At 37.9% G+C, this 253,196-nt stretch overlaps 3 protein-coding genes and 3 long non-coding RNA genes across 13 annotated transcripts; 3 read left to right on the top strand and 3 right to left on the bottom strand.

The window, feature by feature from the left end:
* The first annotated feature begins 14,832 nt into the window (after positions 1-14,832).
* Positions 14,833-19,557, top strand: LOC118562673 (ubiquitin carboxyl-terminal hydrolase 37). 2 transcript variants are annotated; one of them, XM_036135386.1, is made up of 5 exons: positions 14,833-18,177; positions 18,254-18,439; positions 18,708-18,764; positions 18,889-19,020; positions 19,118-19,557. In XM_036135386.1, exons 1-5 carry the CDS (start codon positions 18,167-18,169, stop codon positions 19,326-19,328), a joined length of 597 nt encoding a protein of 198 aa, XP_035991279.1. In that variant the 5' UTR covers positions 14,833-18,166; the 3' UTR covers positions 19,329-19,557. The 2 variants fall into 2 exon arrangements, with proteins under 2 accessions (XP_035991279.1, XP_035991271.1); XM_036135378.1 differs by having other exon boundaries at positions 14,833-18,439.
* A 5,668-nt stretch (positions 19,558-25,225) lies between these two features.
* Positions 25,226-33,474, top strand: LOC118562675. 4 transcript variants are annotated; one of them, XR_004930744.1, is made up of 8 exons: positions 25,226-25,617; positions 25,717-25,921; positions 27,810-28,231; positions 28,331-28,535; positions 30,425-30,635; positions 30,779-30,846; positions 30,946-31,150; positions 33,044-33,474. It is a non-coding gene; the product is annotated as an uncharacterized LOC118562675 (long non-coding RNA). The 4 variants fall into 4 exon arrangements; XR_004930743.1 differs by having other exon boundaries at positions 27,810-28,020; positions 28,164-28,231; positions 30,425-30,846; XR_004930741.1 differs by having other exon boundaries at positions 25,226-25,406; positions 25,550-25,617; positions 30,425-30,846.
* A 2,240-nt stretch (positions 33,475-35,714) lies between these two features.
* Positions 35,715-39,823, top strand: LOC118562679. Its single transcript, XR_004930745.1, has 6 exons — positions 35,715-35,869; positions 36,013-36,080; positions 36,179-36,384; positions 38,276-38,486; positions 38,630-38,697; positions 38,797-39,823. It is a non-coding gene; the product is annotated as an uncharacterized LOC118562679 (long non-coding RNA).
* Positions 39,824-75,646: 35,823 nt separating this feature from the next.
* sema3bl (sema domain, immunoglobulin domain (Ig), short basic domain, secreted, (semaphorin) 3bl) lies at positions 75,647-162,215 on the bottom strand. 4 transcript variants are annotated; one of them, XM_036135420.1, is made up of 16 exons: positions 161,831-162,215; positions 132,228-132,388; positions 124,196-124,255; positions 114,710-114,829; positions 100,316-100,406; positions 96,020-96,136; positions 95,516-95,658; positions 93,978-94,092; positions 93,737-93,806; positions 91,767-91,911; positions 87,963-88,194; positions 86,999-87,090; positions 86,233-86,274; positions 85,906-86,131; positions 83,022-83,149; positions 75,647-80,022 (listed from the first exon to the last, which is right to left on the bottom strand). In XM_036135420.1, exons 1-16 carry the CDS (start codon positions 161,937-161,939, stop codon positions 79,522-79,524), a joined length of 2,352 nt encoding a protein of 783 aa, XP_035991313.1. In that variant the 5' UTR covers positions 161,940-162,215; the 3' UTR covers positions 75,647-79,521. The 4 variants fall into 4 exon arrangements, with proteins under 4 accessions (XP_035991313.1, XP_035991307.1, XP_035991298.1 ...); XM_036135414.1 differs by having other exon boundaries at positions 83,022-83,152; XM_036135405.1 differs by having other exon boundaries at positions 85,900-86,131.
* Positions 162,216-182,424: 20,209 nt separating this feature from the next.
* Positions 182,425-185,856, bottom strand: LOC118562942. Its single transcript, XR_004930901.1, has 4 exons — positions 185,826-185,856; positions 185,579-185,671; positions 183,823-183,886; positions 182,425-182,894 (listed from the first exon to the last, which is right to left on the bottom strand). It is a non-coding gene; the product is annotated as an uncharacterized LOC118562942 (long non-coding RNA).
* A 37,748-nt stretch (positions 185,857-223,604) lies between these two features.
* On the bottom strand, positions 223,605-247,667 carry LOC105924138. Its single transcript, XM_036135425.1, has 18 exons — positions 247,544-247,667; positions 247,256-247,351; positions 246,969-247,064; positions 246,680-246,775; positions 246,407-246,502; positions 246,102-246,209; positions 245,836-245,931; positions 245,549-245,644; positions 245,263-245,358; positions 244,437-244,529; positions 240,607-240,653; positions 239,519-240,139; positions 238,674-239,390; positions 229,982-231,758; positions 227,840-228,016; positions 226,070-226,246; positions 225,648-225,694; positions 223,605-225,255 (listed from the first exon to the last, which is right to left on the bottom strand). The coding sequence occupies exons 1-18, from the start codon at positions 247,597-247,599 to the stop codon at positions 224,732-224,734; spliced, it is 5,016 nt and encodes a 1,671-aa protein (XP_035991318.1). The 5' UTR covers positions 247,600-247,667; the 3' UTR covers positions 223,605-224,731.
* Positions 247,668-253,196: the final 5,529 nt, after the last annotated feature.

Consider the following 253,196-nt stretch of genomic DNA (forward strand, 5'->3'; position numbering starts at 1 on the left):
ATTTATTTCAGTATCTCAAATGCAAAATTGAATTACGCGTATTATATATCAGTTTCATACTCTGAAAAATAAGCCATTACATACACCACCAACCCATAATTTAAAAAAATGTATGACACAAAAACTTTGGCCAACTGAAAAATACATCCATGTACTTTACAGTATAAGCAGTCATACTTTGTGAGTGCAGCGTGGCATGGAGGTAATCAGCCTGTGAGCTGCTAAGATGTTAAGGAAGTCCAGGTTTTCTTTGTCTTGTGTGTGTTTTTGGCTGTGGTGTTTCACAGCTTCCTCTTGACAATTCTCCTTAGATTCTTTGTGGGGTTTAAGTCAGGAGAGTTTGCTGGCAAACACTGGGATACCATCATCATTAAAGCAGGAATTGATAGTTTTGTCATGGTGGCCAGGTACCACATGCTCCTGGAATATGAAATCAGCCTATCTATAAAGCTTGTCAGTAGCATGTAAATGCTCTAAAACTTAAGATTTACCCTTGTTCAAACAGTGACTGTCTGCTGGACAACTGTCAAGTCAGTCGTCTTACCAAATATTATATAGACTCTTACACAGTGACAAGATTTCTATGTTAAAATTTTCTATTTTTATTGAAGTTGTTAAACTTTCAAATTTTCTGACAAACTGAACACCGGATTGTCATTTGCTTTAAGGCAAAATATTCAAAAGTAACAGAAACATGACTTTGGAATATATCACTCTGTGTCATGAAACCAAGACAGAGGACTCAGTATTCAAACCAGACAGCAGGTACGATTAAGAAGGTTTAATAACTATCAGAATGGCAAGACAGGGACAGACAGGCTCGGTGGTCAGAATAACTGTGCAAGGTCGGTACACAGTGCAGCAGACAGGTTGGACGAGGACAGGCAGACTCTGAGGTCAAAAACAGTCCAGGACGGTACACAAACAATCAGACAAACACAGGCAGCGATCCGGCAAACTCAGGTAATCCAGGAACAGACTCAGTTCAGGCAAAACAGGCAGGCAGTCAGAATAGGCAGGAAAAAACAGGTTCTGTGTTCAGGCTGGCCCAGAATCCGGAGGCAATTTATCAACAGGTCATTCAAAAAAGAAAGCTGGACAAATCTCACCAAAGGCTAAATGATCTGGCACTGATGTCTGGTCTGAAGGCTGAATTTATGCTGACTAATGCAGGTGAATCAGATGAACAGGTAATGAGGAACTGGGCGGAGCTGAGCAGGTGTGTGAAATGAGTGATCAGACCAGGCATCAGTGCTGAGATCGTGACACTCTGTGAATAATTAATCTATACATAGTAATTAATATTTTCTGGTTATGACTGCAACATATTTCTTAATCATTTCATGATTAAGGTAATTGACCTGAAATCAAAAAATCTCCCTGAGTTCCTTCTCTTATGTTGATAGTCCTCAGTGTCTGGAGGAACAATTTCAGTTGATGCCTTATCTAAATTTCTTAGAAAAATGAAATCCTCATTGTGATCCTTACAGATATTACCACTGAGGCACAGTTGCATTCCATCCTATTTTAAACATGCTCAGGTAACTACTAGTACTAAAGAAATCTGATCTTAATGTCAGCTATATTGGTAATTTTTTGTGATATTTCAAAGCTGCATTGTTTGTGTAAATTAGTAAAAAAAAGTTGTGGAAAGTTCAGATCTATGCAAGTTGCAGATTTTTTAGCCTTTTCAGTCTCACTTTCAAAAACTGAACTCTGCTGAAACAGGTCATTTGAAGGTAAGCGATCTTTTAATAGCTTCTGTTGCAGGGAACTGTTTCATAATATGTTTCTTCATCTCAATGCAGCCTCAGTCCGTCCGTCCGTTTTCTTCCACTTATCCAGGGTCGGGTTGCGGGGGTAGCAGCTTCAGTAGGGAGGCCCAGACGTCCCTCTCCCTGGCCACTTGGGCCAACTCCTCCGAAGGAATCCCAAGGCGTTCCCAGGCCAGCCGAGAGACATAGTCCCTCCAGCGTGTCCTGGGTCTTCCTCTGGGCCTCCTCCCGGTGGGACGTGCCCGGAACACCTCACCAGGGAGGCGTCCAGGAGGCATCCTGACCAGATGCCCGAGCCACCTCAACTGGCTCCTCTCGACATGGAGGAGCAGCGGCTCTACTCTGAGTCCTCCCCGGATGACTGAGCTCCTCACCCTATCGCTAAAGGAGAGCCCAGACACACTACGGAGAAAACTCATTTCAGCCGCTTGTATCCAGGATCTCGTTCTTTCGGACACGACCCAAAGCTCGTGACCATAGATGAGGGTAGGAACGTAGATCGACCGGTAAATCTAGAGCTTCACTTTTGGCTCAGCTCTCTCTTCACCAAAACAGATCGGTACAGCGCAATGCAGTCTTTGATAATATTATCCTTGACATGTTACTGAATAGTTTAAGTGGTTAAGCTGGTATTTCTGGTGCTGCACTGGATTGGTTTTCTTTTTATTTATTTGGGAAGAAGTTTTTCTGTTGTGGCAAACAACTTCACCTCTAAGATCACCTTTTTAACCTGTTGGGTACCACATGGTTTGGTCCATTATTATTAGCTTTTTACATGCTCCCTTTAGCTGTCATCATTCAATCTTTTCTTTTGACATTTGTTTTGAGGGTCAAAAGGTAGACAGACTGGTAAATTGGAGAGCTTTGCTTTTTGACTCACCTTTTTCTTTACCATGACAGGACCCACTGACGAAGATAAAGCCCTAATCAATCTGTCCATCTCCCATCTCAATCACACCATCACTAATGAAGAAGACACAGATGCTGAAACTACTTCAGGCAGAGACTGACCTGCAATGTAGAGTCAGACTAAGAGTAATTCAATGATTCAATAAAAAAAAGTTGTCATTAAATACTCATCTATTGGGTGTGATTGGGTGCTATAAGGAAACCCATACATCCTCTCTTCTCTGTAACACTGCCTAGCTTATTCTAAGAATCTAAAGGTGTTTCCCAGGTAGTAGTCTTCCAACCAATGTCTGGGTCTTGTCTTAGTCGGCTACATCTGGAGGGTGTTGTCTGATAGGCACTCTTATCAGGTGCCCGAACCATCTCAGCTGTCTCATTTTCATAAGGATAAGCAGGAGCTCTACTTCAAACTCTCTCCAGAGGACTGGGCTCCTCAACCTGTTTCTATTTGGAGAAAGCTCGTTTCAGCCACTTGGTGCTGGAATCTTGTACTTTTTGTCAGGAGCCATACCTTATGACCATAAGTTAGGGTTGTAACAGACATAACATGAATTAGAGCTTTTTGTGCTCATGTCCTCCATGTTCATTACAACATATAGAGCGCCCACACTTTACTCTAGATGAGTCCCGAATCCACACAGCGATCTGCTCCATCCTCCATCACTTGAGGCAAAGACTGACCTTTAGAGTCTAGGTCGAAGCTGACCCTCATCCTGGCTACTTCACATTCAGTGAAGTCTCAAGATGTAGACATTCAATGAAGTGGCCAGTATGAGAGAAGTGAAAATATAAAGATGGGACCCTGAGGCTCCCAAACATACACCATCTTCTTTGTGACTGTGCCTTGAGATACTGTCCATGGACTCCTAACTAGGATTCAAGAAATGGGGCAATTCACTTTTGCCAGGACTGCGGACACAACTTTTGCGTTGGGTAAACAAGAACTGAAAAGCCCTTAAAAGCATTCCTGGCACCTCATGCTCATGCAGCACGCTCAACAATATACCTTTCAGGATTGTAATGTAGGTCTTCATTACTTGTATTGAAATGCATGTATTGCTTTGTTTTGAATATCACATTAAATTAAAGCTGACCTATTATGCTTCCTTTTAAACATTTAGGATAGGAATATGGACTATGCAAAACATTTTTAGCACAAATTATTTCTCAGATAAGATTTCACCTTCCCAGTTTCATCTACTTTATTTTAAGCTCCTATCAGAATAAGCTGTTTTTAGGGCTCTGTCAATTTAATACAAATAAGCTGTAGCTGGCTGAGCCCCCCCCCCCCCCAACTCAATGTTTGCACTCACTTAATACACATGAAAATGGCTGCAAATGTTCTTTAATTAAATAAATCATCTTCAACTCATCATGCACCTCCCAAGCTTTTGTCTGCACTTGGGTCCAGCTCCTGAAAACCTGACAAACAGTTTCTGAATGGTAAGTAAGTAGCGAGAGTTCCAGAGCAATGCTAAGAGCGACGTTTCTGCAGTGTTAAATTATCCTGTTACATCTTTTCGACTGCGTAGAAACATCCCAGTGTTATGTTTGAGTTTAAGTGTTGGTTCATGTAAGGTTCTTCTAAATGATAATTAAATAGTAAGTCATCTTTAAATAGTTACATGATGTGAAACAAACTGAGGTATTGTTAGTGTGTGGTTGTGCTTTGGCAGCTTTTTCACAGCTGGCACTGATGAAGGTCTGTCCCGTGTACAAAACAAACAATTAAATGAGCAACAAGGAATGTTTTAGCTAACCTTTGAAATAAGTTGTGAAAAACTGATGTTTTAATTTGTATTGTGGGGTTTGTTGTCTAAATGACTTACCTCTGTCTGTACCTCTGCAATGAATCCAAGCCTCATAACCCTTCAAAGGTCCTGGAAGTGTTAATTTATTGATTAAGAAGAAGAAAGGCTAACTTTGCATGTTAGGTTTAGAGATATACTTTAGTTGTTACTAGTAAAATTTAAAAAGGTTCAAATATTTTCAAGTCTTTGTGAAGTAAAGTATTTGGATGTTTAGTCATTTTGTAAAGTAGAAGTTTATTGGTTCAAACACAGTTTGTTCTTGTTTACCCTGTTTCATGGTTTTCATGGTTTGTTAAAGGAGAAGTCCGGTCAAAATCAGAATTCAAACTGCTGAAAGTACTTTAAATATAAAACTACTACATACTGTGCAAAAAATTATACGTTTTTTTAATTATGAATAATTTTCATTTAATCATGTTTATGTGGAGGAATCCATCTTGGTCAAGAATAGTACTGTCACCTCCCATTTTTTGACGTCACTCGGCGGACCCGCAGTTGAGCAAGTTTCAACGCTCTGTTTGTCACTATTTTCCAAGATGGCGACGACTGGTGCTCTGTACGAAGCAGAGAGTGATGAAGTACTTAGTGACAGTGAGAGTTCCGTGGAGCTATCATCATCTGACAGCGATATGGATTTTTTTAGAAGAGTTTCTTGACAGAAACCGGACTTTTGACGGAATCCAGCGTACCTATTTCCAGTGCAAACTCAGTCGGGTCCTACAGTATATATGTATACACGCGCGCGTGTGTGTGTGTGTGTGTGTGCGCGCTCCGCCGCAGCACGGCTTTGCCGGCGCTGCAGCTGAGCGCACACAACCACACACACAGCGGAGGAGAGATCGCGCTGAAGTGACTTAAGTTATATATTTGCCCTCTAGTAAAAAGGGCAGGTGGTAATTATTGTATAAATATTAAAATATAAGAGCGTTCCAGCACATGCTGGGGCGGAGGGATATCACATCACATGTGGTATCCCTCCGCCCCTCTGCTCGGTGACCATCCCCGCAAATTCTAAATAAAAAAATTCTAAAATAAAAAATAACTTACCAAAAATCCTCGCTCTCATGTCATGTTCAAAACATTCTTCTTCAAAATGGTCACTGCATATGACGTGTTTTCTCTCTGGCCAGAAGTTAGATGGCAAATCCGCTCTGTTCAAGTTGGCAATCCAGCACCGAGCCCGGTGGCTCATGAATCGGGAAGTTGAAATAAGCAATGTTTTTTCCACTTTTACCAGTTGTGTTGGAACATCCAACGACCATGCACGTGGGCATTGTTGCTTCAGCAATAGCTCCTAGGAATGTCAGTGGTGAAGTCCTCTGGAAATCCGAAAAAATTATTGATGATCGCAGCTATGTAGAACGGCTCCTATTGACTTTGCATGGAAAGCGGAGAGAAACGCTGTCGCCGCTTCCGCTTTTCCACGCCCCAGGATGTGATGTCAAACGCCCCTTACTACCCAAATATGGGCAGTAATGTCAGCCCCCATACACAGTGATTCAGACGACAATTTATGTTTTTATTTTCTTATTGATTAAAGATAAGTTCATTAAATAACCACAAACGTATTAGTTTTAGTTATAGCTAATGATACCCTGATTTTTCCTTGTTGACCGGACTTCCCCTTTAAATTCTAAGACTGCCTGCTGAGACCTTTGTAAGCTGCAACTGATATGTTTTTTTGACATGCTAAATAGGGTTATTTGCCAGTTTGTGTACCTGTTACAACAAGAATAAAGAATCTTTATTGTCTTTATGTGACCATGATGAAGTTTTGGTGAGGAACAAGCTCAGAATTCACACAGATTTGCACATAACACACAGACACAAAAATAGACATAATGTTCAATTTGAATGCACCAACAACACTTCCTGAGAAGCTAAAGTGTGCAAATAGTCCTTAGTATCAGGTAAGATTTATATGTTTGGGTCGAAAAAACACAGACAACGTAAATTACTTGCAATTGCATGAATGTATCAGACAAAATACCCCCTGTGAGGTTGAGAAATGTACAACTAGTCATTGGCAAAGATGCTGCTGAATGAACACCTGTTTGGTCTGCAACTTAATTCCGCTTCAAACACCCTACTTAATCCAGCTGCTAAGGGTCATATAGATATAGAGTAATTGTAAACCCTACTCCAGATCCACAAGACAAATGTGGACTGGATGATTAAACTCTGGAAAAGTAAACATTGAAAATGTTCCTTTTGTATGTAGGGGATTAAAAAAAAACAGTATCCTCCTTTAGCTGCATGAGATCAAACGGCAAAAGAAGTGTGGGACCTGTCATATTTCCTGGTGATGCAGCAGCAGGACTTGCCTAAAAAATAAGTGTAATTTCTTGTTCAGTAATGTTTCCTCATGGGCCTGAGTAGTCTCCATGGTAACCAACGGCTGGTCTAAAAAGCGACACTCTCCATCACTTTTGCTTTAGGTCGCAAAAGCAAAAGGTTTTCTGAAAACGTTTTGATACCAATCCAGGAGACTTTGTCAATCCTTGTGGCTTGCACTTGAGCAAGCAAAATAATCTTAGTTAGAGGTGCTTTTAACTGTACAAGGTGCTTTTTAACACCAATATGAGGGGATTTATCAAAAAGGTATGATATTAATTGACAAATGGAGTTGATACAGAACCTGTGTGTGTATTTTTAGTGTCAGCAACTACAAGTTCTTTGATCCTGGGAACAATATCTGCTGCATTCCATAAACTAAATCCTAATAATTGGATCAAAAATATTCAATGCAACTGAATACAACTTTAAATGATTCAAATCATCACAAAGATGTTCACTCTGTGAAGTAATCACTATGAAGCAACACAGAGACCCAAGTTCTAGAACACATTCTGAAAGAGTGAACCTGGCTTGGATCGGTTCAGTTTGACTGGACCTTCTCCACTGTTATCACAATTAAAACATCCCTTGGACAAAATGAAGAGGATGTTTACCACCAGCTTTTTCCCAACAAAGGTCAGTTTTACTGATTTACTGAATGGTTTTCTGTAGAATTTCTGTTTGCCAATGTTTTAGTTTTCACTAAGTTAAAACTCTGAAGAAAGAAAACGATTTCAGCAATTTTTGATGAATACTCATATGGCACTTAAACTCATAAATGATTTGTAAAACAATATTGTTTTCAACAGAAAGGTGTTGATAAACAAGTTGTGGTCAATCAGACAGAGGACAAAACTCAGGAAAGGTAAGGAAGTATTCCTTTTAAGTTTAGGCATGAGATTTCTGAAAACTCACTTTTGAAGGCCATTGAACTTAAAACATATTTAATCTTAATTTTTTTTAGTATTTGCAAATGCAAACAACTTTACTCAATTTACCATTGAGTATCAGACAAATCTCTTTTCCTGTTTTAAAATCTCTTGAAAACGCACATTTATTTCCTTGCTTTTGCATTGTCATCTTGTCGTGTATTGCATTTTAAAATATTCTTGCCGTGAACCTGTTTTTTTTAGCTTTTGATGTTGTGTGTGCATGTTTTGTATGTTTTCAACTTATTTTTTAACCTTGTGTTAATGTACAGCACTTCGGTCGCCCATGTGGTTTTTTAAATGTGCTTTAGAAATAAAGCTGACTGATTGATTGTTTTGCTTGCATAAAGAAAACACTGTAAAGAATTGCACAATAACATTGACGTAGCACCCTTAGGCACAGTGTATACAGCTTATCTGCAAAAAAGTTGATTTTGGGGTGAGCTATACTTTCAGTATAACAGAATATTGCATCCAAGCAGCCCTTTCCAAATCAATATATTTTGCAGCACTGCAGTCACAATATGGACTGTTTTCACATTTAAAATGACAAAATGCAAGTTTAAAAGTTATTTAGAAGTAATCTAAGGTTTTTAAAAAGTTTTAGGGAATTTCTAAATTAAACAACATTGTCAGTTAGGGTTGCATTTAACTGTACAAGGTGCTTTTTAACACCAATATGAGGGGATTTATCAAAAAGGTATGATATTAATGGCCAAATGGAGTTGATACAGAACCTGTGTGTGTATTTTTAGTGTCAGCAACTACAGGTTCTTTGATCCTGGGAACAATATCTGCTGCTTTCCATAAGATAAATCCTAATAATTGTATCAAAAATATTCAGTGTAACTGAATACAACTTTAAATGATTCAAATCATCACAAAGATGTTCATCACTCTGATGCAACACAGAGACCCAAGTTCTAGAACACATTCTGAAAGATTGAACCTGGCTTGGATCGGTTCAGTTTGACTGGACCTTCTCCACTGTTATCACAATTAAAACATCCCTCGGACAAAATGAAGAGGATGTTTACCACCAGCTTTTTCCCAACAAAGGTCAGTTTTACTGATTTACTGAATGGTTTTCTGTAGAATTTCTGTTTGACAATTTTTTTAGTTTTCACTAAGTTAAAACTCTGAAGAAAGAAAACGATTTCAGCAATTTTGATGAATACTCATATGGCACTTAAACTCATAAATGATTTGTTAAACAATATTGTTTTCAACAGAAAGGTGTTGATAAACAAGTTGTGGTCAATCAGACAAAGAACAAAACTCAGGAAAGGTAAGGAAGTATTCTTTTTAAGTTTAGGCAGGAGAAATCTGAAAACTCACTTTTGAAGGCCATTGAACTTTAAACATATTTAATCTTACATTTTTTTAGTATTTGCAAATGCAAACAAATTTACTCAATTTACCATTGAGTATCAGACAAATCTCCTCTCTTCCTGTTTTAAAATCTCTTGAAAACGCACATTTATTTCCTTGCTTTTGCATTGTCATCTTGTCGTGTATTGCATTTTAAAATATTCTTGCCGTGAACCTGTTTTTTTTAGCTTTTGATGTTGTGTGTGCATGTTTTGTATGTTTTCAACTTATTTTTTAACCTTGTGTTAATGTACAGCACTTCGGTCGCCCATGTGTTTTTTTAAATGTGCTTTAGAAATAAAGCTGACTGATTGATTGTTTTGCTTGCATAAAGAAAACACTGTAAAGAATTGCACAATAACATTGACGTAGCACCCTTAGGCACAGTGTATACAGCTTATCTGCAAAAAAGTTGATTTTGGGGTGAGCTATACTTTCAGTATAACAGAATATTGCATCCAAGCAGCCCTTTCCAAATCAATATATTTTGCAGCACTGCAGTCACAATATGGACTGTTTTCACATTTAAAATGACGAAATGCAAGTTTAAAAGTCATTTAAAAGTAATCTAAGGTTTTTAAAAAGTTTTAGGGAATTTCTAAATTAAACAACATTGTCAGTTAGGGTTGCATTTAACTGTACAGGGTGCTTTTTAACACCAATATGAGGGGATTTTTCAAAAAGGTATGATATTAATGACCAAATGGAGTTGATACAGAACCTGTGTGTGTATTTTTAGTGTCAGCAACTACAAGTTCTTTGATCCTGGGAACAATATCTGCTGCTTTCCATAAACTAAATCCTAATAATTGGATCAAAAATATTCAGTGTAACTGAATACAACTTTAAATGATTCAAATCATCACAAAGATGTTCACTCTGTGAAGTAATCACTATGATGCAACACAGAGACCCAAGTTCTAGAACACATTCTGAAAGAGTGAACCTGGCTTGGATCGGTTCAGTTTGACTGGACCTTCTCCACTGTTATCACAATTAAAACATCCCTCGGACAAAATGAAGAGGATGTTTACCACCAGCTTTTTCCCAACAAAGGTCAGTTTTACTGATTTACTGAATGGTTTTCTGTAGAATTTCTGTTTGCCAATGTTTTAGTTTTCACTAAGTTAAAACTCTGAAGAAAGAAAACGATTTCAGCAATTTGTGATGAATACTCATATGGCACTTAAACTCATAAATGATTTGTAAAACAATATTGTTTTCAACAGAAAGGTGTTGATAAACAAGTTGTGGTCAATCAGACAAAGAACAAAACTCAGGAAAGGTAAGGAAGTATTCTTTTTAAGTTTAGGCAGGAGAAATCTGAAAACTCACTTTTGAAGGCCATTGAACTTTAAACATATTTAATCTTACATTTTTTTAGTATTTGCAAATGCAAACAACTTTACTCAATTTACCATTGAGTATCAGACAAATCTCCTCTCTTCCTGTTTTAAAATCTCTTGAAAACGCACATTTATTTCCTTTGCATTTGCACTGTCATCTTGTCGTGTATTGCATTTTAAAATATTCTTACCGTGCACCTGTTTTTTTTTTAGCTTTTGATGTTGTGTGTGCATGTTTTGTATGTTTTCAACTTATTTTTAACCTTGTGGTAATGTACAGCACTTCGGTCGCCCATGTGGTTTTTAAAATGTGCTTTAGAAATAAAGCTGACTGATTGATTGTTTTGCTTGCATAAAGAAAACAATGTAAAGAATTGCACAATAACATTGACGTAGCACCCTTAGGCACAGTGTATATAGCTTATCTGCAAAAGATTTATCTTGGGGTGAGCTATACTTTCAGTATAACAGAATATTGCATCCAAGCAGCCCTTTCCAAATCAATATATTTTGCAGCACTGCAGTCACAATATGGACTGTTTTCACATTTAAAATGACAAAATGCAAGTTTAAAAGTTATTTAGAAGTAATCTAAGGTTTTTAAAAAGTTTTAGGGAATTTCTAAATTAAACAACATTGTCAGTTAGGGTTGCATTTAACTGTACAAGGTGCTTTTTAACACCAATATGAGGGGATTTATCAAAAAGGTATGATATTAATGGCCAAATGGAGTTGATACAGAACCTGTGTGTGTATTTTTAGTGTCAGCAACTACAGGTTCTTTGATCCTGGGAACAATATCTGCTGCTTTCCATAAGATAAATCCTAATAATTGTATCAAAAATATTCAGTGTAACTGAATACAACTTTAAATGATTCAAATCATCACAAAGATGTTCATCACTCTGATGCAACACAGAGACCCAAGTTCTAGAACACATTCTGAAAGATTGAACCTGGCTTGGATCGGTTCAGTTTGACTGGACCTTCTCCACTGTTATCACAATTAAAACATCCCTCGGACAAAATGAAGAGGATGTTTACCACCAGCTTTTTCCCAACAAAGGTCAGTTTTACTGATTTACTGAATGGTTTTCTGTAGAATTTCTGTTTGACAATTTTTTTAGTTTTCACTAAGTTAAAACTCTGAAGAAAGAAAACGATTTCAGCAATTTTGATGAATACTCATATGGCACTTAAACTCATAAATGATTTGTTAAACAATATTGTTTTCAACAGAAAGGTGTTGATAAACAAGTTGTGGTCAATCAGACAAAGAACAAAACTCAGGAAAGGAAAGGAAGTATTCTTTTTAAGTTTAGGCAGGAGAAATCTGAAAACTCACTTTTGAAGGCCATTGAACTTTAAACATATTTAATCTTACATTTTTTTAGTATTTGCAAATGCAAACAACTTTACTCAATTTACCATTGAGTATCAGACAAATCTCCTCTCTTCCTGTTTTAAAATCTCTTGAAAACGCACATTTATTTCCTTGCTTTTGCATTGTCATCTTGTCGTGTATTGCATTTTAAAATATTCTTGCCGTGAACCTGTTTTTTTTAGCTTTTGATGTTGTGTGTGCATGTTTTGTATGTTTTCAACTTATTTTTTAACCTTGTGTTAATGTACAGCACTTCGGTCGCCCATGTGTTTTTTTAAATGTGCTTTAGAAATAAAGCTGACTGATTGATTGTTTTGCTTGCATAAAGAAAACACTGTAAAGAATTGCACAATAACATTGACGTAGCACCCTTAGGCACAGTGTATACAGCTTATCTGCAAAAAAGTTGATTTTGGGGTGAGCTATACTTTCAGTATAACAGAATATTGCATCCAAGCAGCCCTTTCCAAATCAATATATTTTGCAGCACTGCAGTCACAATATGGACTGTTTTCACATTTAAAATGACAAAATGCAAGTTTAAAAGTCATTTAAAAGTAATCTAAGGTTTTTAAAAAGTTTTAGGGAATTTCTAAATTAAACAACATTGTCAGTTAGGGTTGCATTTAACTGTACAGGGTGCTTTTTAACACCAATATGAGGGGATTTTTCAAAAAGGTATGATATTAATGACCAAATGGAGTTGATACAGAACCTGTGTGTGTATTTTTAGTGTCAGCAACTACAAGTTCTTTGATCCTGGGAACAATATCTGCTGCTTTCCATAAACTAAATCCTAATAATTGGATCAAAAATATTCAGTGTAACTGAATACAACTTTAAATGATTCAAATCATCACAAAGATGTTCACTCTGTGAAGTAATCACTATGATGCAACACAGAGACCCAAGTTCTAGAACACATTCTGAAAGAGTGAACCTGGCTTGGATCGGTTCAGTTTGACTGGACCTTCTCCACAGTTATCACAATTAAAACATCCCTCGGACAAAATGAAGAGGATGTTTACCACCAGCTTTTTCCCAACAAAGGTCAGTTTTACTGATTTACTGAATGGTTTTCTGTAGAATTTCTGTTTGCCAATGTTTTAGTTTTCACTAAGTTAAAACTCTGAAGAAAGAAAACGATTTCAGCAATTTGTGATGAATACTCATATGGCACTTAAACTCATAAATGATTTGTAAAACAATATTGTTTTCAACAGAAAGGTGTTGATAAACAAGTTGTGGTCAATCAGACAAAGAACAAAACTCAGGAAAGGTAAGGAAGTATTCTTTTTAAGTTTAGGCAGGAGAAATCTGAAAACTCACTTTTGAAGGCCATTGAACTTTAAACATATTTAATCTTATATTTTTTAGTATTTGCAAATGCAAACAACTTTACTCAATTTACCATTGAGTATCAGACAAATCTCCTCTCTTCCTGTTTTAAAATCTCTTGAAAACGCACATTTATTTCCTTGCTTTTGCATTGTCATCTTGTCGTGTATTGCATTTTAAAATATTCTTACCGTGCACCTGTTTTTTTTTAGCTTTTGATGTTGTGTGTGCATGTTTTGTATGTTTTCAACTTATTTTTAACCTTGTGGTAATGTACAGCACTTCGGTCGCCCATGTGGTTTTTAAAATGTGCTTTAGAAATAAAGCTGACTGATTGATTGTTTTGCTTGCATAAAGAAAACAATGTAAAGAATTGCACAATAACATTGACGTAGCACCCTTAGGCACAGTGTATATAGCTTATCTGCAAAAGATTTATCTTGGGGTGAGCTATACTTTCAGTATAACAGAATATTGCATCCAAGCAGCCCTTTCCAAATCAATATATTTTGCAGCACTGCAGTCACAATATGGACTGTTTTCACATTTAAAATGACGAAATGCAAGTTTAAAATTCATTTAAAAGTAATCTAAGGCTTTTTAAAAAGTTTTAGGGAATTTCTAAATTAAACAACATTGCCAGTTAGGGTTGCATTTAACTGTACAAGTTGCTTTTTAACACCAATATGAGGGGATTTTTCAAAAAGGTATGATATTAATGACCAAATGGAGTTGATACAGAACCTGTGTGTGTATTTTTTGTGTCAGCAACTACAGGTTCTTTGATCCTGGGAACAATATCTGCTGCTTTCCATAAACTAAATCCTAATAATTGTATCAAAAATATTCAGTGTAACTGAATACAACTTTAAATGATTTAAATCATCACAAAGATGTTTACTCTGTGAAGTAATCACTATGATGCAACACAGAGACCCAAGTTCTAGAACACATTCTGTAAGAGTGAACCTGGCTTGGATCGGTTCAGTTTGACTGGACCTTCTCCACTGTTATCACAATTAAAACATCCCTCGGACAAAATGAAGAGGATGTTTACCACCAGCTTTTTCCCAACAAAGGTCAGTTTTACTGATTTACTGAATGGTTTTCTGTAGAATTTCTTTTTGCCAATGTTTTAGTTTTCACTAAGTTAAAACTCTGAAGAAAGAAAACGATTTCAGCAATTTTTGATGAATACTCATATGGCACTTAAACTCATAAATGATTTGTAAAACAATATTGTTTTCAACAGAAAGGTGTTGATAAACAAGTTGTGCTCAATCAGACAAAGAACAAAACTCAGGAAAGGAAAGGAAGTATTCTTTTTAAGTTTAGACAGGAGAAATCTGAAAACTCACTTTTGAAGGCCATTGAACTTTAAACATATTTAATCTTACATTTTTTTAGTATTTGCAAATGCAAACAACTTTACTCAATTTACCATTGAGTATCAGACAAATCTCTTTTCCTGTTTTAAAATCTCTTGAAAACGCACATTTATTTCCTTGCTTTTGCATTGTCATCTTGTCGTGTATTGCATTTTAAAGTATTCTTACCGTGCACCTGTTTTTCTTTTAGCTTTTGATGTTGTGTGTGCATGTTTTGTATGTTTTCAACTTATTTTTTAACCTTGTGTTAATGTACAGCACTTCGGTCGCCCATGTGGTTTTTAAAATGAGCTTTAGAATTAAAGCTGATTGATTGATTGTTTTGCTTGCATAAAGAAAACAATGTAAAGAATTGCACAATAACATTGATGTAGCACCCTTAGGCACAGTGTATACAGCTTATCTGCAAAAAAGTTGATTTTGGGGTGAGCTATACTTTCAGTATAACAGAATATTGCATCCAAGCAGCCCTTTCCAAATCAATATATTTTGCAGCACTGCAGTCACAATATGGACTGTTTTCACATTTAAAATGACGAAATGCAAGTTTAAAAGTCATTTAAAAGTAATCTAAGGTTTTTAAAAAGTTTTAGGGAATTTCTAAATTAAACAACATTGTCAGTTAGGGTTGCATTTAACTGTACAGGGTGCTTTTTAACACCAATATGAGGGGATTTTTCAAAAATGTATGATATTAATGACCAAATGGAGTTGATACAGAACCTGTGTGTGTATTTTTAGTGTCAGCAACTACAGGTTCTTTGACCCTGGGAACAATATCTGCTGCTTTCCATAAACTAAATCCTAATAATTGGATCAAAAATATTCAGTGTAACTGAATACAACTTTAAATGATTCAAATCATCACAAAGATGTTCACTCTGTGAAGTAATCACTATGATGCAACACAGAGACCCAAGTTCTAGAACACATTCTGAAAGAGTGAACCTGGCTTGGATCGGTTCAGTTTGACTGGACCTTCTCCACTGTTATCACAATTAAAACATCCCTCGGACAAAATGAAGAGGATGTTTACCACCAGCTTTTTCCCAACAAAGGTCAGTTTTACTGATTTACTGAATGGTTTTCGGTAGAATTTCTTTTTCGCCAATGTTTTAGTTTTCACTAAGTTAAAACTCTGAAGAAAGAAAACGATTTCAGCATTTTTTGATGAATACTCATATGGCACTTAAACTCATAAATGATTTGTAAAACAATATTGTTTTCAACAGAAAGGTGTTGATAAACAAGTTGTGCTCAATCAGACAAAGGACAAAACTCAGGAAAGGTAAGGAAGTATTCTTTTTAAGTTTAGGCAGGAGAAATCTGAAAACTCACTTTTGAAGGCCATTGAACTTTAAACATATTTAATCTTACAATTTTTTAGTATTTGCAAATGCAAACAACTTTACTCAATTTACCATTCAGTATCAGACAAATCTCCTCTTTTCCTGTTTTAAAATCTCTTGAAAACGCACATTTATCTCCTTGCTTTTAATACAGTGATCTTGTCGTGTATGGCATTTTAAAATATTCTTGCCGTGAATCTGTTTTTTTTTTAGTTTTTGATGTTGTGTGTATGTTTTACATGTTTTTAACTTCTTTTTTAACCTTTTCTTGTTTTAATGTACAGCAATTTGATCGCCCATGTGGTTTTTAAAATGTCCTTTAGAAATAAAGCTGATTGATTGATTGTTTTGCTTGCATAAAGAAAAAATAAAAATGTGCTAACTTTAAAATCTAATATTTGAAAAAGTATGTATGTGTCTGAATAAAGATGACCAAAGACTGCAAATCTTAGGAATATATTTTTTCTGGATATTTTATTTAAAATTTCATGCTAAAACTATTTTCTTTATTTCTTTCTCAGCAGAATCCCAGAGAACAACGATGCCGCCATGGCTTCGGTCTCAGCAATATCAGCTGAGGCTGGAAAAAACACAAAACTGAGAAAATCAAAGAAATCTTTTTTTAGTTTCTCTCAGGTATATTTTAACCAGTGTTAGATCTCATTTTATTTTTCTGTACATTTAAATCTAGATGATCGGTTTTTAAAGGAGTCTTTAATGAACAGTTTTAATTTAATCCAATAGAAAAGATATACTGAAAAGCAAACCCCCACTCCTCAGAAAAGGTACAACACTTTTTCCTGAATGTAATAACTTTCAATCTCCATTATTTTATCTTTCACAAATTTTTTTTCAGAAAAAATCTTGAAAATTATCAAACATGCCCATCATCTATTGTTCACCCAAGCTAGACTTCTAAAATAATGAAATAACATGTTTCTCTTTCTGTCTACACCATTTCAAGTGTTCAAACACCAGAGGATGAGAATATACCAAGTGGGTGTTGGCCCTTCAAATTCTTCAGGGTATGTTTCACAGACACAAATAAAGTGTTTAAATAATTGCTAAATAGGGTTAAATACAGGCACAGTGATATAGGTTTATCCCACAAAAATAGAATATTAAATCTTTAATTGCCTTCAGTCACGATTAACAAAGTGAAACACATTTATTGCAGTAATTCCTTACAAAAAGAGGGATTTATTTCAAGCCTTTTTTTGTTAATGTGGATGACAATGACTTACATATAATGAAAACCAGAAATTAAGATCCTTACATAATTTAAGTATTACTTATGACTAAGAAAGGGATATTTGAATACAGAAATATTTTATGGCTTATGTAAATAATCTTTCTTACTTGATTGTTGTTTCATCGACAGCTTTCACATATAGAGTAAATCACAAAAGGTCATTGGTGAAGAATGTTCTCAGATTGATGTATCTCAACATAATCTATAGAAAATTGGGTGGAAGGAAAAACTGTATTACAATGAGGTGCACAAGCAACAGTACAGCTGATATTCTCGATGCCACAGCTCCAACTCCAACTGTTTAAAGCATGTGCTGTTCAATACATAGACTAACTTTTCAGAAGGCTGACTTTTATTTGTTAAAAATCTAAAATAAATAACATTTTCAATGATATTCTCATTTATTGAGATGCACAGAGACAGCTGAGTTAAGCAATGATTGCACCTTTTCTGTATTAAATGATGATGATTTGTCTCCAACAGAGAAAACATCAGGTCACTCCAATTTCATTAGAAGATCCAGACAAGACTACTCCAACAAGGTAATGATGTTATTTGTTGTTCATTTCACTTTTATTTTGTCTTCATACCGTAATGAAAATCATATCACAAGACAAAGACCTCTGCCTTTAGCTCCAGTCCAGACAAACCAACAGATGAGCATCTGCTGAAACTTTTCTCCACATTCTCAGACCGGAGCAAGCCAAGTCAAGACACCGGACCCGGGTCTATCTTAGACAGCAGCTTTGTGTAAAACCACCTTAGATCTCATTGGCTATTCTATATTTATGTGGATGTTAAGTTATGTAAGTTCAGTCCATTTAAGAGTATTGTCTTACTTATGTTGACAACATGATATAACAATGAAGTTGATGCCCATTTCCCTTGTCTACAAGCAGCTGTCAAAGAACTACTAAGAGGAAATACGACAGGAAGTGGTCGTCTCTGGTTTTGAGCAGATTTTAGGAACAGCGTCTATGCGAATCAGGTTAGATATACACCAGAGACTCAAATAAGCTCTGTGAGTCGTTTTGGATCTTACTAATAATGTTTTCTGCTTCCAGTGGCAGTTCAGATGACATAACAGGGCTTGATATGTGGAGACTTTCTACTTTATCCTCAGAGGGGGATGAAACAGCTAAAGACACAGATGCTATAAATGTTCAACAGTACCTAATGAGAATAGAGGAGCACCCTGACCTGATTGAGGACTTATTCCAGAATTCACTCTCCTTTATCAAAATTAGAAGGTAAAATAAATCAGTTTGAATCAGAATCAAATTTGATTTGCCAAGTTTGTGCACACAAACAAGGATATTTTTTGTAAATATGTATATATACAATGTTTTACAAAAGATAAAAGTTTTTTTTAAAAGGCTGAACCAGTGCAAACCTGAACGGTATAAATCTGGGCCATTGTAACGCAGTCTTTCACTACCAGTGCCTTTAACTTCCAGGACTGTGAATACAGAGCTTGCTTTTTAATTGCTCACACAGTGTTTGTGTTTCTCTTTCTAGGAGCAATCAAACGCCGTACGAAAGCAATTGGAATAGGAACACCACCAATCCCAGAGGGTGAGAACATAAAAAAAACAATTACATAAATCAAACTCTTTAGGGGAAATCACCGTAACTCTACAATTGGTCATTTAAGAGGCCGTGATGCAAACTTGGTGTCATTTGTCCTTGTTGTTTTCAGGTTCCCAAACATTGGGAACACCTGTTATATGAACTCAACCCTGCAGAGCCTCTTGAGCTTGGAAGATTTTTTCATGACCATCAATTGTATGGAGCCGGTCTGGAATTCACTTCCTGGGGCTCAGCTTCTATGGTAAAACAGCAGAAATCTATCTCAATGTTTTTACTGCATCCACAATAAAACATGAATCTAACTAAAGAAACCTTTATTCTTTGCTGTCTAATTGCAGTAAACTAGCAGAGATTGCAGACAGTCACACCTCGATAGAATCAAAAGTGAAGATCTCCCTCCTGAAATCTTTTAAGAAGGTGGTGTCTGATCTGGCTACGGAGGTTAGTAATGGTTTGCAAAGCGTAAGTCAGGTCTACCTGTTCAGGAGACAAGTAAACACTGAAGTTAAACAAGCAGCAGCAAGGTGTTTTTCTTTAGTAGCAGATTAGCAGTGCAGCAAAAGCTCGCCTTTACAGGAAGTTAGATATGTATCAATTTGAAACACTTTAATTCAAAAGTAGGACCATGACAAATTATTTACAGAGGTATTTACAGTATTTTACATTTACTCATTCTGTTACTGTTTATCGTCACGGAGGACCGAGAGGCTGATTCAAGGAGCAGTTTTGATTTTATAGTTCAAATGTTACTTGACAGCCAAGCTACATGTCAATTAAATGCAAAAATGGAATACAGCTCATTAGCAGCATCTGCTTTTCACATGAAAAATATGTTCTTGATTATCTAATTAAACATTTTGTTTATTTTAACTTACAAAACCAGGGCAGCATCTTCATTAAAAATGAAAATATAAATATTTGCCCTCTAAAGCAAAAGCAAGGGGTATGAAGGAAATGGGAGTGAAAAAATACTCTTATTTGTACTTGTAGTTTAGGTCAGTAGGATATCACACATCTGATCATGATGTTTGCTTTCCTTGGAAAATTCAGCTACACAATTAAATCCAATTCCAGTGGGCACGTTCTAGGTATTTCGTTGACTAAACTAGCTATACAACTGAATTTAGTCAAGCGACTGTGTATGTATTTTGTACTTTCCACCTGGCTAAATTTTCTCCTCTGTTCCATCTGATCCAGAGTTAATAAAATTGATCGTGCCCTTAATTCTCTAATTTGGTTCCTTTGGGTTTAATGATAAATAGCTTATAACTAACATTAGGACGAGGTTAACGTTTACTTCCAAAGCAGACTGTGTTTGGCAGGGCGGTTAGAGGGTAAATTAAAATTAAAAGCTACTCCACTTGCACCACTTGACCAGTCACCTTTGCTAGAGAGGATGTAGTAGGGCGGTAGAAAAGAACTATAGGAAAAAGAACACAGAAGGAGCAACAGAAACGAGCAGAAATCCTGGTTTTGGTTGACTCAATGCCTTCATGGCATTGAGTCAACCGGAGCAGAGGAAGGTAGCTCCCTGAAAAGGTAAGTGACATATTAACCTGCTCTCAGATCCAGCTGCGGAAACAAATTACAGGGGGGGCATTCCATTTTTTAGGGGGGCACACTTTAAAAATATATATATATTCTTCAGGCTGAACAGTGGCTCTTTGACTATTTCTACAGCGCTGAAAAAGAAATTCTCAATGAAATCCCCAAATCTAAAAACACAACAACAAACAAAAAGCAATAGTGTAGTCAGTGTTGCCAAATTAGACAGGTTTCCACCCAATTAGGCTTCTTTTGAACAAAAATAGCTTATGGGCAGTTTGTAAAAATTTGGGAAGCTTTTCTCATTTGTTAAGCTTTTAGAAAGAATTACTAACAAAATATATCAAAATAGTTGAAGAAAACTAAAACCATTTTAATAAAATGCCACTTGAACACATTTTACTGGTCAATTTATTTTTTTTAAACAAGTCGAATCTGACGTCCTCAATGAATAATAGTTATAATGAATATTGATTGTTATTATAAAACAAGAAATAGAATGTTGGTTAATCAAGTGTCACTATGAAATTGTATTGATCAATGTAAATGCCCCAAGAGGGGTTGAATTCGACTGATCAACTTAATATATTTCATGGTTGTGTAAAAGAGAAATGTTTAATTGAGCTATAATAAGAGAAATTAAGTTTATATTAAGGTAGCTTTATTACTGATGTTGGGAAGCTATTGATACAAGTTTTTTTTCCGGTTGATATATCATGATTGTTAAAGTTATGTTAGGCTCAGAACAGGTGGACCCAGAATTCGAGGCAGACAAACCGTTCAAGTTTAACAGTTTATTAAGATCAGGTGCGGAGCAGGAGGCGTCAGCGTCTACAGCGGGATCCTCTGCAGAAGGAGACGGCAGGTTAGTGACCACGCTTATCTGAAGGTGTTTGCACACAAACGTGTCGGTCACTAACCTGGTCTTAATGTTCAGTTCAGTCCCAGTGGGTCCCAGCAGGCGGGTCGTCGATTTGCTGCGGCGTTTGCCGCTCTGAAGTTCCCCATCCGGTGTTTCGGGTGGTCGGAAGACAGGCAGGAGATCAGAACCGTGAGAGCAAACTAGCAGGAATGATCCGTAGAGCGAAGCCGAAGTCGGGGACGTGTCGAAGGTCGTAGCCCGGAGATCAGAGAGCCGTGAGGTACCCGAAGGTTTTTCATATCAACCATCAAGGGGGGACACACTCGTTAACATTGCTGTGGCTGACCCAGAAGCTCTTGACCTGGGCAGCCCCTGTTCTCGCCAGCCTGAGAGCTGCCTACATGCCAGGGGTGCAGATGTTTCGGCCGATATTCTGTCTCGGGGACGCCCACCACCGGGGGAGTGGAGACTCCACCTGGAGGTAGTGGGGGTCATTTCGGAGAGATAAAGCAAAGCAGCTGTAGATCTACTTGCGTCCGAAGAGACAACACATTGCCCACTTTAGTTCTCCCTGGCAGACAATGCCAGTCCCCTGGGTCAAGACGCACTGACACATGACTGGCCGAGAGTGCTGCTCTGCACTTTTCCGCCGCTTCCCATGATAGGCCCAACACCCCCGAGGGTCCTTCAGGAGGGGCATTGGGTCCTTCTAGTGGTCACCTGGTGGCCAGGGAGAATCTGGTTTCCTTTGCTGCACAGGCTCTGTTGCAGCTCTCCAATGCCTCTTCCCCACAGGACGGACCTTCTGTCACAGCTGGGGGGTCAGATCCTGCATCCCAATCCCAGTCGCCTCCAACTCTGGGCCTGGCCGCTACGGGGCCGGCGTTTCCTTCAGAGTATGACGGAAACATCGGACATATGATGACTAATGCCTGGGCCCCTTTCACACGACTGGTTTATACCCATATGTGGAAGGTTTAGCAGCTGGTGTCATGCAAGACATGAGGACCCTATACACTGTCCTGTTTCTCTTATTTTAACCTTCCTTCAAGCACTGCTTTCTCAAGGCTGGTCTCCATCCACTCTGGAAGTTTATGTTGCTGCCATCTTTTGCTGGCATTCGGTGGCGAGTGGAGAAACGATAGGCCGTAAAAATGATGCTTGTGTGTCTGAGAGGTGCCCGATGTTTGTACCCTCCCACATGCCCTGTTGTGCCTGTGTGAGACCTCTCTCTCGTCCTCGCTGCCCTGCGATCTCCTCCGTTTGAACTGTTGGCAGATGCAAGCCTTGAGTGTGTGTCAAAGACTTTCTCCTTGCCTTGGCTTCGGCGAAGCGGTTCAGGAAGCTACATGTGTTGTCTGTTCACAAGCCCTGTTGCCATGGGAATCCAGCTGGTGTTATTCTCTGGCCTGATGTTGAGTTTCTTCCTACTGTGGCCTGGTTTGCGGGCCACACTGTGCCCCTCCAGCTTGCTTGCCTTTATACAGATGGGCCTAGCCTTTCTGCCTGTTCGGGCACTGAAGGCATATGTCAGACTCACAGCTTCTCTGCGGCAGTCTGATAATCTGTTTGTTTGCTACTCAGGGCCCTGCGAAGGGCAGGCTCCTTCTAAACAGCGTCTTGCACGTCGGATTGCGGACGTGGTGGAACGAGCGTACATTCTACAGGTCCGCCAACCCCCTGCTGGTGTACGGTGCCATTCCACCAGAAGCATTAGTGTGGCATGGCCACTATGGCGGGGGTCACTCTGGAGGCTATATGTCCAGCAGCCTCTTTGTAATCCCCGAATACCTATGCAAGGTTTTACAGGGTTAACTTGGCCGACTTTCACCCTTTGGTGGGGATCCTATCCCAGCACGCATCCTCATCCCAGTGTGGTGGGCGTGCTTTCGGGGTTGTTTATTTCTGTGTGATTCCTCAGGACTCTGTTGGTAATCGTCATCCAGTGCTTTAAGCACCACCTCTGGTGGTCAGTAGGGATGATATAGAACGAAAGTTACGACTGTAACTACGGTTCTACGAATCCCAGATGACCGCCAGAGCGCTCGGTCCCTCGGAATCATCGTGTTGTTTGCGAGAAGATTAAGGGACTGAGCTGTCGTTGTCACGTGATTATATGGGCTTACCGGTGTCACCGGGGGTCACACGTGACCATGTTGGTATAAAATTCTCGACCTGTGCATGCGCAAGAGTGATCATTCAGTGCTTTAAGCACCACCTCTGGCGGTCATCCGGGATTCATAGAACCGTAGTTACAGTAGTAACTTTCGTTTTGTTTCCAAAAGAGGGAGTGAGGATAGTGTTATGTACATATCAGTAAATGTTAGATAAAATAGAAAAACAGTGGGAAACATAATGTCGTTGGTTAGAGGAGTAGAATGTGAGTGGATTAGGGTAAAATGCGCTGTTTGTGAGCAAAGTAGCAGAAGAGAGTGTAAAGGGATTCTTGAGCGTGGCGGCTCACTGCGAGTTCTCGATGGGGAATCGTATTTTGCTCGGTTAGAGGCCCGAGGACCTGAGAAACCTTGAATTCCACATACAGGTTGAGAACAAGACCAGGCAATACACATTGTATGGATGCGGAGCTTTAACGGAGGGTGACTCTGTGGAACTCCGATTACAGACGTATAAAGTTCTGACATAAAATAACAGAACTAAGAACAGAGTAGAAAATCATAAGTTGTGCGAGATAACACAACAAGAAATAAGTCCTGTTAGTTCAAGAAACCTTTTTATAAGAAACCGTGACCTGCCGTAGAAACAGGAAGACCGGTATGAGCCGTGAGCTGGACACACACAACCAGCAAGACCGGACAGGGAATAATGATAAAAAAATGAGCTGTGAGCTGGACACACAATCAGCAATAACAGACTAATTTAGCAGAAAACAGTGTGAATGATGAGAGAGTGACTGAGGCAAGAATGCCAACCGCGAGCGATTCCCATTGCTACGGGGTTTTCATGAGACATAACATTGTGTAGTGATATAGTATAAGTGAACAAAATATACAGATTTCATAATGGAGGGTGAATTTGATAGAGAGACTCACGATGACGGTGGGGACCTGAAGTTTTGTGGAAAACCGCAGCAGAACAGCTGGTGTTATTGCGGCAGGTGATAGAAACAGCTCCAGAGTAAGGACTGGAAATTCGTTGAACAGCAGGACCCTGATAAAATAAAACATTTAGCTACATGGGTAAAAGAATACAATGCAGGTTTAAGTGGTAATTTAACAAACAAAAAATAGCTAAAATTCCAGCAAGCTATTATTAATAAATGAGGAGATTTACAGGGGAATCCCAGAGAAACAATTTGGGAGTTTTTTGGAAACACGGCGGTTAGTCAAGCTGGTTTGTTAAAAAAAAGTGTTGCAGAAGACTACGTGCAAGCTGTCTGATATGGTGTCTTCGTCATATCTTGTCCAACATATTGTGTCGGTTAAAATGAGATCATTGTGTTTGAATGAGTAAAGGAGACACTGCTTGAATCCGCGGATCTGAACTGAGTGCGTGTGTATGTAAATCTGCACGTATGTATGTGCGAATGTGTGGCTCAGAATAGTGTCCGAGTGGAGAGATTTACAGTGGAAAAGTACTGTGTGCAGTTGATCTTCGTGGAGGGAGCATTTGATCAGGTTATTAGTGAAAATTAATAGGATTGTGCAGCATGGAAATCAGTGGGAGGACAGATTGATGTATTGATGGCTTTTGTTGCACAAGAAAGCCCTCTGAGTGCAAACAACAGTTGGTCAAGGCATTTACATTTGAGACAAAACAGTTGTGTTACAGTGAGATTTGGTTAAATGTTTAGTAAAACACTATGTTAAGCGTAAGAGACAGTTTAGAAGTTGGGAAAAGTTCCTGGATTTTTGGCAGAGAATTAAACATTATGAGCACTGCAGACCCCGAGCTGTCAGGGGAAAAGACTGCATGAACCTTTGGTGGACACGGGAGCCACATATAGGCCTCTAAGTTGTGGACTAAGACTGTCAATGAATATGATACTTAGAGAAGAAACAGGGTCTGCCATTGTGACCTGAGGGGGAGAAAGAATTGCTAAGATCTATGGAGAACTGTCAACAGAGCCTGCTACAACCGGTGTTCTCTCCAACTATGGAAGATGCAACGTCTGGGTTCCTGCTCTTCCTCCCACCTGACCCGCCACACGTCACTCTGTTCTATGACAGGAACCACACAGACTGGTATCAAGATTCTTTAAGGTAAAACACAAACAGCCATTTCTAGGAATATGTATTTGGCATCAGAGTGTTTGGCAGCTGCTACTTCTGAACAATTTATAACGATATATGATGTCAGATGAAAGATTTTACATATTTCTCCTTCTCTCCATGTTGAGCACCAGGTAAAAGAATTAGGGGCATGGTTAAACGTTCCCTTCAGGACACTGATTGGGATCCTACCAGCGTGCAGGTTTGCTGTTTTAAAAATATACTAATAGCTTTTAAATTGTCTGTGATGTAACTGATAAGTTTATTTTAAACATGAGTTTGATATGTTTCCATGGCCAAGAACGTACTGATCATCATTAAGCAGCAGAAGGTCCACGGACGAACAACCAATGTGTCCTCCAGCAACAAGCAAATCGTTCTAACAAACCCAATCTGCGGCGCGTGAATGACACGTTATCGTGTTGGGACTAAATGGCTGCTGTTACAACTACATTGTGGGTACGTTGATCTCACGCAACCTTTGAGGGACCTCGTGAAGATATCAGGTATGATAAACTTGAATAATATTTTGATTTGGATTCAGGATACGAGAAAGTGTTTTTTCCTACTTCACCAAAGATTAGCCTTTGCAGTTGAATTGACTCTCTTTGACGGCGTAGTACTGTTCTCTGTCGATGTTTCTGGAACAAAACTAGTTTTGTTTCCAAAAGAGGGAGTGAGGATAGTGTTATGTACTTATCAGTAAATGTTAGATAAAATAGAAAAACAGTGGGAAACATAATGTCGTTGGTTATAGGAGTAGAATGTGAGTAGATTAGGGTAAAATGCGCTGTTTGTGAGCAAAGTAGCAGAAGAGAGTGTAAAGGGATTCTTGAGCGTGGCAGCTCACTGCGAGTTCTCGACGAGGAATCGTATTTTGCTTGGTTAGAGGACCTGAGAAACCTTGAATTCCACATACAGGTTGAGAACAAGACCAGGCAATACACATTGTATGGATGCGGAGCTTTAACGGAGGGTGACTCTGTGAAACTCCGATTACAGACGTATAAAGTTCTGACATAAAATAACAGAACTAAGAACAGAGTAGAAAATCATAAGTTGTGCGAGATAACACAACAAGAAATAAGTCCTGTTAGTTCAAGAAACCTTTTTATAAGAAACCGTGACCTGCCGTAGAAACAGGAAGACCGGTATGAGCCGTGAGCTGGACACACACAACCAGCAAGACCGGACAGGGAATAAAGATAAAAAAATATGAGCTGTGAGCTGGACACACAATCAGCAATAACAGACTAATTTAGCAGAAAACAGTGTGAATGATGAGAGAGTGACTGAGGAAGAACGCCAAGCGCGAGCGATTCCCATTGCTACGGGGTTTTCATGAGACATAACATTGTGTAGTGATATAGTATAAGTGAACAAAATATACAGATTTCATAATGGAGGGTGAATTTGATAGAGAGACTCACGATGACGGTGGGGACCTGAAGTTTTGTGGAAAACCGCAGCAGAACAGCTGGTGTTATTGCGGCAGGTGATAGAAACAGCTCCAGAGTAAGGACTGGAAATTCGTTGAACAGCAGGACCCTGATAAAATAAAACATTTAGCTACATGGGTAAAAGAATACAATGCAGGTTTAAGGGGTAATTTAACAAACAAAAAATAGCTAAAATTCCAGCCAGCTATTATTAATAAATGAGGAGTTTTAAAGGGGAATCCCAGAGAAACAATTTGGGAGTTTTTTGGAAACACGGCAATTAGTCAAGGAGGTTTGTTAAAAACAAAAAAAGTGTCGCAGAAGACTACGTGCAAGCTGTCTGATATGGTGTCTTCGTCATATCTTGTCCAACATATTGTGTCAGTTAAAATGAGATCATTGTGTTTGAATGAGTAAAGGAGACACTGCTTGAATCCGCGGATCTGAACTGAGTGCGTGTGTATGTAAATCTGCACGTATGTATGTGCGAATGTGTGGCTCAGAATAGTGTCCGAGTGGAGAGATTTACAGTGGAAAAGTACTGTGTGCAGTTGATCTTCGTGGAGGGAGCATTTGATCAGGTTATTAGTGAAAATCAATAGGATTGTGCAGCATGGAAATCAGTGGGAGGACAGATTGATGTATTGATGGCTTTTGTTGCACAAGAAAGCCCTCTGAGTGCAAACAACAGTTGGTCAAGGCATTTACATTTGAGACAAAACAGTTGTGTTACAGTGAGATTTGGTTAAATGTTTAGTAAAACACTATGTTAAGCGTAAGAGACAGTTTAGAAGTTGGGAAAAGTTCCTGGATTTTTGGCAGAGAATTAAACATTATGAGCACTGCAGACCCCGAGCTGTCAGGGGAAAAGACTGCATGAACCTTTGGTGGACACTGGAGCCACATATAGGCCTCTAAGTTGTGGACTAAGACTGTCACTGAATATGATACTTAGAGAAGAAACAGGGTCTGCCGTTGTGACCTGAGGGGGAGAAAGAATTGCTAAGATCTATGGAGAACTGTCAACAGAGCCTGCTACAACCGGTGTTCTCTCCAACTATGGAAGATGCAACGTCTGGGTTCCTGCTCTTCCTCCCACCTGACCCGCCACACGTCACTCTGTTCTATGACAGGAACCACACAGACTGGTATCAAGATTCTTTAAGGTAAAACACAAACAGCCATTTCTAGGAATATGTATTTGGCATCAGAGTGTTTGGCAGCTGCTACTTCTGAACAATTTATAACGATATATGATGTCAGATGAAAGATTTTACATATTTCTCCTTCTCTCCATGTTGAGCACCAGGTAAAAGAATTAGGGGCATGGTTAAACGTTCCCTTCAGGACACTGATTGGGATCCTACCAGCGTGCAGGTTTGCTGTTTTAAAAATATACTAATAGCTTTTAAATTGTCTGTGATGTAACTGATAAGTTTATTTTAAACATGAGTTTGATATGTTTCCATGGCCAAGAACGTACTGATCATCATTAAGCAGCAGAAGGTCCACGGACGAACAACCAATGTGTCCTCCAGCAACAAGCAAATCGTTCTAACAAACCCAATCTGCGGCGCGTGAATGACACGTTATCGTGTTGGGACTAAATGGCTGCTGTTACAACTACATTGTGGGTACGTTGATCTCACGCAACCTTTGAGGGACCTCGTGAAGATATCAGGTATGATAAACTTGAATAATATTTTGATTTGGATTCAGGATACGAGAAAGTGTTTTTTCCTACTTCACCAAAGATTAGCCTTTGCAGTTGAATTGACTCTCTTTGACGGCGTAGTACTGTTCTCTGTCGATGTTTCTGGAACAAAACTAGTTTTGTTTCCAAAAGAGGGAGTGAGGATAGTGTTATGTACATATCAGTAAATGTTAGATAAAATAGAAAAACAGTGGGAAACATAATGTCGTTGGTTATAGGAGTAGAATGTGAGTAGATTAGGGTAAAATGCGCTGTTTGTGAGCAAAGTAGCAGAAGAGAGTGTAAAGGGATTCTTGAGCGTGGCGGCTCACTGCGAGTTCTCGACGAGGAATCGTATTTTGCTTGGTTAGAGGACCTGAGAAACCTTGAATTCCACATACAGGTTGAGAACAAGACCAGGCAATACACATTGTATGGATGCGGAGCTTTAACGGAGGGTGACTCTGTGAAACTCCGATTACAGACGTATAAAGTTCTGACATAAAATAACAGAACTAAGAACAGAGTAGAAAATCATAAGTTGTGCGAGATAACACAACAAGAAATAAGTCCTGTTAGTTCAAGAAACCTTTTTATAAGAAACCGTGACCTGCCGTAGAAACAGGAAGACCGGTATGAGCCGTGAGCTGGACACACACAACCAGCAAGACCGGACAGGGAATAAAGATAAAAAAAAATGAGCTGTGAGCTGGACACACAATCAGCAATAACAGACTAATTTAGCAGAAAACAGTGTGAATGATGAGAGAGTGACTGGGGAAGAACGCCAAGCGCGAGCGATTCCCATTGCTACGGGGTTTTCATGAGACATAACATTGTGTAGTGATATAGTATAAGTGAACAAAATATACAGATTTCATAATGGAGGGTGAATTTGATAGAGAGACTCACGATGACGGGTGGGGACCTGAAGTTTTGTGGAAAACCGCAGCAGAACAGCTGGTGTTATTGCGGCAGGTGATAGAAACAGCTCCAGAGTAAGGACTGGAAATTCGTTGAACAGCAGGACCCTGATAAAATAAAACATTTAGCTACATGGGTAAAAGAATACAATGCAGGTTTAAGGGGTAATTTAACAAACAAAAAATAGCTAAAATTCCAGCCAGCTATTATTAATAAATGAGAAGTTTTAAAGGGGAATCCCAGAGAAACAATTTGGGAGTTTTTTGGAAACACGGCAATTAGTCAAGGAGGTTTGTTAAAAACAAAAAAAGTGTCGCAGAAGACTACGTGCAAGCTGTCTGATATGGTGTCTTCGTCATATCTTGTCCAACATATTGTGTCGGTTAAAATGAGATCATTGTGTTTGAATGAATAAAGGAGACACTGCTTGAATCCGCGGCTCTGAACTGAGTGCGTGTGTATGTAAATCTGCACGTATGTATGTGCGAATGTGTGGCTCAGAATAGTGTCCGAGTGGAGAGATTTACAGTGGAAAAGTACTGTGTGCAGTTGATCTTCGTGGAGGGAGCATTTGATCAGGTTATTAGTGAAAATCAATAGGATTGTGCAGCATGGAAATCAGTGGGAGGACAGATTGATGTATTGATGGCTTTTGTTGCACAAGAAAGCCCTCTGAGTGCAAACAACAGTTGGTCAAGGCATTTACATTTGAGACAAAACAGTTGTGTTACAGTGAGATTTGGTTAAATGTTTAGTAAAACACTATGTTAAGCGTAAGAGACAGTTTAGAAGTTGGGAAAAGTTCCTGGATTTTTGGCAGAGAATTAAACATTATGAGCACTGCAGACCCCGAGCTGTCAGGGGAAAAGACTGCATGAACCTTTGGTGGACACTGGAGCCACATATAGGCCTCTAAGTTGTGGACTAAGACTGTCAATGAATATGATACTTAGAGAAGAAACAGGGTCTGCCGTTGTGACCTGAGGGGGAGAAAGAATTGCTAAGATCTATGGAGAACTGTCAACAGAGCCTGCTACAACCGGTGTTCTCTCCAACTATGGAAGATGCAACGTCTGGGTTCCTGCTCTTCCTCCCACCTGACCCGCCACACGTCACTCTGTTCTATGACAGGAACCACACAGACTGGTATCAAGATTCTTTAAGGTAAAACACAAACAGCCATTTCTAGGAATATGTATTTGGCATCAGAGTGTTTGGCAGCTGCTACTTCTGAACAATTTATAACGATATATGATGTCAGATGAAAGATTTTACATATTTCTCCTTCTCTCCATGTTGAGCACCAGGTAAAAGAATTAGGGGCATGGTTAAACGTTCCCTTCAGGACACTGATTGGGATCCTACCAGCGTGCAGGTTTGCTGTTTTAAAAATATACTAATAGCTTTTAAATTGTCTGTGATGTAACTGATAAGTTTATTTTAAACATGAGTTTGATATGTTTCCATGGCCAAGAACGTACTGATCATCATTAAGCAGCAGAAGGTCCACGGACGAACAACCAATGTGTCCTCCAGCAACAAGCAAATCGTTCTAACAAACCCAATCTGCGGCGCGTGAATGACACGTTATCGTGTTGGGACTAAATGGCTGCTGTTACAACTACATTGTGGGTACGTTGATCTCACGCAACCTTTGAGGGACCTCGTGAAGATATCAGGTATGATAAACTTGAATAATATTTTGATTTGGATTCAGGATACGAGAAAGTGTTTTTTCCTACTTCACCAAAGATTAGCCTTTGCAGTTGAATTGACTCTCTTTGACGGCGTAGTACTGTTCTCTGTCGATGTTTCTGGAACAAAACTAGTTTTGTTTCCAAAAGAGGGAGTGAGGATAGTGTTATGTACATATCAGTAAATGTTAGATAAAATAGAAAAACAGTGGGAAACATAATGTCGTTGGTTATAGGAGTAGAATGTGAGTAGATTAGGGTAAAATGCGCTGTTTGTGAGCAAAGTAGCAGAAGAGAGTGTAAAGGGATTCTTGAGCGTGGCGGCTCACTGCGAGTTCTCGACGAGGAATCGTATTTTGCTTGGTTAGAGGACCTGAGAAACCTTGAATTCCACATACAGGTTGAGAACAAGACCAGGCAATACACATTGTATGGATGCGGAGCTTTAACGGAGGGTGACTCTGTGAAACTCCGATTACAGACGTATAAAGTTCTGACATAAAATAACAGAACTAAGAACAGAGTAGAAAATCATAAGTTGTGCGAGATAACACAACAAGAAATAAGTCCTGTTAGTTCAAGAAACCTTTTTATAAGAAACCGTGACCTGCCGTAGAAACAGGAAGACCGGTATGAGCCGTGAGCTGGACACACACAACCAGCAAGACCGGACAGGGAATAATGATAAAAAAATATGAGCTGTGAGCTGACACACAATCAGCAATAACAGACTAATTTAGCAGAAAACAGTGTGAATGATGAGAGAGTGACTGGGCAAGAACGCCAACCGCGAGCGATTCCCATTGCTACGGGGTTTTCATGAGACATAACATTGTGTAGTGATATAGTATAAGTGAACAAAATATACAGATTTCATAATGGAGGGTGAATTTGATAGAGAGACTCACGATGACGGTGGGGACCTGAAGTTTTGTGGAAAACCGCAGCAGAACAGCTGGTGTTATTGCGGCAGGTGATAGAAACAGCTCCAGAGTAAGGACTGGAAATTCGTTGAACAGCAGGACCCTGATAAAATAAAACATTTAGCTACATGGGTAAAAGAATACAATGCAGGTTTAAGGGGTAATTTAACAAACAAAAAATAGCTAAAATTCCAGCCAGCTATTATTAATAAATGAGGAGTTTTAAAGGGGAATCCCAGAGAAACAATTTGGGAGTTTTTTGGAAACACGGCAATTAGTCAAGGAGGTTTGTTAAAAACAAAAAAAGTGTCGCAGAAGACTACGCTGCAAGCTGTCTGATATGGTGTCTTTCGTCATATCTTGTCCAACATATTGTGTCGGTTAAAATGAGATCATTGTGTTTGAATGAGTAAAGGAGACACTGCTTGAATCCGCGGATCTGAACTGAGTGCGTGTGTATGTAAATCTGCGCGTATGTATGTGCGAATGTGTGGCTCAGAATAGTGTCCGAGTGGAGAGATTTACAGTGGAAAAGTACTGTGTGCAGTTGATCTTCGTGGAGGGAGCATTTGATCAGGTTATTAGTGAAAATTAATAGGATTGTGCAGCATGGAAATCAGTGGGAGGACAGATTGATGTATTGATGGCTTTTGTTGCACAAGAAAGCCCTCTGAGTGCAAACAACAGTTGGTCAAGGCATTTACATTTGAGACAAAACAGTTGTGTTACAGTGAGATTTGGTTAAATGTTTAGTAAAACACTATGTTAAGCGTAAGAGACAGTTTAGAAGTTGGGAAAAGTTCCTGGATTTTTGGCAGAGAATTAAACATTATGAGCACTGCAGACCCCGAGCTGTCAGGGGAAAAGACTGCATGAACCTTTGGTGGACACCGACCGGAGCCACATATAGGCCTCTAAGTTGTGGACTAAGACTGTCAATGAATATGATACTTAGAGAAGAAACAGGGTCTGCCGTTGTGACCTGAGGGGGAGAAAGAATTGCTAAGATCTATGGAGAACTGTCAACAGAGCCTGCTACAACCGGTGTTCTCTCCAACTATGGAAGATGCAACGTCTGGGTTCCTGCTCTTCCTCCCACCTGACCCGCCACACGTCACTCTGTTCTATGACAGGAACCACACAGACTGGTATCAAGATTCTTTAAGGTAAAACACAAACAGCCATTTCTAGGAATATGTATTTGGCATCAGAGTGTTTGGCAGCTGCTACTTCTGAACAATTTATAACGATATATGATGTCAGATGAAAGATTTTACATATTTCTCCTTCTCTCCATGTTGAGCACCAGGTAAAAGAATTAGGGGCATGGTTAAACATTCCCTTCAGGACACTGATTGGGATCCTACCAGCGTGCAGGTTTGCTGTTTTAAAAATATACTAATAGCTTTTAAATTGTCTGTGATGTAACTGATAAGTTTATTTTAAACATGAGTTTGATATGTTTCCATGGCCAGGAACGTACTGATCATCATTAAGCAGCAGAAGGTCCACGGACGAACAACCAATGTGTCCTCCAGCAACAAGCAAAGCGTTCTAACAAACCCAATCTACAGCGCATGAATGACACGTTATCGTGTTGGGACTAAATGGCTGCTGTTACAACTACATTGTGGGTACGTTGATCTCACGCAACCTTTGAGGGACCTCGTGAAGATATCAGGTAGGATAAACTTGAATAATATTTTGATTTGGATTCAGGATACGAGAAAGTGTTTTTTCCTACTTCACCAAAGATTAGCCTTTGCAGTTGAATTGACTCTCTTTGAGGGCGTAGTACTGTTCTCTGTCGATGTTTCTGGAACAAAACTAGTTTTGTTTCCAAAAGAGGGAGTGAGGATAGTGTTATGTACTTATCAGTAAATGTTAGATAAAATAGAAAAACAGTGGGAAACATAATGTCGTTGGTTATAGGAGTAGAATGTGAGTAGATTAGGGTAAAATGCGCTGTTTGTGAGCAAAGTAGCAGAAGAGAGTGTAAAGGGATTCTTGAGAGTGGCAGCTCACTGCGAGTTCTCGACGAGGAATCGTATTTTGCTTGGTTAGAGGACCTGAGAAACCTTGAATTCCACATACAGGTTGAGAACAAGACCAGGCAATACACATTGTATGGATGCGGAGCTTTAACGGAGGGTGACTCTGTGAAACTCCGATTACAGACGTATAAAGTTCTGACATAAAATAACAGAACTAAGAACAGAGTAGAAAATCATAAGTTGTGCGAGATAACACAACAAGAAATAAGTCCTGTTAGTTCAAGAAACCTTTTTATAAGAAACCGTGACCTGCCGTAGAAACAGGAAGACCGGTATGAGCCGTGAGCTGGACACACACAACCAGCAAGACCGGACAGGGAATAAAGATAAAAAAAAAATGAGCTGTGAGCTGGACACACAATCAGCAATAACAGACTAATTTAGCAGAAAACAGTGTGAATGATGAGAGAGTGACTGGGCAAGAACGCCAAGCGCGAGCGATTCCCATTGCTACGGGGTTTTCATGAGACATAACATTGTGTAGTGATATAGTATAAGTGAACAAAATATACAGATTTCATAATGGAGGGTGAATTTGATAGAGCGACTCACGATGACGGTGGGGACCTGAAGTTTTGTGGAAAACCGCAGCAGAACAGCTGGTGTTATTGCGGCAGGTGATAGAAACAGCTCCAGAGTAAGGACTGGAAATTCGTTGAACAGCAGGACCCTGATAAAATAAAACATTTAGCTACATGGGTAAAAGAATACAATGCAGGTTTAAGGGGTAATTTAACAAACAAAAAATAGCTAAAATTCCAGCCAGCTATTATTAATAAATGAGGAGTTTTAAAGGGGAATCCCAGAGAAACAATTTGGGAGTTTTTTGGAAACACGGCAATTAGTCAAGGAGGTTTGTTAAAAAGAAAAAAAGTGTCGCAGAAGACTACGCGCAAGCTGTCTGATATGGTGTCTTTGTCATATCTTGTCCAACATATTGTGTCGGTTAAAATGAGATCATTGTGTTTGAATGAGTAAAGGAGACACTGCTTGAATCCGCGGATCTGAACTGAGTGCGTGTGTATGTAAATCTGCGCGTATGTATGTGCGAATGTGTGGCTCAGAATAGTGTCCGATTGGAGAGATTTACAGTGGAAAAGTACTGTGTGCAGTTGATCTTCGTGGAGGGAGCATTTGATCAGGTTATTAGTGAAAATTAATAGGATTGTGCAGCATGGAAATCAGTGGGAAGACAGATTGATGTATTGATGGCTTTTGTTGCACAAGAAAGCCCTCTGAGTGCAAACAACAGTTGGTCAAGGCATTTACATTTGAGACAAAACAGTTGTGTTACAGTGAGATTTGGTTAAATGTTTAGTAAAACACTATGTTAAGCGTAAGAGACAGTTTAGAAGTTGGGAAAAGCTCCTGGATTTTTGGCAGAGAATTAAACATTATGAGCACTGCAGACCCCGAGCTGTCAGGGGAAAAGACTGCATGAACCTTTGGTGGACACCGGAGCCACATATAGGCCTCTAAGTTGTGGACTAAGACTGTCAATGAATATGATACTTAGAGAAGAAACAGGGTCTGCCGTTGTGACCTGAGGGGGAGAAAGAATTGCTGAGATCTATGGAGAACTGTCAACAGAGCCTGCTACAACCGGTGTTCTCTCCAACTATGGAAGATGCAACGTCTGGGTTCCTGCTCTTCCTCCCACCTGACCCGCCACACGTCACTCTGTTCTACGACAGGAACCACACAGACTGGTATCAAGATTCTTTAAGGTAAAACACAAACAGCCATTTCTAGGAATATGTATTTGGCATCAGAGTGTTTGGCAGCTGCTACTTCTGAACAATTTATAACGATATATGATGTCGGATGAAAGATTTTACATATTTCTCTTTCTCTCCATGTTGAGCACCAGGTAAAATAATTAGGGGCATGGTTAAACGTTCCCTTCAGGACACTGATTGGGATCCTACCAGCGTGCAGGTTTGCTGTTTTAAAAATATACTAATAGCTTTTAAATTGTCTGTGATGTAACTGATAAGTTTATTTTAAACATGAGTTTGAAATGTTTCCATGGCCAGGAACGTACTGATCATCATTAAGCAGCAGAAGGTCCACGGACGAACAACCAATGTGTCCTCCAGCAACAAGCAAATCGTTCTAACAAACCCACTCTACGGCGCGTGAATGACACGTTATCGTGTTGGGACTAAATGGCTGCTGTTACAACTACATTGTGGGTACGTTGATCTCACGCAACCTTTGAGGGACCTCGTGAAGATATCAGGTATGATAAACTTGAATAATATTTTGATTTGGATTCAGGATACGAGAAAGTGTTTTTTCCTACTTCACCAAAGATTAGCCTTTGCAGTTGAATTGACTCTCTTTGACGGCGTAGTACTGTTCTCTGTCGATGTTTCTGGAACAAAACTAGTTTTGTTTCCAAAAGAGGGAGTGAGGATAGTGTTATGTACTTATCAGTAAATGTTAGATAAAATAGAAAAACAGTGGGAAACATAATGTCGTTGGTTATAGGAGTAGAATGTGAGTAGATTAGGGTAAAATGCGCTGTTTGTGAGCAAAGTAGCAGAAGAGAGTGTAAAGGGATTCTTGAGCGTGGCAGCTCACTGCGAGTTCTCGACGAGGAATAGTATTTTGCTTGGTTAGAGGACCTGAGAAACCTTGAATTCCACATACAGGTTGAGAACAAGACCAGGCAATACACATTGTATGGATGCGGAGCTTTAACGGAGGGTGACTCTGTGAAACTCCGATTACAGACGTATAAAGTTCTGACATAAAATAACAGAACTAAGAACAGAGTAGAAAATCATAAGTTGTGCGAGATAACACAACAAGAAATAAGTCCTGTTAGTTCAAGAAACCTTTTTATAAGAAACCGTGACCTGCCGTAGAAACAGGAAGACCGGTATGAGCCGTGAGCTGGACACACACAACCAGCAAGACCGTACAGGGAATAAAGATAAAAAAAATGAGCTGTGAGCTGGACACACAATCAGCAATAACAGACTAATTTAGCAGAAAACAGTGTGAATGATGAGAGAGTGACTGAGGAAGAACGCCAAGCGCGAGCGATTCCCATTGCTACGGGGTTTTCATGAGACATAACATTGTGTAGTGATATAGTATAAGTGAACAAAATATACAGATTTCATAATGGAGGGTGAATTTGATAGAGAGACTCACGATGACGGTGGGGACCTGAAGTTTTGTGGAAAACCGCAGCAGAACAGCTGGTGTTATTGCGGCAGGTGATAGAAACAGCTCCAGAGTAAGGACTGGAAATTCGTTGAACAGCAGGACCCTGATAAAATAAAACATTTAGCTACATGGGTAAAAGAATACAATGCAGGTTTAAGGGGTAATTTAACAAACAAAAAATAGCTAAAATTCCAGCCAGCTATTATTAATAAATGAGGAGTTTTAAAGGGGAATCCCAGAGAAACAATTTGGGAGTTTTTTGGAAACACGGCAATTAGTCAAGGAGGTTTGTTAAAAAGAAAAAAAGTGTTGCAGAAGACTACGCGCAAGCTGTCTGATATGGTGTCTTTGTCATATCTTGTCCAACATATTGTGTCGGTTAAAATGAGATCATTGTGTTTGAATGAGTAAAGGAGACACTGCTTGAATCCGCGGATCTGAACTGAGTGCGTGTGTATGTAAATCTGCGCGTATGTATGTGCGAATGTGTGGCTCAGAATAGTGTCCGATTGGAGAGATTTACAGTGGAAAAGTACTGTGTGCAGTTGATCTTCGTGGAGGGAGCATTTGATCAGGTTATTAGTGAAAATTAATAGGATTGTGCAGCATGGAAATCAGTGGGAGGACAGATTGATGTATTGATGGCTTTTGTTGCACAAGAAAGCCCTCTGAGTGCAAACAACAGTTGGTCAAGGCATTTACATTTGAGACAAAACAGTTGTGTTACAGTGAGATTTGGTTAAATGTTTAGTAAAACACTATGTTAAGCGTAAGAGACAGTTTAGAAGTTGGGAAAAGTTCCTGGATTTTTGGCAGAGAATTAAACATTATGAGCACTGCAGACCCCGAGCTGTCAGGGGAAAAGACTGCATGAACCTTTGGTGGACACCGACCGGAGCCACATATAGGCCTCTAAGTTGTGGACTAAGACTGTCAATGAATATGATACTTAGAGAAGAAACAGGGTCTGCCGTTGTGACCTGAGGGGGAGAAAGAATTGCTAAGATCTATGGAGAACTGTCAACAGAGCCTGCTACAACCGGTGTTCTCTCCAACTATGGAAGATGCAACGTCTGGGTTCCTGCTCTTCCTCCCACCTGACCCGCCACACGTCACTCTGTTCTATGACAGGAACCACACAGACTGGTATCAAGATTCTTTAAGGTAAAACACAAACAGCCATTTCTAGGAATATGTATTTGGCATCAGAGTGTTTGGCAGCTGCTACTTCGGAACAATTTATAACGATATATGATGTCAGATGAAAGATTTTACATATTTCTCCTTCTCTCCATGTTGAGCACCAGGTAAAAGAATTAGGGGCATGGTTAAACGTTCCCTTCAGGACACTGATTGGGATCCTACCAGCGTGCAGGTTTGCTGTTTTAAAAATATACTAATAGCTTTTAAATTGTCTGTGATGTAACTGATAAGTTTATTTTAAACATGAGTTTGATATGTTTCCATGGCCAAGAACGTACTGATCATCATTAAGCAGCAGAAGGTCCACGGACGAACAACCAATGTGTCCTCCAGCAACAAGCAAATCGTTCTAACAAACCCAATCTACGGCGCGTGAATGACACGTTATCGTGTTGGGACTAAATGGCTGCTGTTACAACTACATTGTGGGTACGTTGATCTCACGCAACCTTTGAGGGACCTCGTGAAGATATCAGGTAGGATAAACTTGAATAATATTTTGATTTGGATTCAGGATACGAGAAAGTGTTTTTTCCTACTTCACCAAAGATTAGCCTTTGCAGTTGAATTGACTCTCTTTGAGGGCGTAGTACTGTTCTCTGTCGATGTTTCTGGAACAAAACTAGTTTTGTTTCCAAAAGAGGGAGTGAGGATAGTGTTATGTACTTATCAGTAAATGTTAGATAAAATAGAAAAACAGTGGGAAACATAATGTCGTTGGTTATAGGAGTAGAATGTGAGTAGATTAGGGTAAAATGCGCTGTTTGTGAGCAAAGTAGCAGAAGAGAGTGTAAAGGGATTCTTGAGCGTGGCAGCTCACTGCGAGTTCTCGACGAGGAATCGTATTTTGCTTGGTTAGAGGACCTGAGAAACCTTGAATTCCACATACAGGTTGAGAACAAGACCAGGCAATACACATTGTATGGATGCGGAGCTTTAACGGAGGGTGACTCTGTGAAACTCCGATTACAGACGTATAAAGTTCTGACATAAAATAACAGAACTAAGAACAGAGTAGAAAATCATAAGTTGTGCGAGATAACACAACAAGAAATAAGTCCTGTTAGTTCAAGAAACCTTTTTATAAGAAACCGTGACCTGCCGTAGAAACAGGAAGACCGGTATGAGCCGTGAGCTGGACACACACAACCAGCAAGACCGGACAGGGAATAAAGATAAAAAAAAATGAGCTGTGAGCTGGACACACAATCAGCAATAACAGACTAATTTAGCAGAAAACAGTGTGAATGATGAGAGTGTGACTGGGCAAGAACGCCAAGCGCGAGCGATTCCCATTGCTACGGGGTTTTCATGAGACATAACATTGTGTAGTGATATAGTATAAGTGAACAAAATATACAGATTTCATAATGGAGGGTGAATTTGATAGAGAGACTCACGATGACGGTGGGGACCTGAAGTTTTGTGGAAAACCGCAGCAGAACAGCTGGTGTTATTGCGGCAGGTGATAGAAACAGCTCCAGAGTAAGGACTGGAAATTCGTTGAACAGCAGGACCCTGATAAAATAAAACATTTAGCTACATGGGTAAAAGAATACAATGCAGGTTTAAGGGGTAATTTAACAAACAAAAAATAGCTAAAATTCCAGCCAGCTATTATTAATAAATGAGGAGTTTTAAAGGGGAATCCCAGAGAAACAATTTGGGAGTTTTTTGGAAACACGGCAATTAGTCAAGGAGGTTTGTTAAAAACAAAAAAAGTGTCGCAGAAGACTACGTGCAAGCTGTCTGATATGGTGTCTTCGTCATATCTTGTCCAACATATTGTGTCGGTTAAAATGAGATCATTGTGTTTGAATGAGTAAAGGAGACACTGCTTGAATCCGCGGATCTGAACTGAGTGCGTGTGTATGTAAATCTGCACGTATGTATGTGCGAATGTGTGGCTCAGAATAGTGTCCGAGTGGAGAGATTTACAGTGGAAAAGTACTGTGTGCAGTTGATCTTCGTGGAGGGAGCATTTGATCAGGTTATTAGTGAAAATTAATAGGATTGTGCAGCATGGAAATCAGTGGGAGGACAGATTGATGTATTGATGGCTTTTGTTGCACAAGAAAGCCCTCTGAGTGCAAACAACAGTTGGTCAAGGCATTTACATTTGAGACAAAACAGTTGTGTTACAGTGAGATTTGGTTAAATGTTTAGTAAAACACTATGTTAAGCGTAAGAGACAGTTTATAAGTTGGGAAAAGTTCCTGGATTTTTGGCAGAGAATTAAACATCATAAGCACTACAGACCCCAAGCTACTCAGGGGAAAAGACTGCATGAACTTTTGGTGGACACTGGAGCCACATATAGGCCTCTGAGTTGTGGACTAAGACTGTCACTGAATATGATACTGAGAGAAGAAACAGTGTCTGCCGTTGTGACCTGAGGGGGAGAAAGAATTGCTAAGATCTATGGAGAACTGTCAAAGGAGCCTGCTACAACCGTTGCTCTCTCCAACTATGGAAGATGCAACGTCTGGGTTCCTGCTCTTCCTCCCACCTCGCCGCCACACGTCACTCTGTTCTATGACAGGAACCACACAGACTGGTATCAAGATTCTTTAAGGTAAAACACAAACAGCCATTTCTAGGAATATGTATTTGGCATCAGAGTGTTTGGCAGCTGCTACTTCTGAACAATTTATAACGATATATGATGTCAGATGAAAGATTTTACATATTTCTCCTTCTCTCCATGTTGAGCACCAGGTAAAAGAATTAGGGGCATGGTTAAACGTTCCCTTCAGGAGGCTGATTGGGATCCTACCAGCGTGCAGGTTTGCTGTTTTAAAAATATACTAATAGCTTTTAAATTGTCTGTGATGTAACTGATAAGTTTATTTTAAACATGAGTTTGATATGTTTCCATGGCCAAGAACGTACTGATCATCATTAAGCAGCAGAAAGTCCACGGACGAACAACCAATGTGTCCTCCAGCAACAAGCAAATCGTTCTAACAAACCCAATCTGCGGCGCATGAATGACACGTTATCGTGTTGGGACTAAATGGCTGCTGTTACAACTACATTGTGGGTACGTTGATCTCACGCAACCTTTGAGGGACCTCGTGAAGATATCAGGTATGATAAACTTGAATAATATTTTGATTTGGATTCAGGATACGAGAAAGTGTTTTTTCCTACTTCACCAAAGATTAGCCTTTGCAGTTGAATTGACTCTCTTTGACGGCGTAGTACTGTTCTCTGTCGATGTTTCTGGAACAAAACTAGTTTTGTTTCCAAAAGAGGGAGTGAGGATAGTGTTATGTACATATCAGTAAATGTTAGATAAAATAGAAAAACAGTGGGAAACATAATGTCGTTGGTTATAGGAGTAGAATGTGAGTAGATTAGGGTAAAATGCGCTGTTTGTGAGCAAAGTAGCAGAAGAGAGTGTAAAGGGATTCTTGAGCGTGGCAGCTCACTGCGAGTTCTTGACGAGGAATCGTATTTTGCTTGGTTAGAGGACCTGAGAAACCTTGAATTCCACATACAGGTTGAGAACAAGACCAGGCAATACACATTGTATGGATGCGGAGCTTTAACGGAGGGTGACTCTGTGGAACTCCGATTACAGACGTATAAAGTTCTGACATAAAATAACAGAACTAAGAACAGAGTAGAAAATCATAAGTTGTGCGAGATAACACAACAAGAAATAAGTCCTGTTAGTTCAAGAAATCTTTTTATAAGAAACCGTGACCTGCCGTAGAAACAGGAAGACCGGTATGAGCCGTGAGCTGGACACACAATCAGCAATAACAGATTAATTTAGCAGAAAACAGTGTGAATGGTGAGAGAGTGACTGGGGAAGAACGCCAAGCGCGAGCGATTCCCATTGCTACGGGGTTTTCATGAGACATAACATTGTGTAGTGATATAGTATAAGTGAACAAAATATACAGATTTCATAATGGAGGGTGAATTTGATAGAGAGACTCACGATGACGGTGGGGACCTGAAGTTTTGTGGAAAACCGCAGCAGGACAGCTGGTGTTATTGCGGCAGGTGATAGAAACAGCTCCAGAGTAAGGACTGGAAAATCGTTGAACAGCAGGACCCTGATAAAATAAAACATTTAGCTACATGGGTAAAAGAATACAATGCAGGTTTAAGGGGTAATTTAACAAACAAAAAATAGCTAAAATTCCAGCAAGCTATTATTAATAAATGAGGAGATTTAAAGGGGGATCCCAGAGAAACAATTTGAGAGTTTTTTGGAAACACAGCGGTTAGTCTAGGAGGTTTGTTAAAAAAAAAAAAGTGTTGCAGAAGACTACGCGTAAGCTGTCTGATATGGTGTCTTTGTCATATCTTGTCCAACATATTGTGTCGGTTAAAATTAGATCATTGTGTTTGGATGAGTAAAGGAGACACTGCTTGAATCTGCGGCTCTGAACTGAGTGCGTGTGTATGTTAATCTGCGTGTATGTATGTACGAATGTGTGGCTCAGAATAGCGTCCGATTGGAGAGATTTACAGTGGAAAAGTACTGTGTGCAGTTGATCTTTGTGGAGGGAGCATTTGATCAGGTTATTAGTGAAAATCAATAGGATTGTGCAGCATGGAAATCAGTGGGAGGACAGATTGATGACAGGCGACTGTGGCTTGATGGGTTGAGTAGTCGTCTGGCAACCAGAAGGTTGTGGGTTCGATTCCAGCTTCCCCTTGCCACATGTCGACGTGCCCTTGGGCCCTTGGGCAAGGCACTTAACCGCAAGCCTACCGAGCTGTGTCTCGGTGTATGAATGTGTGCGCGTTAGTGAGAGCAACTGGGTGAATGTGGCTATATTGTACAGTGCTTTGGGTGGTCAGCAAGCGCTATATAAGTACAGTCCATTTACCATTACAACCTGTGTTCTCTCCAACTATGGAATATGCAACGTCTGGGTTCCTGCTCTTCCTCCCACCTGACGCGCCACATGTCACTCTGTTCTATGACAGGAACCACACAGTCTGGTTTTAAGATTCTTTAAGGTTAAGGTGATGATTGGCCGGAATTAATCCTATAGCTGTGTATGATTAATTCCGGCCAATCATCACCTTAACTCTCACCCTCATTCGGGTGATCAAAAAATGTCTTCTTTAAGCCAAGCCAATAATAATCCTAACGACTCCTCGTTATAGAGGAGTGGACCAGTTTCGGTTCAATCTGCTAGCTTAATGGCTTTAACGACCGCCCATTACTAAGGGGTGGACCTGTTTCGATTGAATTTGTACGTTATCTAAGCCATTGCAAGGCCTTTGTTGGGCAATGGTATAAAGCTTGTTACTCAACATTACTCCAGACTTTTTGAATTGAGAAAGCTTCCAGGAGAGGATGCAAAACATCTTCAACTACGGAAAACAAGTCCAGTTGCTTTGTTTTTTACTTTTTTTGGAATGGCCTGACCTGGATGACTAAGAATCTTCACCAGGTTTAATGAGAGCTAATAACTAACATTAAGACGAGGGTAACTTTTACTTCCAAAGCAGACTGTGTTTGGCAGGGCGGTTAGAGGGTAAATTAAAACTAAAAGCTACTCGGCTTGCACCACTTGACCAGTCACCTTTGGTAGAGACGATGTAGTAGGGAGGTAGAAAAGAACTATAAGACAAAGAACACAGAAGGAGCAACAGAAACGAGCAGAAATCCAGGATCCTTCATGGCATTGACTCAACCGGAGCAGAGGAAGGTAGCTCCCTGAAAAGGTAAGTGACATATTAACCTGCTCTGTTGTTGACAAGAACTGAACAGGAACTAAAGATGATGAGTTAGACGAAACACCATGAGTGGCTCAGTTATAGCTTCATCACAGCATGGAGTCAATCAGTATGGCATCACAAATGGTATGTAGCGTTTGTACAGACTTTTTCATTTAAGATATTCGGACATCTACATTTATACTAAACTGTGTTTTCTCTTTATTTTTCATTCCCACAGAATATCTTCTTTCCTATTCCCCAGCCGGTCGAGGCAGATGGCCGCCCATACTGAGTCTGGTTCTGCTGGATGTTTTTTTCGCTTCCTGACAAAGGGGAGTTTTTTCCCCTCCACTGTCGCCTTGTGCTTGCTCAGTATGGTGGATTGACTCAAAATCAAACAATCCGCTGATTTTTTTGATTGAATAAAATTAAAATAAAAGAATTTAAGCTAAAAAGAATTTATTGTTTTTTTCTGATATCTTGCACAACATTTGTGCAACTTTGTTGTTAAATACAACAGCTCACATTCGAAGTGGGGCGATGCATTTTATCTTCTTGTAAAGCATGGTTTTTACACTCAGGGACCACTGGGCTCTGAAAATTAGGAGGATAATTTTAATCACCTGCATATACTGTGCAAAACCATTAAATTTCACACAACCACAAGACAATGACCATCATATCTATCAATGAACTAACATCCCATTTCTCTGACCAAGTATTGTCCACTACAGTAGACCCGAAGTCCTGGTCTTTCAGTCACTTCAAGGTAGTTTGACTTCTCACTGTGGTGACATTTATTCTCAATAGAAAAACATCCAAGTAGACAACTTACCATTTATTAAGGAAATAAAAAAGGTCAAAATGTTGTCAATCATGAATAAACCAACCGACACTTTTTGCAAGTAAATATTAATAGTTAGGTGACAGCAACGCTTTAAAAGAGCTCATGATTCTCAAGCAAAACACCTACATACACTTTATTAATGTTTGCAGCAAGCTGCTGCAGATCTTCTACAAGTCTGTTGTTGAAAGCTGAACAGGTTGATAAAGAAGGCAGGTTCTATTATAGAGATTGTTCTGGAGACTGCCCGCATGCAAAGACGGACACTTAATAAAATGTTCAACATCATGGACAACCCTGAGGATCCCCTTCATGAGACTATAATTCAACGACAGAGTCTCGAAGAAGCTTTGATATTTTCTTATATGTTTCTACAACATTTAATTTCCATTTGTTTGTGCTGAAGTATTTTTAGATTTTATTGAATGTAATTACTAACCATCAAAGGGACCTGTTTAATAATCTTTTTGTCATGACTTGTCTACGTGAACCCAGACAGAGCACGCACACACAGAGTTAGTTCTATTGCAGTTTATTGAAGGTAATGAGTTGGATGATGATGACCAGAGTTAGTAACCGGACTGGAGATGATGGTGCAGGAGCAGGCTGATTGGATTAAGAAACTGGAGAGAGAGAGTTCTTGCTCTGGGCTGCTGGGCTGGGCTGCTGTCAGAGCAGAGGTGCAGAGCGAGACAGTTCTAGGTTGTAGGACTGCTGGGGCACAGGGCAGCAGGCAATCCAGTGACAGAGCAGAGAGCCAACCTGGAGCACAGAGGTAGCAGGCAGTCGAGCAACAGAGCAGCAGGGACAGTTCTTGAGATCCGGGGGCTGCAGTAAATCCAGCAAGGCAGCAGGGACAGTTTTTGAGATCCTGGGGCTGTAGTAAATCCAGCAGCTAGCAGAGGCCTACTTGAAGTACAGAGGTGGCAAGTAGTGATGGGTCCGGCAATACCGATGCGTCAGCGCATGCGTCGAGCTCATAGAGCAAAACCCGTGTTGATGCACGTATTGCAATGGGAAAGTCACGTGATCGATACAGGAACTGTTTCGAACTGACTGACGCGGCAAACTGTGTTTATAAGCGGTGTTCTGTTCCCTCTAAGCTGGGCGCGTGTGCATTCGCGCACAGCATCTGGATTCAGCACGTACAGCAAAGCAATGCTGCGCAGTAAATAAAATCCAAGCTGAAATGCGTCTTTGTTCTGAGCCTTGTGTCATAAAAAATGGCTGATCTACCCTCAGTAGAAAGCTGCTGCTCTGAGTAGTTTTACATCACTCTGTCATACTCAGCGTTTCTGATTTCAGAACAGATGATATCAGTCAGGTAACTAAACACAGCGTCCGATGAGTTGAACGTCAGCACGAGCATGAAAAAAAGCCCGATCAATGGAATGTAAATAACGCTATTCACCATGGCAACAACAGGAAATAAGCTTGGAAGTGCGCATGTCCTGCGAGTAGAATTAGAAATCTTTAAAGAAGGCATATGGACAATATTAAACCACAAGAAACAAAAAACCGAAAGAGAGAAATGTTGAAAAAGTCAATGCATGCGCAATATGAAAGTTATGTGATGGAGAATTAAAGCTGTTTTCTCACATGTCACTCGTTCAACACAAAAGGATGTGTGTGTGTGTGTGTGTGAGTGTGGGGGGGGGCATTGATTACTAAAAGCATTGAAAGGACATGGCAGCAAATCATGATGAAGTACACTTTAACCAGGTAAGGTTAAGTTAGAAGTTTTATGTTTAACAGTACTCTACTAAAGCATTAATTGGCTATATTCAACATATGCAATTAATGATGGGATAGTGTGTGTTATTGAAATAACTGATATGCTCATCTTTTTGCCATTGTTCACCAATCCTTCTAAAAATGAGTTGACACTGATTGTCTTGTAGATGTTTAATGTGCCAACCTCACTTTATATTAACTACATAGGCTATACGGAATGGAAAATTAGAGCTGGAAGTGCCAAAATTTGATACAGAATAAATTATTGCTTTCATTCTGCATAGTTATTTTATTAATCTTGTGGGTCTCTGACTATGGAACACCTTTAAAGTGTAACTGAGTAACATTTCTGACAGTGTGAGGTAGTTGCCTCTGAGAGATTTTCTGTGTCTCCTACGTTATTAAAAAGCTGCCGTTGGCAAAAAAAAAAACAAAGAGCAGCACAAAAAAAATGTTCAGAACTGAGCGCATTCCCTCGTTATTTTAGAAAAGTGATGTGCGGCTGAGAATATTGAAATAAATTATCTGACGACCCCAAATGAGCCCCAGCCAGGACCATTTTCACAAATGCTGTCTACCCCCACTTCTGGCTTGTTATTGGGCAGTTTGTTGTTTATAAATCATGCACTAAAATGCCAATTTGTTCTTTTTACATAACATTTGGCAACATTTGACATCGAAGTGGGCAGGCAAACCCGAAGTGCCACAGCTAATGCCATCCAGGAGGTGCACAGATACTTGGCAGAGGGTCCCAAGATCCTATGATATACTGGAAAAACCAAAAGACAGTCTGTCCAAACCTCTTCCGCTTTTCATTACAATTTCTCTGCACTTCAGCATCATCTGTGCCATGTGAGCGGGTGTTTTCTACAGCTGGAGAAGTGATATCAAAACAGCGTAACAGATTCAATATCAAAACATTGAAACAACTTATTTTTTTTGAATAAAAACTTGTAAAAAAAAAAAAAAATGCCAGTCCACAAACATCCTCATTCACAACATGTTTACTTAGAGGTTATTACGTTATGATACAGGTTCACATTATTTATTGACTGTATCTAAAGAAAAAAATCAAATATATTTTAAATTCAAATGAAAATATGAAATAATACAATGCAACATACAATGACTTAAATTGTATTATTGTGCATACTAGGTCATCAAATCAGTGTCAGTTAATGCTGTCAACTAGGTTGCCTGTAGGGATTTTTAACATCAAGCAGGTGTCAGTATTTAGTGACACAGTATCGGCACAGTATCAATACAGTTTGGCAACGTGTTGAAACACTTCATGACGCCTCATCGACCCATCACTAGTGGCAAGAAATCCAGCAGCTAGCAGAGGCCTTACGCACAGAGGAGGCAGGAAATCCAGCAACAAAACAGGGAACAAACCAGGCTGACAGACGTGGAGTGAGTGGAGAATGATGAGAACAGTACTAGACAGGCGTGGTGTAGTTAGAGACTGAAGACAAGCCGGCGACGAGAAGCAAACTGAAGGGAGCTTATGTAGGGAGGCTGGCAAGTGAAGTGAATTCAGACTAATTAGAGCCTAACAGGTGTGACTAATTGCTGAGGGAGTGGAGGAGGCACTAGAAAACAACCAGGAAAATAGCCAGACCAAAACTAAACCATGACACTTTTCTTTGTCCACAATGAGTCACTTTTTGCTGTCTAGAAACTATTCTGCTCTCTAATGTGAGAGTGCACTTATATAGAGCAACTGATTCTAGATCTGATAAAAATAGGTTATTTTTAAAAACCTGGAAGAATCACCCAGCATCACAACAAATAAGCATAAAAATAATCAGCAGCTCAGAGTTTGACATTAAACACTAACCACATGTTATCAAATCATAGGGAGTTATATAAAGACAAAGACTGTTTACTTTGATAAACAGGATAAATTCAGATAGTCTTATTAAACAAACAACTTTCATCATCAAAATTACAATGTGGCCTTTGACAAATGGAAGAGAAGAGTCACACTAAAATAATGGGTGACTGTGGCTTGATGGGTTGAGTAGTTGTCTGGCAATCAGAAGGTTGTGGGTTTGATTCCAGTTTCCCCTTGCCACATGTCGATGTGTCCCTGGGCAAGGCACTTAACCCCAAATTGCCTACCAAGCTGTATAGGTGTATAGGGAGTGTTGGAGAACCCGGTTCGATCCCCACAGCCTGCACTCTCGGTCCCTGAGCAACACTCTTAACCCCCGGGCGCTGCATATGGCAGCCCACTGCTCCACAAGGGTTATGGGTTAAAAGCAGAAAACAAATTTTGTTGTAATGTATGTTTCAATGTATGTTTCAATGACAATAAAGATGATATTACTATATATTATTATTACATTATTACACTACAAAAATTATTTGGGGAGAAAATCCCCCGAAAATAATTTCTCTTTAAGTATTTCCTTCAGGTTTCCTTCATGTTTGTCTGAACAAAATGGAAAAATAAAATCTGGTTTAAATAATTGTTGTTTTCTCAAATTTGAGGAGGAAGATTTACAGCTTGAGTGATTACTGACTTGTAATGGCATCCAGTTTAATATTTTATCACCATTATTGTTGGTGTCTGATAAAAGTAGAGTATCTTCATTTGCATGTAGAATGAAGATATATATATATATATATATATATATATATATATATATATATATATATATATATATATATATATATATATATATATTAGAAAGATATACATATGTATAGATAGCTATAATCTTGACCTATAGTTATATATAATCACATAGCTATTTATTTGACTTATTTATAATACTTGAAAATCTATATATGCACATCAATGTCTAAATACAATAGTTTGTACTGTATACAAGCTAAAAACCTTGAAAAAGAATGCACATTTTGCACAGCTTTTTCCTAGTGTTGCCACTCTGCAGCTTTAGTGTGTCCAGTTTTGTAACATGGTGCAGCCTTAGTTTATAGAAGGCAGATACAAGTAGTGAAATCAGCCCGAATACATTTCCATGCAGCACAGGAATGAGGCATCTTCTTTGTACGGAGCCCCTTGGGGTCATGGGAATTGTTTTTATTTTTGCGTTACTTCGCAATACTTTTACGTTACCTCGCAAAAACCTTTGCGTTCCCTCGCAAAAACTTTTGCGTTCCTTCGCAAAGTGCATGTTTCCGAAAAGTGCATGCCTGCCGAGATATGTATCCCCTGTCGTGGGAACGCGCCTCGTTCTGTACAACTGAATATCGACGAGGAAAACGGATTCAAGTTTGACCAACGCACTTGCTTGTTCTTAAAATAATGATACCAAAACGTTTTGATATACCTCTTGTGGGGAAAAAACAGTGGTTATTTGGCAGATTCATTTATAAACAATAAATCGTGAGAGCCGACGTGAGTTTTGAAACGGCAAAGGTTTCTCCTAAGCGGAAGATCAAAAGATTCAATTCAATTCAATTTTATTTATATAGCGCCAAATCATGAAACATGTCATCTCAAGGCACTTTACAAAGTCAAGTTCAATCATATTATACAGATTGGGTCAGATTATACAGATTGGTCAAAAATGTCCTATATAAGGAAACCAGTTGATTGCATCAAAGTCCCGACAAGCAGCATTCACTCCTGGGGAAGCGTAGAGCCACAGGAAGAGTCATCTGCATTGTACATGGCTTTGCTGCAATCCCTCATACTGAGCAAGCATGAAGCGACAGTGGGAAGAAAAACCACCCATTAACGGGAAGGAAAACCTCCGGCAGAACCGGGCTCAGTATGAACGGTCATCTGCCTCGACCGACTGGGGTTACAGAAGACAGAACAGAGACACAACAAGAGAAACAAAAAAGCACAGAAGCACACATTGATCTAGTAATCTGTTCTACATTAGATGGTAGTAGCGGGTGAGCCGTCTTCTCTGGATGATGTCACAGTTAACAGAACGCCAGACCAGGTGTACCTACTATGAAGAAAAAGAGAGAGAGCAAAACGTTAAAAGCTGAAATGACGACAGTCATTTCAATGTAATACAATGCAAAACTGGAGAACAGTAGACTGAAGAACAGTAGAAATCAGTAGAGTGAGAAAATTAGACCCTGATGTCCTCCAGCAGCCTAGGCCTATCACAGCACAACTATAGAGATAGCTCAGGGTATGAGCCACTCTAACTATAAGCTTTGTCAAAAAGGAAAGTTTTAACATTAGTCTTAAAAATAGATAGGGTGTCTGCCTCCATGGACCAAAACTGGGAGTTGGTTCCACAGGAGAGGAGCCTGATAGCTAAAGGATCTGCCTCCCATTCTACTTTTAGAGACTCTAGGAACCACCAGCAGACCTGCAGTCTGAGAGCGAAGTGCTCTGTTAGGAACATACGGGGTAATCAGAGCTCTGATATATGATGGAGCTTGATTATTAAGGGCTTTATACGTTAGAAGGAGAATTTTAAATTCTATTCTTGATTTAACAGGAAGCCAATGAAGGGAAGCTAAAATTGGAGAAATATGATCCCTCTTGTTGATTTTCATCAGAACTCTTGCCGCAGCATTTTGAATCAGCTGAAGACTTCGAACTGCATTTTGTGGACTTCCTGATAGTAAAGAATTACAATAGTCCAGCCTTGAAGTAACAAATGCATGGACTAGTTTTTCAGCATCACTCCTGGACAGAACGTTTCTAATTTTGGCGATATTCCGGAGGTGAAAAAAGGAAACTCTGGAAACCTGTTTAATATGGGATTTAAATGACATGTCTTGGTCGAAAACAACACCAAGATTTTTTACTTTATTACCAGAGGCCAAATTAATGCCATCCAGATTAAGTGATTGATTATTGATTATTTTTTGAAGACTCTGGCCCAAAGATGAAAACTTCTGTCTTGTCAGAATTTAAATGCAGGAAATTTAAAGTCATCCAGCTTTTGATGTCATCAAGACATGACTGCAGTCGAAGTAACTGATTGGATTCATCAGGATTTATGGATAAATATAGCTGAGTGTCATCAGCATAACAGTGGAAATTAATCCCATGCTGTCTGATCATTTTGCCAATCGGAAGCATATGTATAGTAAATAGAATTGGTCCAAGGACTGAACCCTGTGGTACTCCACAGGTGACCCTAGAGTTTGAGGAAGATTTATTATTAACATGAACAAACTGGAATCTGTCCGACAGATAAAATTTAAACCAGCCTAATGCTTTTCCCTTAATCCCTACAGTATGCTCAAGTCTTTGTAGGAGAATATTGTGATCAACTGTATCAAATGCAGCACTGAGATCTAACAGGACAAGTATAGACACAAGTCCATTATCTGAGGCCATGAGAATATCATTGGTGACCTTCACCAGAGCTGTTTCAGTGCTATGATGAGCTCTGAAGCCTGACTGAAACTCCTCAAGTAGGTCATTACTTTGTAAATGTTCACATAGTTGATTAGCAACTACTTTCTCAAGAATTTTAGATAAGAAAAGAAGATTAGATATAGGTCTGTAATTTACTAACTCATCTTGATCAAGAGATGGTTTCTTAAGTAAAGGTTTAATAACAGCTACTTTAAAAGCCTGTGGTACATATCCATTTACCAAGGATAGATTAATCATGTCTAAAATAGGACCACTGATCAGAGGGAATACCTCCTTAAACAACTTGGTTGGGATTGGGTCTAACATACAGGTAGAAGGTTTAGATGAAGCTAAAATTTTAGATAGCTCAGAAAGCTCTACTGCTTTTAAACAGTTCAGACACTGCGCAGGTTCTAAGGATTCCTCCAATGCTGCCTCACTTACTGAGGATGAGGTAATCATGTTTGGGAGGATGCCAATTATTTTATTTTTAATGGAATCAATTTTATTTATGAAGAATCCCATAAAATCATTACTGCTAAGAGCTAAGGGAATGGATGGATCAACAGAGCTGTGGCTCTGGGTAAGTTTGGCAACTGTACTGAAGAGAAATCTAGGATTATTCTTATTCTCCTCAATTAATGATGAAAAATATGCTGCTCTAACTCTGCGAAGGGTCTTGTTATACAACAATAGACTGTTCTTCCAGATTAAGTAGGATTCCTCTTGGTGTGTAGAGCGCCATTTTCTCTCCAATTTCCTAACATTGTGCTTCAAGGAACGCAGCTCTGAATTAAACCAAGGAGCCAGCTTCCTGTGAATAATCACCTTCTTTTTCAAGGGAGCTACATTGTCTAATGCAGAACGCAATGACGAAGTCATACCGTTTACAAAGACATCTATTTGTGAATTGGAAGAAACAACATTGCTGCCATCTACAGGGCATTTCTGCAATACGGAGGATATTAAAAAGGGGACAGACTCTTTAAGTTTTGATACAGCATTATCCGATAAAGATCTACTATAATGGAACCCTCTTTTGGGGGTGGAGAACTCAGTTAGATTAAACTCAAATGTTATTAAAAAATGATCAGATAGGACAGGGTTGTGAGGAAATACTGTTAATTCTTCACAATCAATGCCATATGTCAGCACAAGGGCTAAAGTATGGAGCCAAAAGTGCGTTGGTTTATGCACATTTTTAGCAAAACCAATTGAATCTAGGATAGTTTTAAAGGCTACACTAAGGTTATCACATTCTGTGTCAACATGGATGTTAAAATCACCCACTATAATAGCCTTATCAGTATTTAACACCAAATCAGATAAGAAATCTGACAACTCATCCAAAAACTGAGTGTAAGGGCCTGGTGGACGATACAAAACAACAAACAGAAGAGGTTTTATTGCTTTGCAGTTTGGATGAGGGAAACTGAGGGTTAAATGTTCAAAAGAACTGTAGTTATTAATTGGCCTGGGACTAATTAATAAATCAGACTGAAAGATGGTTGCCACTCCTCCTCCTCTTCCCACAGATCTGGGAATGTGGAAATTTGAATAATTGGAGGGAGTTGACTCATTTATACTAACGTAGTCCTCTTGTAGCCAGGTTTCTGTGAGACAAAACAAATCAATCTGTTTATCAGAAATCAATTCGTTAACTAACAAAGTCTTTGGAGGGATCAAACGTGCATCTACACAGCACAGCGCACAGACAGTGTGATGCATTCGCAAGCGTCAGAAAGCTATGGTGCATTCAGAAGCATAGGACATTTCAAATTTGCAAGGAAAGAGGCTTAAAACGGAACAGAACTTAACTCATACAATAATGTGTCTATCCAGAAACAGTGTGGGCTTTCTTACAAAACTGAATGCTCTATAATTGTATTTCTGTTTTTTTTTTTTGATGATGCACATCTACTAGCTTTTTATTCTGAAAAATCTAATGTCCCATGCTCCTGAATGCACCATAGGTTTCTGACGCTCGCAAATGCATCACACTGGTCTGTGCGCTGTGCAGATGCACGTTTGATCTTCCGCTTAAGACAAAGCTTTGCAGTTTCAAAACTGACGTCGGCTCTCACGGTTTATTGTTGTTTGTGAATGACGAGAGACCACAACAAATAAATCAGCCATACCTCGAGGGAACACAAAAACCTTTGCGAGGGAACGCAAATGTTTTTGCGAGATAACGCAAAAAAAAAAATCCCCATGTCCCCTAGAGGGCTCCGTATCTATGATCCACGTTCACTACAACAGAACTTAACTTTTATCTGCGACATACAATATGGTGGTGACGTGCAAACCTGCGCCCAACAACAAGTCTAATGTCTATGCTCACCTATCACTACTCATCTTCCTCTTACCTTTTTATGGCGGTTGGCAAGCAACTTAATGATGCGCATTACCGCCATCTATCGGAATGGAGTGTGGATCAGGATGCTACATATATTCTCCTACAATTTTTTATTAATTTAATAATAATAATAATAAATAAATAAATAAAACGTATATCCCTTCTATCAATTTTGTTTCTTAAGATAATTTATTGAATAATGAAAATATTCAGAAGTAGAAATTTTGTCCAAAACATCTTGTATATTTTGTAACTGTAATTTATTTTCTTGTAATTGACATACTAATTCGCTTCTCTCAACAGAATATTTAGAACATAACAACAAAACATGTTTTACTGTCTCTTCTTGAAAACAAAAATCACAATTTCTTGTTGGACGTTTTCCCATTAAATAAAGTACTATTTAACCCTGTATGACCAAAACATAATCTGGATATAATGGTTTCCTCTTTTCTATTTCTTCCTGTTCTCCTCATTGCACCAACTTTTCTTTGGATACTGTAAAGCCACCTTCCAGTTCTATCCTCTTCCTACTGCTACTGTAATCTTTCCTTAACCCTTTGTTTAATAATAGATTTAATTTCTTCTTTACTGAATGGTGCCAAATCACTACTCATCTTCACAATAAACCTTTTTAACACATCTCTGTGTCCGGCTGAATATCTGGTTCACCAGCTGAAAACATTACATTTATATTGACTTAAGTTTTGATTAAAAACCTAATATTCTTTAAAGTTTTACACCTACCCCCTTTCCCCCAGTTGGTTCAGTCTAATCCTACATATTTCTGCATGTCTGACTATTAACAGATTAATAAAAAAAACAACTAAAGATTATGCATGTATTCAGTGTTCCCTGAGGAACGGAAACAAGGAAACCTCACAAGGGAGTACTATCAAGATTTTCAAACTTAAAAGATTATCGTTAGCAATTTATTCTAAAAGTGATGACAAACCAACAACAGTAAGAAGATAGGACAATAAAGTCTGCAACGTAAACTAGAGCATTTTTAATAGGGATATTAAAAACTATTTGGGGAAAAAGCTTTGATCCATCTCTGCGCCAACAATGATCTTAAAAGGAGAAGATTCAGTTATAGAGTCCTCGGTCGGCACTGCAGAAGACATGTTGACAGCTGTCCGAGACATATATGTTGCTTGTCTTCACCAAGACAAACAATAAGGTAACAGAAAACATTCTTAAAATGAACTGTCAGAGGTGCTGTTCCATCCATCTGAAAATGATAAAATACATAACACAATCATTCAGTAAAGTTCCACCACTTTTGTTCGTGCAGTACAGTTTGAATTTGACAACTGCAAAAACACCAAATCCCCCACATTGGGGAGTAATTCCTCCCAAACCCAAGCAATCAGGTGAGCAGGTAACAAAGAAATTGAAACAACATGTTAGCTTTTCTTCTTGTGAGTACAGAAACGATTTTGGCAAGCAGTCTTGTAACCAAGCTTTAGACCATTTGTAAGCACGAAACTGATTTATTGTAATTTTCTTTCTTCCTCTTTCTAGGTGTTTTACCCAGCCTGTCCAGTTGGTGGAGCTCCAGTCATAGGTTGCATTCACTGAAGCTCACAACATCTCTCTGTCTTTTTATTGACTAAAGGCGGTCAAAGGCTGCTTTTTAAATAGGGTTTTTTCTCTCTAAAGAGTGTTCACCCTGTAACTTTTCTTTTTTCTCTTGCTTTCTGAGTAAAAGTCATTTGTGGCAAAGTGGCTGAAAACTCCTTAGACTTCAACACTCAATGGCTCCTGGTAGGACATATACATTAGCTGGTTGCTCTAACATTGGTTCTGTCAACATCCTTCCTGCCTGCCCTCTCCACTGTTTACCTTAGACTCACTGGCTCGTCATCTGGGACTCCCCTCTAAACTGCAGGATTTCAGAAAAAATATATATAATTATTTCAGTATTATTTCTCCTGAACATCTTCAAAAATATTAGCTGGACCTTTACTAATATATCGTCTTGTCCAACAGTGGCTCTTCCTTACAAAACAGATTCACCCAAGATGCACAATCTTGCATCTTGGGTGAGAGACATCTTGGTGGGAGACATTTACAAATGTCTCCCACCACGATATCCTAAATTGACAGCACTGGCTGCAAATATGTTGTCCATGTTTGGGACTACCTACCTTTGTGCGCAGATTTTCTCACTAATGAATATAAATAAAACAAGGCAACGCTCAAAGCTCACACATAAGCACTTAAATGAGACTCTGAAACTGGCTGCTGCTCAGGACATGATGCCTGATATTGATGGACTTGTGCAGGCTAAAAGATGCCAAGTTTCAGGGGCAAATACTAGTAAAACTAAACCCTATGGAATGTTACTGTCAATGTTGCACTATAAAAAATTACAGCTTTGAATATTTGCTGAATTTATTCTGTTAAAGTTAGTGATAGTCAGTTACAGATTTAAAACAAAAGAGTTTTGTTGAGTAAAATATTTCTCATGCATGCAATACATGTTTTGTATGCAAGTTTTTCTATATGTATACATTTTATGCATCAACAAGAAAGGTGACAAATGTACTCAATCAAATGTCTGTTTGAAACAGCTGACACTTAAGATTTCCAACGTGTGAATGAAGATAATTTGTTCAAATTGCTTCCCAGATGTGGAAAATTGATTTAAAATAATTTCTCAATTTTTTATCTGTTTGATGTATTCGACATACAGGACAGTGTTTTTAAGTTCCAAAAACAGTGAATTAATGTTTTGCAACATTGTACAATCACTGTGATCTGTCCTTAAGCATAATGCACTTAAATAAATGTTTAACTGAGTAAAAGTATTGTTGAAATTGCACATACTTTTCTTAAAAACTCTGAGGTTATTCATAATATATTTGTAAAAGTGAAATTCATTCAATATAAAAATCAACAAGTCCACTTTTATTAGTTTTATTTAATCTTGCAATGAGTTTACTTGTGTGGCCCCTTTGATATCAGATTAAGCTGTATGCGGCCCCTAAACCAAAATGAGTTTGACACCCCTGGTCTAAAGACAGTGGAAGTGATGTCAGTGCTGCAAGTGGCTGTTTAGAAATTGTGTACAAGGTGCCACAAGACTGTGGGCAATGTCTTGGGAGATCCTTTTTCAAGTCCCCCTTCAACTCATAACGGGAGTGTTTTTGCTTTAAATATATAAATAATTCCCCAACCTTTCAATCATTTGAAACAGGTTAGTGAAAGAAAAAATATGTTTGTTGTTTTTTATTTGTGGTTTTATTCATATGACCTGAATACAATATTCTATTATTCTGTAAATTAATGTGGTTTATATTGTGCTGTGCAAGTTTGAGCAGAGGTGTAGGTGAAAAGTTGGAACAAATGGGAATTTTAATGTATAAATTGCCAACAAAACACATTTGTATTCAGAGGACCTTCTGTGTCTCACAAAGTGTTCCAATACTGTATACCCAGATTTGAATTTTCCATAAATGTCTGAATAGATTTATCCCATTGCATATGATTTGTCAGTATTTTTCATAAGACAGTAAAATTAGTTTTCATAGCAAAGTTGGTTAATTAAAAAAAAAAAATCTAACTTTTATCAAATCAGTAATTTATTGTGTTTGCTATGGGTATGTAGATGACAGTATAGGCCAACAACACATTTTACAATATCTTATTTCCCTGCTTCAAGTTCTTGAATAACCTTTACCCATCCTTTGGCTCAATTCAAATTCAGTTCAGTTAAATTTTATTTCTATAGCACCAATTTCACAACACGTCTTCTCAAGACCATCTACAAAATCAGACAGATTGGTCAAAAAGTTTCCTAAGGAAACCCATTAGATTGCATCGAGTCATTGACTTACAGCATTCATTCCTGATTTATGGCTTCACCTGATTGGCATCTTTTCATATTCAGTCTTGTTCTCTCTCTCTTACTTTTCTTTAATACATTTCTCTATGTACCCTTCCCCATTTCAACACACTCTCTTCCATTTTTAGCATATTACCAACTCTAATGTTAATAGGTGCAACCTGTGTGCAATTTGCGGGGGGGGGGGGGGGGGGGGGGGGGGCATGTATTTTATTAGTGTCATTTTTTGCAAAATTGCATATTAAAATACCCAAACAGGCTATTACACTTTCAGAAATAAAAGGATAAAATATGCAATTAATTTGCAATTAATCTTGAGTTAACTATCGACATTATGTGATTAATCGATTCAATTTCAAATTTTTAATCGTTTGACAGCCCTAATATAAATACATGTCTTGTGTCCTTCACATTTGTTATTTAATTTTTTGTTGTCTGTTTTTAAAGAGTATTAATACGTTTTCTGCTCGAAGCGGTTAAAGTAAACTAATACCCACTCCCGAGTCCAGACAGTAGATGGCACAAGTTTAAAAACAATAGTCTAACCTACTGTAAGAGCAGCTGCTAGCTAACCAAGTAATGAATGAGAACGTGTGGCAGCATGAACGTCAGCAAAGTATTTTGTCATATTTCGGCCCGAAAGATCCACAGAAAAGGTCAAGAGTAGATGACGGGACAATCATCCATGGTAATGTTACAGGACGAACTTTTGTGGATGATGAAGATTTGCAGGCAGCGTCACAAGACAAGAAGCAGAAGCAGCAGCCGATTTCTCCACCCTCCCGCCCAGGACAGGTTGCATGCTGTCTCGAGCCAGACAGCATGCAGGCCACATAACCTTGTTGTTATGTTCATTTATAAAACACTTGAAATGATCCCCCCCTCTGGTTTTTTTGCAAATCACACACTGAGTGCAACCTTCACTTTTTTCTGGCTCAGTTTTGTTTAGAAATAATATACTTATTTTAATACTACATTTTAGTTTGCCCCCATCCATACACTTCATTTTTGAAATTTTCTAACCACATGGGGGCGGTAAAAGAGTTGAACTTTAGATGTACAACAAAATGTTTGTACATCTAATAGTTTACATAAAATACAGTAGATGTTTGCATGAAGAATATTTAAAGGTTTTATTAAGTGAACAGATGTATTTTGTGTCTTTCAAGTTTTGGTCTGTGGATAATCTAGAAGAATGTCTCAGCATGGGTTTTCAACAAAACACATCCCCCCCCATGCATCTCTTCTCACTGTTGCACACATAGTTACACTGCTGATGTGATGACAGATTTTTTGCAGACTTTTTGTCATATGAAATAAACAAAAAGGTACAGAGGGTAGAAACCTTTTCTTCATCTCTCTTAACAATGAAGCATGTGTAAACGTGTCCGACATGATTCATGTTGAGTCCATCATTAACTGCTTGTAAGTACTGGCAACATGAACACACATTGGAGGAACCTAACTGCACAAAACAAGGCTTTTATTACCTTACTTATGAACCCTCAATTTGTTTAAATATAAGTATCACATAAAATTGCAAACACATGCAACAATAACACACACACACACACACACACACACAAAATATGCTGTCACCGTCATAAAGTCATAGGAAATTAAATTGCTTCTGTAATCCTCAGACTGGCAGCCCATTACTCTGTGTTTTCAAAGGCTTTCAGATTTCTGTGTGAGTAATGTAGGTTTCCAATGGTCCGTGTTGTACTAATAGAGCTCATTTCCGCTGACTGATTTTTACTGGTTACCACTTACCATTATCATCAAATCACTGTTTTATCCAAACTCCTGTGTTTGTCCAAACGGGATTGGCATTCGCCCCTAAAACACCCAAAAATGCCTTTACATGGCATACCCAAATTAAATTAGATGCAGTTCTTCAACCCTTAATTGGAGTACATGTAGAAGCTGGATGAGTTTTTCAAGATTCTGCTGGAACATTAGTTCTTTAATCCTGGAAATATTCTTAAAAGGCAAACTCCCTTTATGTGCCTCTGAGGGTTCAGGTCTAAGTCCATCACGACAACATGATTTTGGATCTGATCTGTGGTTTCTAGCTGTAGTAACTGAAGCTGTGTGCTAACCCCTGATTGATCCCCCTTTAGACCAAAAATTACTACTTCAGTTTTGTTTTAATTCAGCTGAACAAAATTACGGCACATCCATGTATTCATTTGTTTTGTGCATATAACCAATGCTATAATAGGTTTATGGTCACTTGGTGACATTGTAATGTATAGCTGTGTGTCGTCCGCATAGTTATGGAAACTGATATTGTTGTTTGTTATACTCTGAGCTATGGGGAACATGTAGATATTGAATAGGAGAGGCCCCAAGATGGAACCTTGTGGGACCCCACATGTAATTTTTGTAGTCTCTGATTTAAAGTTGCCTACTGACACATAAAAGTCCTTGTTCTCCAAGTAAGATTTAAATCAGTCAGAAAAACCAGCACAGTTTTCCAGACACTAATAAAATTGAGTGATCAACAGTATCCAATGCTGCACTGAGGTCCAAAAGTACCAGCACTGTGGTTCTTCCACAGCCTGCATTAATACAGATAATATTGAACACCTTGTTCAGGGCCGCCTCATTACTGTGGTGAGCACAAAAATCTGACTGGAAAACGTCAAAACAGCTGGTCATTGTTAAAAAGGCATTTAACTGCTGAAACACTGCTTTTTCAATTATCTTACTGATGGAGAGTTTTGCGAGTTTAGCAATGGGCCTGTAGTTTTGTAATCGTATCATCAGACCGGTGTTACATCTTGGATATTTGGGTAAATTAAGGACAGAGCTATCAACCGTTCATCACCTGGTATGAAGTTGAATCTGGCGGCAGGAGAAACTGGTGTATATACCTAGTTAAACCAAACAAGTGGTGAGGTTGAACTGGGCACACCTGGTTGAGGAAACTGTCCAAGTTATGTTCAATTCACACCTCTGGAAAAAATGTCTCCTATATCTCCCCAGAGTTGGGGACACGGAATCGGAATGGACTATGTTCAAGGCCTCCATTGCAGATGTGGCTTCCAAGAACTTTGGCCTGAAGGTTATTGGTTCCTGACAACCACCAGTGGTGATAGAAACCATCAAGCCAAAGTAGAGGCTTTTCGGACTTTGCTGTACTTGGGGACAGTGAAGGAGCTGACGGGTACTGGGAGGCCAGAGGGAATGCAGCTTCAGTATTTGTGGAAGCAGAAACTGGGGAATGGGAGGAATTTGGAGAGACCATGGAAAGAGACTTATGTTGGCCTCAAGGAAGTTGTAGGGCTGTCATGGTTGACATATCACTTCAACATCACATGGAGGGCCAGGACAACACCACTGGAGTGGATGACTGTGGTGGAGGTCCCATCTTGTGATGTGTGATGATGTGTTTCTCTTGATAAAATTCAAAGTTTGATACAGATCTCACAACCGGTGAGCGTTTCAATGTTTTTATGTTTTCATGATGTACTTTAAACTGCCTTGCTGCTGAAATGTTCTTTACAAATACACTTGACTTGACTTGAACCCTGGATCCAGGAAGAGCAATGTGGCTTTCATCCTGGCAGTGGAACAGTGAAACATACTTTTACCCTCATGAAATTGCTGAATGGGTCATGGAAGTGTGCTTCTCTGGTCTACATTAGTTTTGTGAATCTGGATAAGGCTTAAAATCATGTCCCCCCAAGGTATTGTGTGGGGTGTGCTGCAGCAGTATGAGGTGCCTAGGTACCTTTTCAAGGCAACAGTGCCTTTTCAGGATAATACAGTCCTTGTATGCCCAAAGAAAGAGCTGTGTCAACATTTTCCACACAAAGTGAAGCATGTTCCAAGTGTGCATTAGACTCTGCAAGGGCTGTCCCTTGTCACCATTCATGGACAGGAGGGTGTCTGGTTTGGGAACCCCAGGATCACATCTTTGCCTTTTTCTTCTGACTTCTCTGGGTGATGACGACCAGTATGTACTGAGTGGTTCACTGCTGAGTGTGAAACATATGGGATGAGAGTCAGCTCCTCTAAGTCTGAGCCCATTGTCCTCGACCGGAAAAAGGTTGGGGCTCAATCTGGGTCGGGGGTCAGTCCTTGCCTCAAGCAGAGAAGTTTGAGAATCATGGTCTTTTTCACAAGTGATGGTAGGATGGAACAAGAGATGGACAGACAGATTGGGACATTTTTGTTGTAATTCGGGCACTGCTCTAGTCTGTTGTGAGGAAGAAAGAGCTGAGCCAAAAAGCAAAGCTCTAAATAATAAAATAAAACAAGAATTAGGTAAAATAATAATATGAGGTCCTTACACAACAGCGGCAAATTTTATTAACACTGACATGATTTTAAAACACTGGGCATTTACTGAATGTGCGGGTAAAACTGATACTTTAAAGAAATCTGTGCAGCAATATTCACCTTCTCATATATTTAAATGTGAATTACTTTGCGAAATTCTATAGTACATTTTAACTCTTACTTTTTTACTAAAAAGTAGCTAAGAAATAGACATTCACAGTTTAATGTATGGCTTAAATACCATCAAATCTTGTTAAAGAAAATTACAGTAAATGGTGCCGAGCCAAGGAGATGGCATCATGTATTTTAATTCACCATGGCAAAAAGTATGCTGACACCAACACTGCACAAAGAGTTTTCAGGTATATTTGCCCAAAACTGGATCCAAAAAAGAAATAGAAATAAAAAATTAATATAAAATCCTCAATTAGATGAAAAAAAAACATATTTGCATAAGAGATGACAGTATTACATAAGTAGAATTTTGTAGAGGTCCATTTTTCCTCTAAAATTTGTTCTCTGAATAATACTGTAATGGGTGACGCTGGTGAACCCGATATTCAGCCGGACACAGAGTTAAGTTTTTAAAAGGTTTATTGTGAGGGATGAATAGTGGCGGGTGAGGCAGGCAAGCAGAACCAGACTTGACAGACGACTTATGGCAGATGGCGCAGGCAGGCAGGCATGAGTAGGAGACCAGAGGATGCAAGTAGTGACAGAACAAAAACAGCGTTATTAACCGGGGAACTACCAGAACGGGCAGAGCAACCGGCTGGAACTGATGGGGAAACAGGCAGAACTGCAGCACGCATACAAAGGCAACAGAAGAGTCCAGCTGGCTGAGCACAAAGGAACTTCTCGTCTTCTTGTCTTCTCGTCTCATCACTCTAGATGAGACGAGAAGAGAGGAGCCGTTCTGGCAGGGATAAATTGACTGAGGCAGGTGTATATGAATAGGGAAACAGGTGAGCAAAGTTGGAATTAATTACTGACAGCAGATGGAGCTGATCTAGGCTAATTGATTGGTGAATGAGTGGCTGATTCAAGAAAAGTCTGGAAAAGTCCAATACAAAACAAACAAAAACAAAAATACAATACAAAATCAAGACAGGATTCAGAACACATGGCTTACAATTACCACTGACTTTCATACATTGTTGTGTAGAGCAGACTGCACAAGTCAGATGTTTATAGAATTCATCCAATAAATTATTTCATTAAATTAATCAAATTAATTCAACTGTTGTAACATTTGTTGCCCAATTTTCTCACAATATACTCAAACACGCAATAGGTATGGACAAACAGTACCTGACAATAAAACAGACCGACAGGTCTGATGATTAATGAACCCAATTAAGAGTAATTACCTTAGTGATTACCCTCAGTAAGGGAAAATGGCATGTTAACATAAGGGGGGAAAAAAACTCCTACTAACGATACCCAGGCTTTCAAACACTTAAACTCAGACATCAGGTCTGTGAAACCTTTTTCTGAGCAAACCAGTGGGTCAGGCAAGAAAAAAAAAGACAACAAGGACAAATCAGTTTGAAAAGATGTTTAAAATATAGCTTGCCCACAATCCGGTCTAGTTTATCCTACTTAGGCAATAGAGAATCTCCAGTAACTGCTCATCTGCACCAACGGGTTTGCATCCAGTTTAAACGTTATATGTAAAAGGCACAATGCATAATAAATTGGCATATCTAATCATCATGTTATCATGTTTTGTGCAGAAATAAAAAGCAGACTATTTGGACTTCAGACTTTGTCCACGAAGCAAAATCAGTTTATTCAGTCATTCATCTCAACAGAAAGTCCTGCCTCCTCCCTAAATCATATCATTTGTTCACCTTGGGCTTCATATTGAAATGATGACATAGTTGGCTGAGGAGAGGGATAGACAAACATTTCTGAAAATTACTCCATTAGGAATCATTTCAGAAATAGAAATGACTGAGTCTGTTGTTGAAGGAAACCAGTCAAAAGAAACAAATGCAAATGAGACAAAGTGCACACTGATGTATCTATAATAAAACATGTGTGTGGATTTTCAGTCCTATTGCATTTACCATTTCATTTTCATTATACTTGGCCTCTGGTAATAAAGTTAAAAATCTTGGTGTTGTTTTCGACCAAGACATGTCATTTAAATCCCATATTAAACAGGTTTCCAGAGTTTCCTTTTTTCACCTCCGGAATATCGCCAAAATTAGAAACATTCTGTCCAGGAGTGATGCTGAAAAACTAGTCCATGCATTTGTTACTTCAAGGCTGGACTATTGTAATTCTTTACTATCAGGAAGTCCACAAAATGCAGTTCGAAGTCTTCAGCTGATTCAAAATGCTGCGGCAAGAGTTCTGATGAAAATCAACAAGAGGGATCATATTTCTCCAATTTTAGCTTCCCTTCATTGGCTTCCTGTTAAATCAAGAATAGAATTTAAAATTCTCCTTCTAACGTATAAAGCCCTTAATAATCAAGCTCCACCATATATCAGAGCTCTGATTACCCCGTATGTTCCTAACAGAGCACTTCGCTCTCAGACTGCAGGTCTGCTGGTGGTTCCTAGAGTCTCTAAAAGTAGAATGGGAGGCAGATCCTTTAGCTATCAGGCTCCTCTCCTGTGGAACCAACTCCCAGTTTTGGTCCGTGAGGCAGACACCCTATCTATTTTTAAGACTAATGTTAAAACTTTCCTTTTTGACAAAGCTTATAGTTAGAGTGGCTCATACCCTGAGCTATCTCTATAGTTGTGCTGTGATAGGCCTAGGCTGCTGGAGGACATCAGGGTCTAATTTTCTCACTCTACTGATTTCTACTGTTCTTCAGTCTACTGTTCTCCAGTTTTGCATTGTATTACATTGAAATGACTGTCGTCATTTCAGCTTTTAACTTTTTGCTCTCTCTCTTTTTCTTCATAGTAGGTACACCTGGTCTGGCGTTCTGTTAACTGTGACATCATCCAGAGAAGACGGCTCACCCGCTACTACCATCTAATGTAGAACAGATTACTAGATCAATGTGTGCTTCTGTGCTTGTTTGTCTGTCTTGTTGTGTCTCTGTTCTGTCTTCTGTAACCCCAGTCGGTCGAGGCAGATGACCGTTCATACTGAGCCCGGTTCTGCCGGAGGTTTTTCCTTCCCGTTAATGGGTGGTTTTTCTTCCCACTGTCGCTTCATGCTTGCTCAGTATGAGGGATTGCAGCAAAGCCATGTACAATGCAGACGACTCTCCCTGTGGCTCTACGGTTCCCCAGGAGTGAATGCTGCTTGTCGGGACTTTGATGCAATCAACTGGTTTCCTTATATAGGACATTTTTGACCAATCTGTATAATCTGACCCAATCTGTATAATATGATTGAACTTGACTTTGTAAAGTGCCTTGAGATGACATGTTTCATGATTTGGCGCTATATAAATAAAATTGAATTGAATTGAATTGAATTGAATTGAATTGAATTGAATTGAATTGAATTGAATTTTCAATTCATTTACTATTTCAGAACATTTAAACACAAATTGTTGATATAAAGGTAAAAGTCCTATGGGCAGCTAAAATTTTTAAAGTGGCAAAAAATGACAAAAAGTTACAAAAAATGAACCTTCATCAAGTATCTTTCTGGGCATTTATTTTATTATGAACTTTAAAAATTATTTATTTGACATTTATTTGATCAGGAGCAAAAATAGAAAAAAAACAATGTTACAATTAAAATAAACCATAGTCTTGTCTAGTGACACTTTAGCCAAATGGGTTAATTTTAAGGCCAGGTCTCTGGTTAGACAGTTTGAAGTTATTCTTTAAACTAATGATACAAAGAAACTTAAAACTAACAGTAAAATAAGGCTTTAATTAAAATAAATAGCAATGCATACATCTTCATCATGAGCTGAGAACAGAGCACGTGAAGTGTTTTCAGCCAGAGTAACTATATGAACCATATTATAGTGGTTCAAACTTAATGCTATTTAATTGTTTTTTACACTACCTTACCTTTCTGTTAGATAATTGCTCTAAAACACTAAACATGTTTTGTTTTTCTTCGTTCTCAGTTTCTTTGACACAGGATGATTTCTAGTAGTGAACTACATCCAACCTCCATTTCCCATGAAAATAATCATCGGCTTCTGTGTAAACAGCCCCAAGCACAAATGTGGCAATGGTTTAATGTTTCCTAAAACAGCATTGGCACAAATTACTATAACACTTTTAAAGAACCTCATTAAAAAAAGAAGAATCCCTCTAAATTAACTTAAATATAGATTGAGGTATTGTCCAAAGGCCTTTTTAAATTGAAGATAGGACAAGAGGAAATCAAGCAACTTTCTTGATTTCAGGCATCATCTCTAAGCATGAATGGCATCATCCATTACATAGATATTGCAACATTGTGCCTAAATATAATACTCAATGTAAAATGTTCAAAAATGAATTACTTGCATTCTTGTCAAGTACTTCCAAATGTTAAATAGACTAAACAGCTCTGACTAAATAAACAAAGATTAAACAGAAAGTTACATAGGTACATCAGTTATAGATTGCATCAGCATCTGAAATATATTACTATGGGTAAAAATGAAAACAGCTGCTCAAAAATATTAGTTATATTCAGTAAGAGTTAACCTAAAAGTCAAAGCATATTAATGCACAGTGGAAAAGCCGAACCTGTTTTTTTCCCATTGATTTCAACATGCATCATGTATGTCAAGATGTGAGCAAACTGCAGGATGGAAGAAGCCGTATGCCGAATATACACATGTGGATCATGTTTATATTAAAATTAAAACACACAAAGAAATGCAGTAAATTTGTTATGCTTGCATAATGTATACTTATACATAGCGTATAAGTCAAATTTGAACACAAAGTGGAACTAATTTACTTGTCTGGACACTGTAGGAAACTGTTTACTATGAGGCCTCACAAAGGTGAATGGAGGGGTACATTAGGGTAGGGCTGTAGGTGGACATTTCTTAAACTCCAGTATGTGTTTAATAGTAGTTCAATAGTCACAAAAAGGCAAAAGGGTTGAATGACAGAGAATGAAGATGTGTTGTAAATTATTTTTCTGTTCTAAATCATGAAGAAATAAAAGTTTTTAATTGTTTCCTGACCAACTTTTACGATCATATGCTTATAAATGCAAGCCTTTGTGCACGAGTGTTTATGTCAAGGGATTGACTGACAGCTTTTACAACATTTGCAATATCGCAGAGTGTGTTTGAAAAGGTTTGGTCTCAGGTGGGCAGTTCCAGAGGTGCCTGCTCCGTCAGCCAGCACCACACAGCTGCTGCAGCCATCATTCACAACTGGCCAGTCCTGTCAGGCCGCTCATTACCTCCAGCTTAATCAAGGCGATCTGGAAAGAGACCAAATCCAATTTCGGCACTGATCCTAACAGGAAGAGAGGAGGAAATGATGCATGAGTGGTAAGGTAAACAACCAGCAGAAGTGACATAAAGTTTTCCCAGCAACAAAGGCCTTACCGTGTGACTTGCCCCAACATTTAACCAACCAGGTGCTTGTTTTGCTTGAGGTTGTTTATTCCGTTCAGGGTAGAAGCAGCACTTAGTCTCCAGCTCCATCCATTTCTAATAACAAAGTTCTGTTCCAATAGTGTAAAAACATGTTTTTCCTGTTGTTGTTGCAGAAACATCTGTTTAAGGCCAAAACTGTTTTCCGGGATGTGCTGAAAAGAAGATTGCTGCTACCAGGAAATTAGCTGGCCCTTATGTCATCAACGGTGTTTCCTAATGACTACTATTTCATGGACACGATGATGATTCATTAGGTGGACAATGAAAAACGAGCTTATGCAGTGATGACTCATTCCTGTAAGAATGAGGTTAAAGAGCAGGTACACAACTGAAGGTTAAACACACTTTGTCTGTATATTGGCCTAAAAACTACTTCTGACAGTCTCAAAGCAAGGGCACCCAGGCTTCAGTGTATTAATTTCAGAGGCTTCAATGAAAGCCGAAACACATTTTATTTTGCTCTATTGCTGGTTTTTTATAAGTTTTGCTGGTTATTAGGCAAGGCAAGGCAAGGCAAAGTAAATGTATTTGTATAGAACATTTCAGTACAAAGAGAATGCAAAGTGCTTTACATGATTAAAATATAGGAAAATAAAAACTGAATAAAAGCAAGCTGGAATAAAATGTAGAAACAAAATAAAACATGAAAAAAATAGAAACTAAAAGCAAATATCAAAAACAGTTGGACTACAAAGTTGAACTAATGATGTTTCAGTAAAACAGTTTAACTAGAACAAATAGTACCCAGGGCGTTTTGGTTATTCCTTTCATAGCAGAAATGGAAATGTTCTAAAGTGAAACATCCCTTTTAGCATTGTCTAGTCTTGCTTGTTCTTCTCTCTAGATGAATCCTCATCAGTAGGAGTGGAATCTTTACATCTGCTCCAGCAGATTGTGTCTGTGCTTGAAATAATCACAGGCACACATGTGTTTTTAGCTCATCATGCAGTGACAAATAGTACAAAGAAGCTAGTATTTTAAAAGGCCACAAAGCAATTGTAGACCCTTTGCCTTGAAGGAAAACTGTTGCTGTTTTGAAGAACAGTGAATTATGTGGGTAGGTTTATTGCATATGGAAGGATATAACATTTAGGCTTTAAAATGATTTAGAATTGCATTTTTCATCCTAATGGCAGCACTTTGGCAAATCCTTGAATAACAGCCTTTGTTTTTCAACAAATAAGATTTTGGAGGTAAGTTAATGAAGCATAAAATGATGATATAGTTGTAGTGTGGCTGAACTAAATGACATGCAAAACCAGCTGATCTAAACATTGTCCAAAATTAAAACAAAGGTTCTGTATTCATATGCTCACAATTAATTTTGCACAGTATTTTGAACTCAAGTAATGATAAATAATTCCTACTGCTTGTTTGGTGGACATTAGATTAGTGGATCTTCTGTTTGGCTCTCAACATGAGCACGACTGCATATGCATCCTTTAAGAGTTTAGAAGTCTGGACCAAAGCTTCCCAGAACTCAACCATCCGAGGTCACCTTCACTTGTGCCTGAGACTAATTGAACCTGAAATCAGAGATACTGCAGTTTCATCAGTGAATTACCATTCTAAGTATAAACAATCACATGACCATACTGGGCTGACTGTTTACCACGTAATGCGGGATGTCAATCTGATTCAGTTCAGTTTATTTACAAAGCAGTAATTCCCAGTGCTATTAATCATCCACAAACAAACAAATAATCAATTCAATCCAGTCATACAACCAGATTCAAAGTCAGTTATACATTCCAATTTTATCCTAGTTATAAAAACCCACAGTCAAATTAAGTTTACTATTCAAGTTGGTATAATATTTTCAATATAGGAAACCCAGCCGACTGCATTGAATCACTGACTTTGTAGCAATCATCCTTCCAGAACAAGCATGCAGCGACAGTGGACAGTCGATTGTATCGTGATGTTGCCTTTGCAGCAATCCCAAACACAGAGCAAGCATGTGACACAGATAAGAGGAATAAAACAGCTTATGGCACAATTTCTTTTATCTTTTTTTTGACGGCAAATGTGGTAAAATGTATATATTTAAGTTTGACTTGGACTGAAAGGTGACTTTTCTTTGAAAGTGTGTAAAGTCCCTCAGCAGAAACTTAACAAATATGGTAACTGAATGTGTTGTTTTCCTCTTTCATGTTTTGCTGCATTCATAAGATGCGTAAAATCTCTGTCCTGTTTTTTTCTGAATCAAGTTAAACCAATTCAACAGTTAATTTTTATTTATGAGACAGCTGTTTTAACAACTCTGACTTAGGTTTATTAAGGAAGATGTGAACCATTGGGCTATATTTGTGTGCTGGATGTAAAGCAGCTTTTTCTTCTTATTTTGCTACTGATTACATCCACCAACGTAGTCTAAACTCATTGATCCTGATAGACTACATGAGGCTTTCTTTCAGCATGCTGGAGAATATCAGTTCTCACACTGAAATACTGCAGGACTTGCCCTTCCCTATGTCACATGTGTTTTTTATTTAACAGGCACGGTTATGTGTGTTTATGCTTGTGATCTCATACTGGTCAGTTTTACTTAATTAATCAGAATGGGAAAAACTGTTATTTTAAAGGACTTCATGCAGCCAATCAGATTACATTAAGACATGCTGGAGAAGCTCTGATCACAAAGTACCAAAGCTGAACTTTTTGCTCTACATAAAAAATGTTTGCTGTAGTGGAAAAACCACACTGCACATGGCATGATCTACATGCCATAACAGTCGTGGCAAGATCATGTCGTGCAAATGTTTTTCTTCACCAGGACTAGGAAAGCTAACCAGGGTTAATGGGACAGGAAGATTGTTAAAGTAAATACAGGGCAGTCCTGGAGAAATATCTGTTAGAGGCAGCAAAACACATGTCACTGCAAGAATATAAAGGTTTAAATCAAAACATATTGAAAGTTTAGACCCAAGTTTGTTCAAGAGTCTAATGCTAAACTTGAATATTTATGTTGAAGACAAAACAACAGAGAAAATGTGAGCATGCAAAGCTGGGAGTGACACAACCAAAAAAGAGTTGCAACTTTAACTGCAGCAAATGAAGGGTCTGTGAAATACTGACTCAGAGGGGCTGAATAAAAATCTGAAAAGTATGTTAAAATTTTTCTTTCAATTAAGTTATGCACTATTTTGTTTTGTTCGACCACATACAACTACAATGAAATATGGTGAATTTATATGTATAAAAAAATTATATGGGTTTAAAAACTTTTACGTGGCACGGTAGTTTATTCTGCCATGACTGAAATATCAGTTTCATCTATTTTAAAGCTTCTGAAATAGTTTTAAGTAGTTTGGCAGAGAAACAATAGGGAAAGCCAGGATGGGGTTAATCATTTGAAATGCTTTACTTTAATGTGTTTTCACTGTGTTTTAAGGTTTGATCGAGCTAGACTCCCGCTAACATTCTGGAAACAAGGTTTTGCCAATGTGTTTTGTGTGAGTGTTAACATACTTTTTTTCCATAAGGATTTTATACACCAATGGAAAATTGAAGTTTGCGTTTTCCGGTCCGCTCATTACAACAAAATATGAATTAAAAGTCTTTTTCAAAGGACTGATCACCTGGAATTCTGACTTTTTCATGTTAAAACTTGTGAATTGCCATCGGGCCTAAGTTAAAACCTTCCAGAAGATCAGGAGAGTCAAGTTTTTTGTGTGAGCTCTCTGCACAAACCATAAAAAAACCCAAAAAATCCCGCTCTCTACCAAGTGAGAGTTTGGTGCTCCTCCTTGATTTACATCACTTGTGGAAGAATGCCAACATAAGCCATGTCCGCCTCTCATCAACCGAATCTCCCTTGCAACTCATTGTTGCACATTCCATAGTGCTACAAGAGTTTGTACAGCATTAATACGAAACATTAATGTTCTAAATTAATGTTGATTTAATGGTATTTTGTGTAACTTCAGTTTAACTCATCAAGCTAATATAAACAATGGCCACAGGATGCACGCCGACAGTCAATTGTCCGCTACAGCGTCCTCTAGCATCCTAATTTACTAATTTACAATTTTCAGTCTGAATTATTTCCAAGAGAAATGATTACATTCATAAAAAATTAAGTGTCCTAAAAGTTATTGATTTTTATTTAGAAAATCCTTTAAAATTTTATATCCCGAAATAATATTTTGCCTAACTCAAATTTGCATTGTGAATGAATTGAACACATACCAAAGGTTGTTCTAAATTAGTTAAGCTAATTTGATCTCATTCCATATTCTTTAAGACAAACTATGGTTCTTTAACTTGGATCTGCAGTGAACCAAAGATTCAATGAGTCATTCATATGATGGTTTTGCACTGTTGCTTTTGATCTTTTGTGTGTATATAGTTCATTAGCTTCTTTAATCTTAGTAGTTTTAGTTAAGTTTCACCAGCCTAGTAGTGAGGATTAGTTGATTGAAATATAGTGTTAATTCAGATAAGCAACGTTCTAGAGTGGTGTTCACTGGATGTGCAATTTATTTCTGTTAATAAATTATTATACTCGAAGAGAAGTTGTCACTCATTTATTCCATATGTTTGCAGAGTTTGCTGTTAAAAGAATGCCAGTGCTCAAAACACTATTTCAACTATTGTCCTAATATGTTTGGGCTTATTTTCACCGGACAACCCCTAACAGACTGGGAGTAATTTATTAAACATTAAATAACTTGAAACAGTGTGTAATGGCATTTTGTGTCTTAGTTGTCACATGACTTAAAGAAAATAGCATTATAAAAGTATACTTAGTAAACAATCCAGCCCCTTAAAGTCTAAGATTCAACAAGCTTTCTATAAAAATACTTTAACCTAATCCAGAGTCGAAAAAGATTGATCTGATCATGCCATTTGAGCCAGGAAGCTGCATTCTTCACATGATCTTGAACACATCAAAGGATTTTAGGTTGAGGCTTGTAAAGATAGTGTTGTGGTAATCCAGATGTGATAAGATGAAAGCACACATGCTGGTTTCTGACTTTCAAATGCACAACAGTGAGGTGTTAAAAACTTGAATGACTATGAAATCTAACACTACAATTCATTCCAACAAATTCAACATGATCCAAGCAGAACCATCTGGTGGCAAAAGGGGAGTGAGATAAAGTATTTCACAGTCTCCTTGGCTGGGTACTGTGGGGCCCTGTATGAGCTAATAGAGAATCAAAAGGGTAAATTTACAATTGATTGTAAACTCTAGATTTCAGGATCCGCAGCAGTTACACACAATGGTTTTCATGAACCATTTTCAGCAATACGGATAAAAAAAACTATATATATATATTTTTGTTTTAATCTATTGCTTTTCTAATGAAGGTGGATCCCCTGCTAAACTTTGTCATAACATCTTTGAGTTTCAACCCCTCCAAAGTGGATCAGTCAAATTTGAGTTTGGACCGTGGCTTGATACGTATCACCTCATGCTTAATCATTGTGATGTTTTTTGACACCGGAAAATGCATTCTGGTTGGACTTGTCCACTGAGACCTCTTTCAAATTACTTTACAGACTACATAACAGTTTGTGACTGCTTTGAGTTCGCTTACCTTTCTAAGAAGAAATACTAAAAAGACAGCACCTGTCTAATGTTCATAATTGATTATCATGTAATGTTATATGTGTGCTTACAACTTCACCTCTTTGTGAAACCAGTCAAAAAGCAGAGTATAAAATACCAGTTTTAAAAGCTAAAACCACTATAAATCATTTCAAGATTTTTTTCCACCTTTAAAGGTGGATAAACAAATGTAGGTAAAAAAACGCACAAGTCCCTTTTTGAATAACTGTGCACGTGCAAGACCATCTCACCTGCTCTTCTTCTCCTTAGGGGAATCGCGTGAAAAAATTCTCCCAAATACCCTCTGGTCTTTTTTCTTTCTTTTAAGGCCTTCCTCTTATTCTCATAAACTTGTACACGATTTGCTTCTTGCAACTCTCAGCCATTTTCAAAGTATACAGTGAGAGCCGTGGAGCTACAGTGAAAAGAAGCTAACTGGTTACATAAACACTAAAAGTGCCAATGAGCAGCCGGTAAGAGGAAACTAGCATTGAATTATGTGCATGCACAGTGGCGTTATGTAAGCATATCACGATGACTGGCAACTCAAAGTCAAACGAAGATTGTCCACTACACCATTAATGTGACATCTGCATAGTTTAAAATCTGTTAGAGAAAAAAACATAAAGAACAAAAAAGTGCAACAAATTGGTGTTTTCTAGTATCCACATTCCTAAAAACTTTTGATAGTTTTTCAATCAATTTCAACATTCAGTCTTGTTGACATACACCTAACATTAATTACAGATTGACCAGAAATAATGATTGACTGTTATAATAGGATCAGTATTACTTTGTTCATTAGCATCCTTTAGAAAGACAAGAAAGAACATCCAAAGCATTATATAGAAAAAAACAATGCACAGTGAAGGCAGCTAACAATAATTTGAGAAAATATGGAACAATAGTGATATTGCAGAAATTGTTGTTTTCTCCCGATGGAATGGAAAGACAAAAGTGAAACGGGCTACAGATGTTGCTGCCGGCCAATGGTAGGGATGAAAAAGCTTTAAAGTTTCTGCATGAATTGCAAATGCTGGTTATGTCCTGCATAAAATCTCAAAGGTAATTACAGAGTTAACATGTTTACTCTGTAATTATGTTAAACAGTTTACAATGGATAAATGAACTGTGGGAAACTTTAGTCATGTCTAAGACCACTTTAATGGCTTAGAATATGTCAAAATTAAAGGCATTGTGAAGTTTGATTCTGGTCTGTCTGGGAATGGGACCTCTGCATTTGTGATTGTTCTGTGCTGACAGCCATTAGCGGGACGTGAAGTCATTTGGTAGGTTTTGATGAAAGGCTTGTTTTTTATGTGATGGTGTGTTTTCTGAAGTGACAAGCTGCCATCGTTAGCCCAGTTCCCCATAAATGTCACAGCCCAACTAGCCTTCAATCACACGCATGACCAGACTCAGTGACGTCATTGGTCAACATTGGGCTCTTAGTCTCCAATCACTTGCACACATATCTTTCTGCTGTTTGAAAGTTCACATGTAAGATCGTGCAAAAATATGACTCAAAATTTTGCACTGTACCAACATGTATCAGCACACCTCAGAGTAATGCTACCTGCGGAGGAATCTAAAGGTGGTACTTCAACTCTTCATACAGCTTCCTTTAGAAACAAGGGATGTTAATTTTCTTTGTTCTTTAGCTTTTCAGCCAAGCATTTCTTGGCCTGCACATGTAAGCTAACACATGTTTGGAAATAGCAAAGGAAAGACATGTGAAAGTGACCAAGTCTCCTGCCAAAAAGCCTCATGCAGGTGTACATCTTGTTAAATTAGTTTGTCTCAGTTCAGTGCTGAAAACATGAAAACTAAAAGAGAAGCTCACTTTAATACACAACTTTTGTGGTGGTATTCCTCTTTTCTCCTTAAAAGTCAATACCGACATCATATCTTTTTCCATGAAATCATTAATAAGGGGTCAGTTTTTGATTTAGAAACTTTTAATCGAGTTAAACAGTATACAGGTTTGTAGCATGCATGTTATATATGCACTTAAATAGACATAAATACACATTTGATTTCCCTCTGAGACCCACCACACAAGCTTGTTACACAAAGATGAAACAGTTTGCAAAGTTCATTTTAATGTGTTTTTTATTATTAACACTGTCAAATTCTAAATACGTATTTTTTTAATGAGCTTTTGTCTCTGGAAAAGAACATAAACGTTTAAACTCAAAATTAAACTGTGCTTTTAAAGACTGCAAAGGAAACCAAAATAAGTGTGGTATAGCTAAAAAACATAATTTCTGACATCCTGCAGGAAACATTCTGAAAAAATGTCAGAATCTCAAGCAGAGACATTGTCCAATTATAGGGACATAGCAGTTTTCCCCACTGCCTGAAGAAGACACATTGAAACCACAACCCCGCATGCTGACCGCGTGCGCCCAGTCTTAGCAGACGTTCACCCCAGATGCTAAAACTATAACAGCCGCCACTTCTTCTGTGTTCATCAGATCCACTAGCAATCGCATGTCCTACCGTTTATCAGAACAGTTCACATGATAGGTTATGTCCGGGGAGAAAAGATTTGCTCAGGGTACAACAACTCAAATCTTGTTTATTTCACTGTGATTTACTCTGTTTTGATGCCTAAATTGCGTAGCGCTGGAGCAGGTGGGAGCTAAAGCAATTTGTGGTTCAAACTTTATTTTAATGAGTGGTTTGAGCACTGATATACCGGTTATGTCAGCTTGTTCCGTTTTATCTGTGTTTTCCCTTACGCTCTTCTCACTAACCTGCATAAAATAGGTCAGCATAGTTCCTATGAACATATTTAACTTTGTTACCCTAGCTAAGGCTACAGCTGGAATCTCTGCTAAGGCTAACACAGTAGGCACCATTAGTTCTGCTGTGTTTACTAACAGCTCATTCTGTTTGTGAGTCAATCAGCTGTAGGCAGCGCTCATGCACACATTAATATAACTGGTACATAGAGGGACATGTGGGACTTAAAGGGGTTGCTAAGTAATGCCACAGTTCATACTTTTTGTTGTTTGTTGTTAAATATACATTGGACAATCTTCTTGGCTTCAAGTTCCGGGGGGATCACTTTATCTATTGGTTATCCCACATGGCAATCATTGTGATCTGATCACATAAGGCCAATGTGCGTCCTTGTTTCTTGTTAGTTTCAGCCTGCCCACTTCTACTGTTTATGTATCCAGTTAGCTTCGGTGTTAGCAAATGTAGCACCACTGTATACTTTGAAAATGGCTGAGAGTCGCAAGAAACACAGTCCTATAAGTTTAATTTTCATTCTTTTCTTTCCTTTTTGCCATAGTTTATTGGTTTTCCATATTCTTTTTAAATTTACTTAGTAGTATAGTTGAATGTTACTAGTCTAGTTAAAGAGTTTGTTGACTGAAGCATTTTAACTAGAAGGTGCAGTATTGTGTTTATAAGGTATTTGGAGAGAAGGTTTTGTTTATTCTATATATTTATGTAGGGGTTTATGTTTGAGAACACCGGTGCATTAATTACCCAATTAATCTGCTGTTCTATGAATAGGAGCTGTTTGGCTATAAATTCTTGATAATGAGGCTGTGCTCCAAAATAGTAATTTTGATCAAATATACTAACTTTGGTAATAATTACCTTTGGCAGTCAATAATAGTTCATTCACAGTCAAATCAAACCTATGTATAAAATATATATACAGTGAAAGATTAGGACAACTTGTTTCAAACAGTGTTTTCAAATTAGAATTATAATAGAACATTTTTGCACTGAATGCAGCAAACTCCAGTATAATGGTAAACAGATTAAAATAAATGTTGCATACAAAAATACACTTCACACCACAGACAAACTGCAAATGAGGGACTGAAATGCTCTGTGAAGATAACTACGTTTGTTCTTGTCAATAACTGTACAAAGTTGTGTCAACGCACTGCCAGGTGAGTGCTGAGTTATTCAAGTTCAGTTTTGAAATAGAAATGTTGTTTAAAAAAAATCATTACTTTAACAAACTGAGCAGATATTAGTCTATTTGATGGCAGTAAATTACAATTCAGAAAAACATAAGCTCAAACTAATACAATACATTTACAAAAAAAAAAAGAAAAGAAAATCTGTTTAGTTTGGAAACACATATAGATCGATATTTAGTCTTATAACTAGTGGATAAACTTTTTTGTGCTCCACCAACCAGAATAAAAAGTATTCATATATTCAAGGGGATATTTTATAGAACATCCAGGACATTAAAATATGAAAATTGTCAACGTTTTAAATACAGTTGCATTAAATGCTTATCGTACCTGTTTAAAGAAAACATTTTAACTCCTTCTTCTGTTCTCCATTAACTCTTTTCTGTGTTAACTCAAGAGAGTCCCACAGTTAATCAAAATAGCATTTTTTTTTATCTCCTAAAATGAATGCAAGTAGTGCAGGGTTCGCTTTATATTTACATAAATATGAAGTTTGTTATTTTCATACCATGGAGCTCTCAGTACAGTTTCCGAATCATTATTTTATTAAAAAAAAAAACAAGTTTACTTATAATTTTTGTTGCCTTCATTTGTGTGTAATAATAAAAAAATTAACAATGTCCCACAATGAAGGACATTTTTCTAGAGGGCAGACACCAAATGAGTTTTATTGCTGAATTTGAAGAAGTGTGTAACATTTCCTTTCTAAATCTGTTTTTTTATTTTATCAAACTAAATACTAATCATTTTAATTCTCAATCCATCTATTAATTTAGTATTTCTTCTGTGTCTGCTATTCCACGTTAAATCTGTTTATTTTACCATTGTGGATCTGATGTAATTTCAGTAAAGGCAAGCACAAAAGTCATATAAAAATAGATTTACACAACAGAAATTAGTTAATAGATAAAAAAAATGAACACAGTATTTACAAAATGGAAAGGACCAAAACACACCTGACCATTACATTTAATGACAGTCGCTGTTTCTTGTATTATCTCTGAAGAGCTTATCAGAAAGGTAGAAAGGTTGGGTCATTTGTTTTCTACTTAAGAAACCAGTCGTTTTAAAGAAAAGGCCCTTAAAGAAATAGGTCTCATGAAATACAATATTAAACATTTCTTGCCTAAAATAGTTAACATGCAAAAATAATGAAAATAGATGCTTTCATGTGAGATGGTCTATGATCCTTAGGCCAAAAACCATAACGGTATATAAATAGGACTGGCCCTAATGAGTAATGAAACAAATCAACATAACACAGTGTTCCACTGGGAAGCTTTTTGTTCTTTTAAGCAAGTAACATCCATATAAAGACTGGGACTTAGTGACTCTTAGACTCCATAAGAGTCACTAAGGATAAAAAGCAAACATGAAACAAGGTGTGCTCTGAGCAAAGTAATCCCACAGACGAGCACGTTTAATAAGCCTGAGGTTTTTTTCTGTGAAGAATACTGCGATAGAATCTATCACAGTAAATTGAAAACAGAATGGTGTGAGTAAAGAAATTCTTGGTTAATCTCACTTTAAAAAGCATCCAACAAATATAATCAACATACAGTCTTTTTTTTTAAACAGCTCAACATACAAGTCTCTTGTTACCTTGTGCTGTTAATGTCTAAGTCTTTATTGACGGCCAAGTCTATGTCCTTCACGTACTCCAGCAAACTTTAATAAAATGACTCACTGCCAAATAATATTTTTTGCATCATTTTATGGCAAAAAACAAACTAATCCACCAAAATTTCATACACTGATTGATTAAGTCAGTCTTTTATTTGGCTCCCAAATTCATCCTAACCCAAACCTAAAATGAAGGATCTTTCTTTTCTCTTATTTAACTCCCTTCAGGTTCTCCTTGGTTATTCCTCCTGTCCTCTCAGATCTCGTGGTGTCCGGTTGCGTTCTCCAGAGCCTTTGCTACGTGCCTTCCTGGCACTCTCCTGAGCTTGGCGGTATTTCTCCAGCATGCTCTTGTGTTTCCTGCGGAGCTTGTCGTTGCACCACATCCTCTCGCAGTACTCCTCAACGTGAGGCAGATTGGACGGCCCAATGAGCTGCATGATGTCCTTGAACCACGTGCGCGACTGCCCGATTTGGCCCCTGCTGTATGTGCTGCAAGGCATCCAGGGCCTGTGGTTCCCTGGGGAGCGGTCTTTGAACGTGTCAGACGTTCCTGCGCTGTCACGTGCTATGAGCTCATCAACGGTGTCGCCCTGGAGGACTTGAAGGGCGATGCGGGCCAGGGTTTGTGTGAAGCTGTGCTCTCGAGAGCGACAGATGTACACACCTTCGTCCTGACGGAAGAGATGACGAAACAGCAGACCCTGATCTGTTGACATCACGCGATCATCCAGCTTCACCTGAGACAGAGAAAAATATTTCAGCTGGCATGTATCAAATGTGAACAAATAACTATCTGAACAGTTTAGAGAGAAAACTAAGGGAAAATTAATTTGAACTTAAATTTTTTTGAGTCTTGTCCCAGTTTTTAAATTCAATTTAGACTAAAGGCTGCAACATAATTCGCACAAAGTGAGAAATTTGTTCTCGCTCCCCCAGCAAATTACATCATTTTCTTCTCGTAGCCCTGCTCTGGGAGTTTTTGTTACTTGTTCTACACACAACATCTGGGCAGAACCTTTTTCTTGCTGGATGTCTGACTACTGTAATTGGTCAGGATTTGGATGGGTGTATAAGTTGGAAATGTGGAAATGTCTCACACATTTGTCAAACTAAACACTGTACTCGCCCTGTTCAACTTTTGGTTTTAGGAGCTGAACACTCCACTTCCACCCACTTGATGCATTACCCCATGACATATCCAAGCAGGGTTAAATAGGACAAATTTAAAGGAGCATGAATGCTTTTAATTGGCACTGGACACAAGATAGGAGTTTAAAAGCTTTCTTGTTCCTAATTCAAATATTAAATGATAGAGTTTAAGTTAACTTTTTTTGCATATTGTTTTCCCCCCAAAGTCTGGGTTTTTAAAATGTTGTTTCTATTAAGTCTTTGAAAGGGTTTCCTAGATGGGCACACTTTATAATGCACAGCTGTAAGCCCGGTGGAACGTTTGAACTTTTTGCATGGATTGCTGTATATTTAAATAACAAAGTAATATGGTCTCTGTTGAAAAATATGAAATCCACAGTCTTCCACAGTGCTTATGCAGTTGTTTAATTTATAAAAACAAATTACAGGAGCTTGCATTATTTAAAAAGTGTCGATTTAAAGCTAGATTGGCGATTTTTCCCCAAGTCCCTTTTTGAATAACTCTTCAGGGGCTTTGTGTGACAAAAATATCCCAAATCCACTCTGGTCTTATTTTGTTCTACTGAGGCCTTCCTCTTCTTCTCATAAACAGCTAACTGCTAACCTAATCGCTAACCTGGCCGGATACCTGAACACTAGAAGTGCGCATGGGCAGTCAGCAAGCAGAAACTAACAAGGAACGTACACGCTCATTGGCGTTACGTGAGCGCGTCAGAGTGATTGGCATGTGGGACAACCAATAGATAAGTTGATACCTCCAGAACTTAAGGGACAGAGGAGAGTGAGAGCAGGAGCAAAACTCTGACAAATTTGTCAAGAGTTTTTACAGGCCTGCAGCTCCCACAGAGATAAAGTTTTTGACCTCCTTTTTCTGAATACATAATGTATTTCAATCTGAAAAACTCACAGAGAAAGAAATGGCAATTAGAAGGATTTTATTGATACAATATTTTAAGTCTTTGGCGCTCAGACCTCGGCAGGAACATTAATGCTGAATTATACTTTAATATGCATTAGTAGATGTATGAGAACAGGGATGTTCCCCCCAGGTCTGAAACTGGTGATGGAGTGGAGATAGAAGAACTTTGTTCAGTCCATATGGTGATCTGTTTAAGATAGATGTCCAACTTTATAAACACAGGTTGCATGAACTGTCCATGATGAGCAAGCTTGAAGCGACTGTGGAGAGGAAAAACTCCCCTTTGGGAAGAAACCTCTGGCAGAACCGGGCCCAACATGGTGGTCTTCTGCCGGACCAATAACAGGCGATAGGGAGTGCTGAAGACTGAAGGGAGAAAACACTCTGATGGGTTGAGGATGGAGGAACGTCTTGGAAGCTAGATGAACTCAGCTACGATGGTGGAGAAGGGGTTGGGGGTGGGTTGAATCGGACATCTGATTCGAAATCCAACATGCAATCCGTTTGCGCTTGCTGGTTAGCAGGCTGAGACGTGGATTTGAAGTTGCTTTTAAGATGAGCGTGGGATGCTGATTGGCTTCATGGAGGTGCGGTTTGTAGCTGATTGGCTCACATCAGAGGCGTATCGGACTCTGATTGAATGGAGGCAGGCGATGAGTTTCTTCAATTGAACTTGCGCCTTCAGCTTCATTAATTACTTTCTGGATGGATGGATGATTTTACCCAGTATAATAAAAAGTGTTTCTGAACAAGATTACCAACTATAGTTTTAGGGTAAAGTACAAAAAACTGTGTTTTACTATGCAGGCAAAGTCTAACACTACGGAAAAATGTGAGCTGAGAAGATGTTATGTGTTCTTATAAGTTGACAGCAAGGAGAGCAGCGTTTGCTGGTACAGCTTTCTTCGCATAGCTTGTAACAACAATATCTTATGATGAAATCCAGAGTTTTTATCTTGCTTTTCTCTTATTGTCTCTTTATTTCTTTCAGACAACAACTTGAACTCTCCCTTCTGCCCCCATATACTTCATGCCTCCTGCCTCCCACGTTTTCACATCCTACCCTTCTATTTCTCTAGCAGACCCTGTTGCCAACCCAAACACGTTGTCTTGTCCGCTAGTGGCAGCTAAATGTTTATTTGCAAGGAAATTGAGAGGGGTGGTAATGCCTTAATACCAGAACGGCTGACTGAGACATTCGAGAGCTGAGAGGAACAGAGCCTCAAACAGATGAAAAATGTCTGTGGGTGTGCATGCACGCAGCAACATCATTTTCTAAATACAGCTTTAGAAGACTTTACAGCTTTGTGTTTAAGTCACGGTGGCCAGTAGCCATTTAGGTGACACTTGATCTGTCGGCAGCATGAGGTTGCGTTGGCTACAGAGGTTTGAAGGGAATTCGCTGTTTATTCAAGAGACAAGGCAATTGAGCATTTAGCTTTGAAATATAACTGCTTAATTTGAACCATATGTCAAATGGCTGTCAAACGTGTCAGCCACATGCTGCCAGATTCACAGATCTCACATTTACAGGCAGTTAGTCAAACCACACAAAGGTTTCCTCCCGCCTTTCAAAGCTTTTCTTTTTTCACCACCATCACACATGCATTTCATTATAAGACTTCTGATGTGTGATTTTGATCTGATTATTTATACACATCATCTCACCTCTTCCTTGCGGTCGTCGCGTTGGACAAGCCAGGTGATCGAAGCTTGCGGTGAGCGAGGGACACACTCAAGGAAGGTGCTGTTTTTCTCTGTCCCATATACGATTTTGTCCTCGGTTACATCCAGGTCTTCTTGATAAAGGAAAAATAGAGAGTCAGAGAAGACATAGACTTTTTGCCAGATGAATCACAATAAATATTCAGCAAACCATTTATGGCTGACAACAAAACTACAAAGAATTAAATTCTTCTTAAAGCTGGTTAAGCTCATGTCTTACCCGTATTGCCACATGCTGGTGTATTAAAAAACAAACATATCATTTCAGTCTAAAAATTGGCAAATAGTGGGACATCAAGCCCTGTCATGTGTTTTGCAGCATGTTTGTCCCTGTTGAAGTGCTCCTGTTTAGAATAATGCATGTTTCTTAGGATCAAGGGGGATGAAATTCCTCTATAAGGGCCGCTAAGCGCTCAGATGATTACTTTAATTAATCAGAATGTAGAGGAAGCTGTCGGTTTCACACTTTCAAGCAACTGGTTTGTTGCAGTGGGGCAAATGTGCATTATATATGGTGCGTCAGATGTTTTGGTCTTGCTCTGACAACCAACAACTCAAAAGTATTTTTATACCGCCATACCCTACTTCCAAAACAATTAGCTTGAATGACTGAAATGGGAAACATGACAAATTAATGAAATAGCATGTAATACAGAGCATTTAGAAGATAATATAAGATAAAATATAACTACTCATAATTCATTGAAATTAATTTAAACAAACTAACTAAAACAAAGAATAAACTAGTGCACACTGACTTAAGAACATGTGTATGAAATTATTTGATTAAAGCTTAATATTTAAATACAAAAGGGGAAAAATGGTAACATGTGAGTATGACAGGACAGAACGAATTGGTAAAAGGGTTGAATTCCCTCCAAGCTTCTCTAAAAGCTCTTCTTTCAAAGTCTCACTTCAACAAAAGTCTTGTAGAAAGACAGCTTGTACCACTAAGGTTCACTGGCAGGCTTAGAAAGAGGCATCTTTCATCGGTTCACCACCATTCACTCAGGTGAGCAAACAAATACAGACATGTCTCTTTCTTTGCTAATTCCTAATGTGCTTGTATGAATTCCCACCTGTTTTTCATCTCACCGCAACACGTCTCGTCTATTTTTCATTTTTGTTCACTTGCCCTTCTCAGATTCACAGCTTATATTTTGGTTTTAGTAGTGCTTTAGGTCTAGCAATGATACAAATTCTAAAAAAGAAAAGGAAACATGCCATATTCCAAACAGACTTACATCAAGTGAAGCCATGTTTCACTTGGTTCAGTTACAAATCTGTTTACTAGATATAGTTTTCGCTACAGAGAATATGATCAGCAGGGTGCATCACAGGTAGGGGGCTGTTTGAGATAGTAATACATTGCATTGTATACACGCCCCTGGGAATTTTGTTACATTACACCCTGTAATTGCAATCTTTTTTAGTCACATTTGATGGGATGGACTCTCAATCCATTTTAATTACAGGTTGTGAGGCAGCAAACATGGAAAATGTTAAGGAGGGTGAATACTTTATGCTATGTAGGTATATGCTGTGTGTTTTGAGGGGTATGGGTGTAATGAATGATTTGGTACATGCAAACACAATCACAGTGACATACAGTACAAGAGTGTGACATAATAGGAATTTGCTCTGCAGTAGGGTTTAATTTATTTTCCAGAGTATAGGAGGAGTGCCACATCCTAGCTGCAACCTTTCATATCAGATCCAGATTATTCAGAGATGTGTCATGGAATGAGGTTGATAGGTGGAAAATCACTGCACACTTTTGAGTGATCTTCCATCTGACTGCACATTTCCAAAGACATTTATCCAAAGAAATGTGGGTTGAATAAAACACTCTCTGGTCTTCTTTTTACAAACATGTAAACTGTTTAGATCAGGGGAAAAAGTAAAGAAAAAAAAACACATACAAGTATGTTTAGAACCACATAAGCAACACGTGCATTGATTTCAAAATTAGGCTTGGGTAACATTTACTCATCAATGTACAAAACATGTTGCATAAATATTTAAATGCCAACATTAAAAGTCTACCTAAACTTTACTTCCATTTTCAATCAAAGCTGATCCACTTTAAATACAATCAACCAGAAGTCACACATTTTGGCCAATTATACAGTTAGGCCAAACTTATTAATAATTAAAGGGGGCAAATCATGCAAAATCCACTTTTTTAGCCATATAATATGTTTTGTTGTGTGCTTGGAGTCTCTTGGAATGCAGAAAACCATTTGTTTATTTTTACCTTTTATCTAAAAAAACGTACATGTCAAACATTGTTTATAACCTGATTAATCAGTGGAAATATACTTTTTTGCATTATAGCAATCAAACCGTTCTTAAGTTTGCTGACCAGCTTTTTCACTGACAATCACCCAAATCTTTGGCTTTATCAATGGATTCCCTAGCAGATTCAAGTTGGGAGCCTCGCTGGGCCTCTCTAAAATTTTTATATTACTTAGAGACAAGAGACACATGGTGGCAAAAGTAAAAGATTATTTATAAACCTAAACTTGAATGATTCTGGGGTGAATTGTATCCATTTCCAATAACAAAGGAACATTTTCATTCACTGAATCATTTTCCCATTGCTTAGGTAAACTGTAGGCCTGGAAACTGCTAACAATTTTTTACCAAAATATATCAAGCCCTGTCTGTCTCCATCGTATAATTTAAACAAACACCAAGCTGCAGTAACCTTCTTGCACTGCTTATGAGGTTTTAATGATTGTAAAATATACTCTAGCATGTCACTGAAAGAAGAGCTACACACAAAAAAACATGAAATGCATAAATAAGAGGAACATACCCTTACCGCTAACATTCTGATCCACACACTGTAGCACAGCGTTTCCATGTTTGACATCCTGTCTGCGGAAGCGGCGTTTGCTGTTTGGAACGAATCGTGCACAGGACGATCCATCCCATGCACAGTAAGGATCTCTGGCAAGGCAGCACTCAGCGCAGGCTCTCCCATAAGTCTCACAGCGATGCAGCTTTACCTGCACCATCCCTTTTGGAGAGCCTACATACAAGGCTTGCTGTGTGGAGGAGAGAGAAAAGAATGACGGTCATATCAGAACAGTTTCTGGAAGTTGACAGGTAAACAATTGAGCTGGTAATGATAAGTTTATCAGCTCACCCTTTTCACAGATATTTCCATTGACGTGATTGGCGTTGGTACCTGAAATAATGATATGTCTTGGTTAAAGCAATTTGGAGGAAAAAAAGGAATGTGATAAGAATTTAAAACATCTCTAAGGCAACTTGCTCCATGACCTGTTTGTATCCATGTTTCACACCCGCATATCTCCTTCCCGAATCTACTTTTATTTTGCCCCTGTATTTTAACCTTTTCATGCCAACATCATCAACATTTTGTTTCAGTTTAATTCTCTTGGTAGTTTAGTCATAATCATAAACATTAACAAATCTCTTCATGTTTTATATTACCCTTGATTTCCAGTTATTCTTGGATTTTGAACTCAGTTGACCCTTATGGAGTTGGGTCTTGATCAGGGGTTGATTAAACCAAAATGACTCAAGAAAGGAAATAACTTTGGTGGATATTTACTGGAGTTTACAGTTTTCTTATAGCAGGCTATTAGTAGATTGTAGAAATTGGTTGTCAAAGTGAAATGACCTAAAGGCGTGCATGAAAAAATCCATGCTGAGTACAAAAACCTCCATGGTAAATGTTTTCTTTTTAAGACAGAAGAACACATTTCATATGACAAGGGAGGAAATGTTCTGCACATGTATAGAAAATATAGCCTTTAAATGTTTTGGATGCTTACAGATCTTCTTATATCTTCTTATTGTTTCATAATCTTTTGATTATGAAACAAAGCAAGAAGTAAATTATCTAAATGAACAATCATTTCCATAACTTAGGAGGTAAAACTTACTTTAAAGACTTGTAGTTCTTCCAGTGTGACCTCCTCTGTCTCCAGACTGTTTCCACTATGCAGGGAAAGGACTTTCAAAACTGTGCCAACATCTTGAAGAAAAACAGACAAATGCATTAGGACTCTGTTTAAACTGCTGGCAAAAGTGGCCTAAATCAGACATTTTTTGCCCCATGTATGACCAATATCAGATGATTTCTCATGACAGTAAACAGCACAAATCAGATCTCTTCCAGTCAGACTCAGGTCACACTCATATCTGGTCTGGAACCAGACACGTCTAACGTTTTTTTGAAGCAAGCTCAGTCCGAACCGTCATATCGCATTTCATCCGACATCTACTTGAATGAAGTGTGACGGACACCATCATTTTGTGGCAGAAGAGGAAGGAAGCAGTAAAATCAAATGTAAACAATAAACCAAACAAGCATGGCAGACACTCCTATTGGAGCTACTCATAAGTTCATCGACTCCACACAGAAACTTTTGAAGTGACTGACACACGTTGACAGTTGTGTCCATATTGACTTCAGTAAACACAGCAAACTGTGTGTGACGTCACTTCTCTTTCATCATAGGGGTCAACTCAGAGCACTTGACTGTTCACACTGCAGTATGATTGTAACACATTTAAATTGTTATGTGAAGAATCATGCAAATACATCAGCTCTCAGCAATAAAAAATAAAAAAATCTAAATTGAGCAAAAGAAAAAGCAGTGAGAACAGTTTGAAACAAATTCAAATGTAAGCTTTTTATCACCTAATGCTGTCTGACCGAGTGTGCTACATGGAAAGCATGCAAAATGAAATCTTTTAAACTAGAACTAGAGTATGTTTTTTACAGATTTGAAAAAACAACTCAGCTGAATCATCAATATCTGATTCCTGCAAAGCAACGTACCAGTAAATGTAACAGTATGCAAGTTCTGTAATTTGAAAAGGCATTAGATCACACCTCCCCACCTGTGCCAATGAACATGACATCATATTGCCCATCCTCTGCTTCAACTCTGTCAACCACAATTTGTTTGAGCTTGTAAGGAATGTTGGCCTTCACGAGCACAGGCTGGCGAAGTGCTGGGAGCACCGGTCGCCACATCAGCGGGTGGCTGCGGGCAAACTGCAGCACTGAGTCTGGAAAGTCCTTTGTGCTGCCAAACTCTCTGCCGGGCTGGTTGGTGATTTTACTTGGGCACTGGCAAGACAGGAGGAAGGATGAGAAACACACGTGATGAACAAAAGGAAGAGAAATTTGTTTGTGCAGTTCAGCTTTGATTGCCTGACTTAAAGCATGCTGCAAAGCAGAAAAATCGACATGTCAAAACAAACCTAACAGATGGAAGAGATTAACACTTTGTACTCTGATCCCAAACTCCCACCATTTTAAACCCCAGTGTAGGTGTGTTTTCCAAACAAACTGCAGCCTAATTATGCTCTTAAATTCTGCTCAAAGAACCCTCATTAGATGTTTTATTTCACCTAAAAACTGGATAAAAGTTCATGACCACTGTTATGGCATCAAGAGCTTTGTAGAAGCTCCAACTTATGCCACTGGATGAATAAGAAAGTTTAAGAACAACTATTTGGCAGTGATACTGTTTAACTAAAACAATCAAGAAGGCGAAAACGATTTACGCAATCTGTTAAAGCTTTGAGTTTGCTCATATTTCAGATCTGCATTTCTTATGGGAGCACCCAACTCCTTTGTCATGCACAGCTACATGCATCAGTCTTCAAGACAACTTGCATGTATTTAGAAGAAAGGATAAGAATAATGTGATGCTGGTGGACACATGGCTCTATTCTTTCTGCAGGTGGCAAAAACGAAACACCAAGAGTAATGCTTATTTTTTCTTCCTAAAGTTTCCAAAGTTTCACTCTTCAGAGGAGTGCTACCTTTCCAGAAAGGTGATGCTATTGAAAGAATTTTTACTTTTTATGAAAACAATGCACTAATGAGACTGGGGTCAGGGTCACATTTGAGTTAATCTTCCTCACTTCTTTTCTTGGAGCTTGTCTTTCGAAACAACGGCTTTTGCACAATATTTGTTATTTCAGCCAGATTGTGGATTAAATCAAATGAGCATAACTGTAACTGCGGTAACTGGGTTTATCAATTTCAAAGTAAAATGTAAAAATGCTCCTAACATGAGAGGACATCAAGAGGGTGGCGGCTTGTGCCTTTAACATGTGTCGCGGCACTAACCCTATGCTTTAACACGCACCAGGCTGACGGGCACAAAGACGGGACCAATTACTGCAGCCCGGCCTCTTAAACGCTTCAGTTTTGAAAAGTATCACCTGTGAGGTTCCTCTTGGAGCACTAGCCGTGCAGGTGGTGTTGGTTATCTCACAGAAAATGATATCTACACATTTGTTGGTGCATGACGGACTCCAGTCAAGATAACAAACTCATTGCACCCATCATTTTTTAGATTTCTATTTTAAAGCCTAAATTTTACTCCAGCACAAGTCCACATACACATAAGGCAGTGAGAAAATAGGAGAGAGGCTGATATTTAAGAATCAAGAACCTTTAGTGTTATCATGTGTTAACATAATTACATTTTTGATGAGACAGACACCGGCTCAGAATGCACACAGATTACACATAACATGCAAACTCAAAAAGACATAATCTTAATCTGGGGTTTTGACCCCAGTTAAGAAAGTGTGGTCAGGCGGTTCATGCTGAAAATTCACTGTAGTCAGAAATAATGCTTTCTCAATCCTAATCATTAAAAGTTACAGCATAATAGAATATAGTTGTTTTAAAAAGTCCTTAAATGTGATTTATGTGTCAAAAATCAATTCCCTATCCAAAGAGAATTACCAGTGTGCTCTATGTAGATCTGGGTCAAATGAAGGACTTCGAGGGAAGCAGATGTCTGTTTATATTTTATGAAATGTCTGACATACATTTAATAATGTGCAGTCCCCCATGAAGCTAATGTAAATATCTCAGGAGAAAAAAGGCACCTAACTGCACTGGAACTGACATGTTTAGAAATGTAAAATCTAGTTTCTATTTTTACACAGTTTTAAGTTTTAATCAGTTAAAATACGATTTCAGGTAGACAGACTAAATAGTTCTCCAGATTTTTAAGACCAAATATTTTAGCTCAGGCCAAAAATTCAGGTGGGAAGTTGAATTTTGGACAAGAAACAAACAACCAATCTCTTCCTGCCGTCTGAACCTCCTCATCATTCTACTCTGATTAACTGCTTTTTTTCTTTTTTCTTCTTCCTTCACTCTTTTCCTCTCAGTTTGAAGCCAAGACATTCCTGTTAATCACAGAGTCGGTGGAGGGAAACCACAGAGGTGTCCATTCTGTTCTCACATTATTCATCTTCTTCCTCCATGCTCACTCATTCACTTTGGTATTGAAGAAGAATAGCACATGCAGTATAATTTTGCATATGCATGCCCCACATACATGCGTGTGTTTGTGTGTTTAACGAGGCAGAGTTACAGCGGAGTGGTTGAGAGATCCACTCAGAGCCAGGACTGCCGTGTACAGTCACAACAGCTGTACTTCCACTTACAGTAGTTTACTTTACAGATACGGAAACTTTCCTCACCTCATCTATAATGTTTTTATACTCCTTTCCATCCCATAATATTTTTCTTCCTTAGTCTTGTACATACTGTGAACCCAATAAACTATTGCTAGACTTTTAGGCCACTTACGCACAACTGCCCCCAGATAAGCGTTTTCGTTTCACCAGACTATAAATTCATCAATAAGTTGATTTTGTAAACATCTTATTATACAACACAATGGTAGAGAATGCTTCCAATTCAGCTATGTTAGAATGCCATGCTAAAGGTGGATAGCCACGTTCTTTGACTTTTTTTGTCAGTAGCTCACTCGGGTTGCATATAAAGTTTTTATGAAAGAGTATCACGTCCTGCTGGCATATTAGTTGTTATTTTGGTGTTTTATGCTTTGTTTTGATAAATTTGTTAGTAAGTAAAGCCTTTTGTGTTTAGTTACGATATTAACAAAAGTATGTACTGTCCATGTGCAGCAGGGGTTCGAAACAAGGAAGCGGCTAATGGCTATTAGCATCTCCAATGAAACATTGAAGGTGTAAGATCCAGTGAAAAAGCGCAAAACAAATATAGTTCCAAGAGGAAAAAGACTGGAATGTCGCTGGGAATACAGTGAATGTTGGTGTTCACGGAAGCGGACGATAAACCTGCAGATGGCTCAGATGTAACCGCAGAGTTGATTGAGGTGAGTAAATGTTCTGATATGAGACTGAAAAACCTTTGTTGCATAAAACCTAATGTTTCCGATGCATTTTTCGTGCTTATCTAAATTTCGAACTTGAAACTCAAAATTAGATCAACAAGCTTTTAATTTGGACTTTGGGGCATTGTGGTATTTTCAGTCTGTCGGGCCACTATTTTAAAATGAGCTCCAACTTTCCTCTTGGTTATCAAACATAACCAGACAAAATCAAACATAATCATAGTGTTTATATTGATTGCAGTGGCCAGTTTCTAACTGATGGAAATCCCCATCTCTGTATATACAGATTTACAAACATTAACTTCTGGATGTTTAGAGATCGGCAATGTAAATGTAAAACTATATGTCCTGTGCATATAAAGCAAAATGTTGCATAATAATGCTGCAAAATGCTGCTCTGTAGTTTAAACATGTCAACCGATGTGTCAAATTTTGATAGGGCTTTAATACTTACAAATATGAGTAAACCTTATATTACAGAATGTATAACTGGTAATCCATCACTTACAACTCCTGGTCTTGGATAAGGCATCCTGCCTTCGTAAGCACCCCACTGGTAGTTAGGACCCTCTTTATGAGCAAAGGGTCCATTGAAAGCTTCTCTGATGTCAGCCATACGGTAAACACATACTGCAAAACCCTGGAAGACATTACTTTAGAGAAAAGATGAAAGGAAATGATTACACAGATGAAATATACCATGCTGTGTGATTACACTTCTGAGTACAAACCTACATCAGTTTATAAAGGTAAGATGACAAACCAATTCATATACCGTATTTTTCTAACCATAAGGCGCACCATGAATTACTGTCTCTGTGTGTTTTTGTCCATATATAAGGAGCAGTGGATTATAAGGCACACTAAATATTCTTATCAAGTCTGTAATATCACTCCACCCCTTCACGTACACAGCTCCAGTGGCGGTTCTAGATCAAATTTACCAGGGGGGCCCAAGGTGGGGCCAGTGTTTTTTCATAGGGGAACAGAACAACAGAATGAAACAAAAAAAAGGCAATATTTAATTGTTTACTAATATTAAGTGAGCTACTTGTGGCTCTGCAACTGTAAGTTTCAGACCTCTGATCTAGCAGATGAAAACTGTGATCCCAGCTCAATACAGCTGAAGCTAAACATGAAACACCGTTATTTTTGAATCCTTGTTAGAGTAAAACTGTGTAGGTAAAAAATACAATTGGTCAAAGTTGTGGTTTCTTCGCCAGTGCATATAATCGTAAGAAGTGTATTTATTGTCATGTCTTTAGTACAGGGGCTTGGATCATTTCTATATGGCCACTGGCCCCTGTCTAGAACTGCTCCTGCACAGCTCTCCGTCACTGTTGAGAAGACAGAGTAGCTGGACTACACTGCCCTGTTTCTAACATAAGGCCAAAATATACTTAACTTTTATATTGAATTAACTTACTAGGTTTATTATTGCTAGCGTGTACTCTAAGCGCGGGCTGCCTATAGGCTCCCACATACTGTGTGTATAGTGTGAGCTTGGTGGACTCTGCGCTGACTCTCCGTGGAAGTTTTACCCTTCATAGTCTGCTGTCTACATTTCTTGTGGCAAATTCCTACAATTCCCACACTTTCTGCCAGTGGGACAAAGCGGCAGAATGGATGGTAAAATGTGTGATAAGCTAGCTGAGCACCTAGAGCCGTTTCTTTTCCAGCAGGTTCCCACTGCACACCTGTCAGTGAGAACAGAGAGGGACTGTGATGCCGCGCATCCTTGTGACAGCCTGTTTGGAGCAGCTCAGTGGATCAAGCTCGTTGTCACATATAAAACAGATCAATGCAAAGACTTCTTGCCGCCGACAAATTGAGCTGTGCACATACCTCTACACGCGGACCTACGCAGAGTGAACTACACCCGAGAATGTGGGGGCCTTTACATTAATGCACTTCTAGTTTCTACATTACAGTCAGGCAGTCTTGTAGACAGCTCAAGGGTCCGATCAGGTAGTGACACAGTGTACCGTAATGCTCAGAATATCCCTTGAGAAGGAACGGCTTTGTTGCTTACCAAAGTCGTACTTACACATTTTAACAGATTTTTGAGTGAATTGTACCGCATAAAATTGGTCAGTAAGCATAACGGTAACCATATATAAGGTGTACCGGATTATGAGCCACAACATCAATTTTTGAGAAAATTTACGGCTTTTAAGTGAGCCTTATAGTGAAAAAAAATACGGTATGTTAAAAAAAAACAGTAAGTCTACCTCAATTGTATAAGAAACTAAACCGTTAAAACAGCTGAACATTTAAATAATTGCAGTTATATTTATTTAACCTGTTTACAATCATCAGCAACTTAATCTGGACACAGTAAATTACTCTTAAAATGAAACACAGCATAAATTACCACAGAATCAATGCAAAACATTACTTTGTTTTCATAAATATTTTCTGTGTGACCTTATGTTGCTCAGATGATGATAAAACCCATTTTGCTGCAGATCTGTTTACCTGATAGTGCTGAAAATTGCATAGATATCCGGGTTTCTTTCATCCTTGGTCCGCAGCAGGAAAACATCCTCTGGTTCAAATTAGAAAAATTGTGCGTGTAATGTGAGCTTGATGAAGTTTTACCAGGAAATATTTTGTTTGTTTAAGAAAGCAAAGGCACAACGTCCCAATGAAAGTTTCTAAATGTGTTCACGTTGCAGTAAAAACTGCCATGCTTATGGTTTTTGTGTGCTTATCTCACCAAGCTGGTTGAAGTGCGTGTCGATGCCATGAGGTCCAGGTACAGAACAGACCAGCCTGGCTTTTATGAATGTGCTCCACTTATTGACTAGAACTCTTTGCCCTCCAACATCATTCTGGAGGAAAAAAATGCAGACAAACAACCAAATAAACACAGATGAGTATTTGTTGCCAGACAAACAACATTCATGCTTTTGGCTCTTTACTCACACCAGTTTTTAATTAAATAATGACATATGTGGACTCCAACTTTAGCTATTTTTTCAGGGTTCCTTATATAAGCATTCAAGGTAGGATTTGACCTTCTTGAAAAAAAAAACTATTTTAAAAGAGATACTGATGAACGTCATCCAAACAGTGTGTTAATGAGTTTAATGAGCTTTTAGAGAAAATAAGAGTAACATTCTCTGTTGGCTGAATAGGTGATGTTACCTCAAACTAACTTAGCAATGGTTTTACAGAGAAGTATTTGAGTGGAGGGAAAAAGACAGAAAAAAAACCCATGAAATAAGCGTGTATGTAGAATAGAACTGCAAGAGCACGCCCAAAGGTGTTGTCAAATAACTGTTCGTATTAAACCAGATACTAAATGTGTCCTTATTTTTCTGCAGTTAGGATCACTACAAATTATTTTGACCAAATTCAATAATTCAAGACTAGAAAATATAAAATTTTGGTAATTTTTTTTAATATGATACAAAACTACAAAAATACATGTTAAGTCAGCCAGGAAGGAAGGAAGGAAGGAAGGAAGGAAGGAAGGAAGGAAGGAAGGAAGGAAGGAAGGAAGGAAGGAAGGAAGGAAGGAAGGAAGGAAGGAAGGAAGGAAGGAAGGAAGTGGGCACAATGACAGACACTGTGTTGCACTTGAATAAAACAAAAAGGTTACAAGAGGAAAGTAAAGAGATATAGATATAAAACTGAAGTTTTCAAAGACAGTTAAAACCAGACAACTATGAATGTCTTTTTTTCTAAATATGTTACGACTTTCAGCCCTAAAGCTCTATGCATAAATACAGGCAAACATGACTGTATGTCTACTTTTTTGTGTTGGCTTCTTAAGGGCACATATGGTTTTATAAGACAAATAAATGCGTGACAGAATGTTGCAGAGCTTGGAACGCACTTGGAGTCTCTGGTTGGGAAATTTGACAGCTGCATGTAGTTTGGGAGAAGAAAACATTTAGCTTACTCTGAATATAATGACACCTTCACACCCCTTCAGGGAAATGTGAATACTTTAGAATAAATTTGTCCTTTCAACACAAAGGTTTGCGAGTGTCATAATAAAAAGGCTTAAGCATTAAACACATTATCCCCTGTCCTGTTACTTATGAAGTAAGTTGTGGGATCATGTTCTTAAATCTAATCACTGGCTCCTTGTAGCTCTGTTGAGGTTTTCATTATGAAATCCCCCAGAGAGTTACCTCCTAACAACTGCTGTAAGGGAAAGTAAACTTATAGCAAAGCTCTACTAACGCTAGAAGCTGGAAACCAAATCATTTACTGCCTCAAAAATAAGAAGCGATTATATCTCACCACACACACTCGCCCAACTCTTGCATGGATGGCCTCCTCCCTGTCCCCTCCCTCTGAGGCCTTCTCAGTGAAGAAAAAATACACTTTGTCATCGTCCCTGTCATCGTTATCTGGGATGAGGTGGGCAGCAACGAACCAAGGGTCTGAAAGGAGTAAATGAGAGGTTGAAAAAAAGACACAAGCTAAAGAAGATAACTCATTATAAATCATCTTTTCGGCCTTGTAAAATTGTATATTTATAACTTCTATCACTACTTTATAGCTTAATGGGGTGGCCTTGTTTTCTCTCAGCAAAAATAAAGATACAAATATTATCTTACAATGTTTTTGCCACTGTCAAGCCCAAATTTCCCTACTGTGGGACAATAAAGGTATTTCTTATCTTACTCTTGTGCATACTGGAACTATGTAAAGAAGACTTGGCTATTTTTAGTACTAGTGGAGGAAATATGTCCTTAGGTGATATCGTTTTTATAGGCTTGCTAAGTAAAGTTTGATTTTCACCATGAAGAAGTTTCTGGTCAGTCTCTGTTCTCATGGTGGTGCGACCTCCCATGCTCCTGAAGATCACAGAGTCTCTTCCCAGAAAATCTGCCGTCAGTCCTGTGTATAACTCCCCACCTGTAGGCAGGTAGAGTCAGAGGGGGAGAGAAAAAGACAAAACATTTGAACAGGCAATTTCATTTCTTTGAGTCTGAAAAACCAAAACAGAACTAGTTTGATATTATGAACCAAATTACTGATGACAGCAACACTGCGGCCAGTGCAGTCAACCAGGTTAGAGGAAGTTAAACAATGAGAGAGCTTTGAGCACTGAAACCTAAGCTTGCCTGATGCAGAATATAGTTTATTAGGATCAAAACCACTTTCACCATCATGAAACAAGATAATTTGTACAGGTGGAAATTTAACGGTAAGTAAACTTGGATGATCTGTTAAGAAGTAAATGCAGGTAAGGAGGACATATTTCTAGTCATCCATCAAAAGTTTTCTAAGTTGAAAACACGTTTTGCCCCAGGATTATGAAACAATTAGAGTTATGGCTTAAGCAAAAAAAAAAAACTAAACCTGAGAGAAGAAGACATGACATAGAGATTTCTATTATGGAATAACATGGGAGAGTCGTCAGGCAATCACAGCTGTTTGTGAACATAGCCTTTATGGGGTGATGAAATACTATGTTTTATAATAAATCAAGGTTTTGCTACACAATCAGCTACATGACTGCATTGTAATTAAAGCCTCATGGGTAAAACACAGATGCATAACGTGGAGAAAACCTAGACTTGCATTTATCACTGAATGGCTCGCTAATATAAAGTAGGCTATTCATGTGACAGCTGCTGAAAGGACCTTACGGTGGCAGACTTTTGCACATTAGAGTAAAAATGCTGGTTAGGACAGTAGCAGAAATTACAAAAAGTGTGTAAGCACTCATTTTACACCATGGTGAATTAAAAACAGACTGGAGTTGCAATGCAGCACGTTTTTGTCCTTTCATGTTGGCCTCTACTGCTTCTAGAAACAGTCTAAGGGTTAAAAAAAATAAGTATGTTTAGTCAGCTGGTTTTACTGCTAAATGCTCTGTATGAGGGGTGCAAGAGCTCAAAATAGGCAGAACTGAGGAGGTGAAATGTCATTATATGAAAATGATTTTGAGCAAAATATACAATGAACATGTTTGCATAGCCCATACACCTATCCTGACTAGTTTAAAAAGGAGCATCATAGGTCCCCTTTAAATCCCTCCATAGAGTGCCAGTTTGTTAGGTCTCTAAGCCACTGATCCCTTCTCTTGAGTTCCTCACTGTATAAATGGACTCATAAAACATGATTTTATCTACAAAAACTGGAACTGGACAGTTGGGTGTCAGTACTATTGCCTTGAGTGGACATTGTGTTATGAATTGATGCTTGAGTTTGGCACTAACTCACTTTTCTTTCACAGGTTTTACCATATTTTTTTTTTCTGATATGGAAAGTAATGTAATTATTTTGAGGTACAAGCTTGAACACAATTGACCTAAAATACGAGAGCACTTATGTGAGCAAGTCTGTATCCAGCACTGCCTCTGACCTCTGGGTTACATGAATACAAGGAATAATTATCTGTCATTAGCTAGATAATCTGCCTGAAATGACTTGGGAAAAAGCACAGGACAAGAAATTCCACTAGTTAGATAATGAATTGTCATCACTGGGAGTTTTTTTAAGTAGAACCCTATTTGTTCTGAAATCTCAGCTGTTCTTAATTTTTTTTCCTACATACTGCTGAAACTGAATCTGGCCCACAGATAACTTTTGTACATGATCGTGAGTGGAAAAAAGACATTTATTTTCTTTGGCAGCAGTAACACTATCACACGCACCCTCCCATTATTCTTAGAATTACAAACAGAAAGGTCTTCATATAATTTTGTCCTATGAAGTTATCTCATGAGCAGTTATAGAAAGATAGAAAATCTAATTAGTGTTGGCCATACTTAGTTCACTATTGTCTTTTGTAAATAAGGAAAGGACTTTCATACAGTTTCTTTATCATTCTGTCTTTTTCTCTTCCTTATCCTGTATTGAATTGGATTGGATACAGATAAACAGCTTCAAGAATTGCCCAATGAAATATTGTGAGAAATTCTAGTTATTCATGGCACTGATCGCTGATGTTGAAAGTCTAAAAAAAAATAACTGCTTGAAAAAAAAAAAAATCCAGGTCAAGAAATTAATTTCATTGAACACAGCTTTGCTAAGACGAGAAGAAAATCCAATCCGTCAGCTTTTTAGTTTGCCAAAGTGTGACGTGAACACACCTTAAACACATCACCATCTTCAGCATTTACAATTGCCGTTATCAAATGTTTCTGGCTGTATGGACCTTCCTAAATCTCTCACTATTTCTGCAGTGAAGCTGAACAGTTGTGTGCCCATGTGGCCACTGTGTACGATAGCTTGTGTCCAAACTGCTAAATATTTGGCTCTGGCTCTAAAACTTTGCTGCAAAACACAAAGCACTGCAGGATGATTTCTGATGCTGGAATCACCCAGCTGTGCAGATGTATACACACACACACACACACACACACACACACCACGCAGGCCTCCACCCTAAAAAGATCCCAGGATCATCTGTCACTGGCATAAATCAGTGTTCCTTCCCAAGTTGCAATAAATACTTAATGACGTTTCAAGAGAAACACCCAGAAATGCTTGCTCTAGTGAGGACAGGTCCAAGATGTGTGCATTTATGTGCATTTAAGAAGCCAAGAGAAGTTTCTTTAACAACTTTTAATAAGGTGATGTCTTGTGAACATACAAGTGTCATTCTATAGAGCTGAGGGGGTACACGGGCAGATCTGTGGTTACAACTCTAAAGATACGCCACATTCAGAATATATTGGTGCATTTGATTTGTACTCGAAAGTTGAATTTTCTGAGTTATAATTCAGGAAGATCTCTAATAAAATTGCCTACTGAAGCCAGAAAGCCAGCACATAGTAAACTTAGCCAGAGTTACAAGAATCAAATGTTGCACTGCACTTTTGACAGTTTCAGTGTTGGTCCTGAATGCATTAAAATCTATAGTGTTTTTGAGTGGCATTAACGTTTGGACACCTTTGAACTTGTCGAACCTTAACTTGCCTCCATGGCATCATTCTAATTTTGCTCTAACTGGGAGCTTACTCTCTGTAAAATAAGAAACGTAGGAGAAAAGTCTCATGATATTTACCTTTAATGACTGGTGTGTTTTGTGTGTGAACGGGTATTTCTGCTTGTAGTTTAGGCTGCTTTATAAACATAATATGTCACTTTGGGGACTTGCTATTGATAATATTTGCCTCTCCACTCATTTTTAACTTAACTGCATCCTCTGCACTTTAAATGTGAAATATACAAACACAAGGTTATGCCCTAATGATCTAAACTGCAACTGGTTTCTGTCATGCAGGAGCCTGATGTATGCATGGAGTGAAAGTGTGCAGCTATAGATTCAAACTGAGAAAGGAAGTCACAGCTTAATCCAGTCAGCCATTGTTAGCATTGCTCTGTAGAGTTAAGTAAAGTTGAAATAAGTACAGTTGAAATAACAGCATAGATGTTGCCTTTAATTCAAGTGAGTGAAGATCTCTATCAATGAGGAACAGCAATCTAGTAGTGGTTAGATGGTTGCTGCAATTAAAAAACAGTAAATGTATAAATGTTAAAACCATGTTTACCTTACGATAACTAAAACATAAAAATATAGTATGTGAATGAAAAGAGATTTTGAGAGATACTAAACTAAAATACAGTTAGCATGAGACAAGAAAACAGGAGTGAACTAAACAGATGCATTTAAAACAAATGTTATTAAATACTGTATTTTCAAAAAGAAGACTGAGAACTTAGTCCCAGCTGTTTATGTGCTGATCTATGAACTAGAACTAATTGTATTATAAGTTCGTTATAAGGGCAAACTGGTAAAATGCTCGACTGTTCCCCTCTAACTAAACCAAATGCAGTCAGAGCCACTATTTGTGAGCACACCCCTTTGGTGTTTTAACAAGCAGCAACAAATTAGAAATATGTTATCTCCAGATCTTTGTTTCAACTTCTGAGACAAATCAAAGGGTTTGTTTTTACAGTTTCTGTACCACAAGGAAGAAGGAAATAACAGATGACGGTGAAAGAGCTGTTATACTGTTTTTATGCAGTTCACAAATACCAGTAAGTACCAGCTGAAAACAAAGTCAATATTCCCCTATTAGCTCCAGAAACCAAATGATGAAGTGGGAAACACATATGGAAAAATGAGCTGTGACATACCGCTAAAGGTGCTCGCAAACGGGAAGCTGGGGTCATGTGGAACCCTCCCTCGTCCACTCTCCACATTCAGTGGGTTCATGGTGAACACGTGCTGGGGAAGAGAGGGCACAGTTACAAGTGTGTAAATCAAGTCCAGCAGGTGGGCCCTGAGGAGGACTCTATCAGGCTGATATTTATCACAGCTCCAAAAACGCCAGAACTATAGGCTTACTTCATGTGATTCGGATTACGGAGTTGAAATATTAACTGAATCATACATTCTTCACCGGTTCTTCCAAGTGGAAAATCTTTTCGTTTCCAGTTTACAAGGTCAGCCCATTGCACTGCCTGAAACTGATTACCTTGTTTAACAAAAGTTCAGCAGGTACAGCCACAAAGCAGACAAACCCAAACCTTTTATAAGAGGAGCCTGTAATCTTATTGATGGGGAGGCCAGCTTCTCCTTCTTTGTCTGATTGTTTAAATAAGTCCAACCTGGACTTTTTGTAGTTTCACACAGTTTTTCACATTTATCCGTCCTTTCATCGAACTCTCGCCTGTCTGAGAACGAAGGAGCTGTCTGCGATAAGAGGAAATTTAGGATTAGTGCAGCTGCCAGGGTTCAGACAAGTTTCCCACACAGTTCCCAGTGCAGATCAGTCCTGGGAGAACTGGATGAAGAGAAGCCAGCTGGGTAATAAATGAAAACACTGCTATCAAATAAAAATCGTTGTTAAATATTGAACTTTATCAACGTTTTAACTGTTGTGAGTTATGGAAAGGTTAAAACTCAGTTAAAACGTGTTCCTGCAGACAAAGGACAAACATTAAGGCAACATGTTAAATTGTTGTTGCAGTTAGCCTAAACAAGCTGGATGGTTCTTAATTTTTTGTTTTATTTTACAACAGTATACATTCCTCTGGAAAAAAAAAAAAATCCTGTTAATCATGTAGAGCGGTTTTGAATAAATTAAGTATTTACATTTTGGAACTAAAATAACTAAAAACCTGCTTTATCAGATACTTTAAATCTGACCTTTCAAAATGTGCAGAGGTAAAATTTGCTGGTATGAATAAATAAACCTCTAAGGCTGAGCAGATCAACCACCACCTTATTTCAGAAATGACAAAAGCAGACCCCCAGAAACGTCTCAAATTACCACAGAGTCACTTAGAAACAGACCTAAACAGCTGGTGGTTTAACGCTTGTTACTTGTTACAGCACAGGTCAAATAAGCATGAAGCCCATTACGCATTCTGTGAAAATATTTAAGAAACAAGGTTCAGCACACATCATAAATAAGGTTTATTGATCGTTCGCTAATAAACTCATACTCCTAGTTTCACTAACCAAATACACCCACAATGATGTTTGGTTAGCAAGTCCAGAATCAACAGGGCTTTTGTAGCCATTATTAACATGCCTCTGTGCCTCTGGCACAACTGTGGCTGGATATTTGGTCTGCTATTGACAGAAATGGTAGAGCTTATCGGTTGCTTTTACTCGCACTAACTGAATTTAAAACCAGGACCATGCACTTTGACAGGGATGCTGTGGTGTTCAAGTTTGAAATACGTGGTGATTTTTGTTTAAGTTGAAGCATTTGGGAGAAGTTGTCCCTTTTCTGCCCACTTTGTGTCCAACGGCAGTATTATTTGTATCAGAACAGATCCTTCACCGTGATGCTATCACCACCATGCTTGACATTTGTTTCTGTGTTCTTAAGTTTGAAAGCCTCATGTTGACTTCTTCAAAACATTTGTCTCGTAGGCAAATAGCTCAGGGATTATCTTGACTGACCATGAACCTTTTCTGCAGAAGGCATTTAGCTGGTCCACATGGGCAGCTGCAAATTAAAGTCATGCTCTAACATCTGTGGAACAGGCAACCCATCTTTCTATCTGGGCCCTGTTACTAAGTCACATGTGGACAGTGACACTGGTGTTTCAGCTTCTTTGAAAAGCTTGGCAGCAGCAACACTTTGATTGTTCCTGGACTATTTTTGAAGCAGCAGTTGTATTTTCCCCTTACAGTTAAGTCAGATGTTTGAAACTTGGCTGCAAGTGGGCGATTGAACAAGGCAATGATCCCAAACAGACAATAAAACTAGTTTTGGACTGGATTAAAAAGGCCAACATTAAGCCTCTGGAATGGCGTCAATTTCAACGCTTTGAAAATTTATAGGCTGCTGTTAAGAATCAAGTGCCAGAAAACAAAATAATTTAAATGAGCTCAACCATTAATTTTGTGCCAAGAACAGTGGTTAAATAACCAGCCAGAATTATACCAACGGCTTGTTGCTAACTAAGAAAAGTGTGTTGTTTACTTACATTTTTCTACATAGTAAAGGGGTGTATGCATACATTTGAGTCTTTGTGTATAATATTGAAACTGCATGGATTCAAGGAAGTCTGGGTAAATTTAAACATTCCACCACATTCTTGTTTATTTTTCAATGAAGAAGTGCATGTTGTGGGATCTATTCCCCTTGGAAAAGTACGGTCCAAAGGCATCAATAATAATATAATACTGGTGCTAATGATAAATTTGCCCTGAACTGTATTTAAACCTGATGATCAGTTTAAGTTGCACATGTCTACATTCAAGAGAAATACATGAAAATTAAGTAGGATAAAATCCTAGAAACAAAAGCTTTAGTTTATGAATAAAGAAAAGAAAAAAAAACACAAAGCGTCTTGGATTTTGGACCTTAGATTTCTCATCCTAGTTATAGAATTACTTGGCTTATACTTTCAATACTGGTATTTCAGATAAATTCAAAAGTCATATTTTTGCAAAGTACTCCTTTGGCTTCCTGATGCCTCCACCTCACAGCAGCAAACACAGATGCAAAACCTTGACGGGGTTTTTAATTTTAAAAGCTGTAAATTGTGGTGAAATCTGCAGTGAATTATGTAGCACTGAGCTCAGCTAATCATTGCACAATGAAAGGGTCAGAAAGGGAAATGTCGATGAATTACTGGGCCAGGTGCACCATCCAATGTGTCAGGAGCTAACTTCACAAAGCACCTCATTAGTAAATACCAACATTTTCTTTTTTATGCTGAACAGGGTCTGCACTAGTCTCTCAGTGAAAATAAATCTTTGCCCACATCTTTTGTTCTCACTCCAGCATTGAACAAAGTTAATAAAAAATACTGGAGGGGGTTCCTTTTTTTTTTTACTTAACTCACTGGTTGGTCAAACTCACTAAATGAACTCTGTCCACATCCTTAGACTGTCTGACTTTTTAGGTCAAGAAAGGGTCAGTTTGGAAAAAAGGCCTTTTGTTTTCAGTCTTTCTTCTTTCACTTCAATGCCACCAGAGTACCAGGCTGTCTGTACCAGAAACGTCTCGGTGTGATCAAACGCAGCCCAGTTCCAGGATAAAAGTAGGAATGGGAGGTGACAGGACTAACTATAAAACTTTGACTTTGATACGAACCCATGTGACAAATTAAAGTGCCCTGGCCATGAACTCTGCTTCTCACTCCATGTTCCTCTCATAAACAATGGAGTATTGTTAGATGGTGGGCGAGTCCTTCAGTGAGAGGAGATCACAGGGGAGATGATGACATTGAAGTCAGCTGCTTAAATAAACCTGTCAGAAACGGTGAACAATACGTGCATCAAAAGATCACGGAGCTTTAGAAGTGCACCAACACACACTCACTTGTGCAACACAGCAGTACGTGTTGAGGAACACGGATAAGCCCTCGCAGCTTTTCAAATGACTTTTACAGGTAGCAAAGGGAACGTATAGAGCCCACCAGCACACACAATGGTGAAACACAAAAACACACAAGTGCGTTTCTGAAACTACAGCGCTTTGCAAGAGTTTTTATACCCCTTGAACTTTTTAAAAATTTCTTTCTTTGGCACTAAGAGGTACAGCATTTTAAAGTGTCAGAAAGGAAAACAACATCTGGCTTTCAACATTGTTTGCACATAAAAATCTGACAATTACAGTATAACATTTGTGTTGCTCACCCTTTCCTCTGATATGCTATAAGAAACCCAACGTAACTCAAGGATAAAGTTATGGGGACGTTCAAAGCAAAACGTTTAATGCCAAAATGGAAAGAGTGTGATACAACTCTACTAAAACATGACCATCCATTAAAACTGACAGAACATGGACAAATATATAATATATTGGTAAGAGAAAAAGCCAAGAGGTCCATGGCAACTCTGGAGGAGCTGCTGAGATGGGAGACTCTATCATCAGGAAAATATTTAGTTGTGCACTCCACAAATCTAGCCTTAATGGAAGAGATTTAAAAAGACAGGCAACGTTAATATAAAAGCCATAGTCCAGCTTTCAGTTTGCTACAAGGGTACACAGCAAACATGTGAAGAAAACAGGTTCTCACAGATGAGACTAAAATGTAACTTTCTGGCCTACCCGTAAAATGCTGTAACTGCTGGAAAATCACCGCTTATTACCCTGAACACAGCATTCACACTGTGAAGCATGGTGGCGGCAGCATCAGGCTCGGGGATGTTTTTGTCTTTGGCAAGTACAAGTGATGCTGGTCAGAGTTAAAGAGAAGATAGATGGATGTGAATACACTTTTAAAACCTGTTTGAAGCTGCAATAGGACCTAGGGTGGAGGATGACCTTCCAGCACCTTCCTTACCCTAAACATGCAGCCGGAGCTAAAAACGAATGGATTGGATTGAAGCAAATTCATGCATTAGAATAATCCTGTCAAGGTCCGAACTTTAATCCACACAGCAATCTTTAAAACAACCTTCAAAAATTACTGCTTACAGAAACATGCTATTGGAACAAACAAAGGTAAAGCACATTTTTAAAGAAGAATGGAGAAATAAAAGATTAGAGACAGCTCAAATTATTTGAAGTTGTAAGTGATTGCAACGCAAGGTGGTTCAACAAAGTATCAACTAAGGAGGGCTAAATACAAATGTATGGCACACTTTGAAAATCATCTATCCCTCCCCTCATTTTACAATTATATATTAATCTGTTGGTCTACTATATAAAATTCATATAAAACACATTATTAGTGATGAAATTTGAAAGTTTAACCATTTTCCTAGTGGTAATTCTGATCTCTTTTTCTCTGTTCATAGAAATGTTTTTACTGTAGAAAATGGCCTCTTTTCTCCTTCTGCCTTTCTCCTCGTAAGCTTATATGGGTGTGTGCGCTGGCTGTGCTGTGCTCTTTTGTATGTTTTTACATAGCTCATTTGCACATCCCAGATGAGCAAGAGTCAAGTTTTCTAAGCAATTCTGTGTGTGAATGTCTGTGTCTGAATATGTTTTCTCATCGTGTTCTACGGGAATGGAGCCGCTTATTAGAGTGTCAGAGTCACTCGGGCCAAACTCTGTCAAAACAAATACATACAAGTTTTGTGATACAGAGAAGGAAACATCCAGACCTCTTTGTGCTCAGCTTTGCCAAGCATAATACAACACAATATCATGGACCCCCACTCCACAAGTATTACGACAAGTCGGAACATACACATACAGATGGCTGCATTATCCTCATTTTGAGTAAAAACTCTTCATCTTGCTATTCTGTTAATCTCTAACCTATCAAATATATACTTTATAACCATTTAACAAAACTAAAGCTTTCTGTTATGCTCACTCTCTACTTACAGTGAAATCTAAAACTTCTGCTCAACTCTACCAAATCATCAATCATTTAAAGTGTGTGGCATGCATTCCTACATATCAGCCCACTAAGGTGCACTTGGACTCTCTTCAGATATATACATACAGCCCAGATGCTTGTGGCTTTGCTTGCAAAAAGTGATAAAACCTACCAGTTAAAGGGGGATTGTCAAGATCTGTTGGACTTTGAGTTTAGATCAGTAAATTGTGTTTTTTCAGGCATTTCTGCCTATTCTAATGTCATATTCTGTTGATTGTATCTGTTCCCAGGTTTACCCAGTGCTTTCGCTTCATCCCTTACTTTCATACTCTATCATAGTAGTTTCTCATCTGCTCATTAATTCATCCGTGTAGAGTTTCAGTAATCAAACAAATCTAATTGTCTCTTAAACCAAGTATGACTAACGTGTTTTTTTTTTCTTTTGTAGACTGCATAACTGCTGTTAAGCAGTGGATGTGTAAAACATTTTTGTTCTTAAACCATCAAAAGGTTGAATGTATTTTATTTGGTGATATTGCTACCACAGATATCAGTGCTTTGCCTTTTAAGTTAGAAATCTGGGGATTATATTCAACCAGGAGTTTAACTTTAATAAACAAATTAACTCTGTAGTCAAATCTAGCTTTTATCATCTGCATTTGCTGAATAAAGTTAAATCTTCTGTAAATCACACTGACTTAGAGATGGCCATTCATACATTTGTCAGTTCTAGACTTGATTACTGTAATGGACTGTATATTGGTGTCCATCAATCTTCCTAAGACGACTTCAGCTTGTTCAGAATATAGCTGCCCGTCTTTTAACCAACACCTCTAGATGTAAGCATATTACCCCAGTCCTATTCTCTTTGCACTGGCTCCCTGTTCATTATAGAATTGATTTTAAAATCGTAATGTTTGTTTTTAAAGTTTTAAATGGACTAGTCCCACCCTATTCATCTGAACTTTTAGGTCTTCCTGTACATGGGAGCTCTTTGAGATCATCAAGTTGCCCTTTCTAAGATGCCCCAAGAACTAGGTTAAAGCACTGGGGTGACCAGGCCTTTTCAGTGTCAGCACCCTGACTTTGGAGCAACTTCCCTTTAGATCGTTGTTTAACTTCTGACCAGAGAAGCTTTAAATCTAAGCTTAAGAGTTATCTTTTTACATAGTCTTTTAATACCATTTAGTGGAATGGCATTTTTCTTGTTTTATTGTTGTTCTTGTGTATTTCTTTTTTGATGTAACTTTTACTGTAAGGTCCTTCAATCACCTTAGTTGGTTGTTGTTAAGCGCTATATCAATCAGTCAATCAATCGATCGATCAATCAATCAATCAATCAATCAATCAATCAATCAATCAATCAATCAATCAAACACACACACACACACACACACACACACACACACACACACACACACACACACACACACAATAACTACCAACTGGGTGAAGTGTCAGATCATCTTTTGTTGTTTTATTTCCTGTCAGCCCTGAGTTCCCATCATAGGTAAAATTCATATCTGGCATGCTCCTCCTGTATTTGTCTGTTGCGCTTCGGTCCCAACTAACACGAAATCATGACAGTGGAAGTAAACACCCAGCAGAAAAAGTAAAGAAAAACACAAATCAGATTCTGAACTGAGGAAGAAAAACAAAAATGGTTGTTTTTGAAAAACATAGGACAGGAAAATTTGGTGTCCTGCGCGTTGGGGTAATTTCTTCTCAGCAACAAGACAGAAAGAAGACAGGGACAAGTGTGTGCAATTTCAGGCAAACCAGTTTGGAACCAACCTAATGATTGATATTGATGGGTGTTTTTGCTGATAGAAGCATTTGCAGGTAACTTATGCATCATTGTTCACCCACCAGCCTCACAGCTTTAAAATAAATGTAGACAAGCTGTTTAAAATGGAGAGCACACCAACCACTGTTAACCTTGAGGATGTTCTGACTGAACAGATGCAGGAGTTTAAACATCTCAGCTTAATGGTGACAGAAAAAGATAACTTCAGCTGTATGCATTTGGAAGAAATCCCTTTGAACAAATATGCACCTCGTCTGCACTTTGATATCGGCAATCCTATACAGATCTGATCCCTGAACCATTACTTAGTGAGACTTGAACAAACTCAAGATTTTTCAAGTGGGATGTCTACGTCGGGTCTATAAAGTCTTACTACAGCACAGGATTATCAACGAGACCATCTCATATCAGGCAATTTGGACTGAAAAGTTTAGCAAAATGTTATTTTGGTAGGACAACGTTCCCATCCAGTTGTTTAGGAACAAACAAGAAATTGGAGTGGTGCATAGCATTAAAGCAGAGCAGGCATTCTATATACAGTATATAGAGGGATAGACCTTGTCGTATTCCTACTGGGTTTAGTTTACATTAGCTTTTAGCTTGCTTTAACAATGTTTAAAATAAACCAAGGCTAGAGCATGTATTTTTTCTTTTAATTTATGCTTCAGTTTAGAAAGAGCTATTAACAAGGAAATATTGAGCTCCAATTTCAGGAATTCTGAACGCGTAAACATTTAAATTTCCTAAATGCTGACAGCTTTTGTTTGTTGCAAAAATTAATCTCTTCTTTGTTCTTCTTTGTGTGCTTTGACACACAGCTCATTTCTTTTTATTTATGTTTTAAAGTGCATGTCTCTCATCATGTTTGTGTATGTTTCTGTCGGCATCTCTGCATATTTATGTGCTCAGTTCGGTGTCATTTGTTTTGTTTGACTGGCTGTTTGTGTATTTGCGTGAGGTCTCGTCCTCCTCATGTCGTCACTGTATGGTAGCGGTTTATTTGTACGTCTAGGAGACTCATCAGGCAGTTGTGTCGCTCGCCGTGGGGACTCCAGCCTATGTCTGTCTATATGCGTTGGGTTGTGGGTAAGAGGAACAGAGGCACTCACAGATTCCTAGATGAATACCATATGATGATAATTATTTAAACATTGGTTTTACTAAACTCTTTGTAAATAAGGACACATTTTTTAATACAGGTTTTTGACTGGCGAAATGAAATTGTGTCTCATTATATATAGGAATCTTTCTCTTGCTTTAAAAATGCATGTGCTCTGTGACCTCCCAGAAATATAAAAGCTACTAATAGACGAGAATTCTGCCTAGCACAATTTTGTTTTTATCTTGTAAAAAATACTGTGGGGATTAGGCAATACTGAATACAAACAACAAAGTTTCCAATACTAATAAAATTTGACTAAAGTGCTTGAAGAAAAGTCTGTTTCTTCACTTTAGACCAGCTGCTTTCAAGTGAGTACAATCCATAGTTTATAGAAAGTTTCACAGATTTTCATATAAAACTTGTGTGGCTCTTAGACAACAGTTAGACAATGTTGGCCACACTAGTGTGGTGGTGGGAGAGCAACAGAAGGTAAATGTGTACATGTACCTCTAGCAGAGATGAAACACGTAGTAGGTTAAAGGTCATCCCACCCAGAGTCTTGTCTGATAGACTCTGTGTCTCATTTCCTGGGAGAGGTCACACAAACAGGCGGTTCTGTGTTTTCTACCTTTAAACAATTGGTTCAGTAAATGCGTAGGATCCCTCTGGTGCTGATGTCAAACAGACTCCAACTACTCTGCAGGACTGGGCTTATTGCTGTAGAGACTTCAGTATTAGACCTCCACAAGCTTGAGAGACAGCTTGTATCTGAAAGGCAACAGGCCCAGCTGAAGAAGTCTAAAATCTGTCATTTTGTGCACACCTTGGTGCACAGAGTTACTAAAACACTAACTTCTATCAAAAACCTGCATGCATTAAATGTGAGAAGGACTAAAATAAATGAAGTAATGATAACTTTACTTTCAACTCCATTTTTGAATTTGTTCTATATCATTTTTAAAGCACAACATTTATAAACCTTAATTTTTCTCTTAGCGGTGCCTTAAAAAACTGTTGAATTTGCTTGAACTTTTTAAACATTGTTCTATGCCAACATTACAAATTTATTTTATTTAATTAGTTATAAAACAACAGTAGTGCATACTTGTAAAGTGGAATATAGGATAAATTGTCTTAATCTTTTTCTGTTTATCAATAAAATTCTGTGCAACACGCACAGGAATTTATCCCCCTTTATGCTGATGCCCTTAAATAAAATCTATTTGGGAATTGATTATACCTGCTGTTCTTTGAAGTCCTCAGAGATCTGATAGAAAACAAATTACCAACCAAACAGTGTCATGAAGACCAGGGGTCCGTTCTTCGTACGTTGCTTAAACCATCCAAGATCAAATGAGACATCCAAGATGATTTCATCCGGCTAATCATGATCCGGCTAATTGGGTTCTTCGAACACACCTGTTGTTTATGATTAGTATGGCTGGATTGAGTTATCTGAGATAACTGCGCGTCCATGCGTTGGTTTAAAAGGGGAAATGTATTGATAGAAGAAACAATGAGTGCTGCTCATTGTTTCTACTAACACTTCATCTCTTGCCAACTTGCAGGCAAAAACTGAAAACCTCTAAGCCTGTGGTTAGAACAGTTTGGAAGTGGACTGATGAGTCAAAGCAGATGATTTAGGCCTGCTTCAACTTCACAGATTAGAGTCCCTTTAAAGCTTCATCCACTTACCTGAATGAGCTTGCTGAAACTATCCCTTCATACATCAGCTGTTGTGAGGATGTGTGTACAGACCAAGACCTTTTGCACATATAACAATAATAAACCATTGTTTACTTCATGTCTGAGAAGCTGCGCAGAAACAAGAAACTGGTTTACAGCAGTGTGGCCCGAGCCCTGCATTAGTAGGCCAAGAGCAAACACACTAATGAGTTCAAGGCAGCTAAGAGACGCTACAGTGAGGAGCTAAGAAACAGTTTCAGAACTAACGACCCAGCCAGAGTTTGGAATGCATTAAGAAAAAACATGGCCTACAGAGACGCGTGAACCCACCTTATGCAGAATCCTTGTCTGGCAGCCATTTTTGACAGTTTTAACAGCTGGTTTGAAAGGTAGTCCTTCATACCTCCCACCAACTTGTCCACATTCCATTCTGATACACAAGCTCCCCATGTTCCTAGCACACACCCCGGGAAATCTCCAGGACCTGGTAATGTCTCCCCCTCATCCCTGAGAGTAAGCACTGACCAATTGGCCCCAATCTTCACTGAAATCTTCAGCATCTCTCAGGAGCTGTGTGAGGTTGCCTCATACTTCAAACACTCCAGCGCCATCCCAGTCCCCGAGAAACACATCATCATGGGTTTACATGACTACAGACCTGTAACCTGATGTCTGTGGTCATAAAACTCTTTGAGAGGCTGGTGTTGATGCAACTGAAGGAGCTCGCTGGCACCCTGCTGGACTCCCTGCAGTTCACTTAATGGGCAAACAGGTCAGCAGATGATTCAGTCAACCTGGGACTACACTTCATTCTGTACCAGCTGTTGTGGTATATTTGTACTGTTAAGGTGAAAAATGTCTTATGGGGGGGGGGGGGGGGGGTGACTACATGCAGAGAGATGAGTTCTGGTTTAAGATGTAAAAAGCATTGTGCAGCAATTTGAAAGTAATTTTTTTTTCCTGAAAGCCCTACCAGTTTTGCAGGAATTCTGCTGACTTATCTTTTTGTTGCTGTTTTTTTTTTTCTTCTCCTGTGCCTTAAATCCCTTAGAGTAAAAACCACAATGAAAATGACAGATTGGAAGGGAAAGAGAAAACTGCACCACAAAGAGAACACACACAGGGATGACCACCTAAATACTTAAGAAAAAGGGGGGAAAGGGTTTCGCCGCACTTAGTTTCTTTACATGTACTCACAAATCAATGCAAACGCTCTCTAAATGGTTGGCACTCTGCCATCGCGCTCATTTCCCTCGCACAGCTCTGCCAATGTCAGCGAACCCTTCCCCAAATGCAGATTTTGACCCCCTCCTGCTGGGCCGTTGCAGGGGGAAGCAACCTGAAAAACTGCCTTGAAACAGCAAAATACAGGTTTGCTTTAATAGCTCCATTTATAGGTTCACATCTTTTAAATGGTTGTGATGTGAGCCGACTGGATACGAGGAGAGTAAGCCGGTGCAGTTAAAAAGATGTATAGAGAGGATTGTGCTGTGGCTGAGGAGCCCTAAGACAAAACTCATGCCAGAGCTGTCTGTGGAGACCCCAGTGATTTGTACCCAGATCCATGCCTGTTTTTCTGTTGGAAACTAGTATCAAACATACTTGTTTCAAGAACATTTGCCTAACAGAAGAACTTTAATGCCATCCACTAATTCATCAGACTTTCAAGACATCTCGCTTGGATAGTATTCCAATATTATGTTTCTGTTCCAGTGTACATTAGATTACTTCACTTCTTTCTGCACTACTAATGTTTTTCAAGAATTGAGCACCGTATATGCAGTGCTCACTTCCCATTTGTGATTTCAGTTGAAATACTTCTAATCTGAAGGGAAAGTTTAGGGTTTACATATAAGTACTAGGGATTCATTAAAGCTACCTCAGCTTATCATGCCTTGTTAATAACATTGTAAATATGCCGAAGGTAAGGGATTAAGACATTTCTACAGTGTCCACAACCTCCTTGTTCATTAGAAAGTATGTCTGGAAAAATGTAATTTGTACTGAAAAATTAATCGCTTAGTTGATTACCACCCAGTTCTTGTCGAAAAGGTTTGTCCTTGCCCCTGCTGTTTTGTCCACAATCCAATAGATAATGCTCCCATTACCAAATGTTTCCTCACAATATCTTAAATCTTTCTCTCAAGATGAGTGGTTTCTGCACATCTACAACACTTTCAGTGTTGCTTAAACAGCATCATTAACTACATTAGCTCAGTAGCAGCATGAGAAGTTGCCACCGATGGTACCTTGGTTTTACAACAGCAGGGAGTTTTGCATCTAAAGAGCAGACTCCTCTGAAAAATCTCTAATTTCTTGAGTCTCCCAGCAACCAGCACAGTCAGGCCTAGACAAAATGCACATAACAGCTATGGTGTCAATAGTGTTACATTAACGTTCATTAATCTATGAATTTCCCCTATCGGGGATAAATAAAGTAATTATCTATATATCTATATCTAATGTTGTTGGTGGGAATATGATGCAACTTTGGGCTGTGACCAGCACATCCAGTTCTGTTTCAAATGTTCATTCAACTCCCTTTTCCTCCTCCAGGCTTGCCCATGTGTCACCTAGTAATATGCTGCCACGAACAAAAGACACCACCACAAACGCTCTATGAATATTATCAGCATACCCAAAAACAATCAGAAAATGCTCACATGCTGTTGGGCCTAATGGGGAGCCCACTTTATTCTGGATGGGCCAAGGTGGCCTTGGCTTACCTTAAGTTTCAATTATGGGATGCAGTCTAAGTACAATTTAATTTCAGTAAAATATTTCTACATTTCTTTCAAAATGTCGACACATCTGTATGCCAGGCTTTTGTAATGGTAAACTATGCCATCATGACAAAACATTTAAAAACTTTTTTCTACCTGTAATGTGACATATACCCATTAAATTAAGATGAAAAGAGCTCAATAAAAACATAAAAAAACTGCAATTATCTGGCTGTATAATAGTGCATACTCTTTGATTAATGCTTTTGTAGAAGCTTCTTTTGATTCAATTTAAGCATTCAGTCTTTTTTGGCAGGGTACGCCAGCTTCCTACATCTTGACTTAATAATATTTGTTTACTTTGCCTTGCAAAAGTTCTTAAAAGTCTATCAAATTGTGATGTCATCTCTAGTTCAACTCCCTCCTCACGTTACGACACAGATTTCTGTTAAATTTAGTTTAACAGAAATCTGGCTAGGCCATTCCAAAACTTAAATTTTTCTTTCATGGTTTCATAATTTTGTTGTTTCAGCTTCCTGCTTGGACTCGGACTGGTTCCATGAAATCATTAGATTCTTCTAATGATTTTGTACAAAACCTTTCAGCTTAACTTCAACAGACCAGAACTTTTCGCTAAGCTTTTTGAAACATTAACCAGTCCTAGTTGTTTTGTGTAAAAGCATCCAGTTATACTATTGCCACTGTTATTCCATGTTTGTTTCAGTCATTCTTGGCTATTTTTCTTGTGAGATGTTATATAAAAGACCGTGTGTGGGTATTTTGGCTCTTCACTGTTACTTTTGCATGATAAGATTATTTTTAATAGTTGGAACGTCTTTAAAAACTGAAGGTGCAAACTAAAGATGAATAAAAACCTTTCAAGGCAAAGCTGAACTTAAGATAGTAAATCAGGTTCATTATGACTGATGGAGGGGGTCTACTGAATCAAAATACAGTATACATATGTAGCGAAAAATTTTAACAGGGGTGTTTAGACTTATTACATCCAATGCATACATTCTTCCTGCACAATAGTTTGCATAATAGCTTTTTGCAGATGCACATTCTACACATTCAAATTGCTTTGCACCTGGTATGAAGATAAGCTTTTCACATGATAATTGGATTGCATGGATTTTTTTACATCCGAACCTTTTGAAGATCCAGCCCTTACTGTAAAAATGTATTAAAAACCCAGGCACATCTCCACCATTCACCACAAAAGACTATGATTATCATTTATGTGGAGATTTAACTATTTTTTATCTTCAAATGTCAAGTTTAAATATGATAAAATAATGTAGCGCAGCTTAGCATACATTCACCAAAACATATGTTGTTCAGCTGCAATAGTTGTACTCAAAAATCCAAGTTAATTGTAGTTCTATGTATGCAGAAAATTGTTTGTTTATGTATGTCCAGACAAATAACAGATGCACACCATTCCCCCACCCCATATCCCTGCTTACCTCTCCTCTGTGGCCCACATAGACAAAGGCACACATGGGCTGGAAGGCACCGGTGCCACAGGCCAGTAGATGGGTGCGATTGTATGGTTGCAGAAGGCGAACAAAGTTGGCACACTCCGTCTGCAAAACAAATCCACATAGGCTAATTAAAAGTCTTTTTATACCTCCAACATAAGTATGTCATTAATGGCTCTATACAGAAACCCCTTAAGTGTTTGCAACTTATGCAAAGTAGCTTAAATGTTCATGGTATGTCAACAGGAAATGCCTGCCAACAGCCATGATGAAATAAATCTTTGTTATGCAGAGAAACATATCTGGAAAACCATGCAATTAATCAAATCATACTAACTGTCATCCAAATGCAGATAAGCTGATTTCCATGACCTAAATCATTCTTTTAAAGAGCCTTCGTGATCACATGTTGCAGAGAGGGCCAAGAAGAGTTTTATCAGATAAAATGTAAAAGTTTCCCAGCAGTACTCATGTCTCTGAATTTTGGATGATAGCCATGAGTGGCATGCCGATGTAGTAAGGAAAACTGCAAGCGAGTCCTGATCAAAATAACTTCTGAAACAAACCGAATGCCTGTATGCAAGTGTGAATAAGTCCACGTTTTTCGTATTAAAATATGACTTGTGAAAATAATTAATTTTGCAAGATCTTTTTTGTTTATTGTCAAAGTTTTGGAAAAGCCAAAATAATGCCCCAATAACACAAAGATAAACGTTACCAAATAGAAATCAGTGACACAGAAGAGCAAAACCAAAAGATGTGGGGTCTAAAGAGATAAGTATCATGATATTTCTGCAAGGATTCTGTGGAAGTGGGGGCATGACCTCTTCCTTTATCCTATCTCTTTAAACAGCAACTGAGCAAAGTTTTGTCAACCCAGAGGAAATTAAGCTGTGACTTATCATTGCCTGGAGTTAAGCAGATCAAACTCATTAAAACACAATTACTCTAGCGTCAGTCGCATGTGTGTGGTCCAAAATGTTCATAATATAGAGATCTTCTTCATACCAAAAATATTTGAAATGCAATAAAATCAGATTTAGTTTCAGTAACTGAAAGGTTACTAATATAGTAACTTGTTCAAATTACAATTTATAACATTTGAAATGTAAATAAATTGTAATTGTAACCCTAACAATTTCAATTACTTTATCAAAGTTATATACCTACAGTAAGTACATTTATTAATTAGTTTTTTTAATAGAGAAAAGAAAATTACTCATTGTGTCTGTAGCTGTTAATGATTTTCAAATGTTTTGGTGTGAAAATAATTGTTGCCACCTAGAAAAAAAGATGGGTGTGACTAAGGAAAGACCATCAAGGTCATTGTACCATTATATGGATCATATCTAGACACCCGTGTTTGTGCATGGAGGGAAGTGTTGATTAGAAAATACTGAATGAGATAACCTGAAATACACCCGAGGTTACTGGTGTGTTTTTCTGCTTTTTATTTTGCCTGTGTGTTATCTACCAATATCTCTATGTGATCCTTTTAAGATCCTAAATCCTTTGTGAAGAAAAATCACTCGACTGCTTAAATAACACCACAGTGCAATAATATCAATCCAAATATGACTCAGTTACAGCTATGACCAAATAATAACTTAACTCCATCTCACACTACACCAGCACGGTGCCCGCAGGCACCAAGTAGCCCCTGAGGACCACATGTAGTGCCCACAAGCCCATTCTAAAAAAAAAACAGTCCACCAGTGAGCTGCAAATAAAATTTTATTGTGTTCAGTTACTCTTCTTGTTCAGTCACACTTGCATTTATATAGATTTATTAATAACAATATCTTATAACGAAGCATGAAAAATCTATTTTTTTTACCTAAAGTTATGGTGAACTCTGATGCTTGTAGTTGCAAGATCAGCCCTTTGTATGAAACAACATCAATGAAATATCTCTCACTTTCAAAAGGGTTGGTGACCCCTGCACTACACTATTCAGATGGTTCACTCCCACTCGATAATCGGTAAATACCCATTTACCTTCTTGGGGGGAATTTAATTTAATTCCAAATTGCCAGTTGATCCTTTAATATAAATTAAAAAAACAAAGAGTTTGTGTCATGCAAAAATCATGTACCTATTCATGGTGCAGCAAAACACTGATTTTCACACCAATATATTATTAGTAATACTATTATTATTTTACATTTTACCTTTATTTAACCAGGTAAACTATTAACAATACATTTTATATATAACTGACTTTTTCTTTTATTGTTGCTTTCATCTTATCTTACTTAATCATTGATTGTACATTGATGCATAACAGGAGATGCATTTGTGATTTCACTATATGACATATAATTACAATAAAGTCATTACATAGTCTCTCATTGAGACTTCACTGCACATCACAAGCAACACACATACTTCAAAGCCATCACCTGACTCCATCTTCCACAAAATCTCTATAATTTCCTCATACTTCAAAATAGAGGTTGGCTAATCACAGACCTTCCCAACACCCGTAGACATAAATTGCAAGGAATACAATGAAGACATGAATGGTTCCACCTCAGACTGCAGTTCGCTGACAGTTTAAGATCAAGTCAGTCTCCATAAAACCTAAAAAACATCATGTAGTTTGGGATTTAGAGGTATCATTTAAAATCAGTCTTAGAATTACATTGTTAATACAGTAAGATAGTCTACTACTTCAACTTGTTAATTAATGACATTAATTAATACTTGATTATCCTTCCATCAACTTCAGTATTGATAATCTTTTGGAAATCTGAGTTAAGGTAGGGGTCTACATTCTCTAGGGACTACATGTGAAAACTAATGCTTACAGCTAATGCAAGCATGCTGTTGGAAATGTAAAATATGCTGTGGCACTGATTGTCTGCCAACCCGAAAAAAGAGTGGGCTTCCCTTTGTCTCTGTTTTCTAACAAGATGCATGATGTCACGCTGAGCTGAGAGGACCAAACGTGTAAATCTGCCTCATGTTCTGGGAGAACGTTGTCTTAGATATCTTAGGTGCCTTGGAGACAAAAAAGTGGAATGAGATGTTGAAAAGCTAAAATATGTCTCCAGCCATCCAGTCTGGGGTTTTGGGTATTACAATTCTGTGTGGTCTTTTAGAGATGAAGTGGCAACAAAGGAAGTGTGGTTGAAATGAAGTGGTGTCATTACTAAAACTCTCAGGGAGAACTATTCTGGCCAGAATTGAAAATCACACTAAAAATAGCTGGTGAAAACAAAAGCCTGCAATGTTCCTTCTAATTATTAGGGAAAATTGGCTGACCACAACTATTCCTGCACAGAAATACATGCAAAATGTTACATTTTTTATGTCTCCCCCAAAAACCGCATCAGTATATTTAACAGTTCTGAGCAGAACCATTTAACATCTTAAACATTGTTTTATTACTTTTTACCATTTCAATTATTAACATAAACAGAGTAGTGCCAATAGTAGTGTCAAGAAGGCTCTCTTCACATGGGAACATACTACCGAAAAGTTCATCATCTGATGTCCAGAAACAGTAAAACAAATGTGGTTTGCTGTAATTTTTACTGTAATCTCAGTTTACTATTTCATTAGTAGTGTATATCTGCATGAGTTTTTATTTCTGTGCAGCAATCCTGATTTATAACTGCAGGAAAGCAGCAGTGAGCTGAAGTGTTTTGGACACTGGACGGGCAGCAGGTAGTGAATATTACGGAGCCTTTAACGCTGATGAAATTCAACTGTTCTACCACATTCAATCAATTTCTAGAAGTTTGACTGTAGAAGTTTGACTAAGTAAGTCAGTGAGTCTGCTAAAAGACTAGTAAAGTAAAAAAGTTGAAGAAAAAAAACACAGACCATACCAACGTTCAGTTTGCCTACATGACCGCACATCGATGATCAAGATCAATGCTTTTAAAGACTTTTTAGTGATTATAAAGAATCATCTGATTATTTTAGAAAAAAATATACAATGCAATGAAAATATAAAGCCTGTCAACTGGGCTGTAATTTAATGACACAATACACAACATCCTACTTGTGTTGTCTGAAATCTGTATCCTTGATTGCATGTCCTCCTATCCTTTACCAATGTTTAGTAATTTTTAATATATCAGTAACAAAATAAAAACAAAACAACATTTGTATAATACTGAAAATGGAATAATTTATCTCCATTACATTTATTTACCAAATCTTTACAAATGTCAAGGCAATTGAGAACAGGTCCAACCCATAGTTACAAACAAATCAATCATATGACCAGATTCAGATTCAATAACAAACACTCTGATTCACTCCCCGGGGTAATACAGTATAGTCTAATTCAGTTCATTAATGCTAATCACAATGTTAATAACAAGTTATCTATCTTAAGAAACACTGCTGATTATATTGAGTCAGTCTCTCATTTGGAGCAACCATAAGGTTATTTATTATCAGCAAAAATAATGTTAATTTAAAACCAAAACATACAAAAGGAAGAATGCTGAAATTTTCAGTCACCATGTCCAGGTGAAAAGCACTTTTTCCGACATTAATGAAATCCTTAGTCCCTGGAGTTCTGCCTGCCAAACACTAAACTAACAGCAATGACAGCTTAAGCACACAAACATGATGTATGAATACTACACTGTCAGATACAGGCAGTTTTGGACATAGGGGGCAGTTTGGAGTATAAACAAAAAAGAATAAAAAATGGTAGATTCTGCAATGTCAACAAAAGGCATAAAAACAAATGAAATGTTGCATAAAAGTCACGCATGTATGAGTAGGAGACCTGGACAACTACACAGCTGGATGAACTACACCACCCAATTGTTTGATTTCAGCAGCCGTTAAGCCTGAAATGAGCCAGTTCATTTGACGCTTTTCCAGACAGCACTGAAGTCATAGCTGGAAAGTCTTTCGGTAGATAATGAGATAATTTTTACCAATGCCCAAAACTACTGCTATCATAAAACCAAACAAAATACTAACTCTGTAAAATCATTTGGGTAGGCTACAGTGCTGTATTCAGCATTTACAATAATATTAACCATCTTTTTTCTAAATATAAACACCTTGATGGCAATTCTTTAAATTCGTCACCGTTGTCCACTGCTCCTTATGAAAAGCAGCCTCACACCCAACATAACCATGTTTCAGTTGTATGTCCTAAATCAGTGGGATTTGCTAAGAGTTGTACTCAATGACCAAACTACTACTATCAGCAACACAAGCTGATAATTGTGGATAATTCCGCATTTTCGGCATTAAAACAACATTACAAAGTATTCAACAGTAAATGTTGCTTTGATGTGTACTACTGATTTATTTTGATAAAAACAAATAAATAGACAAATAGTTTCATATCACACCCATTACCATAGCCTAACATGCATATTTCTAAACTGTGGGGGAAACTGGAGTACCTGGAGAGATATGCATGCAGAAAAGATGCAAAAGTCCATGGAGAAAGGAAAGTTTATTGTCATCATAATAAATAAAATCTCTTATCACAACCATGTCCCCCCATATACAGATTAAAGATACAACTACCCATCTCATATTGCAGTGAGGGGACTTTTACATAAAACACAATTTTCCATTGAGTCAACTTCCAAAGAAGGAACAAAACAGAAAATTCCACTCAACAGCTTTTCTGTGACGAGGCTTTACCAGAAAAAATGGTTGGATTGCTGACAGCAATAGTGCTTTCAGGAGAACCCTAAGCACAGAAATGAGGGTATTTTTCTAATTACATATAAAAAATAATAGGTTATCCAGCTTTTTTAAATAAATGTTATTGCTTACAAATATTGGATTTTGTTGAAGCACTACTTTTGCATTATATGTCTCATTTTCTCCGGTAGCAAGAGGAACATATACCTAACTTATTTTCAGTCAGCTTCCATGAGTAACATGTAACGGGGAGAACAAGGCAGAACAAGTTAAACTGAAGTCACCGAATGCCTTCCCCCCAGCCTGGTATTTTATTAGTCTCAGCAATGATTAATGATTGTGGCAGCTGTCAGGTTTTGACTGAGATACAAACTGCATGCCCTTACTTTGTCTGTTGCTGAATTTTTGTGAATGTAAACACATGTACATGGTTACAACACATTGGATAACTTTGACCTAAGGAACACAATGGTGTGTTTAAAATGACTATTACCATTAAAACCCACATTTATTTTGTTTTAGTGTATTTTAAGTCTCCAAATGTCTTATCACATCTCAAAGCACATGTATACACAAACACACGTACATAAAACAGAACAAGGTGAAAACCTTTCACCTTTCAACCTTCCTTCGGTCTGTGTTAGACATGCACAGCAAACAGATGGCCCGTAACACATCGGTGTTAGGTGTGTGAGACCCGTTCCCTCAATTTAAAACCAAACAACTGACAAAAAAAAGCTTTTGTGAGGGAATGCAGAAGGACATCAACATGCACAGCCTTTTGCCTTCTCTTCTATAAGATGTGTAAAGCAATACTGAGGCTGAGACTGCTCTAGTAACGTGGTGTGCCTCCTCTGATGCTGCACATATGCATCTTCTACAACACAAGTCTTACGATCAGCGTGTAAGAAACACTCAGTAAAACTGCTATAAGACACCCTGGACACACCTGCCACTTCAAACACACATAGCAAATATGTAAATGCACAGAGAGCACACAATGTCTAACTTATTCCAGATGCGGTACCTGTCAGCCTTCTTGCTGTGAGCACAACAACTTGCCAAGATTTATGTGCTTTTTTTTTTTAAGTGGCACTGTGTGTTCACTGTGTGACTAAATGAATAGTTGTAGGGATTTTATGTTTCCTAAGCATTTTGTCCACACCAAAACATTTTTGTAGTTTCACGACAAGTTAAAAAACATAATATTTTTATTTCATTTGTGTTGTCCAGTTTAGCATGGTCCTCATGTCATTTGGCAATTCGCTTCATTTAGTATTCTATTGAACAACAAGCACAAAGATTTTTATGCGGTAGAGGGGCAACAGGATCTTGAACCACTAGATATTGCAGCACCTCAATAACTTTCATCAAAGTGGATCTATAGGTTATCTAGTTCAAGTATCAGTCTATGCCAGAGGTCACTAATTTCCCTTTTCCACGGACTCCACTTGGCCTGGCTCTACTTGGCTTAGGCCATTTTGCGAGCATTTCGATCACAGTTTTATTTGTACCAGGCTGGCTGTTTTTGTACCTCCACAGGAAGTAGTGTGGCCAGAGCTGAGTAAGGTTGAAATGTGATGTGAACAGACTGCTGTTCACTGGTTGGTCATGGGATGAGGAGAAACAAGAAGGTTTTTGCCCAGGAAATGCAAGGAAAAGTTCAACTGAAAAGCGCAACATTAATTTTGACGACCGTCATGAACAGCGTGGGTCAAACCATAATATAATTTTACCATTTGCAAACAACAAACCATGCCTGATGGAAATAAAAGAAAAGGAGAAAGAGACTTCGGTTTACTTAAATATACGCAGATGGGCGTGCTGTATTTAATAGCCTAAATCAGATCAACGGATTCTGCGAGCCTTTCTATAGTTTTACACACACTGAAAGCTATTCAGTTTTGTCTCAAAAGAGTGTTCGATTCACAAAATTGTTCATAACTGGTATCTAATCTGGACACTGGACTATTACACACTTTCAATAAAGTGATTTTGTTTTAAACATAACATTCATGTGTTTGGTAATTGAGTTTATGTTATGTGCGTCATTGACAAACTTAGTTTGTGATTGGTGAAATCTTGATAAAAAAAGAAGAAGAAATTCTTAGCTTAGCTAAAATCTTGTCTTTTTCTCACTAATCTTTTTTGAGTTGTCTGGTGAACTGGATGTATCACATTCAGCGAAACTAACCAAACCTGACACAGTACTCATGTACTTAATTAAAACACTGCACAATGTGCTGCCATGGCCCAAGGACTGAACTGTAATTTAAAAAAAAAAAAAAAAAAAAAAAAAGCTGTGAACATTAAAAAAAAAACTGAAAGAATTTACAAAACCTAGAGAATGGTTGATCAATACCACTTTTTTAATTTCTGCAAAAACTACATTAAAATGTCCTTGGAAGCCAAATAAACAACACAGAGGTTGTTTAAAACGTTTACACATGACTGCACATCTGTAAGAAGAAGAAGATACTGGAGAGAGAGAAAAAAAATTACATATATAACAGAAAATCAGGGCTCAACTGGTAAGTTTCCAGAATATTTTCTCTATGAGGCAAGCTGGTTTCTTGAATATAGCTGTTCCTTTAGAGACAGTTTAGAGGTCAGCAGAAAGCTGTTCAGCACCTTGGGTCAACGCAATCAGTTCAGTTATGAAAACTTCAGGTTCTCTTGCATTGCTTTTGACAGCAATGTTAAGAATGAGTCCAAGTGCCTTGAAAAACAGATGAGCTTTTAAATAAAGACACAAGGACTCAGTGGGAAACAAGAATTGAGAGACAGTTAAGTAAATTAAAAGTTCAGCAAGAAGACAGGTAAACACAAACAGTCAACGGTACAGCATATAGTGAAGTGCTACAAGTAAGCCAGGATATAGCAGCATGTTGAGTATACGGTCTGTAAAGATTGAACATTTACAGGCTCCTAAAATAAATGATAGGACAAAACCGGAAGAAAGGTTCTCAGTACTTTAAGACAAGATATAGACTTTATAGCCAATGGGATACAGTGAAAAGTTAACACATATACTCATGATCAGACGGAGTTCTGCCACAATAGCTATGTTTCCATTGAATTGTCCTGCGAATTTTGACCAAACCTTTAAAATGTTGCAAAGCATAGTTTTGCAAAGCATAATCTCCCAACGCATAATTTCTCTTGAAGTCAACATTACGCATGGCTGTGACGAACAGGAAGTAGAATGTATCACACATCTGAGAAACATTAAGAGAGGTTTTCAGGAATGTGTTGGTATTGGGCAATTTGTAATTGTTTTAGTCATGTCAGCTAGTATTGGCAACGTTACAGGCAATTTGGAGACGTGGAGAATCTGTCATGTGACTACATCAGAACTTTTCGGCAAATGTGTTTCCATTTCCCGCTTTGCGCATTAACTTTTTTTTTTTTTGGGAAAAGCCAAAAAAAAATTTTTTTTTCGAAATTGAGGAAGTTGTTTCAAATTTTGCAGTTGCCATCAATGTTTTCTAATGCGATACTTTAAAATGCAAATAAAAAAACATTCATGGAAACATGTCTAGTGGCAGCAAAATCTGATGTTTGAGCACTCTTATAGGTGGTTTAAACGTTTCAGCCAATAAGATTTTCAAGTAAGCAAATGACCAGAGAATTTTAAACAAACCACGTTAATTTTCCTTCCACTTTATGCACTACTTTGTGCTTCTCTTTCACATAAAATCCCAATTAAGTACTTTAAAGCTTTTGATTGTAACATAAAAAATCTGAAAAGGTTCAAGATGTAAGAACACTTTAAAAAGCTGCAATTTTTTCAAAGATGTTGAATAGAGAAGTAAGCATCTCTTAAATGCATACCTGTTCCTTCCCTGTCTGAATGCACTCTTCTCTGCTTCCTGGTAATGGAGGCCAGTAGATCTGTGAAGGAAGACAAACAAAAAGGGTAAAGACTGAAAATAAACTTTATGAATTTGATGATTGACTATCTAATGACAGTGAAATCATACAATCATCGTATTTGACTATATTGCAAAAATGTAATTGCTTTGATGAAGCTAAGCAACTTACTGATAACAAGATAAACACATAAACAGCCTTGGCATCATTAAATGTGAATTTTCATCTAAAAAGATTTAACTTCAGATAAATTTGAAGTACTTTACCAAAGCATATCATACACGACATGTTTTTAATAAACAAAAGGTAAACTTTACAACAGGATTGCTAGAACTTTACACAATATACTACTGTTCAGAAACTATCACCAGTAATTACCTCCTAACTGAGGTCATTTTTGAAAATGGGCTTAAAAAATTTGAAAGGAAGCATAAATTTGTTTGTTTTAAATTCTCTTCCAGTTTTGCACCTCTGTTTGATAATTTGTGGTTCTTGGGAAACAAACATTAAGGCTGTATTAGGATCAGAATTATTTTAATGCTGAAATATTTAATTGTTCCTTGGTCTGAAAAGATGGCTGGAATCCACTTTCTCTGTACAAGGGTAAAGATAAGGTTGGAAAATTGTGCAATAAAAAACAAAACTATTTTGTAAACATCTTAAACTTGCCGATATCTGTTTAAAAGAGAAAGCTAATGCATATAAAGTTGAACTTTCTAGACTTTATCATTCAGGTTCCCACTGTAAACGTCCAAGACTGCCTTTCAAGGGGTGTGAGTGAGATAATCTGTTGGATTCCCGGAAACCATGCAATGAAAACTGTACCCCAGACACTGAGACTAGTTTTTCACTGCTTTCTGTAAATGTTATTTGAATTCTTGCTGTTTCTGAAAAGGGAAGTCCAAGCCTGCCTCTGTTGAAGTTCAGTGACATGGGCAAAACTGTTGCTTTGTGCTGACTTCTAAAGACAATAAGCATTTGTCTGGTCCAGAAGGAAACTGTCTTTGTTTTGGCTAACTGAGATAAAAGTAACCAGCGGGGGGAAAAACAAGTGATCCAGACTTGCATTTGTTTGGCTGACTGAGTTCAGAATGTGCATGGAGAACATGTGCATGTGTTTAGGGCCCAAGTTGCAGCTATAGGGACAGAGAGAAAATGAATGAGAAGCAGTAAAGTGCCTTGTTGGCCTTAAAGCTGAACCACATTCCCTTCTTGTACCAATCACATGGACTTCGTGTCAGCAGTAAAACTGTAAGGCACATTATATATCCTCTGACACGAACATGAAAATCATCAAAATCTTCCCAGTGGGCTTGCTGTAGATCAGAATAGCTAAAATGATATAACCCTGCATTTGAAGCATTCACACTTTATGTCTCATGGACATGAACGATGTGACAATTGAAAACAAAGAGGAACTATATCGACCTTATTTGCTCACTAAAAGGGATTCTTCAAAAGTGTACCTCTGGAAATCAGTCTTAACAGATTTTGTTTTCCCTATAGGGTAAAATTCAGTTTATGAGTATATTTAAAACCTAAACAAAATCAATTAAATTAAATTCATATCATATAAGATGATCAAACCCAGACCCAATGGTAGACCCTGGCTCAACTACTGAGATAAAATCCACTGGTGAGAATAGACATATGTACGTGACTAATTACCAGCTTACAAAGACACTTGATTAGTAGTGGAAGACTAATTTTTTATGCTTTGTTATTCGGTCAAACTAAATGCTATTAATGTGAGTTCAATTTTACTCAATTTCATTAACAGTACAATAAAGGTTATTACGAACTAAAAAGAAAATCAGCTCTTTATATCAGGTCTATAATAAAAGGGAAAACCCAACATGCCTCAGGGTGCTGATTTAGATAAAAGCTGTATTGCATATACAGTAGTATTGCCAAATGTTGAGAGGCTGTAGAGCATTATCACAGCTGTTTCCGTTGCTGTGCTTGTGTTTGTAACTTTCTGTGGAGTATTCTTAAACCACCAAGGTAATAAAAAGGATATAAAAGTGAAGTGCATTTATTCTTTAATTCATGAACTCTAGAGGCCTATCTTGTTACCTAGACCAGCTGTTAAAGTGTTTTTGCTGGAATAATTTAACAATCTTTATCCAAAAAATCCTATTTATACAAAACTAACCCAGGAAAAGCAAACAAAGTTTCAAGGCCATAATGCTATGTTTCTGGCCTGTCTGTCTGTCTGTCTGTCTGTCAGTCTGTCTGTCTGTCTGTCTGTCTGTCTGTCTGTCTGTCTGTCTGTCTGTCTGTCTGTCTGTCTGTCTGTCTGTCTGTCTGTCTGTCTGTCTGTCTGTCTGTCTGTCTGTCTGTCTGTCTGTCTGTCTGTCTGTCTGTCTGTCTGTCTGTCTGTCTGCATCCTCCCCATGCAGTCATTAAGGATCAGCCTACCTCAGCCACACTGGAATAAAGCTCATCACCTCCACCTTTTCCTCCGCCTTTATATACCAGACACTTACAAACAGATAGTGCCAGATTATTGAAAGCCTTGTGGCTCGAATATCTTGCTCTCTGTCTGCTCTGGCATTACACATCCAGTAGTAACCAAACTGTAATTTATATAAATTTTATGACAATGCTTTGTTTTCTGACTCAAAAAAGCTGCCTAAGCCACAGTGATATTGCAGAGACTGTTTAAATAATTACTTTACACAGTAGAAAGTATAATTTTTTTTTTTCAGATTAGGTTGATGATAGGCTTACATCATTGCTAGTTATGAATTTAACCAAACAATGATTTCATGAGGTGAACTCCATCCAGCTTGATGCAGAAAAGATGGAAATCTCTATTTTTCCATCTCAAAAATACATGGTTAAAGATCAGACCTTAACTAGACTGATTCTACATAAAGTCTATTCTTAAATCAGCCTATTACTACCATAAAACAATGCCAGTTTTCAGTGAAACTCTCAGCTTAGACTATAGTGACGGTTTCTTTGAGCATCTCATCCAGATGGCTGCAGCTCCTTCAAGACACTGCTGAGTCCCGATGAACTCTAGGAAAATGGGTCATGTCTCACCAGTCCTTAAATCGCATCACTGGCAACTTCTTTGTAAAATGATTAATTTTAAAATTCTGAACCATGTGGACACCTCAGTTCATCAGAGACATTTCAGCCAATGTTCCTAGGTTTATAACCAAAGAAAGAAAGGCAGCATTTTGTTTCCATGCTATTAAGCTTCGGCAAAAACATTCTGAAAACAAAAGATGTTAGGACATAGTTGGCTCCTTCAAATCTGGACTGAAGCATTACTGTTAAATGGCAACTTGCCAATAAAGTTGGAATGTGGCTTTATCTGTTCATTATAATGAATTTTGTTGTTTTAATGAAATTTGTTATGCCTCTGTTCCTCCAATTTCCTGTGAAACACTTTAATGATGGCCTGAATGACGCTTCATACTTGTTGCACTTTAATATACATCTCCAAGCATGGTAAACCTTTGGGAAATGTAGACTGCTGCTCAATGTCTAAACTGAAATTTGGATTTGCCACAATTCTCTTATTTCATAATTATATTGGAGAAAGTCATTGGATAAGTTGGCCTCTGGTACTTTTTTCAGAGACAGTTGCTTTAATGAGCCGATTTCTTCCAACAGTGAAAAGCAATTAGAAATGTGTTTTATGTCGAGCGTAATGAAGTTAAAATGAGGTGTCATCCAAATGGATCACATCTCTAAAGATCTTTATTTGCCATGATCCTGAATAATTCATACCAATGTGTCAGCATATCATAGGCTTGCCTCACTACAAACTCTGACCTGCCGTGTTTTACTAATAGTAATATACGGTTAAAATCCACCCTGCCCCCATTTTAGATCCCAGGGGTGTAAGTCAGTGTGTTGCAATACTCCATATTGTTTAAATTTCTCAGTTTGCGCACTTTAGGAAGTATAGCCAACCTCCACCTGCCACTCTTGTTCATTCATCATACTGTGTCTCTGCCTCCAAAACGTACAATTTTATTTTAAATGTTACCTTAATCTAGGGAGTAATGGCCTAGTGTTTAGAGCATTGTGCATTTCGTTCTGGGTTCGATTCCCAGAGACTGACACGCTCTGCTCAGGGCGTGCTCTATGGGTGCTGCACAGTGGAAGCCCACTGCACCCTAAGGGATGTGTTAAATGCAAAGAATAAGTTTTATTTGAATGTATGTGGCAATGAAAAATAAGGATGATGATTATTATTAACACTTGAATATTTAGAGATAGTTTTTTAACTACTGACATCTTTCCAGAGTGGGACACAGACACATCATTAAAACACACTGTCCTTTGACTTTAATCTGCAGCTGTCAATAAATTATACTGAAAAGTTCAGAGGATCCAGAAACAATACTTTAACATTCAGCCAATATCACAGCTATGACAATTGCCAAAGGTTTAATACACTCCATTCGCACATAAAATCCTGCAAATTAAGCATAAACTTTATCACAAGAAAGGCAAAACTAAGTTTAAGTTTTGTTAATATTGCAAAAACTGAAACAAAATTGGACAAAATAAACATGTTATTTGCTTTTAGATTTGTGCATTGAGACTGTGATGAATAAAGTTGCAACAGTGGTAAAATGTTGTTTGGTTTAAATATTGGACTGAATGACTAAGACCATTAAAACTCACTCAAAGAATAAGAAATGCGGTCTCCAAGGAGTGATTTTAACTTTCATCACACCCTCTGCTTTTATCAACACGCCAGTTGTAATACTGTATTCCTTTCAGGCAAAAGGATTCCTGTTGAGTTGAGCAACAGTAAGTGAGCCAGAACACATGCCATCACCAGAGTCACCAAGGTAGCACAGCGTACACTATTCAGTACACGTAACCAAACACTGGGCAAAATAAACCAGAGGTCTGAACCTGCAGAAACGTATAAGACATCTGCCTCAGCAAATCCTAGCTACAGCCCAGGAAAGAAACACGTTACATATTATTTATGCTACAATAACCAAAGTTATTAAAATCAAATACCAGTGTATACATTTGAGCATGGGGAATAGGAACTGTATTATATAAACATTCCCAATGAGGTATAGGATTAAGTTTGGTTTTCTTATAAATTATAAGAAGGGTATTTCTTGACTTGTGAACAATGTTGTTGTTTTCTCCTTTTTCTGTGTTATTAGATATTATTTGTGAGTATTGAATCAATATCTTCTGGTACCAAAACAGTGAGAGTATTTTTTTCCCTGAAATGGCAGCTCCATTATAAAAATCAATAAATAAATCATAAACAATAGAACAGCTTTAAAACGATTACTTATAGTGGTTTTAAAATGTTACTTTTCTAACTTCCTGTAACAGCAAGTTGTGCTGTTGTAGCATTGCTGCAGTAGCTACTGAAGCTTGGCTGTACATAAACAGAACCAAATGTCAGTCTGATTATAAAAATCTCTTTAAGAAGGTAGAATTGCTAAGTTTGATAGAAACACAGGTATTTTCTGAGTTCACCATGAGAGGAGGCAGAGAAACAAATTAGGAGACAGATATAAGTGACTAACTTCTATCCTCCAGTGAATTAAACTTCTCTATTCACACATTCAACTTGTGCCATTCAAGACGTTTCATAATTGTCAAAAAACACACATTCACACTCATGCATCTGTTGTTTCTGCTCCTTGCAGAAGCTCGCTGGGGATATCGTCTTCAGAAAGTTACCTTTGTTCACTAAAAACCATTCTAATGGAACACATGTGCGAAGGCTGCACTACTGTAAGGTGCAGTATGATACGTATATGCAATACATTTCCCCTTAACCATTGTAGAAACACATGTTGGTGAAATTAAATCCTGTTTAAAACTGAACTCAACCATTACCCTGAAGACATAGTGCAAAAAGAAAAAAAATGTGTGTGCCATTAAATGTTAAGTTTATTGTGTACTATTTCAGGGACTCCACCAGTAGTACCTAATTACATTTCAATCTTCTCATCCATGAGGCAAATAAAAAAACAAATAAACATGTCCCATTATAGTTCCACAGAGGGGAAATTTGTCTCTGCAGTTAACCCATCCCTTAGGGAATAGCGGGCTGCCTCACTGAATGACACACAGGGAGCAAGCTGTGGTTAAGGGTCTTACTCAGGTCCTCAGAGTGACAGACTGAGTTTTAAACTATTGACTTTGGCAGCCTCTCATGCTTGACTCCCTAACCACCAGGTCACCACTCCCACAGGTACAAACAAGATTAGAGCACTGTCTTACATGTGATAAGAATTGTTCACTATAGTATGTAATATTTGTATTTGTTCAATGGACCATTCCAATGCATAAATATGTTTTGATCTAAAGTGATTCTATGGTACTCTCTGGCGTTCGCTTAGCATTGTTGTTCTGCTGGAAGGTGAACTTCTGACCCTGTCTCATGGTTGTTGCAACCTCTAACACGTTTTCTTCCAGTATTGGCCTGTATTGAGCTCTGCCAATCAACTCTGAGCAGCTTCAGTCTTTACTGAAGAAAAACATCTATGTAAACTGATGCTGCCACCACCACATATGATAGTGGGGATGAGCAGTTTTAGCTTTCGGCCACACTTACCACCCATCTGAGCTGCTTGGCCGCTGTTCTTTATGCTCTCATTGTTGGGCCAGTCACCTTCGGTGGAGCCATATCTTTGTAGAATCTCAGTTTGCCATACTCCTTGTTACTTCTGGAGGATCGATTGGGCAGTGCTCAATGAGATTTTCAAAGCTTTGAGTTATTGCATTTATAACCCAGCTCTTCTTATTTCTCCAGAAAATTCTCTGTTAGCTGTGTTTCCTGGTGTTCTTGATTCTCTTTGTTCATAAATGTTCTCTGTCTCTGAGGTATTCATTGAACTGTTACATTTATACTGAGATTATATTCCACCCAGGTGGACTCTACTCATTAGCAAGGTGTGTTATGCACTAGACTTTATTTAGAGATATCAGAGTATAACCCGAGTACAAAACATGTTGCGCTTCTCGGAGTTAAATAAAAAAAAATAAAAATAAATAAAAACAAACAAAATGGAAATCATGCATCCTTTTACTTTAACTTCTTGGTTATGCACTACTTTGTGTTGGACTATCAGACGCAATTTCAATAATGTATACATTAAAATTTTTGGTGATGAAATTTTAAATGGTCAGACCAATTGAACCCTTTTGAAGGCATTTTCTTTAAAGTTTATTTAACATTAATGCTAAAATATTACATCACTGCATTGTCTTGGCTTCTATAGATTGTCTTGACAGCAAGTCTTTGGATATGAAATAATGTAATACATGATGAGTATTTTAGGATTCCGGCTTTTCGGATATATCAGGTGTCTTTGCTGTTATGTGTGTAACTGATAAATACTGAAATTATTTATGAGGAGCTCCACCTTTACAGCTGTTAAGGCATTGGGAAGATACAAATGTTTGGCAAAGGAAGAGAGAGATAAAATCTATCATGAAATAGACTAGAAGGCAATTATTCATTGAGTGAGACAGAGTAATGCCAAGATATATACTGTATATACTGAGTAAAGTAAGCATTGGTGGACTGCTATAAATTTACCATATAAATTTGCAATCCCGTCATCTTTTGCTGTTTATCTAAAAAACGATCTTTTGGTGACCTGTTTAATATTTTCCACATTTCACCCATGATGCAACCGCACTAATATAAAATGATATGTCTGCTCAAGTTTGACCCCCCCCCCCACACACACACACACACATACACACACCCTATTTATGCATGATTTATAGTAGAGTACACTTAAACAGATGTTCAGCATAGAAAGAAAAAAACTGAACCCACAGTGTCTCATTACTCATATATCATCATTCTACAGATTGAGACCAGTTGCAGAATGACTGCAACTTATATAAATATGTGACTCAATATGCAATGAAAATATCCAATACGATGCTACATCAATCTTTGCTGCAGAAAACTTGATATGTACAAACATTTTCAACAGTGACTGTTTAAAGCATACTCAAACCTCACCTCTTTGGATTCGCTGCTGACGGGACTCAGCAGGAGAGAGTATAGAACGTCTTTGCCTCCCAGGAAGAGCCGATCACGATACTCATCAAGAAAGACAGCACTGAGAGAGAGTTGGCCATCATGGCCACTGAAGACGGACGACCTGTTGGTGGACAGCAGGTCTGCAGAGAGAACATAACAAAACAATTAGGAGTGACAATTAGTGTGGCATGGTTGAAGGAAGGACAGATACATTTCATCACCTGAATGGTTTTCTTGAGATGCAGCATTATTTTATGCTCACATCACATGTTTTGGAACATAAACATGCTCTCAGCTTTTGCGAAGAGACATGGATGCAATTATCTAAAAGCTCAGTTCAACATATGATGCATCTTCGTTTTCAGGGTTATGAAGTTAAGTATGAAGTGTTAAAACAATTTCCAGATGGTCCTTCAAGCATTATCCCTTATTGTTTTCAGTTTTATCAATGTATTAGGCAAGGGAAGTTTATTTATATAGCACTTTTCAGTAACAAGAAGATTCACAGTGTTGTAGATGAACAGAAAAATATTACAGAGGGAAATATTACATAAGACATTAACAAACATACAGAAAGCATAAAATCACAGTACTTAATTGTTTTTATTTGTAATTAAAAAAAGCTATTTATTTCTGATCTAAAGTAATTTTGTCCAACTTTTCTAAAGCTACAGCTAGAATAACTTCTTTTGTTTAATTTTTTCACTGGAATAAGCTTCATCACTGAAAATTCAAAGCTTAAATGTTTCTATTCATACATTAACAATGTCCTCAAAGTTACAACTTACAGTCTCTGATCTGACCTTTCTAAACCACAGCTAAAATCTGAAAACTGTTTCTATTCTATTCTGTGGTCGATGCAATATTTTTATCAGTATTTGGATCAGGATCCGGATTTCACTCCTGCACTGCGTCCCACCTGTGTTACAGTATGTGATCTGCATGTGGGTGAGCTTGTACCTTATCAAGGTGTTTAATGACATCCATATAAATACAGACTGTGGAAGAACCACCGTGCTGGTACTATTGGACCTTAGTGCAGCATTTGATACTGTCGATCACTCCATTCTGTTAGAACGCCTGGAGAACTGGGTCGGCCTCTCTGGTACAGCTCTCCACTGGTTTAAATCCTACTTAAAGGACAGGGACTTTTTTGTATCAGTAGGTAACTTTACATCAGAGATGACAAAAATCCCATTTGGGGTTCCCCAAGGGTCCATTCTGGGTCCCCTCCTTTTCAATATCTACATGCTCCCTCTAGCCCAGATAATAAAAAATAACAACATCAGCTACCATAACTATGCAGATGACACACAGCTATACATCACCATGTCACCAGGTGACTATGAACCAATTCAGGCACTGAGTAAATGCCTAGAAGAAATCAATACGTGGATGTGCCAAAATTTTCTCCAATTGAATAAAAACAAAACTGAAGTAATAATATTTGGACCAATAGAGGAAAGATCAAAAGTTAGCACACAGCTTCAGTCGCTTCAGCTAAAAACCACTAATCAGGCCCGAAATCTGGGAGTAGTGATGGACTCAGACCTGAACCTCCAAAAGCATCTAAAGACAGTTACAAGGTCGGCTTTCTATCACCTGAAGAACATTTCTAGGATTAAAGGACTGATGTCTCAGCAGGATCTAGAAAAACTAATCCATGCGTTTATTTTTAGTCGAATTGATTACTGCAACGGTGTCTTCACAGGTCTGCCTAAAAAGTGGATCAGACAGCTGCAGCTGATCCAGAACGCTGCCGCCCGCGTCCTCACTAAGACTAAGAAAGTAGAGCACATAACACCAGTTCTAAAGTCCTTACACTGGCTCCCTGTATCTCAGAGAATAGACTTTAAAATACTTCTGTTAGTCTATAAATCCTTAAATGGCTTAGCTCCTAAATACATCACAGACTTGTTATCAGTGAATCAACCCTCCAGACCACTCAGGTCTTCTGACTCCAGCCTGCTCTGCGTACCTAGAACCAGAACCAAACACGGAGAAGCATCATTTAGTTCCTATGCTCCAATTATCTGGAACAAACTTCCAGAAAACTGTAAAAGTGCGGAAAGCCTGAGTTCTTTTAAATCAAGATTAAAAACACATTTGTTTAAAATTGCCTTCAACTGTCCTAGTTAACTGAATCACCACTTTTTTGTTCTATTTTCTATCTATATTTTATTCCTACTTGCTCTTATTCTGTTTTATTTTGCTATATTTTAATCATGTAAAGCACTTTGCATTGTCTTTGTACTGAATTGTGCTATATAAATAAATTTGCCTTTTGCCTTTTTTTGCCTTTTGTAGGGTATTTGTGTGTGTGTGTGTGTGTGTGTGTGTGTGTGTGTGTGTGTGTGTGTGTGTGTGTGTGTTTGTGTGTGTGTGTTATACTGTGAACTGTGGCAGATAGCTCTCGCAACCAAACTCTGACAGTGAAACAACATTATCAGGCAGTCCATCAGTGCTCTGCTCCAGGTCACAGATGTCACAGAGCGTCTTGTTTACATGACATCCTGGATAAATTAAGATTTTTTTTGCCTTTCAAGGCTGTCGTGGAGGCCAAATCCTGATAATAGCATTTGTTTTGGGAAGGCAGACTCTTGTTTATCTGTTAGCCTTACAGTCTTACTGGTACATCTCAATGGCGATTCCATTATAGCCAAAATTGTGGTCAGACCACTTTGGAACAGCAGACTGAGAAGTCATGAAGTTACTTGTAAAGACAATGCCACATTAACCCCTCTAGATTAAATCCTACATCAGAGAACCAAAACTACAGTATGTCTGATCAGGTAAGTGTCACATCTTATGTTTATTTTATTTTAGATTATGCACACATGCAGGGTCGATATGCACCAAGTGCTGTATATTCACCTGAATATATTCAATATTCAATATATCTCAAATTAAGTTAAGACTTGGATCAAAACTTACATGGTGTTGCTTTAAATATTAACAAATAACCATTTAGTTATTTGCTAATAGAGATATTAGCAAATAACTAAATGGTTATATTGCAAAGAGATATTCTTTGTTTCCTGATATATATTTACTCTCTGGAAAAGGGGCTCCTTGAAACAGAAGAAATGCATCTTTCTGCTTAAATCAAAACATCAGAGGCCAGATTCAACATTGTAACGACAAAGCTCACCAACTTTCAGGGAAACTATATAGTAAAGCAAAAGATGTATCTGCTTTCATCCTTCGCCACTTCACAAAATTAGGTAAAGAAACTCTGAGGTTACCCCCTTAATCCACACCATGAATATATCCTTCTCGTTAAAATATGAGGGACAAATGAAGAAAAATAAATATTTCATCTAAACTTTGAATGACTAATAAAGTCAAGATAAAAATTTAAGAAATATGATAATTTATTCAAGTCAAAGTATGAAGGGAACTTTAATCCAGAAGCAGATTCAGTCTCAAAAATTTTATTTAACAGCTCTGCAGGTGTGGTAAAGATAAGGTGCCTTTAAGTTCAGACAGACACAAGGGGTCTCCTCTAATCATCGAAAAACCAGTACTTGTCACAAGCATGTCTCACATCTGCCTCTTCAATCTTATCTATTTGTCTCGCTTCTTCTCTTTAACCTTTTAACACTTTGACTCTTTCTCCTTCCGTCAAGATAAAGACACAAGGTGCTTGTGAGAAGATGTCAAGGGACTGCCAAAGGAGTTGCGGGTCTGAATCGGCTTTCTGCCCGTCTCTCATCACTCTCCCTCTCACTCAACCCAGTACACCCGGGCTAACATGCTCATGCAAACACGGGGATGGTGAGAATGGGGCTTGAGTCACTCAGCACCCGGGGAGGCGTACTGACAGAATGAAGCTCGAAGACCCTGTCAAACCTTGTCCATCACTGGGGCTTTGCAGGCATACACACTGGATCTGTTTTTGTTAGAGATCTCTATTTCTCACACTTTTGAACTTCCACACAGGGCCACATACATCCTACTATGCCTGCAAGCTAATATTATTAAATTTATTTCAAGTCAATTTGCTTGTTTTAGAACCAATGATTTATTGTATTAGCGACCTGCCATGCACCTCTATCCAACCACCTGATATGACTCAAGCAAATGCCAATTAACAGAAGGGTTATGCGGGTATACAGTGCCTTGTAAAAGTAAATATAGCAGAAAGAGTGAGGAAAATTTTGTTTGGTATTTTTTTTTATTTATTTATTTTATTTTATTTTTTGCAGTGCTTCTTGGCAACAAATATTATACCGCTGTAAAAACTGTTTATTTCTCTTGAAATTATGCCACATTTGTAAGGAAAACGTATTTGTGTGCTGAGTTTCAAAGTTGGGTATGAGTGTTGCTCCCATGAAAATAGAAATCTATACAGCTTATATTTATTCACTCTTGCCGGTGTCATTTATTGGCTTGGATGAAGTTTAAAGAAACGAGATATTGTGGCAATATAACAGTTTAGCCATTTAACAAACAGCGGTCTCAGTAGTGCATGGGAAAAGCATAAAAAAACCAAAGCAGCCTGGCACATCTGTCTCAGCCTGGTCTCACACTGCTGTAAGATGACATCCAATTCTTCAAAAGCATTTGATACGAGTCAATGTGGTTTTATTGGTCATTCTGGTACAAACTGCACAGCCACACTGATCCAACAGATGTTCAATGGGATTAAGGTCAGGGCGGCAGACACACCATTCCTTCCTCTACCCTCCCTAATTCTGGTGATAGTCTGTGACAAACTCCACTCTATATGAGCAAGTGTTGATATCTTGGATGACAGTTAGAAAAAAATCAGTCTTAGACTATAGATATACAGGATTCCCACTAGCTTCTAAATCAAATGTTGATGTCTCTTGACAATGAAACTGCTTCTAATGACAACAAGCCTTGTTTACCCAAGGAGGAAAATGCCATCTCACACGATCACACTGCCTCCACCTAAATTGGCACTGGGAGATAGAATTTGCAAAGTTTAACAGTGGTATGGCTCACATACTCAACTCTGCTGCTAATCCCACAAATACTAAAACCACAATCTATAAGAATCCATGTTAAAACAAAGAAACAATTATCCAAACTCAGATTTCCTTACTTTCTGTGTGAAGATATACACTGAATGTTTAAAATCATGCCATGTTACAGCCACAGTTTTTTTTTTTCTTTTTTTTTTTTTTTTTTGGGTTTAATGCAATGCTCCAATATTAAGTTGTGCACAATTATGAAAGGAAATAAAATGGATCTATGTTTTATTTGGTTTTATTGTGACAAAATGTGATAACCTTCAAGACGTAGGAATAATTTTGCAAGGCACTGTAACTGTTGGCAAATAGGGACTTTATCAAGCTTTCCACGTGTGTCAACTCATGGGGAGTGGTGGCTTAATGGTACTTGCACCCTCAAAAGGCAGCAAAATTCCCTGATTCAAATTCCATAGCCTGCCACACTGGGTCCTTGAAGAAGACCCATAGCCACTCCCTGGGCACCACACAGTGGCAGCCCACAGCTCCCAAGGCATGGGTCAAATGTAGAAGAAAAAATCATGCAAGGATAAATAAATATGAATATTACCACAGTGACCAAGCTTGGGATTTTAAGAAGAAGAAAAAAAATCATACGTTAATAACTTCTGATATAATGTTAACTTCTGATAACGGGGCACGGTGAAAACAATAACAAATCCAAAACATAAAATTAGAGAAAAGCTTATATATGAAATGAAATGAAAGACAAAGTGGCTGTTAGGAGAAGCACAAAGCCAGAAAATAACGAGGACTAAGAAAATGTTATAGAGTAAACCAGAAGACAGAGTGCTGCCTAAAGGACTGAGAGTTAAAATAGGTATTGTGCAGAAAGATAGTAAAGGAAAGAAATGTTCATCTTACTTTGTCTTAGATGCTGAAGATTTGTCACTGAATTATCATCTCTTATTGCATTTATGTTTAACAGCCCTTTGAGTGTTGCTTTTTTAATGTTTTCCAATCATATTATATCAAGTATATTTTGCTGATTGTATGAATAAATGTGCTATCAGAATTGTTAGGAAATTATTGTACACCTTCACATCCAGACTATGAATTTTAGGTATGTCCAGTAAAACCTCGGTTTGCTTTTACAGACCAATCCTAGATGCCTATAAATATCTTCTTTGTGGCCATACACACGAGACCACGTGGAAAAGAAGATAGGTTCTATCTAAGAGTGGAGTTTAGTATTTTCAAACACGAATACAGTATTGCTGTTGGCATTTTAATTACCTAGATCTGGTTTCTATCTGGTTAAGCATCTTAATAAAAGAGTGACTGAATACAAGTCTCAAGATAGACTATGTGGTACATCAGCTTGTAACTTATCTTTGAATTCAGCTTAAGCCATTTTGTTTCACAGTAATCATTTTCTTAACCCACTGTGAGTATTGTGTTCAAATTAGGGATGCACACAAATAATTGACTTTCAATTAATTGTTGATTAATGGTTAATTAGATTAATGTTTGTTCCATTCCAATTTAACTGATAACGTCCGCGTTGACTGATCTTCTTTCAGTGTTGGCCACCATCCAGTAGAGGGCGTTGCCAGTCATTCTGAACAGAGCTAGACCACAGTAGTTTTAGAGAAAAAAGTAACGGCAGAGGCAGCATGAAGTGGTCCAAACGGAGTCCGGAGTGAGATTATGTTTGCAATGTTAATGATGACAAGGACGCAAAAGGCTCTTTATACAGTTCTGTTTTTAAATATAAACACTCAACAAGCTCCTTAAGTTGTCGGCTAAATAGCTCTCTTTCAGCCGGGCTGCATGGGGTAGCAGAGTCAACTTCTCAACCAAAACACACTGATGTGCTCAGAAGGCAAGGATGTGATGACAAAAAAGGCGGAGAGGATTACACAAAAAATTGTAACATGATAGACAAAGGCATGATGCCAAAAGCACGATTGATGGTGAAGGATTTTCTGGGGATTATTAGTGATTCATATATGTCATTCTATTCAACGTATTTGTTTCTATTCAGTAATCTAATGGGTTCCTGTTTTGTTAAATTGAATATATATGTCCCAGTTTAATAATGGGTGATAAAAAAATAAATAAATTGTGTTTAATCAGTTAGTAGTTAATACAGGTGGCATGATCAACAGTAAAAATATCACGATGGGCCTCTTTTAAAATTCAGCATATTAAAATTGCTGAATTAAAAATAAGAATAAATGTTATAAAAAGAAGTCCCTCTGGATACAAGAAAAAACTAGGGTTTTTAAGGAAATGGCCACTTTTCAATTAGTCTTTTGTCGATGGATAAGCTCAATCAGCTTTAGATAAATGTATTAATCAATAACTTCCATCCCTATTTTAAATATTTAAAAAAAAATCATGTGAGCACTAAATGTTTGTGTATAAAGAACATAGTCAGAGTTCAGCCAAGATTAGGCTCCATGGCTAAATGTTTTGGATAATCTATTTATTTACCTCAGCCGTTAATTAAATGCTGTGGTTCCATCGTAAAGTTACCTTGCAAATATACAGACTCCACCAGGTATGCATGGTATGTTTTAGAAGTCTGTGAGAAGCAATTTTTCACCACAAGCACTGTGACATAGGTTCCAGCTGATGAAACATTTAAAAAATTAGATATGGAGTGTTAAAACCTTCATCCTACTATAGTGTATCTGCTGCATGTTTCAGTGGCATGGGAAGATGTGGTGCCTTACGAAAATAACACTCCAAAATCACCTCCATATGCATCTGACACCATAGCAGATGGAATCTGAACTCAAACGGAGTCAGACTGCCTTACATTTTTACACAATAATCTGTGTTATATACTACTTTTATATTGAACAAAATCCACTTTCTTTCCTCAGGTGTTTTTGTGCAGAGTCCTTGTGAAAGAGTTTGTTCCTATGCCAACAACATCACATAAATAAAAGTTTCCTCTTCAGACAACTTAATCACAGACTGTAATTTGATGGTAAATGGACATGCATACTTTATAAGTAGATGAGAAACGAGTGGGAAAAAAAACGGTTAAACCACAGGAACGGTGGAACCGGTAAACCGGCCCATGCCTAATGTTGACACGGCACCAGGAGAGACTAAATTCAACTGTTATCTGCACACTTTTTGACTTCTGTGGGAATGTTTTTCCCGTACATTCATGCTATTGCACAGTATTTTACACCATCCTGTGAACTGAAGGCTACCTGCCTTTTTGACTTGATCATCAATTCACTTGAACATCCTCATTTTTTGCTAATGACTATTTGCATACTTTTTAACTTCTCAGGAGGTGTTGTTGGTTAAATTTAAATTAAACGTTATGTCTTAATTTCTGTCTGTGTGTGTGTTATGTGTGAATCTGTGTGAATTTTGAGCCGGCTTCTCACCAAAATTTCATACATAATGGCAAGATTCTTGATTCCTAGAGACTATGAGTAAACAACAAGCTGCATTTAAGAGCTAAAAAAGTGGGTTTTGATTTTCCCTTTAAAGGAGAGGACATTCAGTGTACCTTTGACCAAACTCATGGTTTATATCCTTGATCTGTTGTAGCATTAATCTCCCTGAATTTATCCTAAACTCATTTGGATACATAAGCAGATTCCTGTTTGAAGTCCCCTCTTCCGCTCCACCTTTAAACCTCATAAATCACTCATTGATATATACACATCTCTCTCCAACCAAAAGCAAGAATGTAAGCACATAAAGTACATCACACACAGACACAAAAACAGCCAAACAGAGGAGGAAAGGTGAGCTAACAGCTTCCATCTGTGGCTTGTTATCACTCCAGCAGCTCACCACTTCACTGCTTAACTCACGCCAGCATCTAACCTCTCACAAACCCTTCTTCGTCTCCTGTTGATTTTCCATCTGCACCTCTTGTCCTTCAATCCCTTCCCTTTTTCTAGTCTCCATCATGCTCTGTATATTCATCTTTCAAGTCCTGTCTCATTTTTTCTCTTCTCTTGAAGTCGTTTTTAAATACCGTATCTGTAGTTTCATCTCTCCCGTCTGTCTATATGTCTTCCTGACTCTCTCCCCTTTGCAAGCCGATCCTTTTCCCTTTGTGTCTTTTTTTACCATCTTGTGCCTGCAGACCATATATAGCTGCAAAGTTCTGACAGCATCCAAGGTAAAACATCTGTCTTCAATGTGTATCACTTCCCTGCAGGCAGCAGGCCGACGCTGCATCCACAAACAGCCGACGTGCCAAACCAAAGCGACAGGCGAAGCAGCATCTGGTTTCACTGTGTCTAACCTAAGCTTTTGCATCTCCCCGTCGCGAGATCTGCAAAGATGTTTATGCAATAATTTATTCAGTGTTCTGCTTAGTCAGCCTGCCGTGGTGAGATGCCTGTCAGATCTGGCGGAGGGACATGTGGACATCTTACTTACTTCTGCGGTTTGCGGTTTTTCTTTGATGTGGGAGCTTACACGATCTCTCCATTACGCAAAGAACAATGAAATGTAATCAAACTTCTGAATAAGCATTAGAAGAAATGGGTTATGATGAAAATGACACCAACAAACATTTGAGTTTTCCTCCAAATTAGTTTGAAATGTTTAATCTGGAATCTCTTATCCGCGGCTGTTTTTATTTTCCACCCTTTCTGTGTTTGTGTACTCTATTCTCTGTGTAGATGTCCTAACGATGTTATGATTTGCTTTGACAGTCTAAAAACATGCAGCTTAGGGTCTCTGCTAACACTAGATGGCATGCAGAGTCATGTAAATTTTATCCTAACAGGACTCTTATAAATTGAATGACAAAAAAAATTGATGTGCCAGAAAACTCCTAAATCAGCCAATATGGAGTTCACCCTAAATAAGTGTTATTTATTTTACATTTGTTATATAGTAGGGCAAAGACCCCCAAATAAAGTTTAGGAAATATGATCACTAGAAGTCTTCCACCATGGCGATCCTGCAGTTAATGGTGCACTGCCCCTTCCCCACCTGTCGCGATGCATTGCAAGTCAGCTGTCTGAAAGAAGGCTACTATACATTATTCTGGCATACAAAATGTTTTTTGGCTTTCTCGTGGTATTTTGTTTTATTGGTTTCGTGTAATATTCTGATCTTAAATGTTGTTCTCCAGTAGCTGCCAGTGGAAAATCATCATAACTAACTGGAAAAAGAGACTTTTAAACATCCCTGCGTGTAATGTGCTGTCCCTTTTAAAATACAAATATCTCTACAATGTGCAAAATATAATGTAATAAAAAATGTGTATGTGTAAATGTGTGCACATTGGGTGTTTGTTTATGTGAGAGTGCAGCTGTCATTGCACTGTAAAACTGCAAATGCAGAATCATTTGGATCTTCCAGAAGTGTAGACGGTGCTTTAGTTTCCCAGCATTCCTGATGAGCAATACTCTTAGGGCCCTTTGTTTTCCAGACATCAATCTGACCTCTGTTCTTCCTCTAAACAGCTATTATTAGTAATTTTGAAAACTGATTAAATGTCTTCCTGGCAATTGCTTAGAAGCTTTCCAACATCCCCTTCCTGTAAACAGACATACAACATTTTTGTATAACTGCTGCTTATATAATTTTGAAATTTGACAGTTCACCTGGCTTTTAAATTAGCATTTTCTACATTGACTATGAATAACAAACAAACAGTTATAAACAACACACTGACATCTGCCTAACAGCCTTATGGCTTCAAATAATGCTATTGTTTTTGCATGTTCTGGGTTTTGGGTTTTTATTTGAATCTAATGTGATATTTTCTGAGCACCTTCTATATGCCGAATTAGTTCAGCTGCAACTACTCAATTATGTCATCTTTCAGCATAGACTGAAGGGATTTATTGTTGTATTTCTGAATTTGCCTCGTGTTCCCTGCATGTTTGTGCAAAACCCAAACAAAGCTGAAGTAATAATTTTTGAATCAATGGAAGAGCAATCAAAAGTTAGTACACAGCTGCAGCTGCTTCATCTAGTAACCACTGATCAGGTCCGAAATCTGCGTGTAGTGATGGACCTGGAACTTCCAATGCATCTAAAAAAAATGAAAAAGAACATTTCCAGGATTAAAGGACTAATGTCTTAGCAGCATCTCGAAAAACTAATCCATGTTTTTATGTTTAGTAGAATTGATAACTGCAACGGTGTTTTCACAGGTCTGCTAAAAAATCGTTCAGACAACTGCAGCTGATCCACGTCGTCACTAAGACTAAGAAAGTAGAGCACATCACCCCTATTCTAAAGTCCTTACAATGCCTCCCTGTATCTCAGAGAATAGACTTCAAAATACTACTGTTAGTCTATAGCTCAGTGAATGGCCTAGCACCTAAATACATCACAGACTTGCTGTCAGTGTATCAACCTCTTAGACCCCTCAGGTCTTGTCTCAAGTCTACTCAGCATATCCAGAACCAGCCACAAAATTTGAGAAGCAGCATTCAGTTCTTATGCCCCACTTATCTGGAACAAACTCACAGAAGACTGTAAAAGTGCTGAAACCCTGAGTTCATTTAAACCAAGGTTAGAGTTGCCTTTGAATGTTAATGTTCAATTCAACCTGTTGCAGTTCATTGAAAATTCATTAGATTAAGTTTGTAGTCCAACTTTTCTTGACCTGCTGCTACTTTTCCACTGCAATAAGCTTTCCTCTGTAATGTTTTCTTTTCTTATGTTCTGTTTATATCCAACAATTTGAATTGTCTTGTGCTATACAAATAAACTTGCCTTGCCTTGTTGTCCACATCATGCTGTTGGATTATTGACGATACAAGGTATCTCTTGAACCTTCTTCCTGTGTGCCAGCCTATGGGTCCATCTTTTTAAGACTGAACACTTTAATGGATTCTAAATAAATAATTTAAAAAAATGCCTCTTCTTCCTATATAAATAGACATGCTTTGTTTGGATGTGGGATTACTTTTTTCTGTAATTTTGCAGAAAAGGAAATTGAGGCCATCTAGAAATAGTGCTAATCAGATATTTATGAGGATAAGAAATTCAATTTTGCAGGCTGTGTCCAATTGATTTAAATGCCATTTAACTCACCTTCTTTAAAAAAACATTTCCAAATTTCTTAGGAGGGAATTCAGCATGGCTGAAAAAACTTTTCAACAAATATCTATTATCTATGCCATCTGTTGTCATAACAAAAAGGTAACAAAAAGCTCTTAATCGTGCGCTGAAATCTCTAATGTACAAATTGTTCAGAGGCACAGTGTAAGCTATGTTAAACTTTAGACAGGTTTACATCCAAGCCTCCTATAGGCACATTCACAGGCATGATTACTATCAGTGTTATTGTTGGCTTTGTGGGAGAGAGAGAAGGGGACACATCTGAAGCCTATTAGACCCCCTGTACTTCAAAATGTATACCAGACCCATGCCTTCCATGAATAAAGTCACTTATTCAGCCACATCTTTCCACGTTATAGCTGACAAAACTGGATGCTTCTCTAAATATTTCTGCTCTACATTTTATTTTATCGAGTTCCGACACACAAAAGACACTGATGGAGTTTCATTAGACTCATTACACCGCTGACTGACTTCCCAGGGTATCATTAGATCTCGGCTGTATATTATTGCAGAGTGTCAAATATTTCTGGAATCTGCTGTGTGCACAAAAAACATTGCACACCCTCCGACTCCTTTTCATCCTTCTCTTGCAGGTTTTGTATTACCTTACATCCATTACTTTTGCCCTACTTGCATAATTAACACCAATGTGAGTTTCATAGCAGAAAATAAGTAAGGCAAGGCACATGTATATAGCACACAGCAGGTACAAGACAATACAAAATGCTATATATGAATAGAACAAAAGAAAAGAAAAGCGCACAAAGAAAAATACATGGCAGCGGTATAATAAAAGCAAGTAAAGAACTAGTGGACAATAAAGTTAAACGAGTTATGTTTCCATTAACAGTTTAAACGAACTTAAAACAGTGATGTTTAGAGAGCCTCAATGCTTTTAAGCTCATATTTATTTAATTAAGGTGCATTGCGACGTTATTTGACTTTTTATTTTATTTGACGTCAGTAGCTCACTTTGGTTGCATACAATGTTTTTATGAAAGATTATCTGGTGGATTAGTTATTCATTTGGTATTTTGTGCTTTTTTGCCCAATTTGTTAGTAAATGAAGCCTTTCGTGTTTATTTATGATTTTAATGGAAGTACGTACTGCACATGTGGAGTAGTGGTTAAAAAAAAAGAAGCAGCTAACGGCTATTTGCATCTTCCAGCGAAACAATAAAGAAAGGTCCAAGATCGAGTGAAAAGAAGCAAAAACATATATGATTCCAAGAGGGAAAAGACTGGAATATCGCTGGGAATACAGTATGAATGTTGATGTTCACTGAAGCGGACGCTAAACCTTCCGGTCGCTCAGATGTGACCGTAGAGTTGACTGACGTAAGTAAATGTTCTGATATGAGGCTCTTAAAGTTGCTGTAGATCAGTGTATGCCTTGCAGTAAAGCTGCTGCAAGGCATTTCAGAGGGTCAGACTGGTTCTGGCATTATTTAATTTTGATTTATTAATCAAGCAAACCGGCATTATATAAGTTATGCGATACTGTCACTAGATGGAGCCACATCTGTTTATATCTGCTAATCCTGCCTGGAGCTGGGACTATATTTATCCACAAAAAGGAGCATCAAAACATTATCAGGATGGAGGCTTGGTGTATATTATCTTACTTTATCACGATGAAACAGTTTTTAGTCTTGTTTTTAAGCATATAACGTGGCTATATACCTTTATGATAAAATTAATGGTTGCTTTTGGAGAAAGAAATTCCCTAGAACTCTGTTTTCCAATACATCCTTGTACTGTTTGTTGATTGCCAATGGTGTGAATGTTTACTTTTTACGTTTGACTTAGAATAATGGGGGGATATTCCTTTTAAAACGTATGGCCTTGTGCTCCATGTCTTTTATTCTGTTTTGATATTACAGTGTTTTAATCATGTAAACACGTTGCGTTATCCTTACACTGAAATGTGCTATAATAAATATAGCACATTTCAAATAATTACAGAGAATAATTACAGAGAATTTATTGCTTTCCTTTTTTGTTGTCTGTTAACACTTTTTTTTCTTATGTTAACATTCAAATGCAACTCTAAACAAATGGGTTTTTAACCTTAGCTTAAAAAAAATAAACTTTCTGTACTTTTAAAGTCTTAGGGATAAAAGTAGGTTAAGAACTAAATGCTGCTTCTCAAATTTTGTGTCTAGTTCTGGGTGTGCAGAGTAGACTTGGGACAGAAGACCTGAGGGGACTAGGAGGTTGATTCACTGACAACAAGTTTGTGATGTACATTTGGTGCTAAGCCATTCAGTGATTTATAGACTAGCAGAAGTAAAGTATTTTAAAGTCTATTCCAAGAGATACAGAAAACCAGTTTAAGAGGGATGAAATTCTGTATATTTCTAGCATGCATCAATGTTCTACATCAAACAGGAAGTCGGCTATCTTGGATAGAATTTTTTTTATTTTTTTGGCATTCCTAGCCTCTATATTTGATTAAATTCCTCCTACGTATTTTGATCGATTGACTTGGAATTTGGTCAGTTTGCTCAGAAGGGACTTAAAGTTATCAAAATCATGAGTTTATGTGCATGCTAAAGGGGGGCGGGGCCAGACCTTGCAGTTTGACTTCTTGCCAAAAAACACAAAATTGCTATTGCCCCAACCAGTAAAGACATAGAGACACAACTTTTCTTGTGATTGGTCCACATGTGGTCCCAAAGAGAACCCAATAGTCAATTGATGATGTGCTCATAGCTCTGCCCCCTGATAATAAGAAGTGTACTGTTTCACTTCGGAAGGTTCATGTTTGATTCCCCTAGACCTAATCAAGATGAAACAGACCCCAGTGAAAGATAACAACATGGTCTAAGATCGTCTTTACTATTGAGAACTTTGGTTGGAGGGTGTGGCCATGGTGGCGTGGCCATGGCAGTGTGGCGAAGTGCGGCATCATGCCATGGCAATACATTTGGCTCTTATTTCCATATTTCCACCCCTGACAGACATCTAATAAATTATCCGGTGGGTGTGGCTTAAATCCTAAACAGTGTCCCCAGCTGCACTAAATCATACATCCCCATGCCATGCTTGGGGATGTATGATTGGGATGTATGATTAGGATTATGAAATTTGGTAGACATATTCAACTTAAAAATTTCTCTTGGAGCAATAGCCCAAATCCCACAGATAATGCTGATGTTGCAAAATATGTTGTTGAATATGCTTCAAGATATTTCACACTATCATTCCTACTGTTTTGTTTTAATTTATATCAGATTTTTTATTAAGACAGTAGATGGTATGAATTAACAGTTGTAAAACCTCAGCAGATGTTTAATGTCATTGTTCAAAGTTTCAGGGAATTTGTACTGGCAGGACATAGCAGCACAGATCACTGATGACAGATTTAATTTACAGATATCAGGCCAAATATTTTCTGTTTCTGGCTGGAGATGTCAAAGCTCATAAGTTAACTGACCCAGACACATGTGATCAATTAATAACAACAATAAGAACTGAGATAAGACTCCCATTCTTATTTTTTTTGTTAAATGTTTAATGTTTTAAACACTATGAAACTGTATTTTAGTAAGTACTGTATTAGTGTTTTTAAATATGTCCTAACAGGTCTCACTTGTAAATGTTAACTTGTGTCTTAATCACAAGTTAATACCTATGTAAATAAAGGTTAAGTAATAATAATAATAATAATAATAATAATAATAATAATAATAAATTCTCTCTTTCTCATGCACACAAATCACAAGCCATCAAATCCATCTATGCTCTCAAGATGCTTTTAAATATAATCCTTATCTGTATCTTCCTTCTTTGGCAGATTCAAACACAGCAGGATGTTATCTCATCATCCTCTATCTCCATCAGCTCCCCAAGGAGTCTCACCATCCTCCTCTTATCTTTCCTCATAATCATCATTATAACCTATCTCCTTGTTTTTCACGTCTCCTTTTCTGACAGTCAGGGGATTTTCCTCTCTGCCATTCTCAACCTTACACAATCCACCCTGGAATGCAACCAATCCCCCTTTGTCTAATTTTGTTTTTAGACTTCTGTCTTCTAATTACCAACTTCACTAACATCCTTTGCTGCCATCCTACTCGAGGCCTCTATTCTGACAGTGAAATCCACTTTCATGTGTTCAACCAAATCACCACAAGCCTCACAAACTGTAGTTAAAAACAATTCACGGCAGATACGTGACATCCAACTTTCTCCCTTCATAGTTTTAGTCTTTCTTTGAAAGCAACATCCTGGGAGACAGGCACTCCGTCTCGGCATAGCAAGTCTAGGCTGCCTGGTCAGTTGAAAGCCAGTGGGGGTTTAAAAACAATGTCCTGTGGGACAAGGGCTCCATCTCACCATGGCGAGTCTAGACAGCCCACCTGATCAGCTGCTAGCTAGTGAGGCAAGCCGGCTGTGCGGGATCGTAGATGTCCGAACGCGCCCGAGCACTTTTAAAAATTAAGCGATATGTCAACACACCGAGAAAATATTTAAGGTTTCCACATCTTACTTCCCACCTAAAAACTTTTTAAAAGTTAATTTTATGTCAGAGAAAGCATAATATATCCAACTTTATTCACAGTTTTTCGCTCCTGTCCGCCATTGCTGTTTAAACAATCTTCCTCTAACGGCAATTAATCTTTGGATAAAATTAGCTGCAAAGGATACGCTGGACCCATCCCTCAAATCTGAGGAAAAGAATTAGTGGGCCACATCTGAAGGAGCCTTCAAATTTGGAAAGCCTTCGACGCATCGCTGTGACATAACATAAATCCGGCCTGCAAATGACACAGCCCCTGAGTTTAGACACACCCTGATTCTGATATACCCTCCATAACTTAAGCAGAAATGAATACCTAAAATGTTAAATTTTAAAATAATGGTTAAGTCACTTGCTTTGCTTTGCAGTCCATCAGCGGCTGTGTAATTGCCACATCATGGTGCAGTAGAATCCTTTCTGATCAACTGTATTTTTCTGCTGCATCTGTGGAACTAATTCATTGCCAAATAAAAGAGTGGGTTTTTGTTTCTGTGTTTGTAATGTTCCCCATCTTGCATCAATCAGGGTTCCCACCAGCTCTGTTCTGTTTCTTCATCACTCCACATTGGCTCAGAGCCAAAATGCTAAACGGCTATATGTGAGTATAAAATGAGACGAGAAGAAAGAAAGATCTTCATTGTTTTGGTTTATCTCTCTAAGCTTCAGTTTTTTAGGTTTATTTTCCCAGTAAAGGCCCAGCTATATCGTATATAAAATCCAGCATTTTCTGATTGATAAAATAGCAGGGGAAGCTGGTATTAGTTCCCTATTCCTGAAAAAGAAATTTGAGAAAAAATGACTTTAGGAAGAGGAAAAACAACAACTTTTCATAAAAAACTGACAAAGCATTTGTAAATTCAGTCACACAGTGCCTGACATGAAAGAAAGGACAAAGATTAACATGAGATCATGAGTTCTAAAAGGATTCTGTGCTTTCTTTACAGCTTGTAAAGGCAATGGGAAACCATAAATCACATTTAAGCTGAGGGTGTCCGACAGGTGGAAACGCTCCACAAACAGCCAAACGCGCTGCAGACACAAGAATGACGCAAACTCCAAAACACACAAACACAAAAACCATGTCCAATATAAAAATGCTGCAAAAAAAATGCTGCAATCAAAGAAAATATATTGATGCAAACTAAAACACACACACATGTGTGAAAAGTACACACACAAAAAAGTAAAAGAAAAATGCTGCAATCACAAAATAGAAGCAAAGTGAAAAATCCTGCAAGTATTAAAAACAATAAGGAGTTCCCTGCAGTTATATCGACTCCAAAACAACAGCATGTAAACAAATAGCTGCAAACTCACTCTAAAAAAATAGAAGTGTGTCAGACCACTAGGGGGAGTGGACCACCAAGTCAGGTGGGATCAGATCCTGAGTAATGACAGGAACGCTAATATTACCTATGTAAATATGCTGACGTTCTAACATATTGTAAAAGATTACGCTTGTATAAAAAAGACATGGACAAAAATGTACCTTTGGCTTTATTCCCTATAACTTTCTACTGGGCATGACTTTAAGTCTTTACTAAAGGTTTGGTTCGACTTGACTTGATGGTCGACTCCCCCTAGTTGTCTGGCGTACATCTGTTTTTTAAAGCAAGTTTGCAGCTTTTATTTTTAACTTGCTATCTATCTTCTATCACTTTGGTCCATATTAGAATTATAGTTATATAACTATATTCTGTGTTTGGAAACTCTGCATTTGCTGGACTTAAAGAGCAAGAGTTTTTTTTATCAAAATAGCAGCCACAATGTTGTTTATAGTCAGCGACTTTGTAACGTTGAACAAAGGGCATCTTTTTGAAAAATTACCTGGATGTGTTTAAGGTACCAATGCAAAACCGGACAACCTTTTAAAAACTCTTAGAGAATATTTAAACTTTGAAGACAGATAGTAATCAGGAAACCTTTGACAACAGCCGGGAACAAAGCTGCTGTGTTTCTTTAACTTGCCGGGTGTGGTAGAGTTTAGGGGGATAGATAAATAATTTTTTAGGTCTTAAACCTTCCCTGGTCAGAGTCTACTACTGTGATTTGTAAGGTTCATGTAAAAAAAAAAAGAAAACTTACCAAATGTGGGGACATTTGGGTTGTTTTTGGCAAGATCTGCTGCGGAGCTATGCACACGTTTTTAAAACAGTAATTGAATCACAGTGGACAGCCATACATATTTCTCAAAGAAAAGAGATGGAAGGAACAGTGGCTCTGAGAGTATACATGCACACACGTTTCACTTAGTTTTTTGCATTTACTTGGGGTACTTAGTAATCTGCATGACAGATGGTCAATGCCACATTGTTGTGACTTGAACTCCCGACCTTTGCTTGTCAAAGATACCAGTGTTCCTCAACCTTCAGGTTGGGTCTTCTTTCCCCTTTAGCCGTCATTCTTACACCAGTCTTTTAATCTCCTATATTTTCTACCCTTTCAGTAGAATACCTTGTCTGAGGCTCCCTCCTTATTCAGCTTTCTATGTTCTGAGGTAAATCCACAAAATGATGCAAACTTCTTAATTTTAACACTTGATTTGCACCGCGTCTTTGCGTTATTTTTGCACTGGATTTGCTCTGGTCTTTAGCACAGATTGTGCTAAAGACAAGCAGGCGCAAACATGCCTGATGCGTAGGAGCAAACTTCATCAACTCATACTTGTCCCTCTCTTCACCCACAAACAAAGCAGCTGTATAAGTGATCAGGGAGGACAGAAAAAAGTTTCTGAAAAATAATTCTGATTATAAAATCTATAATCTGCAATCTACATGACGGTACTGTGTTATTTACTGTTCACTACAGACTAATGTGTACATATACCAGGGAAACACTTTTGCATGTTTAATTTCTGTTATTTTATTTGCTTTAAAATAAAAGGCTTAGGCTTCCATTAAGGTGTGCTTGCTGTGAATCGCCCATTTCCCCCCAATCGTAATGTTGCTCGACTCAGCTTTAAGACAACTGCCAAATTCATAAATGCACTCCCCCTGTTTCTAGCAGTGCAGGGAAATCTTTTTTGCTTATTAACCTAATGAGTGCCAACATCAGTGGAATATTTCTACTATCATAAGGCTTGTAATATGTTTTAAAAAAGTACCAACATGGTTTTAACCATTGAGACAACTTCTGTGATTCGAGAAATTATTTTAAAAAACATCAGGCAGACCTTATTGAAAGAGTGAATGATTTCTCTTTTCTGTGACATCCCTGACAGGGTTTGAAGACAGCAGCACAGCAGGTTCCCGTTGTCACTTTTTCTTTTCCTGCTATCTTATCAAAGATAAATTATTCAACGCACCTCACACAGAGAATCTTGTAAAGGCTGTAAAGTATTTCATGATTACACTGGAGGCACAGCTATCTCCATATTAGTGGACTGTTTTCCAAAATGCATCAACACAGAGTGGTGCTTTTTAATTGTTAGAGCTATTTCCCAGTGATTAACTGATGCCAGGGCTTAAGTGCCACTTGTTTTTGTCCAAGATCAAGACCTGTTCTATTTCAGCACAAGGTTGCCCCTGGGTCCGTGGAAAGCCAGTGAAAATATCGTGAATGTGCTGTATAAAACTGCAGACCTAAGAATGTCTTTTATCTGTCACATTTAAAACAAAAAAATTAAAAAAACTCAGTGCTGTGTCTTATTTTCCTGCAGTTTAATTTTGAATCACTCATCACAGAGTTTAGGTAGGAAGCTTTGATGCAAACAGCTGTGCTCGCAGTCGTAGGTTTCCCATCTAACCCAAAAAGCCGCTACTTTAGGGTAATAATCCAGAATGTGTTTCCCGGCCTGTTAATATGGTTTCAGCTTCAGTTAAATTTTGCTTTGCAAAACACTTCAGTATTTCTAACCACAGGTTAGGTGGTGAAATTAGAGTATCTTTTTGCAGCTATACTGTTATATGTAAATTATTTGTGAGAATAAAATGTCTCCATGCACCACAGTTTTTCACAAAAACACAGAATGAAATAGGTGGGGATCAAATAAATTAATGAGGTGCTTTCATTGACGCATGACATCGCTTTGACTTGGATTTCATGTGCCGGCATTTGCAGAAACTTATAATAAATGGGTCCAGCACCAGTCTTTTTATTAACTGGACCCTCTTTGGTGGGAAGACTCTATTACTCTTTGATGAATCTATCTTTTGCATTACATTTCCTCTTCACATTGAGGATCCTCCATTCAGTTCACCCAGCTAGTTCATTCTACAGTACAAGTTGTTTGACACCTCATTCATCCCATCATGTTTTTATTCATGATGCAGTCCTGATTGAATTTTTTGGCTCTTGAGCTCTTGAATTGCTTGAGTGCCTTGACCTTTAGTTTTGTCTGTTTATACACTGGTGTGTCTTATTTTCTTATTAAGTAAAATATAGATGTTTAACATAAATGTTTACCATATTAACCAATATCAGTGTTTCTACTTTTGTCAGCTTCCAACTTAAACAGATAATGTTTTTTATGTGTCGTTTTTATAACTACAATTTTGTTTGAAAAGTAAACAAGTAAAATTCACGCAGAATGCTGAGAACTAGCTTTGGCAAAATCCAATGTTTAACTGCATTTATTCCTCACTGGTCAGCAAAGTAAACCAATACACAATAAACTAAGGTGTTTGAGATGCAACCAGTGTTTAGAAGGCAGCCTGTTTTTTATCACCAACTTAAGGAAAGTTCTCCAAAACTGGCCAAACTGAACTCAGCAGAGAATATTGCAATCAGCATGTCTCTACATTTCGAGAGTTAAACAATTACACAGTTTAAAGGTTAAACCTGATGTTGATTAAGCTTCATGATTATAGTTCAACATTAGCAGTGCAGTGAACAAATGCTGCATTATCTAGTGAATTGGCATTGCATTATTTACATACGTTTGTTTAAACCACAAGTCTAATTTTCTGAAATAATTTCTCCTAGCATAAAAAAAGCTACTTCTTACTGTTTAACAGGAATCTTTTGTAATGGAAAAACAAAAACAATTTAGAACAACAGGCCAGGATTTCAAAGCAATTTAAAATTTTCTTTGCCAAGTTATGGGCCTCATTTAACTTTCTCCATAAACAAACTAAGTTGCCAGCAGTGAGCTTTATTCTTTATCAGCATGGCGAATTGTGCTTAAGATGTCTCTTTTTCTTCAGTGTTACTGTAGTTTCTCATTATGAGATCCTCCTTAATAGAGCTTTTTTTTCTCTTCTACTTCACATTGTTAATTTCTTCTCACCCCAGCTCCCTTTCCATCTGTCATCTCTGATCTGGCTCTGTGTTTGTCCTCGCCTCCTCAGCTCTCCCACATTCAGCATCAATAGCCCCCCCCCCCCCCCTCCCCTACAAGTGCTTGTCTTCCCTTCTGCCAGGTCGCCATCTGAGAGCCGTTACAGGAGAAATACCGCTGACACGCCACACAAGTGACACTCAGATGTCTACATCAGATGCGTAAACTCTGTGTGACTGCCACAGTGTCACGAACATTTAAAACAAACACATTCAGCAGCTCGCTAGACACAGATGTTAGTCTGGAACATCTTGAATGAAGAGGCTCTGGAACACGAATAATGACACTCAACAGCAACAGCGACACATAAAGCAGCATTCAGAATGGTCTCACCAGCATTGGTGCAGCAGACATACATACTGTATATTCCTTGACAAGATATACTGTGTTTTCTCTCTATTTCTTCCACACCTTTCTTTACCACTCAAATCACCCCATCTCACCACCAGGTACAGATTGCTTATCGTTTTCTTCAGCAGATCCACAAACCATATGAGGGAGACATCACATGAAAGCTGTATGGTTGTCCATTAGTGAACTAATGACAATGGGGTGTTATCAGCTCTTAACTAAACCACCAACACTAAAAGGATGGTGAATAACTTGAGAAGTTTGAGCTCAGCTATGTTTCACTTTGTGCACCAACTTTTAATTTGGCGCAGATATTATGAGTCATAAGCTGTGTTTACTGAGTTGAAGCTTACAAAAAATAAACACATATTTTTCTTGTAAAACCCTTTGAATATCTTCAGTCTAACAGAGCTACTTTGTTGTGTTGTGCAACATTAAACAGTGGCTGTTTGCAACAGAAAGGGTGCTGCTTGGACTGTGGAATTAATGGGTTCAAGAATATATATATAAGTTTTTATATATATATATATATATATATATATATATATATATATAATTCCGATTTCATAGAACCGCCGTTGTCCCACATCTAAGCAAATCTTAGCAGTTCTCCAACAATGAAATTGTTTGACCTCCTTACTTTCTTCCTCCCTGTGCATGGAAACAACTCCAGTTGGGCACTTGTCCACCCTTGTTTGTAAAAAGTTCTAATTAATTTAAACGTTTTAGCTTTCTTTCTGGCTGTAGATTTTGGGTAGTCTCTCACATTTAAAAATCAACACAAATTTGCTTTATGCCAAAGGCAAGTTTTCTTGGCTCTCCGATTTTGAGGTGCAACCAAAAATGGACTCCTCTGTTATAGTTTTATCCCCCAAAAAAAAACAGTAAGTCCAGATTCTTAGTTAAAACCACTTTTTAACATAACATTGAAAATAATGTGAGAAATAACAAGTAAAAAACGTTTTTATGATATAGCTTTATTAATAATGTTTCAGTTTTTTTGGGGATTTTGTAATAGATGGTGACTTCTCAACATGTGTTGTTTTTCTGCACATTTGTAGTACACTGAAATTAAAGTTGTTGGTTTTTTATAAGAGTTTTATAAATGTTTTGGCCAGAAAAAAAAAAAAAAAAATCCTGTAACAGATCTGTATATGTTTTTCATTGCAGCTAATAAATGTGGAGGGTGGTGCATATATTTTTATGTAAAGACAGAACGAGCTGTAATTTCTATATTGTACATAGGGCCTGGAGTCTGTTCTACCTGCCTTTGCAGATGATAAACTGATGTACTTCTGTGTGATTCTAACTTATGATGATTAAAAGAGGGGGGGGGGGGGTATATGTAACATTTTTATCTATTTAGAGCAAATATACTCTTGATCCAGCCAGCTATTAACCTGACAACAGCCAGCTGTATGTATCGCTCCGCCTAGCTCCACTCACATACATCTGGGACACCGCCATAGGCATTGCCTTTACTGAAGGCTGGGCCTTATCAAAACTCCTTGCATATGATTGGATAAGCCACTTGTCTGTCATCTTTATCAACGTGCTATTTCAACCACTCACACCGAAGCTAACCCGTGACGCTGATGAGACCGACGCCGAAAAAAAAAACTTTTTTTTTTTTTTATGTGTTTGCGGCTCTAGTGCAGGGTTTCCCGCAGCGCTATCTTGGCGAGGCGGCCGCGGAAAACGTGTCGTCCACCTCCAACCCCCCCCCCCCCCCCCCCCCCCCCCCCCCGCTCCGCGGAGAAAAAGTCATCCAACCCCCCCCCCCCCCCCCCCCCCCCCCCCCCGCTCCGCCTCGCATAAGCAAATCCATGCGGGATACACTGTAGTGGCACACCTTTTATTGACAGTGAGCTGACAGGAGGAGGGGGGAAGACAGGCGGCAAAGCGCCGCGGGTCGGAGTCGATCCCGGGCTGACCGCGTTGAGGACTAATAGGCCTCCCAATATGGTTAGCGCTAACCGCTAACCGCTCCGGGGCGCGTCCGCGTACGCGCCCCGGAAAACAAAACTTGCCACATCCGGTCGGGAGAAGGGCGAAAACATGGTTTCCACCAACAACAGCCTTCAGAGCCGTTCTCTGATGTTCTTTTAATGAAACAATATCAGATAGATTGGACAACACGGAGGAAATAGCAGCATCAATGCTAACGCTTGCTTCCTCGATGCGAGCCGCCATTGTTGTTGGAATCTCACGGTGGCTTCTCCACTACGTCACATCCATGAAACACCCGCCCTGCGTCCTGATTGGCCAGACCAAAAATTTGGTTGGGGAAATCATTTTCAATGAGCCGTGTCCCAGATGTATGTGAGTGGAGCTAGGCGGAGCGATACATACAGCTGGCTGTTGTCAGGTTAGCCAGCTATAGCCCCTCATCCCTAAAGTTTTATTTTAAACAGACATCAGAAATAATTTTCTACCCCAACATTTCATAATGCTGAGGCTTAAAAAAAACAGAAAAGAGATTGAAACAAGCCAATTGGCCGCTGGGTTTGGCTGTGGAGCCTTGCAGATTTTCCTCACTGTTCTTTTTTTTACTATTCTTATTCTTTGATATAAGTCTGAGATCATATCAGATGTTTGGAGCACTTCAGCTGAACTTGAGTAAGGCAGACAGACACTGCAATGAATGATTGCAGGGAAGGAGTGGTTACACTATTCACGGCATAAAAGATGGATGAAGACGGATGGAGAACGGACAAAGAAAAAAGCTGAAAGATGACAGGATGAGAGACGCCCTACATTCCAGCAGGTCTGGAGTCTCCGTCTGACTCCTGGTGACGGTTTTCCCAGCCCTGCTGCAGGACAACTCACACCCCGCGGTAACAGCATTTGAGCAAGGCCAACTGAGAAAGCAAACTCATTAATTCAGAGGGTGCAAAAAACAAACAGACCCTTTCCTTCTGAAAACCGACGCAGTTGGATTAAAACAGGACACTGATGTGAGCGTTTGAGTTTTCAAGTACCCCCCTGCCTTCAGTGAGACAATGAGTGTATTGTATTGGACAGAAAATGCGTGTTTAAGGGCGTGTGTGTAAGCTGAAATGTAGACCAGACACTGTTTTAATTTAAAAAAAAGAAGCAGAAAACAGCAGGGAAAAATAATGATATACATAGGATGTTGCAGTTATGTGCTTAAATTGTGAAAACTATGTGTGTATTTTGCAATTGTGAGTAATCAGTTTTAAAGATAGTTACCCTTTGTAAGGAAAGATGAAAAAAAGGAGAAAATAAACACACCTTCAACTTGTTTTCTCCAGAAAGATCACCTCTAATAAAAGAGAAGATGTCAAAATATCTTTGAAGTAAACCAGAACAAAGGACAGACACAAGCCCTCATATGGTTCAGCGGTGTATATGCTCGTCTTCCTGCTTCAACTTCTACCCACTAATTGATTGAAATGAGATAATGATGGCTTTTCCTTCCACTAAATTACTTCCTCATCCTCCTGGGCAAACACCCTTTGGGTGTTTCTGAGCATTAAACCAGGAGGTCAGGCTAATAGCTAAACATATACAAAAGGAAAATTGAAAAAATGTGATAAAAACGTGAAAAAAACTCATGACGCCCATAGGAAGATGGGAATTGATTTACCCAGAAAGACAACAAAAGAGGAGAGCTAACGCTGGGGGGATTCATGTATGGGAGGGTAAACTGGGAGGTCAAATTAAAGGTCAATGAGACAGGAAGTAAAGAGCTGTGTGGTCACTAATGAGAATCTTCAGAGGCAGCACTCTTCCCACACTCCTCATGGGGCACAATGATAGTCCTCCTTTCACATCCAAGAACGTTAGGTGTTAGGTATGGAGTTGCTTAATTCGTTAACAAGCTTTGATTTTCCTTTTGAAGAGGATTTGTGTATGTGGATGCAGTGCCTGAAAGTACTGACACGGTGCACTGGGCTTATTGTGCCTGAAAATGGTTGCTTAATAAAAGACATTTCAATAGTGCTTTCGTTCATAGGTATGGTGTATACAAACTGTATTAGTCTTGTTTGAGCAGCCTTTAAGTTTCTATTCTAAAAAGGCTGTCTTTATTTTCTTTAATACTGGGCTATTTTTTCATTTGTCATCAGTTGCCTAAATTTGAATATGTTTCCCCTTTAAACTAAATCTGTGTTTTTTTTTGTACAGTCAAATCTTGTCCAGCTGGGATCAACACTGAAAGTTGGATTATAAGTGCTTCAAAATAAACAGCTGGTGGCGCCAGTCAGTAATCACAGCACTAGAAGTAGATATGATGAGATTAGAACATTTAAAAAAAGCCTGTAACAGCGAAAGCCCAAACACTGGAAATGACTTTGATTTGGAGATGACAGTGAGATGTATTGGATAGACATTATTGGTATCCATTTCTAATAGAAGGGTAGTGGTGGCCTAGTGGTTAGAGAGCAGGGTACTTGTGCCCTTGAGAGGCTGCGAGGTTCTGGGTTTGAATACCCAAAGACTGCCACTCTGGGTCCCTGATCAACAGCCTTAGCCACAGTGGCAGCCCACTGCCCCCTAAGGGATGGGTTAAACACAGAGGATGAATTTTATTGGAATATACGTATGTTGCTATTGCAAATGAAAAAATAATTATTACTATGAGTGTTGTTGTTCGAATAGGTAATAATGTCAAAGCTTAGACAGGATAACTAGTGCAGCTTTTTATTACTTCGCTAAAGAAGTTATTGGCTTTCTTTAGAGTGGTTAAACATCAGTCTAAAACCCTTCAGCACAATGCTTCAATAGATTGAAAATGTGCAAACCAGGTATGGACATGATGTATGAACTGTAGCAAACCACCACTTATAGATTATGTTTTATGGTGAACAGAGAAGATGGGAAATCTATGACGATAAAATGTGTTGTAGACATGTCGGTACTTTGTTCAAGCCTGAATCATTTACAAGCCAAACACAATGAAACCCTTTACAAAATTAAGCATTAGGCCTTTCTCACTGTAATCCTTTGATTATAACATTTTCTTTTTTTCTAGACCAATACCATTTTCATATAAAAGCTTTTCTTGGAGGTGGATTTAAACAAGAAATCAGTCCAGAACTACTATATGTAAGGTAAAGGAAATAGAAGACACTATTTTTGCACTTTTAAATGAACAGCTGATGTCTTTTATTCACAATCCTTGTTCAATTTATCTTTCAACATGTTTTAAATCATTTATTCAGCCCACGCCAACCCGATGACTTGTGTTTATTTCCAGTCCAGCCAGGAAGTCCAATAAGCTCAGATAGTGACTTTTCTCCTAAAAGCTGAACAGGAGGAAATCCTGCGAGATATCTTGGACCAGTGATGATTGCAGAACAGCTCCGGGTTATACTGAATGAAACAATGAGCCGGGCTTGGCAACAGCAGTTGAAAGTCCTTACACACACTCTTTAACTGGCTCATTATGTTAAGGTATGAATGACTCATGGACAACAACAGGACTCAGATTAGAGTTGGAAAGAATCAATGTGAACAGGCCAAAGAGAGAATGTATAGATATCTTTGACTATGACATTAGGAAAGATACTATTTAAATAGTACAACATTAAAAAAACTGTTTTTAAATGTATGAAACATTGGCTAATAAATGATTTACATTTTGTCAAGCATTTTGTCAAAAGAATATCGATTATATGTAAACTTTATGTTTCGATCATGTTTTTTTTCCCCATACATTCTGATTAAAATTAAAAACTAAACATGTTGGTTCATTTATTCATGTTGTGTGGCGCCCAGCAGAGAACTACAAGGCTTATGTGATTATACGGGGTGCGCTACGAATTAATATGTCAACTTTGTAAAAGTTAGGAACTGTCTTAAGACGTGGGGCTGAGGAAGTTTATGCACTGGCATAAGATGGTATTTTATGAGTTTTTAAAAAAAGACTTTGTAAGGCCATCCTGCTGTGATTTGTTCAAACTTGTTGATTTTTTATTAAGATAACTAACATGTAATATAGTTGGGTTATCTACATAATGAATATGGTTATGTAAATAACCATAACTTTAGAAACTGGTAAATAAAATATTTACAGTTAATATTCATGTGTTTTAAAACAATGTCATAGCTTCAATTCTAATCTAATCCTCCACCCCTCAAACATCAGGAAGCCCCAAGCTCCACCTCTACTGCTATGTTTTTGGGGTATTATACTGACTGTGTTCTTGCTACTATAGGTACTTTAACATTTCTGTTTTCTATAGAGGCAGTTACTGCCAATGGAATGTTATATTTCTAGAAGTTACGGTTTGCCAGTAAATGGCCTGAATTTATATAGCGCTTGAATATTCATACTGATCACTCAAAGCGCTTTATACGCACACATTCACAGATCGTAAGCAAATTGGGTCAAGTGTCTTGCCCAGGGCCACATTGACATTTGACTGGGGGAAGCTGGAATTTAAACCCCAAACTTTCTGATTGCAAGACAGCTACTCACAGCGCCGGCCCATGACTTCCATATGTGAATTTCAAGAAAAGCAAATAGAAAGATTGTTTTAAAAATGTGTACATTTATAAACGTGGATAGCACCTTGAGGTTGGAGTCTTTGTAACAGTCTATAGCAGTCTGCGATGTCCAAAAGAAACCTGTATCACGGAACACCAAACAAGGGCCCCTCATCCTCCTAACTACGGCCCTGGATGGCATCCTAATTTATTAGGAAATATTTTAAAACTTTGTCATTTGGGCAAAATTTAAAACCCCTTGATCACAGACCAGTTCTTCGCTTTACATTAGATAAATTTTAATATGAGAGATCAAAGAAGATAAGAACACATACATCAGAATTGGTACATTGGTAAGAATTTGACTGTTTTTTCATATTTTTCCGTGTCTATTCAATTCAATTCACAAATACGGTATTGAAAAGGTTCCACTGTTGCGCCATCACTACTGTTTAAGCAGTCTGTTTTATCAGTGTGTGAACCGTGTGTAATATAACCCGGGAGGTCAGCGCTTCTGCCCTCAGCAGTTTTAAAGTCGGCAGAGTTACATGCTTCTGAATTCCGACGCGGTTGCCGTTCCTAATAAACTCTTTTAATGAGATGGTCGCACCCGGGTGTATCTCACCGCAGAGAGGTGAAGCGCCGCCAACAATTAAAAAAAAAAAAAATCCTCTGCGCACCCTGCCAGCGCTGCGAAGCATGTGCTTCCTCCTAAAGCACGTAAAGCTCCGAAACAGTAGCCAAATGTGTGATTAAGCGCTTCCAGCTTGGACCCCCACAAAGGAGAAGAACATAAAAACAGCAGCAGGGCGTTAAACTTCCTCAAACTTAGACCGAAGAAATATCCACCCTCATCTGATGGACAGTTCTGCCAGCCAGTACCACCTGCAGAAATGCGCGCAAAGAGAAAGTGCTAAAGAGCGTCTCTCTGTACGGATGGAGTCATGAAATGCATTACCTTTGTAGGAGAGTCTCAGCCGCGGCACGTTTATTCTGGTGGCACAGATGCTGGTGATGAGCAGCGTAAGCAGAATGTTGTTAAAGAAGAAATGTATAAATCCCGTCATTCTGAACAGATGCTCCTGTCCTTCTCACTGAGATTTTCTTAGAATAAAAAAACTAAAGTCCGAGAGGAATTTTAGCTGGAGCCTTCTCTTCAAGGTGCTTTATCCTGAGGGTGTGTTCATTCCCAGAGCGTCTGAAGACGCGCTCTGTCGTCTTTGTGGGATGACTGTCGCTCCGGCCGGTCTGCGTCCTGAGCAGATTCACCGACTCTGCTCTGAATGCTTGCGCAGCTCAGTTCCCACAGCAGCCCATCAAAAGTCTCCTCCAGTCTGGCAGAAATATACACCACGCCTCAGCAGGAGAGAGAGAGAGAGAGAGAGAGAGAGAGAGAGAGAGAGAGAGAGAGAGAGAGAGAGAGAGAGAGAGAGAGAGAGAGAGAGAGAGACAGAGAGACAGAGAGACAGAGAGACAGAGAAAGAGAGAGAGACAGAGAGACAGAGAAAGAGAGAGAAACAGAGAGACAGAGAGAGACAGAGAGACAGAGAGAGACAGAGAGAGAGAGAGTAAGGCTCCCGGATAATTAAGTATTACACCATAGGAAGGTAACAAAAACTGTTAGGTTCAAAAAGAGGCGTTCAAAATTACTTTACAAGAAACAAAAGAACAAAAAAATAATCAAGGAAATTATTTTACCCTTCCTTGACAACAAGTGCAAATTTCATTTTGACATTTATACTAGTTGTCACTTAACTATGACTCCTTGCTTATCAGTTATAACTTAATTAGATACAGCACCCTCTACAATGATTGTTCTATGGCTACATTTGCAGTGGTGGATTGTGACAGAGGTAAATAAGAGGATTGGAAAAAAGGCTAAAAGTAAACCAATTATACAAATAAAGAAAGGGGGGATTATTGTGAAAAGGAACAGGTGAGTTTGATGACTGTGAGACAGCTGTTAGGGGAGCAGGAGGATAAAAGGCATTGGACTAATGAGATGACTGAATACAAAAACTACAGCGCAAGGTAAACCCGGGGATGGAAGACACAAAGACGACCACAAATACAAAACTATACCAGAAAAACACAAGGAAGACTGAAAACACAAAACCGGTAAAACTCAAAAGAATTGAGAAACAACTTTTTTCAATGGCAAGTCCCGTTTCTTGCTCAAGAATTCTATTTCTGTCATCAAAATCTAGTTTAAGAGTCAACTAATTCAATTCCCATTCCAGAGGTCTTAAATACTACAGTGTTGCAGTGTCCCCCCTCCTGCCAATGTCATTTGTACACGAAGACGAGTAGAATTTCCATGTGGTGCCAGTTAGTCCATCTTGGTCATGGTAATCCGGACCTTTGTGTGTTTTGTCGTGGAGTGAAAGATCGTCATTGTCTCCTTGAGTTCTTAGATTACCTACTTGGAGGTTTCCTCCTGAGTGTCCTCACAGCCATATACTCATGTTCTGGGTCACACCATTGCTGCCATACTCACTTAGGAAGCTTTGGAGCCTGAGCTGAAAGCTTTATAATAAACGTATTATAAACATACAATTTCTTTGAGATAACGCTTCAAAAGTTTATGCTCTCTAATATTACACCGTTTGATATGTATGTCCAATATTTCACACACAGAATTGTGAAACAGAACCAACATTTTCATATTAAGGCAGGAGAGTTGGAATCAAAATGTCTTTTTGTTGTTGATGCATTTCTTGACACCACATTCAACACAGTTCACATCGGATGCCATATGCTCAGTTGAGACATGAAGGAATATATAAAGTATATTACTATATTAAGTGAACTAGAGTGATGTGAAGAGAATTTGACTCATAAATGCGAACAATGAGGGCAGAAGAGTGCTGCCCCATAGCTTAGCTAAGGTAACAAAGACCCAAGAATCCAATAAATTCATGAGTTGTGCAGGAACAAAAAAGGCAAACAGACATCCATCTCAACATTTCTCTCTCTTCCAAAACCTCCAAACAAGTGACCTTCTTTAACCCCTTTTGAGCCATTGTCACAATCTCAGGGGTTTAATTAAGTTGTGTCATACCTTCTCAACACCCCCCCCCCCAATACATGCATCCTATTCACATGCAAGTCTATAAGTGCACACAGGGGTCACGGCAGAATGAGACCGAGCAATTCAAGGTATCAATGCTGCCGTGGCCCCGCTTCTTCTGGGAGCACTTGTTTGCAGCCGAAAAGAAGCTCCCATACATGGTTCATACAGGCCGAAAGGCCAAGGGTGGGAAATAAGAGGGGTGTGACGATGTGCTGGGAATACTGGGGGCTTCAAGCAACAATGTGCTTTATATTGCATTTCTGCAACGAACATTTTTGAGATCACTTGTATGCTCTTGAGGAGAGCTGTTATCTTTTTTGAGAACTTGGCATGTAATGGCTGATCTCTAGAGTCAAAGAAAAGTCAGCTGTGGGTTCAAAGCAGCAGGGCAGCAAGATATCAGATGTCTTCTTGAAGGAGACCTTCCAAAACCTCTAGATGTAAATGTTTATGTATCAGTGAACAAAATAGCTTCCTGCAGTCAAAAGAGACCACAGTCTTGACAGTGGGTAATACTTTACCCGCTGAATTGATCTTTTTCTCCTTGAAGATAAGATTGGATTTCATCTAAACACCAGCGTTTGTTGATGGATAAAAGATGTTGCTACTTGCTGAGTTCATCTCTTTTTGCATCTATTTGTAGAAAAATATGGTTGAAGGGTTTTTCCACTTGACATTCTTTGGTTTTAGGTTGCCAGATACATGGCTGGTTCTGTCTGTTCTGGGTTTGACCAGTGAAGCGATATAGCAGAGATTTAAAAAAAAAAATGAGATCCAACTGAAGAAAGCCACTGTCTTGTAGTATAAGACATGGAGAAACGACCAAAGAAAGAAGATGATGGAATTTACTACTTTCCAACCCTGATATGTATGGAGAGCTGCTTCTTTCGAAATTAAATAAATACTATCTTTAATAAATTATATATTACATCAAATAAATGTCCCCATGAATAAAACTAAATATATATTATCATTTAGTTGTTATTTACTTCAAAATGTATGTATTTCAAGATTTTTTTATTTATAATTTAGAACTTTTTTATTTATTTACTTCAAGACTTATTTTTATGTCTTAATGCTGTTCTAATTTGTGACACTTTTATTCAGTAAAGCTACTTACAGGGACTTTTATTTTTTAAACCTGCTTTTAATTCAGGCTATTTTTATGTCATGTTCTGATATTCAAAAGACAGAGTGGGGTTTCCTCTGAGGGGCGGGGCTGGTCAGAGTTTAGCGTAGTAATTCAACTGGGGTAGGATTTTGCTCGCACTCCGAAGGAATCGCAGCATAGCAGCTAATTAGTGTGAATTGAATATGAGAACACGAAAAAAAAAAAAACAGGCAAGAAAAAAAAACTAAAAGAGTTGAAAACTAAAAGAAAGTAGCTTTACGCAGCAAAAGGGTCACAAAATAAAACACCATTAATAAATGAATAAATCCTTAAATAAATAAATCTTCAAGTAAATAATCAAATAAATGAAAAAAAAATTAGCAGCACAATTATTTTGAAATATATTTGTTGCTTTGTTACATGAGGATATTTATTTATTTTATGGAATATTTAGTAATAATTTATTAACAACATCATTTATTAATTAATTTAATTTTGAATGAATCATATTTCCATAGATGAAAGACAACCCATGGAGTAATTCAAAACAGATTAAGAGATAGGCGGTGTTGCATATCCAGAGAATCAAATGCATAGTCTTCCTTCTCAACAAAATACCTCAGACTGGATGGAGATTGTTTCTAAACACCAATTTTTGCCACATATTCTCAACCGGATTTGGATCTGGTACCCTACTAGGCCATTCCAACACATTAATATATATTTCTCTTTTAGAAAAGCATTCCCATAGCATAATGCTGACACCAACATTTTTCATGGTGAGGAGGACATGTTCAGGGTGATGACACACATAGTGATAGTGTGTAGGGCAGAAAGTTAAATCTTGGTTCTATCTCATCAAACCACCTTTTTCCTATTGTGTAAAATGTCACTTGCATGGCTTGTTGTAAACTGAAACCCGGTATTAGTATAATTAGTATGCCTTTCTTTCAGCACAATATATATATATATATATATATATATATATATATATATATATATATATATATATATATATATATATATATATATATATATATATATATATATATTCTTTTTTTTTCCTTTTTGCAACCCAAACATTTTCCAGAGTCATCATGAACCTCTTGGCTGCTTCACTGAGGGGTCCTAATTTAGGTGATTTGCAGGTATCCCATGCATCTTATTACATGATGAATCCAACAGTGCTATGTGAAATGCTGAAACGGGGCTAAAAAATTCACGCCACACCTTTATGTTTCATTTTTAGAAAAGTGTTGAAAACCTCATGTCCTTTTTCTTCTACTTCACAACTGTGCACTTAGAGATGGTGCATAACAGAAAATGCCAGCAAAATGAATTGAGTTCAGTAGTTGTTCAGTTTAAAAAAAAGTTGAAGGTGTGTGAATACTTTTGCAAGGCAATTTACCGTTTACTGAGGTACATTTGACCAATACCCCTTCTTAAGTAAAGGGCTCTCATCCCTCAGAAGCTCTGATTGGACCAAACTTGAGTGCAGATTCATTTTGAAGGACAAACAGACGTGGGAACCCAGTAGAGGAGGCCACAAATGGGGCAAGTGTTCGGTAGCTGAATAATTGATTGTATAAGCTGCAGCCTTCGTACCAGCATTGTGAAGTGTTCCCTGCATTTAACAAAGGAAATGCTGACTTTAAATGACCTGAGATGAGGGTTGCTTCTTTAACCACAAGTTTGAAGGAGGAACGTGAGCAGCGGGCACGATTAAACAAAGTGAATTTCCCTTTGCTCTGATTTGCTCTTTGCTTCCCTAACCCCATATCTGAATTCCTTTGTGTCATTACTAATCACTGGCAGCACTCATGTGGTTTTCAAACATGTTGCTTTCTCTTAAAAAACCCACAAAGGATCCTCTTGTGTCTCGGTCTCAGCTTCCAGGGTCTTGAACAGTGTAATTCATTCTGAAAGGTGCGCCAGACTTTTAAGGAATTGCACTGAGTGCCTGAAGGACTTTCTTTGCACCTCTCTAAATTCTCCCAAGATCAAATTATGCTCTCTGAGCTGTCAGTAGTCATGAAAAGTGAAACCCTTTACAGCATTATGACGCAGTGTCATTTTGAAAAATCAGGCTTGAACTTCTGGAGTGGTGATTGGGAATGGCAGGGTAGAAGTTCATGAATTCACAATGTGGGAGGTAGGGCAGAAATAATGAATGGAGAACAAATTTGAGCCACAAGGCACTAAGACAGCTGGTGTGCTTGTGCAAGTGCCTCGGGATTCATAAATGTTTAAACGTTCTTAGGAAAGAAGGGAAGAAAGCCATGTACAGTGATGGAGTTTTACTTGGTGTGGACGATGTTGCACAATGTGACCAAGGACAATGTGAGAGGATGAGAAATACGTTGGCTCAAGAAGACAGAATGATGAACACAATGCCAAATGAATGCTGTTGTTAAACCAATATTTTAATTACACTAGGACTTAACTTGACACTTGAGCACAGTTACTGTTTTACTATTACTACATTATCTTGGTTAAGTGCACAAAAAGTTGTTTTTTTATTTTTATTTTGTGGATGTTCTGGTCATTGCTTATCATTGAAAGGTTAATGTACTAAGGCCTTGGCAACATCGAAGGTTAATGGAAATGGACAATTCAAAAGAATATTGACTGTGGTTTAAGAATAGAAAATATTTAGTTCATTTCATCAACTGGTCACATTGGTTTACATAATTCTCAATGCCATTTAGATTATTTGATTTTATTTTTCTTAAACTTGTTTAAATGTGTACATTTCCATTTGGGACTGCAGATGGAAATTGGCTGGAAAAGAAGCAAGAATACAATGCAGATCAACATGGTTCTTTGAGCTCAATAATTTCTGTAATTGGTCTCAGACAAATAAAGCACATAACATAAAACAATATTCTTAGTGATGCCTTACAGTCACCTATAAGAGAGGGAAGTAAAAAAAAATATTAAAGAAACAGTGTTTTATACAATTAATTGGGCAAAGCAGAAATATCCGGTCAACAAACAGGAATCCAGGTGAACAAAGGTATTATATGGTCCAATTCTTGTCTGCCCGATGTGAAACAAGTGGTCCTGCACAGATGAGGCGGATAAAAATAATTGATACATTAAAGACCTAATGCTATATAAAAGGAACCAAAATATCTTGTTTCAAAAAAGTCTTATTTAATTTAGATTATGTGGATTTAAAAAATAATTAACTTATGCCTTACAGAATGATCTCTAAATCTTTCCAAATGTCCCTAACACGACTGATCAAAGAAATAGGCATGTTCAGTTATCATGGACCAAGAATGGTAAAAACTCACTTCACAGATTATCACGTCATATTTTTATTATAGGTATACTTGGCTAATACTGCTCCCTCTTTAAAACTCTGTTATATAGGCATGAAGTTGCAGCCTTATACATCATGAAATACAGCAACAAAGTTTACTGACTGAAGCATTAAAACTTCTACAGCTGAGTCAATGTATGGAATATTAGTTAAATATAAAAACAATTTACTGTGGTTTAACTGTATTAAGCTAAAAATGCATCATCTAGTTAAAAAACTGAAATTAGTTTCTTGGCATGTTGCTGCTGTCTTAACAATATTTACGTTGTTACCGTGATACTTCTTGGTATGAGAGAAGTGAAGCAGCTACTCACCTCATTGTGCAGCTTTATGAGTCCAAGCCAACCTATATTAAAAAGGGCAGTATTTGATTGCATCAAGGAAACTTTGACAAAAACTAAAAAAACAAATCAGTGGATGAATCACCAGGTTCTGCAGCGAGCCAGGGGAGCTGGAAACGGTCCCAGGCTGGCATTTGGCAAGAGATGGGATACACACCAGAAAGGTTAACATCCGATATGCAGAGGCACAAGAATAAATCAACACAACCAAATATACTAGCCAGTTTGCTCAATTTTACATGATAATTGTGTTTAACTGTGGGTTTAGTTGCTTACTTTGTCACTGAAATATTAAAATAGCTTCTTAAATAAAGGCGTAAAGGTGCAATCTGTTCTATCTATTAACCTATTGTGTTGCTGTGTTTTTGTTTAACGCACAACAGAAGTAAAGAAATAAAGACAAATTGTATCTTCATGGGTGGTTGTGGGATTTTATATTTCGTGCTGTCTCTTTTCCTCCCTCCCCCTCTCTGCAACGTATCAAAGATGAGGATGTTCCTGCTGTGCTCCTCTGCCACCTGCAAACCATCCACTAATCAAGCCACTGTAAGAAGACCAGCGGGGTTTCCGTTCAATGCCAGATTGTTCATGATGGTTGGGGTAATCTAGCTGTAATAGTTGCTATGCTCTTTCTAAAACCGAGTTTCTGATCTTTTTTCTTTCTTACTTTTCTAGCCTTTGAATATTCACCAGTCATTGGGGCAGGGGGCAGGGAACAGTTGCATTTTTTAGGAGAGCGTCTCTACTTTTATACATTTAGATGACAGAATTTTGTCAACTTCGTTTTTGGAAAATAGCCCAGGTCCTTTTAGACTGAATGGAGAGTGGCTTTGAACATCAGTTTTCAGGTCTTGCCACAAAGTCTCAGTTGGATTTGGCTCTGGATTTTCACTGACTGGACCGTCCTAAAACATTAACAAGCTTTAATTAAAACCACACACCACCATCCACACAAAGCATCTTGCATGTAGACAGCTTTAGTTCCCTCTGACAAAGGTGGCTTCTTTCAAACGTCTCTTACTATGTCCTGCTGGTGGCAAACTGCACTACTCCTGTCTTTTTTCTTCTCTTAACACTTTTCCAATAAGGTCAGATTTGTGGAACTCATGACAAAGAGTCATCCTGTCTGTTGACAGGTTCTCACAGCTGTGCTATAGATCCCTGAGGCGCCTCCAAAGTCCTGTTTTTTTCTGAACAATGCTCTTTCTTCTATCACTTTTAATGGTCAGTATGTCTTTATAAGTTTACTGTTTTGACATACTCTTTCCATTTTTAAACAGTGCTCTGTGAGAAGTACAAAGCTTGGGTAATTACCTAATGACTAGATCCTGCCATTAACAACCCCACCACATTCTCCCTGACCTCTCCACTGTGCTTCTTGTTCTTCATGATGCTGTTTGTTCACTGATGTTCTCTATTTAACCTCTTCACAAAACATTTATCCTGATTTGAAATGATACCAAGATACACACTCTTCATTAATTAGGAGTCTTTTGCAGACAATTGATTACAACAGATTTTATTTAGGGGTATCAGATAACAGATCAAATAGACACAGAATATTTGTTAGATTTTTTTTTCTTTTTTGCGAAAACACAACAACTTTCCCTTCCCAATTATGTGCCATTTTCTGTTGACATCTCTTGACATAAAATCAGCAGTAAAATAATTTAATCAATCAAGTTACATTTTGTGTATCTTGATTAGGTTTCACATTTTGTTAGACAGTTGAAAGGTTATGAGGACTTTTCCCAGGCACTGTTTCAGTTTTTCTCTACATACCCTAAACTTCAATCATAAACTGAGCAGCCAGTTTTGTGCACAGTAAATCGGTTTTATTGGAAATAAGAGAGGCCAGTGGTTGTTGTGCCTTGTTAATGTGACTGAGAGGATAAACATTCAAAGGAGCAACAACCTTTATATATTCCCTTTAATTAAAGTTGGCTGTTTATGAAGCAGAGTTGCTGTTGGGTATAGGGTGAATTCTTATGAAACCACAACCTAGACACAGATAAAATAAGTGATTCCCTCATTTCAACAGTTTATGCAAAATAGCACTAAGACTAATCCAGGAGTAGATAATAAATGACTTGGTTTTAAATGCCTGGTCTATCACCACAATCCCTAAAAGCAGGAAGGGCATACATACTTTACAAGGTACAACATAATATGCAAAGGAAGAAATGTATTTTAGATGAATGGATGCAACCGCAAAGTTTGAAGAATACGGGCTGATAAAAAACTGATGGTGAACATGACAATATGAAAAGCAAACAAAGACTGTATTGAAAGAACAAGGAGTGCAATGAAACAATTTATGGAATGGGAATGATATAGGAGCAGAATGTGGAGGGAGATGGCAGAAGAAAGGAAAATGTGGTAGGAAGATTAAAGAGACCCAGCGAAGCAGAAGACGGTAACCAGAGATAATAATGTCAAAGCAGAGGGTAACAGGAGGGGCTTGATGGAGGTAAAAAAAAATGGGAGAATGCTCTAATAGAAGTGTGAATGCAACTACTCACTCACAGTTCTTTTAACACATGTGGCTGGTGCATGAAAGGTTAGCATTTCAGACCTCTCTGTTAGACACACAAAAACACACAGACACAAAAACTCACACAACATGGCCCTGTCAGGACCTTTAGGTTCCCCAAGTCTCAATTTAGACTGATTAGAGGCTGACCTTCGCAGTGAACTCCCACATTCACACACAGTGAGGACTCCTGGCTGTCCTGATTAAGCTGTGACCCTGCCACTGACCACTGGATGCTAAACACTCCCAGACCAGGATGAAACACAGCTGACATACTTAAAAGACCACATGGGGGCTTCCATTCTGCAGAAGGAAAATGGAAACCTTTAGCCGTGGACCTGCATGAGGAAGTCATTTAAAGCTCCTTGTTAGACTCAAAATGGCTGTGAGCTCACTTCAAAATGGGAGATTAGGAATAATGAAATGATGAAATGATGAATGGTTTTGTGCCATTTTCAGCTTATATCAAGACACTATATATATATATATATATATATATATATATATATATATATATATATATAGTTATTGTAACTGTTGTGAGAGACTGTAACTGGTTGTGAAAGAGACATTGATGGTATTCAATTGTCAAATTTGTAGATGTACTCTATGTGTCATCCAGTGACATTGATAAGGTTGAGAATAAATGTTGAAGTTTAAAATCCAAAAAAGTAAACTACAGTGCTATTAGAAGGTATTCATACTCATTGAACATTTTCACATTTTGTAATGTTGCAACCACATATTAGAACCAAAGAGTAACACGTTGGAGTGAAAGGAAATTGGCAAAGATTTCTACAAATGAAAACCATGAATGTGAGACATGCATCTTCCTCCGCCTCCATTCATGCCACTGAATAAAATCTGGCAATAAATAAATAAAAATAAATGTGTGTGTGTGTGGGGGGGGGGGGGGGGGTTGCAGTTTGCATGGAGCCATCTTTGGGACTCAGCAAACATGTGGAAGAATGTGCTCTGATCAGATAAAAAGTAAATGCAAAACTATATGTGTGGCAGAAAACTAGAACTTCAAATCATCCTGGACACATCAAACCAAATTATGAAACATTTCAAACAAAAGGTATTCATCAAGACCACTGTAACAATTACATTAAAAGCTGCATTAGTGAAACAAAATGACATGAAGTACAGCCCCCAACTTTTGTACAGGCAATATGTGTCCAATATTGTTTGAATGCATCAAAAACAACTACCAACATTACACAACTGATGGAAAATAAATTGCATTATCTTTACATTTATATGGGTTTAGTATAACCTGGTACCACTGCTGCTTAACTCTGCTTGTATACAGACTTTTACTTTTCAAGCTTTATCAGCACAGAGAGAGAAACATGAGTTCAATTTAAGCACAGTGGGACATGTTATTAAATACTTGATGCTTTTTAGGCCTGAGGGTCTAAGAGCCTTTTAACGACAACTGGATGATTTAAAAGAATGTGCAAAAAATGTTGCTCTCTACGGTGTCTTGCTAAGTTTGCCAGTCCTTTTTGCTAACTCTGACCGATAGAAACCAAAATGTTACTTTTTGGACAACTGTGATGGAAAACTAACACAGATCACACCGCTTTGAACATCTCCTCCCAACAGTGAAACCTGGTTGCGAACATGCAGTAGAGATTATTTCCTACAGCAGGAACAGGGAGGCTGGTCAGTTGATGAGAAGATGGATGAAGCAAAATTCAGAGAAATAGTGGAAGAAAACCCTGTTAGGGCTGCAAAAGATGTGAGTCAGGGGATGGAAGGTTATCTTCTAGCAGGACATGCAGCTTATACACCAGTGCTGTAGATTTTATAACGTGTCCCTGCTCCAACACAGTTAATTTAATTGCCTGAATTACTTGCTTGGCATGGCATGTAGCTCTGCAGAGGCCTTCTAATCAACCGTTCATTCATTTCAGGCGTTGAGCGTCTAAACCATGAAGGAACCCGGCCCTTGAGGGCTAACCGTGGACACCATTGGTCGAGATCAAAGGGTATTTTTGTGTTAGAACCGTCCTGCTGAACTCCAGTTCTATATCCAATTAAGAATAGTGCTAAAACCTAAAAGTTGATGTCCAGTGATGCTCTCCAACCAGTTTGATTAAGACAAATTAGGAAAAGCACTTGCAGCTTTACCTGCAGTGGTTCTACAAAACATTGTCTCAGTGAGGCTGAATATAAATGCACACCACTGTTTTCAGGGTTTTTAAAAGTTGGTTTTCACCTTTCATTTGTAATATAAGACTAGATTATGTAAATATTTACAATAGGTTGTGTTAAATGTGCTGCAGATTTTCCACAATTGCTGACCATCAAATTCAGAATACAGCAATTTATTTTTTTATGTAAATCTGTATATAATAGTTTTACACTTCAGTTACATACAGTAAATAAAACAGACGACTTTGTTTTAGAACCACATAACAGGATCAGAAAAAGGTCATCCAGTACCTGCATTTGTCTGTCCTGGTCTAAGCATATATTTCCTTCTGAGCTGAAACCTTAAATCCAGCTTTAATGAAGGGTCTGAGGGCAGATACGCTGAGATAACTGCAGTTAAATCTCAAATGAGAAACTTCTCCTGTCAAGAATCTCCTCTCCTCCATCTAAATCATGTGCTTTTTTCATACCCTCCTTTCCATCACTCTGTACATTTGTTTGGCTTCCAGCTAAATTCCTACAAGGAGACTAACCACCAGTGGTGTCCTTATCATGAGAAATGTCAGCATAAATTGTCCTAAATAGTGTGCTGGGACAAGGTTGACTGTTGATAGCATTCCTCGATGTGCAGAAATGTAAATCTCTCCTCCTGGATTACTCAATATAGATATACAAATCACATCCCTGTGATTCATAGGAAAGCTTAACTTTTATCTTTGAACATTAAAGGGGCCTAGTCATGTATTTTCACCGTAAAAAAAAAACAAAAAAAAAAAACATATATCTTCAAATGACACAACATAAGCCAAGCATTTGTCCTGATAATATTTAATTAGTCCTTCTGAGGCATGAAAATAACTTTCCCCCAGGCACAATCAGCAGATATAAACATAGTTGTGCCATCTCCCAGCAGTACTGCAGAGCTATCAGAAAGCAGGAGAGCGACCATTGACACAGCTGCTGTAAGCGCCAGTAGACCGTCCTGCAAGGCCTTGCAGTGAAGTGACAGACCAACTTGATCTACAGGGTTAGGGTTACTTAACCTCTTTTTTTTTCTTTTGCACCGCTGCTGGGCTTTGCTGACTCGCTTGGCTCCATTTAGTGTATGCGCAATATCGTACTTCCGGTCACGTGGACTTGTTATGGTAAATATACACAAAAGCGTTTAATTTACTACCAAAAAGAGCAAGAACAAAAATATAATGAGCCAACAAGGTATTTAATCAGAAAACCTTTGCATGCAACCAGAGTGAGCTACTGGCCTAAAAATTCATAAATTCATAATAGTACATGACCTAAAGTCAAATAGTTTTTAGGTCCTGGATTTTTACTGTTTAACCACCCAACATCATGCTGTGTTATTCTAATGGGGGTTTATCTGATAACTGCTAATTTATTTCCAATCAAGCTCCTTTTCAACATAACATCATTGCTTTTCAAAGCCTTCTTGACAAATTCGAAACACAGAAGAAAAAAAGAAAGAACTCATTCATAAAAATCTATTCCTGACGCTCCATGAAACTTTGCATTCATTGCTGTGAGTTGAACTCTTCCAGTTTGTGTAGGAGCCCCCCAGCATCCTCCCAGTGGTTGCACTCTATCTTATCACTCATCACTGTTTACCATCTACTCAAGCAGAAAATACTTAAACAATTATCAGCAAATTAAAGAAAAACACGCCGGTCGTGTGCGTCCACTCTGTCGAGACAAAGTGATGACTGTTGTGAGGTTCCCACAGCACGCCGGGGTCAGGACCCTAAAGTGGCTGATCAGTGTGATTGTGTCATGAACACACAAACCCACACACAAACAGACACCGGCCATGGTCTGTGGCCTGCTTGACCTCAAGATCACAGCGGCAGATGTTTTTCTGCTGATTTCTTCCATCCTTAACGACATCCATCATCAGTGTCAGGCCGGAGGAGGAATGCACGCGTTGGGGTGTGCGAGTGTGCACATGCTGCATCATCGGTGCTGAGTGATATGTGGTTTGTCAATATTTAGCTCTATTAAATTTAGGAGCTGACCTGGGTGGTCGGAGTGAGGTTGCACTCATCCCTAACAGCTGGAGAATTAGATTCAAGAGGGAGGATAGTTCTGGGATGAGTTGTTTCATTCAAGTCAAGAGGCACTGTGACACATGAAGAGGAAGAGCATTTTTCCAAAGGATGTCTTAAAAAAGGCTAGAACTACAAAAAAGGGTTTCTAATAAAATGTTTAGATCCACACCACAGCATCTATAATGATCCCAAAGTAAAGCGCACAACATACTTCACAGAAATAATGTTGAGTCACTTTTCCTAAACCTGTTAAGCCCAATTTTTTCAATATACAGTATGAGTCAAAAGTTTACATACAAAAAAAGTTACATAAAATCATCATCATCAGTCATGTTAATTTAGAGTATTAAGTGTTGCATTTGACCAGTTCTTCTTCCAAGCTTGAAATGATGATAAAGGGCCCGACTTTAGTCAGTTTAAGACACAAGAATTGTATGCAAAACATTTGAATTCAACATGTCTTTTTTCCATTTCACAAAAATTCTATATTATCTGTACAAGCCCACATATACACACACATCTCCACTAATATTTGGTTAACTCTCCCTTAGCAAGCTTCAGAGAAAAGAATTGACCACTCTTCTTATCAGAACTAAATATTTTTCAAGTTATGTTGCCTAACAACCTTGAATTAAAATGGATTGTTTGAACGGTTGTTCGACTTCATTTAACATTTAATACAACTTTGAAGATGTATTATTTATTTTATTGTTCTGCAAACAACAAACAAAATAACAGAAAACATCAGCGTCCTTAGCTGTTCACGTCCCCTCTAGTCAGTGCTTTGTAGAGCCATCCTTTGCAGCATTTTGAGCTGCAAGTGGCTTTGGCTCATTCTCTATGAGCTCACCACATCTTCCCTCTGATTTTTACCCATTCGTCTAAGTTAAACTGCTCTAGTTACATAATGTTGGATGTTTTTCACTTGTCTTCAAGTCTAACCACAGATTGTGAATTGGATTAAGATCTGGACTTTGACCAGGCGGTTCCAACACATTTAAATATTTTGTCTTAAACTACTCACTTTACTGTTGGATTATGGTTTGGATCATTGCACTGCTGGAAGGCGAATATCTGCTCCAGTCTCAATTTTCAGTCAGACAGATACAGTTTTTAATTATCCCTGTATTTAGCATCATCCATCTTTTCTTCGACTCGGACCAGTTTCCCAGTCTCTGCTGCTGAAAAACATCCCCGCAGCATGATGCTGCCCCACCATGTTTCACTGTGGGGATGTTGTACTTTGGGGGGTGGGGTGTGTTGGGTTTGTGCCAGACTTAGGCTATGTTCACAATGCAGGGAAATGCCAGCCAAATCTTTTTGCCTATATGCGACCGTCTTTTCATGTCAATGTGAACGGCCCGATTCCAATCTTTTCACTCCCAAAAAATCCGCTTTGTGACACTTCTATGCGTGATATGAATTTGGATATTTATCGGAAAGTGTCCGCTGTCTGAATGTCATGTTGCATTTTATCCATCATTCACATCACTCTCCTTGCTCCAACTACACAACAACACACAGTAGTAGCCATTAGAGCTCATTGTTAATAGCTGTGCTGCTTTCTTCTTACCTTATTTTGTCTTGCTATGATGTGGTCTTAATATTGTCAGCTCCCATTGCTCAGCAGCTTTCTAATAATAATTTAAAAAAATAAATAATTTTTTTAAATATCTCAAGTTTTTTTTTTAAACAAAACTTTATTGAACACTTCTAGAAACAATTACATTCACCATTATTTCCATAAGCCTTCATTCTCTGGAGGTTCAGAGGGAGGGGTGACTGTAACTGTCTCTTACATTTATTGTAGCCGTAGATCAGCCTTAGAGTCTAATCTTACGTTATTTTGATTTCACAACATTTATGGACAGTTCTTGGTCAGTCTTGATCAGTGTGTGATTAATTAAGATTTCTAGTATTTCTATAACACCAACACAGACAAACTAGAATGTGTATTTATGATTATATATTCTATTTTCTATGACTTCATTGATACAGAGAGCACATTCTGTAAAACTACCCGAAATGCAATACACCAGCCAAGTTTGGACACTCAATCAACCTTTTTCTTCAGGTTAACAAAAACTATATTTCCTTTAAGACAAATATTTCACTTTAGGATAAATGAATACACAGACCACACTTCCGAAATTTCTATTAAAATATTTTATGGTTCCCAGAGATAAAAAAGAGATAAAAAAAAAAAAAAACAGCCACGGTCCTGTTGTGGCCTTGCCACATAATTTAAAAGAGGCTGTTTAATGTCTCTTTAAGGTGTACTGCCTTTTAAACCTCTGAATGAAAGCAAAAAGACAACATGTCACCCTAAAATGTATGAGACAATAAACTGCTTTCCATCAAATCCCCTTTAATCAATCAAAATTTAAGGCTCATCAAAATAAGCCTTCAAGTGATCTAAGTCTGTAAAACATTTTAACTGATAGCTCAGCTGAAGGTCAGGAAAGAGGTATGTGTGAGAGAAAGGTTTTACAATTTATCATCTGTCATTTCCCTTTCCTGCAGTTTGGATGTGTATGTATGAGGGAGTCTCTGAGCATCTGTCTTTCATTTTCAGCAGTCGAAAGGTACCTTAGGATGAAGGAGAAAACACCACCTGGCCTTTTGTTTTTGTGCTAAGTGCACATAATTAGCCATAACTATCATGATATAATTCATCTGAAATTATAATATTTTTCCCTTTGTTCTTTTTTATCCATTACAGCTCAACTCAGAGGGTGCATTTAGATGTCCCACAGTCTACTCTGATTTTGGTAAAAGAAATTAACTTTTATTGTTTTCTTGTAAATGATGATGGAACTGCAGTGTGCAAAGAAACATGGAAACAGAATGTAAACTGAAATAGAGGGCTTGGTAGAGGGAAACAGATAAAAAGCGTTGTGATATTTTGGTTTTGGTGACAACTGGATTTTGTACATTACGATTATAATATTTGAATAATATTAAATCAACATCCAATCAACCATTCTACAGTATGGTCCTTAGAGGACAATATTATCAGGGTGGATCCTAGCCATGAGTTGCTTAAATTTTCATAATAAATCAAGATCTCAGCTTGGTAGCAACATAAATTATTTTAAGACAAGTTCTGTTTTAACATTCATTGGATTATTCAGATTATGTTTTCACAATCACCAAGCCCCTTTTGACTGATAATTTTACAAGTGTCAATGATCTAGCCATGAATTTAACATAAATCTAATGTCTCTAATTTACTCCATTAATTTAATTAACATGCTTGAAGATATGATCTGCAACTGTAGAAATGAACTTTGTTTTTTCATGTTCTGCATCGAATTATGAATATTACTTCCATCCCACAGGCTATGAATGGCTTCAGTTTAATGTAACCTTGCTTTTTTTCACCATTTTTTGTACTTATGTTTCCAGCCATTTGTTTTTCATATTTTTGTTGTATATTGCATATTTTGTGAAGCATGCTGCTTTTAGTTTTTTTGTCTTGAGGCTTTGAAGTCCCCTTGGGTTCTCTTGGCTGTTTTACAGCTTTCACATTTTGTTTGTAGCTTCTCCAGAATTTCACTGACATCTAACTAGGAAAGACAAACATCCGTTGCCATATCCCATGCTGAATTACCAACTTAAAAGGATTTATTTGGTCTTTAAGTTGCCACAGCTGGCTGTTCTTTTGGTCTCATCAACCCACCATGTTTCTTATCACTCAGCAAGGTGTTACAGCTTGTTCAAATCGGCATGTCCTCTCGTTCAACCCCATAACCCTTCGCATAAAGCATGTGTGTTTGTTCCAGAATTTCAAAATACGATGTTATTGCGCAAATTTTCACTGCTTCAATAAGCAATGTTTTTAAATAATCTCAACACTTACAAAGAAATAGTTAGATGAACTAACTATAAAACAATGAAATTACATCCAAAGGTAAAAGCAAACTATATTTGTAATAAATATTTTTGCATGACATGCAAAGAATAAGCATACAACCATTTTAGACATAACCACTAAGCACTGTGTGTATATATAATGATAGACAGAAAGACAGATAGATAGATGTCACTCACCATCCTGGGTGCTATTTTGTCAGCTACACCCCGAATCACATTTTGCATGCAGATTTGGTATCATCCTGTGATTTACAAAGTGTAAGGCTTTTAGGGAAAACATCCATGATGCCTTATGCTAACTCATATTTGATGCTAAGCTAATTGGCTTCATCACTGGTTTTGAAGGAATCTGGATTGCGCATGATCATCTCTGTTTCAAAGTCTAAAATACTATGACTGGTCAAACTTATATTGGTAATTCTATTCTACATGGAGATGGTTTAATTTAAGGTCTAAAATTTGTTTAACTATTATTCTATTTGTGAAATTACAAAAGAGCATCTCTGATGCTTTTTCGCATCAGCGCATTCGTGCGAGCACTACATTTATTCTATAATTTATTTTTGATCTGTACAATGCTTTTGCGAAAACCTTTATTTTCTAAAAAGATTTTGAGCCCAATATATTGGGTAGTCATAAACCCAATCTTGTTTGACACTGATGCAAGAACATCTACTAGTGAGCATTTTCACATGCAGGCAACACAGTTTAAATTGTTTGAAGTTTAAAACTATTTGAATCCCCTCAATGTATTAGAGATGTGTGTTTAAAAGTCAGTGAAATGCAAAGAAAAACATTTTATTTGAGTAAACTTCATAAACTAAAGCCATCAACTTGGAGACTGTGTATCCATAAAGATCAGCAGTTATTAATGAGCCTCGGGTTTTACTTTCCCACCCACCACCGCTTTCTTTCACTTCCAAACACTAATATAAAAGCCTTTCTGCTTCGCTGATGCCCAGTCGAGCAGCTACGTTTTTCCTCTTCCCTTAAAAGCCAGCTCCGCCTTTTGCTGCCCACTGATAAAACTAGCAGATGCTACTGAGAATGCTCTGTAGAGGCTGATTTCAGGTTCCAGTAGTTTCAAGCTGGTAGATCATAGTTTGGCAAAAAAAGAAAAAGCAAGAAAACTACTGGGAGTTCAACTCAGAGAATTTGGTTCTTTGAGTTCAACCAAATTAGAGTTTCTTTCAAGAGCAAAATTAGTCTGTCAGGACAGTATTAGAAAAAAAATCCCTTCCTTAAAGATGGGTTTAATGTTAATGTTCTGAATGAATCATGAGTGGTGTCTGTGTTTCTTTAAGACAAAATCTGGTTCTTACTGAAATAAAAGATATGAGCAAATATCAGGGAAAAGACTGGTAGACAAGTTAGGCACCCTGAAGTGATCTTTTTGTAAATATCATAATGGTTAAAAACACAAATATGACAGATAAATGAAGAGAAACTATCTCTTTTTGCCGCTTGGCTGTGATGGCAGCAGCTCGTCTATTCATCCATGTTGCAACATTAATAAGGAGAAAGCAAAGCCCAACGTTGGTCAAAGGGAAAATCCTTTCTTCAAAGTTTCTGTTAAGCCTTTTTTTATTTTAGATTTAGGATCCAATACATGGCAAGGATTATGTTATCATGTATGCTGTTATGCATTTCTGTGGAAAGCAGTGTGCTGGCATTATTGGATTAATGTCACAATCCCCAGGTCTTCAATTATTTTTAGGCTCCTGGGAACGGTGAAGTCTGTTTGTGTTTTCACATCTTAGTTTTGTTCGTTAGTGTGATTCAGTTCCTTCCTGTCCTCATTGAGTAAGGGTCTCTTTATAATTTAGTTACTTCTGTTCTTGTTAGATTCTTATTTTTCTGCCTGCTTGTTTTTAATTCAGTTAGAGAGGTTATGTTGTGATAGTCGGTTCATTCATTATGGTTTTGTATTCTTGTTAGGTTCAGTTTTTCTCCTGTCCAGGTTACGTCATTGCTCTCTCTATTTCTCATATCTTTCACCTTTGCTAATTGCTTCACCTGCCTTTCCTTCGGTTCTCTCCTATTTATTCTGCCAGTTCACTGTCACTCATTAGCTGTGTGTACATGGACAAAAGTATTCGGAATAAAGGGCTGATTGGAATAAAAATGTGTTATGTAAACACACCAATTGGAATATTGTGATCAGATTAAGCTGAATCAGAATGAAATTGTTTTCCGAATGAGACAGGAGGTAAATGCCAATTGACAATCCGATTGGCATTCATGTAAACACTTGTCAGGATCAAGTTATTCTGATTGTGGCAAGCGGACCTTAGTGCGCCCAACGTCAATGTGACATATTTCTGAGTGGCGGAAATATGTCTGGGAGCAAAGCTGTCAGTGCTCCTCATACAACCTTTCTATTAGAAACACTAAAAGAGCTCATAATCATTATTTATTGAGTAACATTTAACCCGTAATTAGAACCTGGTGCAAGTCCTTCCTGGGCAGTCAGAAAACAAACAAACAAACTTGTATAATACTACTTTGTTTACTATTTTTTGTAGTTCAGCAAAAACAGAAATATTTCTTTTTCTCTGATTTTTTTATTTTTTTAGGGGAATTTAATAACGGCACATATCAGAGTGGTTATATTATGAATAAAGCCATGTGCATTCACATGCATATTATGATCAGATTAATTGATCGTGTGCCCATTTAAATGGTACAATCCCATTATTTTTTGTTTTTTAATCCGAATTCATTTCAGTCCGATCGTGTTTGATCTGATCTGACCTATTGTCAGGTCCTCCGTTATGCTACACTGATCAGGTCAGCTCCTTGCTTATTCCTGGTCCTTGTCTTCGCCTTGCCCTCTATGTAAGTTTTTATTTGTTTCATTAATAATAAACCAGCCTGTAATTCAACATGCAGCTCCCGCATTCTGTTCTGCAATTTGGTCCATCTACCAACACTCAATCTATGACAATTAACTGAAGACTGAGCACAAAAAAAATATGTACAGTACATGTATTTTATTAGGATTCTAACTTATAGACCAGCAGAAAGTAGGGACTTTTAAGTAAAAGGAAGAGGATACATGCTTTATTTTGTTTTACAAATGGAAATCTTAAAAGTGTGACACCTGTTGTGTATGCTCTAATATGCATAAATAAAATTCAGTTCTACCTGTCATATTGAGTAATCACCTAATTAGTTATTTACCTAATCCTTGCCATCCTTTTCGTGAGGGCCTGTGAGATTTGTCAGAAGGACATTAGTAAATGAACTGCTTCACGAAAACAAAACTTACAAGACCATTTCTCAAACCTTGAACATCTCATCAAGCACTGTTCGATCCATTCATTCATTGTCTGACACACTTCCTCGTACAGGGACATGGGGCTGTTCACTTCATTATATGAAAATGGAGAAAATATCACACAACTTGGGGCATTAATTAGAGAAGCACCCAAGTGGCCCATGACACCCTGGAGGAGCTGCAAAGACCCGCACAGTTTAGTCAAGAGAATCTGGTGATCTGTTGAATCCATTGGTCATGCAGTCTCCAGAACTGGCCTGTAGGAAAAGTGACAAGAAAAAAGACACTGTTAGAAAAAAAAGCCACAAGAAGTCTCATTTTATGGTTTTGCCACAAGCCAGGAAACATCTGACTGAAGATGCTCTGGTCTGAGGCCAAAATTGAACTGTCTGACCAACATGCAAAACGCTACATGTGACAAAGTCAGAGTCTAGACCTCAATCCGCCGGAAAACCTGCATCTTAAAATGAATGTTCACAGATACTCCACCCAATCTTACTAAGCTTGATTTATTTAGCAAAGAATGGGCAATGCAGGTTAAGACAAGCTTTTGATGTTTCCAATGTAATTGCAGCAAATTCTAGTTCTAAAAAAGAAGTGCAGTGCAAATGCAATCCATTGTTTATTTGAAAAGAAGAATAAAAATAATCATTTACCCTGTCGCTATTCTTTTTCCTCCTTCTTCACATTTACATTATGATGATCTTTAATATAAAATCCCATTGAATACGTCAGTACATCAGTACCTTTGCAAGGGATTGCAGACTAAATGTATAAATTTACTGTAAACTGACTATAAAACGTGAGGGAGAATTGCTGGGAAGTGTTATTTGATTTCCTGTAAAATAACTTCTTGTCAGGCTCAGTAAACACTATAACTTCCAGCCTGAGATTAACTTAGTCTGAGCAGTGGGTTCAGATGAACGATAATTCTGGCATTGCATCATACGTATAGTATAATACAGCAGGTTTATCAAGAGAGTCATCTTGTTTGCTGACATCAGTCATAATAAGGAATGTAAACAAGCTGACTTCATCTGTGACATGCCATAATGGACCACATCATCAAGCATTGACTGTACATAGTCAATTTTCTTATTTGTGGTTCCAGACGGCTGCCAGAGAGAAGCTGCCAACATACGTCAAATCCTTTCACAGAACTTGTGAGCAAAACATTTACAGTACCGTCAGATTAAGCCAGCAGGTAAGACTGTGAGCCAGAACCAAATCATTGAGTAAACATAGCAGTCTGTGAACAAAGACGAGAATCAGTCAAGAACAGGGGCTAAAATCAAAGCAGGCAGCTAAATTTTCAGTGACCATTTCCCTGACCTCTGCCATAGTTTAATGTTTTGTTCTTCTGCTTCCATGAAGCTGCAGTGACTAATCTCCATAACATTAAACACAAATTAACTGTGTGTTGGATTCATATTTGCAGCAGAAATCTAATCAAGTCATTTTAAATGAAATTGCACCATTCTGGGAAGTTTGGGTGTGTCATAGTTTGAGGATTTTTTTTTCTCTTTTGTTGGTTTGTGTTGTTTTTGATTTTGGGTTCTGCTGACATTATATACACACACACACACACACACACACACACTGATGCATATATATATGGATGTGTGTGTGTGTGTGTGTGTGTGTGTGTGTGCATGCGTGTATTTTTCCATTCCTTGCTCTCATAACTGATCTTGCGTTCGAATTATTGCACACTTTTTCCTACTTTTCTAACTGTACTTCTGCTTTGTGTCAGTTGTTCACCTCGGTTTATACAGCCTCTGCCCTTTAATTTTTCTTTTTCGATTGCTTGTATGATTACCTCAAGCCATTTCTTTATGCCAAATTTTTGGCTTGGATTCTTCGTGTGAGCTGTACCTTTTAGTATTTTGTTTGAAATATACAGGAAACTGGCTTGCATTTGAATCATAACCACTAACATCAGCGCAAAGCTCCGCATGCAAGAAATGCTGTATATGTAACGTGTTTTTATCCACACTGACAGCACTGATGATGTGCCAGCTTGTGATTTTTTTTTCTGGGAACTTTAAGGTCTATAAAGTAGACATGTTTGTGATTGGGATTGCTGTGTTTGTTTCAGTGCGGTTTGGAAATCATTAATTCAAAAAAGATTACAAAACAACAAGAATAATAAATAAGAAATGGTAGGAAAAAATACTGTTCAGGTTTTTGGATACTTAATAGTCAAACAAACATTAATCAAACTTAGAATTGATTCAGAACAAATGGGTAATAATCAAACGTGCTTTTTGACTGAAAAAAAATTAACTCAAAGTCGACTGCATACATATGGACAGTAACATTTGTGCCGATATTATGTCTCCTAAATCTCAAAAGAGTAAATAAGACTGGTCCAAGAACTGGGGCCCTGGAGATCGTGACAAGAAGTCCCACACGTTTCAGAAAGCTTGGTTAGTGGATATCCAGAGTCATTTCTGGGGTAAATTCCTGCATACCCTGGCTTTTCTGTTTCAGAAAGCTCAGAAGCCTGAGTCAAATTATTACAACAAATTACTTTGTGAAACAACCCTGATCAAGGTTGTTAGGGCTAACCCTGAGTATAAAGGTGTTCCATAGTCAGAGACCCACATACTAATAAAAGACTTACACAGAATGAAAGCCATTCATATATTTTCCCCCAACACTGTTAGGGCTATGGCACATTAAAATAATGCCACCTTTAGTTCAACTTAAAATATAAATACAGCCTTCATGATTAACATAAAGTGAGGTTGGCACAAATTATACACCTAAATCAACCATCAACTCATTTTTAGAAGCCAAATTCTGGCGAAAGGATGAACATATTAGTTATTTCAATAACTCGCACCATTCTATAATTAATTCCAAATGTTGACTATAACCAATACATGCTTTAGTTGATTAAGGTTAAACATAAGAATACCTCATAACTTAACCTTACCTGATTAAACTGTATTTTTATTCTTCATCTTGATCTGCTGCTAGTTCTTTTTATACATGTTGAGTTGCACCTAGATACGTAATCACTGAACCCCTGGTGTGGAACGAGTGTAGTGTGAGAATACAGCTTTAATTCTCCATCAAATTACACTTATATCGCTCATTCACTGACTTTTTCAGCAATTCTCTGCCGCGATTATTGTTTAATATTCTCCATATGCCCCTGAAACGGGGCCCCGTTCACCCACCTCAGCTCCTCAGTTCACATTAGTTTCAGTTTCTCGTTCACCTGATTGCTCTGCCTTGTCTCAGTCTCAGCTGTTCCTCATCCTTCTTAATTGGCTCTTCTTCTGTCTGCTTTCTCTTCAGTACATTTTGGTTCCATCCAAAACATCTAATTACAGCTCCTAGCTCCTGTTCCTTGACCTTTCATGGGGTCAACAGTAAGAACTCTATAGTGGGGAGGAAAGGAACTTCGGATTGCTGTGCCGATTTCAGACAGCCTTTAATGCATACATCATTACGTGACTGAAATGCACATGGATGATACGAGTCAAATCCGGGCCTACAGCCTTTAGAAAAAGAACTACAGAACACGCGAGTTAGACAAATGTAAACAGCTAAAGCTTTCAATTACACTGTTACACTATCTATACCTGTTTTACAAGAGAAGTCTGGCCAAAAAAAAAAACATTTACATTAAAAACATTGGTTATATAAAACACTTGTACACAAATGTGGTAGACTGTGTTGCACCTGTGCATGGGGATATCATGTAATGCTGTTGCTTCGCCTGCCACATTTGTGTTCAGTGTGGACGCACCTTTAGGCTGCAGTAAGTAACAATGAAGTTCTGCACTGTGATTTTATTTTACTTTCAGATTTGAAACTTTGTGGACTTTATTGTTTTTATGTATATATTTTTTTGCATATTATTGCTGTTTCACCATTTAAAGTCATCTTCCGGTCTGTGAAATGTAATTGTAATAAATATCAATCAAGCTAAAGGGACAGTTGATCATACAATAAGAGTTTCAGGAATTTGTATCATTGCAATCAGGTCTTGTGTTTCCAGAGCCACAATGTCATACCACAAAGCAGGATGTCAAAATCAGCGGCCCTAAAACGCGGGGGTCCGCTAACCATGGGTTGGGGGTCTGTGAAACTGCATGTTGTCGGGCCTGAAGGGGTACTGCTGAGGATGCGTCAGGGTTGAGCTAAGTAACACAATGGACAAATATTTAACTCCGTCCACTTCATCAAGTAAGGTAAAAGCCGATTTAGCTAAAATTAGGAAGTATGACAACAGTTGCATCAAGTTTGGCTTTATTGAGAATGAGGATCTAATGTCCACCAAATCTGTAATATATATATATATATATATATATATATATATATATATATATATATATATATATATATATATATATATATTTAAAAACATACATAATTCCAAATGTATTTAACAGTACAAAAGGCTGTTTAAAAAAATACTTTCTGCATGAGGAATCTAAAGGGGTTCTTGGAAAGATTTTACCACTGCTAAGGGGTCCCTGGCCCCAAAAGGTTTGAGAACCCCTGATCCAGATGATGTTGCACACCAGCATGGATAAAATGAACACCTCAGTGTTTTATTTTGGATTTAATTTTTGACTTGTGTATCATTTCCTCACATGCTTTCACCTGATTTGCTTTTTACATCTTACTCTCTGTAGAGTAGTTTGTTCCTTTTGGAGGTTTAAAGTGTCTTTTTTTTATGTCTTTGTGTAAAGCAGCCTCCATGACCCCCATTTATCTCACACGCCCCCTCTTTCCTTTAATCAAAGGCTCACTGTCACTGATGTCTTCAGCGTTTCCTTCTTTTTTGTGTCCGCTCCTAGTTTTTGTAATCTATCTCTTTCATCCTCCACATTTTTCTTTTTTTTCTTTCCTCATTAGTCTGTCTCCGTAAATTTCTCTCCCACATGCGACATCCACCAGACACACATACTCGGAGACCTCCATCCACTTGTTACCACCGGGCAGATAGAGAACATTTAAAGAGCTCGTAAACCTAAACTTGTCCATATAAAGGTGTCTATTAAATCCACTGTTGGACCAAATCTTTTAAAGAATGTGTGTGTTTAGTTGCATCTCTTCGGGTGTTTTGTATGTTATAATTTTCTGATTTTATTTCTGTTGTTTTTGTTACCCTGGTTTGGAATAAAGTGCTTTGCAAAGACCTCATACCTTCTAAAAATGTCCAGTTTGTCGCATTGAGTACATGTTTCAGCATGCGAAGTATTAGGCTACGTTCATACTGCAGGCCTTTATGCTCAGTTCAAATTTTTTGGTGTCTACTCATACTACTATGAAATGTGACCGCCAGCATACTGCTGTCTGACCGGTGCAAGACTGCAAAGCTACCTGCAAGAGCAGATGACAGAAGGAGACATTATGCAGCAGCTTTAATGGTAAATGTAACGGTTTCTAGAGGTGTTCAATAAAGTTTTGTTTAAACAACTATAAAATATAAAAAAGCGGATTCCGGCCAGCGTCGCTTCTTGTTATTATTAGAAAGTTGTTGAGTAACAGGAGCCAGCAATATTAAGACCACATCATAGCAACACAAAATAAGGTAAGAAAAAAAAAAACAGCACAGCTACAAACAATAGTCTTTTGTGCTACTAACTGCTACTACTGTGTGTGGATGTGTAGTGAGTTCCAGGAGAGCGACACAAAAGACGGATAAAATGCGACATGACCGTTCAGACTGTGGACGCTTTGAAAAATATCTAAAACGTATTCAAGGTAGTACCACATATGGAAGAAGCACAACTTGGACTTTTGAAAAGATCTGAATTGGGCCGTTCACACTGCCATGAAAAAGATAGATATGGTTCGCATATGGACATGTAGATCGCATTTAGGTGACATTTTACTGCACTATAAAAGTAGCCTACACCTTCTACATCACCCTAAACAGATCTCCATAATAAAACGTGGTGGTGGCAGGCTGTGGGGATGCTTTTCATATTTCAATCAGCCTGGTAGGCCTGATTGAAAGATGCATCGAATAAAATAGATTACAACTACAAAAGTGTGTAGTTGTAAAACATTTGTAATTTGTAATAAGGTTCAAGGGGTATGGATATTTCTGTAAGGCCTTGTACATGCCCTTCTATTGCAACAATTGTATATTATTTATGCCATGTGTAATCTGACATGCTGTTTGGGATGGCCGCTCTAAAAAAAATTATTTTTGCCTTAAGTTTTTGTTTTCTTACTCCTGATTTTGTTTCTCCCTGTTCTTGCTCACCAGCTGTACCAACTAGATGCTACCTATGGTACAAATCTGTTGACGTACTCAGATTTATTGTACATAAGTGTGTGCTCACATGCATGTCCGCTTGTAAAACAAGAAAGCACTCTTGTTAGAAGAACATAAGCCTACGATGATTTACGGTCTGTGTCTAAATCAATTATGTTTTCCATATTCCCACATCCCTCGTCTTTTACACTCTAAGTCATTCTGTCTTCTAACTTTACTGCACCTCTCATTACACTGAAAAGACAAAGGTCAGAAGGTAAATGGGGAGAGTTTAAAGATGAATTTTAAAAGAACAGAGATTAGATTGGAAACAGAGAACAGCTCGGAACAATATATCACAGTTGGTGCTGCAGCGGCAACAAAAGTAAAGTTTGGCAAAAGAGAAATATTAAAAAAATAAGGAAAATGTTACAAAGTTACAATTAAAACTCTGCAAAGCACAAAGATCAAGAGCAAAGTTTGTTGCAGGAAGTGTGATTTTTCTCCTCCTTTCCAAGAGAAAATGATAGTAAGACTGCTGTTGACCTAAAACTGTCTGTGTATAGCTTCGCTGTGCTCTCAGACTCTTTTGCTTTATTTTTAAAGTTAATAATAAGGAGCTAAAAAAGTGAAATAATTAATAGACCGCCTAAGGCCTATTGAACATGTTCCAGTCCTTTTAAAAGTTTTGTATCGCTGCATATCATAACTGTAAAGTCATACCTGGATGATTTACAGCAAAGTTTAGAGTTAAAGTTTCTCCCAAAAGTATTGTAAACATAGTTCCTACAACTCCAACATGGGACCCTTGGTAAAAGCCTTTTGTGACTAAGGTCATAAAATCTAAATACATAAATTATCTCATTTCCCAGTGAGTTTCTAAAAAAAAAAGTGAAGAAATCCTCAGAGTATTCTAACAGTTGGTCTGATGGACCCGCTGATTTTATAAATCATTATAATCCTGGTAATCATTATTAACAATAATTATACCAAATAATTGGTATAATGAACTTTGTTTGAAAATGGCATGGCCAAAAACTTTTAATGAGAAAAATATTAGTAATATTAACAAAAACTGACGTCTCCAGAAGATCACAACATGAATACAATTGTTTGCATGTTTTGTGCTTTTGCTGCTTTTTCTCACTCACTCACTCACTCACTCACTCACTCACTCACTCACTCACTCACTCACACACACACACACACACACACACACACACACACACACACACACACACACACACATATTTCGGTCACATAGCCATTCGTAATACTTCCTCTTCCTCTCGCATTTAAAATGACAGTCTCTAAAAAAATAATTAAAATAAAAACACTAATGTCTATCATCCTATGAAGAAGTTGAAGTAAATAAAATATGCAACATGCTTTTCGTTTTCAGTAGCTACTGTCTGGAGGTCAGCTGTTTGTTCTTTATAGACACAGCTCATCTGCTCCTCAGATGGACGCCGTGTCTTTCTCCGGGTGTCAAATGTCGGTACAATCGACCAAACCATTTTACAAACAATCCTTTATTTTCCTAGTTAAATGCTGGAAATCTTTTTATGTTTATATTGTTTAAATATATAGGTTACCCTAATGATTTACAAATCTATTTTTTTCCCATATTGGGAGAGGCTGGACACCTGTGATTTGCACATGTCCAAAAGGTCAAAATCTTAGCTTTAACTATGGTATTTCTCACTATCAGATGAAGAAATTAATGTTGTTTAAAGAAATTAAGGTAAATGAATTACAAGAAACCAATTTATATTGTTCTACTGTGAAATACAACACAACAGAACAATATATTTTGAGGTTGAAATGTGTCTATAAATGCCCTCAAGCTGATTTTTATCTTAAGAATGTCCTGAATTTACGGGAAAATCTAGGTTTAATTTGCAGGCAGTCGTTCTCTGATGGTATGTAATAAAACCTGACTGAAAAACAACTGGGACTCACAGCTGGTATAACTGTCCTTTTGAAGTCTAGAGCTGATACAGAGTGTCTTTAAACTCTTAATTTATGGATTTAAGGCTATAAAAACATAAATGAAGGTGTTCTAATAAGTGGTTTAAACAGAATGAGCTCCACTGTGTTATTTAACGACCGTGGTTGAACCTCTCAAGCATAAATGTGCAATTTAATGAGCTGCTTTAGCTGCACAAACATAAATGTGCTGTTCTAGAAGGTTCTAATTGTGTAAATATGCGTTTGTTTTCTCGGCTGTTCAGATGAGCCCTGTGCTTCTGCCACTGCTGATGAAGCCCAGACCACCCCTTTAATCCCCTTGTAGCCCCCACCCACAAATCTCATCCCTAAGTCTGGCTTTTTTATTACAACTAACATAACTCAACCCCAGCCTGTAACATCTTCCCCTTGTAAATGAAGTTCTGTTAATCCCCCCTCTGAAGTTTAAGTGATTAATTAAATGCTGCAGGACTAAATAATGACACAGTTTGCATAGTTTACAGCCACTTGCACTCATTGAGTCACACAAATCAAAGGTGTCTGCAACCACAAAACACTCTCCATATGCTCAACTTTTACTCACATGTGCAACAAATTAAGTTTCTATGCGGCAATGGAGATAAGCTGCTGATCTGAAAAAACTTACATTTGTCTTACAATTATTTTATCATTAAACAATTATGCAATTTTAGATAAAGATGGAAATCTGTTGATTTAACTGCTGCGAGATAAGTTCATTGTGTATTTAAGTAAAACCTAAAACCTCAAAAAGGTTAAAGGAGCTTGCAGTTTCATGCTGAAGTTCTGTGGGATCGCAATAAGGTCATTATTTTGAAATTTCACATCTAAGATTAAAAATGTTTTCAGTGTGTGTAAGAATAGCTAGCTACTAATAACAGTCCATCACAGTTACAGTACACTATGGTGTATAGACTCATTCTGTGGGTGACTGAAAGGACTCGATTATGAAAAGTGCTGTAAGCTGTTTTTGTTTCATATATAACAGCATGATAACACTCCGGAGTCTTTTGAACAAAATCGAAGCAAACATATGCCTCTTTCACAAAACATTTCCGACACATAACCAGAAAAACGAGCCACCCCTGAGCTTCCCAAGGCCATTAAATCACAAGTGGAGACGGCAAAACCCCACACAGCTGTGAGCTTTTTGAACAAAACGAAACGACAAGAGATGTGGTGCAGTATCAACATTAGCACAATGCCTAGTGTGTCTTCTAAATCTCCCTACACCATTCCTTTTAAAAACAATAATTAGCCGACAAACTCAGTATATTAATCATGTTGCTGACATAGCAAATGCTTTAAACTTAAATATCTCAACTTCTAACTCGTCCGGTCAGAGCTGAGTAGAGCCTTGTTTACACGTAAAATCTTTTTATATAATATAAAATATTTATTATTAGAAGAAATTGTCTCTTGAAAGACACTATATTGTTAACATGCTGTATTTTTCTGGTAATTTCTTTTTTTTTTTTTAAATATCAGCGACTCATGTGGTTACTTCATATTAGAAACCTGTTTTAAAAATAATTATGATTACCTGGTAAAAACATGTATAAATAAAAAGGTATAATTGGCAATGTGACCCCTTGTGCATCTTTTACAAAAGTGTTAAACTTTCAAAGGCAGAAATTCTGTTTTTTTAGGTTGGGGGGGGGGGGGGGGTTACAATAAACATATTTCTCAAGGGTAAACAGTCAGCACTTATTGTGCCATTCTTTATCCAAATAGACTAATCCATCACACAGTCACCTTACTGACAGCTTAGATGTCACACTTGCAACAGATGCAAACAGAAGAGTAATAAAATAACTACAAAACAGGGGAGAATGGCACAGCAAAAGAAAATTCTTACATTTATTCACAAATTTATAATATGTAAAACAAAACTGATAAAGGGATCTGGACTGGACTGACCAGAGTTACATATTAAGTAGCAGGCAGGGGACTGTGGACAGATATATTTTCAAGTAGTTTGATGTTGTAATCCCTAACCTCTAGTGCCCCCCCCCCCCGAAATAAAATAATTCCTCTGAATATTCGCAACACAAACCCAGTTTTATAGTTTCTCATTTTATATTTACTTTGTATCTTATATATGATCACCTTTATAGATAAAATTAAATTTTATTCTAATGCAACAGGTTGTCTTGTGACATGATTCTTTACTCATAACATTGTCTTTTTTCTTTTGTTGTCATAGGTTTTTTCTTTGCAAATGTTGTATTGTTCTGTCATATAATGATTTTGTTTTAAATTAATAGAAAAAGACGCACTTTTAAAATCTGCAGCTGAGTGGTACCATAATGCACATGTCATCGCTTTCTTGACCCATTAAGCTGGCTTGCCACTATAGAAGTCAGGAGTTAGACTCCTCTGATTACCTCGCTTGGCGAGTCAGGGCTATAACAGAGGTGGGCGGCTTCTACCCCCCCTCAAAGCAGCAGTCATTACATAAAACACAGAGATGGTAAAGTAGCACAAAGAGTTAGCGCAACATGGTGTTATCTGTGACAATAATTAATCTTAACTGATAGATCAGCAAGCAGATGCATCATCCTGGCTCATGATCCACAGACTGGAGCACGCACGCATGCGCACACACACACACACACACACACACACACACACACACACACACACACACACACACACACACACAGATAAATGTGAACAATCTGAAGTTAAACATGACACAGAAATCACAATAGGACTTAAATTGGTCTATTAACCAGCCCTGCCTGAATGTTATGTTGTTCAGTGTTTGTATCAGTAATGGTATGTTTTAACAACTCTGGCCAGTTCAACACATGACTTGCAATAAGATTGTGCCTAAAAGAGGGATGATTACTAGCCATCCATAGCTAAATTATATACCAAGAAAATCCTGTTGTGAAGTTGTGCATAGCCAATGAGCTTTCAAAGGAAGAATTGGAAGGAAAAATACTTCTAGTTAAAGCAAAACAAATGCGGTAAGAACCCAAATGAATTGCATCTACAAAACCTAGTGTAAGCATTTTAACTATCAATGGCAGCCTTACTTTGGTTAACCCTAGTCATGAAAAGTATTTGTCCCCTTATATATTTTTTATTGCTCCACAACTCATCCAGGAGTTCACAAAATAGTCCAGAGCAACATCTTGCTCACTGTATAGGCTTTACTTGCCTCAGTTAAGCTCATAGGTTTGCTTTTTTCAATTATAATAAAAGAGGCTGGTCAAAATGGCGGCCATGGGAATCTTCCAATGTGAAAACTGAGGCTGCTGTGCAGCAGAGTGCTTGTCCTCATTTGTTTACTTATAAAGACGGCACTTTCTGTGAGAGGGAAGAGGGCGGAAGGGGGAAGGGCTCCATCACTGACTCTGAGAACCGCACTGTCATTGCAACTTTTCTGCTGTTGTGGGTCTGAACTGGTTTAAGGTTTGTTGGCCTTCTGCAGACCCTGGTGGCCTGGATGCCCCAAGCAATTGCCTGGCCTGCCTAATGGGACCCAGCACCCCTGGGTCTCAGAGGGGCGCAAGATGAATTGGAGTCCAGGGCAGGCTTGGGTGAGTATCAGAGACTAACAGAAACATCCATGTGTTAGGCAAGATTTATGAGTTGTGAGAGGGAATCGCGGTCACAGTCCAGGATTTCGAAAGTCCAACAACACGAAGGCAGGAAAATCCCGAGAACATGGTCAGGTTCAAAACAATAGAGGAAGGCATGAGAGGAACGCTGGATGTCTACAGGCTGTGGCATTCAATCATCTGGTGCTGTCTGTCTGCAGTGGGCTTGTGAATGGCAGGAAACAGGTGTGTGAGATGAGCTTGATTGCAGCAGCGGCAGCCTCGCAGGTGAAAGGAAAAATGCTAATTACAGTGAGCAGAAAAGGGGAAGCAGAATACAGCAAATGGATGCCAAGTCATGACAGGAAGCAATGGCAAAATGTATTATGACTATTTAGCTCTTTGTCAAATTATTAGATTTAAAAAGTTATTAAATCATCGTTAGAATTATTAAAAAAAAGTAGATTTTTAATTTTGTAGGATTTTCTGCTGGTTTCTTAAGGACATGAGAAATGAAATGTAAAGAGCTACATTAAAGGTGCTAGACACAATGCTGAAGAAGGGGATATTAGATTATGTAGTTTATATTTAAAGGCTAAATCATGTCACACAGTATAAGCAGAAACTCTTCATGGGCTGGTTTATTAAAAACAAAATTCAAACACTTTCACTGAAATAAAGTAAGATGTCAACTCGTGTTGTATTGATGTCTTTATTTCATGCTTTAAGAGCCACCTGGTGCAAATTATACAAATCAGCTCGCATTCATTTTACTCTTAAATGTCTTGAAATCTGCCTTTCTGGGCTAATTTGATCCTTCCAAGTTTTAGGAGCCATAGAATCACCCATAAAGAGTCAATAATCTGTCTGTTAATCATCCCAAATATCTGCTTTCATAGTGGAAAAACAGTACTGTTAAGCATAATGCACTCTCCCTTTATGATGCTTTGTTAAAATATTACCAAAAAAGGATGATTATCTTGTTAGCCAAAACTATGGCATACAAAACACAGATTATTATTATTTTTTTTTTTTTTTTTTTGATGTACTAAATTATTCCAGAAAATGCACCTCCAGAATATCTCTAAATAAAATAATGATTTTATACGCTAACAGAGAAAACAAGAGGATAAAACATTTGTAGTACAATAGCGTATAGTGGCTCAGGAACTATTTTTGAGGCAATAACAAATTCCATCCCTGACAAGAAAACAAACACAGGCTTTGCCACAGGCAGATGCTTGCTAATTTTTTATTTTTGTGTGTGAGAAAATGCATACAGAATTTATTTATTTTTTTGTATGCACAGGAGAACAAAGACTCTGCCTTTAATTTTATTCTTGCTTTTTCTTTTTTCTTTTTACATGGAGCTTGACTGTTTGTTTCAGATTTTTTTGTACACGACGTCACATTTAAACCACATCAGTTTCCATGCACTAATACACACTCATACACAAGCACACACACCAAAACCCCTCTTCAACCCTCTGGCTAATTTCCTTTTTCCATCCGGCGCCTTGTCTTAATCCTTGGTTTGACTTTGCTAAAATGGCTCCCTGAAGCTGAACCAAACACACACAAACACAGACTTTCAAACACAAATACACAGTGGCGGAGTGCAACCTTCCCATCAGCAGCCCTGGGGAAGCCCTCAAGATCTTTTTTTACTTTTGCTCACCAATTGTAGATGTGAATTAATGAATAGTGTACTATCATAGAATGGAATTAGGATTCAGTGGTTGATCAAATATTTATTAAGCTTTGAATTATTTTAGAGTGAATTTATAAAATTATAGAAAAAACCCAGCTGTGGTACTTTGTTGCTATTTTGGACTACTGTAAGAGACAAGACTGATGCAACGTTTTAACAACTATGGGGCTGGGGATCAATTTGTTACTAGACATTTGCATATGATCAGACTCAGATTCTAGCCTGATATATGTATATATATATATATATATATATATATATATATATATATATATATATATATATATCAATGAATATTATCTGAACATTTTTGAATAGTGCTCAAATCCTTTGATGGCTGCACAATTAACTTTGATACACTGCTGTTCGCACTTGGATTATAACATCACAGTTATAGTCTTGTTATATTCAGGGAGATCTTTTGTTCTGGGTTGGAAAATAAATTTCACTTCTTTAGGATTTGTTTATTTTTCCTAGTTTACTTAAGTCTCATTTTATCGTACATGCTTTGATGTGTCTTCCTAATTTGAGCTAGTCTTTATCATTTGTAACTAAGATATGTTTTCTTAAGAATGTCTAACCTTTACATTTCAATTGGTTTCGTCTCATGTTGGTGTGCCTTCCCCGGCTTATTATCAAAGAGTAATTGCTCATTCTATTCCAGCCCCCTTACAATCAGTGCATCACTTTAAGGTACTAGGAAACCCTTTTAACCATGGCTTCATACAGATAAACATCAAGACTGCTCTCTTCTGATCAGGCAGGTGGTGGCTGCATATGTGAACAAGCACGGCAAGTATGTCCACAGGCTTCTTTGGACATATTGTACTTATTAAAATTCCCCGAGTGCTATAACAGAGCTCCAAACAACAAATATTAAGATGGTATCAATTAAAAGGAAGATGTGGTTTATGTGTTAATATGGAGCTATATAGGGTGCAATTCCTGGTGTCTGCACTCACTTGTTTTTCTAAAACAATTTTGTAGTTGTTGAGTGGTGTTTAGTAGTTCTATCGTGTTGATAAGATTTGATGCTATTAATTCTGACCATATAATGAATTTACATGTATCACATATCCAGGATCGAATATACCTTCATATTAATATAAGGCAACAATTATGTGTCCAGTGTGTGCTCAAGCCTCAACGTATGAAAGTATACCTTATTTATTTGTGTTCCTGTATGAATACTTAGTGACATGACCACTTATTTGCGACTTCAAGCCTAATCCCAGATTAGCGCGTTGGTCAGTATTATTATCATTATATTCATTGCCTGAAATATGCTATATCTTTCTGGAAAACCCTTTTTACAATAGTTTTCTGTTCTGCTGGTGCCATCTTAATGTACAGCCAAAGTGGCAAATAAGGGGACAATGTAAGCCTTTTCTGCAACACGTAAGCCAGTTTTATCATTTAAAATGATACCATACAACAATGTTTTTAAAGCTATTTGACCATGAAAACATCCTGTTATGTTTAATAGTGATATCTGCACACACAAACCTACTCATCAGGGTAAACACAAGTTGCTAAAGAGTAATCTTCCCCCCTCTCTAACCTGATTAAATATTTGAGTGAAAAGGTGACTAAAGTCTTCCAAGAAACAGAACTACACTATTATTCAATAATCAAATGTTATTTTATGCTACCGACAATGCCAGCATGCTGTGTCTAACAAGGCAGACACACTGTTGTTGACCCTGAAAAAGAGGCACACCTGCACAAAATTACATACAAATGAAAGCACTCATCCACACAGATGGTGTTTAACTCTCCGGTTATAAGTCAATGGAGCAAGGTGGGTTTGGAGGCTGCACATACACACACATTTGGTTTATTCAACTCATTCGACAAATGCAGTCCAGTGGTTGGCTCCACAGACTCCCTGAGGACTCACAGATTAGCCTTGGCCAAAGCAGCTAATCCCCTCAAATACCTACCAACACGTTTCTCTTCTTTTAACCCCCTTTTCTCTTTCTTTTCCCATAGCACTTGGGCTCACAGTATACTGGAAGCAGCAAACATCACGCAATGGGGAAAGTTGCCATGGCAAACTTTAAACACTGTTTACCCCACCGTTTCAAATAGATAAAAAAATACATAAACTTTTGTCATCATTGTTACCAAAGATTTGGTCTTGTTTTATTTATATTTGGTCATATTAAAGATAAATACCAACTGCAATAGTAAAAGCTCAGAGTTAAAGTCATTTCTAACAATGTATGCTTGAAATGTTCTTTATGAATATTGGCATGTGGTCAAGAAATTGCCGTATTTCTTCACTGAAAGCAAAGAGAAGCTTTTTAATAACTGTGTTTGTGTTGTGTAAAAACACATCTGGATCCATTTGCATTTTTAACAAGTAAATAGGAGCACCGCAGTTCATTACGAAAGTAAGAAATGACTCCTAACAACATACACATAAATTTAGAAGAAGATGTCAGGAATGCATGCTTCTGACATTTGCACTCTCACATGTCGGCCCTCAAGAACATCTGTGGTAAATTTCATGGCTGCAGCACATATGTCAACGTGCTTCAAACTTGTGTTCCTTCCAATTCAAGGAAACATTTGTATCCTCGGCTTAATCACACAAGAGTCATAAAAGTCTTAAAATGAGACAGAATACCAGACAAAAGATTTTAAACATAAACTTTTCATTCACTTTGTTCACTCTTTTAGTTTTGGTTTATAGAGAATTTTGTTAGGGTATAAAAGTCCTGCCTGTTACTAAAAACGTTAATATGTAGGTGACAACATTTCGTTTATTGGTTGAAATATTGTTGTTATATTTATTTTTACTCTTAAAATAGTTGATTTCTAAACAGAGTAATGCTCGGCTCAGCTGTGATGAAATGTGAAGATTTATGAACTCTGAATGCAACGTAAGTGTAAATCAGTGTGTGCTTTGCAAAGAGCAGAGAAAATCAATCTCTGAGCGGGCACACAGAGAAAGACGGCGCAATGGAAAAAAATCAGGCAGAGGTGAAGGGCTCCGTCTCCAGAGGATTTACTGAAACCACTCTGGTTTACCCTCAACCCCTCTGTTCCTGTTGCCTATGTACTGAAATCTACGTCATTGAGAAATGAAAATTCTACATGCTCATTCTACATGCTTTGATATTTATTCAAATGAGGAAGGTTTAAATAACACACAAGTTTAAAATTATATGTATACCAGTATTTGATCATTTACAACAGGAATGACAAAATTATTATGTTCTTGTCCCTTGGAAATGTATATGGTTTTTAACTTTTTCCCTCATTGTGACATTAAAACCAGAAACCTTAAGGCATTTATGTGGATTTAACAGACCATTTCAAATTACTTTGAAGAAACATTTTTTGCGACAATCTATAGTTGCAAGTCTTCTGGGATATGTGTCTTCCATCTTTGGACAGCTACAGGCAATTAAGTTCCATTATATTAAACAGAGAATGTCTGTGAATGGGTGGGTGGATGGTGTGAGGGGAGGGGGGGGGGGGGGTTAAAGCTAGCTATCCTGAACTGGATTTAGATTTGGACCTTGACTGGGCCATTTTAACAAATGGTAATACTTTGATTCAAATTATTTCACTCTGGCGGAATATTTAGGGCCAATGTTCTGCTGGAAGGTGATTCTTTAGTCCAGTTTCAACACTATTGAAGCCTTTTCCCCCACAACTACTCTATTTTTAGCTCCATCCATCTTAGCATCAATTCTGACCCTATCCTTGATGAAAACATGCTTCGCTACAAGTATGATACTGCCATCCCAATGTTATATTATAGAGAAGATGTTTTGTGGGTGATGTCTATTTAGTTTCCGCCATATATGAATTTTGCATGTAGGCCATTTCTCATCTGACCAGAAGACCTGCAAAATACAAGAGTTCCCTATATTGCCTCCTCCAGACAGGCTTTATTTCAACAATGACTTTCTTCCTTAGGTAGACTGGCATGTTTTAGTGAGTTTTGTCACACTCTTTCCCTTTCCGGACAGTGAAGTTAGCAGTGCTGTGTGAGATGTTCAAAGTTTTGACTTAAGTCTTATGACGTAACTCTGCTTTAAAGTTCTACAAAACTTTATCCCTTACCTGTGCACATTTCTCCCTTTTCAATTTGGAAAATATTTTCAAAACATACATTTATCAATAGTCTTCCACTTTAAAATTCCAAACTGAATTGTGTTAGTCAATTGAATAAAATGTATTTATTCGGAAATAAAATTTCCAAAGAAAATACGATTACTCTCTGGTTATAATGGGACAAAATGCAATAAAGGTTTTAGAACTGTGAATATTTCTGCAAGGAGCTTTTCAGTCCACTCGTATCTTTCTATGACAAATTGTGCTTTCATTAAGCAGTTCCAGTTTGAGTATTTGGGCATAAACCTGTATTACAATCAGCAATATTGTTACAATCATGTCCTGAAAGTGTATTTTGTTTATAGTACAGTTTCAATTCTTTCAAATAATAAGAGCTAAAAAGTCCAAAATGTGGACAGAAGCCTTTATCATGTTTGTTTCTAGAGTTTACTAACCCATGTTGTTTCATTAGAGAAATGAGCAAAAGAAGAGTTTTAACTTTCATAAGATGCACATATATTTAACAGGCTGTTTTCATGAACGACAGACTGCATTGTACGCCTCACACAGGACAAAGCCAAAATAGACAAGATGAGATTAGTCCCAGAAGATCCATAATATAAATACAGTAAAACATGTGATGCATGTATTGTAAAACGTTTACAACAACCACACTTGATTCAGCCAGAGGGCTCGACAACACATAATCACTCCCCTGCTACAACTTTACCACAAGTATCCGATGGTTCTGCAGCAACTAAGCCTTCTGCAAAGTAACTTAGACGAGGTCACCAAGTCAAAGGTTAAAACCACTTTGGCTCCTAGTGGGAGATTTGGTTTCCTAAGGTTTGTATGGATGTGTGAGCACGTCTTGTTTAGCCACTTCAGCTCTCCATAAAAATCCTCTCATCCTGCTGACCACCAGCTTAATATCCTGTGTGGTTTGGTATGTTGGTTCACACATGCTTCTTTTTTTATTTCTCTTTGTATCCATATGGTTTTCCTATTTCCTGTCATTTTTGTATTACTTATAATGCATTCTTTGTCTTTGATTTTAACCTGTTTTGGGGGGGTATTTCCATAAAATCCCATTTTCCTTCACCTGCATTTTTTCTTTCGGTATATCTATTCATTAAAAAATACTTTTTTCTTAAGCCCCTTAAATTCAATCCATCTATCATTTAGAAGCTCCCAGGTGTGCTTATGTTGACTGCAGGAAAATCTTACTGCAAACTAAAAACAGATTACAGTAGACTTCTTAAATTGAACAGGGAGTAAAAGAACAACAGCAGGGCTACTTTTAAGGGGATTATCAGTTTTAACCCGCTAAAGAAAGAAAATGACACTCTTTTAATTTAAAGGGATTACCTTTCTGCCTTCAAAACAATCTGCCCAGTGGGTTTGGGTTTACTAAGAACAATCCATTTAGCTTCAGGATTAATGTATGTTGCATCTTCAGCTGTTTATTGTCTGTTGGTGGTCTTTCACAAAATATGCAGTCAATCAAAAATATTTACAACAAATATTAAGTTAAATTCATGCTTTCACTAAGGGACCTGTAATCACTTGTTTAAATTTACACAAAGAGAACTCTTCCAGCTATCCGTGCTATGAACTTTGGACACAACCTTTATTTGAAAGTAACTTAATTTTGCTGAATCCAGCGGATTCTGTTTAATTTAGGAGAAAAATAGAGAATCTACAAAACTTTCTTTCATCCACTGCCACCTACAATCCAGCAATTTAGTATTTTCTTTCATGCAATTCTTACAAAACAACTAAACAAAGGCTTCATATTGTTGCTTCTTTTGGGAAAAATTCACACCACCTGCAACACAAACATGGAGGGAAATGTGTTACAGTCACAAAAGCTATTTGTGAACAAACCTTTTAAAATGTTAATGAAATATATAGACAGGTTTTTATAATAAATCATTTTTCACACAAACTGAAAAGGTTATTTGTAAAACTTAAACTTTTATTTGCGCATATAATATATGATATGACGTCACACGCCATCTCTGTGTTGTTCTCCAGTCTCTTGTTTACAAAGCTGTGTGTGCATGTACGTCCATGTGAACAGCTGCCTCTCAGGGCTTGGCCCCTCCCTGTCCATAAAATGCCACTGCTGCATTGGGGAAATTTCACTTATTGCTCCTTTAAGTATGGTGCTACTTGGGTATTTTGGTAACTAAAGTCATGTCTGGAGGTGGTGGCTGAGGTCCCAGCGGGAGACTTTGAGATAGCATCTCTGGTTTAGTGGACTTGGTGAAGATATTCATTGTCAGGGTGAACAGTTTAGATAGTGCACCTTGTGGTGATGCCAATTTCCAGTATTGGACATCTTCATGTAGTAGCTCCAGAAGAGACCCTTATCCTGATGTTTTACTTGTAGTAGTAGTCAGCAGTGAGATCTCTACACCTATGAGGAACATGATGTTTCATCAGAGTAAGCTGGACTAACTTGTGTTGAATGGAGCCAAATGAATCTGCCAGGTCAATACTAACAGGTTGCCTTTGTTCTCTCTGGCATCCCGAATTAGCCGTGTCACCACACCAGTATGCTACACACAGCCCGGCATTCCTGAAATGCTGCTCAAGTGTTCACATAAGTGTTCTGTATTTAGTAAGTGCACAGCCTCTTGGAAATTGCACTGAAGAAGGCCTTTTCCTTTTCTCACAGCAGGGTGATAATACAGACGTTGTCTTTCTGGGTGGAGTTTTCCTCCTTTGGGATCCAGACCCCCTTCAGCGAAACGTACATTGTCATACGATCTTCCCATTTCTCCAGAAGAAATGTCATTTTACACAGACGCAGTTGGAGTTTGGGAAAATATTTGTGCACTTTATATGAAGTACAACTATGTCCTGGAGCAGATCCTGTCATAGCCTTGGGGAGGACCTCTCTGACTTCCTTCAGTTGCAGCTCTGACAAGTCAAACTGCTCTTCTGGTTTAGGGGAATGTGTGAGGATGTTGCGCTCTCCTAGTTCTAACTCCCTTCCAGGGTCACTAATGTCTGCGTCAGGTGTCGGTCAGTTTCTTCCTGTGGCAAATTTACGGCTTGGCCTCTGTCCAACAAAGCTTTCAGTGAACTTGAAAGGTATGGCCATGAAAGCCGTTTATTGATATGTCCTCTCACGCCTCTGATGCACCCCTGCCCAGGAGAGAAACCTCATCTTCTTCCATAGGATACACACTGACATAAAACACACATTTATGTAAAAAACATAAAATTAAAACATTAAAAAAAACATTAATTTAAGCTTTCATGGAAACAAAATAATGAGGGCATCCTACCTGGGTGACTATTTTTGTTTACTGCAGGCTCAAATCTATTTAGCTCTGCTTTGCCAGTACGAAGCCACTAAAAGAACTACTGCTGACTTTCAGCCTTCAACAAAGGATGTACCACCGGACCAGTACTACTGTGTTTTTTGTGTAACTGCTCTGTCTTCTGAAACCCCCAGTCGATCGCAGCAGATGGCTGTCACAATGAGCCGGGTTCTGCTCGAGGTCTCTTCCTGTTTAAGGGGAGTTGTTCTTTTTTTTATTGTCACCACATGCTTGCTCAGGAGGAGGAGTTGTTGCAGAGTCAGTGACTTCATGCAATTGGCTGAGCTTTCATAAAACCTTTTGTCCTGCTAAACTGAGTGGACTGTTTTTTATTATTACTAGGATTGAACTGTATTTAATTAAAAGTGAATCTGTCTATTTGACTGGATTGATTTCATTATATAATTTTGTGTATAAAATAGATCAGTATTCCTTCAAAAGTGTCTTAAGGTGCCATATGTTGTGAATTTGTCCTATTTAAATAAATCTATCAAAAACCATGATGCTCTGCGTAAATTACAGGACTAGCCTTTTTACATATATAAACAGAGCAAATATGGATTATACGGAAGACGATTAGGGCCACTCCAAAAAAAAAAGTTTACTCAATTCTGACTTTTTTCTCAGAATTCTGACTTTTTTCTCAGGATTCTGAGATTAAAATCAGAATTCTGACTTTTTTCTCAGAATTCAGATTTTTTTCCCTCAGAATTCTGAGAAAACAGTCAGAATTGAGTAACTTTTTTTTTTTTTTTGAGTGGCCCTAATCCTCTTCCGTAGGATTAAAATAAAAACCTTAAAATTAATTTAAATGAAATAATCGATCTTCATCTTAAATTTTCAATAATTGAGTAGAGGACATGAACAGAATGACTCAGACAGTGTGTATAAGCATACCTCTTTATCAACTCCATCTTTACGTATGGATAATGAACAATCTAAAAAGTTCTGAAGTGTATCAGTACTTACACAGTAACCAGTTGGTTGCTTTTTTTTTTTTTTTTTTTTGAAAGAGGTCAAAATAAATCTCATCCACCTCTAAGCAGAAGTTGAGCCCTGTCACTGCATTAACACTTCACATTGCTAAGCTTAGCTTCTAGTGATAATGTCAAGATAAATACAAACAGCGGACTGCTTCTGTGTTGTTGAAAGAGTCTCGTAGCTGCAAAATTATAGGAGATTTCTAGGAATGTGGTCAAGAATGGAAAGACTAAAATGTCATGCAGCTGGGCGATGATGTAGGGGATGACTTATTACTGATCAACTAAAATAATGCTTAATCTTTTCTCAGCAGAAATCTCTTCTGAAGGCATCTGGTATTTTTCTCCACTGGTTGGTCGCAGCCCAAATGCAACACAAACTAGGAATTTTCTCCATGGGTTTTTGGTTGACAAAGTAGAAGGACGAAATATAGGGGGTTTTCGATGGTCATAGCAAATTTAGATTCCGTATTTTTTGGACTGTAAGTCCCTCCAGAATATAAGTTGCATCAGTCAAAAAATTTGTCATAAAGAGAAAAAAAAAACATATAAGTTGCATCGGACTATACGCATTTATTTAGACATTTATTTCACACAGTCCAAGACTAAAAACTGACATTTAATGTAGTAAGCCAATTTATTAAATTACACAGCTGCATCCACAACCGGCTGAATAATGTGGAACATACCTGGGAGGATGAATGGAGTAAATTAGCAACTCCAACCAGCAAGGTTTTATCCAGCGCATTTCAGCGTAATGGGCTGTTACGCTGAAATGTTATATTATAACCCAAATATAAGTCACAGGATCGGCCAACCTATGAAAAACAATGTGACTTATAGTCTCAAAAATACGGTACATCTGCCACATTGTTAATGGTTCCTCATCAGTTGCTAACAGATTGATACCTTTTCACTTTGGGTGCAAGTTCAACACACGCCTGTTGAAGCCACAAGTTCAGCTTTGTGTTATTACATGTGCAGCCGTAAAAACAACATCAAAGGTCCTGTCTGGACTTGTGAGAGCTTTCAGAGGTGTGTCTGTAGGCACATGATTATGAAAACTGTCCCCCCAAAAAACGAAGTATAGCTAAACTGCGAACCAGTTATTTTTAAAAAAAATGGAGCTTGCCGAATATGTCATCATCATAAACCACTTTACTAGAACTTCTCCTAGCTTATCAGATGTTCAGTATGCTAGTAGCAAGGTGGCTTAAACATGTTCAGTTTAACAAAGTGTTTTACTCCAGCAAAGAAGATTCCAAAATTGAGTGTCATTTTAAGTTAATATTTTTTATAGTGCTTGCTAATGGTGACAAATAGATCTGGAACAGATCCCTATGTGCAATAAAACCAAGATTGTGCTATCTTTAAAAAGGCACTTTCTAACCTTGACAAGGCGTTTCTAGTGAATCTGTTGTTTCTTATCACAGCTACTAAAAGCAGGAGACCTGTCAGTGACAGTAAAGACACAAAACTACAACGAAGAGCAGATCAAAAGCAGAAATAGACTAGAGGGAAGTGGTGGAGACAAAGACCATCCAATTCCCAGGCAAGAGACAGGTGGAGACAGGGGGAGTAGGGCATCAGAAAAGGACAAATGAGATGGGAGGAGAAGCAGCAGAGGACTCCTTATGCAGAAAGAGGTCAGCTGGGATGAAAGCCTTGAAGAATCAGTCTGAGGCAGCACCCTCCTCATTAATCACTCCAGGAGAATACACAAGGGAAGAAGCTATAAATATAAAACAGAGAACCTAGCACTATGAGGGTTTGAAAAGACTTAACTTGAAAGCAAATGCTGGGAGAAATACCCAATTAAAAGCCTTACATCAAACCTTTCACTACGGTACGTACAATGAAATACAAGCGTGTAAGTGGTGAAATAAAGGCAAGCGAGGGGTTTCTAGAGAAAATATCAGGGGAAGAGGATGAATGGTGATAAGATCCAGTTGAATAATAGCCGACAAACAGCAGAGGAGTAAAAGGATTAAAAAGTAGAATATAAAGATGGAGGCCTCTCAGTATCCATGGAGGTAAATATTGAGAATGTCATGATATGAGGCCTTCAGTAAAGGGTTCAACTTTTCCCTGCCCTCTTCCTTTCCTTTTCTTTCAACTTTTCTTTCATTCCAGTCTACCTCCTCTTATCCTCTTGCTAGTGTTCTCATCTCTGGCCCTCTTTAGCTCAACCTCTTTTGTCCTTCCAAAATCCTTCCTGCTTTTTTTTTTCACCCAACCGGCCTCAAATGTTGGAGATAATCTGACATATTTCCATAAGAAAGGGCTTTTTCAAAAGTTCTTAGCGAGCCGATGAGAGAACAAACACTACTTATTGACATGTCTGCCTTTTGACTCGTCTGGAATACCATCATCAGGAAGATAATATGTGAAACAAATTAGTGTTGCAAATGTCTCTGAGGAGGCATGCAGAGTATTAACTGTGACTGTCATGAATTTACTTCGGCTTTATCGAATGTAGACATTTATAACCATCTTCCTGTGTTGATTCCAACATTTGAAATTTAACAAAAGCGCACAAAGTCATTTAAAAAAACAAATTCAATCAGATAAAAAAAAAAAATTTATTTAACTGAACTTATGTTAGGGGTTGCATTCAAGAATAAAAGGAAGTTAAATTAAATTAATTACCATAGGGGGCAGAAATGACTCTCTTTTTGAATAAGCACCAGAAAGTAAAAAAAAAATACATCAAAAAAATAAACAAGATTTTACAGCTCCATTCTTGTCAGGTAGATATGAAGGTAAGACTATCTAGTTGGACTTTTGTCTAAAAGGTTCCTGTATTTGCTTCTTGTTCTACAACCTCTGAGCACCTCCCTGTGTCTTTCCCTGATAATGCATCAAGCTTTTACTCACATCAATCCACATAGCTCTGACCCTCTCTCCTCCTTTTCAAAACCTTCTTCTGAATCCTTCTTTTCTCTTCATCCTGCCCCTGTTATGGAATTAATTTGGTCTGGTTAGATGAAGACGCTGTAGTTGGCCTGTACACTGTCCCGGGCGAGGACTGGGTTGAGTAGTTGTCTGGAAACCAGAAGGTTGTGGGTTTGATTCCAGCTTCCCCTTGCCACATGTCGATGTGCCCTTGGGCAAGGCACTTAACCCCAAGTTGCCTACCGAGCTGCATCTCGGTGTATAAATGTGTGTGCATTAGTGAGAGTGACTGGGTGAATGTGGCTATAGTGTACAGCGCTTTGGGTGGTCAGCATGACTGGAAAAGCGCTATATAAGTTCAGTCCATTTACCATTCTCTTACTTTGTGCTCCTATGTCAGTGATTTTATTTGCAAAAAGATGAGATCATGTGAGGATTTAAGAGAGTCCAAATCCCAAGGGTTGACTTTGAAGCAAAATGAGTGGATGCATAATGGCTTAGTGATTATTTGAATTTTGTGGTCAGTATGGGTAATCCCTGCCTTTGGGAGGAGGGTAATCAGAGACATCCCTTCAAGCCAGTATTATTTGTAAACTTTCTTGGAAGACTCACATGACGTAATCACACTTGTACCCTTTTCATTATTTCAAAGTCTTGGCTATTTTTCAACAGTGTTAGCATTAAGTCAAGTCTGTTTTTATGGATTACATTTTCTCTTTCTTCTTTTTCATACTATATTTTTATGACATAACAAAGCATCATATTTGGCATCATATTTTTAGCATCATATTATTCCTTAAACAATTATTAACCCTTCTTTTCACTGATACTTCAGTTTTATGGCATCTATGATGACTTTTCCTTTCTTCCCCTCTACTGACACAAAAAAAAATTCTAAATATATTTAAAACATATTTGCATATATATGCAATATTATGAAAAAGATTTAATTTCAAACGGAAAATAAAAAGTTAACTTATTGCTGTACCTATATCAATACATATACATTCCAGCTATAGTAATGTTGTCTAAAACATTTTGAAACAAACAGACACATACAGAGAGTGAGGCAAAACAGGTGAGACACAGCTGAAAATACTTTTTTTTTATTATTCACCTGTTTCTTAATACAATTTTATTTTGGGAGTATAACAAGGTAACATTAATTGTTTAATTAGCCAAAAATGTTGGCTTGGTTGGCTCACCAGCACTCTACTGCTTAAAATATCTGCTGCTCTGGCTGCTTAGCTTGCAAACTGTGCACCTTCAAAATAGCATCACTTTTTTACCTTTACACTTAATGGCATTCCAAAAAAGCTGACTTTCTGTCCTGTAAACAAGAGATATACAGAGGAGTGTTCAAGAGTGTGACAAACCATGTAAGGAAGCCCTGCTACTTTAGCACATAACACATTTCCATAATACATAATTAATACACGTCTTCCAAATAAACAGGGAGATTAATATGTTGCATATATCAATGTTGTTTTTTCTGATAAATTAAGGTAAATTCTTATCTGAAGTTGGTAACAAGTGAAGTATCCCACACAAATCAGCTATGAAAACAAATAAGAATATGCAATAAGTTATATGTAATAAATTGCAATGACACTAGGAATAAGTATTCAGAGCTTAAACTGAAGTTTATTTAATACCTGTCAGAAAAGCCCCATTTTTGGTGATGGCAGCATCAAGATAGCTCCTTTATGGAGAAAATAGTCACATGCATTACGCGAGGATGATTTTGATTTGTTTTATCAAACAATTTCCAATCATCCAATCCGATCTTCACTTTCTTCCCTAGATTTAATTTGGTTCAGGTTTATTGATTCAGTTATTCTTACAGTTTTATTTTCTTTTACTGGAACCAACTCATAGTTTCCTTAATGTTGTATTTGGGATGATGTTCTTCCTTCGAAATAAATCCTAATTTTATCTTCAGATTCTTATCAAGAATGTCTCTGTAAATTTATTTTTTATCCATTCCTTCAGTTAAAGGCTATATCATGTTTTTTTTACGCCGCTCAAAGTCAGCTGCAGGCATATGAAATATTGTCTTGGCTCTACATAATATTAATTTGTTATGAAACGTGGTTTTCTGGTGCTATTTTTCCAACCCAGAAGAAAGACTCTCACTTGCATTGTGTGGCCACCTCTGCCCATGTGGGGTCCCCCTAGAGCCACAGCAGCTCTAGAGCAGTCGCCGTGCAGATTAGGTGCTAAAAGAGCCACTTTGTTTCAACTTTGAGCAGAAATGATTGTGCTTTGTGTCACATCAGTGCTTGTTGGGCGTGTTGTTGACTGAGCAGGGGCGGTCAAGTTAGGTACTTACTGCAGAGGGCGGGTAATAACCGCTATGTAGAACCCGGTCCTGGCTGCTTGTTTTCCAGGACAGGGAGGGGCTGCAGCTCAGAGAGCAGAATTCACAAGGATTACTCAGGCATGCATGCAGTACATCAAGCAAAAGACCACTTTTGGCATGATTTTAATGCAGGAATTGCAATATAACATAGCTAAAAGCTAAAAAAAAAAGTTGATTTCGCATGACTTGGGCCCTTTAATGGTAGTCTGCGAGAACCATATGCTTAAAATCAGCCCCATACCATTATGTTCTAACCACTAAACTTCACTGTTCATAATGGGGTTTTGGGGAAGTTGAGAAAAGCTATTTACCTTCAAACAAAGCAAAGAGTTTTGCTTTGGCCTCATCTCACAAGACCACATTTAGTTTCATCTTGACTTTTCATGTGTAGTGTAGTCTTGAGTGATGACCATGCATATAAACCATAATGGGTGAGTGTATATTATTTGTTTCGTGGAAAAACAACCTACTAATCTTTTAATTATGTTAGCGATCCTTGGCTTTTCTCAAAGCTGTTTAGATTATTATTTGTGACTCCTTGGTCAGAAATGTATCAAGGAGTAGCTGATCATGCTTGGTGTGAGGGACCAGACTCAAACAAGGAAAAAACAAAAATTCAAAGTAGGAAAGAATTCAATTTAATTCTTCCAAAAATAGTAAACAAAACAAAGACTTAACGTAAGAATAAACCAAAGGATAAATAACAAATTTGGGCCCAAGTTAACTGAGGTCAACTGAACTCTAACTCAACACAAACAAAACTGACCTTACAACAAAGAACAAAAGGCTGCTTAAATAGGGATGGAGTAACCCAAGTCTACCACATGAGGGAAGCACAACATAACAAAAGAACAAATAAATACAAAATTAACTAAAACATTCTATGAAACAAATAAAGCAAAACTAACTCTTACTTAGCAGAAACAATAATAGATGAATATTTAAGTGACAAAATTAACTTATTAACAACTTGATACAAGTCTCCCCTGTCAGTCTTTCAAACAAACAAATGGTATGCTCCAGGTTTACTCCTCCAGCTGGTTTCTATCAGCAGCACCTCAAACAAAAAAACAAGTGTAAATAAACCATTCAGACAGTCATTAACCAAAGTGTGCACCCATTAGAAAATACCTGTCTAAATGAAATAACTTAAACTGTAATACAATATAAAGAAAGAAAGAATACTAACACAATGTGGTGGTGGGAGGATCATCCACCACACTTGGTTTATAGTGAAATCATGTTATTTCTGTTATGGTTCCATCAAGGTTCACTGGAACATTCAGAAGTTTAAATTTACATCTTTAGCCGGTGCCAACATTATGTTTTGCAATAACTTACAACAAAGATTCCATAGGTCACGAGGGAGCTCTCTGCTTTTACACATCCTAACAAGCTTCTTCTGCCATACCTTGATAATGTGAACCCTTTGTGCGGGCCATCAGTTTGGACTAAACCAGCTGATATAAATGTTCTCCCTAAAAAAACGAGGTTCCAATGGTTCCATTGCTTCCTGAGTCTTTTTGAAGCTTCTTTTTCATTTTGGCTTTGACTTAGACACAGACTCTTGGCTGTCAGGGCTTTCCCTGTGCGATTAATCCCATTACTCCACAATACAATACTGTCACCCAACTTTAGAAAACACACTTGGACAGATTCACATGCACACCTACAAATGTATTGTGACATGTTCTCACACTCTTTCACTTTCAGCACAGACATTCAACCTTTCACATCATGATAGAAATCCAAACAGTCCTCCGTTGAGTATGTGCCATATGTAACCTGCAGCTCGCACACTCTTCGTTCCCTTTTTTCTCTCTCTCTCTCATTGACCTCACAAATGAACCCGCTTTTGTTTGGTGTGCCTGTGTGTTTTAACCATGCTCTCCCCTGCTGAGTGACAAATCTATTCACCAAAGAGGCAATCAGTCGAGCGCAGAAACACACAAACAATCAGAGCCTTTGCATTTAATGAAGATTGAATGTCACAGTAGCCTCAGAGGTCCAAATTCCTTCTCATTTGGGCTCTTGTTTAAACCTGCAGTCGACACTTAGATGATAGCAGCAGAGCATGTGGAAAGTGATATGAGCCAGACCAATGCTTACTTGTGAGCGTATGTGGATGCTACACACATAGTCTTTCACATTTTAATGCATACATTTGCCGTAGTTGGAACAGAGAACTGTGATTTGGTTCGCTCTGCAGGGAGTCTGTTGTCACCGTGAGGTTTCCCATGGCTGGATTATGAAGAAAAAACCCAGCTAAGACCTAGTTTCAAGACTGACATTGCAGCTGCTGAGACGAACACCTCCTACTGACTAGATGTCATTCAGCATTCCCCAATAAAATAGAATCAAAAAAGATTATGCTCAGTTTTTATCATTGAGTTTGATGTATTCATATTATATATTTCCTGTTATGGAAAAAAATAAATATTTTATCATTTTAGGCCATGCCTGAAAGTACTCAGAGGATGTCAACTGTGTCTTCTGGAAATTCAAACTCACCAACCAAACTGACCTTTGCACCAACTGCATGACATGTGCGAGTATATAGAATGTCCTAAACTTTGGTTGGGTAACTTTAAAAATGTTTGCTTGACACAAACATTTAATTTTTGTCACAGACGTCCAGGGTTGTCTAGGGTTACTAGTCCAGATGTAACCCTGATTTTTGGTTCGCCTTCAGTCTACTAATTGAAGGATGCACTTCATTCAGGTTCCTCTGTTTTTTTAGTCACTGTTACAAAACATACCATAGTGGTTTGTCGTGGTTATCACATGTAGCTCCTCCCCCTGAGCGAGGGTGACCATATTTTTATATGCAAAAAAACAGAGGACCTTTGACCCAGTTGTGAAACACTTTGAAAGTGTTTACTTAAAAAAAGGTTTATATTTCTAATAGGGCTATCAGTTTTAACTCGTTATTAACGCGTTAACTTTGTTAGACCATAACACCGACATTTTTTTTTTGTCGCTGTTAATCGTGCATTGAAACACACGCACCAATCCTAATGTTTTTTCCCCGCCGTGCTCTCCGGATTGTGTTTCTTTTACCCTTGGCGCTTTCCGTAGTTTCAAGAGTGCTAGAGAATGTTGCAAAATAGACCCGCGCTGACTGTTGATATGACTCCTGATTTCATGCGACTTTGGGATTATTTTTTATAAAGTCGTTTGTAAATTTCATGAGTCGCTGGTTGCGGATTTTTTGGGCATGTTTCTGAAATTGAAATCGCTTATTTGAGCTCTAAACTAAGTAACGAAACAGGGGTTATTAAGAGACCTGCTTGCTCAAAACATCCCTCCACCATAGGAGCCGAGGGAATAAAGGCAGAGGGAGCAACTAGGATATTTTTTGCAGTTTACGGTTGGTTGCAATAACCAGTGATAACTGCTGAAAGTAGATTACGCGGTGCAGATCACCATTTTGAGCAGAGATTGGTTCTGAGGATGAGCTTTTAACACGCTAATAACATTGCAGAAACCCAACCCATAAACCATACTGTAATGCTTATTAATTTGTTGTCTTTGTATTTGACAAACTAAGTGCCAAACAAAGTACCTGGAGTTACTAAACAGTTGCTAAACAGTCTCTTTCAAGGGTATTAAGCGCCTGCCCAGTTGCAAGCAAAGTGTAAGACTGGAATGACCTGGAAATTTTAAACTTTTTTCCAGGCTTAAACTGTATGAACGTGACTGTAAACAGCAAGCAAAAATATTCAAAGAGGTTATTGTTGTTGGTATGAAAGCTCAGAATTAGATGTGTGTGAGAGAGTGAAAAAATGAACAACAAAATGACTGTACTGAAATGTAAAATTTGTATCAATTTATATGTATATGCATAATACCATGTCTATCTTTGTTTAAGAGGCAAAAAAATATATTGGCATGAAAACTGGTATTTATTTACACATTTGTTTACACATTGTGTAAAAATCAGGGCATCATGATTAGTGATTTAGCCATTATTGGCCGGAGTTTAACATTTTATGGCACTGGGATGTTTTCATTTAAATTCTGAAAAGTGCTTGAAAAACAACAAAATAAAAATATTTTTTGTACAAGCATGTTTTTTATCAGTGTCATTTGTTGGTAAATTGCATATTAAAATGGCCAAACAGGCTATTACACTTTCAGTGTAATATGCGATTAATTTGCGATTAATCCCAAGTTAACTATCGACATTATGCGATTAAAATTTTTAATCGTTTGACATCCCTAATTTCTAAACATATTTACAGTACACCTTCTCTGTGTGGTTAGAAATATTAGTTAATAAGTCTACAAGTGTAAAAGTGACTAAAATCTATGTTGTTCAATAATGAAAGAAATAATGACTCCTATATATTAGAAAATTAAGTTGTGGCAATTATAGCTTGCTTTTCACGTCACACAGGACAAATAAGCAAAAATCCAAAATATTCTGAGATAAGAAATATTCTGTTCTTCTCTAAAAATTTATGAAAGTAGCAGTCCCACAAATAATTATTTCACAAACATGCACACTCAAGTTTTTTCCTCATCCAATTTTTTTATCATCTTCCTTGTCTTCCCATGCATACTTTACTGTAGAGCTGATCTTGCGTATCAGTTTTTGGTTGCTCAAAGAATAAGCAAGTCTTTGCAAGAAGTGTCTTTGAAATCCTATCGCACAAGCACAATCTCCTTAAGTGACATTCCTTGGTCCACTGGTTCTGCATCCCTGAGAAAAACTGTGATCTAACAACAAACTCAGTCAACTTGCACAGCCTTTCCATATTTTTCTGTGCCATATATATATATATATATATATATATATATATATATATATATATATATATATATATATATATATATATATATATATATATATATACTTTCTGTGCTTTTCTGTCTCCTCAAAAAAAAGTTGTGCGAGTCATGTTACCAAAATCTGGTCACGACTACCCACATTCCAATTATCTATTAAAAAGTACATAAACCATAGATTGTGTGAAATCTGAATTTCTAAATCCTATTACAATTTTTTTTTTACATAAAACTAAGTTTTTATTATTACAGCTTTTTTGAGTTTGCAAAGACCATTTCTAATTTCCCACAACTATTTCTCAGACCCCAGTGAAAATCACTTTGCTAAGTTTATTTAGGTGTAAAAAACGAATCCCCAAAAATGTATGTCTGGCATTGCAATTAGAAGAGCAGATCCTAATCACACCACATTCTTGTCCCTTTCCATCTTTCTCTTGTAGTTTTGCTGGAGACCAGTCATGTTTGGCGAGGCTAAATGGGTATGTTCTAAATTCCTTTGGGAAATTTCAAAGCTGGTATGTAGCCCTTCTAATTTAGTTGGTATTTGCCTTTAAGCTCTTACAAGTATTTATATTTACAGAACACTGGAGGGAAGAAACCCCCCAATGTGTTTATGTGTGCCGGAAAAGACCATGAGACTCTCATGGCTCTTTTTTTCTAAGCCTCATGAAGTCTCTGAGCTTCAGAATTTAGATTAGAAAAAATATTCATTGTGATTTTTCTAACACTCTCCTGTGTTCCAGCATAGGTCTGGATGTTCACATCTCTTCAGAAAAAAATAATTTTACTCGGCCTCACTCAGTGATTTGTGATGGGAGTGATATGCATGGTGTATCAGAATATTTTGAGCATCAATCACTCTTTAAGAAACATATAAACAAGGATTTGGAATATTAATGGAAATTGTTTTACAAAATAATGCTACAAAATAGTGCTACAAACAATCCAGAGTTTTGTAGCACTACATTCTTAAGGCTGGTTTATCATGTCAAACAACCATGGTCCTAATTTTGCAGTGGTTTTAGTTCAACATTTTTCTTCTGACTTTTTGTGACTTAATATGTTGTAGCTTGTTATAGTTCCATGTTTTACCCTCAATGACTGGTCACTGTCGCTGGGTGCTCATTCAGGAGTGAATGCTGCAAATCAATGACTCAAAGCAATCTGCTGGGTTTCCTTACAGAAAACTTTTTAACTTTTTTTCCTTACAGAAAACTTTTTAACCAATCTGTCTGAATGGATAGAATCATAAAATCATCTCATCCCGAAAGTGAATAAAATAAGGAAATTATTGTAGATGTCCTGAGAAACAGTAATAGGTCCAATGCTATAACCCTCCTGGGAGAAGAAGTAGGGGTGGTGGAGGAGTATAAATACCTTGGTGTTCACATGGACAGCAGACTGACAACAGACAACTATGAAGCTGTCTACAAGAAAGGACAGAGCAGACTGTACTTCCTGAGGAAGTTTAGGCCCTTCAGCATTTGCAGCAAGATGCTGCAAATTTTTTATTCTGTTGTGGAGAGTGTGATCTCCTCTGCCATCATCTATTGGGGTAGCAGCATTAGGGCAAGTGATTTGAAGAAGCTCAACTAGCTGTTAAAGAAGGCCGTGTCTATTCCGAGAACTCCTCTTGAACTTCTAGAGATGACGTGCAAAGAAGGATTACTCACAAAATGAACATTATGGACACCCTGGGCACCCTCTTCATCAGAATTTCGTACAACAACAGTGTCTTCAGAGGTGTCTTCAGACTTGCTTTGCAGATTTGATTGACTGATTGATACCCCGCCTATCGCCCATTGACAGCTGGAGATGGGCACCAGCAACCACTCGCAACTGATTGATTGATTAACATACTTTATTTTGGACACTTTGGAAGACACAAAATGACAAGACAGCCAGATAACGAAGCAAATGTAACAAAACAAATTTTAAATTCAGATTATTTTAACCAAACAAATGCAAAAGAACTTGAAAAGGACATATCATCTAAAATCGAATTTTATAGCCTTTAAATGCATTTTGTTGTGTACTTGGATTCCCTAGGCATTTGATTTATTGCTGGTAAAAACAAAGAGCAAGGGTTTACATTAATAAGCTCCTCAGTCCTGTTATCAACTGATCCAAAATCTGGGATCTTTCCTTTTTATTTTGGTCCAACACGTACAAAGAAACTATTGGCAACATCAGATTCTCTGACAGAGAACCCAATATTCAAACCAAACATGGAGTTGCGTGTTGTGCAATTATACACTGTTTAAAGTTATTTAATGTTTCATAAATAACTTTCTGTCTGTTAAGTATTGTCTGGTGATAATCAGCTCTTGAGCTGATATCAGGAAAATGGTTGAAAAGGATGAGATTGAGCACTAACGATCTTTCAACAGCAAACTCTGCACACACATAGAATAAAAGAGTGACAACTTCTCTTCAAGTTCAAGAATTTAATAATGGAAATAAAATGAACATCCAGAGAACATTACTATATCATGCTCTTTATATGAACTAACACTATATTTCAATCAATAAAGTCTCTCTACTAGGCTAGTGAAACTTAACTAAACTATTAAGCAAAATGAAGATAAAAAGAAGCTAAGCCAAGGAACTATATACATGCAAAAGAACACAAAAAACAAAACAAAAGTTTCAGATCATAATCAGAATAATTCAGTGAATCCTTGTTCACTGCAGATCTGACTTAAAGTACATGGAATGGAATTAAATTATCTTAACTAATTTAGAAAAACATTTGGCATGTTTTCAATCCATTCACTATGCGAATCCTGATTAAACAAAACATTATTTGATTAAATAACATTTTGTTTAAGTCAAAGAACCAAAGTTCATCTCAAAGAATGTGAATTGAGGTTAAATTAGCTTCACTAATTCAGAACAACATTTGGGATGTGTTTCAACCCATTCACAATGCAAATCCTAAGTTACACAAAACATTATTTGAGAAAATAACATTTTAAAGAATGATTAGCCCAGTAAAATCATTTACTTTAGGGACGGCCAATTTGATTAATGCAATTCTACATCCAGGAGCTAGGGGTCACTGTAGCAATTGGACGCTAAAATTGTTTACATGAATAGACTGGGTTTCTGCTAGGAGTGCTCTGACCTTTGTATGTGAGGGGAGTGCTTTTTTTTTTTTTTTTTTTTTTTTTACAGCAGGCACTCTGCGGAGAGACTTTGCATCAAGGGTGGAATTCCTTCTGGCCCCTCCTCCATGGTACATGGTCAGAATTCAAGCTGACATCAATTATTTCATCATGGCTTTAATGTGGCACAACATGCGATTAAAAGGTTTAAGGAAAAATAAACCACAGCTTGATACCAGAAGACAGCAGTTCAGAATGGGGCAGGCGACAGGCTGAGAGTTGGCAGCTCACAGCAGGGGATGATGGCTGAAAAGGCTAGGAGCAGAGAGAAGGTCCTTAAGACAAGCAAAGCTCATACATGAGTGGGCAAGCCGGAGAGGGAAGACAGCAACAAAGGACCGGGCTGAAATCGTGGTAAAAAAAAAAAGGTCCAGGTGTCATGGTGCAGCTTTGCCTGCTGCACCATGAACATATTCAGGGCACTTTTCACCCTCTATGCACCCCAGTCTCCTCTCCACCTCAGTAATCATCTACACCTGTCAGCCACTAATTAAGTCAGTATTCAGCACACCTGTCATCCTTCCTATTTAAGCTCCCTTCATTCAGCTCTTCCTTGTCGGTTCATCTGGTCTGTTCCCTTCTGCTCACCTCACGTCACCTTTTCCTTGTCCAGCCTGAGTTACCTTGATCTCTGCCTGCCTGCTGCTGGTCCTGCTGTGGTTCTGGCCTCCAAGAATTCACTCTGCCGTGCTGCTGGTCCTGCTACCTCCGGGCTCTGGCTCCGTCCTGCTTGCCAGTTCCTGCCATCTCCATCATCCAGTTCCGTTCCAGTACTGACTGTTGTTTTGTTTCTCCACTATCCACAATCTACAATAAACTGTTAAACTAAACTCTGGTATGGTTGTGAAACTCAGAGTCTGGCTGTGGGGGCAAGTATATATATTGGCAGCACTACAGGTAAGGAAAATGCAGGTAATTGGGAGAAAGATGTGTGGCTGCACAAACTAATTAGCAGACCAGAGCAGAGAGTGGCAAACAGCAAGCCAGCCCAAAAACAGAACAACCTGAAAGTATGAAACAAAGCCCTTATCAATAACATACTCATGGTAGATTGCTAGATCACGGTTTTTTCAAATACTATTCAGAATACCCATATTCTTTTAATATTTTCTTTATTTTCATCAAATATTTTTTGTAATATTATTTTCTACATGCTTGTATGTATGTATGTATGTGTGTGTGTGCTTTGTATTTCTTTTCTGCCTCGTTAATTCCATGTTTAATTTAATCTCTATAAAGGAGCATTTTGTAATCCATGGATATTTATTATATTTGTTATTTTTCTTAAGTGTTTTTACTGCATAATATTGATCATGCATTGATCTAAATTTAGTCGGAAATATTTCATGCTACATTGCAGTCCTTTTCTTTGTACAACAGACCCTGGTTTTGTGCCAGTAATTTTATGAATAGAGCTGGGGAACCAATTATCAGCCAGACACAGGGCTTTTTTCTAAAATATTTATTGAAATAATGAATAGTGAATGAAGATGCAGGCAGACCGTAATCGGCTGGAGACCAGAGGTGGCAGGTGGGGTGACTGGCAGAACCAGACTTGAACAGGTGAAGCAGGCAGTGGCAGACCATAACCAGAGATGAAAGCAGGAGCTGACCAGAACAGACGATGCGGACCGAGAGACCACCAGAACGGGGAGAGCAAGCAGCGGATGACTGAGGCAGGTATAAGTAGGCATGTGAACAGGTGAGCAGAGTTGACTCTAATTAGTGCAGCAGGTGAATCTGTTTAATGGCTGTGCTCAGTCTCCTTCCAGTGTTGACTGGAAGGAGACTGAGCTGATTGGATGGTGGCTGAGAGGTGACAGGCTGATACTAGAAAAGGCCTGACACAAAAAACAAACACCTAAATCATGAGAAGTAAATAATTTATTTTAGCATTAATGGATTTCTCTGTCTGTACTCTTCTGAATGCCTTTTATTTTTGCTCAACTGGTAGTAAAGACTGTGACTAAATAGTCACTGGTGTCATTTATGAACAGTCCAGTTACTGTGTTATTATCAGTGTCATTTGTATGACCAATCTGTATAATCTGACCCAATCTGTATAATATGATTGAACTTGACTTTGTAAAGTGCCTTGAGATGACATGTTTCATGATTTGGCGCTATATAAATAAAATTGAATTGAATTGAATTGAATTTGTGAATATATGGTCAGTAAGAGGGGCGCAGCAGGATATAATTCTGGTTGATCTGGTGATTTTTGGATTAAGGCTGATAGATACCAAACATTGTATTGATAAAGTCATCTGTTAGTATTTGTTTGTTTGGGTTTAATGAGTCAATACTGATATCCCCACACATAATCGTTGTTTAGTGGCATATTTCTTAAATTCTGTTTTCCAACCAGTCCTTTCCAATGTTGGAGTCTGGTGCTCTAACAAGAACGATAACGAGAACTTCTGTTGTTAAGCATTCAAAAAACATTGTTGACAGCAGTTTACAAGTGTTCTATCATGTCGTAGCACCACAGAGCCGGTGGGAAATACTCCATTGACTAAAATGGCTTTTATTTGTGACGGAAGGGGGAATACACAGAGGAGTCTGATGGAGTCTGTGTTAAAGAGAGGTGAAATCTGGATCACAGCTGAGAAAGGGGTGGACTTTGAATTGGATGGGTATGAATTAAATTTAGACATATCTACAGGTTAAATAAAGGTTGAGGAGGAGTCGAGCTGTTTGTGAACAAAGATTTACAATTTAGAGTGACAGAGAGCCCTTGTTCGTCAGAAATACTGATTGAGCCTATTTGTGACAGATACGCCAATTTCTGAAAGCCAAATGAGCCAGACAGGAAGTCATACACAGAAAGTGTAAAGCTGATCTGGTATTATTTAAAAATACAGTGGGGAGTGCAGGGTTGTTTGGATGCAAGAACACATCCTACAAGGATCCAGTTTGGATTGCTGCTCGGCACATTTTGCAATGAAAGGACAGAGCGTCATGGCCCATGGTCAACACAGTCAGTGTGAAGCTGGCCTCAGTAATCCAGTTCAAGAGAAGAAGACTAAGCATGGCTAAAGCATTGCTTGGCTGTGAACTCATCCCCCAACAACACAAGTAACTTAAGCTTCTTTTTCCGCTTTCCTCTGCGTCAGCAGTTCTGAAACTGTTAGACGAGCCCCCTAGGCGAAAATAGCCTTCCCTTTTTTGTTCAGAAAATACGACACAGCTGTGATACAGTATCAGGATTTTCACTCTAAACCCACAATTTTACACCTGTCTGTGAGTTCCTTGGTATTTTCCCAGAGATGTATGGGTTCTGAAGTGTTAGCAGTGTCTTAAATCTTGAGTAGGTATTAGTTTTGATGTTTGCATACACAATATATTAGCTACAGTATATCCTACAACTACTAACTGTGTCAAACAATCAAATTACCATAATCTGGCTGCAGAGAAATTGCACAGAGAAGCTGAGAAGTAAAACAGCAACAAAAAGAGAGTGGGGCAGATTCCCCGTAATGGTGTGTAAAGTCCCATTGGGAGTCATTCAAAACAGCTTACCCCAGGCAGTGATTTTCAGAAGTATTCTTCCACATTCTACATTCTTCTATAAAAACAAAACAGAAGTAATAATTTTTGGACCAATAGAGGAGAGATCAAAAGTTAGCACACAGCTTCAGTCGCTTCAGCTAGAAACCACTAATCAGGCCCGAAATCTGGGTGTAGTGATGGACTCAGACTTGAACCTCCAAAAGCATCTAAAGACAGTTACAAGGTCGGCTTTCTATCACCTGAAGAACATTTCTAGGATTAAAGGACTGATGTCTCAGCAGGATCTGGAAAAACTAATCCAAGTGTTTATCTTTAGTCGAATAGATTACTGCAACGGTGTTTTCACAGGTCTGACTAAAAAGTGGGTCAGACAGCTGCAGCTGATCCAGAACGCTGCTGTCCGCGTCCTCACTAAGACTAAGAAAGTAGAGCACATCACCCCAGTTCTAAAGTGCTTACACTGGCTCCCTGTATCTCAGAGAATAGACTTTAAAATACTTCTGTTAGTCTTTAAATCCCTGAATGGCTTAGCACCTAAATACATCACAGACTTGTTATCAGTGTATCAACCCTCGAGACAATTAAGGTCTTCTGGCTCCAGCCTACTCTGCATACCTAGAACCAGAACTAAACAAGGAGAATCAGCATTTAGTTCCTATGCTCCACTTATCTGGAACAAACTTCCAGAAAATTGTAAAGGTGCGGAAAGCCTGAGTTCCTTTAAATCAAGATTAAAAACACATTTGTTTAGGATTGCCCTCGACTGTTCTAGTTAACTGAATCACCACTTTTTTGTTCTTTTTTCTATCTACATTTTATTCCTACTTGCTTTTATTCGGTTTTATTTTGCTATATTTTAATCATGTAAAGCACTTTGCATTGTCTTTGTACTGAATTGTGCTATATAAATACATTTGCCTTGCCTTGCCTTGCCTTACAGTGCATCCTTTCTTCTGATTTATGACCCTATCATTCATCTTTCCACTGCAGATGAGAAGCAGAAGACTGGAACTGTGAAAAAAATTAACATGAAATAATCTGTAAAACATACAATTGTTTAAGAAGGAAAAAAAATAAGACAGAAAGCTGAAAGCAGTTGCTGTGTTTGGAAGTGAAAATATCTGACAAGGTGGAAAGAAAAAATAAAACAGGAAGGAGAAGGATGACTGAAACCATTAATTTACTTTGCATGAATCAATTTTAATTTTTGGTTTATGTCAAAGTTTTTGAGGGGAGAAGACAATGGAGGGTAAAGTATCCTAAAGGAAACAGACAGCAGTAGAAGCCAGGATGGAGGGATGAAAAGAAAGGAGGACAGCGCTTAGGGAAGTGCAACAGGTTCAGAGGTGATAAATGTTGTTTTGACACGTGTGTCTCCACAGGCCTGAATGTTGCTGTTTAACAGAAAAAACAGAGCAAAGGCTGGGTTGTGTCAAATATGATTCCCTCAGTGATGTGGTTTAGATGAAGAATGGTGTAACACGAACACAGTTAGGGTCATTAGGTTTGAATGTGTGATGTTGATCAGTAAATTGATGGATGAAACGTTTTGTATGCATGTTCACAAAGGTATACAAAATAAGAAAAGAAAAAAAATACAATCTGCGCACAAATAACTGCATCTAAAAATGTTAGACACTATGGTTAATGGTGGGAAACAGTTAAAAGATATCTAATTATTTATGGGATTTGCAAGGAATAAATTTCAATTTATTTTCTTTTACTAAATAATACACCCCCCCCCCTCCTCCACACACACACACACACACACACACACACACACACACACACACACACACACACCGCCCACTGTTTATCCCATTTTCTTTTCTTCAGTGTTCATTTATTTACACATTGGTACTTTTTGAGTTTTTTTGAATATTAATTGGGTTATTTTTGTTTTCTGCTGATGAATCTTACAACAATTGCAGGTATCGCCTTGTCTATTTTTCTTGGTAATGTGTTACAGACAGATTTGGTATCTATTTTAATGTCTATGTTTCTACTGTGAGGAAAGTTCACCAATTGTTCCAGAGTCTGCAGCTCTTCCTGTGGCACATCCTCTGTGGTCTCTTCACTTGCAGTAACTCTAGCATAAGATCGCTGTTGAATTTCAAGACCAATTAGAACCAAATCCTCCCTTGGTGAATATTGTTCCATGGCATCCACTTTTTGCCCCAGTGTGGCTATTTTTCGTCTTTTTCAATCACCAGAGCTTTTAGTGATTTTGCATTTCACTAAACCAATGAGGCTTTTTTTTTTTTTTTTTTTACTGTTCATGTAATGTTCATTTTGCTAAGGGAACCGTTTTAAATACTGAAATGTTCTATTACTTTGATTTGTCGTTTGATTCACAATGAAAAAAACAATTAAAAAATTCTCAAATGATCCATTTTAATTCCAGGTTGTAAGGCAATAAAACATGAAAAATGCCAAGGGGTAGAATGCTTTTGCTATACAATTGTATACATTGCATATGTGTTTACATTTACAAGCCTGAATTAAAATCTTATTACTATAGAGACAAACACAAAAAGAAATCAAATTGTTTAATCATGATATTATTTTAATTGTAAAGCTCTTCTATAAAAACACCATATCATTAATTAATATTAAATTATATTAAAAAAACTTGCGTAACAATGTATACTAAAAATGTCAAGGAAAATATGTTTTTAAAGACATGTTTTCTTAGAAAAAGGGGTAAAAACATACATACTCTATATTAGTTTTATGAATCAGAAAATCTGTTTTTCATTATCGACATAATAAAATACAGAAAAAAGGTAAAATTTGAAACATTTTAAAAGTTAAAAAAAATAGTGAAAAGAAACACTAGTTTGTATTTGTTAAAGCTGAAAATGTGCATGGAGATGTAATAAAAACTAGTCAGTAGCCTTTCATATTATTGATTTAAAGTAAAACACAGAAGCTTGTTTTAACAGTATTTGTAAAATAGCATAATCTACTGCAGTGTAATGTATTGTTTTGATGCTGCAGGAAAGGTTAGTGCTAACTTAACTTCCAATAAAGTTTGAACTTGAGCTCAACAGTTTGCAGCCCTAGCAGGAAACCTAACCTTCATCTAGCTTAAGGTTACATTGGGTTTTTATAATGCCTAAACATCTTTTAAATAAGAACAGCAGCCTTTTTCTCATTACTCCAAAACAGTTTTACACAATCGGATCTTTGCATCCACTTGCCTACTGCTCAGTGGCAGTCTGCATTTCCATCAATGTGTTCAATATAAATTGAAAGGTCTAAGTGGTCAGGTACTTTCAGGCTTTTAAATCTAAAAACTGTAGCCTAAATAATTTTTTTACAAAGTCATTATTTGAAATAGCACTCAATGTATATCATGTCTTCTGTCCAATGACTGCTGCTGGGACTCAATTTGTTTAAGGAATGAGCAGAAGATAAGGGAATGCAGGCATATCAATTCAAAGCCCATTTTATCCCACGCTTACACTGTTTCAAACATGTGTCCATCACTGTTGAATTTAAAGGTCACACAACCTTACAGAGCCTTTCTGAAGCCAGAATGCTGGGAAAACTTCTGCTGTGAATTTTGCATTGAAGGTGTGAATCAGGCTCCGTTTCTCTGATGATACACTGTAGTAACTCAGAGTTCCTCCTTCCCAGTCCAGAAACACACCTATTTTTTGGCAAGGAGGAAGTTTGATTTTTTCTTTTGTCTTTTCATGCATGGCAAAGTATCCAGTCTTGGAGCAGAGCAGACTCCAGGACCTATCATTGCATCCCAGGCCACCACTGCTGTCCCAGGTCCTACCCACATCTTCATATGCCACAGCAATCCCCACATAGCCTTTCCATTCCACTTCCCAGTAACAAAGCTGCTTCAGGCCTTCTTCACAGAATACCTGGGTCCTCTTGAATGTTTTGTCACTTTTTGCTCGTGTGACCGCCTCCTCCACGTTAACTACAGTTTTTGCTTTTTTGTTTTCTTCAGTCAGAACAAGCCGTCTGCTTGCAGTGTTTTCATCAAGCCTAAGATCTGCGCCGTCTGAAATACGAAAGCAACATGTTTCTGTGTATTTTGGTTTAATTAAAGAGCAAAGGAGTCATACAGAGTCAAACAAAAATATACAAGATTTGTGAAAACTGAAGAAAACACTGACAGTCTTAGAATGTGTACTGCATTTACCTAAACATAGTAAAACTATATAATACAATAATAAAAAAACAGTAATATTTTCAGAATTGGCTTATTCAATCCTTATTGATGTTCTGAGCCACATTATAAAAATCCTAGTGGCACATCATTAATATCATTATTATTATCTATTGGCTACCCCCTAGTTAGGCAATGAGGAAATTCTAACCTTTATTGTCAGAGAACCATGTTTCAGCTTTTAATAAAAAATAAAGAAATGTTGGAAAAAGAAAACAACTTACATTTATTCCAACCAGGCTTTATCCGAAGTGCCCCTCCATGGTCAAAGCTGTACACAAGACAGATTATAAATACAGATTTAATCATTTTATTTTGGAAAACATAAAACATTCTTCACATGTTATTTCATTACTATTTTTTTATCAGAAAGATCATGAGTAAGTGAAGGAGCTGAAAAGGGTAGATCTGCAAAAATGCATCTTTTTTATCTTTATTAGGACACAATGCAGGTATTAAGCTTAATTCACCAGATCCTGAACTAATAATATTTATCTACAATTTTAAGCCAAGTCGAGCAATAGAAGTAAATACCTGATTTCTGTTAAAAATGTTCTATTCAGGCATGATTCCTTTTATTCTACATTAAGCTGTATTTCTATAAAGGTATAAATTGAACAAAGTATTTTCTGATTTATTAACTCACCACACTTTCTCAAGCTTCTTGTCTGGATTCTCAACGATTGCAGAGAGAGCCTTAATCCCATTATCTCCAGGGTGATTGTAACTCAGATCCAAGTGTTTGAGAGAGGAGATTCTGTTAGACTCAATAGCTTTGGCCAGAGAAAAGCAGCCTTTCTCTGTCACCTGACAACCTGCCAGCCTACACAATCACACAATCAATTTTTCATTATAAGTGTAGCTCAGCAAAGTTAGAATGTTCAATATGTTTTCAATATGTTTTCATCACTCAGTTCAGAAAGTCAAATTCATATATTGTATAGATTTATTACTCATAGAATGAAACATTTAAAGGCCTTAGTTCTTGTAATTCGGATGATTATGGTTTACGAATAATGAACAAAATTGTTCATTATTCGATCATTGTCTCAGAAAATTGGAATATTGTATAAGATAAATGAAAGGTAGTTCAAACAGAATTGTTAGGCTTTTGAAAAGTATGTTCATTTGTATGCACTCTGTTGGGTGTCCTTTAGCATTAATTACTGCAAGAATGTGGCACTGCTGAGGATGGAAGGCCAGGTTGCTTTCATGGTGTCCTTCAGGGCATCTTCATTGTTAGGTTTGGTTTCTCTCGTCTTCTTAACAAAACCTCATGGATTCTCAATGGGCCCCAGTAAGAGTCTTTTGACATTGTCTGTGGTTGTATAGTGGCCTGACACAAGGAATATGACATACGTAGTGCAAACTGCCACTTGATGTGCTGACTCCAGCCTCGGTCCACTCCCTCTGAAGCTCCCCGAAAGTTTTGATGGGATTTTCTTTGACAATCCTCTCAAGGCCACAGCTTGTTGATGCAGTAATTTGTGCAAAAGGAGGCCCAAAGTATTGAGCTCACAGCTGTGAACATACTTTTTGCAAGCTTGGAATTTGTGTTTGAAAAGTCTTTTTTAATATCTTAAGTAGTATTCTAATTTTCTGGGACCTTGTCTTTGCATTATCTGTAAGCCATAATGATCAAAATTATAAGCAATAAAAACATATTTCTGACCAAATTATTAAAAATATTCATACCATTCTAATGTTTTGAACTGCAATTTTACCTTTTAATCGTTGTGCTGTATTAAAACTGTATTAATAAAGCCTCTTTCTGTCACAATCTCCCGGTGTTTGTGTATTGATTTTATTTTGTGCATGCGTAATCTCTACTTCTTTCTAGTTTATTATCCTTAAGTTTTATATTTTAGTTCTTACTTTTGTGGACAAATTTGTGGATTTTAGTTCATTCATTGCTGATTAGGGTCTTGGTTCATTCCTGTTTATTGGGTTATTTCCCATGTTGTCCCTGCCTGCTCTTGTCAATCATTCTTCCTCTTCCTCTGCACTCCTTGTTCTCACCTGTTGCTCATTTCTCATCCGATTACCTTTAGCTGTGCTATGCCTTAATTTTCTCCTCACCTTCCTGTGTATTTAAACTATGTGGAATCTTCACTCAATCTTCACTGGTTTCTTTCGCTTTCATGGTCAGCAAAAGTCTTTCAGTCTTTCTTGAGACATTTTAAATTATTTTGACATGGGTTGATCATCTCTCAATTTAAATGATATTCCGAGCACAGTCCCTGACAACATTCATTGGAATATTTCATTATATGTTAAGCCACTTAACTCAAAAAGACTGTGAAGACTTAAAGTAGAAAGGCCTTATCTCTTGGAACAAACTAATTGACAAAATGATTGATTCAAATGCAGTGATACATTTTGTACTTTTTCTTAAAGAAAGCTAAACCAAACTTACTTGAGGATTTCAAGTTTACAGTTTATATTTTTAAGCCCATCAGCGATGTGCATCACTCCAGCATCCAACAGATCGTTATGACTCAGGTCCAACTCTGAGAGATTTGAGGATTGATAGCTGAGCACTGAGGACGTCAGACTTCGACAAGATTCTTCAGAAAGCTCACACCAGCTCAGCCTGTAAAAAGATCCATAATCAACCCCAGCAGAACATCTGTGATCTAGAAAAAGAATTAAATTGTAATTTATCTAAACCACATGCAATTCTCATCTAAAACGATGAAGAAGCATCACAGAAAAGGAATAAAGTCCCCCTTCATTAGATTCATTCAACTGAAGTAATAATTTTTGGACCAATAGAAGAGAGATCAAACGTTAGCTCACAACTTCAGCTGCTTCAGCTAGAAACCACTGATCAGGCCCGAAATCTGGGCGTAGTGATGGACTCAGACCTGAACCTCCAAAAGCACCTAAAGACAGTTACAAGGTCAGCTTTCTGTCACCTGAAAAACATTTCCAGGATTAAAGGACTAATGTCTCAGCAGGATCTGGAAAAACACTTCCATGCATCAAATTGATTACTGCAAAGGTGTTTTCACAGGCCTGCAAAAAAAAGTGGACCAGACAGCTGCATCCGGAACGATGCTGCCAGTGTCCTCACTAATACTAAGAAAGTAGAGCACATCACCCCAGTTCTAAAGTGCTTACACTGGCTCCCTGTATCTCAGAGAATAGACTTTAAATACTTCTGTTAGTCTATAAATCCCTGAATGGCTTAGTACCTAAATACATCACAGACTTGTTATCAGTGTATCAACCATCCAGACCACTCAGGTCTTCTGGCTCCAGCCTACTCTGCATACCTAGAACCAGAACTAAACACGGAGAAGCAGCATTTAGTTCCTATGCTCCGCTTATCTGGAACAAACTTCCAGTAAACTGTAAAAGTGCTGAAAGCCTGAGTTCCTTTAAATCAACATTAAAAACACATTTGTTTAGGATTGCCTTTGACTGTTCTAGTTAAACTGTTTTTACTGAAACATTATTAGTTCAACTTTGTAGTCCAACTGTGTTTAATGTTTGCTTTTAGTTTCTATGCGATGAAACAGGGGATGTAAAGATTCGGAATATGGGAGTTACCAGCCATATTTGCAGGCTGATGCTATTTTGCTAAAATGATATATTAAATGCTGCACTCTGTTTTGGGAACCCTGGGAACTCTCATATGATTGGCTCAGGAACCAGGAAGTAAACATTGGCTACACTTTGAACTTAAGTAGTTCAGGACCAAACCCTTTTGGTTTGAAAGGGGAAAAAAATTGAGAAAGACGTCAGTGAGAAAAGAACTGATTGTTTTCAGTGAATGTTACATCCATCCCAGGTGACAAATGAGAATGAATTAGGCTAATTTTACAGTAGATATCTTACTCATAGCTCGTTTAAAAGAAAGTGTTCAAGAATGAACTGGATCTGGAAAATCTTACTGTCCCTTATGACCTTCAAAGAAGGGGTTCAAAAGAAGCTCTGAAATTTCATTGTTTTTATTTACAGTGTTACAACCTGGCTAAACACTGTAACAAGTGGGCAGACATGACACCAAATAAACCCTTCTGAAGGATTTAGATATTTTAACGAGTACATGAACCTAAGCAGGTTATGATCCGTGTATACCACGATGTTAGCGCTACTACTTAAGTAATTATCAAAATGCTTTAATTAAAGCAAATGCTTTCTTCACAATCATGGAGTAATTCAACTGATGCCTACTGAATTTTGAAAATGGCTAACCAGCCTACAAGTGCCCAGATCATCAGACTACAAAAGAAGAGCTCCAGCACCCAAGTGGCTTGCATCCATATGGAGCTGGAAAAAGCGCTGGAGACGTGGTGCAGTCAAGGAACAGCAAAGAGGAGCCTTTTCTATAAATAAGCGCAGATTCAATTGCTCACTTTTTCTTTGTCATATTAATAGTGGATACAATGTTCTTCAGGTGATGACAGATGATCACAAAGAACTTCCATCTTTTAATAAAGTATATCTTAGCACTACTGGACTTCATATTAGAAAAGTATCAGAAGGAAAGTAATATTTAATGTGCCTTGAATGAAAATAATAACTTACACAGTTTTTGTAAAGTACTTACAAAGTAGTTCTTGAGACTCTGACCACTGGCAGCATTTCCAGAAGAACCTTCTCTGATTTCTGGTACTCCTTAAGATCAAACACTTCAAGCTTCTCATCTGATGTCAGCAGCACAAAAGTCAAAGCTGACCACTGTGAATTTGAGAAATTTTCAAAAGGTTTTGTTTCTGACTGAAGGTAAGTTTTTATTTCTTGAACCAGAGAGTGGTCATCCAGCTCATTAAGACAGTAGAAAAGATTAATTTTTTTTTCTGGGTCACTGTTGTTCCCTCTGATCTTTGTTTTTATGTACTCCGCTGTTTCTTTTTTAGTGTCTTCATTATATTCAGTCATTTTGAAAAGCTTGTGAAGAAGATCCTGATTAGTTTTCAGAGAGAGACCCAGTAGGAAGCGGAGAAACATGTCCCAGTCCCCATTTTTATTCTTAAAAGCCTTGTCCACTGCTTTCTTGTAGATCTCTGAGGCAGTTAGTTCTGAGGTTGCTGAGGAAGGTTCAATGAACACATTTTCCCTTTTGTTACTAAATGAGTAGAAGACATGGAGGGCTGCCAGGTACTCTTGAATGCTTAGATGGACGAAGCAAAACAACTTCTGCTGGTACAGGCCGTGGTCTTCTCGTTTGATCTCAGTGAACAACCCTGAGAAAACTGCAGCTTTAGTTGCATCAATTCCACAATTGCTCAGGTCTTCTTCAGTGAAGAGAAGGGTTTTATCCTCTAGTCCCTTAAAGGCAAGTTTCCCCAAAGATAGAATTGTTTCGTCATTGCTTTTATCCCCACATGATTGAATTCTAGAGCTTGACTGACCATCATATTTTGCTTTTGTCTGTCTGCGCTGGAGCAGAAGGAAATGTGTATACATGTCAGTAAGAGTTTTTGGTAGTCCTTCATCTTGTTGTCTGTTAACAAAGTCCTCCAAGACCCTTGATGTAATCCAACAGAAAACAGGGATTTGACACATTATGTAAAGACTTCTTGATTTCTTCACATGTGACAGGATTTTTTTACCCATCTCCTCATCACTGAATCTCTTCATGAAATACTTTTCCTTTTGCTCGTCATTAAATCCTCTTACCTCAGTCATTCGATCAACTTTACCTGGGGGAATGTTGTTCGATGCTGCAGGTCGGGAGGTGACCCAGACTTGAGCTTTTGAAAGCAGATTTCCCAGGATAAGATTTGACAGCAGAACATTTACTGAGGTTGGTGTTTTGACATCTTCCCAGTAATTTGTTTCGCTGAAGTCAAGATCCAGACGACATTCATCATAACCATCCAGAACAATCAGAATCTCGTATTTGTCATAGTCAGTTATTTCAGAGGTTTTCATCGCTGGATAGAACTGATGAATCAGATCTTCTAAACTGTGTTCTTTCCCCGTTCTCAGATTCAGCTCTCGGAAAGCAAGTGGAAAAATGAAAAAAATGTTTTCTGCTGCTTTGCCCTCTGCCCAGTCAAGAATGTACTTCATTGAGGCAAAGGTCTTTCCTATACCTGCCACTCCAGTGGTAAGCACAGTTTTAACATTTTGATTACCAGTGTCAGGTTTGAAAATGTCACAGTATTTGATAATTGTTTCTTCCTTTACTATTTTGAACTTTGCATCCTGAACCTCCATGGCTTCATTTTGAGCTCCTTCCCCCTCTATGATGTAAAGGTCAGTGAAGACCTCATTGAGAAGAGCTGAGGTCTTCTGCCTATCAATCCCTTCAGAAACACGGGTAAATTGATCTTTTAGTTGAATCTTGAGATGTTTATGACTTCTTAGATCAGGTTTTTCTGAAAATAATAAAAACAAAAAGAATACAGATTAAAATAATTTTCACTTACATTTCTTTTGGATATTGTTTTGTAAAAATATAAAAACAAATTAAACACAATAAAAGTCTATCAAATAAAAATTTGTAGCGGTTACTGTGTGACAAGGATATATGTTACAAAATATAAAATTGTGCTTGTTTTTTCTAAAATTGCACTTAAAACACTGTTTTAAGATTATATATTTATTGAGCATGTATTTCTTTCTTTAATTATATATTTATTTTTGATTATGTCAGAGTTCGTCCTCCCTATATGGGTGCTCTTCAAAACATGAGTTGAGTTTGGTTAATGTGCAGTTATTACTTTAAGGCCTGACTGCACATGTGGGCCTTCATGCCATATAAAACAGATCAAAGAATCTAGCTTTTCTTTGCTGGGAATAGGAATTCACGGTTTATTTTAGTACTTATTGTTGATTGTGCCAAACCTGCTATTTTGAAAGTTGTGTTTTATTCAATTAATTTATCAAAAGTGTAATGATCCTGGCACTGGAGCTGTCCATTCTCTCTATCAGCAGCTATTCATTCTTCACCCCTCTGTAATTAACCTTTACTGGCTCCACCTGTTTCCAGCTGCATAAAGGCCCAGTCAGTTTCAGCCTCCAGTGCCAGATTGTCTTGAGCTTCACAATAAGAACCTTCCAGCATTTTTTGACTAAGCCTGTTTGTTATCCGACTCCGACCTGTTACCTGTTATGTGAGCCTGCCTGTTCCCAGCCTGTGTCTGTCTGCCTGGTCCCCCGTCTCCTGGAATCCCTACCCTTGGACTGCCTTCTTGTGTACCGGATTTGGATTTGGACCTGGACCCCCCCGCTCGGATTCTCCTCTCCCTGTGCTTCGTTTGGATTGCTGGATTCCCCGTTACCGGACCTTGATTGCCCTTGGACAAACCCCTCTCGGAAAGCCCCATTCGGACTCACTGCCTTCCAGACGCTCAACGGCCCCAGCCTTGCTCACCTGCGGACGGGTCCAGCTCTCAGAGAAGCGTTTCCGAATTGCCCGGCTCTCCTTATTATAATGTTAGTTACTCTGCAAGGTTTTCATCATTCTGTCATAGTTTGAGTTCTGTTTTTAGTTTAGGTACTGTTGGTGTTTGATATCTGTCATTGTTTTCAGTATTATTTCTGTGCAGTTCATTTGTTTTCTCAGTTCTGTTGGGATCTCGGTACTGATGTTGGCTCTGATTACTTACTCCACACACCTGCTCATCTCCACCCCTGCTGCAATTAGTTCTAACATGCTCCACCTGTATCTACCACTACTTAACCAGCTCCCAGACCCAACATCAGTGCCAGATCCTCTCATGAGCTTACTTGGTGAGTTGTATCCAGTGGGTTTTTTCCCTATCTGTTGATCCTGACCTTATTTTGCTTTGTGGATTCTGAGACAGCTGATTCTTTACCTGTTTTACCCTGCTTGTTGGATTACCTGCTTGTTTTTGTCTTGACCGGACTTGTGTTTTGGATTTTCTGAGTTTTTGCCTTTCCAGGACCTGTGTTTTTGGATTCCCTGAGTTTTTCTTTGTTCCTGCCTGTTTTTGGGTTCAGCTCTCATGTACTGACTGGAACTGTTTTTTGAGCCTGTCTATCCCTTTTTCTGCCAGTCTGAGGTTAATAAATCCTCCTTTCATCCACTCCTGTTGTCGGTCTGAATTCTGGGTCCATCTGTCCCCGTTCATTACACATTCACCTGTTGTGCTGAGCCTTAACCATTGCCTCTACCTCCAGGAGGTTCCCCAACGAGCGTGAGCCGCAAACCCTGAGAGGCGACGCCTGCGTCTCCTGTTTTTAAATAAACTTTATAAGAACGTCACTGACCTGTTGTGGTGAATCTTGGGTCCAGCTTCCGGTTCATTACAAAAAGTCTGAGATGACAAGAGGATGACTGGATGTAAATGCAACATAAGTCATGGTCTAGCAGTGGGTAAAGTCTGTTTTTTATTCTGTTTATTGTTTATCCCTAGATCCTCTTGTTTATTGCCTTTTTAGTTTTCTGTTATTAGTTAGGTCTAATATTAATTTAGTTGTTCTGTTAAATACGTTTTACGTTTGTCTTCCTTTAATTCACATCCTGTCAACATTAGGTTTCAGACATTCTTGATTATTAGATTCAGCTTCTGTTTTAGATTACTTCTGTTATTAGATCTGTCCCTTGATCCTCATTTGTGTTTCTGTTAGATCTGGTTTTGTTACGTTGTGTCTTATTATTTCTGTAGTTCTGTGATTTATGTTCTTTCTTATGGAGAAAATACACTGTGAGCATAATGTAAGCAGCATGGCTTACAGGCATGTCTTTAAAATAATCAATTTACCCTGCAAAGTACGCTCCACAGCTGCGTGTTTCTGTGCAGAGAAGAACTTTTAACACACAGAAAGAGCACCAATTAGAAGACGCACCATGGCTTTCCTTCTGCTAGTGAGTGCTAGAAAGATAGAGTGCTCAACAACAGAGCATCAACAACAAGGTGACTTCTACCACTTTGTGGCCGAACTGAGACTCAATTATCATTTTGGAATACTTTCAAAAGAGAACTTTGACACAAGATGTTGTATTCCCATTCATTCCCTGGCAAACAGTAGTGTATATGCAGTGCAATTGTATTAATTCTTGATACATGTAATCAAGTCTGATTAGTTGCCCTGGAAATTAACTCTTAAGGTGCGTGGCAGCCCGAGTGATAGATTTACATGTTTTGGGCTTGAAACACAGGCAGCAACATTGCTCCCTCTCCATTAATTTTCAATGGAACGTATAAGATGAAGATACAGTCACTTGCCCTCCTCCAGCCAAGCGACTGGCAAAATTTGTGCATGTCAAATGTTGAGCTCTTATACATGACTTATACGTCTTATATGTTGAGCTCTTATACGTATAAGAGCTCAACGTTGTGGAGCCCATTGTCCCTACGCACAGGTGTAACACAGGAACGATGTGACGCAAAGTGAGGCAACTGACGCATACCTAGCAATACCTAGCAATACCTTTTGTATCTAGTAATACAAAAGGCGTGATTTTGGTGATTAAAGCGAAGCCAGAGCGACAAAACACTTGCGATGGATGTGAAGAGACAGAGGCTGGAGTTGAAAAATCGAAACTTTTGTGTATTGTCACGACAATCAAACAGGAACTGGATGTGGCTGTGACTTGGGGTGAAGGACTACAGCAGAGACAAAGCAGTTTTCATTCAATATGAAAGACAAGCTGATAGTGGCGGTCTGCGGTCAGCTTAAATTTTATGTCTCAACCAATTATTACTACCGAGACAAGTCCAGAAAGGACCAAGCCTGGAGAAGAGTAAGTGAGGAAACTGGAGAGGCAATTAAGTGAAAGGGTCACTAGATAATGCCATTGTACTGCTGTACTTCTGGCTTGTTACCTGCTGTGCAACTGCCTGTACGACAAGGAACAGCCTTTCTTTATTCCATCCTTAAAGGAGTGCCGATCTAAAGCAGCTGGTGCTGAAAACCCCAACTGTCAAACCAGCCTGGACATCCTGAAGCTTGAACCACACACTTACATACTCTCAGTCCGCTTCTGTCATAGTTGGAACAGCAATAGGTCTAACATCAAGGAAGGTCTTCTCTTTTTTCTGCTGTAACAGCTGTCAGGTGCTGGTAAAGTTGACTGTACACAAAGGTGGTCCTGATTTTGAGTTTGGCTCCCCTTTCTACATTTTTATCTTGGATGGAGGTAAGGTACAAAAATTAACCCCCTAACTGGTGCACGCAAAATTCCGAAAACTCCAAAAAAAAAAAGGCAAAGAGGCAAAAGTTTGGTGTTTCTGTGAAGGTAACACTTTAAATGTTTAAACTTAGAAGTCCAGAATGGTGTTTTTAGTTGCTGAAGTTGGAATATGCACAAACTGTTAATCTTTTTGCTCTTTTTTTCTTGTTTTCATTGTCGACATTCAACTGCAGGCTGATGCAAGGATATTCTAGCTGAAAAATAAGGGAGCCAAAAGAGTCTTTTGTGTGACAGGTTTAAATTTGAATGCAATATAATAAAGAATTACTATTCTAGACCTGTTTTGCTGTAGGTATGTCTAGGCGACCCACCAAAACTTCCCTGATAAGTAATCAGAAAAATAACATTGTCACTACTGTGATTAACTCCACCGCTTCTTCTGTTGCTATTTGGGTCTTCCCAGAAGCTTTACACATATTTCCTGGGGAAAATGTACATCAATTGCACACAATAATGTTCCAAGAGCTCAGCAACTGGATGAGATTTACACATGGTGTTGCTATGGCGTTGTAAGTGTCCGTGCCCCACAAACCATACATCAACATGACGGTAATTTCACTGGCTGCAATACCACATGTCGCAAGGAGCGTCTAAACTAACTGGTCCGAGCAATGTAAGTTGAAACAAGAGGAGGGAGGGTTTTGAGAAGAAATGGGCTATGGTGAATAACATTCATTCTGAAGAAACTGTGGATCAACACAGCTGGTCAAAAGAGATGTTAATCAAAGAAGGAGGGCCTATATGACCATCTTGAAACAAGAATTTTCAAAATAGAAGGAAATACATGACTTTGAAGTAAAAAATATATTCCGATGGAAGTCGGGCCATACAATTCTTTACTTTCTGCTTCTGAGGAACTATGAATACCCTAGTAATTGTTAGGTTTTTATTCAGTTTTAAATAAAATAGATTTGAGCGCAATATCTGTTTCTAAACATAAGGGTAGCGGTGTAGATCTTTACTTAATGTATGTTAATTGGCACCTTTAACACATTTTAGACGCAAATTTCTGGACTTTTCTGAGACAGGATAGATTACTAGACTCTAGTTGTGAAGGGTTTAATCAGAAGCATTTGAATATAACAGATTTGAAAAGGATTACTGGACACTTGGAGCTTTTTTTAGGATGCTGATACACATTGTCAATCAGAAACGTCTGTTTTTTTCTTAAGGTGCATTCACATCAAACACGATTTCGTCGACAAAAACAACACTTTTCCACGCTGATGCTCACCTGACATCGCCGGCACTTCGCACAGCAGGTGACAAGGCAGAAATACAGCAGTGCAATGGCGCTATCTAGCGACGCTTTCACTTACCTGCCATTCCAGTCTCCTCACTCACTGCGGTCAGCTTGAATTGTATGTCACAACCAATTATTACTACAGAGACAAGTCCAGAAAGGACCAAGCCTGGAGAAGAGTAAGTGAGGAAACTGGAGAGGCAATTAAGTGAAAGCGTCACTAGATAACGCCATTGTACTGCTGTACTTCTGGCTTGTTACCTGCTGTAATCATACAACTCAGGCCAACCGCCACTATCAGCATGTCTACCATATTGAACGAAAACAGCTTCTTTTCCGCTTCAGTCATTCACCACACATCACAGTCACATCTAGTTTTTGATTGTTTTTTGCAACGCGACAAGACACAAAAGTTCAGATTTTTCAACTCCATCCATTTTCGCTTTGCATCCATTGCAGGTGTAGTGTCGCTCTGGCTTCGCTTTAATCACCAAAATCATGCCGCTTGCATTGCTAGAAATGCACCTGTTGCCGTGCTTTGCATCTCATGGTGTTGCATCACTCCTGTGTTGCACCTGTACAAAGGGATAACATGTTAAGCTATCGCTTGGGCCACCAGATTCGTGTTCAGTGTGAACACACCTTCAGGCTTTTAATCAGCTTTATTTAACATAGTTTTGAGGTCTTATTTGTTGTTTCTCTAATCCATTGTGGAGCAGAATCTGTATTGTGTTTTTGTGTGTCCATCTTTGTTTTGAGCTGTTTCTGTTTCTCTGTTATAGTTTGCACTTTCTCCCACAGTCCAAAAACATGACTGTTAGGTTAATTGGTTTCTCTAAATTGTCCTTAGGTGTGAGTGTGTGCGTGAATGGTTGTTTGTCCTGCTTGTCTCTGTGTTGCCCTGCGACAGACTGGCGACCTGTCCAGGGTGTACCCTGCCTCTTGTCCAGTGAACGCTGGAGATAGGCACCATCAACCCCCGCAACTCCATGAGGGATTAAGCAGGTCAGAAAATGGACAGATGGATGGATGTTATAGTTTGTCTGTAGGGAGTAGCTATAGTGTTATAATATATGTAATTAATGACATTAGTATTCACTATCAGGCAGCTCTCTCTTCTCTGGTGAGTAGTGGTCTAAATGGTAAATGATAAATGGACTAAACTTATATAGCGCTTTTACAGTCATTGACCACTCAAAGCGCTGTACACTAGAGCCACATTCACCCAATTGCACACACATTTATACACCGGTACGCAGCTCGGTAGGCAACTTGGAGTTAAGTGCCTTGCCCAGGGGCACATTGACATGTGACAAGGGGAAGTCTGAATCTAACCCACAACCTTCCGATTACGAAACGACTACTCAACCCATCAAGCCACAGTCGCCCTAGTCGGGCAAGAGGTTAGAGCAATGTGCTTGCACTCTGAGAAGGCTGCAAATACCCAGTTTGATCCCTCAGACTACCACTATAGCTCCCTGAGCAAGACCTTGTATTCTGCCCACTCCTACTTAAGGGATGGGTTAAATGCAACAGACAAATTGTTTGAATTCAGAATTGCAATGAAAGTAAAAAGTTCTTAATCTTCAGTTTTTACAATTTAGTTCAAGTGTTGGTTTCTGAGTTGATTTTTACATCCAGAAATCAGAGCATCACATAGAAATTTCCTTTGGATATTATGTGTGTAATATACATAGCTTTTGGAATTGGAATGATTCTCTAATCAAACTGATTTTGAAAAGTTACAAAGCAAATTCATTTCTGAACGTTAATATAATTTGATGTAGTTGTAAATAAAACTGGTGGTAGTTTTGCTAAAGACAATTGAAATTAAAAAACACATTTGAGTTCAATCTAATTGTAAGCCAGTGCATCTGCAGATCTTACCTCGTATTTCTGTTATCCTGTCAACACAGTCATCAGGGAGATTCTCAGCAGCTGAAGGCTGGGAGGTTATCCAAACTTTGGCCTTTGGAAGCAGGTTTCCTTCGATGAGGTTTACAAGTAACACATCTACTGTGGTTGGTTCTCTGACATCAGTCAAATTTCTATTGCAACCAAACTTTAAAGAATGCTGATAATTATCAAGTCCATCCAAAAGAAACAAAATGTTTAACTCGGAATAGTCAGAGATGATGAAATCTTTGGTTTCCTTGTAGAAATGGTTGAGAAGCCCTAACAAACTGATGGATTTCTTTTTTACAAAGCTGAGCTCTGAGAAGTCAAGTGCAAACAAAAGTTCAACATCTTTAGTCTTGCCAGAGATGGTATCTTTAAACCAGGGGGAAAATGGCAGTGACTTATCATTTTTAGCCCAGTCGTTTATACATTTTTGCATGTGAAAAGATTTTCCTATGCCAGCTTCTCCAATAGTCAGCACCATTCTAGGTTTCTTTACTTTCCCATCTTTGAAGATCTCAGAAAGCACATTCACTTTTTCAAACTTTTTGTTACTTTCTTCTACTTCAGAGCCATTTTCTCTTCTAATGATGTGTTCAGTGTTTTTCTGGTTAGGATGACTGACTTCATCTTTGTTGTCAAAGACTGCATACAGGAATCTTTCTTTCAGTCTTGATTCTAACTTCTTCAATCGCTCAGAAGTTTCTAACAAAACAGAGAAGAGTAATAAAAATAGTATTATGAAATCATATACCTCCTGGTTAAATACAACAAAAAATCCTACTTTGTAAACAAGTAATACTAAGTATAGCTTATTAAACAGATATTCATACCTTGACATTGAACAGTTTTCTGGATATATTCAGAAGGGATCTTGTCAACTCCTTTTGGTCGAGAAATTATCCAAAGATGAGCATTAGGAAGCAAGTTTCCTTTGATCAGATTTGTTAGCAGCACATCCATTGAAGCAGGTTCCTTCAAGTCTTTCAGTTCCTTGCTGTTTTTAAAGTCAAGGGGAAGTCTGCATTTTTCCAGGTCATCAAGAATAAAACATATTTTATCCTTGTCTTCGATGGAGACTACTAATTTTTTTTTACTGAAAAAGTCCTTAAGTAGAGACTTCATACTTGTTTCTTTATCATTCTGTTTATTCAGTTCAGTGAAAGAAAGGGACACTAAGAACATTATGTCCTTGTTTGAGTTTCCATTTGCCCAGTCGATCATGAACATTGTTCTTTGGAATGTTTTACCAATACCAGGGACTCCTGTCATGAGCACTGTTCGCATGGGTTTGGAGGTATCATTTTGGGAAAATAATTGTTTGTACGTGACTGTGTCCTTTTTCCCATTTTCATCAAACTTCACCATCTCACAGAGTTCTGGCTCATCTTTATATTGATGCAGCTCCTTAAGGATAACTTTCCTTAGCTTGTTTTTACCCTTGGCATTTGTTCCTGTCAATTCAAAAATAAATGAAATACAGACAGCATATGTTGAAAAAAATGACAGCAAAGTATCCATATTTCTTCTTATCAAGTTTAACTTAGCTAAACAGAGATAAGATACACTGAGCATCCACCCAATAAAGTAATATGTTTACCTGTTGGAAATTTTTGTCTTGAAAAATCAATTATTGTCAAATGCAGTAGCGATATGACTTGGGAAACAATTGGTAAAAGTATCACAAGAGTTATGAGTCTTTACCACTTTATTTAATAAAGAAAACCCAACTTGGTCTTTACTCTCTCATGGACATTCTACTCCATGCAACACTTTAAAATGAAAAAAAAACTATACAAATAAAAAATCTAATTGGAAACTGACAGTTTAATCTGTTTAAAATACTTACTTCATAGTACACCCAATGGACAATTAATTGTTTTAAGTACTTTAATCTTTTGTGATATAAAGTCATGCTCACCTTTATTAGCTGTCCTGGCTTTTTTAGATTGAGTTTCATTAGGAACACTGCAGGCACAGAAAAAGCATAAACTGTTTTGGTTCACATTTATTGAGACAAATATATATGGAGAGATAATGGACTCATAATATGTCGTTGTGTGTGTAATACTGGATTGGTAACCTGTGTAAACCTGGTTGTGTGTAGCTTTGGGTACTTGTATTTTTGAAGCATGATTTGTAAACCATAAAACACATTTTGTGTGTAAATTTGGGTACTTGCAAATTTCTGCTCAAATCCACAAACAAATACTAAAAAACTATGAATACAAAATATGCACACGCACAGTCACAAATTACACACACAAGTGTGTATATGTTTGCACAAATTTTCTAATATACACATAAAAACATACCCCTATGCCTAAATCATTTTACAACAGCAAGAGAGGCTTTGAGACTCATTTCATGCGTCAGATTTGTGCGTGCATGGTGCGTTTAAATACTGTTGGAAAGCTGAGCCATCTAATTTTTCTTCAGGGTCTAATGTTATCTGCCTCTTGCTGAAGCGGCAAATATATTTTTGGGTGGAAAAAGGATATCTTAGCTATTCTTCTTTATAAGATAGGCCTATATGTACTTTGTTATATTCATCTTAGGTGGAAAAATATACATAAATACAATGCAATCTGGAAAAACAGCAATGTATATCTGAATAGTTTTACACCTGACTGCAAGCATGACACTGCTGTTGTGTTCTTTGTTTTGTTGTAACAACTTAAACATGTTGGAAAAGGTGCTGTGTCATGTACACACAGTCACACTAAAGGCAGTTTGTGCAAATATATACACACTTGTGTGTGTAACTTCTGATTGTGTGCGTGCCTATATCTTTTATTATTTTTTTTTGTATATGTGTGTGGATTTGAGCAGACATTTGCAAGTACCCAAAGTTACTCACAAGATGTGTTTTATTATTTACAAATCCTGCTTTACACATACAATTACCCAAAGTTATACACAAACAGGTTTATACAAGTTACAAATCCAGTATTACACATACAAAGATGTTCTGAGTCCATTTTCTCTCCATAAAGATGTTTAGTGATCATTCTTAAGGGAAAATACTGGACAATAAAATAATGTGACATATTTCCAGCTCTCCATTCCTCAAGATGTATCATTAGTTGAGTGAAATACTGTTTAGTCTGTTCATACTCTTTTTACTGTTACCAGGGTTGAAATCATAACCTGACTCTCGCCAGATGTATGTCGCTCCGCCTAGCTTCACTCACATACATCTGGGATCTCTCCCATAGAGAGTGATTTCTCCAACCAATTTTATTGTCTAGCCAATAAGGACGCAGGGCTGGAGTTTCATAGATGTGACGTAGTGGAGAAGCGACCGTGAAAAAAAAACAATGTCGGCTCGCTTTGAGGAAGCAAGCGTTAACATTGATGCTGCTATTTCTTCCGTGTTGTCCAATCTACCTAATATTGTTTCATTAAAAGAACATCAGAGAATGGCTCTGAAGGCTTTCGTTGGTGGAAACGATGTTTTCGCCCTTCTCCCGACCGGATTTGGCAAGTTTTGTTTTCCGGGGCTGAATTGGGACATTTTGTCTGGATAAGTTTCAGTTGGATACAGCTTTGGTTCTGGAGTTGATATGGAAGTACAAAGTGATCCTCTAATTTTTAGGATCTTCTCAGTAAAGAAGTTAGCAAATTCATTGCAGGCCCTGGTGGAGTGGAGTTCGGAAGCCACAGATACAGGAGAATTTGTTAATCTTTCGACTGTAGCAAATAAGGCATGAGCATTATTCATGTTTTTCTCAGAGAAGAAAGATTCTCTTGCATTTTTCAATTGTAAGTTATATCTGTAAAGTCTCTCTTTATAGATGTCATAGTGAACCTGAAGTCTGTTCTTTCTCCACTTGCGTTCAGCTTTTCGACACTCCCTTTTTTCACTTCTAACTGGGACATCTTACGATGTCCCTTTGGCTAAATGAGTCACTGGTAATTATGCTTTCAAAGGTAACAGAAAAGTGATCGGATAGGGCAACATCAGTTACATTGACCTTAGGAATCTTTAGACCTTTAGTGATAATCAAGTCTAAAATATGTCCCTGTTTGTTTGTCGGCTGTTTAACATGCTGAGTTAAACCAAAGTTTCTAAGTGTGTCACACAGTTCTTTTGCACCTCTGTCTTCAAGGTTGTCAACGTGAAAGTTGAAGTGTCCAACAATAATTAAACAGTCATAATCAACGCATATCACAGACAGCAGGTCACTAAAATTATTAAAAAAGTTTGATGTGGACTTAGGAGGCCTGTAAACATTGAGAAACATAGTTCGTACCGGGCTCTTTACCTGGAGAGCCAAATGTTCAAAAGAGTCTAATTTTCCCAAAAACACTTTGTTACACTTTAGTGAATCATTAAACAATGTTGCCACTCCTCCACCTTTCCTTTGCTGTCTGCTCTCACAAGGAAAATTGTAATTGGGAGGAGTTGACTCCAACAGAATGACTGCTTCATTAGATTCATGTAACCATGTTTCTGTTAAAAACATAACATCAAGATTCTTGTCAATAATGAAGTCATTAGTTAAAAGGGATTTTCCTGACAGAGATCTAATGTTTAATAAACCCAGTTTATATGACTTAGTGGTTGATGATGTCTCTGTGGCAGGTTGCATCTGACAGTTTATGACTTTCAAGTATTTCTTCCTGTTTATCCTTTTGTTTTTCTTTTTTCTGCCACGCATCATCACAGATATTCCATAATCTCCGGCAAAAGGCCCAAGCTGATGCTGGAAACTGCCATGTCTGATAAATGTGCAGCCAGGGCCCGGTGTTTATGACAGAGAAGTTATCTGAAAGTCCTGAGGACAGGCATGTTCCATGATACGTAGAGGAGGATCTGGGGCTCTGCGGCCTTTGGAAAATGCGAATTTAGTCACAGAGCTGCTGTTGTTAGAATCGCTATGTGGAGAGGATGTCAACTGTAGGCAAATCTTAAATACTTTGTTCATGTTGCGAGAAAATTCCAGAAAAGGAACTTCTGGGCTTTGTGAAAAAGAAGGTGAGGTGGGTACAGTCTGGACCGGTGTTCGTGATGATGGAGGTTCTTGGTCCTCTCTTTGTCTTGCTGAGATCTGGGATGAATCCTCCTGTAGTTCTGACGTAGCCTCTTTCTGTGTCATCTTTCTGGCCATCTTTATCTTGGCTTGTTCGGGCTGTACTCGGCTTATCATTTGTTTTGGCACTGGTTGAGCTTTGTTTTGGGACAAAGCTGATGGTGCATGGTTCACAGAATAGAAGATGTTTGAAATCAGCTGTTTTGCACCTGACCTATTTAGAGAGAAACCATCTCTGTTGAACAGATGTCTCCTTTCCGATGTTAAAGTTGTCTATGAAGGTTACAGTTGTTTGTTTGCATGTTTTTTCAAGCCATTTGTTTAGCATCCGAACTCTGGAAAAATCTCATCTCTACAATTAACGAGCACGTGAGGGCCGCTGAGAATTACCTTAACATTAAGGCCATCAACTAAGTTCAACAGACGAATGTAATCCTCTTTCAGTACTGATTTTCTTATCCAGGTGACGTCGCCCAGGGCTTCAGCTTGTATTATGAGTTTTTCCAGGGCCGGGCGTTCTTTCAAGATCCTTGGAAGGATGTCTGATACATCAGACACCAGGCCATAGTTCAAAGGGTTATAAATCAACACCTCTGTGTTTTTCTTGTTACAGAAATGTTTAATCCCACTTACAGATCAATTGCATAATATCAGGGTCCTTGGCCCTGTGGCATGTCTTTTCTCTAGTAGCTTAGAGCGAATATTGTTGACATACCTTTGATAGTTGTAGAGATCATCCTGGTTCACATCTTGGAGCGGAGTGAATCTGTTTTGCAACAGAATTCCAGCATTTCCAGCAGGTTTACTCCTATCATTTGTTGTGAGAAAATATGATATTGAATGATTTGCTGTCCTTTTTGTATATGTCTCTGCAGGTGTAGAAGCAGACTGAGGATTTTATCTACTCTCTTTTTTGCTTTTATCTAAATTTTCTTTCTTTCTTTCTTTCTTTCTTTCTTTCTTTTTTTCTTTCTTTTTTTCTTTCTTTCTTTCTATATAACCTTTCCGTTTCTGTGTCCATTGAACTTAAAGTGATCCCAAAACAATATCTAATAAAGTCTTTTGCATATATATCGAGCAGAGGATAATAGCGAAAGCAAGAATGCTCCATTTGTGTAAGTAAATCTGTTGGGTTCTCTTTGACGTTAAGGCAGCTAGTCTTAATGCTACACTACCAAACTGGACACATAAAACAACAAGACAAAGAGCAGTGCATATTTCCTATGAAAACTATATTTTGGTTATGTTATTATTAATTAGGTATACCTGAAAACACTACTTTGATGTTACGTTTTTACTTCGTCCCACTGGCACTTTCTATGCTCATTGAATAAAGGATTGGTCTTTGATGCTAAGATGAGCTTTAAAACAAATTACGAAATGCATAATTGCTTAATCTGTAAAACTACAATTGTGTGAAAAATCTAATGTTGCCAGATATATCACATGACTATTTCATTTATGAAGTTTGAAGTTTCTCTGTTGGATATTTGTTTAAGTAAAGAACTAATCTGTGCGGGAAATTTTATCAAATGTCTTACCCCACAGCTTCATCACTGAAGTCTAAAGGTTCACCCTTTGACATGTCACTTTTCATGCTTGGTGAATGAACGCTCGGTCTTTGATGCTGAGATGAGCTTTAAAACAAATTTCAAATTACATAATCATTTGCAATATCATTTCTAACTTCAACTGCATTAAATAGGTTGGGTTGCCAGATATATAACATCACTGATTCACTTGTGAAGTTTAGGATTCTCCATTGGATAGTTTTTGTTTTTTTATTAAAGAACTAATTTGTGCAGGACATTTCATCAAATGTCTTACCTCACAGCTTCATCACTGAAGTCTAAAGGTTCACCCTTTGACATGTCACTTTTCATGCTTGGTGTATAAACGCTTGGTATTTGATGCTGAGATGAGCTTTAACACATATTATAAAAAATATAATCATTTGCAATATAATTTCTAAAACTACAATTTCATGAAATAGATTGGGGTGCCAGATATGTAACATAACTGATTCACTTATGAAGTTTAGGATTCTCCATTGCATAGTTTTTCATTATTATTAAATAACTTATTTGTGCAGGACATTTTATGAAATGTCTTACCCCACAGATTCATCACTGAAGTCTAAAGGTTCACCCTTTGACATGTCACTTTTCATGCTTGGTGAATGTACGATTGGTCTTTCATGATGAGATGAGCTTTAAACACAAAATACAAAAACATTTATTTGATTATTTCTAACACTCCAATAGCATGAAATAGGTAAAGTTGCCCAATAAATCATACTACTGTATCACTAATGACGTTTAGAGTTTCTCTATTGCATACTTTGTTTGAGTGAAGAACTAATTTGTACAGGAAATTTTACCAAATGTCTTGCCGCACAATTTCATCACTGAAGTCTAATGGTTCATCCTCTGATATTTCCCTTTTCATGCTTGGTGAATAAACGCTTGGTCTTTGATGTTGAGATGAGCTTTAACACAAATTATAAAAAAATATATTTAGCAATATAATTTCTAAAACTACAACTTCATGAAATAGATTGGGTTGCCAGATATGTAACATAACTGATTCACTTATGAAGTTTAGGATTCTACATAGGATATATTTTATTATTATTATTATTATTAGAGAACTAATTTGTGCATGTCATTTTATCAAATGTCTTACCCCACAGCTTCATCACTGAAGTCTAAAGGTTCACCCTTTGACATGTCACTTTTCATGCTTGGTGAATGTAAGATTGGTCTTTCGTGCTGAGATGAGCTTTAAACACAGAATACAAAATCATTTATTTCAATATTTCTAACACTCCAATGGCATGAAATAGGTAAGGTTGCCTATTATACTACTGTATCACTTATGACTTTTAGAGTTTTTCTATTGCATAGTTTATTTGAGTGAAGAACTCATTTGTACAGAACATTTTATCAAATGTCTTACCCCACAGCTTCATCACTGAAGTCTAATAGTTCATCCTCTGATATTTTACTGTCCATGTTTGGTGAATGAACGCTCTGTCTTTGATGTTGAGATGAGCTTTAACACAAATTATAAAAAATATAACAATTTGCAATATAATTTCTAAAACTACAACTTCATGAAATAGGTTGGGTTGCCAGATATATAACATCACTGATTCACTTATGAAGTTTAGGATTCTCCATTGGATAGTTTTTGTGTTTTTTATTAAAGAACTAATTTGTGCAGGACATTACATCAAATGTCTTACCTCACAGCTTCAACACTGAAGTCTAAAGGTTCACCCTTTGACATGTCACTTTTCATGCTTGGTGAATGCACAATTGGTCTTTCATGCTGAGATGAGCTTTAAACACAAAATACAAAAACATTGATTTGATTGGTTCTAACAATCAAATTGCATGAAATAGGTAAAGTTGCCCGTTGTATGATGTAAAGTTACATCATACAACTGTATCAATAATGACATTTAGTTTTTGTATTGGATAGTTTGAGTGAAGAACTCATTTGTAGAGGAAACTTTACCAAATGTCTTACCCCACAGCTTCATCAATGAAGTCTAATGGTTCTTCCTCTGATATTTCACTGTCCATGTTTGGTAAATGAACACTTGGTCTTTGATGCTGAGATGAGCTTTAAAACAAATTTCAAATTACATAATCATTTGCGATATCATTTCTAACTTCAACTGCATGAAATAGGTTGGGTTGCCAGATATATAACATCACTGATTCACTTGTGAAGTTTAGGATTCTCCATTGGATAGTTTTTTGTTTTTTTTATTAAAGAACTAATTTGTGCAGGACATTTCATCAAATGTCTTACCTCACAGCTTCATTACTGAAGTCTAAAGGTTCACCCTTTGACATGTCACTTTTCATGCTTGGTGTATAAACGCTTGGTATTTGATGCTGAGATGAGCTTTAACACATATTATAAAAAATATAATCATTTGCAATATAATTTCTAAAACTACAACTTCATGAAATAGATTGGGTTGCCATATATGTAACATAACTGATTCACTTATGAAGTTTAAGATACTCCATTGAATATTTTTTATTATTATTATTAAAGAAATAATTTGTGCAGGACATTTTACTAAATGTCTTATCCCACAGCTTCATCACTGAAGTCTAATGGTTCACCCGTTGACATGTCACTTTTCATGCTTGGTGAGTTAACGCTTGGTCTTTCATGATGAGATGAGCTTTAACACAAATTTCGAAATACATAATTGCTTAATCTGTAAAACTACAATTGTGTAAAAAATCTAAGGTTGCCAGATATATCACATGACTATATCACTTATGAAGTTTAAAGTTTCTCTGTTGGATATTTTGTTTAATTAAAGTACTATTCTGTGCAGGAAATTTTATCAAATGTCTTACCTCCCAGCTTCATCACTAAAGTGTAAAGGTTCACCCGTTGACATGTCACTTTTCATGCTTGGTGAATACGTTGGTTTTGATGGGCACAGCTTCATCACTGAAGTCTAATGGTTCACCCGTTGATATGTCAGTTTTCATGCTTGGTGAATGAACGTTTGGTCTTTGATGCTGAGATGAGCTTTAACACAAATTATAAAAAATATAATCATTTGCAATATAATTTCTAAAACTACAACTTCATGAAATATTTTGGGTTGCCAGATATGTAACATAACTGATTCACCTATGAAGTTTAGGATTCTCCATTACATAGTTTTTTTTTATTATTATTATTAAAGAAATTATTTGTGCAGGACATTTTATCAAATGTCCTACCTCACAGCTTCATCACTGAAGTCTAAAGGTTCACCCTTTGACATGTCACTTTTCATGCTTGGTGAATGTACGATTGGTCTTTCATGATGAGATGAGCTTTAAACACAAAATACAAAAACATTAACTGATTATTTCTAACAATCCAATGGCATGAACTAGGTAAGGTTGCCCGATACATCATACTACTGTATCACTAATGACTTTTAGAGTTTCTCTAATGAATAGTTTGTGTGAGTGAAGAACTAATTTGCAGAGGAAACTTTACCAAATGTCTTACCCCACAGCTTCATCACTGAAGTCTAATGGTTCATCCGTTGATATGTCAGTTTTCATGCTTGGTGAATTAACAATTGGTCTTCCATGATGAGATGAGCTTTAACACAAATTTCAAAATACATAATCATTTGCAATATAATTTCTAAAACTTCAACTTCATGGAATAGATTGGGTTGCCAGATACATAACATCACTGATTCACTTGTGAAGTTTAGAATTCTCCATTGGACAGCTATTTTTTTATTTTATTTTTTTTATTAAAGAATTAATTTGTACAGGAAATTTTATCAAATGTCTTACCTCATAGCTTCATCACAGAGGTCTAAAGGTTCATCCTCTGATATTTCACTTTCCATGTTTGATGAATGAGGGATTGGTCTTTGATGCTGAGATGAGCTTCAACACAAATTGGAAAACACATAATCGCTTAAATAGTAAAAGCATGAAATATTTAAGTTTGCCAAATATATCGCATCACTGTATCATTTATGACGTTTTCAGTTTCTCTGTTGGATATTTATTTTAATAAAGAACTAAATTGTGCAGGAGATTTTATCAAATGTCGTCTTGATAAACAGCAAATCCTTCTACATATCTTACATCACCTTTCAGAGAAAAACTAGTTTATATAGAAGAGACTGGTCCTTTCTGCTCAGGTGGGGTTTGAATCAATGTTCTTTTTTTTTTTTTTTTTTTTAAATCCTTCTATGGAATTGGTACATTTTATAGACTGCTTTGAGCAGTGAGCTGTTTGCTTTTTCACATAATTTTTTTTAATAATTTTTAACTAATGATTTATTTTTTAATAAGTTATCCAAAACAAGTAGGTCCTATGTGAAAATATATTTGCCCAATTTTTTTATTTATATTAACTTAAACCACAATATCCTCAGAAAGCTGTTTTACTTTGCTTGCTTTACTTCACTTTTTGCTATGATTATTATTCAATTTTCCCAACAATTTTTTTCATATGAATATAGTCTGAGAATTGATCCAGATTCAGAAGCTAAAAAAAATTAGGATATACATTAAAAAATTATTGTAAAGAGTTTGGTGTATTTCTATTACTGTTTTACAAGCCCTTAAAAAATGTATGGAACGACTAGTCTTGGAGGATGCTTTTTTATATTTGTGGGAAAAAAGGGTCACATGTATTACACATTTTTCTTAAAAGCTATGCATTTAGGCTATGCAAACCACACCACTTATATAATAGCTAATTTTCCATTGCAAGTTCCAAGATTTAAGACCCATTCTTTAGTTTCCCAAAGTAAACCAAGACCTGGAGCTTTCATGTTTGACACATTTAAAGTTGCTATGTAAATAAGGCTGTGATATAGCCTGGCCAAAGTGAGTATCTTACGTAATTTTCTCTGCCTCCATCCGAATACCCTTAGTAATAGCTCCTAGCTCCTGTTCTGTAACCTTTCACGGGGTCACCAGTAAGAACTTCATCCTGGGGAGGAAAGGAGCCCCAGACTGATGTGCCAATTTTGGACAGCCTTTAACTGCATGGATGATGCATCCATGTAGTTAAAGGCATCCATAAAGCTAAGATCACACTGCCTAAATATGACTTAATAAAATTGCATATGTTTTTCCTTCCCCCTCTTCCCTTCCTGTGATATCAGCTCTAAACAGGGAGCTATAATTAAGTAAGAAAGGTAAGTTCAACACAATAAAGTGTACAAGTTAAATGATCAAAACGATAAATAAAATATAGTTAATAAAACCCATCCATCCATTTTCCAAACCGCTTAATCCCTCATGAGGTCGCGGGGGTTGCTGGTGCCTATCTCCAGCGTTCACTTGGCGAGAGGCGGGGTACACCCTGGACAGGTCGCCAGTCTGTCGCAGGGCAACACAGAGACAAACAGGACAAACAACCATTCACACCTAAGGAGAATTTGGAGAAGCCAATTAACCTAACAGTCATGTTTTTGGACTGTGGGAGGAAGCCGGAGTACCCGGAGAGAACCCATGCATGCACAGGGAGAACATGCAAACTCCATGCAGAAAGACCCAGGGGTGTACTCGAACCCAGGACCTTCTTGCTGCAAGGCAACAGCGCTACCCACTGTGCCGTTAATAAAACCTGTGAATTTATTTAAAATGAGATGTCATCATGCATAATCTGTAAAAAAAGCAAAACATAAATAATCGCTTGCACAGGCACATGGTTTTCCCACTCACTTTGTCTCACAGCTACACAGCAATAAGACACCATAGACCAAAACAGACAAAGGCAGACAAAGAAACTGTATCTGTATTCAGCCACTCATCCACAGAACAAAATGGAGAACACACAACTTGTTTTTGCAGATGGAGTAGCACCTCATTATCCCCTTTTACACCGGCCCTAGCCTTTTCCACTCGCTCTGCTCCACGTCCGTGGGCTCCAATCTATGCTACTCCTGTTGGTATAAATAAATATAAAAAAGCACAGCTTCTGTCTGCCTGCACAGAGAACGCACTGGTATAAGGGGACAAGCGAATATGAGTCTGATCTGCTCCAAAGTTTGCTTCACAAAATTAAAATTTAAGGTTTTATTAGGTACTTTTAAGCCCAATACTGTGGACTTTTGACAACAGTGAAATTATTTTTATAGGTTATAGGATGCGCTGTGCTGATTCGGATTGTTTTCCTCCCCGCGTTGCGGTAGGAAACCAGGGAGGCTGCAAGTTGACAGCAACTTAGGTAAAAGTGACTAAATATAGAGATTTTGGAGGTCTTTAATTTGGACATCAGATGTGATTGAAATTTGTTAAGCAGCATCTTGAGGGGTTCTACTGTCATGATAAAGTGACAGTATCCGCTGAAAATGTATGGTTTAGTAGTAACATTGACCGCAACTTAGGTTAAAGTAACTTGAAGTAGAGATTTTGAGGGGCTTTTATTTTGAAACTCCACATCGAATATAGATGACATTTGTTGGCACATTCTGGATGTGTTCTACTCTGATGTTGGATAAAAAAAATGTTTTAATTGAAAACAAAAGGTTTAATAACTTCGTTGACAGGAACTAAGGTCAAGGTGACAATGTAGAGAGTTTGGAGGGCTTTAATTCTGAAATTCCACTTAATGTAGATAGACTTTACTGAGTAACATCTGGAGATCTTCATCTGTCATCTATAAGTAACAGTAGTCACCTGGGAATTTTTTTTTAGAAGTTATTGAGGCTAATGAGCGTAACCAAAACATATATTTCCATATTCATCAGCAGTCCTGAATAATAAAACATATTGCATAAAGCAGTAAAAATTATTTCAACTAACTCAAGTTTATGTGTATAAAAAAAAGGTTGATACACATCAAACATATTGCTTTTATTTTAAAAAGTAGTCTCAAAAAAATAAAATGTAGTCTCAGGCGTTACTACCGTAATTCATGGTGTTCACATGACCTACAAAATGCACTCGGGCTGGCTTGACTGTTGTTTTAAAAGCGGCAGCGGGCTTGACCACAGTTGCTTCTTGCATGCTCAACACCAGCTGTGTGCTCAGCTGTTTCGGCACTGTTTCGGATGCAGACATAGCCAAGTTACTGTCTGCTTCCAAAATGTTCTAATTATAACTCCTATCCTCTGTATCTTGACCTTTCATAACTGTAGGAGATTTCCACATCCATGTTGACAAGTCAAAAGTCAGAGGCTGATCTGAAAACGGGTTATATTTCTACATATGTTTTCTACATAATTCATATTCTCCAATCAGTGCACACCTTCATTGCATGATGGTGTGCACTGATTGGAGTGCAGAGGTACACTTTAATCAATGGTGTGCAGAGGTGGGGTCCTTTGCCTCCATCACAAGGTTTCACACATCTCCTGACCATGATAGATTGTACCACTCGGTGTCCTGAAGTGGTCCCCTATCATCCATAACATCGGCAGTGGTGGCCTGAGCTTTTTTGTCAACTTTGGTTGTCCTTCAGACGTTACGTTTGACAGAGGCCCACTATTTGTTTCAGAGCTTTGGTTCACCATGGCTGAAGGTCGGGGGGTCAAGATCCACTGCACTAATGCATACAATCCCTAGGCTAGTGGGTTGTGCAAGTGGTTTCACGGGTCATTAAAAGATCTGAATATCCATAGAGCAGAGTGGCTTTGTTGCTTACCAAAGTTGTACATGCACATAACAGATTTTTGAGCACATTGTATCACATAAAATGGTCAGTAAGCACCACTTTAATCATATATAAGGCAAACCGGATTATAAGGCGCACCATCAACTTTTGAGAAGATTTCAGGAGTGCGCCTTATAGTCCGGAAAATATGGCAGTTATTATTTTGGCATTTTACACGTTGTTTTTGCTCAGTTTGTTAGTAAATAAAGCCTTGTGTTTATTTTTAATAACAGAGGAAGTACAACACTACACGTGCAGCAGGGGATAAAACACGGAATGTGCTAACGGCTATTAGCATCTCCCAGTGAAA

The sequence above is a fragment of the Fundulus heteroclitus genome, chromosome 1 (genome assembly GCF_011125445.2).
Source record: "Fundulus heteroclitus isolate FHET01 chromosome 1, MU-UCD_Fhet_4.1, whole genome shotgun sequence".
NCBI lineage: Eukaryota > Metazoa > Chordata > Actinopteri > Cyprinodontiformes > Fundulidae > Fundulus > Fundulus heteroclitus.

Excerpts from the sequence above, each read along its gene's own strand:
- LOC118562673 (XM_036135378.1), top strand. The coding sequence starts at position 18,237 with ATGTTTTCTGCTTCCAGTGGCAGTTCAGATGACATAACAGGGCTTGAT. Across the intron at positions 18,440-18,707 it reads TCCTTTATCAAAATTAGAAG|GAGCAATCAAACGCCGTACG; the intron begins GTAAAATAAATC and ends TTCTCTTTCTAG. Across the intron at positions 18,765-18,888 it reads AACACCACCAATCCCAGAGG|GTTCCCAAACATTGGGAACA; the intron begins GTGAGAACATAA and ends TGTTGTTTTCAG.
- LOC105924138 (XM_036135425.1), bottom strand. The coding sequence starts at position 247,599 with ATGAAAAGTGACATGTCAAAGGGTGAACCTTTAGACTTCAGTAATGAA. Across the intron at positions 245,932-246,101 it reads ATTGTGCGGCAAGACATTTG|CTCATCTCATCATGAAAGAC; the intron begins GTAAAATTTCCT and ends TTGTGTTTAAAG. Across the intron at positions 225,256-225,647 it reads AAAGCCTGGTTGGAATAAAT|ACGGCGCAGATCTTAGGCTT; the intron begins GTAAGTTGTTTT and ends TTCGTATTTCAG.
- sema3bl (XM_036135402.1), bottom strand. The coding sequence starts at position 161,939 with ATGACGGGATTTATACATTTCTTCTTTAACAACATTCTGCTTACGCTG. Across the intron at positions 100,407-114,709 it reads ATGTGGGCCACAGAGGAGAG|CACGTGTTCACCATGAACCC; the intron begins GTAAGCAGGGAT and ends TCTCTTCCCCAG. Across the intron at positions 95,659-96,019 it reads TGACCAGAAACTTCTTCATG|ACCCTTGGTTCGTTGCTGCC; the intron begins GTGAAAATCAAA and ends TACTCCTTTCAG.